The sequence below is a fragment of the Hetaerina americana genome, unplaced genomic scaffold (assembly GCF_022747635.1).
Source record: "Hetaerina americana unplaced genomic scaffold, ioHetAmer1.1.p SCAF_82, whole genome shotgun sequence".
Classification (NCBI taxonomy): Eukaryota; Metazoa; Arthropoda; class Insecta; order Odonata; family Calopterygidae; genus Hetaerina; species Hetaerina americana.
The window spans coordinates 650,886-885,000 of record NW_027287450.1 but is presented as its reverse complement, the minus strand read 5'-3'; the positions used below and the strand labels follow the sequence as shown (position 1 = coordinate 885,000).

General features: G+C 39.5%; 2 protein-coding genes, 2 long non-coding RNA genes and 1 other non-coding gene across 9 annotated transcripts in view; 4 read left to right on the top strand and 1 right to left on the bottom strand.

The window, feature by feature from the left end:
• The window catches only part of LOC139698330 (sialin-like), a 122,478-nt gene extending 109,460 nt beyond the window's left edge, over positions 1 to 13,018 (top strand). For all 3 annotated transcript variants that reach the window (XM_071597235.1, XM_071597233.1, XM_071597234.1), the window contains 2 exons: positions 696 to 781; positions 12,369 to 13,018. In XM_071597235.1, coding sequence (XP_071453336.1) covers positions 696 to 781; positions 12,369 to 12,623 — 341 coding nt within the window. In that variant the 3' untranslated portion in view covers positions 12,624 to 13,018. The remainder of the gene's footprint in view (positions 1 to 695; positions 782 to 12,368) is intronic.
• Positions 13,019 to 25,423: 12,405 nt separating this feature from the next.
• Positions 25,424 to 26,542, top strand: LOC139698329 (uncharacterized). The gene is made up of 2 exons (XR_011702890.1): positions 25,424 to 25,617; positions 25,893 to 26,542. It is a non-coding gene; the product is annotated as an uncharacterized lncRNA (long non-coding RNA).
• Positions 26,543 to 38,805: 12,263 nt separating this feature from the next.
• Raf (Raf oncogene) lies at positions 38,806 to 62,283 on the top strand. Of its 3 annotated transcripts, none has more exons than XM_071597228.1 (15): positions 38,806 to 38,954; positions 39,367 to 39,468; positions 44,272 to 44,404; positions 44,716 to 44,909; positions 45,133 to 45,237; positions 45,443 to 45,606; positions 48,030 to 48,322; positions 49,966 to 50,141; positions 50,452 to 50,660; positions 52,610 to 52,777; positions 52,944 to 53,092; positions 54,264 to 54,412; positions 57,796 to 57,930; positions 58,050 to 58,280; positions 61,420 to 62,283. In XM_071597228.1, exons 1-14 carry the CDS (start codon positions 38,847 to 38,849, stop codon positions 58,233 to 58,235), a joined length of 2,271 nt encoding a protein of 756 aa, XP_071453329.1. In that variant the 5' UTR covers positions 38,806 to 38,846; the 3' UTR covers positions 58,236 to 58,280; positions 61,420 to 62,283. The 3 variants fall into 3 exon arrangements, with proteins under 3 accessions (XP_071453329.1, XP_071453328.1, XP_071453330.1); XM_071597227.1 differs by having other exon boundaries at positions 61,400 to 62,283; XM_071597229.1 differs by lacking the exons at positions 38,806 to 38,954; positions 39,367 to 39,468 and adding an exon at positions 43,621 to 43,722 and having other exon boundaries at positions 61,400 to 62,283.
• A 48,396-nt stretch (positions 62,284 to 110,679) lies between these two features.
• Positions 110,680 to 233,051, top strand: LOC139698336 (uncharacterized). Its single transcript, XR_011702892.1, has 3 exons — positions 110,680 to 111,126; positions 164,849 to 164,913; positions 232,953 to 233,051. It is a non-coding gene; the product is annotated as an uncharacterized lncRNA (long non-coding RNA).
• Positions 209,645 to 209,720, bottom strand: TRNAA-CGC (transfer RNA alanine (anticodon CGC)). The gene has a single exon. It is a non-coding gene; the product is annotated as a tRNA-Ala (tRNA).
• Positions 233,052 to 234,115: the final 1,064 nt, after the last annotated feature.

Here is a 234,115-nt window from a genome sequence, read left to right as displayed (position 1 = left end):
CCCACGCCCGCAACCAATATCTCCATCTGCCTAGGTAAAGTCTCATCTTTCACTCCGTTCGCCGTGCACATCCATAGTGGTGCAATGCGATCTTTTAGCACGGGTTAAATAAGTTCCCTCCAACTTTTTAGTTCACCCAGGTATGGGCGAAAGAAAATGCTATAAAATGATCGTTTCTCTAAGGGTCATTTTTCTGGAGGGCATATGAGAGTTGGCATTGGTCAACATTTTCCGTTCCCACTCGTGATCCAGTGCGTCGAAATTCTATTGGATGCGACAAAAACACTGCATCACTCAACTAATCACGTCTGAAGCTCTGAGGTTATTTCCTCCTTTCCCATTTCATGCGAGGCACATTTCATATAATTCCAAGCGTTGAAGAACTGCGCTCACCGTACTCCACGGAGTCCTAATGAGGGATTTACTTCCTTGATTGATCGCGGGCAGTCGAAAGGTTTTACGCACCACGTGTAAATTCAGGAGTAGAACAAACAGTTTTTTGCCATGGAATGCATGCATCGCTGTTCACGTTTAAAGCAGAAGGTATATCCCAAACCAATTCTTACCAAGAGGGTCGAGCTTAAAATCGAATATTACAGTTTTATCCCCTTCTTCCATTTATTAATCGCTCTTTAGTCGTTTGCAGTCTTTTGTTTTCCTCGTGGCTCATCACCCTCCCTCCCTTTTCATTCCAGGCGCAGTTTTAGGTTTTGTGCAGTCCATAGGGGCATGGGGAGCCCTGGCATCCACATACGTGATAAGGGAAGGCCTATACGGATCGGTGAGTGGTCGTCGGGTATGACAAAAATTGAAAGCGCGAGTGTTATGGGAGAACTGGTGGGATGAATCTCCCGTGAATTTTGTTTTTTTTTAACTTGAACGCCCACTCATTATTATGGCATAAGAGTATTTATTCTTATCTCCATTCTCACGTGCTCGTATTATTTTATTTCCTCTTCATATTCCCCATACATTGTTTTCCTTAAAAACATTACCGCTACATTAAGAATAACTGATCGTAGTACTTTTTCACTTGAAATTTTTTTTAATTTTACGACCGGATTTCGATGTATGACATCGTCATCAGGAGATCAGGTGAGGGTGTAATACATCGAAACCCGGCCGTAAAATAAAAACTTTTATCAAGTGGAAAAGTTCTACGATCAGTTATTCATTATGTTCGACTTCCACCACATCACGCCTGAAGCTACTCAATTTGCTCTACATTAAGCTTGGTTTTCAAAGGCTTTTGTTATTTCCAATGAAAAAAAGAAGTGGTAAATTTCAATTCCGAGCGGGGTGCCACGGAAGAAACGTGACGGTCTTTTGCCGGTGTTTGATCGCCACGTAAACGCCAATCTCCCCGCCTTCAAAACCATTTCAATTCAATAGGCACATAGACCACGTTCACCAGGTTCGCCGGGCGATCGGCGAGCTCATTTTCCCTCCGCGGTATTGCGTCACGTGCTTGCCCTCTATGATAGAATGGAAATTTGAATCTCCCCTATTCCCTCCGCCGTCGACTCGGCACTACGACGGTGAATGGCGTCACGTGGGAGCGCAGGGCACACGCACGCACGTGTGCCGACGCCAGTGGTCATATCCTCGATATCTCAAGCGGAGGACGGGATGGACGGATGAATGTTGTTCCAGGAAACCCCTAAAAACGAACGCTTGGGGCGGTGGTGCGTGGGCCCTGGAAAGGAAATGTACTCACCTGTCCGTTGGGCTCTGTGTGATTTTGGAGGAGGTAGGATTGGGCGGGGGGGGTGAAGTGGTCAGCCGAATGATGGTATCGGGATGGGGCGTTGGACGGATGAGGGTGTGGGACGTTGGGGGAGGGATGAGGGTGGGGTGGGTGTTCGCAGAGGCAATGGGAGAGGTGAAGTGTGGGGGTTGTGTGTGGTCGGGAGGGGGGGGCGATGTGAGGAGGGAAAAAAGTTATTGATTGCTCCTATTGACGCCAACTCCTTTTTTCAGGGAATCGTGCTATTTTTAGGGGGGGGGGAATGCAGATGTGGTTGGGATAGAAGATACGAGGGGGGAGTCAATCAAAAGAGATTGTTGGCTATCTAGAACGGGCGAACCGTGTCAAAAAGGAAGGGGAAAGTTCACGGTCGCGGAGGGAGGGATGTGCGCGGACTCCGGAGAGGCGCTCGCTAATTGCGATACACCTGTCTAGCTTCTTCCTCTGCACCCCACTCATCACTTTCCCCGAAAAATTCACGAAGCTATGAAGAGTCATCGGTCAACTTCGATGAGACGTTGCAAAGACTAAGAATGACGAATGGAACGAAAGTCCACGCGAATATTTGGAGCAACAGCTCGGGATGGCTTTGGGGTGCCTTAGAGCTTAGAATTAGGTGTTTGCAAGGAAGGTGGAAAGCCGCAATCTGCAGGAGTCGCATAATATTTGGAGCAACAGCTCGGGATTGCTTTGAGGTGCCTTAGAACCTAGAATGAGGCTCTAAGGCACCTGGTGCCCATCTCCCATATTTTATCCCGTTAGTCGAGTCGACCGATGTAATTTGAAGTAAAATTAATTTCAATGCAACCATTTCAGAGTGTAAAAATCATTCGCCTTGACCGGGATCCCGGTCAAGGCGAATGATTTTTGCACTCTGCAATTGTTGCATTGAAATGCATATTAGCGGATGACTTCGTTAAAAGCTACTGTTGCGCCATCTCCCGCAGTTTCTTTGGAATTTACAATTAATTTCCTCGAGTTCGTAAAAAAAAGTTTAAGTGTTTCAAATCTTTCTAAAAGTCTAAGTTTGGCTTGTTCTCTTTTGGAATCAAATTCGTTCCCACCACATTCCTCCAAAATACCGGTGATACTTAATCTCTTCTCGTAAATATTTTCAAAAAAGCAGTCGTGATTTCTTTGACCAATTCCGAATTCCTCAAATAACATTTTCTCTTATAGATCGCGAGTACATGCTTCGTATTCCAAAGGTGCCCTAAATCGGAGCTTTTATCTTTCTTACCTTTTATTACATTTATCTGCGGAACGCTTAGTAGAAGTTCGCTTCTCTACGGTTATATCCGCGTATTCATTTGATTTAAGTGCCCCATTAAAGAGTGTTTGTACGTCCAACAGTCAAATGTTCGGCGGATTTTGAGTTGCTTGAATCAAGATGTGCCTATCGTGCTGACTTTGGGGTGCCTTAAGAGTATGCGACTCAAATAAAAATACTATGAGATACATCCTCTGTTTCAAGATCGGATATCTTTCTGGTATTTTTCGTATTGCATAAATATCTGCTTCGTGATATTTTGAAATTCTATTTAGATATTTGGAAGAATAATTCAGACGTCAAATGCTTCTCATGAATACCTCTCACATTCAAACATGCACGGGCAAAGGAGATCGGGGTAATGGTTTCGAGTCCTTTTACAAGCAGAAAAACTAAATAGCACGAGCAAAAAAAGACCATGTTCCTTGAAGTTCAAGTCTCGGGTGCTCCACGTTCAGTCTCATCCTACCGATTCAGATACACGCAGACGTCTCCCGCGTTTAGACGTCATCCGCAAGGTGATGCGAGCAAACTTCCCACCTCAATAGCAGCGCGCTACTCATTAGGTAAGTTAGAAGTAATTGCTCTTTTGCGCTTATTTTTAACAGCCTAAAATGCACAACGGTGCATTTTAGGCTGTTAGTTAGGGATCTTAGGGATATGGAGAGTTATTAATTTTATTTGATAATTGAAAAACTTTAAAACTGCTACGATAAAAATAGAATGGAATAAGGCTTTTTAGTTAACAGACTTGCAGACGTATCGTCTGACGTCTTAATTTATTATATCAATGAAGCCATTTATGTTATCTGAAATGCGGGCACCTTTGCTTCCTCTGATATTGTAAAAATGTAGATTTTCCTCTTCTCCCTGCGAAATTAACGTATAATTGAATGAAATTTCACTCCGCGGTTGCGTTGCGAGTGTAGTTGACTAATGAACGAATGAGAAATGGATGGAAACAATAAGGGAAAGGGAAACCCTACGGGAGCTCTGGGCGGCTTGCATTAATGAATCCTTTTCTGATTGACCATGAACCCACACGTGGCAAGGCTTGGGGTTAGTAATTATCCCTCCCCCTTTTCTGTGTTTGATGTCCGCTGCGTCTCAAGTGCTAGTCAATTTCGAGTGGACTGCAAATGATGCGCGAGGGGATAATGATTGAGTTCGGTGCAAGAGGTACATTTATTTGAATCTAGGGTTGCGTAGTTTATAACGCTACACGAGATGAACTTCATCATCCATTGGGATAGCCCTGGCAGGCAATGACTCAAACCCTGACGTGCCGTTTACTTGAGACCTCTTCCACGATCGCCGGATTCGCAAGCGTATTTTCGATGAGATTAAAAATGGGGGGGTCAACGTGTGTTACGTGTTGGGGAGGAATATTATGAAACACTGAGGTAGTAGATGAGATCTTAGTGTTTTAAACCTTGCAAATGCGTAAATTACTTCTAATTTATATCATTCATTTACCACTTCCACAGGTTCACCGCCATTTTATCACCGCTGGAAAAACTAAAAATGACGAATGGAACGAGTGTCTACGCGAATGTTTGTAGGCCTCGGCTCGGGATTTTTTTGGTTCTGCGACGACAAATTTAAATGATATCTGTGTTTTTTTTGCATGACGCCGGCCACAGTGGAGCAAGAGACTGTTTCCTTTCAAGGATTTTATGCGACAAAGGGAAGAAAAAATCGGCTTGGTAAAATGCGGGGGTAGTAGTGGTGAAGGGAATTCCTTTCGTGGATATTTCATCAAACAAGTTTGATAATTTCATTACATACGAGTATAATACAGAATCACTGAAAGAAATAATGATTTCATTAAAAGAAGGTTCTAAAATTCTCAAAAAGAAGGTGCGACGTCAACGTTCACATGGTCTCGGTGATGGTCCCCCCACAAAGATAAGGAAAGATTTTGGGGAAGAAGGAACCCCTCGGAAAAGGACTCGGCGAGCCTTTGAACCAATTCCCCGAAACTATTTTTTCCTCACAGAAATTACTCCGTCTCTTTTGAACAATCAAAGCAGGCACTTCTTCATTATTTTAGAATTAAACATTTCCATCTATCTTGCACACTTTCCTATAGTGTCAAATAAGTCGCCAAACCTTATAAGGCAAATAAAGAAGTGTAGCAGGATTAATTACAAAACTTTTGATGCATCATTCATAGATGCAAAATATAAAAAATAAAAAAAAACTTAAAAATTGCTCCTCTTCCAATATGTTTCTCTCCACATCAGGCCTTGCGATGATTAAAACTTTTTCATTAACATCAATTGCAATTTATTTTCAGCTGGCCTATCAATCTTTAGGAAGACCAATAAACTAGTTAAAAAATGTAGAAAAACATAAACTGTGATTTTCACCAATTTGATTTTTATGGATCGTAAGCTGTGTCGCATGACCCCCGGTAATGCATGCAAGTATCTTCTTGAACATTCCCATTTAATTTAAACCATAGAAAATATTCGCACAGCGAATAATGGCAGTCGATCTCTTGTTGCCAAATCGATTCAGCAAACTTGAGGCGAGAACTTGGGTGCGCATGAAAATAGACACTCCCCGTTGCTCTACATTCGCGGGCTCACGTCAATCATCCCTCCAACGCCATTAAAACTCATACCATTCCCTTTGGATGTGTTCTTCTAATGCTTCAAGGGCGCGATGAACGCGGCAAACCTTGAACTCTTGTCATGGAATCAATAACGGCCTGATTATCTTTAGATGACAGATTTCCTTTTCTTTTCTCGGGAGTCGAGAACTTCGTCCGACCACTGTACACCGCCTTAGGGATGGTCACGTCCGTCGTGGTCAAGCCCCGCGATCAATTGACAATTCCGAAACAACTGTCACTTCTCAGTTACTGTGATCGCCGGCCACATCTTGCTTCTCCCGACTACATGGCTTTCTATAAATCCGCTTTGAAAAATATGTGCTATGCTTTCATCGAACACTTCTTCAACTATCGACACTCCCAATCTTTTTCATTGCATTGCCCTCTCGGTTTGTCTACCCTCAATGGATTCTCGCTCTATTTTGCGAGGACATTGGCATTACTATCGTTAGTTACTTCCGTGGCCTTTAACGTAGAACCGATCGGAAGTGCTCTCGATATTTTCTTCATTAAGTTAATTTTTAGTTCGTTAGGCTAAGTACTTCAGGAGTCTAAGCTGTGAGAATCTACGAAATAGTTTGCAATTTGGATTTTTTAAATTTAATCCTCCCTTATAAATGCCCATGGAAAACCAAATACACTACCGCATCAATCCTTTATCCGCTTCCACAAAGAAAAACTATCCGTCCTGATCATTCAGGTGACGCAGTTACTTACTCTTCCAATCTCCAGCTCGCCAAGTTCTTTACATCTTAATTTATTTTTCCCTTTCATGTCTGCCGTAATGTTTTAATACATATCTCTCGGAAGTCTTCCTCAACGGTTCATTTTGCTCAAATTTTCTTCCGAAACTGTCTTCCGTGAGCATTCGTGCTTGCAATCATCTAATCTCTCCTTTTTTCTTTTTCAAATCTCTTGCCCTTCTCTTCTTTCATCTTTTTCTGCCCGTGAAACTAATTCATTGGTGAATACCTGTATATTCGTCCATTTGATCTTCATCATTCACCACGACCACCAACGAAGGCAATTCTGGAGATATTCCTCTGCACTTGCGGTGATTTATTAAAAATGCACCTCTTTTTAATATGCATGGGCACAATTACTCTCATATGAAATCAAATTAAGGAAATTCACCACCCGGAATAAAAGCTACATGAGCGTGTTGCACGGGACAGCAATTCCCAAGGTATGAAGCGACTCCTGCCCACGGCCTTGCTCCTCTTCTCTATCGCGTCTTTCTTTTTATCCAAAGCATTCATTTTGACGGATCGGAACGTTTTACTTTATTACATTTGATTTGAGCCGATCATTGAATTTCCTTGAGGTTTTCATTCCATTACTTACCCATAATTCGTTTGACGAAGCTAAGTGTTTCCAAATACAGCCTTACATTTCAAACTCGTTTTCATCATGTTAAGTCTGATGTAAGCTTAATTTCCAAGTATGTTACTGGTATGCTAAAATCTACCGCATTCTATGAATTTGCTTTCGTTTATTAAATGGAAACTTCATTTTATGGAAAGGGACGTAAAAGTTTCTTTCCGTAGAAACGCAGTGCCACTTGTTTATTCCGGATTTAGCAAGAGAACTCAAGAACTCATGAAACAAGCAATATAATTTCTGAGTTTATAGGAAAGAGCCTGGCTATTTATTTATTTTGCATTAGTCCGAAAACAGCCCTTTGCACTTTACATCGGACTTTGAATATTGACATAACAATTTTGACAGTTACATACACCCAAACCCTAGGTGGAGGAAAAACCACCTAGGCGGGACTCGAACCCGCGGCCCATGGGTTGGCAGACGAAGACGTTAAACCGCCGCCACCGGGGCCGGCAAATTCTCATCTTATTGATAATTCTGAATGAGCATTATGATGAGATGAAATAATATATATATATATTTGGGTTTCACGCTTAATTTCGTCGATATCAGCAAGGAAAAAGATTAGCCCGAGGAAGCCATCGGGGAATGCTGGAGATGCACTCTTGTTTGCGTTCAGAGAGAAAATCCTAAGTCCAATTTGTTACCCTCTCGTTAATTTTATATGAATGCCGTTTGGAGCAAGTTTATTGACTGGTGCTTAATCAAAGCAATTTTTGGAAATGTGATAATATCGTGGTGTCCAATTGTGTTGTGGTTCCTCATAGAATGCCCTGAATTGATAAATCTTCGTCAGATTCCACTTGACTGTTCCTTTGAAAATTGTGTTTGCTGTTTGTAAGAAAAATCGACTGCTAAGAAAGCCGGCGTCAATTAATATATTATGCTGAAGAATTTCGCCAGGTGGGGTGTCAATGATGCATGAGCCTCTAATTTCCAAAGTATTGCTGACGTTTATATCTTTGTCATGCCTTCATCTCGAAGAGTGCCTGAAAATGCGTGCATTGTGCATTTTGCGAATTTGCGTGCACAGCGCAGTGTGAGAATCTCGGCAAGTGAGCATGGGTTATCAGTACTTCTGAGGGGCGGGTGGCATTTTTATCTCGCACTCGTGACTTCCTAAAGCATGTAAAACGTGCAAAGGCAAACAGTTTCTTTTTGCGTTTGTATGATATCAGGTTATTTTGCTCATAAGTAAATGAAATGCCAAACTCGGCCGTTTTACTTATGCTGCGAAACGCTAAATATTCTCCCTGCTTCCGGCCTTTAGGAAATCTGGCTGCTAAGATGAATATGTGTGGAGCGAGGGAGCGTCATCTGCAAATTATTTATGAATAAAATATGAGGTAATTGGGATAATGAAGATGGTGCCTCCTTTCGCGTGTGTGCTTATTCCTTTGTGACTCCTCTATGGTAGGGGGACTCAAATAGAGTATTTGAGTATCATATTTTTGTTGTTGTTTGATGTTTTCTTTCGAATTTTTCCGATTTGATTTGCTTCGAATTATTTTTGCGAGTTTATCCTTAACTGCTGAAAAATTCGTAATTGTATGCGTCAGAAAATACGTCAGGAGAATAATGAGGTCAAATTGTGATCCTTATGATCTGTTATGAGTTGATGACGATCAGTATTCAGTTTTTTCGTGCTTGTCTACTTTCATCGTCGTTGATTTCGACTGGCATAGCACCATGCTAACATATTCCACGAGTAAGCAAAATCTCAGTAATGTTTTTAATAGAGTTTTAATGACATATATTCTCTGATGGTGAAATTACTTCTTAATCATCAAGGTACTTCCAAAGGAACGAGAGAATAAGAGTTAATTATTTTGGCAATGCAGCAATGAATTTTGAATCGCGTTTAGAAAGCGAAATGAGACGCAAAAATAATTTAAGAACACCCCCGCATTCCTCATTAAATAAGACAAACATTGCTCCTTTTTTCTACCATGGTAAATTATTGATATCCACAGCTCTGGGTAAAATACGAGGTCTGTTCAAAAAGTATCGCGACTTTTGTGTTTTTTCAAAAATTATTTATACATGAATATCCATTTTGTACTCCTCAAAGTAACCCCCATTAGATATTATACACTTGTTCCAATGTTTTTTCCAATCCTCGAAGCACTGCAAAAATAATTTTTGTGATCTTCCTCCGCTTCTTCTTCGATGCAGTCTTTATCTCGTCAATCGTAGCGTAGCGCCGTTCTTTCATGGGCGTCTTCAGTTTTGGGAAAAAGAAAAAGTCACTGGGTGCCAGATATGGGAAATACGGTGGCTGAAGCATCATTAGTTTATTGTTTTTAGCCAAAACTCGCGCACAAGTAACGATGTGTGAGCAGGATTATTTCCATGGTGCAAAAGTCAATTTCTGTTCTTCCACAAATCCGGGCGTTTGTGGCGGATTGCTTCGCGCAAATTGCGCATGACTTGCAGGTAATATTCCTTATTTACCGTTCCACCCTGTGGCAACAACTCATGATGCACCACGCCCCTGCAATCGAACAAAACTGTAAGCAAACTGTCACATTGACCGAACTTGGCGCGCTTTTTTCGGTCTTGCTACTCGTGCTGCAGCTTCCATTGGGATGAATGAGCTTTCGTTTCCACGTCATAACCATAAACCCATGATTCGTCACCAGTTATGACCCTCTGGAGCAAATCTGGGTCGGATTGCTATTGAGATGTTGGACTCTGTCCAACACTTCAATAGCAATGTTGATGCGTTGCTGTTTTTGGTCGAAAATGAGCAATTGTGGTACGATTTTCGCGACGACCCGTGCCATGCCCAAATAATTGGTAAAAATCGAAGACAAGCCAAAACACGTCCAAGCAAAACAGCTGTCCACAATTAACTGAACATTCAAAATGGCCGAACTTTTCGGCATAAGTACCAATATAACGCCACAAAAAAATCGAAAATCAAATATACGTAACCCGTGAAAATTAAAAATTCGCGATACTTTTTGAACAGACCTCGTAAACAATTTAAACAACCAAAGGACATGGCTTTCGAAAAGTATTATTGCGAGGAGTATTCACGTAAGAGTGGTCATAATATTTTTCAAATTATTATTGGTGAAACTTTAATCGTTTGTTATATTTTTAGCTTAATTTGTCATGTGTTTGTCACAAGTTTCACTTATTTGACCTCAGTGTTAGTTCAGCGGGAGCCGCTGAGAGTTGAAACGGGTTCAGTTCACCTACGCCTGCTTCCGATGATGAAGAACGCTTTCCTTCGGGGACCAGGAAAGGGTGACATGGTATAGGAAGGAATACACCTCAAATTGATTTTGTGAGATAATCGTGTTTTCGCCGGGGCTTACGGGCAATCCACCGCACGCAACCACGTCTCAATAGCAATTATTTACTTCCGTAAGTTCAGTAACTGGAGCTCTGGGTACATCTTTCTGTGAAATTGTATGAATCATGTGTTTAAACCTTTTATACAATCTTATGGCTGTGCTTTGGGCTAAGTGTGCCAAGTAGAGCATTATGCAACCTGCAGATGATTATTTGATCAAGCGAAACTCAAATATCAATTCTGGGTCGCGTGTTACCGCCATCGTTGCCATAGGCGAGCTGAACTTGTTTCAATTTGAAACGGCTGCGGCTGACGCAATAATGGAGTCAAATTAACATCAACGAACATGTACATGGAGTCAAGAAAACATGTACCTCATATAAGTAGCACATTAAACTCACAATATTTTTTTTTTAAGGTAATCTACCGGTTAAGGTAGGTTTTCGGATGGACACAACTACGAAACAAATATTTTATTACTCCTAACAAAACACAAAATCCATCATCCTACTCTAGATCAGGTCCCTCTTCATCTCTGAGTACTTTCTTCCTCCCTTCATCCCGTCCAACATCCCTATCCTGTTCCTTCCCTTTCCTCTTTTGCCCAACATTCTACCCTCTATCACAGTCTTCAACATCCCACTGCCGGTCAACACCCCCTTCATCCACTTTTCCTGCCTCCATAGGATTGCTCCCAACAAACCCCTCTCTTCACCCACCATACCAAGTACTTCCTCATTTGTTTTCTTGTCTGTCCATTTCACCTTCTCCATTCTTCTCCACACCCACATTTCAAAAGCCTCCAATCTACGTCTATCCTCCTGCTTCAATGACCACGTTTCCGCGCCGTACATAGCTACGCTCCATATCAAAGTTTTTACGAGTCTTTTCTTAACATCCTTACTCAAAGTCCCCGTCATCAACTCCCTCCTCCTTGTGAAAGCCTCTTTGCCTAGCGCAATTCTTCTCCTTACGTCCCTACTACTTTGACCGTGTTGGTCCAAAACACTACCGAGATACGTAAACTGTTCTACCTGCTCTAGTTTTTGCCCTCCTATTTTAATGTTAAGCTTGGCCTTTTTCTTTCTAGAGAATCGCATGACCTTTGTTTTATTAATATTGATTCTCATCCCATACCTGTCGCACTGAATTTCCAATTCACTCAGACACTAAAATTGAATTTGTGTGCGACAGATTTTGCGAATAAAAAATTTCATGATCGCTCTTTATTTAGCAGCCCATTTCAGTATTGTTGCATTGCGTAGACATGAGGAGAATATGATAAAAGAATATTTATGGGTAATATGAATCGCATGAAAGACCATTGCGTAGTTTTCCGTGGGTTTTGGTTCCAATTGCTCTAATAGATGAGGCTAGTGTAACATACAATGTAGCCACCGGAACATCCAATAGAAATCCACGCCCGTTTTGAGATTCGAACCCATACCCTTTATGATGTCATCCCCGTGCATTACCCTCCTGACTATATTAAATTACAACTTGGCATCTAGTGAATACACTCTGCTCTTTACTAGCATAACATTCTCTCCTTTAGAACTGCGGGTGTGTCCCGGGTCGGGTACGAATTCCATCAAAAAAGGTAAAGTTGGGATCGTGCATACCATGTCGACTGTCGATGACTTCATTGGCATATGAAGGTGCTCAAAGACATCCCCAGGAATCAAACCTGGGCGCTCTGGTCCCTAAGTCTGGTCACTCTCTCTCTCTGTCTGCCCACTGGAGTGCCACATCCGCAAAAACTTGTACCTGTAAGTACATAATTAATAAAAGTGCATCTGTCCGTCACCAGTTGTTCTATAATCGTAAGTGGAGTCGGAGAACATGATTTCAGATCAGAATTTCGGACTTCTTGATAGAGATTATGAACATTTTTCGCCTGATTTTCTTTTTACAATTCTATAATTTTTGCCTGCCCCTCAATCAAACTAAAAGTTTGCCACTAAGTTTCCCTTGATGCATTTCCTCTATTTGAAATTACATGACGGTTTAATTTCATCGCTGAGCAATTTCATTTGTCATTTAGCTTCCAGGTACGTGGACATTGGTGTTCGGGCTGTGTTTTATGGTGATGGTGGTGTCTGCCGGCATATTTCTTATATTTGGAAGTGGGACAGAACAGCAGTGGAATGAACCAGAAGCACCGATTGTCACTCTACTTACATTTGAACAAGCCAACAGCAACGACCTCAACAATCAACAACACGAGCTTCATCAATCAAATCAAAATTTGGAAGTGATTGAACAAATGAATAGAAAAAATCAAGTGTTTACCACGTAATGCAACCCTGAAAACACCTACATGGTTACAGCCATCTGTGAAGACCTTGGTCTTATTTGGTAGCGACATTTATTGAGTAGAAACTCCCATTGCTTTGCAAAATACCAAAGCATTTATTGTTTAAAAGTTAAGTGGTAATTATATCGGCAGTGGGAAGAAATTATTATCGAGGGGAAATAAACAATTACAGTCGTGTCACACAGGTTGGTTGCTAAATTCTGTATTTTGGTACGGCAGACTCAAACCTGTGTTTCAAAATGTTGTAATCCCCTCATTGCTTTTATGTGGAGGTGCAAGATAAACTGAAATGAACAAAGTGAGCAATACATGTCACAACTGGTACGTCTGTAATGCTGTCATAGAAAAAATAATAAATATTTCAAGTAAAATTTTAACTAATGGTATTTTATTGACACCTTTTCAACAATCTATTAGTTGCGGAATCTGTAAATAGCCAATCTGACAACTAGCAAAGCAGCCTTTTAACGCCTCCACAATCAGTCTTATTGACATTCACATCATTGAAGAGTTACGGATCATCGTTCCTTGGATAACAGTATAGGGTGTGGCTTTCCCTCATTAGCTCTCTCTGTAAGATGAAAAAATGTGGTTGATATTTTATAGGGAAATGGGAGTGTATTTTAAAATAAGAATGCTGTAATTAATTTTAATGGGCTCAGTAAAGAAAGATCAACCCGAAAACATGCCTATTTCTGTAAATCACGCTAATAGTTAGGATCTTAATCATAAAATTTCGATGACCAATAATAACATAGTGCACATATCAAAATGTGAGTTGATTCCCGAGAGTGAAATGACAAAAACTGTTGTTGAACGTTTAAAAAAATCTTTTGCGACAGAGGTTAAATAATCTTATTTTTTATCGCGATCCATCAGTTTTTTACATCTCGTTCCAAGGACTCCGGAAGGCCATGAAAATTAAAATTATTGAAATACTACTACTTCGCCTTTCAATCGATTTGTCGTCTCTAATTTGAGGGACAATCCATTCGCGCAAAATAGGTATATTCGAGTGACGAGCAATTGGAATTATTTTCATAGAAAGCTCGTGTTTTAAATGTAACTTACAAAGTCAATAAATCAATCAACCCAATGAAGTTATTCCTCCTATTATGAAGTTAGATTTCGGTTTGTTCCTATAGACTATTTCTCTCTAAGTAGCGTTGGAACTTCCTCTTTTTTCTACATTTTTCCTTTCTTCATTTCTTCGTAACTTCAGCCTGCTTTATGCTGTCTAAAAAGCTTGAAGCAATTCTTTCTTACTTTCGCCCCGCTTATCCAAAGTTCTCCTTACTATTATACCCTTCAGCCTAACACTATATCTCAATGTTTCCTTCGTCCATTTTTCCTTGATTTTTTCGGATTTTCCCCAAAAAGACTTCCCCTCGTCGCCCACTCTGCCGTGAACCTCGGCATATGTCTTCCTCCCTGTGCAACTTATATGTCCTCCATTCGTCGCCACACCCACATATCTAAAACCATGCTCATCCCCTGGCCTTAAAAATCAACTCGTACATCCATAAAACACTGCTCCCCATATTAAAGTCTTTGCTAATCTTTTTTTCACATCTTTACTCAGTGTAGGTGTTATCAATGCTCTTTTTCTTGCTAGTTCCTCTTTTGCTAAATCAATTCTGCTCCTATGCCCCAATGGCAATGCACATTTTCCTCTAAAATTATCCCCTGATACATTAAATACTCTTATGGCTACAACTTATTCCCTCCTATTTCAACACATAACTTGGATTTCCTACTTCTCGAAAACCTCATTACTTTTGTTTTCTTGTTGTTAATATTCATTCCAGTCATCTCGATTTTTTTCCTGCTTAGCACCCAATAATAACTGTAATCCGTAAGCTGTCCGACTCACTATTGCTTGATCATCCGCAAACTTAACTGACTTAATCGTCTCGCCGCCCACTGTTATTCCCTGCTCCAGCCCTCTTCCAGACCACCCTTCACATTTCCTCGGCATTCATGCGGAAAAGCACCGTCGATGACTCCGCAACTCCCCTGAAACCACTGCCCATCATGTTCTTCCTTCTCTACCCTTACCTGTGCCATCTCATTTGTGCACACGTCTCGAATAAGTCGCCCTTCATATGACACCATCAACCAAGTGACCACCTCACTGAGGAACAAATGCTGCGCCAACTGCTTTTTGTTTGGTTCCTGCCCTTCGACCTGTCTGGCATAGGTGGCCCTACCAGGAGCAAACATCATTGCTCCCGCCAGCACAGCAACTGAACGTTCATGTCCTTCCACCACGTCATGGTCGTAGTTCGTGGGAGGGAACTTGCCAAGTTATACACATACAGTCGTTCTGCTACGTCCTAGTTATGCACATACAGTCGTTCTGCTCGTATTTCCTATTATTTTGATAAGCCACTCACTTTTGGTTGACTTATTCCTAGCAAATAAACTAACTATATATGTTTTCTTCACTCCAGAGAGCTTGCCTTTTGATAAGGAGGAAGATGTTATTGCAATGAGCCCAACAGGGGTCTAAATTAAAAGCTCTGTGTACAGGTGTTGACATGGGTAGTTACCTCCGGCGAGTTGACAGTGACAAGATATCAAGGATAAAATTTCGGAAGTTGCCTCTCCTCCCTTCCAACCTGCCGAGTGAATGATTCAAATGCCCAAATGAGCCGTCGTGAAAAAGCATTACTTTTCAATTATTAATCTTGAACGGATTAATTCCTTAGGAGTCTAGGTGCAGTAATTTAAGTAAATATGACCCAAAGCTTTCCACTGTTTTCCTTCCAGACCCTCCGAGACTATCCCATTCCAATCTCTCTTTAGATTTTTCATTTCTCTTTTTAGAGGTTTCCTTACTTCTGAGACATGATGATATGCATCTTCCATTTTTTCCATATCATAATCTGTTTTATGCTCGTTATATCACTGTTGTGTTTTTGGGTTCCCCCATTTTATTTATCGTTTTATTCTTTTGAGAATTACAGAAAGCTTACTTGGCAAATGCTACCTCAAAACTTTTCCTTTTCTCTCATCATTCCAATGGAACCCGTGTAAATAATCTTTTACCTTCCTCTTCAAGTATCCTCCACCAAACCATTCTCTCTCACGTATTCCCGAGCTCTATACTCCTATGCCATGACTTTGTTTATGCATTTGATGCTACCCAAGCCTTTTACGTTGAATTTTTTAATAATGAATTGCAAAAGTGATAATAAAAAACAGCCAATTTCTAAGCGAACGAATATCCAACCAGGCAGGTTAAATGCTGAATTTACAATCCGTCACATGAGTGCAGTGATCTGTCGTATCTCCTTAAGTGATTGGCATAATTGACCGTTGCACCCTCTCCAATCGTCGCCACCTAGGGGTCTATTTTAGCTCCGGATTTTTTCATTCGAGTTGTTCCATAGCTTCAGTTGTTCAATCAAATGAAAAAAGTGTAGCAAACTGTTGATGCTAATATTATGGAGGTTTCTTATTACCTTTCTCATCACAGTACAATAGCCGTTGAGTAATTTTCACTAGATCGTCAATGAAATAGAGTGTTGGTGCACGGTGGGCTCCACCTTCGCCAATATGAAAGAATGACTCGTGCCCTCTTGCCGCACGCTATCAGCGGCGGGACTTTCACTGGACTCACTCTGGATATTATTTGGTTCGGATATCCAGACTCCGGATATTATTTGGTTGGACGAAAATACTACCCCGCATATTTTGTGCATCTTGATTTTGAGTGGTCACTGAAGGTTTTCGGAATTTCTGAACCAAGCATAAAGCAATTTGTGGGAAAATTAAGGCATCTCTTGGTTTCTTAATTTTTTGAAGTTGAGCTTACTGTTATTGGAAGAATCAAACAATATCTTCTTGATTGCGCACTGCTTTTGATGAGTCCATTTCCTTATTTTCGGTAACTTATCCGCTGTGATTATCAGCAGGCTACCGAAGAGAATAAATGAACTGTAACGGTAACGTAAATCCCATGCACGCTCCGCACAGCCCGCCCTTCACTTCCATCAATTAAGAGAGAGAGCCTTTCCTAGTATCCGCGTTACCCTTGAATGACTAATATGCATCCAGAGATTGATTATTGGTGCGAAATAAAAGGAATGCCGCTTCAGGTTGAAATGTACAGAATTTTCATAGTGAATAGTATATTATCTTCGTAATGTGATGGGCATTGAGTCACGAATCCGCTGTGGAGAAGTTTTCAAGATTTAACCTGATTGTAGGGCTTTTTGAGAGGTGAAACGTAAGGCCAAGTAATGGCTTCTGGTGCACACGTTTTTGCAACAGCGAGTAGTTTATTTTAATAAAAATCATCAAAGGACAAATGATTTACCCAAATTTGACTCGTTACTATTCACCATTATTGATGCCAACTAGGTGATTACTTTTTCAGAGTGGAAGTTCGTGATTTTTTAAAATGAATACGTCTTCAGGTAAGTTTAATTTTGAGTTTTGTCTTGTACCCTTCTTACAAGTACCCTTTGGTAATAAAATGAAATAATTAATTTAGTAAACTTCCGCGAAATATTCAGACCCTTACTTGGAATGGATTTAAGAATGTAAAATTTCCATTAGGGGCAACATCCGGGCAGATGCTATGGTTCGTATCTTGCATCGATATTCCGCAAAGGGATCGCTTCTGCCAGGCAATTCTTAGGACTGCCTGGTCATGGTCAAACTAGAAAATCATAGAGTCTACCGAAACTATGTATACTCTTCATCTTTTTCTAGGATTGTACTTGCATCACGACGGATAGCTAATTGTGCTGTAGTCATTGTGATAGTTTTCATTCTGCGCTGTGCCCCATTGCATCGCATCCCAATCATTGCCTCCTGTATTTGCATTTGGCAACAAAGAGTTTTGTGTCAATGCATACCGTGTTTCCCGGAGCGTGTTCCGGTCACCCTTCCTTTTCCTTATCGACACCAAAAGCCATGGGCTATTCAGAAATGGGTGTCTTCTTAAGTTTTAATTGAAAATTAATATTTTGTGTGATGTTATAGTTTGATATTCTTTTCTGTATCATTTGAGTTTATTTACTTTTAGGAAAGATTTTTAAAATTTTGATTACTTAATTGAAATCTAGTGGGAACAACTTGGAATCAAGAGCGACTGAGAATAATTTAGAAGCTTGCTTTTCGGGAAGTTTGTCGTCAAGGAAGTGACGGGGTGGGGGAGACAGCAATTCGTTGATTCTTTTTATGGTTCTTTATCGTTGGCTTTCGAGGTGGCTCAATAGTCCGACAGGAGACTCCACCTGCTTTGCTCCGAATGAAGTGCGTTTTGTCTCGTGGCGTAAACATGCGTAGTCTTACTCCTGAGCCACCACCAAGCAAAAATATTTCGTTTAATAAAATATCTGGTGACCTATTTTGAAAGTTCTACGTAGCTATATGCCCACAAAAACATAATTTAAAAACGGTATTCAAATTGACGAAGCTTGACATGTCTACAATTAGATGACAAATAGATCCAGTTCGAATCCTAAGGTATGGTTTCTGCGCTGAAAAATTCTCAAATTTCAGAAGCATTCCGATGAATGAGTTTGAATGAAAATAATTGATATCTACGATAAATAGACTTGCAAGACTGGTATTAATTGAGATGGGAAGAAAGTCGAGATTATTGGATATTTAGCTAATTTATATCGGAGTGAGAAGAGTTTTTGCATGGGGTAGCCGTGGTATTGTGCAGTTAAGTGGGCAGTTCTGTTATAAACAGAGCAGATGAGCAATGCAATCTTATTAGTGGAAAAAGAAAGAGAGACAAAACCTAGAGGGGTAATCCAGGTATATTCGCCGTCAAGTAGTCCCAGGTAAGAATTAGGCAATTTATGACATAATTTAAAATTCATAATTGGAGGCGTCCTGGAAGGGAACACCTAAAATGTGTGATTAATTGGAATGAAGTTTGAGGTGAAATCAGATAGGTGGGTGAGTAATACGACTGGGGAACGAAGAATGACCGTGGGGAGAACAACATCGGTTTTTGCAGGTGTATGTGTTAGGAAGGATTTGATAGTAAGGAACATTGTTTCAAACGCCATCACGGGCGTAGAAGGATATACAAAAAGTTAAATAATGTTTCTACATAGATTAAGAAACATCGCTATCAATGCGCGCAGCTTCCGGGGGAGGGGGGCAGATACAGACTCTAATAATCATTTAGAGATTATGAAACGCAGAAGAAAATTGAAAATCACTACGGGTTGGAGATTGCGGCATTGGATTTTAAGTGCTTCAATGGGAATCAAAAACAAATAATATTCATAAGAACTTAGCAAAAATCTAACTCAAGATAAGAAGATGGAACTAATAAAGGAATGACAAAACCTATAAAGTAAATAATAGGAACGTTAAGCATTAAAAAAATTTGGAGACCCCTATTTGAGGAGAAGCAATAAGGGCGATAAAAGAGAGAAAGAAACAAGCGAACTTGAAAACAAATCAGGGGAGTCAAATGTACAGAGAACTAAACGGTAGAGGCAGAGAAAGGGAGAAGGAAGAGATATAGTTTTCCGTTATTGCTATTTAACTAGTATAATTACGGCTGAAATTTAAGAGTGGCCTGGGAAGCGACAGTTGTGAGAATTAAAGCGGATAGTTCGCTAATTAGGTTGGTGTTGCAGATGATGAAGCAGTATTAATTTTGATTGGATTAGTTATGATTGGATTTATTGTTGCATGAATAATAGGATCAATAATGCTGGATCACCTGGCGGAATATGCAGTCAAGAAGCGCTATAATTATATAGGAACATATATATACATATACAGGGTTCGTCCGGAAAATAAGTGTACTGACTCCTGGGCTGGGCGCACCGCTCCAGGCGCGCCCAGCACCGCTCTGACGGGCTGCGATTGGAGGGGGTAAGTTGGCAAGCGACGCTGAAAAAGGCAGTCGGCTCTGAGCTGCGGTGTAGTGAGGAGCTCTGTTAACGCGAACCTCCACGCTTCGACCCACGTCACGGAACGCGATGCCGAAGTTTTTGGAGCAGCGTTATTCCATCAAATTTGCGGTAAAGCTTGGGAAATCGTCTACCGAAACTGTCGGTACGATTAACCAGGCTTACGGGGAGTCAGCCATGTCCAGAAACATGATCTTTCGGTGGCACAAGATGTTCGTGGAGGGCAGAGAAGAGGTCGACGACGAGTCTTCGAGAGGTTCCCGATGATGCCTTCGCGGGAGCGTTCCAGGAATGGGAACGCCGCTGGAACAAGTGTATCGACTCACAAGGGTCCTATTTTGAGGAATATTAGCTTAAGATATGTAAAAGTGTAATAAATTTTTTTTCCTGAGCTCAGTACACTTATTTTTCGGACGAACCCTGTATATCGATTATACGGAAACACTCACACGAGCAATATAATAATGGGACGGCACAATAGAAAACAAATAAAATAGTAACATTTAAATGGACCCTCACACAGTAAGTTGTTTGAGCTTTCGGACTTCTCCGAGGCCTTCTTCAAGTAAGACAGTCTTACATGAAGATGGCCTCGGAGAAGGCCGAAAGCTCAAACATTTTAGCGTGTGAGTGTCTTTTTAAATGATACTATTTTATTTGTTTTCTATTGTGCCGTCCCATTATATATATGTATATATATATATATATACACACGAGGGTCATCCGGAAAGTAGTACCCGTTCGTGCCGCATGAAGTGCTGACAACGCGAGTAGCCGCTGGACGAGGTCAGATAGCTTCAGTGGCTTGTCTGCCTTCTCTGAGCCAAGTTGCGTGCCGCTAGCATTGCCTGTGTTGTTTTTGTGATTGTTTACAATGTTTAAAAAAATTGAGAACGCCGCCAGTTGTGAAGTGAGGGCAGTGATTAAATTCCTCAATGCAAGAAACGTTCGCCCATGTGATATTCATCGCCAATTAAAGGAGGTGTATGGAGACAATGTAATGGACGAGTCGTCTGTTCGGCGGTGGTGTCGCAACTTCAACATGGGGAGGGGGAACACACACGACGATGAGCGTTCGGAGAGACCGTCTGTCATTACAGACCAACTGGTGAGCTCAGTTGACGAATTCGTGAGGAACGATCGGCGCGTCACAATTGATGACATCTGTGAGCATTTTCCCAATGTTTCTCGAACAATTGTTCATGAAATTGTTAAACACCATCTGCATTATGCAAAAATTTGTGCAAGATGGGTCCCTCGCGTATCTCAATGAGCTGGCGGCGAAGGACTATGCAGCAGGAATACAGAAACTTGTCACACGTTATGACAAATGCCTTAATTTGCTTGGAGATTATGTTGAGAAGTAGTTTAAAGTATCCTCTTTCAAATAAAATTTTTTATGTTTGTTAATATTTACTTTTGTGTCTTTATTTCACGAACGGGTACTACTTTCCGGATGACCCTCGTGTATATATATATATATATATATAATGTGCACATACACACATTTACACACTCATCTCCTCAATAATTCCTAACTAAGAAAGAAATGCCCTCCATCGTTATCCTTTACTCTACCCCGTTAGAATTGAATTTGAAATTGAATAATTATGCGGTCGCGGATATGGAGGTAACATGAACAGAAAACTCGACCGTGATTTAGAACTTAAATTATTACGAAAACCCCATTTTGAAATTCTTAGAGGAACGAAAATATCATTTTTAATTTCTTTTATGCATATAGGGGAGGGGTATGCATATGCATACCCCTCCCTGGACTAAAACCTTGACGTGGCGGAAGAACTTGTGCGTTCCGATGATCCCTAGAGCTGTGCTGGCGGGAGTAATAATAATTGCTCCTGTTAGGGTCACCCATGCCAGATAGGTCGAAGGTTAGGAGCCAGACGAAAGGTAGTACACGCAGCGTCTGTTCCTCAGTGAGACGGCTGCAAAGGCGTCTGACCCCAGTGGGGCGGCAATTGAGTTATTGTGTCACCTTAAAAACACTATTGACGAAGGCAACGGGAAACCACCTCAATCTTCATCCACAAGATAAAATATGATGGACAATATAGAGATTTTGAATCCTGGAAACTACGGGGCTCGGCCAAATCGGCCGCGTGTCGTGCCCGGCAGCGGGAGAGGCAATGCCTCCGTAGTGGTTTCTTCACGATACCCTTGCAAAGGAAATTCGACAGCAGCAGGACAGAAGACGCAGGAGAAGAATACCAAATTATTTAGAATAGGAATGTGGAATATTAGGACTATGATGAGACGAGGGAAATCAGAGAATATTAAGCGAAAGATGGCAAAGGGAAATATAGATATTTTAGGTCTATGCGAGGTGAGACGGAAGGATAGCGGGGATTACTGGAGTGATAATTATGGAATAATATATAGCGGCGGGGACGAGAGACAACAGGGGGTTACCATTGTATTAAATAAAGAGGTAGGAAGAAGGGTAGTCAAAATAGAACAGGTATCAGACAGAATATTACTAGTAGAAATAAAAGCAGAACCGACGAACTTGGTTATTATTCAGGTATACATGCCACTGAGAAACCATAAGGAAGAAGAGGAAGATAGGATGTAAGATCAGTTAGAGGACATAAACGCGTTTGTTCCTCCAGGGAAATATTTGATAGTGATGGGGGATTGGAATGCGACGGTAGGCGAAGGAAGAGATGATGATAAGGTGGGGAACTACGGTTTAGGCACGAGGAATGACCGTGGGGAAAAAGCAGTTGAGTTCTCCAGGAGACAGGAGTTCGTCATCACCAACACTTGGTTTAGACACCACAAAAGACGCAGGTATACATGGGAAATGCCAGGTGACTCAGAAAGGTATCAGCTAGATTATATTCTGGTTAGGCACAGGTTTTAGAATAGTGTGATAAATTCGCACAGCTTCCCGGGAGCGGATACGGACTCTGGCCACAATTTAGTTGTTATGGTAAATTATTGATATCCACAGCTCTGGGTAAAATACGAGGTCTGTTCAAAAAGTATCGCGACTTTTGTGTTTTTTCAAAAATTATTTATTCATGAATATCCATTTTGTACTCCTCAAAGTAACCCCCATTAGATATTATACACTTGTTCCAACGTTTTTTCCAATCCTCGAAGCACTGCAAAACATCATTTTTGTGATCTTCCTCCGCTTCTTCTTCGATGCAGTCTTTATCTCGTCAATCGTAGCGTAGCGTCGTTCTTTCATGGGCGTCTTCAGTTTTGGGAAAAAGAAAAAGTCACTGGGTGCCAGATATGGGAAATACGGTGGCTGAAGCATCATTAGTTTATTGTTTTTAGCCAAAACTCGCGCACAAGTAACGATGTGTGAGCAGGATTATTTCCATGGTGCAAAAGTCAATTTCTGTTCTTCCACAAATCCGGGCGTTTGTGGCGGATTGCTTCGCGCAAATTGCGCATGACTTGCAGGTAATATTCCTTATTTACCGTTCCACCCTGTGGCAACAACTCATGATGAACCACGCCCCTGCAATCGAAGAAAACTGTAAGCAAACTGTCGCATTCCACCGAACTTGGCGCGCTTTTTTCGTTCTTGCTGCTCGTGCTGCAGCTTCCATTGGGATGAATGAGCTTTCGTTTCCACGTCATAACCATAAACCCATGATTCGTCACCAGTTATGACCCTCTGGAGCAAATCTGGGTCGGATTGCTATTGAGATGTTGGACTCTGTCCAACACTTCAATAGCAATGTTGATGCGTTGCTGTTTTTGGTCGAAAATGAGCAATTGTGGTACGATTTTCGCGACGACCCGTGCCATGCCCAAATAATTGGTAAAAATCGAAGACAAGCCAAAACACGTCCAAGCAAAACAGCTGTCCACAATTAACTGAACATTCAAAATGGCCGAACTTTTCGGCATAAGTACCAATATAACGTCACAAAAAAATCGAAAATCAAATATACGTAACCCGTGAAAATTAAAAAATACGCGATACTTTTTGAACAGACCTCGTAAACAATTTAAACATCCAAAGGACATGGCTTTCGAAAAGTATTATTGCGAGGAGTGTTCACGTAAGAGTGGTCATAATATTTTTCAAATTATTATTGGTGAAACTTTAATCGTTTGTTATATTTTTAGCTTAATTTGTCATGTGTTTGTCACAAGTTTCACTTATTTGACCTCAGTGTTAGTTCAGCGGGAGCCGCTGAGAGTTGAAACGGGTTCAGTTCACCTACGCCTGCTTCCGATGATGAAGAACGCTTTCCTTCGGGGACCAGGAAAGGGTGACATGGTATAGGAAGGAATACACCTCAAATTGATTTTGTGAGATAATCGTGTTTTCGCCGGGGCTTACGGGCAATCCACCGCACGCAACCACGTCTCAATAGCAATTATTTACTTCCGTAAGTTCAGTAACTGGAGCTCTGGGTACATCTTTCTGTGAAATTGTATGAATCATGTGTTTAAACCTTTTATACAATCTTATGGCTTTGCTTTGGGCTAAGTGTGCCAAGTAGAGCATTATGCAACCTGCAGATGATTATTTGATCAAGCGAAACTCAAATATCAATTCTGGGTCGCGTGTTACCGCCATCGTTGCCATAGGCGAGCTGAACTTGTTTCAATTTGAAACGGCTGCGGCTGACGCAATAATGGAGTCAAATTAACATCAACGAACATGTACATGGAGTCAAGAAAACATGTACCTCATATAAGTAGCACATTAAACTCACAATATTTTTTTTTTAAGGTAATCTACCGGTTAAGGTAGGTTTTCGGATGGACACAACTACGAAACAAATATTTTATTACTCCTAACAAAACACAAAATCCATCATCCTACTCTAGATCAGGTCCCTCTTCATCTCTGAGTACTTTCTTCCTCCCTTCATCCCGTCCAACATCCCTATCCTGTTCCTTCCCTTTCCTCTTTTGCCCAACATTCTACCCTCTATCACAGTCTTCAACATCCCACTGCCGGTCAACACCCCCTTCATCCACTTTTCCTGCCTCCATAGGATTGCTCCCAACAAACCCCTCTCTTCACCCACCATACCAAGTACTTCCTCATTTGTTTTCTTGTCTGTCCATTTCACCTTCTCCATTCTTCTCCACACCCACATTTCAAAAGCCTCCAATCTACGTCTATCCTCCTGCTTCAATGACCACGTTTCCGCGCCGTACATAGCTACGCTCCATATCAAAGTTTTTACGAGTCTTTTCTTAACATCCTTACTCAAAGTCCCCGTCATCAACTCCCTCCTCCTTGTGAAAGCCTCTTTGCCTAGCGCAATTCTTCTCCTTACGTCCCTACTACTTTGACCGTGTTGGTCCAAAACACTACCGAGATACGTAAACTGTTCTACCTGCTCTAGTTTTTGCCCTCCTATTTTAATGTTAAGCTTGGCCTTTTTCTTTCTAGAGAATCGCATGACCTTTGTTTTATTAATATTGATTCTCATCCCATACCTGTCGCACTGAATTTCCAATTCACTCAGACACTAAAATTGAATTTGTGTGCGACAGATTTTGCGAATAAAAAATTTCATGATCGCTCTTTATTTAGCAGCCCATTTCAGTATTGTTGCATTGCGTAGACATGAGGAGAATATGATAAAAGAATATTTATGGGTAATATGAATCGCATGAAAGACCATTGCGTAGTTTTCCGTGGGTTTTGGTTCCAATTGCTCTAATAGATGAGGCTAGTGTAACATACAATGTAGCCACCGGAACATCCAATAGAAATCCACGCCCGTTTTGAGATTCGAACCCATACCCTTTATGATGTCATCCCCGTGCATTACCCTCCTGACTATATTAAATTACAACTTGGCATCTAGTGAATACACTCTGCTCTTTACTAGCATAACATTCTCTCCTTTAGAACTGCGGGTGTGTCCCGGGTCGGGTACGAATTCCATCAAAAAAGGTAAAGTTGGGATCGTGCATACCATGTCGACTGTCGATGACTTCATTGGCATATGAAGGTGCTCAAAGACATCCCCAGGAATCAAACCTGGGCGCTCTGGTCCCTAAGTCTGGTCACTCTCTCTCTCTGTCTGCCCACTGGAGTGCCACATCCGCAAAAACTTGTACCTGTAAGTACATAATTAATAAAAGTGCATCTGTCCGTCACCAGTTGTTCTATAATCGTAAGTGGAGTCGGAGAACATGATTTCAGATCAGAATTTCGGACTTCTTGATAGAGATTATGAACATTTTTCGCCTGATTTTCTTTTTACAATTCTATAATTTTTGCCTGCCCCTCAATCAAACTAAAAGTTTGCCACTAAGTTTCCCTTGATGCATTTCCTCTATTTGAAATTACATGACGGTTTAATTTCATCGCTGAGCAATTTCATTTGTCATTTAGCTTCCAGGTACGTGGACATTGGTGTTCGGGCTGTGTTTTATGGTGATGGTGGTGTCTGCCGGCATATTTCTTATATTTGGAAGTGGGACAGAACAGCAGTGGAATGAACCAGAAGCACCGATTGTCACTCTACTTACATTTGAACAAGCCAACAGCAACGACCTCAACAATCAACAACACGAGCTTCATCAATCAAATCAAAATTTGGAAGTGATTGAACAAATGAATAGAAAAAATCAAGTGTTTACCACGTAATGCAACCCTGAAAACACCTACATGGTTACAGCCATCTGTGAAGACCTTGGTCTTATTTGGTAGCGACATTTATTGAGTAGAAACTCCCATTGCTTTGCAAAATACCAAAGCATTTATTGTTTAAAAGTTAAGTGGTAATTATATCGGCAGTGGGAAGAAATTATTATCGAGGGGAAATAAACAATTACAGTCGTGTCACACAGGTTGGTTGCTAAATTCTGTATTTTGGTACGGCAGACTCAAACCTGTGTTTCAAAATGTTGTAATCCCCTCATTGCTTTTATGTGGAGGTGCAAGATAAACTGAAATGAACAAAGTGAGCAATACATGTCACAACTGGTACGTCTGTAATGCTGTCATAGAAAAAATAATAAATATTTCAAGTAAAATTTTAACTAATGGTATTTTATTGACACCTTTTCAACAATCTATTAGTTGCGGAATCTGTAAATAGCCAATCTGACAACTAGCAAAGCAGCCTTTTAACGCCTCCACAATCAGTCTTATTGACATTCACATCATTGAAGAGTTACGGATCATCGTTCCTTGGATAACAGTATAGGGTGTGGCTTTCCCTCATTAGCTCTCTCTGTAAGATGAAAAAATGTGGTTGATATTTTATAGGGAAATGGGAGTGTATTTTAAAATAAGAATGCTGTAATTAATTTTAATGGGCTCAGTAAAGAAAGATCAACCCGAAAACATGCCTATTTCTGTAAATCACGCTAATAGTTAGGATCTTAATCATAAAATTTCGATGACCAATAATAACATAGTGCACATATCAAAATGTGAGTTGATTCCCGAGAGTGAAATGACAAAAACTGTTGTTGAACGTTTAAAAAAATCTTTTGCGACAGAGGTTAAATAATCTTATTTTTTATCGCGATCCATCAGTTTTTTACATCTCGTTCCAAGGACTCCGGAAGGCCATGAAAATTAAAATTATTGAAATACTACTACTTCGCCTTTCAATCGATTTGTCGTCTCTAATTTGAGGGACAATCCATTCGCGCAAAATAGGTATATTCGAGTGACGAGCAATTGGAATTATTTTCATAGAAAGCTCGTGTTTTAAATGTAACTTACAAAGTCAATAAATCAATCAACCCAATGAAGTTATTCCTCCTATTATGAAGTTAGATTTCGGTTTGTTCCTATAGACTATTTCTCTCTAAGTAGCGTTGGAACTTCCTCTTTTTTCTACATTTTTCCTTTCTTCATTTCTTCGTAACTTCAGCCTGCTTTATGCTGTCTAAAAAGCTTGAAGCAATTCTTTCTTACTTTCGCCCCGCTTATCCAAAGTTCTCCTTACTATTATACCCTTCAGCCTAACACTATATCTCAATGTTTCCTTCGTCCATTTTTCCTTGATTTTTTCGGATTTTCCCCAAAAAGACTTCCCCTCGTCGCCCACTCTGCCGTGAACCTCGGCATATGTCTTCCTCCCTGTGCAACTTATATGTCCTCCATTCGTCGCCACACCCACATATCTAAAACCATGCTCATCCCCTGGCCTTAAAAATCAACTCGTACATCCATAAAACACTGCTCCCCATATTAAAGTCTTTGCTAATCTTTTTTTCACATCTTTACTCAGTGTAGGTGTTATCAATGCTCTTTTTCTTGCTAGTTCCTCTTTTGCTAAATCAATTCTGCTCCTATGCCCCAATGGCAATGCACATTTTCCTCTAAAATTATCCCCTGATACATTAAATACTCTTATGGCTACAACTTATTCCCTCCTATTTCAACACATAACTTGGATTTCCTACTTCTCGAAAACCTCATTACTTTTGTTTTCTTGTTGTTAATATTCATTCCAGTCATCTCGATTTTTTTCCTGCTTAGCACCCAATAATAACTGTAATCCGTAAGCTGTCCGACTCACTATTGCTTGATCATCCGCAAACTTAACTGACTTAATCGTCTCGCCGCCCACTGTTATTCCCTGCTCCAGCCCTCTTCCAGACCACCCTTCACATTTCCTCGGCATTCATGCGGAAAAGCACCGTCGATGACTCCGCAACTCCCCTGAAACCACTGCCCATCATGTTCTTCCTTCTCTACCCTTACCTGTGCCATCTCATTTGTGCACACGTCTCGAATAAGTCGCCCTTCATATGACACCATCAACCAAGTGACCACCTCACTGAGGAACAAATGCTGCGCCAACTGCTTTTTGTTTGGTTCCTGCCCTTCGACCTGTCTGGCATAGGTGGCCCTACCAGGAGCAAACATCATTGCTCCCGCCAGCACAGCAACTGAACGTTCATGTCCTTCCACCACGTCATGGTCGTAGTTCGTGGGAGGGAACTTGCCAAGTTATACACATACAGTCGTTCTGCTACGTCCTAGTTATGCACATACAGTCGTTCTGCTCGTATTTCCTATTATTTTGATAAGCCACTCACTTTTGGTTGACTTATTCCTAGCAAATAAACTAACTATATATGTTTTCTTCACTCCAGAGAGCTTGCCTTTTGATAAGGAGGAAGATGTTATTGCAATGAGCCCAACAGGGGTCTAAATTAAAAGCTCTGTGTACAGGTGTTGACATGGGTAGTTACCTCCGGCGAGTTGACAGTGACAAGATATCAAGGATAAAATTTCGGAAGTTGCCTCTCCTCCCTTCCAACCTGCCGAGTGAATGATTCAAATGCCCAAATGAGCCGTCGTGAAAAAGCATTACTTTTCAATTATTAATCTTGAACGGATTAATTCCTTAGGAGTCTAGGTGCAGTAATTTAAGTAAATATGACCCAAAGCTTTCCACTGTTTTCCTTCCAGACCCTCCGAGACTATCCCATTCCAATCTCTCTTTAGATTTTTCATTTCTCTTTTTAGAGGTTTCCTTACTTCTGAGACATGATGATATGCATCTTCCATTTTTTCCATATCATAATCTGTTTTATGCTCGTTATATCATTGTTGTGTTTTTGGGTTCCCCCATTTTATTTATCGTTTTATTCTTTTGAGAATTACAGAAAGCTTACTTGGCAAATGCTACCTCAAAACTTTTCCTTTTCTCTCATCATTCCAATGGAACCCGTGTAAATAATCTTTTACCTTCCTCTTCAAGTATCCTCCACCAAACCATTCTCTCTCACGTATTCCCGAGCTCTATACTCCTATGCCATGACTTTGTTTATGCATTTGATGCTACCCAAGCCTTTTACGTTGAATTTTTTAATAATGAATTGCAAAAGTGATAATAAAAAACAGCCAATTTCTAAGCGAACGAATATCCAACCAGGCAGGTTAAATGCTGAATTTACAATCCGTCACATGAGTGCAGTGATCTGTCGTATCTCCTTAAGTGATTGGCATAATTGACCGTTGCACCCTCTCCAATCGTCGCCACCTAGGGGTCTATTTTAGCTCCGGATTTTTTCATTCGAGTTGTTCCATAGCTTCAGTTGTTCAATCAAATGAAAAAAGTGTAGCAAACTGTTGATGCTAATATTATGGAGGTTTCTTATTACCTTTCTCATCACAGTACAATAGCCGTTGAGTAATTTTCACTAGATCGTCAATGAAATAGAGTGTTGGTGCACGGTGGGCTCCACCTTCGCCAATATGAAAGAATGACTCGTGCCCTCTTGCCGCACGCTATCAGCGGCGGGACTTTCACTGGACTCACTCTGGATATTATTTGGTTCGGATATCCAGACTCCGGATATTATTTGGTTGGACGAAAATACTACCCCGCATATTTTGTGCATCTTGATTTTGAGTGGTCACTGAAGGTTTTCGGAATTTCTGAACCAAGCATAAAGCAATTTGTGGGAAAATTAAGGCATCTCTTGGTTTCTTAATTTTTTGAAGTTGAGCTTACTGTTATTGGAAGAATCAAACAATATCTTCTTGATTGCGCACTGCTTTTGATGAGTCCATTTCCTTATTTTCGGTAACTTATCCGCTGTGATTATCAGCAGGCTACCGAAGAGAATAAATGAACTGTAACGGTAACGTAAATCCCATGCACGCTCCGCACAGCCCGCCCTTCACTTCCATCAATTAAGAGAGAGAGCCTTTCCTAGTATCCGCGTTACCCTTGAATGACTAATATGCATCCAGAGATTGATTATTGGTGCGAAATAAAAGGAATGCCGCTTCAGGTTGAAATGTACAGAATTTTCATAGTGAATAGTATATTATCTTCGTAATGTGATGGGCATTGAGTCACGAATCCGCTGTGGAGAAGTTTTCAAGATTTAACCTGATTGTAGGGCTTTTTGAGAGGTGAAACGTAAGGCCAAGTAATGGCTTCTGGTGCACACGTTTTTGCAACAGCGAGTAGTTTATTTTAATAAAAATCATCAAAGGACAAATGATTTACCCAAATTTGACTCGTTACTATTCACCATTATTGATGCCAACTAGGTGATTACTTTTTCAGAGTGGAAGTTCGTGATTTTTTAAAATGAATACGTCTTCAGGTAAGTTTAATTTTGAGTTTTGTCTTGTACCCTTCTTACAAGTACCCTTTGGTAATAAAATGAAATAATTAATTTAGTAAACTTCCGCGAAATATTCAGACCCTTACTTGGAATGGATTTAAGAATGTAAAATTTCCATTAGGGGCAACATCCGGGCAGATGCTATGGTTCGTATCTTGCATCGATATTCCGCAAAGGGATCGATTCTGCCAGGCAATTCTTAGGACTGCCTGGTCATGGTCAAACTAGAAAATCATAGAGTCTACCGAAACTATGTATACTCTTCATCTTTTTCTAGGATTGTACTTGCATCACGACGGATAGCTAATTGTGCTGTAGTCATTGTGATAGTTTTCATTCTGCGCTGTGCCCCATTGCATCGCATCCCAATCATTGCCTCCTGTATTTGCATTTGGCAACAAAGAGTTTTGTGTCAATGCATACCGTGTTTCCCGGAGCGTGTTCCGGTCACCCTTCCTTTTCCTTATCGACACCAAAAGCCATGGGCTATTCAGAAATGGGTGTCTTCTTAAGTTTTAATTGAAAATTAATATTTTGTGTGATGTTATAGTTTGATATTCTTTTCTGTATCATTTGAGTTTATTTACTTTTAGGAAAGATTTTTAAAATTTTGATTACTTAATTGAAATCTAGTGGGAACAACTTGGAATCAAGAGCGACTGAGAATAATTTAGAAGCTTGCTTTTCGGGAAGTTTGTCGTCAAGGAAGTGACGGGGTGGGGGAGACAGCAATTCGTTGATTCTTTTTATGGTTCTTTATCGTTGGCTTTCGAGGTGGCTCAATAGTCCGACAGGAGACTCCACCTGCTTTGCTCCGAATGAAGTGCGTTTTGTCTCGTGGCGTAAACATGCGTAGTCTTACTCCTGAGCCACCACCAAGCAAAAATATTTCGTTTAATAAAATATCTGGTGACCTATTTTGAAAGTTCTACGTAGCTATATGCCCACAAAAACATAATTTAAAAACGGTATTCAAATTGACGAAGCTTGACATGTCTACAATTAGATGACAAATAGATCCAGTTCGAATCCTAAGGTATGGTTTCTGCGCTGAAAAATTCTCAAATTTCAGAAGCATTCCGATGAATGAGTTTGAATGAAAATAATGGATATCTACGATAAATAGACTTGCAAGACTGGTATTAATTGAGATGGGAAGAAAGTCGAGATTATTGGATATTTAGCTAATTTATATCGGAGTGAGAAGAGTTTTTGCATGGGGTAGCCGTGGTATTGTGCAGTTAAGTGGGCAGTTCTGTTATAAACAGAGCAGATGAGCAATGCAATCTTATTAGTGGAAAAAGAAAGAGAGACAAAACCTAGAGGGGTAATCCAGGTATATTCGCCGTCAAGTAGTCCCAGGTAAGAATTAGGCAATTTATGACATAATTTAAAATTCATAATTGGAGGCGTCCTGGAAGGGAACACCTAAAATGTGTGATTAATTGGAATGAAGTTTGAGGTGAAATCAGATAGGTGGGTGAGTAATACGACTGGGGAACGAAGAATGACCGTGGGGAGAACAACATCGGTTTTTGCAGGTGTATGTGTTAGGAAGGATTTGATAGTAAGGAACATTGTTTCAAACGCCATCACGGGCGTAGAAGGATATACAAAAAGTTAAATAATGTTTCTACATAGATTAAGAAACATCGCTATCAATGCGCGCAGCTTCCGGGGGAGGGGGGCAGATACAGACTCTAATAATCATTTAGAGATTATGAAACGCAGAAGAAAATTGAAAATCACTACGGGTTGGAGATTGCGGCATTGGATTTTAAGTGCTTCAATGGGAATCAAAAACAAATAATATTCATAAGAACTTAGCAAAAATCTAACTCAAGATAAGAAGATGGAACTAATAAAGGAATGACAAAACCTATAAAGTAAATAATAGGAACGTTAAGCATTAAAAAAATTTGGAGACCCCTATTTGAGGAGAAGCAATAAGGGCGATAAAAGAGAGAAAGAAACAAGCGAACTTGAAAACAAATCAGGGGAGTCAAATGTACAGAGAACTAAACGGTAGAGGCAGAGAAAGGGAGAAGGAAGAGATATAGTTTTCCGTTATTGCTATTTAACTAGTATAATTACGGCTGAAATTTAAGAGTGGCCTGGGAAGCGACAGTTGTGAGAATTAAAGCGGATAGTTCGCTAATTAGGTTGGTGTTGCAGATGATGAAGCAGTATTAATTTTGATTGGATTAGTTATGATTGGATTTATTGTTGCATGAATAATAGGATCAATAATGCTGGATCACCTGGCGGAATATGCAGTCAAGAAGCGCTATAATTATATAGGAACATATATATACATATACAGGGTTCGTCCGGAAAATAAGTGTACTGACTCCTGGGCTGGGCGCACCGCTCCAGGCGCGCCCAGCACCGCTCTGACGGGCTGCGATTGGAGGGGGTAAGTTGGCAAGCGACGCTGAAAAAGGCAGTCGGCTCTGAGCTGCGGTGTAGTGAGGAGCTCTGTTAACGCGAACCTCCACGCTTCGACCCACGTCACGGAACGCGATGCCGAAGTTTTTGGAGCAGCGTTATTCCATCAAATTTGCGGTAAAGCTTGGGAAATCGTCTACCGAAACTGTCGGTACGATTAACCAGGCTTACGGGGAGTCAGCCATGTCCAGAAACATGATCTTTCGGTGGCACAAGATGTTCGTGGAGGGCAGAGAAGAGGTCGACGACGAGTCTTCGAGAGGTTCCCGATGATGCCTTCGCGGGAGCGTTCCAGGAATGGGAACGCCGCTGGAACAAGTGTATCGACTCACAAGGGTCCTATTTTGAGGAATATTAGCTTAAGATATGTAAAAGTGTAATAAATTTTTTTTCCTGAGCTCAGTACACTTATTTTTCGGACGAACCCTGTATATCGATTATACGGAAACACTCACACGAGCAATATAATAATGGGACGGCACAATAGAAAACAAATAAAATAGTAACATTTAAATGGACCCTCACACAGTAAGTTGTTTGAGCTTTCGGACTTCTCCGAGGCCTTCTTCAAGTAAGACAGTCTTACATGAAGATGGCCTCGGAGAAGGCCGAAAGCTCAAACATTTTAGCGTGTGAGTGTCTTTTTAAATGATACTATTTTATTTGTTTTCTATTGTGCCGTCCCATTATATATATGTATATATATATATATATACACACGAGGGTCATCCGGAAAGTAGTACCCGTTCGTGCCGCATGAAGTGCTGACAACGCGAGTAGCCGCTGGACGAGGTCAGATAGCTTCAGTGGCTTGTCTGCCTTCTCTGAGCCAAGTTGCGTGCCGCTAGCATTGCCTGTGTTGTTTTTGTGATTGTTTACAATGTTTAAAAAAATTGAGAACGCCGCCAGTTGTGAAGTGAGGGCAGTGATTAAATTCCTCAATGCAAGAAACGTTCGCCCATGTGATATTCATCGCCAATTAAAGGAGGTGTATGGAGACAATGTAATGGACGAGTCGTCTGTTCGGCGGTGGTGTCGCAACTTCAACATGGGGAGGGGGAACACACACGACGATGAGCGTTCGGAGAGACCGTCTGTCATTACAGACCAACTGGTGAGCTCAGTTGACGAATTCGTGAGGAACGATCGGCGCGTCACAATTGATGACATCTGTGAGCATTTTCCCAATGTTTCTCGAACAATTGTTCATGAAATTGTTAAACACCATCTGCATTATGCAAAAATTTGTGCAAGATGGGTCCCTCGCGTATCTCAATGAGCTGGCGGCGAAGGACTATGCAGCAGGAATACAGAAACTTGTCACACGTTATGACAAATGCCTTAATTTGCTTGGAGATTATGTTGAGAAGTAGTTTAAAGTATCCTCTTTCAAATAAAATTTTTTATGTTTGTTAATATTTACTTTTGTGTCTTTATTTCACGAACGGGTACTACTTTCCGGATGACCCTCGTGTATATATATATATATATATATATATAATGTGCACATACACACATTTACACACTCATCTCCTCAATAATTCCTAACTAAGAAAGAAATGCCCTCCATCGTTATCCTTTACTCTACCCCGTTAGAATTGAATTTGAAATTGAATAATTATGCGGTCGCGGATATGGAGGTAACATGAACAGAAAACTCGACCGTGATTTAGAACTTAAATTATTACGAAAACCCCATTTTGAAATTCTTAGAGGAACGAAAATATCATTTTTAATTTCTTTTATGCATATAGGGGAGGGGTATGCATATGCATACCCCTCCCTGGACTAAAACCTTGACGTGGCGGAAGAACTTGTGCGTTCCGATGATCCCTAGAGCTGTGCTGGCGGGAGTAATAATAATTGCTCCTGTTAGGGTCACCCATGCCAGATAGGTCGAAGGTTAGGAGCCAGACGAAAGGTAGTACACGCAGCGTCTGTTCCTCAGTGAGACGGCTGCAAAGGCGTCTGACCCCAGTGGGGCGGCAATTGAGTTATTGTGTCACCTTAAAAACACTATTGACGAAGGCAACGGGAAACCACCTCAATCTTCATCCACAAGATAAAATATGATGGACAATATAGAGATTTTGAATCCTGGAAACTACGGGGCTCGGCCAAATCGGCCGCGTGTCGTGCCCGGCAGCGGGAGAGGCAATGCCTCCGTAGTGGTTTCTTCACGATACCCTTGCAAAGGAAATTCGACAGCAGCAGGACAGAAGACGCAGGAGAAGAATACCAAATTATTTAGAATAGGAATGTGGAATATTAGGACTATGATGAGACGAGGGAAATCAGAGAATATTAAGCGAAAGATGGCAAAGGGAAATATAGATATTTTAGGTCTATGCGAGGTGAGACGGAAGGATAGCGGGGATTACTGGAGTGATAATTATGGAATAATATATAGCGGCGGGGACGAGAGACAACAGGGGGTTACCATTGTATTAAATAAAGAGGTAGGAAGAAGGGTAGTCAAAATAGAACAGGTATCAGACAGAATATTACTAGTAGAAATAAAAGCAGAACCGACGAACTTGGTTATTATTCAGGTATACATGCCACTGAGAAACCATAAGGAAGAAGAGGAAGATAGGATGTAAGATCAGTTAGAGGACATAAACGCGTTTGTTCCTCCAGGGAAATATTTGATAGTGATGGGGGATTGGAATGCGACGGTAGGCGAAGGAAGAGATGATGATAAGGTGGGGAACTACGGTTTAGGCACGAGGAATGACCGTGGGGAAAAAGCAGTTGAGTTCTCCAGGAGACAGGAGTTCGTCATCACCAACACTTGGTTTAGACACCACAAAAGACGCAGGTATACATGGGAAATGCCAGGTGACTCAGAAAGGTATCAGCTAGATTATATTCTGGTTAGGCACAGGTTTTAGAATAGTGTGATAAATTCGCACAGCTTCCCGGGAGCGGATACGGACTCTGGCCACAATTTAGTTGTTATGAAATGTAGTGTCCGTTTCAAAAAGACAAGGCAGGGGCGGCGGGTTAGAAAATGGAATGTAGAAGCATTAAATGGATTGAAAAGGAAGGAGTACTAACAGCCTGTAGAGGAAATCATGGAGGATGGTAAAGAGCTAAGTAATATCGAAGAAGAAAAACTAGGAAACCATGGATCGCGGATGAGATGATTACAAAGATGGATGAGAGGAGAAAATGGAAGAATGTAAATACAGAGTTAGGCAAAATGAAGTACAAAGAATTAAACAATAAATTGAGGCGGGCAACAAATAGAGTAAATGAAGTATGGTGGAAGACGCAGGGTGAGGATATGGAAAGTTTGCAGAGGAAGGTTGAAATTGGTGCGCTGTACAGCAAAGTTAAATATTTATCGGGAAAAAAGAAAAGAAGACCTACGCTAACAGTTAGAGACAAGGCGGGTAAGTAATAGTTAACACAGGAAAGATCCAAGAGAGATGGAAGGAATATATAGAAGAACTGTATAGTAAAGAACATAGGCCAACAAAGTTATACTTAGAAAAGGAACATGACGTAGAGGAAGATAGCTTAGGTCCAGGCATACTCGACGAAGAGATAGTAAGGGTATAAAGGAGATGAAACTAAATAAGGCTGTGGGGGTGGATAACATTCTTGGGGAACTACTGAAATGTTTCGGAAAATGTGGGAGGAAGAGGCAATATGGGCTGATTCGAAGTATCTATGAGGAAGGAATCTGGCCGGAAGACTTTGTGAAATCAATTTCAGTTCCTATTCCGAAAAAGGTAATGGCTACATCAAGTGAGGACTATACGACAATAAGTTTGATATCCCACGTAGCTAAAGTTGTTCTCAGGATCATAAATAAAAGGATAGAGAGTAGGGCAAATGATTACTTAGGGAATGATCATTTTGGGTTTAGGAAGGGGAGAGGTACGTGCGATGCCCTTGCTGTAATGAGATTATTAATGGAGAGGAATATAGAATATAACCAGGAGGTATTTGCCTATTTGGTAGATTTCGAAAAAGCATTTCATAGAGTGGATTGGGATAAACTAATGAGTATATTGAAGAAAATAGATATTGGAGGGAAAGGAGGCTAATCTGCAACCTGTACATGTCTCAGACTGCTCAGGTGCGGGTAGGGAACGGGGAGTCCGGATGGGCAGTGTCAGGAAGTGGTGTAAGGCAGGGTTGCCCATTATCACCGTTGCTGTTCAACCTGTATGCAGAGGAAATGATTAAAGAGGCATGGGAAGAACTGGAGGTAGGAATGTAAGTGAGCGGGGAATTCGTAAAATCAGTTAGGTTTGCTGATGACCAAGCTTTAGTTTGTCAGTCAGCCAAGGGGCTGCAAGCATTGCTGAGTGAATTGGAAATTCAGTGTGACAGGTATGGGATGAGAATCAATATTAATAAAACAAAGGTCATGCGATTCTCTAGAAAGAAAAAGGCTAAGCTAAACATTAAAATAGGAGGGCAAAAACTAGAGCAGATAGAACAGTTTACGTATCTCGGTAGTGTTTTGGACCAACAGGGTTAAAGTAGTAGGGTCGTAAGGAGAAAAATTGCCCTAGGCAAAGAGGCTTTCACAAGGAGGAGGGAGTTGATGACGGGGACGTTGAGTAAGGATGTTAAGAAAAGACTCTTTGATATGGAGCGTAGCTATGTGCGGTGCGGAAACGTGGTCATTGAAGCAGGAGGATAGACGTAGACTGGAGGCTTTTGAAATGTGGGTTTGGAGAAGAATGGATAAGGTGAAATTGACAGAGAAGAAAACAAATGAGGAAGTACTTGGTATGGTGGGCGAAGAGGGAATTGTTGGGAGAAATCCTATGGAGGCAGGAAAAGTGGATGAAGGGAGTATTGACCGGCAGTGGGATGTTGAAGACTGTAATTGATGGGAGAATGTTGGGCAAACGAGGAAAGGGAAGGAACAGGATAGGTATGTTGGACGGAATTAAGGGATGAAGAAGTACTCAGAGTTGAAGAGGGACCTGATGTAGAGTAGGATAGTGGATTTTTTGATTAGTTAGATAGAGTTGATTAGATTGATTTGATAGTGGATCTAATTATTAGAGGAATGCTCTCCATCGTTATCGTTTACTCTACTCTGTTTGAATTCAATTTGAAGATTGAATAATTTTGCAGTTGCGGGTATAGAGGAAAAATAAATAGGAAACTCGACCGGATTTAAAACTTCAGCTATTAGAAAAACGCCATCTTGAATTTCTTCGTGGAATGAATATATCATTTTTAAATTCTTTAATGGCTACGGACTTAGAGATCTATGCAAAATATACCAGTCGTTATCTCAGAAATGTGGGTCGCGGTAGTCCAGGGGTAGAGCGTTGGACAGCTGACCAGAGGGCCAGGGTTCGGTTCTCGGGTAAGCCTCTCTGAGCACCTGCAGCTCCACCCATCACCTACCAAACCGACCTCCTACTCTGTTATCTTAAAAATATACTTTTAATGGAACTAATGACATCGAACGATTTGATCGAAAATGAAATGCATTCGCTATATAAAAATACGCGGAAGGTGTGTAATTAAATACCATAAATTACGCGAATGCGAAAGTCTCATAACTTAAGCAAATAACGTACGCATATTTGATTCGGAATAAAAATTTGAATATAGCGCACAATATGAGTCCCTCCCCCCCATGCGCTGGAGAACCTCGAGGCGCAGAAGCAGATGCGCATCGGTGCTGCTACCTTGCGGAAATTAGGTGTTTCTCACACGTATCAATGGATTCACGGCCGAGGTTGATGCCAGTTGCGACCGGGAACGACCTCGGTAATACATCACGTGACTCCTGGAGAGGAGGAAGATGGCGGTCGTTAGGGAGTCAAGATACAACGGTACTGTTCCTACACTTTCTTTAAATAGCCCTACTCAGACAATTGAAACAGAAGTTACCGAGGCATTACAGTATGAAGTAAGTAGACTAGTTTATTTAATGCCATTGGTGCTCCATTTTTGTCTCTCTTCTCTAGTGAAAGTTAATTTCATTGCAGTTTATTGTGATTATTTCGTTTATTTTGTGGCATATTCTGTAATTTGGTTGCATGGAATAATGGTGGGTGCAATGCACAGGTCATAATGTTTTGATTTCAGTGGAAATAACCGTATTTAATCCCTCATTCAATCAGTCTTAATGCGGGTTTCACTCCAGCAGCTGTTGTTTGCTTACACTTCGTGTGTTGTTGATTTGTATGCGATGTTTTTCAAAAAATGTATACTACGGATATGTGTGTGCTCACATCTTTAGTCATTACTCCGTCCGTGTTTGTTTTCTGTGAAGAATTTTTTTATATCACTGTAGTTGTGCAACAACATTTATTTTCCAGTTAACGAATATCCAAAGTGTTATAAGGCTAACAAGAGAGAACATTGATGCACTGAATGCAAAATTTGCTGGTTATCAACATCCGCCAGACATGTATTTGACGGTGAGCTCAATTTTGATTATTTTATGTGCATGTTATTTGTGTGAAGTAGTCTCTCCAGTACAATGTCCGTGTCGATTGCTAGAGAGTATTGTAGCTAGGAATCCACGTGATATTATGGTAATAAGGATTTTGTAGTTCCCTTTTAAGCTATCAGGTATCGAACTGCTGCTTCCTTTCAAGGTGACGAATTTTGTATTTTTTTTGCCTACGTTGAAATATAATGAATGTTTACTTTGTTTCCGTAATGGTCGGTTGTGAGGCATTTGGAAAATACTGCAGAAATGGTGTTGTAGTCAATGCTATCAAAGTTTTGAGTTGATTTTGGTGCACCTTGTGACTTACATCTCTATGATTGTGACTAGGAGTTTTTTCTTAAATAATTCCATGCAGTATTAGTTTTTTATGACATTTTAAAGAGGCTGTGGATATTTGGCTATTGGTAGGGGATTGAGTGCCCGGCGATGCTTCACTTATCCTGTTAGCTAACGTAGCTGAAGGCAGAGAAATATTGTGTGGCTTCTTCAGGGAATTGTTTCTCAGACGTTCTCTCCACCAATCATATCGAAATGTATTCCCTATGCTCTTGATAATTAGCGAATTGAATTGTTTTGGATCCGCGCTTTACGCCTAAGCTGAAGATTTTTGTTTATGAACCACCAATCCCAATGCTTTTATTAGAATTTGTCAACTGTAAGTGACTTTAAACTTCATGGTTATGTAGTGCCCAGTTGGAGAGTTGCGTGCTTAGTAATTGTAAGACCTGGCTTCGGGTCAGCATGAATTTATGGCCATCAATGCTTAACCGATTAATAGAGTCAATGATGAATACTCAGAATACACAGCACATTTACTATTGCCAGTAGCCATAATGAGTACACCATTATATTTGTTTATTCATTTCTCATATCAAAAGTTAAATTAATGTACTGTTTCAGTAAAAATGGAATATAATCATATCTTGTATTATTTTTGTCAAGTATTACTTTTAAAGTGTGACCCATAGGCCACATGGTTGATATGCACCTGGTTCTGTTGATAATAATGCACTTTTAAGTACGTAAGGAGTTTAAATGGTTATGTTGTTTTTTAAACTTCACCATGTCTATTTTCTCTGCCTTTCTGAAATACATCATTATCGGTGGTTCTGTTAGGTGATGCCAGCGTTAGTGTTCACAGATATATATGTATGCGCTTTGGAAATCAAGGAAAGTTGTTTGTTATTCAGATTTGATAAATAATTTTAAGACAATGTGAAACTTATGAAAGGTAAATTAGTTGATAAAGATGAACAAAACCGATTTTATTACCTAATTTAACTGAGGTAAACTTTTTTCTGGTTCTGGTATATTCTGGTCTGGAATATTCTGGTCATTATGGTGTATTCATGATTAATAGAATATTTAATGTTACATTTTGAAGTTCCCTTGTTATGAACTTTACAACATACAGATAAGTGACATGATCCATGTTATCTATAACTGGTAGTCGAGATGCCATAACTCATTTTGTGTTTATAATTTTTGTGAATTTAATTAAGAGCTGATGCAATGCGGATAATGTCTCTAGGGTATAAAACATAATCTCGTTTGGGAAAGGATGCACGTTGAGGACTGATTTTGTTTTTTTAGTCACCATGTATGTTAAGTGATTTTAGGATGGATGGATGGTGGATGACTCCACTGCAAAATCAACCCTAGCTCTGTGGCCCTGCTAGCCTATTTGTGGATTTTCATGTTTTAAGCCCTTAAGAACTATGCCAATAGAATAATATATTCAATGTTTAGTTAAAATGTAAGATTCTTGTAACATTTCACTTTTTTTACTCATTTAGGATTCTTGTTTTAACAAACACACCATGAAGCAGATTAAACCAAAGATAACTCTTTATGCTTGATATTGTGTACTTGGTAATATGAATGGTGTACAACTAGGGTAACCTCATGGCTGCTAATACTGTCCAAAGTTGCATGTGTGCTTAATGGTAGGTTTTTCATCAAAATCGTTCAACTTTTTGTGTGACTCCATAAAATGCAGGTATCATAGGCTATTAATTTTCCCCTGAAGAAAGTTAGCTGTTCTTCCTTGTTGACTGACTAATGAGGCATAACAACACAGCTGTATTTTGAGTTTGATTTGCATGTTGGATAAATCCTTAGGTAGCTCGTGGACTGTTTAACATGTTAAGCTCATTCCACTCCTAGAATAATATAATTCACCCTCTCGACATCATTGGAATCCAGGTGTACAATTGAAACAAAATTTTATCTCACTCATCAACTAAGGAAAGCACTGGAGCATATTTGATTTTTAAAGAAAAATTTAAACTTAAGTGTTGCTTTTATGAGTATCATTAATAGTTTGCATCAGGTTCTTATTGGGAAGCATTTGATGTACCTCGGTGCCGAAATGATGCTTGTTTTTTTCTACTCCGAATATATGACATAGGTTTTCATTTTAAACATTTATGGTTTTGCCCCCTGGGCTATATTATAACTTTTTCTGTTAATCATGAATGCCCATTTTTTCAACAGAGGTAAAAACTCAGTTATAAATTATATGCAGTTATTTATAATTCAGCTTGTACATTATTTGTACCCACAAACTGATGACAAAATATCTAGGCTGAACATAAATCCTTTTGCTTGCCACTAATTGTTTTAATTGCAGGAAGGTTTATAAATATAGCCAAATAGTCCCTCACTTAAAGCCAAGAATTCTAATTAAAATCTAAGCAGCATGAGAGTTTCTCTCCTAGTTTGACATCTGTCACAGGTTTCTTCCCTTCAATCTATAGTTAAACACTTACAAAATTAGTCTATGATCTTTGAGGGTCTGTCAAGGAGGGGAATAGTGTGTGAGTGACTGGAAAGAAGCTTTTTGCTTCAGTTCTGAGTGCAAAGATGTACGTTTCATATCTGGTATGTTCAGAGGTGAGGAGACACTTTGATGATGGGAGACCTGAGGGCACTGGCAATCTGCTGTGCATTGCGATAATTAGGGTAGGCAGATGGTTATCTACTGGAACAAATATTTAATGTAGATGAAACCAGTTTGATATGGAAACATTTGCCTAATTGTGTGTACCTAAGCCAGGATGTTTAAAGGATGCTAGGATTCAAAGCCTGAAAGGATTGGCTATCTTTGTTGTGGGGACATAGTAGCTTAGTGGTTAGAGTGCTGGTCTGCTAAATGGAGGGCCTTTCCTGGGGATGCCCCTGGCCACCCTCAATATAACCCAGTTTCTGCCGTTAGACATGTTACTAGGTGAGCTCTGTCCTAACATATCAAACCAGTATTTGGGTTGATAATTGTGGTTTTTTTTGTGAACTTTGTTGCCTTCTGGGAATTCTACTGGTTTTAGCTCTTGCCTTTTCATATTTATCATTCAGAAAACCCTTTGTGCATATAAGCACATTAATAAAATACTCATTTACTGCTGTTGAAACCATAAATGTTGGATGACTCTTGTTCAAAGACTGGTTTGTAAACTATGTCATTCACTACCCTAATCAGGGTGACCTTCATCATGATGGCTTTTATACCACCAAACCCCGCTGCTCGTATTCAACCTCCGGGTGGTATGCTTGCTACTTGAGCATTCCCCACTCACTACCTCAGAATAACATCACCTCCCACAAGTAATTGAAGCAGTAGAATTTGATGCTGATGTATCTTAGCGAGAATTTAGGAAGCAGTGCAAAATCTTCTCTTTATCGAGAATATTTTGTCTGAATGGGAATGTGTAGTAAAGAATTGTCAGTAATTCGGAATGATAGCTTTGAAAGATATGAAGGAGAAAAGCTTGAAGTAGGAACAAATGAAATAGTTAAATTTGGAAAAACTTTAAAAGATGATGTTTGTGTGGAGGACTTATGGGGGGATCTAGATCAGAGTAAAAAGAGGTTTTGGGAGAAGAATTGATTGAATCGGAAGCACATTGTGTGGCCAAGGGAATAGCAAGAGAGAAAGAAGTGGAAGGGCCTGAAAAAATGGGGTCACTCCAATGGGTTTATCAGATTTATTGCCACTGAAGCTCTTGCCAACATCAAGGCAGTAGTCCCGAAAGTTGAATGATTCACAAAAGCTGAATGTATCATCAAGATTCTGTGAATTGTAATTGTGGGATATATATAAAAAACTCCCTGCACTAGGGTTCTACCATAGAAAACATATCCTACCCATAACCCAAGACCAAGGTGGTGCTGAACAAGGGACGAGCGTGTCACTAAGTGACATGCTGGATTAAGTTGCCAAGTAAAGTATATAAGTGCAATCTTCCTTGGTGATTTATCTATAATTTTCTTTGGTTTTAAGTTCCCAATGTGGCCTTACTCGTTGATTCATGTTGGGCTTAAGGAATTTAGTAGGTGGCACATGGGTTGCCTGAATTAGTACGTAATTTATTTGCTCAGATTCACTGTAACTTAGCTACTTAATTTTTCAATGAATGTAAATATTTGGTTTATTTTGAGGCTATTTATTGTAATTCTTGCTAATTTTGAATCTGGTAATTATTTGATTATCAGTTCAGTATTCAATTAGTATATCAAGATACTAAGTGAAAAGATGTCATATTTCAGTTCAGGCCTGATCCTTATATTATTGTGTCTGTTTGGCTTTGCTAAGAAATCCTTCAGTATTTTTTCCTATTGCGATGAGTCTTTTCAGACATAGTTTATTAGTGGGTTAATGGCACTGAGAGCTGTGACTCATTTATCATTTTAACCTGTAGGATCATAGTTTTCTAGTGAGGAATCAGCTGCATTTTTTTGTCTAATCAGTTGAAATACTCTTATATTTCAGGAGTATCAAGAATTAACGAGTAAGTTGCACACGTTTGAAATCAAAGAGCAGGATTTGATAGAGCAGATTAGTAATGGTAGAGAGAGCCCTCAGGAATTTAGTGAAGAAATTCCAATGCAGGTGTTGGGGCAAGGTGAGTGATTTTCATGATAGATTAAGCCTCCCAGAATCACATTTTTGGGGGATTATAATGCGGCTTTATAATAATTAATCTAAGTCAATGTGATGTATGCCGTGTCATTCATTGACATTTTTAAATAATTTATTGCTTTGTTTTTTAGAGATTTAATTTTTTATCTCATCAAAATTTCTAGTTATTTATTTGCATCATGGCCATAGTTAATTCTTTATTAGTTAAATGTAAGGTAAAATATTTGTGGTACCTTGAGTTAAGGCTTGCCTTGTTCAGTTGAGAAAGCTTTATATTCGGTTCCCCTCTGTTAGGTGGGAATGATGGCTCACCTAGCCTCCTACCGCGTTCACCACTAAAGTCAGTGGTGCGTGCCCATCTGCCAAATCAACAGCGTACGAGTGTACAAGTTCGTCACGGTCAGTCTGTGCGTGATGCTCTGTCCAAGGCTATGAAGCTTCGGAAACTTACACCAGAAATGTGTGTGGTGTATAGAGGGGAAAGCAAGGTATGGCCACGCAAATTAACGGTCTTAAAATGTGCCTCATTTGATATGCCATGCTAAATTAATGGATGTTCTGTAAAGTAGGCTGCCAATATATGACATTTTTAATTGTTTGTGAGTGCAGTGTGAACCTCCATGTTTGTTTGCATGTTTGTAATTTTCTTCTTTATTTGGAAAACCAGAGGAAAAGTCATTTGGATGTTTTTTAATGATCTTAATTTTTTAGATATTAATACCGTGGGATGCTGATATATCTACTCTTGAAGGAGAGGAAATCAGTGTTGAAATAATGGATAAATTCCCCATTACTACAAGCATATCCCATAATTTTGTAAGTTAAATATAGGAGTGGATTGTGGATTCCTTCTTTTAAGACTGTTTACTGCTTTAGGTGTTATTTCTTTATATTTCGTACTTGGCTTATTTTGTGCAAAATATGAGTGTTGATTTTGCTTTGACGTTGATTTTTATATGATACAATTCTTTGAATGACAATGCAAGTTATAGTATTTGTCACACCCATATTATTTTTTCAGGTTCGTAAAACATTTTTTTCATTAGCCTTCTGTGAATGCTGCCGTAGATTATTGTTGCAAGGATTTTACTGCAGGACATGCGGGTATCGCTTTCACCAGCGTTGTGCAGCTGGAGTTCCAGCCCTTTGCCAGCAAGTCAGAATGCAAAACACTTACTACCAAGTGTGAGTAATTTTCTCTTCAGTGACGACGTGATGTTGTTGGGAGGGGTGGTGTTTAATGGGTGGAAAGGGGGCCTGATACTACATTTCAATGTGTGGCACAGTGGAAGCAATGGAACTCAGTCCATTTAGTACTGTAAATTCTTGAGTCGCAGAAGCTGTTAAATGTTTTAAGCCTGGTCAGGTAAAATTTAGAAAAAAATAGTATTATGTACTCGTCTTATCACATCTTCTGCCAGCTTCAAGTCCAGTAACGTAATTGTTCTTTTCTGTAGTGCCTAACATGCTATGTACATGGGCACCAAGTTAATTAAATTTTTACAAATTTTATAGGTAAAGTCAATCATGATGATTTTAGACTTTATTGTTAGTGCACCCAAATTGAGCATTAAGCTGTAAGGTAACAAAATTACTATTAGCACAATATAAGCATCATGCACCTGTTTCAGGGCATGTAAATAAAGAATGGATCATGCATATACTGGAACGACTGCCAGTATGATAGGAATTTCATTTGAAAAATTAAAATATATCAAAAAAAGGGGTATCAAGAGCCACCAAAGAAACTATAGGAACTGTTAATAGGAAAAGTACAGGGGAAACTGTGGGTCATGGTTGAGATGGTTAGAAAAATAGATGAAAGAAGGTAATGGAAGAATGCAAACACAGGAGTTGGGCAGAAGGAAGTACAAAGAGTTAAATAACAAATTGAGATGGGTGAGAAACACAGCAGAAGATGTGGGGTGGAAGATGCAGTGTGAGGATATGGAAAGTTTGCAGAGGAAGGGTGAAATTGGTGTGCCATAAATGGTGAAATCTCTGTAGTTAAGTGAGGTGGAGGGCCTGTGTTAAAAGTTAGACATAGGTAATAGTGGAAACAGAAAAGATTTAAGGGAGATGGAAGGAATATATAGAAGAACTCTATGGTAAAGAACTTAGGCCAAATAGGTTAGACATAGAAAAGGAACATGATGTAGATGAAGATAGCTTAGGTCCAGGCATGCTCGATGATGAGTTAGAAAGTTCATTAAGGGAGATGAAATAAAATAAGGGAATGGAAGTAGATAAAATTCCTGTGAAACTACTAAAAGGTGTAGGAAAGTCTATATGGAATGATTGGGAGCATCTATGAGGAAGGAATCTTACGGGAAGACTTGCTGCGATCAGCTTTAGTTCCCATTCCGGAAAAGGTAAAGGGTACATCATGAGAGGACTACAGAACAATAAATTTGATTTCTATAAATATAGATCCGGGGTGATATTTCTAAGTTTCTCATTGGTTTTGGAAGGTTAATAGGACATTTCAAAATATCATGAATATGCACAGTTAAAGGAGATAACTTCAGGCGTCACTTTGTGGAAACGATACATATTGCAAAAGAAACACTTGGTTTTTCCACATAAAATATTTATTCACGATCTAGGTTTCGACGCTCAGCGTCATCTTCAGGTAGATCCTGAAGATGACGCTGAGCGTCGAAACCTAGGTCGTGAATAAATATTTTATGTGGAAAAACCAAGTGTTTCTTTTGCAATATGCACAGTTAAGTTATTAAGTACCTATATTTTATGAAGTGAAAGGTCACTTAAAATGCGTAGACGTGTAGATCATTTTTTTCTAGGAAGTGACCAAGATAGGAATTTTCTGTGTGGGCATTAGCACAGAGATGAGGGTAATAAAAAATATAGCTTTAAATATTTTCTGGAACTACTTAAAGGTTTAGGGAAACATGGAGGGAAGAGTCTATATGGATTGTTTGTAGAATCTATGAGGAAGCAATCTGGCCGGAAGATTTCCTCGGATCAGTTTTAGCTCCTATTCTGAAATAGGTAAAGGCTACATCATCTGAGGATTACAGAGCTGTAAGTTTGATTTTGCCCACGACTTAAGTGGTTCTCAGGATCATCAACAATAGGATGGAAAGTAGGGCAAATTATTATTCAGGGAATGATCAATTCGGGTTGAGGAAGGGAGAGGCACGCGCGATGCTATTGCAGTAATAGATCACTAATAGAGAGAAATGTAGATTACAGTCATGGTGTATTTGCCTGTTTTGTAGATTTTGAAAAGGCATTTGATGTAGCGAATTGGGAAAATGAGAGAGTATATTGCAAAAATAGAAATATATTGGAGTTATACGAGACTAGTCCGCCACCTGTGCATGTCTCAGACTGCTCTCATCCGGCAAAACATACTGCTATATATTTATTTGTAATTGCAACACAATTGATATTCTGAAGTATATTTTAGATTCTTCAGTTTATGAAAGTTAAGCATTTAGAAATTCCCAAATTTCTCTCTTGTGTGCCACAAACTTCTGATTTAATGAGTGATTGATAGTTCTTTAAAATGAAAACCCTGTTTTCCTTTATTTGACACATAACCTGTGGGTAGTGATATTGACACACACCTCCTTTCGCTGCAGTCTGTTGGCACAAAACCCAGAACAGGGTGTTCCTGTCGCGCCTTCGCCACCCCCCCTTGGCTCTGGTGCTCCAGTTGGTGGGTCTCCTTCTGCTCCAAGAGCTGTTCCCCCTGGTGGGAGGGGTCATACACCTACAAATTTGGGTCAGCGTGAGCGCTCTACCTCGGCCCCAAATGTCTGTTACAATTTGGTGAGCAGCAGTGGGCCTGGAATCAACCCGTCTGTAGACCCTGTTGCTTCATTGGAGGACTTTGCCAGCCGAGTTACGCGATCCCACAACTTCTCTGGCCCAGGTGTGCATTTAATTTGGATTTTTGTGATTGAGTTGCATTCTTTTTCTTATTGTACGTTTTCAGGATGAGAAAAGCAGTAAACAAGGCGATGACAATGTGTAAAGAAGTCATAATTTGCAGTGCCATTCATTGAGTAATTCCTTTCATGTGTCATGATCCAGTATTAATTAGCCAGTCTGCCAAAGGGTATACTTAGTCCATTGCAGATTCAGTGTTATGTGTATGGGATGAGAATGTATCACAAGAAAATAATGGTAATGGGATTTTTAAGAAGTCATAAGGCAAAGATAATCATTGAAGTTTTTGGACATAAACTAGATTGGGTGGTAATGTTTCAGCTGTTTAGCAAGTGTTTTGGAGAGTGGTTGGTGTGGTGAAAGGGGAAAAGAATAATTGTGTTAGTAAGCAATTACGAAGAGCCGGAAGTTGATGAGCAACTTGCATAAAAATGTAAAGAAAGGACTGGTTAAAACTATAAGTACGACCGCTGGCCTATGGCTTTGTTTGAAAATATGATTGAAATTCCTTGCATTATTGCATTTACAGTATGAAATCTTAACTTTCCTCTTTGGAAACAAAAGCTGCATGAAAACAGGAAGAAAATTACTTGTTAATCTTGGTAAGAAGTTAGTAAAGGAATATACTATATGAAGAGTTCAAAATATGCTAGGTAAGCTTAAAGTTGTTATTGTAAGTTACATAAAATGTCAGTAAATATGTTGTGCCAGAACTTAAGGTGCCTCTCAAAGAAGAATGAAAAGTGTTGGGGTCAAGGGGGTTGCTCTTTGTGAAAGGTAGGCCTGGAAATCAAGAGTGCAGGTCATGGGAAAGATTTGATTGTTCTGAGCAGTCGGAGGAGCCTTGGATCCGCAAAACCAGCGAGAATTTCAATGCATATTAAATTGAAATTTGAAGTGTTGAAACGCACAAAAGTGTTTCCTTATTTTTACAGTAGTCATGTACCAGAAAAACCGCATAGGCTTGTTTGCATTTACACACAACTAGTTGATAAAAGGAGGAATATTGTTTCTATTGGATTTTTTAAATGTTTCACACTTGATATTTTTATCTGTGACAAAATAATTGTTCGCAAAAAAGTTAATAAATAGTTGTAATATTCAAAAGGGTCTCCATTGTTTTTGCCATGAAGGTACATGCTTTCCACGTGAAAAAGTATTCAGTTGGTGTGTTGCATGATAAAACCAAAATAAAAGCTAATCGAAGTGGTTTTTTTACCCTACTTGACCGAACGTATTGGTAAAATCTCTTAGTACTAGGAAGGTTGTATGGATCTGAGCAAGTGGTTTGTGTGTACTGTTTTGACTAAAATTTGGGGAAGCTTATTTATGTTTCCTTGAGAACAATTGTCAGAAATGTATTCCTTGCCAATTTTGAATTATAAAAAAATAAACTTGCTAAGCTCTCCAAAATGTTGACGCTGGGTGATGGTGCATGGTCAGCAGTACTCACTACATTGGACTTAAGTCTGTGTGCATTTGTGTCTGGAAGGGAATCCTTCAGAGCCATGGTGACTTTTGATGCAGAGTCCTTTGGTGGAATATGGGATCACTCTGATTTATTAATTCTCAAGTCCTAAATTTGAACAGATACTATTGGAGACCCATGTTCCTTTCCATCCATAGCTCCGTCCAGTGGGCCTGGTGGGTCAGTTGTGGCTGCCAGCAGCACTGCCGCAAGTTGCAGTCCCGGAAGCAGTCCCACCAAGCCATCACACAGTCAAAGTGCCCAGGCCTCACCCACCAACACCTTGCGACCATGGAGGCCACGTGCTAGGAGTGCTGATGAGAGTAGTAAGAAGGTAATTACTTTTAATTCCAATGTTGTCTATTTCCTGCAAGTATGGAGCTTTGAAGTCTTTACAACAGAGACTTGTTGCTGCATGGTGGAGAGAACAAAAATACCATTCAAAGAAATGGATTCAATAGAGTGAGTTCAATGACAACAAAAGTGAAAAATAAAATTTTTGATGCCTTTCTGTGGGTTTTTTAATTGATTAATCCCCTTCCCCTGGCCCAATACAATTTCAGGGATACTATCTTCATGAATATTTGGTGCTGCTGTAAAATGGCTGTGGATACACTCATTGTAAGCACATTTTATTCTAATAGGTTCGTGCTCCGCGGGAATCTATTGAAGATTGGGAAATACCTGCTGATGAAATACTCATTGGTAATCGAATAGGGTCAGGATCATTTGGAACAGTTTACAAGGGCCATTGGCATGGTCCAGTTGCGGTGAAGACGCTGAATGTCAAAGACCCTACTCCAGCTCAGCTGCAAGCATTTAAAAATGAAGTTGCTGTTCTTCGGAAAACAAGGTTCGTCACACTTTTAGTTTTGTATTATGATTTAATTTTTTGATGCTAGTTTGAAAAGATAGTTGTTGTTAAACTATCCCTTTTCATTTTGAGAATAATTTTGATGGATCTGTCATATCAAATTGGAAGAATATTATTTTTAAATGTTTTTAATGGTTAGTAAAATGAAATGCAATGACTTCATCAAACTTAACTTGAGATCATTATCAATGCATATTTATGATTTTTTAATTATTTGGCCATGGTTTGTATCTAGTACTGCTCCAGTACACTGAAGTCTCATTATTTCGAAGCTGAATGGTTACGTAAAATATCTGGATTTGAATTTAAAGAAAGTCTTAAAAAGTCATATGTTTTGTTCCTCCCGTGTTAGGATAGTGGATTCATGGTGATGTCATATTGACTAATCCTGTGGAGACTGTGCACCTTGCAAATTGGTATACTAGGTTTAGTCCTCGTGTGTTTAGAAAGAAAATATTTTCATGCTCAGGTATAAAGATTGTATAAGAGAGTGCTTCATTTCTCTGGGGTGTGATAGGGATGGCTGATAGTGAAAATAAAGCTGTGATATATTGACTCTCTGCATGCAAAAGTATTTTTGAAAAATTCCCTTTCCTGAAAAATACTGATATTCCAGGAGATTTTCTTGCAAAAAATTAACTTTTTAATTCTTTTTGAAAAATAAATGTGATCGCTGAATTTTTTTGAAAGGAGGGTGTTAGTTACCAGAATGTTAAAAAATATATGTATCATTCATAACTTATATACTTAATATTCTCTGTGAGTTTATTTAGCCTTTCAAGCTCATGAGAATATTTCCATCAAAAGATTTTATCTGTAAAAATTCATATTATAAATTTTTATGTTGATAAGCTTGTGAATGATTTTTGAATTGTGTAGTTAAAATTGTAAGTGGTCATGCATGTAGATATGCATACAATTTTTAGTACTACAGTCAACGGAAATATATGAAAGAATTTTCAACTACTTTCACCTTCATTATAATTAAATGAAGAATACAATGTATCTTTCCACTGTCCTTTATTTGCGTACAACCGGTTTCAACGCTCAGGCATCATCGAACAATTGAATACTTTCACCTTCTTTTGTCATTGCCTGTAACATTAAGAAAACTGTCATTATAGTAAAACCTTTGGATAATGCACCTAAGAACTGTGAATACTGCTGGTTAACAAAAAACCATAAAGCTTTCATTACATATTAGTCTTGTATTTTGATCCCATTACTCTGAGCTCTCATGCCATAAAACCCTCTTTGAGCATGAAAGTAGAGGACCTGCTCTCCGTTTATGTTGACCACTTAAACATTATTTTTGAAATCATATTTTTGGTAGAAACATGTTGGAGTAGACTTTTCGACTCATTAAAGTTTTTTGTACCCGTGATTTTTACTGGGAAATAACTTCAGCACCCTGATTATGATGGATTCTACACAACTCTTTATTGAACACTTTTATAAGCCTTTTTAAGCACAAAAAGCTCTCAGGTTTTTGGTGGTGGAAGACCAAAAAATATTAGTATTTATTTATTCATCATATAAAAATACCAAGATATCAATAAATCTGTGAATTTGGTGTATGCCTGAATTTTGAAGTTTGGATTAGGCTCGCTGATATGACTCCCGAAATGGGACCTCTGTTTTAGAGTCAGGTTTTGATTTTAGTATTTTTTCCCCTTATTTTGTTGGAATGGTTAAAGTAAATGTCTTTTTCAAGTTTTTAGGTTGGCATAACAAAGAGTGCTATGTTTTAAGCTAAGTATTTCTTTTAAGTGTCATGTTTTGACCTTTTCTATTTTGGTACTAAATGTGAATTTCGTATAACTACTTGGTGTAAATTTTATTCAAGATATGAATAAGGTTTATGCGATGAGTTTTATGACTCACTTGCTGTAGCAAGGTGTTAAATTTTCTTTTTCTAAACTTTTCAGGCATGTGAATATCCTTTTGTTCATGGGTTGTGTCAGTAAGCCTCAGCTAGCAATTGTCACACAATGGTGTGAAGGGTCAAGTCTCTATAAACACCTTCATGTTATTGAGACCAAATTTGAGCTATTAACCCTCATAGAAATTGGACGACAAACTGCTCAAGGCATGGAGTAAGTATCAATGAAGTATTTTTTAGTGTGTTGGCATTACTATTTCCTTTAGAATATTCTTGAAAAGTAGCCTAATAATTATAATGAAATATTATCCATTCTATAGTGGAATACATTTAAAATAAATTCCAATAATGAGCTATTAATAAATAACTTTTATTTTCAGTTACCTTCATGCAAAGAACATTATCCATAGAGATTTGAAAAGTAACAATATATTCCTTCACGATGACCTCACTGTAAAAATTGGTGACTTTGGTCTGGCAACAGTGAAGACAAGGTGGTCTGGTTCTCAGCAGTTTCAGCAGCCTACAGGTAATGCATGAACTTCTTTCCTAGAAAGTATGTATGCGTTGGTTATTTTTTGCAAGAGCTATGATTGATGCTAGTCGGTGAAACTTTTTTTATTCTCATTTTTACACTTGTTCCAGTTTCAGCAAGTCTAGTCTAGTAGAACTAGTAAGGCTATAATCATGTTGCAGGCCCTAAAATTCGAACCTTCTTTTTGGCATTACTCTGAGAACCATAAATACCAGGGTCATGTAAAATTGAGAATATACACATTTCCATGGTTTACATATGTCAAGCTTAGAAGAGTGCTTAACAGATTAGTAAGGCAATAACTAGAATAATGATTTACACAGCATGTTGCATCTACATTAAATTATATCAGTAATATGTTAAGTCCTGATAGATGCAAAACAGTGAAAGTGGAGAGTAACACGTCTTGATTTTAATCCCTGGAGTACTTCTTGTTATGAAATCCGTCGTTAGTGTGTGCGTTGTCAGTGGTGAAGAACACCAACTGATAGCATTTACCATTTTACCTGCGCATAATATTTTTCTCTAATTCATGTATAAGAAGTTATGCTTCATAGTTTTTAGTGTCGTGCCTCTTTTATGTAAAATTATTTCACCTGATTGTGTGAACAAATTGTATTTTTTATTATTAATTTTATTATAATCTTGTAAAATATTTCATTGATGAAACAGTGAAATTCAATTTTAAAATATTTTTCCCAACCTCAATTTCATTTAAAACATTTAGCATGATTTCCCATGGGGCCCCAAGAAACACAAAGGTATGCTTTTCTTTTAATAATGACTAACATTGATAAGCTGTATGGTCCATTTTCATAAAAAATAACTGTGATTATATATTGGTGTTAAATGAATGGATTACAGCTTGGTGTAAGTTGTATAAATGTCAGTTGCGACTAAAATTCTCAAAAGTGCTGACATATATTTTCATTAAAATATTATTTTTTGCACAGGAATCAAAACTACTTGTAAAACATGATTTTAAGTTTGGATAATTTCAATTTATAAGTTGGTAGGTAAGAACAGAAATCAAACTGCATGCGAGTGCTAAATCTATTGGCAAAATCAGATTTTGGATGGTCAGGAAGCATATAATCCATGTTCCAGTTTATGCTAATACTGCTATACCAAATTTTTACTCATAAAAATATATTTTTAATTATAGGGTCTATCTTATGGATGGCTCCTGAAGTTATTCGTATGCAAGAAGAAAGCCCATATAGTTTCCAGTCAGATGTATATGCTTTTGGGATTGTCCTGTATGAGTTGCTTACTGGACAGTTACCATACTCCAATATAAACAACAAAGATCAGGTGGGTTCCAACTTCATTATCAATTGAATTTTCAAGGTGTTCTAACAATTGATGCATGTAAACCCATGCATTGAAATGTAATCTAATTGCAAAACATCACATCTTATCTGGGGCTAATACCCAGTACATTTAGATTGTTTGGGAAATTTAATAGCAATTGAGCTAAAATGGGTAGGCATCAGCTTAAAGGTTGCAAAGCATTTATGGAGAAATTTTTTAAACATCCATTCCTTCGGTGAAATCATCAAAACTTTCTTTAAAGTTTTTAATGGAACTTGGCATAAAAGGCTCATGAATAATTTTTGTATTTCTCCTTTGTTTGATACTCCATGAAACAATTTCCCTTGTGAAGTGGAACATCGCAAGAAGAGCACACATCCCCCGTGTCCTTCCTAATATTTCTTGAAGCAAACACCTTGCATCTTCTTGTGTGGTATTTTTTCTTCCCCTTACCCACAATAGGAACGAGATGATGTTTACTAAGGTCTCTCGAGAGACGATGTGGGTGATCCCTTGAAGTAACATGCTGCTTTGGCCTATCATCGCTCTCATCCTCCGAAGATGACTCATCTGGCTCTCAATTCGTTGCTCACTCTTTGGTAGTCTGGAGCAGAAAGCCTTTGAATTGAATGCTATTTGATTGATTTAGTGTTTTATAAACTCTTACTGTCTTTGTTGGCACTCTAATTTAAGTCACTTTCACTAATCAAGACAGGAGTGGATTTTCTATTTCTGACCTTCACTACCATATCGGAATCACTTCTGGTCTCTTCGTCATACTCTAATGGCACATCTGAGATGTCATCGGCGCAGATCTAATAAAATTTTCTCATGCGAAGTGCTCTCTTTCCAATGCAATGCCAGTACAGCCGATACTGTCAAGGTCACGTCGGGTGTACCACAGGGAAGTGTCATAGGCCCCCTCTTGTTTCTTATTTACATCGATGACCTCAGCGCCGTGGTTAATAGCAGGCTCCGTCTTTTTGCTGACGATGCGGTGATTTATGGGGACATTCGAAGTCGCAAAGACAGAGTCGCGTTAGCTAACGACCTAAATGCAATCCATACTTGGTGCGATACATGGCGATTGGAATTAAATTTGAAGAAATGCGTAGTAATACATTTTTGGGAAAGGAGTAATTCCCTCCCATTTAGTTACAAAGTGAAAAAAACAGGAATTGCGAGGGTATATTCCTTTAAATACTTGTGTGTAACAATTACGATCTGTCCTAAGGAAAGCACACACGAGAAATATGTGGTCGTGCTAATAAAAAATTGGGATTTGTGAAAAGAGTGCTGGGTAAATGCAACGAAAAAGTGAAGGAACGATGTTTTCTTGCCCTAGTCAGGCCTCACCTAGAGTATGCTGCCAGTATATGGGATCCTCAAGAGATAAATTTGATTTCGGCATTAGATCGAGTTCAGCGTAGGGGGGCTAGATTTGTCAAAAATTGCTATGACCAACGCAGTAGCGTAACTACTTTGCTAGAAAATTTAGGCTGGGATTCCCTTACACAGCGGCATTTGCAATATAGATTAAACTTATTAAAAACATTTAAATATGGGTCCTTTTCCGATGACATCAAGAACATAATGCGAACCCCAACGTATCACGGGCGGAGGGATCACGAATATAAGATTGACTGAGAGATTGACTGCAAGACTGACAGGTTGAATATGTCATTTTTCCAAGAACATATATAAGAGACCAGAATGCTTGTAATTGAAATCCCCCAGGAGCCGGCTCGACATAATAAGTATTAACCTACATGGTAGTGGCTGCGCATGGTTATACTAGTATATTTATATATTTTTTTTGCAGGTTCCCCCCCACCTTTCCCCATCCATTTGAAAAACCCTGATCCCCTCATCCCTTACCCTTTCCTCCTGGTGCTGCATCCCCTGCCACACAGCTTTTTGGTGGCTCGCAGGGTATTGATGTAGATGTACGTGGAATATTCCTTTAAATATTTCTAAGAATAAAGGTTGAGGAAACCCTCTTGCAAGACTAACCCAATGGCCGGGAGTGGAACTTGGGAGTGGAAAGTGGGAGTGGGGAGTGGAACAAGCTAGGCAATGGTCCTTAAGGGGATAGAAATAGGGTTCTTCATGGCCCTAGCTGATTGCTCTGCTAGGGCCATGAGGAACCTTATCTCTATCTATGAGGAATCCAATGTGGATTACACTCGAGAAATAATGAGGCAAGGGGTTGGAGTACCTGAGGAAGAGATGAAAGAATTATTACCTCCGAAATGAGAAACGGAGGGAGAGGGACAACGAATAAGTTTTAAGCTGTTGAAATGGAAGTTGTGTGCCATTATGGGAAACTGGTCTGGGATTTAAATACAGTTAAAAGGCTTTAACTATCAAAAATCCTTAACAAAGTCAAAAATTAAGCTATGACAAAGGCAAATGGTAAATGACCACCAAACATGTAAACAATGTTAATTATAATTTTAAAATGATACTCCTTAATGACAAGAATTCTCATCTTCTGTCCGCAATGGTTGGGGTTCAAGTGACAGGAATTCCTGCCATCTGTGCATAAAGTGTTGATTGTTTTGAAGACCATTAATGACATCAGTATATACTGTTATTGGGATAACTTTTTTAACCGGTGTAGTGACTGTTGAGACTGTGCTCTTGTTGTTCTGTATTCATATCTTTGTCTAATGGGTTAATTAATTTGCTGCTGACCTCCAGTTTCCGCCCCTCATCATGCACATTTGTGCTAACATTTTTGATGTTTCAACACCATTGTGTAACCTTTCCTTCACTCATTACGGTAGGTCCTTCCATAAACTAGACTTAACTCCTGATGAGTTTGGCCCACTGATGATACTTGAACACACAAAAACTGAATCACGGCACACTTTTTGCCACTGGCAATGGAGCTATGATTTGTGGACTTTGTTATCTGCATTCACAATTAGGAAAATGACTACTGAATCTAAGAAATTATTTCAGTGTCTTTGGGAACAATCAATGGATGGTGCTGCATGTGTACAACTTTGTTCTGATCCTCCAATATTAAGTATAGGGAAATGGCCTTTACTTTTTGAGTATACCTTAAACGTGACCTGATTTAGTGTTAGTGTAGGTCGTTTTTGCTCCATGCAAAATCTTGAAGAGGTGAAGCTGTCTCTCTTAATTAAATTTTCCATTTTATGAATGTTTTTGCGAATTTTTTATTTTTTGATTCAGGTTGTATGAATCACTTTATGTATTTGTAAAAAAGTGGTTTAAATCACCAAATGTTTTTAAATAAATGATTTTGTGTAATGAATTGATCAAAATCCATCTATGCCATTACGACCTGACATCTTTATGTTACACATGTAGCATTTTAATAAATTGTATTTCTGTGTTGAATTTTTTTACAGATTCTCTTTATGGTTGGACGGGGTCATTTGAGACCTGATCTTAATAAATTGCGGTCAGAAACCCCAAAAGCTTTAAGAAGGCTGTCTGAGGATTGCATCAAATTAAAACGAGAGGAGAGACCACTTTTCCGCCAGGTTTGGTCTTTTATTCTCAATTGTAATTGGGTATGTTGTGGATGATTTATTCCTGGTGTCAGCAGCCCAGTCATATCTTGTGATATGAATGGCATTAAATGGTTATCTTTTATTCGCAGATATTGGCTTCACTGGAAGGCTTGCTTCGCTCGTTGCCAAAGATCCACCGCTCTGCCTCTGAGCCGACATTAAACCGAACTCAATTGCAGTCAGATGATTTCCTGTATATGTGTGCCTCACCCAAGACACCAATTAATTCTCAGTTTGGGGCCTTCCCATTTTACTATGTAGGCGGTAAAATTTAAGAGATAAACTGAATAAGAAGATGAATTTAATGAGCTGGTCAAAAGGTGAGCTAAAGGGACTGATTTAATGACGCTTTGAATATTATGTCCTTACTTTACCTTTGTTGCCAGCGTCTTAAAGTTATTCTTTTCGTCAATTGTTGGTTATTAAGAATCCTGGGGATAGTGTCCAGTTATCCCTTGTCAACGGTGGTGTCTTTATGAGTGTGACAATTGGTTATACTTGGCCTGCTGGTTTTTTGTTTTGAGAGCACAGAATCTCTATTGGGTATATGGAGTTCTTACTTAACAAAATAGTATGTAATTTTCATTCTTACAGTCTGCAAAACTGTTTGTATTTTAAATCCTTGGGGAAGCCAGGCTTCTCAGTCATGGAAAATGAGAAAAATTCCAGATTACTCAAATTATTCCAAATATTGAGAAAGGATGAGAAAAATGCTCAGATCTTGGAGAAAATTCAGGATCTTGGAATGGCTTTGGGAACTTTTTTCGTTTCAGTAGCAGTACGTGTTTTTGCAAAGACCACCACCCTGACATTTCAACACAAGCAAAAGCCGAAATAACCGCAGCGGAAGCCTGATAAAATGAGTAATGTGTGTGACAAGAATCTTGGCATTATGAGTTATGTCCAAGTACAGTTGATTGCTCAATGATGTACCTGTAAAATAAATTACTAATAGTGAGGCCTGTGCAATACCCTGAAAAGTGGTCATTTGATGTTGTGAGTGACCTTCAAGCAATCAAAATCTGTATAAACATGAAAATTGTAAAATTGAATCTATATTTTACAGCCTAGCATACGCATGTTCAACCATCCCAGGCTGCAGTTTGTAATTTACAGGTGAATGTACATGTTTGGTTCTTCATTTGTTTTCCACAGGGCAGCGTTTCAATCCTTTCGCAGCACCATCATTTCTCGTAAACAGAGTTGAATTAAAATCGTGCAGGTTGCAGAACCCACCTTTTTCAATTTATATTGTTGTCATAGGTCAGCAGTTGTGCGGAGTAGTTGATACCAGGTATATCTCCTGTGTAAAAGGACCTCTTAATGACCAAAATGTCCTGACAGCCCTAACTTGGGTCCAAAAAAAGTCATGGTTTGGGTGCCAAAATGTTACCATGTCTGAAGAGGATATATGTATATAAACAAATATCAGTATTGTTAATATCAATGAAAAGAAATAGGAGTGTACTATAATTGAAATCCTCCTCGAGAAATACTAGCTTGATAATGTGTTGTGGAATTGTGTTAGATGTGTGGAGGATTATTACATTCCAATGTAAAAAAAGTCTGTTGACTATTGTTCTGTCATACACACATTTTCTCCTTGAAGAAAATGGCAGCAAGGGGGATTTAATGATTTATTTCAAAATTTGTGGCTGTAATCTTTGTTCAGTATTAGTCAGCAGATGACATTTAAGGAGTCATCAGGTTTTCTACCAGTTGCCAGCAATTACGAAAATGTGTAGCAATGGCCAAGACCTGGGGTTTTTAATTAATGTGAGCTTGTTAGTTCTGCAGTTTGTTTGCTTATTAATAAAAGGTCTCCATGTGTAGTTTTATTAATGGTGCATTGGCAAACATAGGATGTTGGTAATTTTGCCCCTGAAATATAGCCATAAATGTGTAACAATAACATAGTTCATTAGAAATAATAAAACTAGTATTTATCGGTTAAATATTGAATTTCAAAGATAACAATTAGTTTTCAAAGTGTTAGGATGACTAGATTACATTATCAAGCCTTTCCAAGATGAAGAGATATAAACTCTAGCCTATGATGCATCATATAATATCAAACTAGTGTAGTAGCTGAGACTGATTGCCAAAATTTGGTATACATATTATTACAATATGGCAATGCATTCTATGGATATCCTCCAAAGTCCCAAATAAATATGATACATTATTGTGTTTTGTTTTTCCAGTTGATGGCCTCTTACCTATTTGCAAAATGCCCAAACTGGAACGGCTTTGACATCCTGAAAATTTTTGAGAACTAGCTAATGTGTGCTTATTATATCACTACTGATAACAAAAAGAGCTTGATATAGTGATCAACTTTGTAGGGACCATGATCTCTAGTTATATTGAGCTTTCACTGTATTCATTTTTCACCCTGTCATCAGTGACAGTCCGCTGACATCTCCTGTCTGTGATTCTCCAGGCAGGAACTTCTTTTGGGGAACCCACTCATAGCTCAGTGCAAATAAATGAAAATGATAGCATCAGAATTCCTTACCATCACCCAGCAGTGTCTGAAGCAAATAGCATCCTGACCCTCGTGGATCATATTACCTTGGCTGTGCTCAACCTTTAACCTGGAGTATTAGGATATAAATGGCATATTTACTCAATAAGGCATACAATGGTTTCCACTCCATAAAATGTTTAAATATTTGTGGAGTCTTCACAATTTTTTATGCATAATCTAGGAACAAAAGGGATTTGCAACTTGCGGGGATACAGTGTGGCTCTAGCTGTCTCCTGTGTTTAGTCTTGTACCTCCTATTTTACTGGAATCGAGTTGAAAGTGAATGTAAGCAGGAAGAATCACATCCAGTTGAAATATATGATGCTGTTTCATGAACATGTTAGAGCTAGAGGCTGTTTAAAAGTATGTTAATAAAAATCAAAACTTAAAATTAATTACAGTGTTACTAAATATAGAGCAGTTTGTTGGTCATATATACTCACTTTGGCCCTATTAATTATGCCCCAGCATGTTGCTGGTATTAAACACTTGTTCCAGCCTCTGATCTTAGCTGACAAAAACAATTGAAAATGGCAGATTCTATGATTACCAACATTTTCATTTGAATAAATTTATGGGTGTTCACACACACACCCCCCCCTTCTTGATAATAATAAAAAAAAGCTCTGTTATTTTTCCTTGTCATTATTTTTATATGTATCGTGATTATTTTATTGGTTCCACCGAAAACATGAATGCGAAGTTTTATGGTATATCATTAATATTAGTATTATCCTGGGCAGTGACACCTAGGATTTTTGCCCTTAGTGTTGGTACTGGTACTCATTCCTTAGTTAATAACTCTTTGTGCTGTCCATTTTCAATTTGAATGTGTTTTGATGTGTCTATTCAATTGTTTCAAGTGTTTAGCATGTCCAATTGCCTAAACTGGTTGATGATTTGCTTCAGAGCCCTGCCTCTACTTGCAGCCGGTGGATTTTGGAAGGCAAGAGAAGATTGGGATGGTCACCTGAAGTCAAAGCCACTTAATGTTGCTGCCATCACCTCTCTTCAGTCTTGTTTCCTGTTTACCCTTTTCTGCGGCAGTCACCCTCAGGTCAAATCCTTTCGTTTGCAGTGCTCAGCTGCTACTTAACTGGGGAGATATGACCACATATTTTTAGGGTTGACTGGGATGGATGTGATAAGTTGTAAGGAACAGTTACATGTTCTGGTAAACTCTTCACTCACGTCATTCCTCCATTGATTTGCTACATTCCTTTGTGGCATAACCTGGTGAGTTTCCTTGGGGATTTATTCTCATGTGGATGATATTATTCTGTAAGTTAGTGGCTTTGCTGCAGTCTTGGCAATTCTGTTCATGAAGCTGATTCCTCAGAGTGGGTCCTTATGTTTGTGAAGTCTGCTCTGTTGTTTGCCTTAGATACCAGTGTGAAACTAACTCTAAAGGTGTTAACCTCATCAGATGTGAACTAATTAGTTCTCTACAAAAACCTTGGGTCTGGTGCTTAGAGCTGCATCTTCAAGTCAACAAAGGAGGATGCATGCATGAAGATTTTTAACGGCCTAAAGTATCTGTGGTTATATGGAGCATTCACCCCCTACCTTTTTAATACACCTAATCCATATTAACTATTAAAAGTTTTGGTATTAACATAAGATGGGTGTTTTGGTCCCTGGGAAAAGTTAAGTGATGCTTTTAATTTTGTATTTATAATACTAGGGCACTGGCATGGGGCATACAATCAGCATGATAATAGATGTTAAGAGGTCAATACTTAGCTTTAATCATTATTTGTGAAAGATGTCAATAATATATAAATACACAAACACAAATTCACACACACACACACACACACACATATGTGCATAAATAGACACACACGTGTTTGTGTATATATATATATATGTATATGTGTATATATATATATGTATATATGTAAATATATATATATGTGTATGTGTATATATATATGTGTATATATATATGTGTGTATGTGTATATATATATATGTGTATGTGTATATATATATATATATATGTATATATATATATGTATATATATATATATATATATATATATATACATATATATATATATATATATACATATATATATATATATATACATATATATATATATATATATATATATATATATACATATATATATATATACATATATATATATATACATATATATATATATATATACATATATATATATACATATATATATATATACATATATATATATATATATATATATATATATATATACATATATATATATATATATGTATATATATATACATATATATATATATATATGTATATATATATATATATAAATATATATATATATATGTATATATATATATATATATATATATATATATATATATATATATGTATATATATATATATATATATATATATATATATATATGTATATGTATATGTATATATATATATATATATGTATATATATATATATATATATATATATATATATATATATATATATTTATATGCATGTCTATGTATGTATGCACACATTCAAGCCTTGCTGTTATGGCAACTTTTGCTAGTATTAGTGAATATAAATATGGATAAAATTTGCCTTTTTTATTAATATTACAAACTTCTTATTCATAAGAATGAGTGGCAGAAGAGGAGCTGATTTTTTTCATTTTTTATTTAATTTAGAGGTAATTGATTAATAAAACTGAAAAGTTAATACCATTCCACTAAAGGGCCTTAACAAAATTTTAGCATCCTGTTAATTGTTGGGAGGCTAAGGTTTGTGCCGGGGGGTCATTTAATTGTGTCAAAGCTGATTGTGCTTAAAGGAAGTCAAAGCACAGCTTTCCTTGATCATGCATTTAATAGTGAGCCTTCTGTTGTACAAGTAAATCGAAAGCAATAGTGCCATTTCATAGACATATTTTGCTTATAATATTAGATATAACAATGGTCAACATATAATCCCTGTGGTGGGGATTAAATCTCAAAAGTGTGGTCTTGTTCATTGTTCATATTGTTGTTGTCATTTTATATATATTACTCTTGAAGGTGCGAACATTTTGTTAAAATCATTCCACGATCTCCCTTTTATTTATGACTATGTTTTGTCAGAGACTAACCATATCAAGGATAGGAGTGCCATGTCTAATATTTTAGTATGCTGTTGAAATATAAAATATTTGGTGCATTAATTAGTGTAAAGAATTCTTCGTTTGCTTTTGTTTTTCTACCATACCAGCTGCCTTTGTCATTGGCCCCTCATGCCAGAAAATTAGGGTATTTTGAGCAAATTTCAAGTTGTCATTAGCCTTTAGTTTTTTAATCAATACTTTGTCCATTTCTATATTTCTCGGGGGCTATCTCAATTGCTAATGCAGATAGCTTTGACAACTTGATGAAACAGTTGCCTTATTTAGCATCCACATGGAATTCCAGACCCATAACAAGTTACAGAACGCATCAATTTCTAGTGCATAATTTGGACTACCATCGTTTAGGTATCTGTGCAATGCTTTAATATTAGACATAGTGCAACTTCCTCCTACCCTTGCATTTCTTCATTGTTAATGACTTGATTTAAATTCAGACTGATTCATTTGGTTCTGGTGCTTAAGCAATGTGATAAAACTAGGGCCATGATAAAGCAATGAAAACAGCTTAAAATTTATTTTACAAAATGTGATATTTATATTCTATTATTTCTAAATTTAATTGAAGTTTTCCAGTTAACTGTTAAGTGAATTGGCTGACTTATCAGCCACTTGACCCTCATTTAGTATAAATCTTGCCAAGTGCCATATAGCCTTAATAGCCAACATATATTCATTCTTAGGGTGAACATTTTCACCTAGTTCTGGATGAAACGCGGTCATATTCATCCAGTGCCTTCAAAGCTACTTAATATTGAAATGTTGTTTGCATGTAATGAAATAATTGGATTATTATGGGTGCATGTACACAGTGGTTGATTGATATGCACGTTAGTCAAACTGTTCAAGTATCTAACTACTGGACACCTGATGTATGCATAAAATTAACTCTTTATAGAAATCTTTAAATAATAATGTGGATTATTGCTGTTTATGTCATAAATTTCTAGGGGATAAAATAGTGTTATATGTATATGAAGAACTGTTTTCCAAAACTCATTTAATTTCTCAATACAGATTTATTTTTTACCTTTGTCAGACAAATATTCAAAGGTTTTTGGATACAACACATAAGAATAATGTTAAAATCTATTGTAGGTAAAATACTTGTCTTTAAATGTGGTGCACATAATTTTTTAAGTGAATGTAATTGTCAGTAATGTAATCAAATTTGATGTCTCCCTCTTTTGTATGATGTATCTTTTTGTCAGTGTGCTATTCCGATAATTTAGCTGTTATGAATGTTGGTTTAACATGTATATTAAAAATGGACGGGAGAAACTGCTCATAATTAGTATTTACCTTGGAAAAAAGTGAGAATTAAATGCATTTAATACTTATAAGTCTGAACTAATAATCCACATGACGAATAATTCATTCCATTTCTATTATCATTTTTAGAAAATCAAATGATAAACGTGATTGTTGATGTTACAAGACATGTGGTACCACTTCATGTGTCTTTACAAGTTGATTTGTTTCCGAATGCAGATTTGGAAACTTTTGTTCACCCATGTAAACGAATATAATAGCTTTAAGTCATATTTTAGAAATGATAAGGATTTTGTTTCATAAAATAAGTGATTGAAATAATTTACCACCATGTTCAATATGTGGAGGAAATGCCACCATTTGACTTGTCAATGTAATTGGAGTAATGATTGGTCGAATAATTTGACTCATTATTTTATTAATACTGGAATAGGATTTTTATTACATTGTGGGGTTTATGGTACACTTAAAAGTGGTGGTTCGATATTAATTTAATAATAGACACAAAGGAAGTTGGAACTTTTAATGACTTAAATATTTAAAAGTGGGTTTTTATATTGTTTTGTGTAAATACATGTCAAAAAAATGACCTTATGTTCCTCAGTACTGGTCAAACTGTCATTAAAGTGAAATAATATCCAATGTAAGCATTCAAATGCCAATTTGGAACGGGTTTTAAAGGCGATATTTGATTGTAGCAATACAATTTTGAAGTTATTATATGCTTTTTAACTTATTGCACATCTCTAAAATTAGGTATAATATTTTGAATAATTTGAAATATCTCTGAACTGAAAAAGTTAGGAGAAGTTCAAAGGATATTTTGCTAGTCTTTATTTGTTATCAGTGTGTAGAATGCACATTTGCCTTGTGTAATGGAGGGTTATTTATAATAACTCTTGGTACAAAGTTGCCAAGCTTTAATGATATAATGTTGTAAATATCTCTTTGACTCGTAAATCAAACTAATTTAATATTCATTGTATTGCAGGCACTTAGAAGTTCAGTTGTCCAACCTTAGCTTGAATTTTGTCCATTTTTAATTTTTATCTTTTTTTACCTGTTTTCTAGTTTAATTTTTCTGTAAAAAGTTACCTCACTATTGTTTTATTCACAAAATGCTAATTTTTATTTTTGTCTCCAGATGCTTAGAATTTTCATTTTATTGTTTGAGGTCATTTGTGCAACAGCTAGCTAATGGTTGCTGTGCGGTCAATGTAGTAGGAATTTGTGCTACTTTCTGCATATTTGATTTATGTGCAAAATATTTCAGTAATTTGTTCCTCTGTGTGGGCCAGTAATGTCATAATCCATTAGGCCCTTCCATTATCTCCAATAATTGCTTCTTGTTCAACAAATGTTAGCTGATGAATTGTTGACCCTTTAATAGATACAACGATTGATGCGAGTCGTTGAAAGATTGTTAAGACTGTCACTTATATCCTTTTTGTGATTTATGTCAAAGTAGTTAGTAGCTGAAAAGCTTACACAGAGGTACATTTCCATATAATATACTCCCAAAACCTATTGAGTGACTTAAACTTTGCCTTCAGGCGTAATATAACGGGTCTTTTCCCTCCTCAATGGTTTGTGTTTCCTATTGCATAGGATAAAAGATTGAGTGGTGATGAATGATTAATGTTTGTCTGCTTTGCATTTATGACATTTGGTTTTACTCGTTAAATATTTTCTCTGGCACCAATTTCTGAATGCACAAGATCTGTGTGTGATCAGTCCATTTGATCATTTGGTGCCGTCAATAATTCACTCTTATGGTTCTATAAAAATGTTATGATGGTGAGAATTATTAGAGTGAAAGATATGAATGTCCATCTGCCAGTCTTTTCATTTTTCTAGTCTTTAAAAGGATTTCTTGATTTGAAAAAATTGTTGCTAATTGGCTTTTCAAAATGCATATTTTTTTGATGTGGCCACGAAAATTAACTTCCAATTAACCTGTGATGAACTAATAAAGACTGGATATTCTAGCCCTTGGATAGGCGATTGAAATATTAGGAAGTAGTGTTTGTATCAGAGTGGCTACATTGATTAAATAATATGAGGTGTTACTAATTCTATAATAGTTAAAAATGAAATCATATCAGTAGGAGTAATGTCTTGCTTTAAACTGGCAGTATTACAAAAAAATCATCTTGAGAATAGTTTGGACATGCAAACATATCAAGGTTATCAAGTGAAGTGCTTTTGTGCACCAGCAAACAAATTCAAGATTGTATGGCTCTAGGTGAATGTATCTAGAATGGCTAGAGTGAAGTATGCATTTTTGTTGTGAGTGTCATAAGAGTGCTTGTATGATGGGTTGGGTTTTGTTTTGAGTGTTAGTAATGAGGATATTGTTCATAAAGCATTCCTTATATAAGTTTCTTTATAATAAAGGAACTTGTATTTTGTTGGGTATAAACTGCAGGAAATTACTCAGTAGCCAGTTGGTAAAAGTAACTGTGGTTAAATTGACCACATTGTGAGTTTAAAATATGCAATTGAAAAAATGTAAATATTTTCTTGTGTCATGTCACTGATAATGTAAGTGCATTAAAAATATCAAAACCTGTTATTTAAGGGCATTTTTTTCCAAAATGGCATTGAAACTGTTTTGCTGTTATTTAAATTTTTTTATTTTTATTTATTTGAAGAGCATAAGCGATCCGACTGTTTTGAAATTAGAGTTGAATTTTAATGACTATCAAGTTGGGCCTCCAATAATAAATGGAGTAATGTAAATAAAAGCTGTTGACAAATGTTACTTGAGGGAATGTGGGGAGGAGACATTCATTCCTGCATCTCAATACAACATAGCTATTTTTTGCATTCATTGTATTTAAATATTTCAATAATTTCTGGTTTTAGTGAAACTAGTAAAGTGTCCTTCAAAAATGTGATGCATTTTTGAAATTATTTTATTATCAGAAAAAAAAAATAACAGTTCAAAACTCGTTGGGTTCAACATTAAATTCAATCCACTTAATGAATGCCTTTTATGTCTAGTTTTGGATTGATTTTTTTGTTTTTATCTTGCTAAAATATCTACATTGTTGTAATGTTAGACATGTGCTAGAGTTGTATGCTTGTAATGGTAGATATGTTCATGATTTCGGTGTTGAAATGTTTGTGAATTTTGATGCCAAAGAAAATGTTTTTTTTTTCAGAAAATAGACTGTAGGTCTGTATAGGACTTCTAATAGTTACTACTTAAGTGCAATTATTTTTTCCTGAAGCCTGTGCACTGGAGTAATGTGTAGCAGTTTCATTTTAATGAAAAATGGTTAACTCATGTACCACCAGGTTACAGTAATTCCTTGTGTTCTGGGTTTCACACCACCAGGTATAAATGTTATTAATTAAAATATGTTGTTGACAGAAGTGGAAGAGTGAAGTGCAAATAGTGAAAAGCTTTAATTAGTTGTGCCACAAAGTCATTTGTAGCATGTTTTGCTCAAATTGATATTACAAAGTGAAATAAAATCATTAATCTTCAATGTATCTCTGATTGTTATTATTTTTTCTGAATACCTCCTAATATTTGGGCATTTAATTAATTAATTTAACTTTATATTTTATTAATTAAACATCAAGTTAGAATTTCAAGACTCATTTAATATTTACTTTGAGCAACGTTCAGTGTTATAGCCAGAAATATGAGAGGTAGACCAGGACTAACTTGAATGAGATTTGGTGCTTTCCCGGCGTATTTGCTTGATGAAGTTTTCTCGGGTCTTCCGCCGGGTCAGGGGTTCCAAGTTGGCCGACGTTTGATGCCCGAATCGTGCATCGTCCTCAGGGTTGATGATTGCCCCTCAGTTTTTGGCTGTCTTATATACATGCCCGCTCAAGTTCAGGTGACTTCATCAGGACTAACTTGTTTTCAGTCGGGAGAGCTACTTATTAGATAACATAATAAGTTTAGACGAGTGACGACTAATACAAAAAGGGGATAATTGGGTTCTGATGGAGTAATATACTCTGGGTGCAATGAAACATGCATGTAGGATGCACTGGATCCATGGTGATGGATGTGCTAGACTCCATTCTAATATGAACCGGGCCTATGTTAGATTGCAAGGCTTGTGACACCCCTGACATTTTCACATTTCAAGGGCTGATTCCTTTGAGTGAAATAACCTTTTCCTGGACTAAACAAAAGTTCACCTCTATCAAAAATTCATGACCTGAACAAAGCAACGGAATTTTTCCTGGACATCACTACGAATGCCTTGAAACATTCAAGTTCAGTAGGTGCACTTCTTAGGTGCCATAAGGTAAGGGATAGAGGAGCAGGTAGAGGCTATTAAGGCAATGGATCCATTCCCATCTTCATTCAATGTGAATTAACCACTAATTCCTGTTTAAGTCTTTTTGTATTGGGATGTTAGGGCACTTTCCTCGTTCTCTGGAAATTTTCATCACACTGGTCTTTACTAAATGATTCAGTGTTACCAGTGAATGAGTCTATTTTTGTTAAAATGCTGCTCCTTTCCTGTTGATGGTGATGCCGAGGTGTGTTCTACTCCTAATATTGGTTTCAGAAGCCCCAATTCCTAAAATATGGGCCAGTAGTGTAAGTAAGTGTGCCTTTTAGGGATCCCTAGCATATACTGTATCTGTATCCATCTCCTCTGAATGGCATTTTAACAGATTGATTGGGATGATTTTATATTTCCAAAAAATTTATTAATGTTAATGAATATAATGGGGAACAATAGTGATAATGAACAATATTTTAATCAAAATGAGCTTCAAAGGTTGGACCTGGACTGAAGGAATTGAAATTTTTCCCGAAATATGATGAGGTTGTTTTTCATGATTGATTACACTAGATGAGTCATGCATGTTCTTGACATTGAAGACTTTAAACGCTGAATCAAATTTCTCAGTTTCTCATTATTTGTGGAAGCTTGATAGGACATTTCAAAATATCATGATTGGACATAGTAAAGTTATATAGTACTGTTATGTTATTTAGTGAAAGGTCACATGAAATAAGTAGACATGAAGATCATTTTTTACTAGGAAGTGACCAGGATAGGAACTATCTGCATAGGGATCATTACAGGGATGACTATAATAAAAAATATTAATTCAGAAGTTTTATGGAACTACTTAAAGATTTAGGAAAATATGGGAGGAAGTCTATATGGACTGTTTCATATGATTTATGAGGAAGGAATCTGCCCGGAAGACCTTGTGAGATGTGTTAGTTCCTATTCCAAAAAAGCTAAAGGCTACATCATGTGAGGACTACAGGACAATAAGTTTGATATCCCACACAGCTGAAGTTGTTCTCAGGGTCATAAATAAAAGGATAGGGAGTTGGGCAAATGATTACTTAGGGGATGACCAGTTTGGGTTTAGGAAGGGGAGAGGTACGCGTGATGCCATTGCAGTAATGAGATTATTAATTGAGAGGAATAGAATACAACCAGGAGGTAATTGCCTGTTTCGTAAATTTTGAAAAAGCGTATGATAGAGTGAATTGGGGAAAACTAATGAGTATATTGCAAAAAATAGAAATAGATTGGCATCACAGGAGGCTAATCCACAAGCTGTACATGTCTCGACTACTCGGGTACGAGTGGGTGACAGTGAGTATGGATGGGCATTGTTAGGAAGATGGGTATGGCAGGGTTCATTATCACCTGTGCTCTTCAACATATATATCTGGAGGAAATGATCAGAGAGACATGAAAAACTGGAGATAGGATGAAGTCAGTGGACCATTCATGAAATCAGGTTTGTTAATGATCAAGCTTTAGTTTGTCATTCAGCCAAGGGGTAGCTGCAATGTATTGCTGAGTTCAGGGGAAATTCAGTATGATAGGAATGGAATGAGAATAAATGTAAAGAAAACATGGATTATATGGTTTTACAGAAAGAGAAAGGCTAAGTTAAATTTGTCTCCGGCATAACTATGGAATTTACGCTACATACTAGAATAAAATTATTGACTTTGTAATTCTACATATACTTTATTTGGAACACAAATTAGGTCATGTTCTAAGTCAAGTGTGTGTGGAATTACAAAGTTACTTATTTCATTTCAATATGCTTAGCTAAACGTTAAGATAGGAAGGCAAAACCTAGAGCGGGTGGAACAGTTCACGCATCTTGGAAGTGTTTTGGATCAAAATGGTCCAAGAGGTAGGGATATGAGGAAAATAATTTGTGATGCCAGGGATATTAAGGGAAGACTCGTCAAAACTTTGATATGGAGTGTAGTTATGTACGCAGCAGAAACATGGTCATTGAAGCAGGATGATAGACTTAGATTGGAGGCTTTTGAAATGTTGGTGTGGAGAAGGTGAAATGGACCAAAAGGAAAACATGTGGAAGGGCTAGGTATGATGGGCGAGGAGGGGGGATGGTTGGGAGAAATTAAAAGGAGGCAGGAAAAATGAATGAAAAACATATTGATCGGCAGTGGGATGTTGAAGACTGTAATTGAGAAGAGAAAGTTAGGCAAACGAGGAAAGGGCAGGAATAGGATGGGGATGCTGGACGGGATGAAGGAATAAACTGAGATGAAGAGGGGCTCGTTTTAGAATAGGATGTTGGGCTGTATTTTGTTATGAGAGACGTGATATTCACTTGGTAAATGTGTCCATTCAAAAACCTGCCTTATCAAGTTTTCCTACATTATTACCTGCATATAATAAAAATAAATTGTGGTAATAATTCAATGGTAGAAAGCTTTAAAGTTTAAATTTGTTATTTATATAACTACACAAAGTCTATCTGATGCCATATCTATTCATGGAAAGGAATTACACGATTTTGATGTTTTAAGGCTATCAAGAGGGCGCCCAGACTTCTCAATATTATATCCATTTTGCCAAATGATATGATTGTTTCAGAAAAAGTAAAGTAGGTTTTAGTATCCACTAGTCAATATTAGCAGGTACACCAAGTGTCAGATTTATTAGAAATTAGATTAATATAATTTTCACATTTTTAGCATCTTAGTTGACTGAGAATGTGACTTGGTTCACTGAAGTTTAAGACTTGGATCACTGGTTGAGTTAAGTTGCTGAAAGTATATTGTATCATGCCTCCTCTCAGAAATTCAAATCTTTACTAGAAACAGGAGAATTATTTTGGATTTTCCTTTTGATCCAGCATCCTAGCCTGTGGTGATTTTGGTGTTGACTAAGTAGTGACACGGTGAGGCATCCAGATAGCTTGGAACTGACAAATTTTGCAGAACCCCACAATACTCGGATGGCATATCCAAAGGTAATTATGCGGCAATGGCAGTTTCTCTCTTTTTGTCATAGTAATTGCTATTACTCGGGAGAAAGATGTCTTCATTCAAATTTTAGAAGGCTCATAGGCTTTTAAATTATACACCTCTGCGGACCTCAATGCTGGTCATAATCACAGTCAGTTCAATAGTTTCAGCCTCAACTTTGTGGAAGTTCATTTTAATAAATGAAAAAGAAACACTTTGTTCCAATCCACCAATTTATAATAAATGAAAAAGAAACACTTTGTTCCAATCCACCAATTTATTACAGGTACGACTAGTTTCGACGCTACGGCGTCATCCTCAGGTACCTGAGGATGACGCCGTAGCGTCGAAACTAGTCGTACCTGTAATAAATTGGTGGATTGGAACAAAGTGTTTCTTTTTCATTTATTATAAATTGGTGGATTGGAACAAAGTGTTTCTTTTTCATTTATAATCACAGTCGTTCACCTAACATCATTTGAGTGGCACACTTGGGTTGAATTATGGTTTGGGTGGAATTCCTACCGTAAATAATTGGAAGAAAGGGGATTTATATGATTATGTTGCTAAATTGAGCTAAGTCATCAATTTTAGAATACAATTATCCTCACTGATTTCCAGTTTTGTGAGTCCTCATCAAAAGTCCATGTTTCACCCTTGTGCTTCCACAATAATGGAAAACATAAATGAAGGGATGCTATTGAGGACAATTTCCTTGGAAATTGTTCGAGCTTTATGTAAGGATAATGCTTGAATGTGGGTAGCATGTCTGCCCACAGAAGTGAGTCTGATGTTGAAGTGGAGGTGAAAGTCCTTTTCCGTATTATAAAAGGCTGGTCGCATCTGGCATGATTCTCATCCTGTGTGAGAATGACTACAAGTAAAGCTCTGAGGATTAAACCTTGAATCACGACTCAAGGCTAGTAATTAATAGTGTGGGGACCACGATTTTCATTCCAAGGTGATTATAATGGAAAAGATTGCGATGAGGGTAAAAAAAAGAAACTTTGCACTTCCACATAAAGATCTAATATTTCATGACCGTGGTGTCAATGCTGCTCATCATCATCAGGTGAAATACATAAAAAATTTTTCCCTGATGATATAGCCTGGCTTCACCAGAGGAGGAAGGTAGGGGGAGTGATGGAGAAGTGGTGAGTTGAGTGCAGGTGCAGCAACCTATTAGTGCTCTAGGGGAGGGGGAGGGTATGTATTGGGAGGGATCTGGCTCAAATTTGTGAAAGTTTATGTTCATTAAATGAAGAACATAATGTAGCACTCAACTGCTCTTAGAAATAGCAGTAGAAAAAAAATATATCGTGTTCTACATTTAATTAGGGAGGACTTGGTCTGCAATGGTTTGACCTTCATTAAGGATGGTCAACATGGTCTTGGTGGGGGGGGGGATTGGTACGGAAGGATATTGCAGTGTTTTAGGAGGGGAGAACGGGAGAGGTATAATGTTTCGTTGATCATCTCAAAACTGTCGGACTGAAGGAATTGCCAAATTTCCAAATCCTCCAAAGCATTTAACCCGTGTCCTTTCTTTTCTGTGTGAAGAATGTCTGCTGTGAAAGTATTGGCAGGATTCTTTTCAAAGAGGTGTTTGGCGAATTGGGATCTGTTGTCTTTCTTTGTGAAGCATGATCGGTGTTCTTTAATCCCTATATCAAATGCCCTCCCTGTCTGTCCAATGTAGATGACGTTGCAGTCCACACAATTGAGTTTATAAACCCTGCTTTGTTGCATGCAACAAAGCAGGGTTTATAAACTCAAACTAAATGTGGTGGAGTGTTACATTATGTTCTTCATATAATGAACATAAAATTCCACAAATTTGAGCCAGAAACCCTCCAATACATACCCTCCCCCTCCCCTAGCCCACTAATAGGTTGCTGCACTAGTACTCAACTTACTCCCTCTCCCTTACTCCCTCTCCCTTACTCCCCCAAACCTTCCTCCCCTCTTGGAGCCAGGCCATATAAGTTGGGAAAACATTTTTTGATGTGTGTCACCCGATGATAATGGGCAGCATTGAAACCATGATGGTGAAATATTAAATATTCATGCGGAAGTGCAGTTTTTTTTAACCCTCATCATGAAGGAATGCCACAAAGTTAAACCTGAAAAGATTGTGTTTTAATATACTGTAGTAGTCAGGTTAAAGTACTTCCTGGAGAAGAACATTGTGGAGATATATGTGGAAGGATGGAAAAACTGTCAAGGGAGGCGATAAAATTATCAGGAAGCAAGAAAAATAAATGTGTGGACACCATCAAAGATGTCTGGAAAATTAATAATTCGACCAGAAAAGATACAAGAGAGATAGAAAGAAAACAGATGGGATTTATTTGGTATAAATATTAGGCCAGCAAATTAGGAGAGTATGATGTAGATTGGGATAGCTGAGGTACAGGTGCACTTGACTGTGCAATAGAGAGGACACTAAGAGAATTGAAACCAAATAAGGCTGTGCAGATAGATAGCATCCCCACATAGCTTCTTATAGAGTTTAGGGAAATGAGGGAGAGTTTTTATGAGCTAATTCCAATAATTTATTAAGGAGAACTTAAAGAGTGGTACTCGGCATCATCAATGAGGGAATGGAGAGCTGGGTAATTGATTACTTGGGAGAGGAACAGTTAAAGCTCAGGAAGTAGAGCAGTAATGAGGTCTCTGGTAGAAAGGATCTTGTAGTAAAATCAGATGTTTTTTCTTTTTCCTAGACTTTGAGGTGAACAGAGTAAATTGAGTAGAGTTAATGTGAGTATTGCAGGAAAAAAGAGAAAATTGGATGAATAGATTACTTGTCCTTAGCCTGTGCATGCATCAGACTGCTCCAGTGCGAGTGACGGATGGAGAATCGGGATTGAGCTGTGTTAAAGAAAGGGTTATGGCAACATTGTCCATTAAATACCTTTTCTTTTCAATGTATATATGAAGTAAATGGTTGAAGAGGCACAGGAACATCTGGAGATAGGAATGAATGTTAGTGGATGATGAAGCTTAAGTAAGCCAAGGATTGGTAAGACCATTAGGAAATATGTGATGGTATGGAAAGAAAATTAATGTAAAAAAGCAAAGTTTTCAGCTTTTTGATAAAGATGAAGGCTAAGTTAAACATTGAAATACGAGATTAGACAATGCTGATATGGAGCATGGTTTTGTAAGGTACATAAACATGGTTGTTGGAACAAGGTGATAGGCTTAATAAGTTGGGGTATTTTGAAATGTGGGTGTGAATAATGATAGCAAAGGTGAAGTGGACAGAAGAAAAAAAACAAAGTGCAGTATAATCAAAGTAAGGGATATGCAGTCATTTTTTTCATGAATATTTTTCCTTAAGTATTTGTTTGGCTCTTAATTTCCTCATTGAAATAATCAAAACCACGCCACAGTACTTCACCCCAAGGTTTTTCCAGGGTCCCCCAGATTTTAACTAATGCCCTGTTCTACTAGCGGAATACTACCCAATATACTACCTAACTCTTTATTGAAGAGCAAAATTCTCAAATGAATTTGAATGACTGAAAATGGAAACCTAGGAGAAAAATTGAATTAAAGAAATAAAAGGTACCTTATCACAAAATTATTGGATCGTGTATTACTATCTAAAATATTCTTTCTACACTTCCTACTTTGAAGGTCAACCTTTCATATGCAGAATCCTTGTGGCTTTTTCTTGAACATCAGCAAATGCATTCCAGCATGAATTTTGCCTTACCTCCTCGACAGTAGGTACCTAACTGCCTTGTGTTTTGATTGAAACCATGCATTCATTATCATATCACATCAACAAGTTATATCGTAGAAAATTCAATTTTATCTAGAATACCATATCATAGAACCTACAGATTCGCTGAGGTGCATGTAAGGATTTCAAGCTAGTGCCTTAATCATGTACTGGAATGATGGCACCCACATTAGGAAGTTAATTAAGAATGCAAAACATAATTTCTCTCTTTGATATCATTTTATCCTGCTCTAGTTGTGTGCAAAACCTTCACTTAAACAAAGCCCAAGGTTATAATTGCTCACAAGGGTGTGAATGTCTGCCAAACTAGAAAAAATACATACATTTTGCTCTATTAGAAAACTAGGGCATTTGGCTGATTTTATGGACGAATCGGCATTCAACACATTTTACGTACAGTTTACCCATTGGTTAGTGTTACACTACTAATTTGAGCCTAGGTAACTGTTTTAATTTGCAGCCCTTACCATAGGCAACCACCCATTGAAAGACTGTATTGGGAGTTGAGGCAGTGGTTAATACTTAACAAGAAAATAAGGGCCTGAATTTTTTTTCCTAATATCTTCACTCCACTAGATTAATTGCACATTCGATGTGACTGTGGCATCTATATATGTGATTTTCTTGGGCCAATGAGTGATTTTTCAGGCATCTCATTGATTCATTAGAAATCCGTTTTAATGCTACTAAAATTATGCAGATGGACTTCAGTTCTGGTTGCATCTGTTGTTTGCATCCATATGAATCCTCTCATCTCTGCTCAAAAAGATATTTTCCACATATCTCAGTGAAGAAATTTTCAGACAAAACTGAAATCAGTTAAGATAATCAAGCTGAGCATTCACAATTCTCTACATAAGTGATGTCAATGCAATGTTGCTAAACATAAATTCCCATTATGTATTTAAAACATGAAATCCACATCTTAGATATTAAGTGGATGTGTATTCCAGACATTTAAATGCTCTTATGGCATCTATTATCATTAGTAGTCATTTTGAATTCACTGGTAGTTTTATTTGTGATCTGAATGTTATCAGATACTGCCGTAAAGTAAGAGCTGTAATATGAGTGGCACTACACCATTCTTCCGATTCATGTACTTCTACCACCACAATGCCTATCCTTTTCCTTCCTCCTGTGACATATTATTCTACAACTGGTTTACTATTCATAGTCAACCATTTGTAGAAGTCCAGTCACTTTACCTGCCTTCTTCAATTTTATTCCTGGCAAATTCATGTACACCGAACTTACATCTCCAAGGCGCAAGTTTCAGGTACAACCTATACTCCATGTATTTGCTTAATATGCTCTTATCTCCATAATGCCTATTAGGAGGCTGCACAAAGTTGGGTGCACCTCCACTTAGATATTTATTAAGGGAAATAATAGATGCACTTATACTGAATAACTGATTGAAGCACTTCAATCAGTTATTCATTATATTCGACTTCCACCACATCACGCCTGAAGCTACACAAGATGCACTTATAGTCTCACTATGTCTAGTTTCCTCCACAGATTGCTATTTTGTCTGGTTTCTCAAACGAAGAAATACATAAAGATATTTAAGATCGTAGACACTCAGTGAATGGACGCAGGCAATTCAATATCCACTTTCAATAACTTAGCTGGTGTCATTTAGGATAGATATCACTAGGAAACAAATTCAATTTACAAGTACAGGTGACATTATATAAGTTCATGATTAATGGATAACCTAATGATACCTAATTAGGTTTAAAGATAACTAAATTAGGAGAGTTATAGTAGTTGAAATGAACGTGAAATGGGTATAGTTAATTATCGTATTTAATTATGAAATATATATTTCAAGATATTAATTGTACATAAAATCACACAGCGGGTTAACAAAAGTTATTTAAATGCATCACTGAATTCAGAATGGAAAATTTTCCACACGACATTATCTTTTTTAAAATTTGTTGTTCCCAACACACTCAAAGCAAGCATAATGCTCCATCGATATAAATATTCAAATTTCCTTGCTGTGCTTGAAACAAATGTACACATGTTGACGCTAGTGACAGTTAGTAACAAACTTGGAAAATTATGCCATTACAATTAATTATTTTTCGATTTCCTCAGCTTAGAAATGTTATCACGCTTATGCTTTTTTTTCTTTTCCTGAGTCTCAATGGCCTTGGCTAGTTGCCAGGACAATAACATTGAAATAAAAAAGAATGGCGAAAGGAACATCGACACATTGAATAAGAATTCCCAAGGGTTTTGCGCGGCCCACAACACAAGTTGCTTGAACCATGCTTCCCATGAACTTGAAATTGTTGAGCTATCCTCCGACTGCGACGGAACGTCTGAATCCATTTTTGGCACTGTGAATTGCAAATTATCGGTTTTTGATAAACGGCACACACCAATGACAAAAATACATTTCCTGAGAAAGAAATATGACAACACCTTTATGTGACACAGCATACGATCCCTAATGTCGCTCCTCCGGCATGCATTACGTGACAACACAAGATTTGGCTTCGTAGTTTCTTCCACTAGTCTTATTTATGCCTCACTCATATCCATTACAAATGTCTTTCACCTGCGTCGCTCACGAGTCACTTTTATCGATACGCTGTTATGAATGTTATTCTTTCTATACCTTTAATCTTATCAGATGTCATTACTACTTAGTGACCAATCTCATAGTACTTTTTAAATAAATGTTCGTATGAAATTCCAACAATAAAAACTATCATTGGTTCATATTCAAACGTGGCAATGTAAAAGTTTATTTCTACCATTGTTTACATTTTCAATGACACCACCGATAACATTCCAAAGGTCCAAAGGAAAGAGAGACGCTGCGAATTAAACATGGCGTTGCAAATTATACCTTGCGATACTAACTGCCAGCACTTTCATGACGGTCATCTAGAAAACTAACAGGTCAATCAGTACGTGTGGGAGATTCGAAATGTATAAATGTGCCTATGACTGTTATTTGCGAAATTTGCATAATAAAACCCATTCCTCTTCTCCAAGAGGTACTCTTCTCAAAAGAAAACGGGAGAAAATATAACTATGATTGAGAGTTATAAAAGATGAACACTAGAGAGTTGAGGAAGGCGGAATCAAGCAGATCACTAGTGCAAAAATATTTCCTTGACCGGGACTTGAACCACGGATCTCTCAGCTTGCCAGGCCAATGCTCAAAACCCTTGAGCTATCGAGGATAGGAATAGTGCGTTTTTGTGGTTCGCATAGCCAGAAGAAGGAGACAAGACACATTGGCCAAATACACATTCAGACACGAAAACCTTTATGATATTGTATGATTGCTTTACCTAATAGTCTTGTATTGTCCATTTCTCCTTTGGTGGGTGAAACAGCTCCCTGATGCCATCTCCTGGCCAAAGAATCGGGAAACTCGTTTACATTAACCCCTCGCAGAATTCAGTGTAAATTACATTTCCTCGACATTTCAATTGGTTGGAGTATCAGCCTGGCAAGTCGCAAGATCAGCAGTTCAAGTCCCAGTCAAGGAAACATTTGAGTACTCGTGGTCTACACCATTGGACCTTTTCACCTTTCGTGTTCATCTTTTACATGTGTTCCTATCCCTTATACGAGTACCTATTTCAATGTGAAATACTTATTTCATAGACAATTACTTAATAATCTTCAAAATACATTCCTCCTGCATCGATACACTCAGTTCAGCGTGTCTGCCACTCATTTGAAAACTGATTATTAAATGAAAATTCAAAGAAAAAAATGTTTAAGCCCTCATTATCACACAAAATGTGAATCACTGCCTCAATTTGTGCGACGTAAATGTAATTTCTGCCAATGCAGAATCTAGTAAGGCAAGATGTTAAAAAGAACAGGGATACGAAGGCATATATTAGTGGTATTATCTCTCAAAGGTATCACAAAAAGACGGGCATGAGAGTTTTACAAATTAAAGCATGCCAGTTTCAGATTATTTCAGAAAAATCAAAAAATTTCATGATTTTATCTGAGGAGTGGGATTCCCATAGTTTTTCAGGTTGGTGGACACTTTAATATGTCCATGAATATTACAATATCTGTTGCTTTTATTGGGCAGATCAGCATTTTGGCTTTATATTTTGCTTCTTGTTTAGTTAAATGTTAAAGTTAGAGGGGATAAACCAGAGCAGGTGGAACAGTTCGGAAGTGTTGTGGACCAATATGGCCAAAATAAAGAGGAAATGAGGAAAAACTTTGCAGTAGGCAAAGAAGGATTTATTAGAAGGGACTTAATGGCCAGGCCATGGAATGAAAATTATTAAATTAGATTAGAGAACACTTTAATATCACTTTTCCTTGATAAAAATGGCTCAAAACTGTATAGTGTTATGCTCCACACAATATTTCAGTAACCTCTTCCTCAGATCCAAATCTGTCCTGCTAATTAATAATCTGCATTTCTCAATACATACCACTTTGGCCATTGCTATTCTTACTATTATTTCCCTCTTGCTTATTCCAAGTGTTTCAACATGGCTTTCAACTCCATTTTACTTTCTGTCTTCAGTTATGCCATCTGCAAACCTTTTGCATGTTATTTTCCTGCCATGTCTTACTTTCTGCTCACACTCCATCACCATTTCTTCTAAGTTAAGATTGAACTTACTGCCATACAACTGGGGACACACAGCCATATGTCCCCAAAAATTTTGGGGTCCCACAGCAACCCTGCCTTATACCACTGCTTACACCAAACCAGTCTGTTCTTTTACACTATCATCTCAATGATACCATCTGCTTCATATATGAACTTTTAATTGCTGCCATGTGGACATAAAGAGAAGGGGAAATTGTTGTCTCAGTCATAACTTTATGGAATTCACACAAAATATTAAAAATGAAAGAAGTAACTTTGTAATTCCACATAAACCTTATAATAGGTTTTGATGTTTGACGTCATAATTAGGATGTTTCTGCAGAGGACATCCTTGTATATATACACTTTCAGGGTGGGGGAGTTATGCCCCTCTCCTGCCTTGAAACTGCATAAATACAAGGATATCCTCAGTGGAAACTACCTAATATTGACGCACAACATCAAAACCTAAGTTGTATTTCAATAAAGTTCATTTAGAATCACAAAGTTACTTCTTTCATTTAAATAAATAATGAGAAAAGCACAGAATAGGGAACCATAGTGGAGTAGTTGGGACCTGCCTATTAGAATTGGAGCTGATGATGACTGTTAATTCAATTTTAGTATGCTTGTTACTTGATAAGCTATTGCTCTGTTGGTCTAGGTGATATATAACCACATACATGAATTTGACATGTATATCATCATAACTCTTTTAATAAGCAATTGCACAGCCTACATTAATCTAATCTAATCAGGCATCTAATAGAGTTACATTGGTAAATATCTTTTATAGGTGCCTTCCTTTATTCATTCCTTGTCTGTTATTTATATATCTTGTCTAATTTCATAAGCATGCAATCATATCATCTATGATCTAGAATTCATAGAACAAGTCAATGAATGTATATTTCATGCAACAGTTCTGTACATAAAGCTGAATGCAGCCATCAAGTGCATGTTCTACACTGCAATAAGCATCCAGTAAAATTTATGGCAGGATTCATCCTTTCTGTATTAGAAAGAAACAACAAGCCATAATTATAAATATGCAAGCAACAACTGTGCGTTTTTTATGGAATTGGTAGAAACAAGACAATGTACAGTTTGGTGCATCTCCAGTTGTAGCAGATCATCCAGGTCTATTGTGTCCATGTTAGCATCACTGTTGTATACCATAAGTCAATCAGAACATTTAAAAAAATATTTAGAAAAACAAAGAGTATTGCTTTGATAGGAATCCCATTCATAGAAATAACTAAGAGTATGAAAATTCAAAACATGCTTTGGAAGTTAGGAAAAAATTGGAAGAAATGAAAACAGGTTAGGAAATGTAAGAAATGAAAAAGCTAAGGAAAAGAAAAAAAACCTAATCTTTGAGAAGATAATCACCAGAAGAAATGGATTATAGAAACATATGTTGCTGAAACATAGGCAATAAGGAAGGGAAATGAAAGAGTATTAGATGAGCTTGAGAATTGCATTTAAAGATGATTTGAAATGAAATAGAAGAAAAGTGATTCAGGGGAAGACTAAGGAATTAGAAAGTGATGAGAATGAATGGGGAATAATAGGAAATTGCTTGAAAACATACGGGGAAGGAAAATGGGCTGGAACACTGGATGAGAGAATGACAATTGTGGCAATTAGGAGCGAGAGGAGGATGAGAGGAAAAAGGAGATACCAGATGATGGATACAATTAAGGTTTGAGGAATATTAAAGACCACCGAGGGCCGTCATGTGTGAATCTTCACGAAGGTAGAACTACAAATAATTGGCATTACTACGCACATTAGTTACAAAGAGGTCTTTGGCACTTTTATGTATTGCTGCATGCTTACCGAATATTCCATGCTTAAATATATTGAGAGCTTTGAAGGACCATGATTGCAGTTTCTAGAAAAAGATAATTATAAACAATATTTTTACATGCATACTAGGTTAACTCATATGTTTATACTGAATCTCTTTACTGCACACCAGTGTTCTATAATGGGTCTGTGAATGACTTGAGTTCTCAACAATATGTCTCAAGATGTTATCTTAAAGCTAAAGGGATGATGTCTTGAATCCTAGCAGAAGATGTTATATTTGAGGCTAGAGACTTCAGATAAACTCCATTCAAGGTAATCAGCATCCACCATAATTGCTACTGTCAAGATTCAAAGCTCACTTAATTCCTCAAACTTTAGCTTCAAGGCTTGAAAGAAGAGAGGGTAGAGGCAAATCATAGAATGGCTTTTGTGCCTACAACAAGAAGCTAAGCAATTAAATTGCTATTTTCACCAACAAGAAAATTCTTTGATTGATCAATAATTCAAATCCTCTTGCATAGGCATTGTTTCCTAACAGCTCGATTTCATAATTATCACAATAGCAAACAAATTAGGCACTTTTATATTCGCTGACTACATTTAGTCTAATAGCATGAAAGCACTTATATTTTAATTCAATTCAGTAAAAAAGATCCACCAGCGGTTAACTTACACAATAGTGGTGTTTATATTGGAGGTGATATTATCTATTTGTGCATCAAGATTGATTTAACTTTGAAATTCAAGTCAAATCACAGTTTCCAAAACTTAATAAAGTTCTTTTACAGCTCAAATTTCTTGCAGCAATTACCAGTTTAACAGAACTGAAATCTGTCTATTACTTAAATTTTAATCCCACAAAGTTGTACAGCATAATTCTCTGGGAGAACTGAAGCCCCAGTCAGGTGGTGTTTAAATTGCATAAAAATCAACGATAACCTTCCTAAATTTGCCCGCTAGAGGTTCATACAGATATTTCTTTCATCGATTGAAAATATTTCCTCTACCAGCAATATTTGTATTAGAGGTAATATATTTTATCAAAAAAGCATTTTAAAGCCTAGATAGGAATTTCAATGTGCATACATGGACATGATACAAGATTAAAAACAATCCCCATGTTCACTCTAGACGATATTAATGAAACAGCAAAGGTTCTAACTTTTATGGTGACAAATTATTGAACTGTCAACCCAATGAAATACAATCTAGAGTCTGTGAAAGCATTTAAAAAAAACTAAATATTTTTTGTTGGAAGGAGCTTTATATATAATTGATGAATTCTTAGGAATTGCATGATAATCTTTTGGTGATACATTGTGGATTTTTCCCAAAGTTGTTTTTCTGGCGAGAGCTATGCCATGCATATGTGACCTAACGGATCAATAAACAATAAAGTGCCAAAATATTTTGGTCGTTTTTAGCATACCCAATAGATAAGTCTTGAAACTACACTAATTGTATTTACAAACTTGTGTCAGCTTCCAATTTACTTCTTTCATCTAGAAAGCTTCTAAAGTACCATCTAATGAAGAAAACATCTCAGCGAATAAGAATATTGGTTAGGCGCTACAGCATATCTTACCAGCAAGGAGGCAATAATAAATTAGTAATGACTAATGAAAATCCTATTATGGATATTTTCTGATATTATCCTTCAAGACATAATTTAGGTAGAGGTAGAAAATTAAAATGAGGCTCATAATATAGAATAGAATGGAGTTAAAGATCTGCAAAAGTAGCGTAACTCACATCACTTTGCTTTGAGAGACGTTAGTCTAAAATGACGATACTCATATAAACTACGCACTTAATGTATGGAAGTCATTATGATGTGAGAAATAAATTATTCGGGAAATATTCAAGAGTAACATAAAACACACAAAGTCGATAAACATGTAAATAAAGTGCTTTTAGTAAGCCATAATTTCGCGCTTATTGATGTTGAAACATTATCGATAATTTGACGTCTTAGCAATTGCAGCGACTCCAACATTCATACGACGATTCTTAAAACTAAATACTACCTTGATCAAAAAGTTCCCGGAATAACCACCGTGTGGCGCTCCCATCGTTCCGATTTGAGTTCTGTTTTTTTTGTTAAATTGGTACATCTGTTGTTGATATTCCCTTTAAATCTTAGTGTCATAACTTGACATTTGCAAAAGTTACGGTCGGTTTTCGGTATGTCCATCAGTGCTTCCTGCGATTTTTCCATTACTTCCTCTCGGCTGCTAAAACGCGTTCCCCGTAATGGTTTTTTAACTCGATTGAACAGAAAGAAGTCACAGGGAGCCAAATCAGGTGAATTCGGTGGCTGTTGGATGGTATTTGTTGCATTTTTCGTCAAAAAATTACGAATAATGATAGCACTGTGCGACGGTGCGTTATCATGGTGCAAAATCCACGAGTTTTCTGCCCACATTTCTGGTCTCTTTCGGCGAATTGCTTCACGCAAACGTCTCATAACGCCGAAATAATACTCTTTGTTTACTGTCTGGCCTTCTGGCAAAAATTCATGATGCACTACACCGTTGTAATCCATGAAAACCGTCAGCATTGCCTCTTTTTTGACTGAAAACGACGTGGTTTTTTTGGTCTCGGCTCATTTGGTGAACGCCATTCACTTGCCTGATGTCTGGATTGCGTGTCGTACTCATAAACCCACGTCTCGTCTCCAGTAATGATCCTTTTGATGAATGTGGGATCGGATTCAGCCTCGCAAATCATGTCTTTTGCGACGTCAACACGGTCTCTTTTTTGCATGAAATTGAGGTCTTTTGGCATGCTACACGACGGAAACCCAAATCATTAACCACAATGTCTTGGGCGGATCCATAGGCAATGTTCAAGTCCTCCGCTATTTCTCTGATGGTTAATTTGCGGTTATTGACCAACATTTCTTTTACTTTATCAATTTTTTCACCGACTTTCGATGTCGATGGTCTGCCACTGCGTTCATCATCTTCGATTGACTCACGACCACTTCTGAACCGCTCGTGCCACTGGTAAACGACCGTTTTTTTTAGAGAATCGTTGCCGAAACACTTTTCCAACATTTCCAACGTCCGTGCGCCACTAAATCCGTTTTTTACGCAAAATTTAATACAAGTTCGTTGTTGCAAATTTAAATCCATTTCTGAAATTGTAAAAAATCGCCAACACACACAGAGATAGATGTACTCTTGGCTACGTAACTTTTGCAAATGTCAAGTTATGACACTAAGATTTAAAGGGAATATCAACAACAGATGTACCAATTTAACAAAAAAAAAACAGAACTCAAATCGGAACGATGGGAGCGCCACATGGTGGTTATTCCGGGAACTTTTTGATCAAGGTAGTATGTCGACGAAGACATAAACCCGTGTCCAGAGTTTAAGTACTGTTTATAATGCCACCTATCCGTTATTTACATATGGGTAAACAAGGACCTCAAAAACATTTGAAAATAGAATTAATACTCGTAAACGCGCGCATGCAAACGGTATTGTCCTAAATCGCATTTTATAATAAATATTCACTAATTTTTGAAATCCAGATGAACGTCAATGGCCATTTAAAAAGGGCTATGTTAATTGCCTAGGGTAGCAATTTCCCAATTCATGCAGGGTACAGGTTTAACGCGCTGGTTGGTGGTGAACCTTCATTTCAACTCTGGAAAATGTGCCTGAAAATAATGTGAGCGTTTTATCTGAGGTATGATCAGGTCACTGCGGATTTCACAGTCCTATATGCAGGTATATAGACAGTATTTTTCTTGTGTTACAATATGAAATGGACCTTCTTAAGCTTTAATTTCTTCCCTCGATAAAACATCCTCAGTTTCATTCATCTCCGCCATTTTCTGCACTCAAATCCTCTTATGGATGTCCAAATCCATTTATTCAGCGACAAGTTCCACTCACGCAGTCCACGTTAAACCCACAAACGGTCAACAATCTTCACTATAATAGCTTCACTTTAATCCTCTCCACACTAAACAATCAATCTCATGTTATCTTAATAATCGAGGCCACCGCAAGTACCCTAATTCCTTACATTAATTCTTTTCAAGGTTTCGATTCCTATTTTCCGGACTGCCTGTTGCACGCAAAATCATCAATTATATCCCCATTTATCGCTTGCAATCTAAACTCTGCCAGGTTTTTCATATCAATCAGTGCAACACGCCTTATATATATATATATATATATATATATATATATATATATATATATATATATATATATATATATATATATCTTATAACAATCGCAGGGCATTTAATACCCCATATTCCTCGTTCAAATCCTTCCCAGTACCCTACACACAGCTACCCAAAACAAAACCATTGGAATTGCTACAATGCAACTATTATTTTCTCCCTGCCGTGAACAGTCACATCAATTCAGTAGAGGACAGACAGTAGATGTAATCTTTCCAACCTCATGGGCAAAATATTTCCCATTAGCTAATACTATCCTCTCTTATTCCCTCAGCAACCAATAAATCACGCCACTATATTTATCTCCTTACCCTTCCTCCAATGACTTTTATTCTCCTTCCTTACTCTTGTCGCCAGTCTACTCCTTGTACTCCACTGGAAGTGACCCGGAACACCAAAATGTCAAGTTATCCAGTAGGTCGTTTTTCTTGTCTATATTTTTGTATGTGTGTATGACGTACTTTATTTAACTATATGTACGATACTCCCCTCCCCGGACTACAACCTTGACGTGGTGGAAGGGCTTGTGCGTTCTGATGACCCCTAGAGCTGTGCTGGCGGGAGTATTAGTAATTGCTCCTGGTAGGGTCACCCATGCCAGATAGGTCGAAGGTTAGGAGCCAGACGAAAGGTAGTCCACGCAGCGTCTGTTCCTCCGTGAGGCGGCTGCAATGGCGTCTGACCCCAGTGGGGCGGCCAGTAAGTGATGGTGTCACGTTAAAACCACTATTGAGGAAGGCAACGGGAAACCACCTCAATTATCATTCCCAAGAAAAATATGATGGACTATACAGAGATTTTGAGTCCTGGCAGCAACGGGGCTCGGCCCAATCGGCCGTGTGTCGTGCCCGGCAGCGGGGGAGGCAAGGCTTCCGCGGTCGTCATCCCACGAAACCCTTGCAGGGGAAAACCAGCAGCAGTAGGACAGAAGACGCAGGAGAAGAAGACCAGATTAGTTAGAATAGGAACGTGGAATGTTAGGACAATGATGAGGACAGGGAAATTGGAGATTGTTAAGCGAGAGATGGAAAGGGGAAATATAGATATTTTGGGTCTATGCGAGGTGAGATAGAAGGATAGCGGGGATTACTGGAGTGATAAGTATAGAATAATATACAGCGGCGGGGAGGAGAGCCAACGAGGGGTTGCCATAGTATTAAATGAAGAGGTAGGAAGAAGCGTAGTCAACATAGAGCAGGTAACGGATAGAATACTACTAGTAGAGATAAAAGCAGAGCCGACGAACTTGGTTATTATTCAGGTATACATGCAACCGAGCAACCATAAAGAAGAAGAGGTCGATAGGATATACGACCAGTTAGAGGACATAATCGCGTGTGTTCCTACAGGGAAACATTTGATAGTGATGGGGGATTGGAATGCGACGGTAGGCGAAGTAAGAGATGGTGACGAGGTCGGGGACTATGGTTTAGGCATGAGGAATGACCGCGGGGAGAAAGCAGTTGAGTTCTGCAGGAGACAGGGGCTAGTCATCACCAACACTTAGTTTAAACACCACAAAAGACGCAGGTATACATGGAAAATGCCAAGTGACTCAGAAAGGTATCAGCTAGATTATATCCTGGTTAAACACAGGTTTAGGAACAGTGTGATAAATTCACACAGCTTCCCGGGAGCGGATGCGGACTCAGACCACAATTTAGTTGTTATGAAATGTAGAGTCCGTTTCAAAAGGTAAGGCAGGGGCGGCGAGTTAGAAAATGGATTGTAGAAGCATTAAATGGTTTGAAAATGAAGGAATACAAACAGGCGGTGGAGGAAATCATGGAGGATGGTAAAGAGCTAAGTACTATCGAAGAAAAATGGGAATGTATCAAGAAAGGGTTGTCTAAAGCCGCAAAAGACACTATTGGAACCGTTAACGCTAAAAGGACTAGGAAACCATGGATCACGGATGAGATGATTACAAAGATGGATGAGCGGCGAAAATGGAAGAATGTAAATACAGAACTAGGCAAAATGAAGTACAAAGAATTGAACAATAAATTGAGGCGGGCAACTAATAAAGCAAAAGAAGCATGGGGGAAGACGCAGTGCGAGAACATGGAAAGTTTGCCGAGGAAGGGTGAAATTGGTACCGTGTACAGCAAAGTTAAAGCTTTATCGGGAAGTAAGAAAGGAAGATCTATGATAGCAGGTAGAGATAAGGAGGGTAAGATAATAGTTGACACAGGAAAGATCCAAGAGAGATGGAAGGAATATATAGAACTGTATAGTAAAGAACTTAGACCAAAAAAGTTAGACATAGAAAAGGAACATGACGTAGAGGAAGATAGCTTAGGTCCAGGCATACTCGACGATGAGATATAAGGGCAATGAGGGAGATGAAACTAAATAAGGCCGTGGGGGTGGATAATATTCCCGTGGAACTTTTAAAATGCTTAGGAAAATGTGGGAGGAAGAGGCTATATGGGCTGATTCGTAGTGTCTATCATGAAGGAATCTAGCCGGAAGACTTTGCGAGATCAGTTTTAGTTCCTATTCCGAAAAAGGTAAAGGCTACATAATGTGAGGACTATAGGGCAATAAGTTTGATATCCCACGCTGCTAAAGTTGTTCTAAGGATCATGAATAAAATGATAGAGAGTAGGGCAAATAATTACTTGGGGGATGACCAGTTTGGGTTTAGGAAGGGGAGAGGTACCCGTGTTGCCATTGCAGTAATGAGATTATTAATCGAGAGGAATATAGAACACAACCAGGAGGTATTTGCCTGTTTCGTAGATTTCGAAAAAGTGTTTGATAGAGTGAATTGGGAAAACCTAATGAGCATATTACAGAAAATAGGAATAGATTGGAGGGTAAGGAGGCTAATCCGCAACCTGTACATGTCTCAGACTGCTCAGGTGCGAGTGGGGAACGGGGATTCCGGATGGGCATTGTTAGGAAGAGGTGCAACAAAGGGTTGTCCATTATCACCGTTGCTGTTCAACCTGTATGTCCAGGAAATGAGTAAGAGTGTCATGGTAAGAGCACGAGGTAGGAATGAAAGTAGGCGGGGAATTCGTAAAATCAGTTAGGTTTGCTGATGATCAAGCTTTAGTTTGTCAGTCAGCCAAGAGGTTGCAAGCATTGCTGAGTGACTTGGAAATTCAGTGTGACAGGTATGGAATGAGAATCAATATTAATAGAACAAAGGTTATGCGATTCTCTAGAAAGGAAAAGGCTAAGCTAAACCTTAAAATAGGGGGGCAAAAACTAGAACAGGTAGAACAGTTTACGTATCTCGGTAGTGTTTTGGACCAACGCGGTCAAAGTAGTAGGGGCGTAAGGAGAAGAATTGAGCTAGGCAAAGACGCTTTCACAAGGAGGAGAGAGTTGATGACAGGGACGTTGAGTAAGGATATTAAGAAAGAACTTGAAAAAGCATTGATATGGAGCGTAGCTATCTACGGCGTGGAAACGTGGTCATTGAAGCAGGAGGATAGACGTAGACTGGAGGCTTTTGAAATGTGGGTGTGGAGAAGAATGGAGAACGTGAAATGGTCAGAGAAGAAAACAAATGAGGAAGTACTTGGTATGGTGGGCGAAGAGAGGGGTTTGTTGGGAGAAATCGTATGGAGGGAGGAAAAGTGGATGAAGGGGGTATTGACCGGCAGTGGGATGTTGAAGGCTGTAATTGAGGGGAGAGTGTTGGGCAAACGAGGAAAGGGAAGGAACAGGATAGGGATGTTGGACGGGATGAAGAAAGTTCTCAGAGATGAAGAGGAACCTGAGATAGAGTAGGATACTGGATTTTGTGTTGGGTTAGGAGTCACAAAATATTTATTTAGTAGTTGTGTCCATCCAAAAACCTACCTTAACAGGTAAATTACCTAATAATAATAATATATTATATCTAGATATTTTCAAGGTAATCTACCGGTTAAGGTAGGTTTTCGGATGGACACAACTACCAAACAAATACTTTATTACTCCTACAAAACACAAAATCCATCATCCTACTCTATATCAGGTCCATCTTCATCTCTGAGTACTTTCTTCCTCCCTTCATCCCGTCCAACATCCCCATCCTGTTCCTTCCCTTTCCTCGTTTGCCTAACATTCTCCCCTCAATTACAGTCTTCAACATCCCACTGCCAGCCAATACCCCCTTCATCCAATTTTGCTCCCTCCATAGGCTTTCTCCCAACACACCCCTCTCTTCGCCCACCATACCAAGTACTCCCTCATTTGTTTTCTTCTCTGTCCATTTCACCTTCTCCATTCTTCTCCACACCCACATTTCAAAAGCCTCCAATCTACGTCTATCCTCCTGCTTCAATGACCACGTTTCCGCAACGCATATACCTACGCTCGATATCAAAGTTTTTACGAGTCTTTTCTTAATATCCTTACTCAAGGTCCCTGTCATCAACTCCCTCCTCCTTGTGAAAGCCTCTTTGCCTAGCGCAATTCTTCTCCTTACGTCCCTAGTACTTTGACCGTGTTATATATATATATATATATATATATATATATATATATATATATATATATATATGTATAAATATAATTTATTTGTATAATTTTGAGTATATGCAATGTACCAAATAAAGACAATAAGAATAGTACGAATACAACAGAAGTGTAAAAGACAAGGTCAGCTATAGGATGTGAGAAATATTCCACCTACGGTTGCATTACTGGTTTGAATTTGGCAAAGCTGATACTCTTGCTGTTACTGATAGATAATTAAATAATATATGTAATTAAATATTTGTACAGGATTGCTGAGATTTGTTAATCTACGTTGATTCACTGATTGATTCTAGAGATTTTTGTTCTTCTGTTGTAATCATGTATTTCACATCTTGTAAGGAATGTATGGAGGTATATTTTTCACATACAAGATAATTTTGTAAATATACCCTACTCTGACATGTATTCGAAGAGTAAGGGCCGTTTGGTCTCGCAAAACATATTCGTTAGAAAAAGGTTTTCATTGACGGTTTTGGCTCCCTGCAAACCTATCTCACATTTCTTCATAATCACCGTGCACTTCTACGCATATTTTAGACCGATGAAACAGCTTCTTGAACCTCTCAGCAAAGAAGTCCGCCGCCTGGGAGTTGAACCAGTTGACAACGTCGTTCTTGGGTTCCTCATTTTCGTCTTCCAACCGCTGTCCACCCAGCCACAGTCCCAAAGGCAAGGAGAGGATATACTATAGTCGTTGGGTGCAAGGCCTCTCTTTTCGATAGCGGTCCAAAAACGCTCGTCCACTCAACATTCTTTGCTCTTTGTGTTGGTGGGTAAGCATTTCCGGTATCCACGTTGCTCACAATTTGTGATATCCGAGCCTTTCCGTAGGCAATCGCGTAAATAGTTGGGCATCCAACGACAGAAAACTTATCACCCAAAGCATTAATCGTCGATCACATCGCAGCTCTTGGTCCACTTGATGAACGATTTCATCGGTCTGGACACAGGACCTGCCACATCGCTCTTCATCATGCCATTCATTTTTGAAGTCTCGGCACCATCTTCTAGCCTTTCCTTCACTCATTACTGTGGGTCCATAAATTAGGCATAAATCCCGATGAATTTGGACGACTGAGGATCCCTTTGCACGCACAAAAATTAAATTACTCCACGCCCTTCGTAACTGGAGGGAGCAGCGATTTTCGCGGACATTGTTATCTACATACACAGGAAAGCGATTGACTACGGAAACAATTTATAGATGGCGCTGCAACTTTGCCATGAACGGACAGCATTCAAATATAAGGGAAAGAGCCTTGCTTTTCAAATATGCCTCGTATAAACAGCCAAAAATTCACACCTGATGAAAAGTACTCGTAGTCTGTGGTGAACTAAAGTGGATGGGTGGACTATTACCCTGATGACATACTACCTTGATCAAAAAGTTCCCGGAATAACCACCGTGTGGCGCTCCCATCGTTCCGATTTGAGTTCTGTTTTTTTTGTTAAATTGGTACATCTGTTGTTGATATTCCCTTTAAATCTTAGTGTCATAACTTGACATTTGCAAAAGTTACGTAGCCAAGAGTACATCTATCTCTGTGTGTGTTGGCGATTTTTTACAATTTCAGAAATGGATTTAAATTTGCAACAACGAACTTGTATTAAATTTTGCGTAAAAAACGGATTTAGTGGCGCACGGACGTTGGAAATGTTGGAAAAGTGTTTCGGCAACGATTCTCTAAAAAAAACGGTCGTTTACCAGTGGCACGAGCGGTTCAGAAGTGGTCGTGAGTCAATCGAAGATGATGAACGCAGTGGCAGACCATCGACATCGAAAGTCGGTGAAAAAATTGATAAAGTAAAAGAAATGTTGGTCAATAACCGCAAATTAACCATCAGAGAAATAGCGGAGGACTTGAACATTGCCTATGGATCCGCCCAAGACATTGTGGTTAATGATTTGGGTTTCCGTCGTGTAGCATGCCAAAAGACCTCAATTTCATGCAAAAAAGAGACCGTGTTGACGTCGCAAAAGACATGATTTGCGAGGCTGAATCCGATCCCACATTCATCAAAAGGATCATTACTGGAGACGAGACGTGGGTTTATGAGTACGACACGCAATCCAGACATCAGGCAAGTGAATGGCGTTCACCAAATGAGCCGAGACCAAAAAAACCACGTCGTTTTCAGTCAAAAAAGAGGCAATGCTGACGGTTTTCATGGATTACAACGGTGTAGTGCATCATGAATTTTTGCCAGAAGGCCAGACAGTAAACAAAGAGTATTATTTGGGCGTTATGAGACGTTTGCGTGAAGCAATTCGCCGAAAGAGACCAGAAATGTGGGCAGAAAACTCGTGGATTTTGCACCATGATAACGCACCGTCGCACAGTGCTATCATTATTCGTAATTTTTTGACGAAAAATGCAACAAATACCATCCAACAGCCACCGAATTCACCTGATTTGGCTCCCTGTGACTTCTTTCTGTTCAATCGAGTTAAAAAACCATTACGGGGAACGCGTTTTAGCAGCCGAGAGGAAGTAATGGAAAAATCGCAGGAAGCACTGATGGACATACCGAAAACCGAATATAAAAAATGTTTCGAGGATTGGATCAAGCGCTGGCATAAGTGTGTTGCAGTCGATGGGGATTACTTTGAAGGGGACAATATAGATTTAGATGAATAAACTTGTATTTTTAATTTTCTGAATAAATTCCGGGAAATTTTTGATCAAGGTAGTATTTCGACTAAAAACTGATTTTGTCACGGAGCATGGCCTCATCTTTCTAGGCCACAGCCAGGGTGGCTTTCAAGAAAACCAATTATACGATGAGATCGTACATACTTCAATCACATTCACCTGGTAAAAATTTTAGACCAACAAGTAATATGCTTAGTAAAGACTACATTAATGAAAAACCATAACCATATTAACTAGCGTAAGTTAGACAATTATCTGCAACCTCGGCCTCAATAGTACGGCTTTTGTCTAAATACAAGGGGACAGCGTCCCGCAGATGCGTGGGTTAGTGCACAGCAATTATTTTTGTCTTCCATTGAGACCAATCTCCCAATGCTTTACTCCGCATCCATCCTCCCCAGGTATTGACAGTAAAAACTAAGTTTGCGTAATTTTCAAGTTGTCCCTGATCCCTATATGACCGAATCTTCAAAAAACAAATATTCTCCTGCATTGGGAAAGAGATGGGGTGCTTTCAGAGGGATTTCGATCTGAAAGGCAAAACGGGGTGCGATTAAAGTGAGCTTCTTACCTTCAAATGGGACCTTGAGCTATGATTAAAAACAAAGCCTTTTAATTTTAATTTATTGATTGATGGGGAACTTTTAAAAACCACGCGCTCAGACTCAAGCGGCTGGGGTTTTGAATGCATCATCATTGTCAGATGACGATGCATTGACATGGTTGATATGCAGTGATTTTCCCCATCAATCAATGAATGGTAATGAATCACAACAAAGTTTCGGAAGAAGGGCTTTATTTAAGGCTCATCTTTATATGGCGGCGATCATTTGCCTTCTAAACCAAAACAGAATCCGACGGGATTGAGTACACTCGGGTGCATTGCTCAACACATATATTTTTCAATATAGTCCTTGCTTTGATAATTACAAATACAAAAATTGATGCATATTTTCGACGAAGTTTATAGCCGAGAAATTTTTGAATGTTTTTGGACATCCTGACTATTCGTTTGCACGAGCATGGGCTCATATCCAGGGCTAAAGTAAATTTCGAAAACAACCCTGAATTAAATTATTTCGTTCAAATTTCCGTATTCTGCGAAACGGTGATGTGAATTTTTCATAAACTTCGAGGGTAGGCTGAAGACTAATGCGCACATGCTTGTATACCACAAACGAAATGAATTCAGAAGCACTCCTGGTGGCATGTGGAATTAACATTCCCCCCAACACGCATGTACATGTTAGAGGTCGTTACATTCATCCAGTGTATTTTGAGAAGCGGAAGTATGTAGTCGTGTTCTAGTGCTTGATCAACGGGAGTTAATAGCGTGCTGTTATCGACAGCTCCCTTCATCTCATTGTCCGAGGTGTCATGATTACCCTCGAGGAGTCTCTTGAGTTGAGGAAAAAAATAAAAATCGCAAGGCACAAGATCGGGGGAAGAGGCAGGTGTGGACGAGCCTTGTCATGTTGCAAGATTATTGGCGCAAGGCTGCCTTCAACACGACAAACTCGACCAATATGGTCCGCGATACGCTTTTTCATGATTCGTTGGTCAATTTGAATCTAATGTTTGACTAGTTTGCGATGTTTATCATCTGTGGTAGTAATCGGACATCCGCTGAGTGTTTTATCAACAATAACGGCTTTTACAGGCTCGCAATCACGAAGTTTTACCACCTATAGATTTACAGTAGACCTTTTAACAGTATCGTCTTCATAAACAGCCTTTAAACTACGATGACTCTTAGTATGAGTCAATTTTATAGCTGTTAAAAATTGGATAACAGCACGCTGTTTAACTCGCATTGACATAGACCTAGAACACGTCTACATACTTCCGCTTCTCAAAATATGTGATGGATGTAACGACCTCAAACGTACGCATGCGTATTGAGGGGGAATGTTACTTCCACATGCCACCAGAAATGCTCCTAAAGGTCATTTTGTTTGCGGTCTACAAGCTTGTGTGCATTAATTGCCAGCCTACCCTCGTAAGTAAATTCAAAATAAGATGGCTCTGTACGGCCAAGTCGCTAGAGCTTATAAAATGTTGGGAAGAAATTGTGGTGCCCGTCCCCTCAGTGGCTATGGCTTACAATAATTACGTTTATATAATATTTATTTGAATAGCTTCTACGTTACCGTTATTTCCACTCAGACTTCTCTGGTAGCCACCGGTAAGCCTTTTTTGACTCGTCGTTGGTGTCCCCTTGGACCGTACTGCAACATCCCCAGCCGACAAAGGTACCCAAAGTGTGAATTAAAACCGCGCTCCCTATTTCTGTAGAGGGGAACGAAGGAGTGCCATCCCACAGCGGCAGGAATTAAGGGATCTCTGTACATGAGTTTACAGACATCTCCGTCTCAAACACTTGTTTTGGCGCTAAATTACACACGGGCACGCATTTTTCGCGATATGTAAAAACAATATTGAAAACAATTTTCATAATCTTAGAAACTTGATTAAAGACCATTTTATAGGTATGCCCCTAGACTTATATACGAGCCTTTTTGCAGCATTGTTTGTGAATAGGTACAGCCTTTCTTCTAAGTTCTGAAATTTTAAAGGTAAGACCTTATCTTTCGTCTAGTGAACCCTCGAGTTTCAAATATTGGAAAAGATAAACTCAAAAGTAAAAGAAGCACATTTACTAATTTTGGGAGAAATGCTGCCGTAAACGCTCACGCAATCGAACAGAGAGCTCGCCCGGTCTCCCTCTGTCTCTAGTCGTAGGCTGTGGGAAGGAAGAGTGCTGGAATGGGGGAGAAAGAACCGCCGAAGGTGATCGGAAATGGTACAAAAAATTCGAAACTTCGCCAATTTTCAGTACATATTTCGCCATGAACACCTATAAGTGCAAATGTATGCTCAGTGCTATTTGTGAGGAAACTTCGAGTGTCACTTCGAGGTCTTAAATGCTTTTATATTTTGTCTTTTGGCGAGTCACCTCAACCATCCCGTCGAAGTGAAGGACAATGCGTTGGTATTTTCGGCGCCAAGAAAGAAAAAGGGGGGGGAATTAGTATAGGAGATACGTTGAAGTCAAAGTATAAATATTCTTCTCGTTTCATTTAAAAATATTTAACTTGAACTTGTGACATAATGGGTAAAAAAGCGAATACCTTAGAGAGAGAGGGAGAGAAATTAATTAGACTCTCGTGTTCTCTATGCGCGGCACTCGATAAATAAAATGTTGACAGGGTTATCCGAGAAAGGGTGACGGGAAGCTGGTCAGTGAGCCCGCCCATGGACTCAATGCTGCCGCCGGGTTTTTCGCATCCGCTGCTGGGCGCCTGGAGGTAACTCTATGCACTGTTATCCGGCCAATTTGGCGACCACTTGCCGGTAAAATATATTGAGAAATATATGGCGACAATTGTAGATAGCTTATAGACAGATCCCCCCGCGGGTTACCACCTTATCGTGCTGGGGGGGGGGGCAGTAGCTTCAATGATCCTGAGAAAAATGCCGGCAGGAGCTAATGCTTCCGGAAGGGCCATCCTTGCTGGCATGGTCGAAGGTGAGGGGCGAAGCGAAGAATAACCCAGAACGCAGCGCCTAACTCCATATTAGCGGCTGCACACGGCGTCTGACCGGAATGGACGGCTGAATCAAACCGAACATCTCTCTACTCGGTTGGAAAGCAACAAAAAACTACCTCACCTTTATCAGCAATAAGTTCCGGGTGTGATATGGAGCTATATTTAGAAAATTCTGGTGGTAAAGCTTCCCCTCAATCGGAATTCCGGAAGATGAATACACTGAGGCCAAGTACCGTAAGAGAAAAAGAAGAGAAAGAGGGAGTTGAGGAGGGGAAGTATATTGCAAGAATAGGAAAGGAAAGGATAAGATTAGGAACATGGCATCTGCCTACACTACTTCAGGGTGGTTGGTTAGAAAATGCAAAGCAAGGAATGGTGAAAAATAGACGAGGTAATCTTGAAATAGGTGAGATGAGATGGGGGGGGGGGGGGTGTGGAGAGCTGCACAGACTCTACTGTTTATACGAAGAGAAAAATGGAATAGAAGGATTTTGAATGATGAAAGGAAAAAAATGGGAGACGATCAAGATTGAGTTAGAGTACTTTTAATGAGAGAATATTAATGTTAAGTTTGAAAGGAAAAAGCACAGACCTTGTGTTAACAAAAGTGCCGACTAGCTTACACTCTGAAGAAGAAGTGGAAGAGAGTCATGAAGGGATAGAGCCAATCACTGAAAAGGAAAGACCTGCAAAGTGCTCTCACTTCAATGAAGCTGTGGGTGAAGGTTTTGAGGGTTGGAGAGGTGACAACGTAGGGGGCTAGGAAAAGTGAAGGACAGAGGACGAGGACAAATCCCTTTTTGTGAATAAAATTGTCTTGTAGTGGGCACCACCTTGTTTTTGAAACCCACAAAAGAAGAAGATATGCGTGGAAATAACGGATAAATGAAGTGAGGTACCCATTTAATTTTATTATAATATAACACAGGCGCGGAAGTTGTATGAAAATAGCCAGAGTGACAGTTGGTAGAGGAAATCAAGAAAAGAAAGTTTGATTGGTTGGAATATTGTCTGCATGAAGAATGAGTGCTTGCGAAAGACTGAGGGAATGGCAGACGGCCGAAGGAAATGACGGCGGAGAAAGAGGTAGACGGCGTTGGGCGTGGTTACATTTGGAAGAGAGTGTGAAGAAATGAAGAGAACGACTCCAGACAGGAAGACATGGCGGTCAACCGTGAATGAACCTGCCACGCGGCAGCACAACTCAATCCGCCATTTGACTCATCGTCGTATACATATTATACCAGCAATAAAATTTATAATGACATGAATATATATACACATAAATACATATAGACAAACACAAATCCATTATGCACAGATTTTTACAACAAAAAGAAAAGGAAAAAATATATACATGCACACACACACACACATATATAAATTACGTTTCCTCGATAGCTCAAGTGGTTAAGAGCATCCGCCCGGCAAGTGGAAAGATCCGAGGTTCGAGTCCCGGTCAAGGAAATATTTTTACTCTTGTGATCCGTTCGATTCCGCCTTCCCCACCTTTATTGTGTTCGTCCTTTATATGTGTTCCTATCCCTTTTCCTTATATCTGTTTCTGTATATATGAGTATATATATATGAGACACACACACATACATACAGATATACATACATACGTACATAATATGATGAGATATAGACTGACTGAATGATTGAATCGCGGGGGCATTCTCTCCCGAGAACCATTCCCGCGTTCGTCGTGTCCTCCCAGCTCGGCGAAAGTGGAAATCTCCCCCACGGGAGCCGCGACCCCCCTACTCACATTGTGGGAGGGGACGCCTCCATCACCAGCAGAATGCTTGAGCAAGTACAATGGAATCGGTGCGGCCGGACCGGGCGGGAGAAGGCGAATGTGAAATCCGCGAAACTATATCCGTCTAACGATAGGAGCCATCTCTTACGCAGGACAACTGTTATTCGTGGATCTCTTGAGTGTTTTGACAGTGAATCTCTTCTCTATAGGATATTAACTTTCACACAGCTGACTCAAAGAATAAAAACTATTGGGCAGACGTGAATTATACCTGTAGAGCGGTGAAGAACACATGGGTCTATTTGAAGAATTCATCGTGGCCAGGCCAGATAGCAAGGGGCGAGCGTGTAATGCGTCATGTCAGTGATTATCGTCTCAACAAGATATATTTAAATTAACGAAGTTCCTGATTATCTCGCTCAAGTATTTTAAAAAGGTGAGTTCCACAAAAGTGGCGAATTTTCCTTTTTGAGACTTGCCGATTTTTTTATTATGGGATTGAGAACTGAGTACTCTGGTCGGTATTCCAAGAAGGGCTCCCATCAATTATAAGGAGAAATAGAAGTTCTACTTTTATTTTCAACCAGAATATTGGAGTGAAAGCAGTACGAGGTTAATGGGTACCATTGAAACGCTTCTAAAAATCGTGACACCTCACCTTACCAATTAGGTTTCGATTCCGAAAAATGTTTTAGGCGGAATCATAGCCGTTACATTATACGATTACGGTTGGCAGTAAATTCTTCCGGGTCCAGAAATTTCCGGAGAAAATTTCTTTAATCCAGTTAATGCAGCATTGAATATTGTGCCAATTCGTCAATTTAAATTAAAGTTTTACTATTAAAACGGGATTCATTTATCATAACATAAAATTTGATGGAAGGTTCTAATAATCCCAGAATCGAGGATGACTGTATTTCTATCGTAGGATATACGCGAGTAAACTTGCAGTGTCTATAGAAATGATTATTTATGTTTATAAGAGACTTCTGAACATTCAATGGTACTGGGCGAAATATGATGGAATTCCTAAATGGTTTTTTCAAAAGAAGTAAATGCAACTTAAATGTAACTGCAAGATTCCACGGAAATTTTATTTTCCTCGGCCGGCTTCAATACAAGGTATCATCACCAGGCCCCTAAATATGGTACCATATATAAAAAACTGTCGATGAAAATAAAATATCTGTAGAACTTTGTAATTTCATTTCCCTTTTTGAAAAAATTATTCCTGAAGATACTTTCGAACGATAGAAACCGGTAAAGCTTCATCTCCAGCTTATAGTGGAACTCCCGGCAGGTAGGGGGACTCCTATTTCCCAGTGAGGGATTTCCTGGAATCCCTCATGGTTCCGTCATCAGTTACCGCTTTACTGAAACCTCCGCTCTAATAAGTGGTCCCCGTCCCATGCACTCCTCCCCTCTCGCTCTCCCAAGAGACTAGGGCCGGGGAAGTCGTTTCCTTGGTGGTGTTCTCGGTTGGGAGTCACCACAATCATTTGAATTTTTAGAAGCGGGAAAAATTTTCTGTACCACGGCCTCTTAAGTGTAATAGATCTGGAAGTATAATACCTGTAAAGTGTACTTCCACCGGGTTTTTCATAACAATCTTCCTTTCCCAGCACCAAATAAATTTCTTCCGTGTTCCAGTAGAAGTAATTATATTTTCAAGGTGACCCACTAACTAAGGCTACGACTCAGTGTTAACTCGAACTAAGGAATTCCATTGCACTAGAACATCATATTCATCTCTTTGAATCGGTAATGTTGTGATTATCTGTCAAGCGCGTTGATTCATACTGCACATCGACCAATTGGCTCGGTAACATCACATGAAAAGAAGGAAATTCACTCATTACAAAGGAAATTAAAAGACATCACTAACCAAACTTCGGCAACTATTAGTTTAAAAAAGAATGAGGACAATCTCACCCATCATGCCCATATTTCTTTCATCGGAAATAAGAAATTTTGCTTACGAATGTAAAATATCCTTCTTCAACAAGAATTAATTCATAGTACCTAACTTTACATCTTGTTACAATTATTTTCCTTCTAACGACAAGTTTCAATAGAAAATTTTCATTTGGTATCAATAGAAACACCTACCTCATTGAAAATTCGAAAGCGTAACAAATTAAACAGTCAAGTCTTAAATTATTATAGTGAATATTTTTGGCTGGAAATTAAGTAATTAGCTATCAGCAAAGGGCCAGTGGAATAAAGGTTAAGTGAATAAATGAGCATAAAATGAGGGCGATACGTGAAGAAGATCTTTCGGAGCAGTTCAAGTTTTTGATCTTCGAAATAAGGGAGTCAACTCTTTTTACTTTTGCCACATAATGGTCACTCGAGATGCTGCTATGAATGGTTTCACCTTTCTGTTTTAATGGACACATTCTATGCAACGGTGCAGCGATACATTCACTTACATCTCCTAACAAGACACAAACTGACATCCAACTTACGATAAACCTCTCATAAATTCCGCATACTTTCTTCATTCCCTCCAAAATCCCTATTCTATTCCTGCCCCTCCTTCGCTTGCCTAACATTTTCCCCTCTATCACAGTCTTCAATATCTCACTGCCGATCAATATGCTTCTAATCCATTTTCCCTGCCTCCTTATGATTTCTCCCAGCAATCCCTTCTCCTCCCAGACTATGCCCAGCCCTTCCTCGCTTGTTTTCCTTTTCGTCCACTGTACTCACTCCATTCTTCTCCACACCCACATTTCAAAAGTCTCCAATCTACGCCTATCGTCTTGCTTCAATGTTCATATTTCTCTGCCGTTCAAGACCGCACTGAATACATTTCCGAGATAATTAAACTGTTTCACTATTATTGCCACCACTCGCTGGCTCTTTTACCCTCCATTTTGCATTTTTCTATAACTATCACTCCAGTAATTCTCGTTATCACTCCATATCACCTCGCAAAGACCTAAAATATCTATATGTTTTCTATTTATTTCCTGAAATTTTATTTTTTAATTCTCTGTACTCAACATTTTGCATTACATTGAAGTATGCATTCATCCCTTTTCTCTTTCTTTCCATTGATCTTTTACATATTACAAAAATTACTTCCATTTTCACCCAAAATCATGCCATATTTTTCTATTTCTGTCATTCGGATTTCTGCCACGCATCGTGGATATTTTTGAGTTCTCGCATTGTATTTGTAAACATGAAACGCTACCGTCTGTATAATGTATGTTTAAAAGCGACGACAGGAAGGAACTTAGTAATTAAGAGCTATTTCCTGGAACATATATTTATCATTATAACCTATGGGAGGGAGGGATTTGCTCATGGGGAATATGTTTGTCATTTTGGTAACGAGGCAGAACCAGACATTTTTGACGCAAAATGAGCATTTTCCGACTGGTTACAGAGCAGTGAGACATAGCATTCGTTTTTATCCATAAGGTTTTGGGTTCGGAAGAACATAATTTTCCTGTTGACGCGAAATTTATGCTATAAAAAATATTCCGACAAGGTGTCTCATAGCAAGCTACTCACTTAGCTAGAAGCCTTTGGTATGGATAAAAATATCCTAGGCTGGATTAAAGAATGTTTTGATGATCGTAAACAAAGGGCAGTCAGAGATGGTGTTAGCTCTAATGCAGATGTTCCCCAGAGAAGTGTCACCGGACTTCGTTTATTAAAAATTTACGTTAATGTCACTAACTCAGGGGTTAATAGTTAAATATGGATAGTTGCCGACGACGTCGTGGTTTAGAGAGATATCATATTCCTGAGGATAAGGCAACTGTCGCAGATGACCTAAATGCAATACAATGCTGGCGTAAAATGTGGGTAATTAGTATTAAAATATATGCAGTGATGAAGTTTTGGAACAGCAATAGTTCTCTATCAGGTGCCCAAGGCATCAAAAATCCGAAATAAAAATTGCAGACTCAAATAAATACGGAGGCGTTACCCTCAATCACGAATTCCCCTGAGTGAAACATGTCCAGGGAATATGTGGAAAAGCGATTTAAAAATCATAGTATATTATAAGAGATTGAGGAAATGTGACAAGAGGGTTTGAGGGCGATGCAAGATTTCGCCTGATAGGACTCATTATGAATAATCTGTTGGCATATGAGATAATCGCGAAGTCGCTTTGATTGCCAATTTAAAATATGTGCTACGAAGAGAAGTTATATTTGTTAAACGTTGCCCCGATGAGCTTAGTAAAGTACTTACCTAGATTATTAGAAGAACTAGGTTGGGAATCACTTACGGGGCAAAGGTTGACGGATAAACCCCTCGCAAAGCTTAGTAACTGGTGTCTCCAGCAATGATATTGAAAATATTATTAGCCCCACCATATTACGTTAGGTAATATAATAATACTACTAATAATAATATTGCTAATAACATTTTCAGTAAGTACAGTAAGCTTAGAGTAGCAATAGCTACACTAATATTAGAGAGGTTATGTATATAGCGGACATATTAAACATTTCATTTTTTCCACGAACGCTTAGGGGCTAGAAAAACTGTAAACGACCGAGCTAGTGAGGAAAATTATTTTTCTCTTGCTATTCTAAGTAGCTTAATATATTTTTATACTTCTATTTAGCATTTATTTTATTGCTCTTAGGGAATTTTATGGTACAGAGTTATCGTTGTTCATTTAGTTGCAATTAACATTACAAACATTATTTTAAAAAATTGACATTTTTTGGTAAATAATATGTAAACAAAACAAAATACTGAATTTACTTGTCTGATGTGGAATTACTCCTTGCCACACCATGTGGTGTCTTGCAGGATACAATTAAGACACATGCTCCGTAAATATCCACGGCGTAATTTTCGCCACAGTTATCATTTCCATAATCCTCAAGAGATTACGATTTTAGCTCTCTTACCGTCAAGAAAGTAAAATGGAAATATTTAACAATTTCGGCAGCTATTAGAGTAGTTTTTTACGTTATCAGGATAAAAGTAAAAATAATTTACATCTTAAATGCTTCTTGTGTAAAATAGGTCACGTTCTGAAATAGTAGTAATTTAGCAATATATCTTTACACTCACAAACAAATGTATGCATGCGGGATATTACATTCTGGAAACTTAAACCAAGCTATATCTTAGCTTTTAGAGTTCTCGAACGAAAACTCGAACTCAATTGTTTCAAAGATAAGAAAAGATGAAATCAAACTTGGTTAACATTTAAAATTACCTTGATTATCACTGAAAGTGTTTTGAAGCCGAGAATTATTGACGAGTGAGTCAAATAATATATTTGTTTCAAGAATGAAATAGGGTTGGCACTTAAGGCTGAATGGTAAATAATCTTAATACTGGGATCTTAAACAGATTCGTCATAAACTGTATGAGAAATGAAAAGCGCGTTACTTCTCGTAAAGAATATTGAAATTAAATTGAATATTGTATCGTATACACTGTTATTCTCATGGAATTGGTTTTGAAAGAGGTAAAAACATTCAACAATGCATCATTGCAAAACAAACCATGGATAACGCTACATAAAATATTTAAATCAATTCTTAATGTTCGTATGCGTAGAATTATACAATTGTATGAGTGTCATATGACTTGATCTTTTTTTTTGTTGAAATAAATAAATGAAAGGACTAACTTTGTAGTTCCACACGAACGAACACGAACTACAAAGTTAGTCCTTTCATTTATTTGTAATGAATCGGTTCCATAAAGTTACGCCAGAATCCATCAATTATATTTTGTTGAAATGAGAGACAAAAACGTCAGTTTTTTAATTTGTTTACCCTATTCCCAGAAAGAAATGATTACGGTTCATATAGGTAAAGGAATAAACTATATGCATGCGTGATATTGTCACAACACGCATACAAATTTCATTCCCTAGTGTTTAAAGTATAGAGTGTATTTCGAACATTTTAAACACTTCATCGAGTACTCACAATTACCTTTTTTCATCCAAGTGGCAAAGCTTAATGATTACACGTTACACAGGTTTAACTGTGTAGACGGAAACACAGATATCATAGTTAATTATATCATTTCAAACTCATGGATGTTAATAGCTTCCATTTTTGGCTTTGGTTTTTAGGCCGGGAAAAAATTCATCAATATGGCATTCTTATTAATTTCCACCGTCCCATGGGCTATAACCCTGACGTAGTGGAAGGGCTTGGGCGTTCCGATGACCCCTAGAGCTGTGCTGGCGGGAGTAATAATAATTTCTCCTGGTGGGGTCACCCATGCCAGATAGGTCGAAGGTTAGGAGCCAGACGAAAGGTAGTCCACGCAGCGTCTGTTCCTCAGTGAGGCGGCTGTAATGGCGTCTGACTCCAGTGGGGCGGCCAATAAGTGATGGTGTCACGTTAAAAACACTATTGAGGAAGGCAACGGGAAACCACCTCAATTATCATTCCCAAGATTTAAATGATGGTCGCGCGAGAGATTTTGAGTCCTGGCAGCAACGGGGCTAGGCCCAAACGGCCGTTTGTCGTGCCCGGCAGCGGGAAAGGCAAGGCTTCCGCGGCCGTTATCCTACGAAACCCTTGCAAGGGAAAACCGGCAGCACGACAGTAATGTTGAGGACAGGAAAATTAGAAAATATTAAGCGAGAGATGGAAAGAGCAGCGGGGACGAGAGCCAAGCAGGGGTTGCCATAATATTAAATAAAGGGGAAGGAAGAAGCGTAATAAGCATAGAACAAGCGATAGATAGAAAAATACTAGTAGAGATAAAAGCAAAACCAGCAAAATTGGTCATTGTTAAGGTATACATGCCACCGAGCAACCATAAGGAGGAAGAGATCGATAGGATATACGATCAGTTAGAGGACATAATCGCGTGTGTTACTTCAGGGAAACATTTAATAGTGATAGGGGATTGGAATGCGATGGTAAGCGAAGGAAGAGATGATGATGAGATGTGGGGCTACGGTTTAGACACGAGGAATGACCGCGGGGAGAAAGAAATTGAGTTCTGCAGGAGACAGGGGTTAGTCATCACCAACATTTGGTTTAGACACCACAAAAGGCGTAGGTACACACGAAAAAAAGCCAGGTGACTCATGAGGTATATCTTCGATTAGATTAATCAATTCGTATTATTTTTTCCGGCAGCGGATGCAGACCACAATTTAGTTATTATGAAGCGTTGCGTCCGTTTCAGAAGGATAAGGCAGGGACGGCGAGTCAGGAAATCGAATGTGGAAGCATTATATGGATTGACAAGGAAAGAGTATCAGCAGGCCGTAGAGAAAGTCATGGAGGACAATAAAGAGTACTGAGTGCTATCGAAGAAAAATGGGAATGCATCAAGGAAGGAGCATCGAAAACCGCAAAAGACACTATAGGAACCGTTAGCGGGAAAATGATAAGGAAACCATGGATCACAGATGAGAATATGACAAAGATGGATGAGACAAGGAAATGGAAGAATGTAAACACAGAGTTAGGAAAAAGGAAGAAAAAAGAGTTAAATGGTAAATTGAGGCGGTAAAAAATAAAGCAAAGGAAGCATGGTGGAAAACGCAGTGCGAGGATATGGAAAGTTTGCAGAGTAAGGGTGGAAGTGGTGTGCTATAAAAAAAGGCTCAAACAATATAGGGATGCAAGAAGGGAAGATCTGTGCTATTGGTAAGATAAAAGTCAGGTGAGATAATGGTTGATACAGAAAATATCCAAAAGAGATGGAAGGAATATATAGAAGAACTGTAGGAGAGGTGAGGGACCAATCTGCATCTGTGTTTATATATATATATATATATATATATATATATATATATATATAAATATATATATATAAATAAATAAATATATATATATATATATATATATATATATATGTGTGTGTGTGTATACGAGATGTGTTCAATAAAAACGGGAATTGAGTTAGCCGGAAATAATTTTATTTATTCGTCTATATCAATGCAATATAAGATGGGTCGTGGTAGTCCAGAGGGTAGAGCATTTGAACTGCTGACCGGAGGGGCCCGGGTTCGATTCCCAGGCAAATATCTGGGCACCTGCAGCTCCACCCAAGCTATGTGATTTTTCGGGTACCAGGTCATCCTTGGAAACCATAACCGGTACAGGGAAAGGAACTGGCCCCCGTACCTTGATGTGTGAATGTCGCACGCCGTATAGGGCTTAGTACTCGGTGAACTCTAACATCACCTACTAAAGCGACCGTCGGGTTGATTACTGTGTACATGGTTTTTTTATTAATGTTATCCCTTTCTTAGTAGTTCCCAATCAGATAGTCTACACTTATGCCCGAGCACTTTTTCTAATCCTCGAAAAGCTTCTGGAACTGGGCCTTTAGTGTAACTTTTAGCTCTCTCAGCGATGCCTTTTTACTGTCATCTATGCTTGTTAAACGACGGACCTTTAAGGTTGTCTTTATTTCGCGCTGGTGTCTAAGCCATAAATTGTTTCGCCACAAATACGGCAGTTTTTTCGTATTGATTGACTTTAACGGCGTTAAACTTGTAAGTAGTAGTTTTTATTCATTGTTTCACCTTGTGGGAAGAACTTTTGATGCACTTTGCCGTGAATTTTGCAATTTGTGAAATTACAAAATCCCATTACTTTTCGAACACACCTCGTATTCACTTGCATGTCCGAGCTAATATTTCCGCTGGCTGGATGGCTGGTCTTGGTGCAGCGTGTAGATGTTTATCTTGTGATTAGCGCCCTTTTGTTGCTGATTTCGTGCGTGGAACCACATCTTGTTCAATAAATTTGTTACGCGAGGCAGTACGGATGTAATTCTGGCAGATATTCGGGAACGGAGGATGGCGTTAAATACTCAATCTTGGGCGGGATTAGTGGTGAAACTGCCGAAGATCGGTGCCCGAAAAGTGGTGCATTCGGTGTCCATAAATGGAAGTGAACGGAATAAGACAAGGAGGCGATCGGGACGCGGGATCATTGAATTGCGTGTTAGACAACTCGCACACCACTTGTGCGTGCAGAAGCAGTTTCATTCAAGGATACCAGAGGAAATAAGAGGTGAATCAAGGGAATCAACATTTACTCGTTATGTTCGCTAAATATGTAGATCTAAGTTGTCTTTCATAGCGGTGAGGGATAGCTGGAGGTTTTATTGAAGGGTCCCTGTGCTTTTAATTGCTTTCTTTCTTTCCCACCTCGGCGAAAATTCGGCTTGTGATAAATAGTACCGTCGTTCGTTGAAAATGTGCCTCGTGCCGATAGCAAAAATTAACTCATAAACAATACCATTTAGAGGGATATTACCCCACAAGTAGTGTGTAGATCTAGCGAAAAGTCACATTTTTCGTCTCTATTTAATGTGCGTGAATGGCTTTTTTGACTGAAGCTGAAGAGAGGTAAGTTTTTTTTACAAAACTACTTTTAATATGGCTTTCAACCTGAGAGTAATGTTGCCTGATCATGCATGCTTACGCGTGCTTTTCATTTTATTGAAAGCCCTCCATTGTTTTACGATTTTTTCTTTCTGAAAACTATTTTTTTTCGTAAAAATAGTGCACAGAACTATTTTTTGGAAACTTTAGGGGCGTACTTTAATTGAAATACATCTTTTGTGGCATTCCCTCTCTTTCTTTCGTAATCTTTTCAACTGGTGGTTTGTGAATGCATATGACTTTGGAGGGATACGGGAATCTGCTGGGTAACTAAGGGAGTCACGCCGAACTAGGTTGGGAAGCTAAATCTGGATCACTGCGTGCAATTTTTGAGGTCAAATTAAAGAGACGGCAACCTCGAACCGTTCGTCGTTATTCTACCTAACTCCTTAGTAAGCAAAGATAGATTATCTCGGAAGGCTCCTCCACGTCCCGGTAAGGTGTCGCCCCGGGGATCATTTGAGAAGGGAGCCAATTTTGCGGGCAACCTACCTTTAAGTGGGTGGGGCCGCTATACTTGACCACAATGACGTGACTGAATGCCTGAGGATATCATTCAACTGCCAAAAGATTTGTATCTCTGATAACGAATTTTATGATTTGCAGACATCTTTCATTTGAAATAATTTGTAATGATTTTTAATTTGAGACGAATCACATCCAAATATAATTCGCCTTTTGCGGATACTATGAAATCATCATGGGTCGCGGTAGTCCAGTGGGTAGAGCTTTGGGCTGTTGACCGGAGGGTCCCTGGTTCGATTCCCGGGCAAGGCACTCTGGGCACCTGCAGCTCCACCCAAGCTAAAGTGATTTTTCGGGTACCAGATCTTCCTGGGAAACCATAACCGGTACAGGGAAAGGAACTGGCCCCCCTACCCTGATGTGTGAATTTCACGTTATGTTATTTCACGTTAGGTTATGAAATCATCAAAGTGATATTTTCCTCGAAAGCCTCATGGGCTGATCCCGGACAGTGACGGAACTCAAAGCAGATTAAATAGTCAGATTCGATGGGAGACTTGATGAAGTTCTCCCAGAATTTACGCACAGTAAATAAAATTGAACCAAGGACCGATTCTGTTTTCCAATCGTTTTACTTCTATTTATCTTAGTTTCTCAAATCTTTTTGGGAGATTGCAGTGGGAAATGGAGTCATCTACCTTTTAAATGTGTCCCGCACTACGGCTTGCCATGTACGTGATCCAATGTGGACCAGCGCACTTGAATTCCCGTTTCAATTTTACGTCACATTTATTTCATCTTCAATTATCTTCCTAATATTCCGTCACCATCTGCCAAAATCTACATTAACTCATAGCTCCTGGCACCTACATTTTCCATTGTCTGTTTTTCGTAGTTTTCCCGTTGCCTTTCCCTTATAATGTTTCGGGTTCTGCGACTGACTTACGGTGCCACTTGCTTCAGATAACGTGAGCAAGAGGCGGCGATTCTCTCCAGATTCCAGAAGAATGAGCGCCCCCCAGTTCATCGCAGCGAAAGGACCCGTCCACCGGGCCCTTCCGTCTTTCAATCGCTCCTCTTCAATGCGCCCCCACCAATTTGGGACGGTCCGCTTGGAACGCAGCGGCCCGTGCGGAGCGGACGTACCCACGGGGCGACCATTCTGGACAGTCAGGCGATCCACGGACTCGCTCGAGTCCCAAACAACCGCCGAGGCCTCCTCGAGCGAGGGACTCGGCGGGCGATTAACGGCGAGGTTCCTCCTTCCGAGAGCGTCCTCTCCCCTTTCGTACATTTTTTTGCCTTACTTCAATTTCCTCGCGGGGCGGAGTACAAGGGTGGGATCGAAGGGGTTACGGGCCCCATTTCGGGGGTCTCCGACCTACTTAATTTCCATCTCACCGCCGGACGAGGGTATTCCTTTGAAATATTTACAATTACTTTTTGCTCATAGGCTCCCTCCCTCACCACCCGTTCCCACGCCCCTGTAGTACTGCTCCACGTTCCAGTGGGAGGCATCGGTCTCCCCCGCGTTCCTCATTCACCTTACCCGCGCGTATTAGCTCTTCCCACCCCCACCCGGCCCGCCCGCCCCACCCGCTACACCACTACACACACGCGCTCCCGTTCCCCAATTCCGGTTTTTACGAAAAAAAACCCTCCTCCCCTAACCCACAGCCCACTCCCACCGTCCAAATTCCATACCTATAATATATTCCTATCCCTTTTCCCTCTCCCGCCCCCCTCCCTCCCTCCCTCCGCTCGCGCCTCTGCTGCGTCGCCGCCCTGCGCCGCCCCCCTTCCCCTTCCCGCCCCCCTGCTCCGTCGCCAGCGCCGCCGCCACAGAAGCGCACACACTCTCGCCCTCGAGTCGGCAGTTGCCATCGACCGTTCCGGCGGAGGAAGAGGCGAGCGAGGCGGGGACGCCAACTCATCTCGCAAGGAACCGAGCGGCCCGGCCTCCGCCAGCCACCCCTGAGAGCCGCTTCCCCCCCTTCCCCCCGCCCCGCCCCGCCTGACGCCGTCGGGGGGCCGCGTACTCGCGTGGGGGCCGGCCGCTGGAGTCCCGGGGCGGCCGCCCGCAGGCGGGCCGCAACGCCCTTGGTCGAACGGGGAGGTGGGCGTGCCATCCTTCCGCCGAGTGCCCGGGTGAGGGCGGCCTTGGTTCCGAGGTCGCCGCTGAAGGGGGGGCGGCGCTGCTTGCCTGGAGGGCGGGACCGATATCGACGTTTCCTCGAAGGGGTGGCCACGTGCGCCGCCCTCGCCCCCCGTCCCACGGCCCACGCCCGCCCCTGGACGGCCAAGATGTCGGGGCTGGCCAGAGGGTAAGCCTTTGCTTCTTCCGCATCCTCTCTCCATGGCGAGTGAGGCATCCCAAACGTCCCTTTGCCGATTTGAATGGAACCAAGTCACGTGACGGAGATTGTCGACCCCTCCCTGCCTCCCCCCTCCCCCGCCACGGTCGCCCCCCCTCCTCGCTCCACTGCCCCCACTATCTCTCGTGCATTACGACTGGGATTTTCGCGTGCCGTCCACTCTCCCTTAAGAGTACTGGGTTATATCGTGGGCCGTAGCATTCCTACGAGTACTGACCACTTTCCCAGTCAGGCGTATGTGCATTTGGGAGGGAAGTAACCAATCATTTCTCAGATGCGCGTGTCGATGTCAGAGAAATGTTTTCCAAGCAATGGGCATGCGGTGCGTTACAGAGAAAAATCTGTTTTTCCACCGATGGAAAACCTACAACTACTCCACGTAAATTCATTGCACTACCTTTTTGTTCAATCTGCTCGATAAAAAGGACTGTATCAGATCAGTTTTGCATGAACGTTGCGACTGTGTTTCCCTGAGCCTGTATATGTTCAGGAGAAAATGAGGAGTTTCTCAGTATGTGTAGGATTTTATCAGCAGTAGCACTCTTCAAGGAAATGTTTCATTGTTAAAAACTTTGGCCAAACATTCCTTGGTGAAAATGGTGGGGGATTCATCCTCCAAGCGAGGGTGTGGTAGCTACTGTATATATGCTTGTGTCTTGACAGTGCTGCAAATATATTTTTCCCGTACTTTATCTATATTAATGTTGTATCCGTCATTGTTCTGATTGTTCATCAAAAATGAACTATTTTATATTCAAATTATGATTCTCAACGGCGTGGTGCAGCTTAGATCATCATCATAAATTTGTGACGGAAGTCTGAGTTGGTGTAGCCACGTCAGGACGACGTGATTGTGAGACGGGTATTTTTTCAAATTGAGGGTTTTGAGCAACATAACATATTGATAGCATTTATGTAAGGCTACAAGTCTAAATACCCCATTTTGTACCTGAATTAGGATTACTTGTGATACCGTACGACCATATGGTAATGCAGTCTAAATGCCCATCCTTAGTGATGCTCATATTCACGGAATTGTGAATTGATTTACTCGCGGGGAAGAAGGGACACTATAATCAAAAAGCCGCAGTGCACTCGTCCCAACCCAAGAGATGATATGGCCTTAAGGCGCAGCATTTTTTTGCTTCTGCTTGAGTAAGGGCGTTGAACCGAGTTTATTGTTGTTGTACTCGCGCTAGTTTCGCCTCTCTGTGCCTCAAATGAGAGCTTCCATTCTCTCTTGTGTACACCCCAGACGCGAGGCACCCTCCCACCCGCACCCAATGTTTGGGCGTGGGACCTACTTTCGGCCGCTTGCACTAATGTGGGGCGTGTGTTGAAAATGCTCTAGTTTCTTTGAGTCAAATGCGACAGTAACTGCGCTATTAGAAGTCAGCCCTCCAGCAGACGTGCAATAAATATTTCAGATGGATATGTAAAATGAATTGTGGATAGTGTTAACCCAGATTGTCCCGCGTAAAGAAGTTTCGTGATAAACAATGTTTTCAATGAATGCCTGTCATTAAAAACATCTAATCGTGTCTCAAAAGTCGTCAGAGAAGGAGTTCACCTTATCTGTTGCGCATGGGTCAATTATATGAGTTTAGCTGAAACTAATGGGCAATTTGTGGGACGTGCACGAGCCACGTGTGGTTTGCCTTTAAACATGTTGGCTTCTCACATTTTATGTAGCTTTACGATGATTCTATATCTTATTTTAATATTATCTGAAGGTACATTTAATTTGTGTATTCAGTTTTCATCTGTGTGTGGTGTCATTTTTCGCCGGCCTCTCGATTTGCTCTTCTTCCATTATGCTAGAATAATTTCCGCCCCACCAATGGAAAAGTTTCCTGTTCTCAATGATATCTACCTCGCAGTGATCTTATCATTAGTGCCATTATATATATATATTTTATATATATATATATATATATAAATATATTCGTCGATTTCATTTCATGAATCAAAAAAATATGGAGTCAGCGCGTACAAACGAATGGATAACTCGAGAATTATGTCAGATGTGTTGGCACAATAATGAATGGCTGATGTACTATATTTATATCGATGAAATTTATCTTGCAGTATTTTCGCGTAGATAATTGATAACATCAGGCGTTAAATTTAAAAAAAATTCAATTCAATATTCACCTCCCTTCATCTCTTTATCTCGCCTGAACGTACTTAGGATTACAACTTGGTAATTGTTTAAAATCGAGTAAACAGAACGATTCACAGCTCTCCAGAGCATCAAAATCCATTCCGTATCCTATATTTCCAGTTTGAAAACCATGATTGACGTGAGTTAGCTGCCACAAACTTTATATTACTAGAAAACTTTCAATGAGGCCATGGCTCGTTGGTTAAATTTTGTTAAAATTATATTATGTAATAGCCTGTTAAACATATTTTTGCTCGGAAATATTATCAGAAAATATTCATCGCCGTGTTTAGGCGTTAGGTTTTCCTAGGATATACAGCACGTAAAAATATCAATGGGTTGATCACCTGCGATGCATTCTGAATATTTTTTAATTTTTTACTGTTGGGTGTTCTTTTGAAATTCTCCTTTTATTGATTAACAATCAACAAATGTTTCGATATTATTTGTAGATTGCTTAGTGAGAGGTTATGAATATGACTCATATGTTTAATTTATGTCCAGCAATACTCTACAAAAGATTCGTTTACCAATCGTTAGAAATAAAACTGTCCAAAGCTAGTGTTTAACATTACCATTTATTTCGCAGAGAAGAGTGCTATTTTGAAAGGAAGGATATGTTACTGGATATGACTCCCAAAGTCTTATAATGATATGTAACGCCATGGTTTCCTTTGAAGCGTCAGGATTTACAGCAGGAACACAGTCTTTTGCTATTGAAACAGGTAGGAAATAACTGTTTACATTTTATTCTCAAGTCATTAAACTTTACGAGGTGTTAGTTCATGAATCACGCGAAAAACATCTCATGGTTTTTGGTCAACTTATTTCGCCATTAACGAAAGCTAAGATTAGAGTTGATCAAGCTTAGAGCGCAAAGGATGGATGCAGTTTTTGCTGTTACTTCACGTTCACAGTGCGAAAAATAAACAGCGGAGCTGCTGCCAATTAGTAGCATTGCGAAGGTAAGGGAGCGATGCCCTCGGGTCGAAATTATCTCCGGAAACGAATGGTAATATGCGTCGGGGAGTCGGTGCCAAGTAATTCCTTCTCCCATCCTGTGGGAGAAAATAAGCACTTCTTTAGGCAGAAATCGACGGAAAACCTCAAGATTCATTCGTTTCAGCATTCGTCCTCCGTACACTCTTAGTTGAGCAATGCCACGCTCTCCCTAGCTTTTCCCACAAACCTCATTCTTTGCTTAGACTTTCCTCATTTTATTGTACTCTATCTTCACTGTCATTTAATTTGAGTATTTGAAGGAGTATTCTTAATTTATATATTTATATGTATGTATGTATGGGTGTGTATGTGCGTACTTATGTATGTATTTATGCATGTGTATGAATGCATGTATGTATGTTTTATGTGTGTATATGTATGTGTGTGTGGATATGTATGTATATGTGTATGTATGTGTATGCATATAGGTAAATATGTGTGTGTATGTGTATGTATGTGTATGTGTGTGTCTATATATATGTATATACTTTTTTCTTTTCGATGTGCAAATTTGGATTAATGAATTTATGTCTATCTCTATGTGTTTATGTTTAGATTTGAATGTAACTGTAAGTTTAAATGGCTAATATAATATGTATATGACGATGGGTTAAATGGAAGAAGGGACCATTTGGTCTCAATTTCGCCCAAATAAAGACCACTATCTATCTATCTATCTACACTCTGATAAAAAATGCGTCTACTTCCAGTCGCAAGGCATAGAAAATTAGATAGTGTCATATATGTAAGTTAAACAATCTCTGAGTCGTAGGTGTCAACAAAAATTTAGTTTTCTGGATTCTGTGGCACAGGATATGTAGCTGGCGTATTTCAAAACAAATATGAATTTTTTCTTTACAATGAAATACTACCAAATGCATCCAACACATACAATTTCATTATACAACTCAGCATCTTTTAGTTCATACAATTAATTAAACAATAGACACGTTAAGTATTTGTATGCAATAAAACCGCAGCCTATTCTAGCACTTACAAACTGTGTTACTGGTACTCCTTGTATAAACGGGACTGCACTACTTGTAGTGCACTCGTATTTCTTTCTTGACCATCCTGCTTTGAAAAATAATAATCCATCTGAAAGGCATTCGTTCACTTGTGGCGTTGATTGTATATAAATATTATTTATTTGATTTAAAACGGAATTCTAACATATCAAAAAGACGACAGTTGTTTCGTATATATTCTGTTGGGATAAAGGTAGGCTCTAACCAGCTCTGCGTATCGAATATAACATATTGAAGCTGTGAAGATGACTTTATTTAGTGAATATGTATACATACGAGTGTGTATATATATAAATATATATATATATATATATATATATATATATATATATATATATATATATATATACACACACGCTCATACATACAATACGTTAAGGTAGGTTTTTGGATGGACAAAGCTACTAAATAAAACATTTCGTGACCCCTAACAAAACACAAAATCCAGCATCCTACTCTACATCAGGCCCCTCTTCATCTCTGAGTACTTTCTTCCTCCCTCAATCCCGTCCAACATCCCTAACCTGTTCCTTCCCTTTCCTCGTTTGCCTAACATTCTCCCATCTATCACCGTCTTCAACATCCCACTGCCGGTCAATACCCCCTTCATCCACTTTTCCTCCATCCATAGGATTTCTCCCAGCAAACCCCTCTCTTCGCCCACCATACCAAGTGCTTTCTCATTTGTTTTCTTCTCTGGCCATTTCACGTTCTCCATTCTTCTCCACACCCGCATTTCAAAAGCCTCCAGTCTACGTCTATCCTCCTGCTTCAATGACCACGTTTCCGCGCCGTACATAACCACCCTCCATATCAAAGTTCTTACGAGTCTTTTATTAACATCCTTACTCAACGTCCCTGTCACAAACTCCCTCCTCCTTGTGAAAGCCTCTTTGCCTAGCGCAATTCTTCTCCTTACGTCCCTACTTCTTTGACCATGTTGGTCCAAAACACTACCGAGATACGTAAACTGTTCTACCTGTTCTAGTTTTTGCCCTCCTATTTTAATGTTTAGCTTAGCCATTTTCTTTCTAGAGAATCGCATAACCTTTGTCTTATTAATATTGATTCTCATCCCATACATGCCGCATAGAATTCCCAATTCACTCAGCAATGCTTGCAACCCCTTGGCTGACTGACAAACTAAAGCTTGGTCATCAGCAAACCTAACTGGTTTTACGAATTCCCCGCCCACTTTCATTCCTGCCTCCAGTTCTTCCTTTGCCTCTTTAATCATTTCCTCTGCATACAGGTTGAACAGCAACGGTGATAATGGGCAACCCTGCCTTACACCTCTTCCTAACACTGCCCATCCGGACTCCCCATTTCCCACTCGCACCTGAGCAGTCTGAGACATGTACAGGTTGCGGATTAGCGTCCTTTCCCTCCAATCTATTCCTATTTACTGCAATGTACTCATTGGTTTTTCCCAGTTCACTCTATCTAAAGCTTATTCGAAATCTACGAAACAGGCAAATACCTCCTGGTTGCGTCCTATATTCCTCGATTAATAATCTCATTACTGCAATGGCATCACGCGTACCTCTCCCCTTCCGAAACCCAAACTGATCATCCCCTAAGTAATCATTTGCCCTGCTTTCCATCCTTTTCTTGATGATCCTGAGAACGACTTTAGCTTCGTGGGATATCAAACCTATTGTCCTGTAGTCCTCACATGATGTAGCCTTTACCTTTTTCGGAATAGGAACTAAAACTGATCTCACAAAGTCTTCCGGCCAGATTCCTTCCTCATAAATACTACGATTGAGCCCATCTAGTAGGAGAATAGCCTCTTCCTCCCACGGTTTCCCAAACTTTTCCATAGGGTATCTCCCAACATCCCCTTTCTTCGCCCACCATACCAAGTACTTCCTCATTTGTTTTCTTCTCGGTCTATTTCACGTTCTCCATTCTTCTTCACACCCACATTTCAAAAGCCTCCAATCTACGTCTATCCTCCTGCTTCAATGACCACGATTCCGCACCGTACATAGCTACGCTCCATATAATATTATATATATATATATATATATATATATATATATATATATATATATATATATATATATGTGTGTGTATACACATATATATATATATATTTATTTTAATTCACATGGAAATAGATGTAAGGAAAAGAGATAGGAACACATATAAAAGACGTACCCAGTAGAGGTGGGGAAAGGATGGGATGCCAGGTTAGTTCGAAAGGTGGTTGGAAGTAGGTTTCAAACAAAAAAGAAGAGGAGAATTACATGAAGGAGACTTGGCAATATTGGAATATGAAGAAGAGCAGACTCAGAACAGAGAAGAGTAGTATGTATTTCCTTTGCGTTTATGACTTTCTTTACGTATGTACCTTTAAGTATTTAATCACTACTCAAATGTTAATATTTTCCATCTTCACAAATCACTCACTATTTGAGAACAGCAACAGCAAGGCGTCGGCACCACAGATATATTCTAAGAACACTCAGGCGTTACGTGTTTTACCGATAAAAGAATACCTGATACTACGCAGGAAAATCGTTGCCCTAGCGCAGGCATATGGTGGTTATTCCGAGAAATGTGCAGACTAATTTTTGTTGGTCAAGTAGCTTTTCTCTAGGAGGAGAAGGAAGGAATGTCATGTGTGGATATATAAATAAATAAATAAGTAAATAAATAAATAAATACATAAATAAATAAATAAATAAATATATATATATATATATATATATATATATATATATATATATATATATATATATATATATATATATTTGTGTGTATTCCATCACATGGATATAGATATAAAAACCGACCGCGACAGAACAGAAGATGCAGAAGACGAAGACCGAATAAGCTAGTAAAGGAACTTGGATTATTTGGAAAATAATGAGGACAGGAAAATTAGGGAATTTAAGAGTTAGAGGGGAAGAGGAAATATAGATAATTTAGATCCATGCTAGGCGAGATGGAAGGATAGCGGCGGCTATTGTAGTATGTGTAATGGATTAGTAGGTAGCGGAGGGGACGACAGCAAACGAGGGTTGCCATTATCAGGAATAAAAAGGTAGAAAGACGGGTATTAAACATAGAGCAAGTAAGGAATAGAATATTAATAGAAAAGGTAAAAGCAGAACCGATGAAATTGTTCATTATTCAGGTATATGTACATGCCATCATGCAATCATAATGGGGAAAAAGCCGATTAAGTGACAATCAATTAGATTACGTTCTATTAGAGGACATAACCGCGTGCGTTTCTGCAGGGGAACTTTTGAAAGTGAAGGGGGATTGAAATGTGATGTTAGGCGAAGGTAGAGATGGTGATTAGGTTGGGGACTACGGTTTAGGCACGAAAAATGACCGCGGGAAGAAAGCAGTTGAGTTTTGCAGGAGACAGGGGTTAGTCATCACCAACCCTTGGTTTAGACACCACAAAAAGTGTAGGTACACGCGGAAAAGGCCAGGTGACTCAGAAAGGTATCACTTAAATTAGGTCATGGTGAGGCATATGTTTAGGAACAGAGTAATCCATTTGCATAATTTTTTCCCGGGTGCGAATGCAGACTTCGACAACATTTTAGTTATTATGAAGTGTTGCGTCCAGAAGGATAAGGTAGGGGTGGTGGGTTAGCAAATGGAATGTGGAAGCATTATGTGGATTGAGAAGGGAGGAGTATCAGCAGGCTCTAGAGTAAATTATGAATGTGGGAAAAGAGCTGAGTACTATCGAGGAAAAATGGAAAGTTTTCAAAATAGGGATATCAAAAGCCACAAACGATACTATAGGAGCGATTATTGAAAAAAGGGCAAGGTTATCTTGGGTCCCGGTTGAGACGATTAGTAAGATGTATAAGAGGAGAAAATGGAGGAATGTAAACACAGATTTACGCAAAAGCAAGTACAAAGAGCTAAACAATAAATTGAGGCAGGTAACAAATAAAGCAAAAGTAGCATGGTGGAAGACAGTTCGAGGAGATGAAAAGTTTGCAGAGGAAGGGTGAAATTAGGGCGCTCTATAGTAAGGCACCAACAGGAAGGAAGAAAGGAAGATCTGTGATAACAGACATAAGTCGGATAAGATAATAGTTGAAATAGAAAATATCCAAGAAAGATGGAATGAATATATAGAAGAACTGTATAATGAAGAACTTAGGTCCACAAGCTTAGATATAAAAAGAGAACATGACGAGGATGAAGATAGCTTAGGTCCAGGCATACTCGACGGTGAGGTAGAAAGTGGATGCATGGGCTGCATGGGTGATGTAATTAAATAAGGGCGTGAGGGTGGACAATATACCTTTGGAACTACTAAAACGTTTAGGAAAATGTGGGAAGATGACTATATGGGCTGATTCGTAGAGTCTATGAGGAAGGAATCTGGCTGGAAGACTTTGTGAGACCAGTGTTAGTTCCTATTCCGAAAAAGGTAAAGGCTACATCTTGTGAGGACTACAGGACAATAGGTTTGATATCCCACGAAGCTAAAGTCGTTCTCAGGATCATCAAGAAAAGGATGGAAAGCAGGGCAAATGATTGCTTAGGGGATGATCAGTTTGGGTTTCGGAAGGGGAGAGGTACGCGTGATGCCATTGCAGTAATGAGATTATTAATCGAGAGGAATATAGAATACAATCAGGACGCATTTGCCTGTTTCGTAGATTTTGAAAAAGCGTTTGATAGAGTGAATTGGGAAAAACTAATGAGTATATTGCAGAAAAAAGAAATAGATTGGAGGGAAAGGACGCTAATCCGCAACCTGTACATGTCTCAGACTGCTCAGGTGCGGGTGGGGAACGGTGCTTCCGGATGGGCAGTGTTAGGAAGAGGTGTAAGACAGGGTTGCCCATTATCACCGTTACTGCTCAACCTGAATGTAGAGGAACTGGTTAAGGAGGCATGGGAAGAACTGGAGATAGAAATTAAAGTGGGCGGAGAATTCGTAAAATCAGTTAGGTTTGCTGATGACCAAGCTTTAGTTTGTCAGTCAGCCAAGGGGTTGCAAACATTGCTGAGTGAATTGGGAATTCTATGCGGCATGTATGGGATGAGAATCAATATTAATAAGACAAAGGTTATGCGATTCTCTAGAAAGAAAATGGCTAAGCTAAACATTAAAATAGGAGGGCAAAAACTAGAACGGGTAGAACAGTTTACGTATCTCGGTAGTGTTTTGGACCAACGCGGTCAAAGTAGTAGGGACGTAAGGACGAATTGCGCTAGGCAAAGAGGCTTTCACAAGGAGGAGGGAGTTTGTGACAGGGACGTTGAGTAAGGATGTGAGAAAATACTCGCGAAAACTTTGATATGGAGGGTGGTTATGTACGGCGCGGAAACGTGGTCATTGAAGCAGGAGGATAGGCGTAGACTGGAGGCTTTTGAAATGCGGGTGTGGAGAAGAATGGAGAAGGTGAAATGGACGGAGAAGAAAACAAATGAGGAAGTATATATAACTATGTTGTGCGTTTCTGAAAATAGTATCGGCACGTTTTATATAAAGAAAACTGTTAAAAAACCGTTTTAAGGAGGTAAGAGCTATGTTTGGCAGATCCCATGATGTCAGCAATAACTCAGGAGCGGCAGAGAACAGTCATCAGACTGGACTGCCTACTGGAGACACGTGGATGTTAAACATTTCAGGTTTTCGGTGGGTGCATCACCCCCTAAGAGGAAACTATTTACTATCGAGAGTCGTCTCATCTCAGCGTGCGCAACCTCATGGATGGACATTTTTCCCCTGGTTGTTCCCTCATAAAAGTATGCAAATTCGTCGACATAGTTAATATAGGGTAATATATCTATTCGATGGTTAATAAAATATCAATTTAATGGTAAGGGTAAGGGTGATACGGTAATATTCGTGACAATGAAATCATTTGGTCTCCATCTTGGTGTTCTTGATTTTTCAGAAATTCCGGGTATAATTATTTACAGTTTAATATTTAGTTCCAAATCTAATATTATAATTTATTACAACTAAGATTCTCAAGTACATAGCTAATTAGGTTTCCTTTAATTAATACATTTATTTTCGTATTCTGACTTCCTCAAAAAATTGCATTCAACAAATTGTTCTGAAAAATTGCTGTAAAACAAACCTCACTAAAAGAACGTTGCCTCTATCGAAAAAGAGACAATCCAATATATAAGTACACTTCATAATTCGAAAGGCATTGCGAAGAAACGTCGTGTGCCAGCCAAATCTATTTGTTTTGAAGACTACCGGCTTAAATTAACTTAATTATTCATCACTGTTAAAAATCATATTTATTTCTTCTATAGTCCAGTGTCCGGCTCGGCTATTTTAAAAAAACCGCCGGGTTTTGTAGCTTTTTTAACTCGTCCATTTAGATTTACAATCCGAAGATTGGTTGGCTACAACCATCCATTCTTCCCTATCACATCCACTATGCCCTGCCTCTCCCCTTCAGCTCTTTCTTCCAGCTCTCGTCTCCAGCCCCTCCTCTTTTATTGGCCGGTGTACGTATTAGTCCCTTGGCCTTCCTCGAGGGATCTTTGCTTCTATTTCCAGTTCCATCACATTCTTTACATATTCCTATGGTCTCGACGTTTGTCCAATCCATTTGGATCGTCTTTTCTTTCAGCTACTCAATATAATCTTTTGCTTTTCCATTCATCTCCGCACGTTCTCATTTCTTCCTTTATCTGTCCATTAAGTCTTCAAGCGTTCGCCTCCAGCACGTAGTTCCGAAGGCTTCTATTCTCTTCTTGTCTACTTTTCCGAGAATGATCCATGCCTCTGACCCATACAATTCCACACTGAAAACGAATATTTCCGCCTGTTCTCAATGCCTTCGATTCTATGAGCAGCTTCTCATTCGAGTCTTTAATGTAATTAGATTTTGCCTTTTTTATCCGAAGGGATTCCTTGTTAGTTAGACTGCAGTTTTGGTACTTTCATTCTGCGTATTGCTGTTGATTACTACGCAGAATGATTCAAATTTTCCATATTCAGCTAAGATTTAACTAACTAGCCAACCTTTTGAATTAAACAGAAAATGTTGAGGGCTACTAAATTGAAACTTAAGCTCAGATAATTATGAGATTAATACGGCACAATTCTATTAGTAATCCTTAGACTCTGTTCAGACCATATTTCCGGAAATTGTTGCGTATTCGTAAATGCACTCGTGAATGGAGACAAAGTTTCAACGCTTCACTGGTCATCCTGTGATGTCGAGTTAATTTATGCGACTGTTAGACGTGGCATGATAGATTTTTAGGTTTTTACCTGGGACCAAATTTCATTCCCTCATATTCAATAGCTCAAGATTTAATTACATCTATTTTCCACTCTTCCATGTTTCCGAAAAATCATTCAAACCTGCCAAAATACTTCTAAGTCAACTTTTGTCCAATTGTTGAAGGCTCGAGAAACCCACGGTGAATTTGACAAGAAAAATAAAGTGATTTTAACGATGAGTGGATCATTATTTTAAGCTGTACTTATGCAAGGTAAGGTATCATCACTACTTTCAGCCTCAATGCTTATAATAAGTTTGAGGATAGGTTTTTTAGGATATGCTTGTCGTCATTTAAATACATATGTGTATACATAGCAGAATAATTTAATACATGAGAAATTGCAAAAACGCAATAATAGACAACTTAACGATTTCATTGATATCAAATAGGTATAATAATTTAAACTTTCAAAGTTGAATGTGTCACTTAACTCAATGGTATGTTTGTATTCAACAATAATCAGCTTAAAAATTATTGCCTAAAACAACATGAAGTTGTTTATTCAGTTCTTTCTCTCTCACCTGGTATACGGCTCGTTGGGATAATACCGGCCCCATCGTGTCTGCAGTATGTCCGCCCTGATTGATTGAGAGTATTGGATATTCAAATAATCCAGGATTTAATGACACCCAAATCTTCATTTTGATACGAAAGACCTGCCAAATATGCTACAAATCTGGAATTAACATGTTCCCATACTCTCTGTTTATAAAAAAATAAATTATCCAACAGCAATTTTGTCAAGAAAAAAGTTATGCCAGGGATACGACAATCTTAGTTTCCACAAAATGATAATGAATTAACAACTGTAGCATGAGTTCTCCTTTATTTCAGCGATGGTTTTTACTTCATTTCAGCATGGCATTAACAGGAAATTATCGTTTTCTCTCAGGTTTTACACATTCATGTACATTATTGGTCCATCGCTTGGTAGCTAGGCAAGGACACTTAACATTTCAGGATACTAGAAGAAGAAGAAAAGACATCTAGCTACGGTTGATACGATTTAATTTGAATCGAAACCAATTGATTGCTTTCTTTTTTTGTAAATTAGGCTATTCCAGTGGGAACATTGACTCTTACGCGATTTTTTTTATTTCTACATTTCAGAGTCTATGTCATCATAGAAATTAAAGTTTCAGACAACTTTGGATATCCAATATTTTATTTCACTTGAAGCTGGATGTATAATAATTTTCGGTAAAATATACATATAGATTTTATCAAATACCCATTATTTTGGCCAAGCAATATTTCGTCTCACTATTAATGCGCAATTTATTCTAATTGCTTACACATTTCATCATTAAATCATAGTTCAAAGCAATTTTGACATCTTTTTTAAATAATGCAGGGTATTCGCTAACTATTCATATGGATTGAGTTTGACTACATATGGATTGAGTTTGACTTAGTTAGGTACTCAGACTATGACTGCAATACTCGTAGCTCTTAATGTCATGGCAGCGTAAATGCATTGGAATCCTGCTCTCATTATTTTAATTAAATGAATTACAAAAACAACAATCCCAATTTTGGGGTCTTATCCAGTTTATGGATGACCTTACGATGTGGTGAATTGGTAGGAAAAGATTCCGAGCTCTAATGTCTTTAGCCAATTAATGATACTTTGCCTTTCTATTAATTATGAATTCATGTTCAGTTTTCATAGACTCGGTCTCCAGCTCTCCTCACTCCCTCTAAAGGATCCATGATCAGGTTAGGTATCGGAGTGTTACTGGAGGGAATATTATGAATAAGGGCAAGGGTTGGCAGTGGTTTTAGGAATAGCAGTTTAATTTATGCTATACATCTCCTAACCGAGGAACTCAATCGAACGTTGATGGTTAGTTTTATCTGCAGTAATTGGGTTAAAAGATATCTAGCTGACGTACTAGGGCCTTCCGTTGATGACCGTCTTAATTTGTGCCATAGGCTAGCACAACTGAATGACACGTGAATGTGACATTACAGTAAATAGATCATCAGGTTAACTGATTTTGAACGAAAACCAGGGTTACAAAGGTGACTGTACGCCCCCAACATTTTTGATAGAGATAATATTGCATGAGTGAATTCGGGGATACACAAAATAAAGGGCGTAGCTACGAGGGTCATCCGGAAAGTAGTACCCGTTCGTGAAATAAAGACACAAAAGTAAATATTAACAAACATAAAAAATTTTATTTGAAAGAGGATACTTTAAACTACTTCTCAACATAATCTCCAAGCAAATTAAGGCATTTGTCATAACGTGTGACAAGTTTCTGTATTCCTGCTGCATAGTCCTTCGCCGCCAGCTCATTGAGATACGCGAGGGACCCATCTTGCACAAATTTTTGCATAATGCAGATGGTGTTTAACAATTTCATGAACAATTGTTCGAGAAACATTGGGAAAATGCTCACAGATGTCATCAATTGTGACGCGCCGATCGTTCCTCACGAATTCGTCAACTGAGCTCACCAGTTGGTCTGTAATGACAGACGGTCTCCTCGAACGCTTATCGTCGTGTGTGTTCCCCCTCCCCATGTTGAAGTTGCGACACCACCGCCGAACAGACGACTTGTCCATTACATTGTCTCCATACACCTCCTTTAATTGGCGATGAATATCACATGGGCGAACGTTTCTTGCATTGAGGAATTTAATCACTGCCCTCACTTCACAACTGGCGGCGTTCTCAATTTTTTTAAACATTGTAAACAATCACAGAAACAACACAGGCAATGCTAGCGTCACGCAACTTGGCTCAGAGAAGGCAGACTGAAGCTATCTGACCTCGTCCAGCGGCTACTCGCGTCGTCAGCACTTCATGCGGCACGAACGGGTACTACTTTCCGGATGACCCTCGTATTTCATTTGACGACAATTGTATGTTATTTGCATTAGATTTAACAAAACGGATACATTTCTTGAAGGGTTATGTATCTTTTCCTGCCTCGGGATTGTGGACGAACATGGACGTTTGTGTCTTCGTGTGCCCGTTGGAGGAGCATTCTACGTAATGCTCTAAATTGGAAGCTTTGGTCTGTGGAAGGAAATTTTGAATATATCTCACGAGAGTGCGTTTGCCGCCACGTTTTTCGATGCCTGGATTCCCCGGAGAAAGTATTGGCTTGTCCGATTGGAAAGCAATGGGAGTTTTCTCGATCAGGGAGAGCCGGGAAGAAGACGAGGTAGGAATGAATGGATGACGGATGACCCTGGGATGAAATTAACTGCGACTGGCCCCCGTGATGGGGTGAATGCTTGCTTGGATTGGACAGATGACGTCAAGGGGAGAGAGAGAGAGAGAGAGAAAGGGAGAGAGAGAAAGGGAGAGAGAGAAAACGAGGGTGAAAGCATGGCATGAATGTCGAATCGGTACCTACACGCGGGACGCGGGAGGACGTCGACTTGAATTGAATGAATGGACTGAGCAATTTAGACTTGATTTACTTGCAATGTCTCAATGTGAGCAAATAATAGCAGGGTATTAAGTATGCTTATGGAATCATCGCTTGTATATGGTTGAATGCTTACGAAGGACAGTAGACCACGAAGATTGGTTTCACTCGTGTTGATTCGCTTCATGAGTCGCATTTAAATTCACACTCGGACTCATTTGAATGAAACTCGAGTCCTTGACTCATTGCATCCCAACGTCACCTCAGTTGTATCAAACATTATGATGGGTTTTAATGGTGATGGTCTAGTTTTGAGACTTTTCGAACTCGTCCTGATTGATTCAAGGGAGAGTTCTATTCCGAGGATGACCAAGGGATTAGATTTTTAAGTAGCGGAATCGCAATATTTTCTTAGTTGGAAATGTGCGAAGGAATTTCTGTGAGAGGCTTAGATTCACTAAAAAATTATATGAGAATTTTCATTTAATCTTTCGTGTTTTTCGCATGCAAACTGAAATATTTTAAACAGAGGCACCTTTAGAAGGAAATTTTGGCTCGGAAATAACTAGTTCATTTGAATGGACCAGGACAATGGGACATGGAGTTACACAAAATATAATTTTGATTTTGATCAAGATTTTAGCTTTATCCCTTTATAGCATCTCAGGCTGTGTAAACAATGGTGGGGAAATATAATCGCTGGCTGACTATACTCATCCTCGGAACGTAGGATGTAGCGGATGTTTAAAACGAGCCTTTTATTCAGATAAAAAGACCTGTAGACCTATGCAAAGTTCAATAATAATTACTTTTTATGATACATTGATTTATTTTGGAGAGCAAACACTCTTGCATTTAATTGTCTTTGATTTTTGCGTGCCGATGACACTCCCTTAATTACCGACTTCGGCTCAAATTCCTTTCCGGCGCTCGTGAGTGCGAACTGGGTTACACAGGGCGGGATAAAATACCCACACAAGCGATATTTCCCTTGTTCTGACCGTGCGTGCGTGAAAACTGTCCGGCAGTGGAAGTAATAAAAAACCCGATTGCGTAATATGAAGATTCTCAAATGTACGACTAGGCGACTCTGGGCTTATTTCCTCCTTTTTCTAGCGGGATGCTCGGAATTTTTAAGGCTCAATGGCGTAGCTCCCTCTCACTCCCTGCAATCCTCACGCGGAGTGAAGGCAGTGTGCAGGGTCTTTATTAGAGGACGTGAACATATTTCATATTTTGATGGCTCTAAACCGCATAATTCCGGTCTTGAGTGGTAGCGCGGCAACTTGAATGCGGAAGTCAAAATCATGGCATAATCGCTAAATAAATTAACTTTGTATTTTTTCACACTAAAATTTATTACACCACTACCCGTTTCCATGATTAGGTGACATCAACAGGTATGTAATGATATCACCTATGCGTTGAAACTGGCAGTAGTGTAATAAAGCTATGTATTGCAGAATATAAAGTTTACTTGTTCAGTCGTCATGAATTTTCACTAAGTAAAGCGGAAAACCATTGAATTCATCATGGCATAATTTAAGTTCACGAATGCCCACACGTTTTTGTCTCTGTTTATCAGTGAGCACCCGCGGGACGTATTTTGATGCGACGCGCGTCATGCCCAAAATGTCTGTCCAAATTGTCTGATAGGATCCAAAACTAATTTCCACTTCCTCGGCTTTCTCCCCAACAGTCAAACGGCGATTTGCCTGCACCAAATCGGTCACCAATTTGACATGGTTGGGGTATGTCGAAGTGGAAAGCGAATCTTCGCCATTCGAGGTTCTGCCCGATCAAAAACGACTGTACCACTCAAAACACCGGCTTTGACTCATAGCTTATTAACAAAGGCATGCTGAATCATTCCCAATGTCTCCGGAGCACTTTTGCCAAGTTTACAATACAATTTCACGCACACACGCCCTTCTTCTAGCGCCTTCATTGCGGCCGTTGCACTCGGCGACGAACAGGTTAAGACACGTACCGCTGCTGCTGCGTAACGACTCGACGTAAACAAACGCAACACCTCTCGTTTTAGTCGCCAGATGTGTCGCTAGATGGCGCCCTGTGTCTTGTTTCGATCCGTGGAACGATTTGTGCAGAATAAAATCAGTTCGGTCTTTTTTTGATCACACCTTGTATTGCTCACAGGCGTAGGCATACGATTTTTTCTGGGTGGCGACACACTCATCAAGAAAAACTTTAAAAGAAGTATGGAGCCTATATTAATATCAGCCATGGAAGGTTGTTCTTTTTTTCAAGTTTAGAGGGCCATATATGCCATTCTCATCCGAACCAGGCTATTCAACAATAGTAAAACGCTTCCAGTTTGCCCATAACGTTTCCTTCACATGGAACATGCAGATTTTTGCTTTATATTTTGTGCATAATTCCAATTGCTAAGATGATGCCTATGAAAAAAAAATCTATGTAACTCTGCCATCTGTGCATTTTCCTCATTTGATGAAGCTAACTTTCCTTGAGGCAGATTCGTAAAATGTTCTAACCTATTTCTCCTATGTTTGGTTGTAACGATATATAGGATATACGCGTGTATATATATATGTATATATATGTATATATGTGTATATATATATGTATGTATATATATATGTATATATATATATATATATATATAGTATATATATATATATATAGTATATATATATATATATATATATATATATATAAAGATCTATGCTAACAGTTAGAGATAAGGTGCATAAGGTTGACGCAGAAAAGATCCAAGAGAGATGGAAGGAGTATATAGAAGAACTGTAGAGTAAAGAACTTCGACCAACAAAGTTAGACATTGAAAAAGAATATGACGTAGAGGAAGACAGCTAGACAGGCATACTAGACAATGAGATATTAAGGGAGATGAAACTAAATGAGGCCGTGGGGGTGGATAACATTCCCGCGGAACTATTGAAATGTTTAGGAAAATGTGGGAGGAAGAGGCTATATGGGCTCATTCATAGTATCTATGAGGAAGGAATCTGGCCGGAAGACTTTGTGAAATCAGTTTTAGTTCCTATTCCGATAAAGGTAAAGGCTACATCATGTGAGGATTACAGGACGATAAGTTTGATATCCCACGCAGCTAAAGTTGTTCTCAGGATCATAAACAAAAGGATATAGAGTAGGGCAAATGATTACTTAGGGGATGACCAGTTTGGGTTCAGGATGGGGAGAGGTACGCGTGATGCCATTGCAGTAATGAGATTATTAATCGAGAGGAATATAGAACGCAATCAGGAGGTATTTGCCTGTTTCGTAGATTTCGAATAAGCCTTTGATAGAGTGAACTGGGAAAAACCAATGAGTATATTGCAGAAAATAGGAATAGATTGGAGGGAAAGGAGGCTAATCCCCAACCTGTACATGTCTCAGACTGCTTAGGTGCGAGTGGAAAATGGGGAGTCCAGATGGGCAGTGTTAGGAAGAGGTGTAAGGCAGGGTTGCCCATTATCGCCGTTGCTGTTCAACCTGTATGCAGAGGAAATGATTAAAGAGGCATGGGAAGAACTGGGGGTAGGAATGAAAGTGGGCGGGGAATTCGTAAAACCAGTTAGGTTTACTGATGACCAAGCTTTAGTTTGTCAGACAGCCAAGGGGCTGCAAGCAATTCTTAGAGAATAGGAAATTCAGTTCGACAGGTATGGGCAATATTAATAAAACAAAGGTTATGCGATTCTCTAGAAAGTAAAGGCTAAGCTAAACATTAAAATAGGAGGGCAAAAACTAGAGCAGGTAGAACAGTTTACGTATCTCGGTAGTGTTTTGGACCAACGCGGTCAAAGTAGTAAGGATGTAAGGAGAAGAATTGCGCTAGGCAAAGAGGCTTTCACAAGGAGGGAGTTGATGACAGGGACGTTGAGTAAGGATATTAAAAAGGACTCGTAAAAACTTTGATATGGAGCGTAGCTATGTACGGTGCGGAAACGTGGTCATTGAAGCAGGAGGATAGACGTAGATAGGAGGCTTTTGAAATGTGGGTGTGGAGAAGAATGGGGAAGGTGAAATGGGCAGAGAAGAAAACAAACGAGGAAGTACTTGGTATGGTGGGCGAAGAGAGGGGTTTGTTGGGAGCAATCCTATGGATGGAGGAAAAGTGGATGAAGGGGGTATTGACCGGCAGTGGGATGTTGAAGACTGTGATAGATGGGAGAATGTTAGGCAAAAGAGGAAAGGGAAGGAACAGGATAGGGATGTTGGACGGGATAAAGGGAGGAAGAAAGTACTCAGAGATGAAGAGGGACCTGATATAGAGTAGAATGATGGATTTTGTGTTTTGTTAGATATATATAGTATTTCGATAATCCAGGGGGTAGAGCGTTGGTCTGCTGACCGGAGGGTCCCGGGTTTGATTCCGGGCAAGGCACTCTGGGGACCTTCAGCTCCACCCAAGCTATGTGATTTTTCGGGTACCAGATCTTCATGGGAAACCACAACTGGCACAGGGAAAGGAACTGGCCCCCTACCCTGATGTGTGAATTTCACACGCTGTCGGGCTTAGTACTGGGTGAACTCTACCATCATCTACCAAACTGACCTTCGGGTTGATTACTGTGTTTATGGTTATGGTTTTATATCTTCAATACCATTCGGGATTAAAGTGGGGAAAATGGAATGGAATGCTCATGAAAGTAAATAAAAGCTGTGAAAACATCCTATTTGGAAAGACTAAATAAAACTTTCGCCTAAGGTAAGGACGAGAAGAAAAAGAGGGGTCAGCCATTTTCCCTTATTGCAGAAGTCAACACGTACTATATCAAGGGACCTGGAGAGTAAAAATTTGGGGAATTTACACGAGAAACATATCAGCAAAGGTAGTATTCCGACTAGCAATTTTGAAGAAGAAGAGACGATTCGGGGAAAGCTCTTTCGCGGTTTAAGTAAGGTTTTAATTAATTAAATGTGTGATCGGTGAGAGCATTCATTCCTATTTTTTCCCTTCTCTTGTTGGATGATGACAGCTGAGTGTCTTCTTTTTGATTGAAAAAATCGTTTAATTTAACTTTCTTAGAGTCACAGTTTCCTCTCATCCGTTCCATTTTACAGTCAGCCATTGAAAAGTACCCCGCCTGTTAGTTATGTGCCAAAAAAGAATAAACAGATATTACTATAGATAACTTAAGGTATTCAATGGATAAAGTTATTCTTTGCTAATACATTTATAGACATATTGAAAGTATACTACACATACGGTGTCTAGAGATGCATGGCCATACAGATGAATTATGGAGCTAGTCTTTATTTAGTGAGTAGAAGAACCCATTTGCTCAACAACGAAAAATAATTTAAACAAATTAATTGAAAGTAAATAATGCCGTTAAGCCTGTTGTCTCTGTAAAATATCGGCTGTTCTTAGTAATTGGCTTGGGAAACCATTAGAGCAATGCCATTTCCTTGGACTACTCTATCTCATTGAGGCTGTACTTAATAGTGTGTGAAATAATTTTTAATGCAGTGCAGTTACAGTTGCCATTTGCAAAATTTTGATTCAATAAAAGCTTGTGGGTACTACCGATCCTGAACTACTAGCTATGAGCTTCATCGGAAGACCTTTGGCGCAGCATCGATACAAACGAGAGAAGGATACCCGGAGATCTTTTTCCCGAATACAATAACATACTTGCACTTGTAGATGTCTTTATGACAAGTAGATGCCGTCAACAAGTCAACAAGATCTAATTGTTGTTAAGGATTGGCATCTGGAGCTTATTGATTTTCACTAAGGTCTCATTTCAGCACTATTTATTAATCCTATTTAATAAAGTCCTTAAAGTGCTGAATGAGTCTCTCTTCTTGGCCTCGCCCTAAATCGACATTGTACCTCACCAGTGGCCATCAGGGCGTGCCTATATTAAATTTTCCATCCATTTATTTTGTGGAATGGAAAGGTGATAATATATTTCATGAATAAAATGCAAAGGAAATGCAGGTCGAAAACAAAGTTTGTATAATAATAGTGTCGATTGGTTACTATATTAGAATCAGTCTTCATACTAACTTAATATCGTTGTTCGACTAATTCTTGTTATTGCTTGGATAGCTATGGAAGAGCTCTAATTTGCATGATTATTTTCGATAACCTCTTCCTCTTATTTTAATCAGCCTGTCTAATATGCTGATGCGTACATTTTGCTATTATAGATCCTTTAAGTATTCGTCTATTATATTCACCCGGAGCCAAAAGAAAACTAACATTTCTATGCCTCTTCAAAAGGTGTGGTATGGTCTGCAGCCGTGGAGAGTGATGGCGATTCCATCCTCGATTACACAGCAAACATCAATTCCTTTCCAAAAGGATTCGATAAATTTATGGCAATATTTTGAATCATATTTCTGTAATTCCAAAATTGTTACCTTCAATGCTTGCCGAGTATTTGCAGCAAAATTTTCATGTTGACCAAAAATGAGAACAATACTAATAACTGTTACGTTTCTCATTTTATTGTTGCTTTTTCCACGGGGAGTGCAAGCCAAATAGAAAACATTCAAGCAAATTATGGGCCCGAGATCTTTTTGCCTGCTAAGAAATTTTCCAGGACCATACAAAACCATCACCTTACACCACCATAGTGGCGAGTACATATCCATTAGCAGTAATTATATTGTTAACACGCCCTGAGGAATGAGATCAAAGACATAAACTCAGCTTAGAAATTGTCTAAGTATCGATCTTTCATCCATAGAAATGTTCCTAATAATTTTCTAATGCCTCGAGCAACGATTGTAACTTCTTGGGTTACCGGCAAACTAAAGACTCATCGTCCGCAAATCTAACTGCTTGTGGGAATTTTCTACCTGATTTCACTTCTGTCTCCGGCCCTTTTCATACCTCCCTCACCATTTCCTCCGCAATTTATTTTGAAAAATAGATTAGAGTGGGCGTTCTTTTCGAACTCCTCCGTCCATCTCCACTGTCCATCCCCCACTCGCACCTCAGCAGTCTGAGAAATATACTGGTTGCGGACAAGTCTCCGATCCCTCTAGTTTACTCCTATCCCTTGTAATATATTATCATTCATTCTACTCAATTTACTCTATCAGACGCCTTCTGGAAACCCAAGACATAAGAAACTACGTATATTTTATTTTATGTTCCTTTCTTTTCGTTACCTCCTCAATACCATGGCATTATGCATTCATGTGCCATTTCTAGGTCCAAACCGTTCATCCCCTAAGCAATCATTAGCAGTCCTATCCATCCTTTTATTGATGATCACAGGCATCACCTTAACTGCGCACGAAATCAAGTTTCTGTATTTTAATCCTCACTTACTAACCTTGTCCATTTTTGGGAGGGGATCTAACAGTGGCCAAATATGCCGGCCAAATTCCTTCTTCAAAAATACTCCCACCATCAAATCTCTATCTCCGTTTTTCTAAACCGTCAAGTAGTTCTACGGAGATGACATCTACTCCCACAGCCTTATTTGATTTCGATTTGGGAGTGGAATGCCAATTAGGGGTTGCGGTGTCTAATATCCTGGCTGGAGATTCCGCTTTGCAAATATTTTGTCTGATGACCGCAGGCCTTGCCTATCTCGCTGACGAGCAGGAAACATGACTCAGTAGGCTCAGTACTTTAGTTGTTAAAACTCATTTATATAATTATGTCCATCCTAAAAGTCTTGGGATACATAATTGTGGTGTTTTTAAGGTGGCAACATCACTCAGTGGTCGCCTCACTGAAGTCATAAGCCTTTGCAGCCGCCTCACCGAAGATCAGACGCCGCGTGGTCTGCCTTTGTTCTGGCTTCTACCCTTCGACCGTTCTGGCACGGGTGTCTTTATCAAGAGCAATTGTCATTGCTTCCGCCAGAACATCAGAGAGCAATAAACCCTACCATCACGCCAAGGTTTCAGTCCGTGAGTCGGGACAAACAAAACAAACGATAGAAATAAGTCAATCACTTGGTGTACAAGCATCACGTGTACTTTCAATCATTTCAGTTTCAGCTACTATTTTGTGCATGGCCAATATCAACGGGCTTAAAATGAACAGGTTTAACTAGAGTAAAGGGTGTTTCGGGGGACTGAATATCACCGTAGAGAGGAAAATTTAACCATTGGATAAAAATCATTGCAGACCATTACTGTGGAGTTTTGCTTCTTAATTTATGCAATTTATTCTTTTTTCTACTTCGTATTCTCATCTCATCATCCTATTTGAATTAGATTATAGGAGAAGTAGATAAACAGATGTAAAAATAATGGATCTACGCATTTCCTCATTGTGTCAAAAACAATAATACAGTAATTTAAATGTTCTTCCAATAATAATCCTTAGTCTTTATATCGTGATACTTCCCATTCATCATCAATTTCCATTGGTCTTGCACTCCGTGACACAAGTCGTTGGTTGGCACGTAGTGCGAGGCTTTGGGTTAATGTCCAGTCCAAGGGAGGGATTCCAGCGCGCAGTGCTTGGGTTATCTAGGCAATTCATCGCCCACATGTAGTCGCCTGGTCTTTGCCATCGGTTAGCCTCGGCGGCATCACGGTCAATGGCTTTTCTCCCACGTCGAGTGTGCACCAGTCAGCCTCTTTACGCCGCACGCACTCATATCAGGGCTGAAAGGGAATGTGTCGACGGTTGATAGAGATCCGCCCCACGCGTCAAATACGAGACCACTTCCATTTCAGTACCATGCGTCGTACGAAATTAATCCAATGACTTGCGAGCTAGAATTTGAAAAGCAAGAAGGCGGCATTGCACTGCCACATGGACATGAAACATACAACGGTCTCCTCCCCAAGGGCACAGGTAGGGAATGTGACCCAAGGCTGCAGGTAGCGGGTGGGTCCCCCCACGGAGAGAGACGTGGGGTGGAAGGGGAAACTTAAATACAAAAAAGCAGAGCAAGCAATACCGTTAAGAGCACTACATTATTTAATGGCATTCTAATGTGGTCATCCGGAAAGAGAGAGGGTTTGAACACCTCTGTAAGAATGCTACATAAAATATTCAAGTTTTCCTTTTTGTTCAAATTTGCGAAGTACTAATTGAAAAAATGAGTTGGAAACGTTCCTTAAATCTATGAAAATAATTAAAAGGACGTAAATAGCTATGGATTTTTTGTTTCTCTTCAAAGGATATATTGAAATTATCAGGTTTGGTAGAATATTTATTTTAAATGCATTGCAATACGCAAATAATTACATGCAACTCACTTAGTTCAATAGTTTCAGCCTCAACTTTGTGGAAGTTCATTTTAATAAATGAAAAAGAAACACTTTGTTCCAATCCACCACTTTATTACAGGTACGACTAGTTTCGACGCTACGGCGTCATCCTCAGGTACCGGAGGATGACGCCGTAGCGTCGAAACTAGTCGTACCTGTAATAAAGTGGTGGATTGGAACAAATTGTTTCTTTTTCATTTATGCAACTCACTTTTTGTGTAAGACAATTCATTTAGTTTAATAGAGGTTCAGCTGTTTTTTTCCCACTGAAATTATAACTTATCGTTAAGACAAGTTCTTTCTAACATAGGCCCGATCAAATTAAATCGATTTTTGCAAAACTCATTTCATAACGTTGTCCATTGCATTCTGTTTAAAATCTTCCATTAAATTTACTTTCGGTAAGATCCCTGACAATTTTTGTTTAACAATTTCCAATTCATGTCAATAGCCTGATAACTGGTCCATATAATAGGGTCCTCAGCGGGAAAATCAACAGAAAATTTTCAAGTTTAAAGCGTTGCTTATAATCCTTATATTCAACATTAAAATGCTCAATTGTGTTGTTCAAAAAAGTTATAGGCCATCCTAGTACCAGGCAAATCATGTCACTTGGCTGTCTGGTGAGGCGCCTTTAAAAGATATTTGCCCTTCTTGCCTCTTCATTGTCCGGTCACCTTAAAATGATCGTGTCTCTGGTGCAATATACCAAAAGTGATGACGACATCCATTCATTGTTACACGAATTTCCTCTTGATCGGTATTTTTGTAATCTTAAAGGTTTTCCGAATGAAGTGAATCTCTCTGAAGAACCGTTGAGCGAACGAGCGTTGGATTACTGACCGGAGGGCCCGGGCTCGATTCCCGGGCAAGCCTCTCTGGGCACCGGCAGCTCCACCCAATCTATGTGATTTTCGGGTACTAGATCTTCCTGGGAAACAATAACCAATGGGCACAATGAGTGGAACTGGCCCCCCTACCCTGATGTTGGGCTTAGTACCAGGTGAACTCTACCATCACCGACCAAACCGACCTTTGGGTTAATTACTGTGGTTTAATAGTATATAATAAATCAATATATGCCAATTATGTAAATTTTTTTATGAGCAGCTTTTAATTCTGGTTAAATTCATAGAAAACTTGCCGCTCGTAACTTTAGGGCGTATCCTTTCGTAATTGCTCTTCCTCTATTTAAAGATTTTTTAACTTTCTTTCAGCCGATAGTGATGGTTCCATCTATCCAATCATTTTGTTTCATACTTTTCGTCCGTATTCTTTATGATAGAGAGTAGCTTGTTTAATGCAAGGGTTATAAATACCCTAAAGCGCTGCCATGCGACGAGATCATCAAGTGCAGCACGAAATTTATTACACTTTTCGTCTCGCAATTGTGTCATTTGACTAGAGGATCGTTTCAGCATGACTCACATGGGAATTTCATTTTAGCAACTTCTTACTGATGCATTGAAGTTTTCTCGCTGGAATCCGATCTTTCTCCAAAATATAGTAAGTCCACTTCATTCAATGCTACACTCTAACTAGAACGTAAATTTCAATTCACTGTGCGCATATTACACAAAAACTTTCTTATCACTCTTAGCCATTTTATGATAACTTGAGATAACAACTAGATTCTCAAAATATCCGATTTTTTGGTATTTCTGGTTTCCGTTTTGACTCTCACTTGAATATTTTGTGAAAAAGTCGACGAATTAAAGAAACATGTTTTTGCAGTTCACCCTAGGAAATTAAACCCACGTTCACTATACGCCCACTGGCGAACCAATTAAGTTTCCAAAGGCAACTGTGCGAGTGATTACACAAAGGAGTGCAAAATTCTACTTTTTCACTGCTAATTTTAAGTAAAATAATCCTGGGAAGCATGTTAAAGAACTCCCAGAAATGTTCGTTTTCTGAGAGGTTTCCCGTCTCGTAGTTTATAATTTGCGGTCCCATTACATACCAAGTGAGTGGCTGAATGTTAATTCTTCATCAAATTTTTATTATTCAACATTATGTTCCCTTGCAAGAGATGAAACCGTCGAACAAGTCGAGGATTTTGCAGATACATTTCTGCTTAGTTGAAGGCTGGAATTAGTTCATGAACTTGAGAACTGAATAATCGAGTATCTAAATACCAGGTTACCTCCGTAGGAGGTAAAGTTAACACTTGTTTTATACTAATTTTTCCACTAACATACATGCACTACTATGTTTTCCGTCTGTTAGTCGATTACCTTGGAGCAGGTGCGGCTGGGTGTCATCGTGAAGAGTGTAGCGCAGATCTTTAGCATCGCCAGATTTTTAGTGATAATGGTGTGCACTGCCATCTTATCAATACCAATACGATCTGCGATCATGCATACACTTAACCGACTGTCTGAATTCAGCACTTAACGCATACGTTGAACGTTGTCGTCGGTCCTTCGACGCCGACGGTCGTCCAGCGCGGGGCTCGTCCGCAACACTCTCTTGACCATCTTTGAAGAGCTTTTGCCCTTTGAAAACTAAACTGCAGTTTGTGAGATATTTTCATCCGCGAATACTTGGCAAATCACATTCGTACACAATTTCCCCAGCCCAACGCACAATTTGAGTGCGCACCGCTCTTCAATCGTTAGCTGCATTTTACGTTTTCACGGAGCCACTCGACAAGGTCCCACCATAAACATGATCCGGCCTGAACGAGCGATCGCAGGCGATTGGCGCTTGGAGCGAATCAAGGGTTACACCCCCCACCACCTGGCCTGAGCGGTGCAAACGCTCTGCGACGTTCAGTCACGCGAGGGAAAAATGTTCCCCATACTTTTTATACAAACCTTGTATATGTGTGAAACGAAAAGATAAACATTTCTCAAATTTGGCTCTTCTTCCATAAATGAACATTGTGACGAATATTTAATTAAAGAACCTTTAAAGGGCGAAATAAAGAAACAATAGATGCTCTTTCTGGGAAATAATTGTTTAATTCTTTAGGAGATACGGGTGGCGAACTTGAGAGACCCGAGCACATTGCACGGGCCCGATCACTCTCACCGCCGGGAAGATGATGATATCTGATGTTCGAGGCACATTGTTTGATATTGACATGTTGAGACGAATATTTAAAAAAAAGTCATGAGAAAAACTCCGTCATGCAGCAAGACCGGAAAACGTAAAAAAATGTCAAAATACGTGCATTAATTTCAAGTTTAAATAGAAAAGATGAAGTTTCTTCTCCAACGAACCAAATATATTTTATCATGATTTTTTAAAATTTGAACATTAAAAAAACCATAAACACAGTAATCAACCCGAAGGTCGGTTTGGTAGGTGATGGTAGAGTTCACCCAGTACTAAGCCCTATACGGCATGTGAATATTCACACACCACGGGGGGCCAGTTCCTTTCCCTGTGCCGGTTATGGTTTCCCAGGAAGATCTGGTACCCGAAAAATTACACAGCTTGGGTTTTGAACATTAAGGCACATGGCAAATCTTTCATAATAATACACTTGCAAAACCACTCGGAAAATTTTTGCCATTTTAAACTCTGCGTTGGGGTAAAATTAGTAGCCATCGAGTAGTTATTGACCGAATATTTTCTTTTAATTACGAGCCGTTTTTTTTCGTTTCCCGCTGTCAAATTAATGGCTTCAAAATGAATTGGACAGCGTCATGCTCCTCACAGTGAGCGTTTTTAACAGTTAAAAAAATGGACACACGTTTATCGTCTTCATGTCTCTTGTTACTTATCATATGACGTTTGCGTCAATCACGTTTCCGAAAGTCGAGATGCTTCCGAGCACCTGTAAGATGTGCAAACGAGTTCAAAGATTCATTTAGTCACCGGCCGTATGGGACATATTTCCCCATAAGCTTTAATCTGAAGTTTTCTTGTTTTTGAGTGCCAAACGTTATCACTAGGTTGACGGGTTTGCTAGTGAGACTGAAGATGGGGGTAAAGGGAGTGATACAAGACGCCACCTTTAAATTCCAAAAGTTTGACAAAATAGTTGGGATTGGCCCACGTCCAAGTCACCACTGTGCTCTTTGAAAAGTCCTCTTGGGAGAGCGCAAATCGGTCGAAATGCCTCTGACATGATCGAAAGGTATCATGGGAGTCTTTCTTGCACAACGAGCTCAGCCCCTCCTGCGATTCAAGTTCGATTTCCTTGATAGGGCTAAATCTCGGCCTTTGATACGTGAAAGAAAGTGAACTCAAAATAAAGGATCAGGGAAAGACCTCAGTGTTTTTAAGTCAAGTACTTGTTATCTAGAAGGGAAATGCGCGCGTTACCATGGCGAAGCCGCCAGCTGCTCGTCAGCCAAATGAGCCGGCCCAAGGTTCCACCTAACACCTTCCCCTAAGAGCTGCACAACGGAGCAGTGACGTCTTAACAAGTGTGAGAAACATTTTTAAGTACGATTCCATCAATATCAGGAAATCGGCGGTTTTGAGTTTAAAATCATACCATACCGTCCTCTTCACCTCTCGGCGATCAGATGCTGGTCGAAAGGCATCAGTAGTGAGCCTCCACTGGTCGTCGCTCTTCTCCGAATCGTATTGCCAAATCCAAATCTTTTTCTCTTGTTATGGCGTGGGTTGAAAGTTTGGTATAGCGATGACTTGCACATTGAAATGAACGCATATTTCCAATCGATTTAGCTGCTTCCCGCCAGACGCCTGTGCGCAAATCTGAGTATTTGCACGGGGCAATTGTACAAAGAACTCGGTGAAACCTAAAGAGCGGTAGACACGATTGGTTCTCTCCTTTCCTCGCTCGGGAATGGCCGCGAGCACCCGCGATGTGTTTTATGGGTCGCGTCGTGTTAATCCAGGGTGGCCGATGAGGCGGGGGAATCGGGAAGAGTCGTCGAATTACTCGTTGAAATATTTAAATCGGGTGGAATAGGGTAATGGGAACGGTTTAAAAAAAGTCGGGAAGTTGATATGGGAATCGTGGCCATCGAAGCGATGTTTCTTTTAGCTGTGAGGTCCACCCTTGTTTGCCGTCGATCGTCGCCGTGAATGAAGTCCTGGCAAAAACCAAAACTGCGGTTGACCGTCTTTAGCTATGCCAATGGCGTCCCGGGCGGCGAGGGACGATCCACGCGAAAATCGGGAGTAATTCAGGAACGGAAATCAATCAAATGCGTCTCTGAATCAAAGGGAGTCCGGTTTTTTGAAGTCTTCATCCGGGTCGTTTGGATAGAGTCACACGCAAAAAGTCATCATCATATGCATTCTGCAGCATTGATTACGCCATAGCACTGCCTACTTGACAACATATTTTGATGTAGATTCATATCCGCTAAAATTCCTCATTTCCCAATGAGCAAGATTTCGCAAAGCTCAAGTATGATTCGTTGATAAAAAGAAACGTGCAGAATCAAGTAGCGGATGCAAAGAGCGTTCGTCACTTGACCGGCTGGCCGAGAGAGGCACCGCAAAGTGTCGCGTGGCGCTATGCAAGTTCATGCAAATTACCACTATTGTGGGGAAATGAAGAATTCCGCAAAGCCCCCGGCAAAGTTTCGTGATTTGAAGCGAACAGCCGCAAGTGACCGGAAATTATAATATTAAGTGAAGTAAATTGAAAAGCAAGAGGAAGAATATTTTCCCTTCGAATGATTCTCATTGTTCGATAGGATGATCTGCAAAGGTATGAGTGGGCTACTACTGACATACAATTCTGTGAAAATTATGAACGGGATGCTTGTTTTCATGTCATTATTTGCAGGACCACGGGCAGTAGGTACGCATTGAGCTACACTTCCACTCTTTAGGACTTCGTGCACGAGAAACCTTATAATATTCATAACTGATATATTCAATTTCAACAATCGATGAAATACTTTTTTACCAAAGTTGACCGGTATATTTATTTCCCTGTACATAATTTTAGAAGAGAAATCTCATCGCATTCATATCCGAGGACTTGGTACCTTTACCTAATGAATATCGAATAAGTGTTTCTTAATCTCTTGGAGAGGCGACGCCTTCTTCGCCCATGCGTCACCGTGAAATATAAGTGTATTCCAGTGTCCGAAGTGTGGGTTTCAAGAGGCTTGCATCACGGGAAGGGACGGAGCGGGATGGAGGCACCGTCGTCGGCCTTTGGGAAGCCCCACGTTCGAGCTCCGACCCACTCATTGATTTTTCATCGGGATTCTCTTGCTTCTTGGGGCCTAGGCATGCTTATCATCTTCCGTCAGCCACGGGTCACGCCGCGGGATCCGGCCCCCTCTCCTCGACGACCCGGGTGCCCATCGGCAACCCGCCTCTCTATCCACCCGAACGTCCCTCGGCTCTCTGCGCCAGAGCATCGCCGTGCAGCGTGCGAGTTGGGTATCGCGAAAACCGATGCGCCGAAGTGGACGAGTGCAATCGAATTGCAGATCGCGACGCCTTTCTTCCCTGTAGATGTGCGATTCAGCGGCATCGGACGGTGTTTGGATCTCCGTATTAGGGTAAGTGTTGTTGATATCGATACGATATCAACAACACTGAGCACTTGCTATGCTTTCTATGATACTCAAGCTCCCCGATTTTTATCCTCAACGGCCTCGCTTTGTCAGAACAAGTGCCGTACGATAGCTCTCTCAGGCATTTTCAATAATGGAAGCATTAGCCCGAGTTCAAAGAATCTATCCTTAATTTGCAAATAGATCTTATGAGAAGAAAGTAATTGCTGAAGGGTTATCTGAGGAACTGGGATCTAAATCCCTCTGGTCACTATAAGAAGGAAATAGGTTATGATTCAAAGGAAAATGCACAGTCAACTCGATGTTACAATGAAACACCCAGGAAAAATTATCGCAAACCCAAACGATATCCGCAGATTTGACCACCAGAATTGAATGAGAGCAACTAATGCTCAAATTTTCCAGATTTCAATGCTTCTACATGTCACACAAGAGAAAACAATGGTCAATTTCAAAAATGTTCAAGATTAATTCCCAATAATGGTGTCACTACTTAAATTCAATTACCTTGATATGCATTGCATAAATGTGACGAAACCAAAATTGAATGTCAATGATAAAATGGTAAATTTTCTTCTCGGAATCATGAATTCCATGTACTTCCACAAGGTCATGCTTGAATTTCTTTCGAATATCAAATGTTCCTATTTCCATTGTACAATGATTACTCTCGACAAAAAAACACAATTTTGGCATCCAACAAATTTATATAAATAAATAAATATATATATATATATGTATATAAATATGTAACCATATGTATGTATGTATATATATATATAAATATGTAACCATATGTATGTATGTGTATATATATATATATATATATATATATATATATATATATATATACACATATAAAAAAACCAGAAACACAGTATTCAACCCGAAGGTCGGTTTGGTAGGTGATGGTAGAGATTACCCAGTACTAAGCCCTACACGGCGTGTGAAAATTCACACATCAGGGTAGGGAGCAGTTCCTTTCCCCGTGCCGGTTATGGTTTACCGGGAAGATCTGTTACTCGAAAAATCACTTTAGCTTGGGTGGAGCTGTAGGTGCCCAGAGTGCCTCGCCCGGAGCGTTGGACTACTGACCGGAGGGTCCCGAACCCGGGACTCTCCGGTCAGTAGTCCAACGATGTACGAATGAGGCATGATGTACGAATATATTGCACACCCTGTTATTTATTGCCAATGCCCCGTACATTGGCGACACAAGATCGCGCCGCGATGCTGCACTCACAGCACAGTCGATACATTGCATCACCGCACGGCCCTACGACTCCACCCCGCACCGTCTTCGCCCCCCCCCCCTCCTCATGCCCCCGACACTCCCCTCCCAGCGTTTTCGGAGAAGATGATTAGGGTGGGGGGGCGAAGGGGGGGGGAGTGACGCCGAGCGACCAACTGTGACGCAAGCGGGGGGTGGGTGGGGCAGCACTCCCTCCGCCGTGGCGGTGGCGCCCGCCTACCGGTCAGGTTCCGCACTAAATGCTCCTTTACCCCGAGGCTAAGGGGCGGCCGTAAAAACTTCCTCCCGCGAGGTAAGCCCGGTGCAAGGGTCCGGGAGAGGCGGGCGCGACACCTTGAGCCTCGCAATCATGAACACACCCTGAGGTTTTGCGTCTCCTAAGGGGGGACATTGCCCAGAGCGGGTGGGGTCCCCAGTTGCCTCCTTTCCCGAGTGCAACTGACAGTTAGCCTAACGCTCCGGTGAACTGTATTTAAAAAAAATAATGTCTGCTAAATTTATAAATCTCAAGACAAATTCTCACAAATAATGCTAATATTGTAGGGTCTTGCTGCCCTAACCCTTGTGGAGGATTGAGGGCGTATAGCGTCGGTGTAAAATAAGGCTGTCAGGCGCACCGGAAGCGGGAATCCATAAGAATCTCCTTTCTTCGTCGATTTTGGCTACCAATATAAAGGTTTACTCGTAGAAAAATTATAACTCTTAGTTAATGCCTTGTGGTCTTACAGCCTGCGTGGAAACCTTGGGAGTTAACGTTTGCATGTAATGCATTCACGGTTGCGTTGGAGTAAATACGTTTTTAGCCTCGCTTCCCTCCGCGGAGTTTTCTGCACTGATTGGTGACGTGGACTACATACGTGTGTAAAACAATGGAATTGAAAAATATTGCGAAGCTTAAGAAATCGTAATTTTACTTCACATTTCTTCGCATATTTCGTGGTGGCTCCTACGTGGCTTCAAATAAGGGTGCTCAAACCATTCAGGCAGCAAAACGTCTTTCTGAGCGCGTAACATGAATTCAATGTTGAATGCAGCTTCCTAATATTTGACTTCATCATTTCTATAATCTGATTCTCAAGTTTAATTCTGGGATACAGTATATGAGGGCTGTCCAGCAAGTAACCTACGTCATGCTACAAAAAAATTCACTGGAATAGATGCAAAAAAATTGTCATTTTCATCTTAATCCCTCTACTATTTTTATACAAACGGATGAAAACGTTTGTAATATCTCTGAATTAGTTTTCAAATCTCTTCAGCATAAAACTCTGCCGCCTGATATCGCATACAACCGATGATGGGATCTTGACGTTGATCGTCGAGACGAGCACAAAATCGTGTAGTAACCGAACTTTTCAATCGTGTTTCAATGCCACAGAGTCGTGGAAATCTGTGGAAAGCATTCTTAAGATTTCAGATATCGTGAAACGCAATTTTTCACGAACTTTTCCATCCTTTGCTTAGGTGCAGTTCATTGTTCACCACAGACGAGTGGCAATTTCTGTCATCATCATGGACATTTATGTTCTCTCTTAAACAAACGACAAAACTGACGCACACATCTCGTCACTCATCATATTTGGACCATACAGAGCGTAAATTTCCCAAGGATTAATGTCAGCAAAATTTTATTTTTTTATCTGTAAAAACCTTATCACTGAACGAACTTCATATTTGCCGGGAAATTTAATTGCACTGTTCATTTTTGACTCGCTCTTGTAAACAAACGACCAGCGGCGCGACCTCCCAATCACCGTAGCTCGAGGCGTTCTGACCTACTCTGTACATCAATACAGCAGCCATTTGGCTCCCTCAATTAATTCTCACACTACACGAAAACGGAGGTTACTATCTGGACAGCCCTAGTATGTATAGTAAACACCAATTCTGATAGCTCACGCACATGGTTAATGATTGCAAAAACGTACCCATTGGCATCCTCTGTCGTCACTGCTTCCTTTTAGTGGCTGCGAGTGGCGTCGATCCCGGGGCATCTTAGTGCCGAGTGACTTTTATCGGATGGAGAGCTTGCCAACTGATACTTTACGTAAAATATGTGTGTGTGTGTGTGTTTCCCGTTGGAATTCCGCCGATAATGTGGCTCATGCCGTAATCAACATAGACCTAGATCGATTTGGAAGGAATGCTTCAATAGTTATAATATTTATTTTCAATATTTTTGAGCGAAAACCAAAGGTTCTTCCCTTCATATCTCCCTGTGTAAAATATCAGCTAATTATTGTTACTTGGGATAAATGACAGGGTAATATTTTTCAGGGCAATGCACATCTTTTCCTAGCTGAACACATTAACGCCATCGCGGCTTGCACCACAGGAGAAAAGGTTGGCACGTTTCATTTTTGAAATCTTGCGACATGAAAGTCGGTAAATTAGATGAATATTTAATGGGACCAAGAAAGGAGTTCAACGCATTCCAGCTACGTGAAAAATTCATGAAAATGAGGAGCGAACGATCAATTTTGAGAAAAGAGGTGTGCTAGAGTATTTGTTCGGAAAATTTTATCCCAGTGGAGATGAAGGGACTAATAATGAGCTTCAAACATTAACAAAATTTTGTAAAAATTAAGGAAAAATGGGAGCATAACTATTGTCGAGATAATGTCTTTATGTTGGCGAAAGCATAAAAAGTGGTTGCAGGTGGGAGATAAGATTACCCTCGAAATGTATACATATACTTTTCTAGCACACTACGGGAGTGTATGTATCTAAAATTATATTCTTTGATAATTAGTAGAAGAGAAAGAGACGTGTAATGGAATCATAAATATTGACCTGAGGATATGTTAGAGCATTCCCTTCAACCTTCGCTTGGTCCATAGTGGTCTGATGTCTTCACGCGGACTGTTCGGGAGGGAAGGGAAGACCCAATTAATGCGCTCATTCAGGTTTCGTATTAATAAGTAGCCATATTTCAAGGATTGACAGCTATTCCACAATTGTTATAAGTGGTCGGCGGCGGCCCCGCGTCAAATACCGCCATCCTTCTGCCGCCTTACCCTCGCCACTCCCCCCCCCCAGCTCCTCCCCGCTCACCACTTGCCGCGCCGAATCGCTTACGTGGCTTTTTGTTAGTGTAGGGTGTTGATAGCGGAGGACGGTAGGTGAGCGTTTACCCAATGTGATAACTCCCTCGCCTCCAGCCGCTGCCTGCTCCCGGCTACTCCCGGAGTTCACCCTATTACGAGTAGAGTAGTAGAAGGCTTTCGAATTTGTTGCATTCAAATCCCACGACTTTGAGCTTGCTTAAGACTCCGATTTAGAACCCGCCGCTCTATCTTAACCGTCACACTTGTCGGCCCTCACATGGAAATATGCTACAAGGGTCCCGGAGTTTTTCCGGCGACGTGCTGCAAATGAGCGGAAGCGCCGAACTGAGATAAGGCCGGCTGTTTGTTGGACGTTTTCTTTTGTGATTGAAATTGGTGAGAAGACTTTGGAATGGCCTCGGTAGAAATATCAGATGTTTCTAGTTTACGTACTTTTTATTATTATATAATTTCGTCGAAGATTCATTTGATGTAACTATTTAGGCAACCCTCTATGATTCGGAAGATTAACTCGACGTTGTTATGAAATGACATTGATGTTTGGCAGTGGTTTTTCTGAATTGGCCGGGACTGACCTCAGCCGGCGTCACGCTCCGATTCAACTTATATCTGTTGCTCATGCAGATTCTTAACCTTGAAATCCAAGAGGACGGGTAATTTCCTCATAGGAAAACTTGATTTCGTGCGGAGAAGTACCATTGTTTTGATAAGAGATTGCATGTGGGAAAAAGATTTGTAAAAGGCAGTAATTTCGGAAGAAGCACTCCTAAATTGATTTGGAGGAAAATATTTTATAATTTTATTCTAAAATATTGGCATAATTCCTCACGAAATCAGTGTTGTTTCGCGGATTAATCACTAGGAGGTACTCGTGTATAAATGGGTTAGACATTTAGATGTCACCGCAGTTGTTTTTCGGGTATTCACGTGGAGTTAAAGTCTGATGGAATAAAATTTCCGGCTAAAAATGGTAGCTTTTTGCAACCGAGACTCAGTCATAAGTTAAGGGCTCCAGAAGCAGCAGCATCGCTATCATCAATCTGAAGGCTGACTTCATAGATGAAGCTTCGTACTAACCCTGAGGGCGTATCAAATGAATTCATTCAGGGTAGGAGGTAACAGAGTGGTGGGGTGGGGAAGAGAGGCAGTTTCTTTCCCTGTGCCCTTCTCAAGGAAGATCTAGTAATTGCTAACTCCCAAAATTTGAGGAGGGCTGGATATTCTTAATACTGGGAATTAAATCCGGGGCCTTCCAGTCAGAGGCCATCACGCTATTGGGGGGGGGGGGGGGTAAAGTTCAGGAATGATTGAGTGAATGAAACAATTTATTTATATTAAATGTTCGAAAATCATGTAAGATGATGGTATAGTAGATATCATTCGGCCCAAAAAACATTTAATGCCGTGCCAGGTTTGAGTGGAAAAGAAAAAAAACAACTTTAAAAAAAAATTGTTGATTCTATCATAAGCTACGTGATTTTTCGGGTACCAGATCTTCCTGGGAGACCATAACCGGCAGAGGGAAAGGAACTGGCCCCCCTACCCTTCACACGCCTTCGGGTTTAGTAGGTGAACTATACCACCACCTACTAAACTGACCTTCGGGTTGATTACTGTGTTTATGGTTTTTTTAATTTCAACATAAATGATGGAATATTGGAATTATTAGTGATTTTGAAAACATTTCCTCTCCTCTTATTTCTCCTTTAAATCCACGATGTTAAGGCCTAAACTTTGAATCATACCAATATTAAGCATTACAAACTATTAAGGCTTAAGCGAGAAAAAGATAAAATGGTGAAATTACCCTCACTAATGTTTCACTTCCGGTTGGTAAACCTTATCCAAAATCTAATATGTATGTATATCTAATTTCCCTAAAAAATGAAACTATACTTTATTGTCGATCAAATTATAGGATATTTGGTCCTATTCTAAAGAATCCAGACAATTGCAGGAGCTCAGGCGCGCACGCCCGTTTGGGTCGATACTATTCGGAATACGGGCAAACGTGTTCGTTGGGTCCCAAAACGTGCATTTTTGCGGAAATATCGGAGAAGCTTTTTTCACAAAACTAATTGCATTCTGCACCATAGGGATGGGTAAAAGTAAAAAGGAATATTAGAATTAGTTCCTTCCTGGACGTTTCCTCTTTTCTACACATACAGTAATTCTAACTCAGAAATAGCTTTCCTCGACGTCAAAATATGTATCACCAATTAAAAACTCCACATTGCTACCCACATAATTTCCAAAACCCACTAATATCCATCGTTATCTCCACTATACCAGCTGCCAATAATCGCACTTTAAACGCTCCTTCCATACTCAACCACCATCCGTGGTCACCAAATCTGTTAATATCCCAATGCCCTCGATAAATTTATCGCCAATTGGCAAAACTCTCCTTAACCGCGGACATTCAGAGTCCATTTTAAATAAAGATAATCCTCCGAAACTTTCCCAACATCATAACTTTCCCACCATCTCTATGTGCACAACTTATTTATCAGGGGTTCAGTCGCTTAAATACGTCCTCAAAGACCTTTTCCTCACTCTGGCACCACAAAACAACTACAAACTGTCACTATCAAAAGGTTGGTCAATTTATCCGAAATTCACTAAATCCTCCGGTACACACAAAACCCCACCAAAACCTTGCAATCGATCAAAAGCAAAACAGTTGCTACCTGCACCACCCATTCCCGCCATTTACAGCTTACCAATTCTCTCCCGCACCAATCTAATCTCCTCCTCATGCACCGCTCGTGTTGTAATTTAAAAACGGAATTGCGAGCTCTGCTCCTCCGCCGCCGGGCAATGCACCACACCCCTCAAAATTTGCATTAAGTGTCTGTCATGCCTCCTGCAACCCTTCTCCCACATCACTACTCCTCCTGGTCCGTTACCACTTCCCAAACATCCCTCCATCCTCAACATGTATTTCCCTCAATGACTGCAGTTCTCTCTCAATTATTGCCTTACTTCCCGCACAGGCACACCATCACAACTTATAACCTTCGACACAGCTTTCTTTTGGCTCCTAGGAGCATACGCGAACGCGGGATTGAATTTTTCTCACCAGGAGGTACACTCCTCGTTCCCATCGACCCCCACTCCAGCCGCTTGACTCTCGAAACCCTAACTTTCAACTCTCATTCTCCTACTTCTGCCCTCCCCTTCTCCCACTTCTTCCCTCCCACTTCTTCCCTCCCACTTCTACCTTCCCCTTCTCCTAATTCTACCCACCCATTCTCCTACTTCTGCCCTCCCCTTCTCCTACTTCTACCCTCCCCTTCTCCTACTTCTACCCTCCCACTTCTACCCTCCCCTTCTCCTAATTCTACCCACCCATTCTCCTACTTCTGCCCTCCCCTTCTCCTACTTCTTCTCTCCTACTTCTACCCTCCCCTTCTCCTACTTCTACCCTCCCCTTCTCCCACTTCTACCCTCCCCTACTCCTACTTCTACCAGCCCCTCCTGACCATCATCCGGACACTCCGACTTATTGAGCGTGAACAACGATCGTGCGCTGGAGCTAATCTCTGGATTGTTCTGAGTTATCCATAGTACCGAGCCACTCGCTGTTTAGTGTCTCATGAATAGGAAGTCCATGACTCCACTCTCGAGGCATCGATTAAATAAATTGAAGGCGAATGAACTGAACACTCACGCCCTTCATTCAAGGATATAGAATCACAGTGGCGATGGGCAACTGTGTCGATTGAATATGTGGCTCACAGGGTCGCTGTTCATAAGGCTATACATATGATGGCTGGACGTTAGAAATTTGGAAAGTCACCGCCGCCATTCCTCGCCCTATCTGCAAAGCGAGTACATTACATTCGATTCAAGTAATAGTTGTTGTAGTGTTAATAGGATTATGGTAAACCATAATCACAGTTATTGACCCGAAGGTCGGTTTGGCTGGTGATGATAGAGTTCTTCCAATAGTAAGCCTGGCGGCGTGTGAAATTCACTAGTGGATGTGGTAGGCGAGTTCCTTTCTCTGTGCCGCCTTTGGTTCCCAGGAAGGCCTGGTACCCTAAAAACCCGCACAGCTTGGATGGAGCTGAGGTTGCCCAAAGAGGCGTGCCCAGGAATCGAACCCGATTCCCGAGCAAGTCCGGTCAGTAGCCCAACACTCTCTCCCTAAACTACCGCGCCCTAGGAACATACTATGAATAATAAATACATTCCGTTGTTATTACGCAATACTAATCAATGTTGATAATTTTTTATTTCATAATAAATCCGCGTATAAGATTCCGCGTCTCACAACCATCCTCTTTAAGAGGATTGATCAATACTTCGATGTAGCCATGAATCCCATTACATCGCATTATCTGCTACCGAAATACCGCTTCTTGAACCCCGTCCTGCATTATTCTCACGTGTTAAAGTCCTTGGCGTTGAGATCACCGTTTTTTATCTATATGCCGACCAAATTAGTTGTTTTTAGTATTTCAGGCTTAGAGGTCGGATTATAAGATAAAAATATACGTGCATATAAAATTACGAGCATCGTCGGAAATTTTGCGTACCGAGTAAGGTAGCCATTTTGTAATTCAATCATTTTTTCGTGGAATGACAACTTAGGATTAATATTTCAGTTGAGCCTAGGATTAGTGGCATTAAATCGGCCTGCTTTCTGAATACCAACAAAGAAAAAGTAGCTCACTAGAGGGAACTTGTTAATAATTAAATTTCATGCCAGCCGTTACACGGTGTTGAAAACGGTTCAAGTTGGCGGGCGTGTGTTTCATGTTTTTTCTTTGGAAACAAATACTTCATCAAGATATCACCTTTCGGGAATAATCGTTCATTCACAAGAGTCTCCTCAATAATTAACCATTATATCACATGTACTCTTAATATTATAATAGCTCTTTTCATGTAAATATCTTTCAGTGGTCTTTATTTGTTTAACAACCCCTAGTCAATGCTCAATAAACCTTAATTTTTATGTTCTTTTCTTTTTATTGGCATACAGATATGATTCAGTGACGTAAGATCAGAACCGTAACCCAACGAGTGTAATTCTCTGACAGACTAAACTCACCGGTCGTTACCCTGATTGAAATTCACTCCAGGGGACTGTGGATAATAAATTAATACCATAGATATATTATGGTTTCTATTCATACATGGCCAGAGTTTAATTCCCAAAAATCAAAGGATTTTTATTAGTTTTAATTTAGGATTTTCTAGATATTTATTATTGTGTTGAGAGAACTTCAAGAGTAAATTGCTTCGACAAACGAGCCGTTCAAATGACGGACCTTTCATGCGCTCTGTAAGCCATTTTGTAATACCGACGCCTTCTTTCAGTTTTCCTCTACACCAAACCAAATAGGTTAGAAGTAAGATGAGTGGAGCATCATGGCCTCAAAGGTCTCGCACTTCTCGATAGCATTATTATCTTTGATATGTTTCAAGTCTTGACATTAAATACATTACGTAACTCTGCAAATATAGAATTAACCATAGCTCACTGGTAACTAGATTACTAAATAAGTGAACCTGATATTCTTTGGTTGCTTAAAAACGGAGAGGACATGCGGATCAATGGCATCTAAGCATTTTTCACTTCAAATTGCAATGCTAAGGTCTCATCATTTTATCTGTCAGCGTTTCATTTCGCCGAGGATATTTCTAATCTGATCCATCTCGTAGATTTCTTGAGATGGTCTTTAGGAAGAGACGGGATTTTTGGGTGCAAGATATTATGGTATCATTTCCGTACTGCATAGTGCCACTACTTTTTCTGCCTTCTCTCAAGCGCCCTTTAAGGTGATACGGTGCGAAAGTTAGAATTTTGTAGAATCTAACGTACTTTGGACTCCTAAAAGTCTTTTTAATACTAAAACAGCATAGAAGACAAAATTAAATATATTTTTAAGAGCACGTTCATTTGCCGACACTTAAAGTACTCTTCTGACTTAGCAGTTTAGTTGAAACTGAGCTTTGCGATAAATTAGAGCGATGCTGAGATGGAAGGCACAGGTGGGCATTTTCCCTAAGAACGGCAAATGGTCACAATGAAATGATGCAACATCATGTTAGCCTTGTCATTCTTCAAGACGATGGTCCCAATGAAAATTAATGTAATTCTAAGCAAGTGCTCTCCAAATGATACACCCCTGTCCCCTAAAATACCTTCTCATCGATGCAGTCGTATGCCCTGTGCAATTTTTTTATTTTAAACTATCGACCAGCGGCATGAAATTATCGAGACAACGATTTCAAAAATATCAACAAGGTATAGACTGGTGTATTTTTTAAGGTTAACTATATCCAGCCAACTATTCATGGAACTGCTTCACAATGAAATGAATACGTAACTTAAGTACTTCCATATAAACTTATTTGAAGCAAACAAACAATATATGAACGCAGGCTGTCCTTTGTTAGGATAACTCGATGATGGTGAGTTACAATGAAACTTTAGTCGCTTTAAAATATATTATGTGATAAGACGAAATGATTACATTATTTCATCGGGGTGTCGAGCAGCGTCGACAAAAAGTAAATAGCGCCTATACAGGGTTCGTCCGGAAAATAAGTGTACTGAGCTCAGGAAAAAAAATGTATTACACTTTTACATATCTTAAGCTAATATTCCTCAAAATAGGACCCTTGTGAGTCGATACACTTGTTCCAGCGGCGTTCCCATTCATGGAACGCTCCCGCGAAGGCATCATCGGGAACCTCTCGAAGACACGTCGTCACGGCCTCTTTGACGGCGTCCAAAGTCCCGTATCGCGTTCCTTTCAAACTCCTCTTTATCTTCGGGAACAGAAAGAAGTCCGGTGGTGCCAAGTCCGGGCTGTAGGGCAGGTGCGGCAGCGTTGCCACGCCGTGCTTGGCCAAGAAGTCCGACACGACAAGCGCGGTGTGAGACGGCGCATTGTCGTGATGCAGCCGCCAGATGTTTTTGATCGCTGGCCGGACGCGGGCGACTCGTGCACTATTGTTTTTGGCACATTACACTGCTCTGCTATCATCCGAACACTAAGACGACGATCAGAGTTCAGTACATCGCGAACTTTTCGCACATTTTCGTCGGCGAGTGTCGTTGATGGGCGTCCAGGCCGTGGTTCGTCGTCGACCTCTTCTCTGCCCTCCACGAACATCTTGTGCCACCGAAAGATCATGTTTCTGGACATGGCTGACTCCCCGTAAGCCTGGTTAATCATACCGACAGTTTCGGTAGACGATTTCCCAAGCTTTACCGCAAATTTGATGGAATAACGCTGCTCCAAAAACTTCGGCATCGCGTTCCGTGAAGTGGGTCGAGCGTGGAGGTTCGCGTTAACAGAGCTCCTCACTACACCACAGCTCAGAGCCGACTGCCTTTTTCAGCGTCGCTTGTATATAATATATATATTATCCACTCACTACGTCTTCAGCAATGTATGCCAATATCAGGGTTGACAATGTATAGGTACGTACGTTCGCCGGGGATGGCAAACAGTTGCTTCCTTCCTCCGATGGAGAGGGTGCAAAATGTCGTCCATCTAGAGGATATTTATCGGGCCACGATTTACCGGCACTCTCGAGTTCTCCATATCGATCGTGTATAAACCGCATGTTGACAAGATGTCCATATATTCTTCCATATCGCAGGGTGCCGCTCCCATCCCATCTCCCCTCACGCCACTGCCTCCCCGTCGCCGGCACCATCGGCCACAAATCCCCATGCCGGGGAATCTGAAGTTGTAGATTATACTTGCTATTGGCCAAAGCCCCTGCGGAGTTCCACTGGTCTGAGTTTGAGCATCATTTGTTTAGTGAGAATAGTCTCAAAAATGCAGAATAAATCCGGACACAAGTGTATTGCAGATCAAAGTATAAATTACTAAAAATTTTCAAAATAGCACCGTTGTGCATGGACACGCCGATGGCAGCGCCTCTACCAGTAGCGGTTCGTTTCCCGGAAGGAGTTGGATGGTAACCTCTTTCAAGCAACTCGTCAAGGCCTACTTGATGTTATCCAGCTCTCCAAAATGGTTTTATTTCATTTTTTATTTTATTCTATTTAATCCTTTTTATTCTTGGGAACCAAAGAAGTCCGGCGGTACTATATCGAGGCTGTAGGGCGCCATGGGCAGCGTTATTTCCTTTTTTTTTGGATCCTCTTCCACCAAAGCAATTCACGGGTTCACACACTTGCGCCGTGACTTTCCAAAATTTGAAAGAATATGGCTCAGCGGGAAATGGCTCACGGCGAATGAGGCCGTCATCGCCAACACAGATGCCTATTTTGAGGACCTCCCGAAAACCTACTTTATGGACGGCTCAAAGAAGTTGGAGAAACGCTCGGGGTAGTACATCGAGCTAAAAGCAGATTCTATTAAAAAATAAACAAATCTACCCAAAATTGTTTGTTCCTCTATTTTCCCAAGGACTTATTGTACGACTCACTTAATAAATATATGGTAAAAGGAGTAAAACTAAATCTTTGAGCAAACATTCAGCAACACTTAATTATATTATAAATCAGTTTAAACAGTATAAATGATCATTTTTTAGATCTACCTATTCGTCAGTTTCACGCGTTCATTTGCTCTTAATTGAATAATCGGATGTTTAATTCCGGAAAGAAAATCATCCTTTTCTTATTATAACTTATAAGAAATATTGAGTGAAAATAAAAATTACCAAACCAATATGGATTTTTCCTATATGAGGAGGAATTACCAAGTCATTTACCTGAAATTTGATGGGCCATTTATTTTTAATCATCTGTAAATATCTTAGATTACAGAATTCTACCTAAAACAGCAAATATGTTTCGTTAAAGCTGTTCACAATGAACGAATTCTCGCCACTAATGGAATCGAAGGATATACGTTTTCTTCTGGAATCCTCCCATTTCAGCAGTAATTGATTGGACGTCTGACAATCGTAATTCCAGAGCATACATTGACAGTAAGGGATATGAATTTAACCTGAACGTCCTTCTCTTTCTTGCAATACTGGGCAAAGACGCTTTGAGGCCTTCAAACCCCCCATTTCATTTTTTCAACTAGAAAGCTGTAACGTTGGAATCTTGTGATAAGGAGAACTTCTTCGTCGCTCCTATTCACTCCCCACATGAGAACGTCCTCATATTCCAGCCTCATTCAACCAGCTACCCTCCGTCCACTCCACCAGATTCGCGAAACAATTCTGGTCCTCCACTTTAGAAGACGAGCCAAAGACGACGCACTCACTTGTGGTAATTGCTGTTCAAGGCTCTAGAGTTTCCTTATCACAACAAGCAAACAATTGAGGCATTAGACTTCATCGGGATATAAGATAATGCCGGTGAAAAAGGAAAGACATCGAGTCGCGATCACCGGTGGGGTTACGTATACTTTTTCACGGATACAAATGGAGATGATAAGAAAACCAGGGTCAAGCGAGGTGATATTGAAGGTTCCCCGGTTCCAATTTATCTTCTCTTACAAAGGCACCGTAAAACATATTCAAGTGGGAATATCGGTTCATCTATCCGCACGCTACAAAATGATTCTGTAAATGAAACGGCGCGAATGTATTGCAGGTGTGACAGTTTTTCAATTGGAGATTGGGGTGTTAAGTTTTTCAACACAAAAAATGTCGACTTGATGGAAATTTTCACGCAGAAAATTGAAATTCGCCTCCGGGAAACTTTGAGGAGTCAGGGAAATAAACAGTCGTGAAAGCAGAATAGCAGTAAACTTCGGCTAGCCTTTGGGAGCAGTTAATCTCTTCACTGCTTCCCTTAGTTGTTCGTCCGAATTAACAATCCCCACGCCCATCAAACAAACGCCCTGGGCCGCTCTGGGGATCTCGGTTTTGGACTCCGGATCCGACGAGTTTATCGATCCGTGTTTATGGGAAATACGCATCACACATCGCCCTCTTTTCTTTCGCCGAGTGATGCGTTCGGGTCAGACGGCTCTAGAGGTGATGAAGTCGTGCGCGATGCCTTCTGCGGTCACGGCTCACCCGTGGGGAAAGGCTGGGCGATAATAGCCCCTCTGAGCCTCCTCTCGATTCGTTGGCCCGGTGTCACTCGCTCCCCCGAGTAGCGACGGTCCTCTTGGCTTCTCCACTCCACCTTCCCTTCTCGGCGGCGGGGCACGCCTTCGCTTGGATTTGCCCTTGAAACGTTGGCCGATTGCGGGGATGTACCGGCGGAGGAAAAGACGTGAATTCGATGGATAGCTACGGAGTATTAACACGAGAAGGGCGACATTCGAAGGAGCTACGTTTTTAAATTATTTATCACGATGTTTAATACTTTATTATGCCCTCAATATCTTCGATGTCTTCTGTCAGATTGGGAGGGGTAGGGGAGGCGCCATGAATGAAATTATCAACGCTCACCTATTTGTGAGATGCCTGTGGTATGCGGTGGTAGGAGTGAATGCGGTGTAGTGAATGTAAATCTACTGAAACGGGATGTGTCTTTTCCCAGACGTTGACGCGCGTGGTCCGATAGCATCTCCTCCAACCTAATAGAGAGTTTAAAAATACTAAAATTATTCTTATCGAAATAATAAAGGCAATTTTCCTCCTCAATAAGCATACTATTCATAGCTATGATACGTGTGACAGAGGGAAAAATGAAAAAGGTTTGATTGGAAGCGGAGATCAGGATGAAATTTGCTTTGATGGACTTTTCAATAACCTTGAGAAGTAGGTGGGCTGGGTTCTTTTTGCCTCGGTGGCAGTTGGGCTTTAAGAGTTGGAGTGGGAAGCCTTTGGCTGGAGGGGGAGGGATGAGATATAGAGTTAATTATCTCCCAGGCGATCCGAGGGACGACGCCTAGTTTCTTTACGATATCAGATGGTTTCCCATGGTCTCGTCAGGCCCTTAATCGTTTGGAAACCGACTCGTCGGTAATAGCATTCTACGTGGGATAACGAAACACAGGAGCTTAAGACGAGTGTGTCCAAAATACATGGTTTGCATAAAAAGTCTCGGGAAAAGTTTCGCAATAATAGAACTATTTCAGATATTGCTACAATGCCTAAAAATTCTTCAAAGTTGTTTCCTTGAGTGTCGACACACTTTTGCCAGCGGCTTTTACATGACCCGAAGGCTCCCTGGTAGGCGGATTCCGGAAGGTCCTTAATTAGCACGCGTGCAAGCTTCTCTGAAGGAACTTAGGGTCCCATGGTGGTGTCCTTTGAGGGAGGATTTCACTTTTGGGAATAGGAAATAGTCTGCTGGTGCCATGTCGGGACTGCAAGGGGGTTGAAGAATCGCCTTTGCAGAAGGTCTTTGCAAGCAGACACTCGACTCTTGGTCGTCCATCAGGAAGAGTTTAGTGCAGATCTTTCGCATCCTAAAATTTTCAACGATAAAGATGTGCGCTGTCATCTTATCAATGCCAATTCGTGCTTCACCGACAGTCTGAATTCGGCATTTCACGCACGCATCAGGAAGTAATTGTTACCGATACTTTTTGTACAATCCTTGTAGAACTAGGTTAGAATTTTTTTATTTACCTCATCGTTGGGTCACATTACACTGTTACCCAAAGGTCCCAAGTTTGAACCATTTCTGAAACACCAAGAGAATAAGTAAGCTCTTCTGTGCTACCCATGCAGAATATTTTCAGTACCTTATATTTTGGACTGCTATTTCGATTTTAAGCGTAATGTTGGTCTTGGGCTCACAATAAATGGTTTTCCTCCGTCATTTTCTAAAATTTCCCTCTTATAAGAGAATTATGCGTGATGATATATCCGATTCGTCAAAGTTCTCTGTTCTGCGGCATCATGAATGTTAAACACAAAAAAATATGCAAAATATTTTGACACGCGGAAAATTTGCATATCGATCCTCAGTTGCAAGGTCAGCTTAAATCAACGAATGATTATGGAAACAAATAATTATTAAACTATGAACGAGACTTTGGCGAAAGATGAGGATATTCACATTATTGCATCTGTGGAATTTCATATTTTCTTTCCATAGGAAATATCGGTCAGTGTAGCAGTACTCAGATCTTTCAGCTGAAGGAATCGATTTTGTAATGCATGGTAAAGAGCTTCTGTGAAAGAGATTCGATCCCTCATGTCCTTTGAATCCAATACATAAAATATCTATTCCTCTTTGCAGATATCAAAGCTTCGGTTTGAGCACCTTTTTCCTTGCCTTCCCCTCATGCGGAATATTGTGTAGTGTTAGAAGACATTAAGAAGACCGGAACGGTCTGACGTTCGGAACCGGAACGGTTGTATACGTGAGAGTATGTTATTCTCCTTGGATTACCTCTGTCAGTTACGAAAGGAAGTGATGGCGTCCTTTAGATTTGAAATTTCTGGTCTACTCAACGATGTTCGAAACGATAACCTTTTTGACCATCTACACTTGTATTCCATGCATTTGTTTCCAAGCTTTCATTTCTAATAGAGATGGTGTGAAATCCGCCTAGTTTACCCATCTAGCAAGGTTGAGGATAAATATGAGTAATTATACGAATTTTTCCTCCGTTAAATACCGATCATATGAAGGCAAACACCATTGCAAAGTAAATTATTACTGTATAATTAAAAACTAATATCAAATATATATCGCAGCCAGCGCAAGCCGCGTTACGCTTATTGGAAGGCGTTGAAGGGAATCTCGTTCAGGCATCTCGTCACGACCTCTTCGGCGTTATGCAGCGTTCCAAAATTGTTACCCACGTGTATCAAGCTCCTTATTATTCTTGGTGACAGAAGGAAGTCCGGCGCTGCGAAATCAGGGCTGTAGGGTTGCTGGGATTGACTTGCCTCCTTGTGGTTTTCCTGGTGCTCGGTCACGTGTTATGATCTTTCGACAGTACATTGAGGACCATCTTGGCACATACCTTACTCATGGCTCAATCGTCTGCAAGAATACGGGGATGAGAACCTATAAATTGAGTGCGGCCACCCTGCTTGTTTACATCTAGATGCTACGTTTGAATCTAGATGCTCGAACAAATTGGAATTCAAGAGAAAATTGCAACAATCTCGCGATTCCACAATATTTATTCTAAAAAAATTAAAAATTCGTGTAGTTTCTAATATCTTAAGATTCATTTAATAGGCTGATATAATGTGCAATTTTACATCTCGCAAAGAAATATAGTGAACTGAGCCATAAAAACTTTATTTTGCAAAATTTAGTCTGCATAGATTTGGTCCCCTTCAAAATACTCTCCATTCGTTGCTACCCACTTGCTCTTTCTTCTTTGCGAGTGTTTAAAGCACCCTAGGAAGTCCTCGGCAATTGCGATTTTTAGTTTTCTCGTCGTTTCTTGCTTTGTTGTGTCCCCATCTTCCCAGTGATGTCCGCTCATCACATTTTTGCATTTTGGGAATAGGAAAAAGTCGAAGGGGGCGAGATCCGGCGAGTAAAGAGGATGATCAAGGGTGGTGATTGAATATTCTGCCAGAAACTGGTGATCCATCAATGCGGAATGTGCAGGTGCATTGTCATGGTGAAGGATCCTTCCATCGCTTTGAGTCAAATTCGGTCGCGCACGGCGCACGCGATCTCTCAAACGCTTGAGAACTGTGAAGTAGAACTCAGCATTTACTTTTTGTCGTACAGGAAGATATTCATGATGAACATCACCTTCGACATCAAAGAAAACCAGGAGTTTGACTTTGAGTTTAGATCGGCTTTTTCTTGATTTTTTGGTTTGATTTAATCCACTTGAAAATGGATATTTTCTTAAGAGCATTGTCCCCGTAAACAGCATTTCAGTAATTTCTTGATAACTATTACCGGACTACACCAAAAACTTGATGCTGATTCGTCGCTCCGTGATTTCGTCAATTTCCATTTTCGACAAACAGTAAAAACAAGGACAACAGGAAATAACAGAACTGGCACCATATGCACAGCTCGACGGTCCGCCAAACACAGGCGGCTCATTGGGTCTCAGGCAACTAGCGCCGCTAGTGGGCGAGGCTATGGTCCGCGTCACGGCCGCCATGTTGCACCAGTTCGCGTATTTATTGGATAGACCTCGTGCAACGGGGAAGAACAGAGCAGAGAACAGGCAGTACTATCGAACCAAAAAGTAGGAAGGAGCGCGTGTGAGCATGTGAGAAGTGCGTATTAAAAGGAGAATTAAAAGCTGGTCTAAGGGACATTTATCAGTTCTGCATGCCTGCAAGTAATCAAAGGGAGGAACAAAAGAGAGGGAATAATTCCTGGTGCGGCTGAAAGGAAGCAATTGATAGCTATCGAATTTTTCAGTAGGCAGGGTTTATTCACAACAAATACTTGGTATTAAAACCACAATGGACTTATAGACTTAAGAAAATACCCGGGGGTTCTGAGGATATCATTGAGACTGTATTATGGTGAGGCAAATATTTGGAACAAGATAATCAATTTACTCAGTTTGCTGGGAGTGGATGACTTTTCAAATGAAAATTTACTATTGACAAAACGCAATGGCATATTCAAGAGAATAAAAGAAGGATGTCGGATGAGGGCATTGAAGGTAGACGTGATATCTGGAAGGGAAAAAAAGGGACTACCAGACGGCGGCAGTGCTAATAATAAGTGAGAGTAGGGAGTTGAGTGCAGTAGAAGGAAAAGGGAAGATATAAAAAAGGGATATCGAAAGCTGTAAACGGAACTATGGGAATACTGAATGGAAAAATATTAGAGAAACCATGGTGTACCAACAAAAGGAGAAGAGAGAAAAAATGGAAAATATAAATGAAGATTTAGAAATAAAAATGCACAAAGAGATGCATAACAGACTGAGGCAAGAAACTGTTGTGGCGGAAGAACTGAGGTGAGAGTGAAGATATGGAAAGTTAACAAATTAAAAGGGAAATGGGAGCGCTGTACAAAATGGTGAGCGGTCTGCCGGGAAGTAAAATAGGAAAAACTGTGAATATAATTACGGATACGATAGGAAAATCATTAAACAAACCACAATGGATTCATGGGGGGGAAATCATGCATGGGGAATCCTTATGGCAAATATAATAGATTAACAATCTTAATATAAAGAGAAAATAACATAGATCGGAATAAATTATGCTCGGGTATGCTTAATTGAGGGATGGAAAGAGCGGTGGGTGAAATAAAATCAAATAAGACTATGGGGTGGATTAACATCCCGACGGAAGTGCTTAAGGGCTGTAGGGAAAAGTGGAAGGAAGATTTCTGTGGTCTAAGTATGAGTAATGGAGGAATATGATTGAAAGATTTCGTTTCATCGTTTAGTTCCTACCTCCAAAAAAGGAAGGACAGTCGTTAATCAGAACTATACAAAAACATATTTGATTTGAAACACAGCTAAGGTGTGTTGAAAATGTATTGCTTAGGCCACTATAACTCTCTAACTTTAAATTCAGGACGGATTGAAGTGAGTGTGGTGCAGTTGAAATAAATAGGTCTACAATAGGAAGAAACATCATTCACAACAAACAGAATTTATTTTTTGGGTTCATTGATTTCGAGGAGGCGTTGGTGAATTTGGTAGAATTGAAGAACTTGTTGAAAAAAGTTAGGAATGGACTGAAAGTCTATCTTGTCTCAAACTACCCTAGGGCGAGTGGTTGACGGAGAGCCGGGTAAGCAGTGTTAGGAAGAGGGGGAAGTGAGGGATGCCCATTATCACCCACCCTTTTCGACGCATATTTGGTGGAAATGGCGAAAGAGGCATGGACCGAATCGGGGATTGGAATAAAAGTCAGTGGGGAATTTTAAAAATCAATTACTCTTGCGGATGACCAACTTTTAGTTTGCCAGTCAGCCAAGGGGTTGCAAGTATTGGTGAGTGTATTAGAAAGTCTGTGTAATAAGCATGGGATGAGAACCAATGTAAACAAAACGAAGGTCATAAGTATCTTGAGGAGGATGGCTAGTTAAAGGGTCAAATTTGGATGGCAACAACTAGAGCAGGTCAAAAGTTTATCTATCTTGGAGCATGTTAGGCTGATAGGGTAGGAGCATGAAAGTGACAGGTATGTTGGCCCAAATATAGTGAGGTAGGAATAATGCAGACGTGAAGAATAGTTTAATATAGTGTGAGGCTGAAGTCTGTGTTGAGTGAGGCTAAGAAGTGTAGTAATGATCAGTATGTTCATCCAAAACCTTCCTAAAACAGTGATCTGCCAATTATGTACTCGTCATAGTATACTAAAATTAAGTCCAAGCGTGGCATTAGGAAATATTTTTGCCATTTAAGGGCTCTGACCGCAATATCTAAATATTTCTCTGATAAGGCAGAAGTAGAAATATATTTTCCCATTATTATCCAGTTTTCAATTAATGTTAAGCGATAATTGCTACAAAATTATAAATATAGTTTTTTTTTCATGATGAAGAAAAATTATACAAGTGGTAGGCAATCTTTTTCAGTGTCAGAAACTCATACGACTCGGTAAATTAGGAAGTAATTGTCGCATACACTAAAGGAAGTATTTATGCCAACTCGAAAATTCATAATTGCATAACATTTCTTCATTAATCTCAAATTACAAAAGGAGAGTTACCAGATGAATATGTTGAAACAGAACATTGGCAGCATAGATTAGAAGAACGAATCAATTTCATACTCAATATATCTTTTTTGACTAAAAACCATTCTCTTTGGTCCTATTTATTTCATAAGGCTGAAATTAATTGACATTTCTAAAGTTATGGCCCAGTCGGATATGATGTTGCGAAAAAAATTGCAAGGATGGTCTTCATACTCTTTAACAGCTTTTATTTGGAGAGCAAATACTATATGGAAATGATATATTTTCACATTTTTATGCAGATGAGACTTTTTTCTTAAACATTTGCGAATTCATTCTTTTAAGTGGCTCGCCAATATTTGATTTATCTTTTTCTTCGCCCCTATTTCTCTCTAATTATAGCCCTGATCTCGTCATTTTCATTGTTGATCATATTTTAACACCTACTGAGCCTGGTAAATTATATTTCTGCCCAGAAATTTCCTTCCAGATATATTAAAGTACACGGATATCACACAATGATGCATTACCAAATCATGAAAATTAAAAATTTTAACTCTAAATTTCTTGAATTACTCGTATCCAATTCTTATGTCCGCTCTCAAATTATTTCAATCGAAATAGGAAGCAATGTCTAGAATTTTTCTCAGGGGCTGTTAAGAAATGAAAAAAAATTGAATGAGCGCTTGACCAAACCAAAAGCAAATGTGCATTACAACCTTCTTTATACTTTAATTATCACATCGTGGGGGTAACTATGAGGCCAGTTTTATACATGTTGATTGTTTTCATATTATGAAAGCCCTGAGCTAGAATATCGAGCACGTAATTTTTGAACCATCTGGCTGAAGAAGGAGGTGTGTAGAAGAATGAGTGATGCCCTTAGCGGTGCAGGTCTCTTCCAAATTAGCGACTTTAAAATGCCTAATCACCTTCATGTTATTTCCGGTCGCACTTGTTACTTACGTTATTTTGTACTACGTCCTACGCTCCACTCGAATGCATCATATTATAGATTTTAAATTAAGAATATAAGTATATATTACCCATCTACAGCTCGTTTGATAGCAATTGAGAGCAATCTACCGAACAAGGTAGGCTTTAGATGGACCAAGGACATCAGTTCTACTGAGCTTTTAAGATTCACATGGCACAAGATTTATTAGAATAAATAGAACCTACCTTCAGATGTGGTAGAAGTAAAGTTTTGGAGAAAGGCCTTTGCCATTTTAAGGCCTTTTTTTAATAAAATTAAATTGTTCCAATTTTATGTCAGAATTTCGTCACTCGCAGTAGAAATTAGCACAACATGCTTATTTCAATTCGCAGTGGCTTACATCGTCGTAGATTCCAATTACTAACTCTAATTAATGAAGCATTTTTATGTAACCATATCAGTGATGAAGGAAAAGAATTATTCTACATTTAACCGTCAAGGGAAAATCTTAGGACGCAATTTGTGAATGCCTTCTTGCTACTTTCATGTAATAATTTCGAGAAAAAGTGAAAATTGAAACACAGCAATTATTTTACATTTTAAATAAGACAAATTAATAAAAGAAAACTTAAATATTTATTTTCGTAAATATTTAATCATAATAATAAAAAGTAATATTATATATATTTAAATAAAATAACCTAATTGATATAAAAAATCAAAAACTAAATGTTTATATTTATTTTTACCATGGTCTCAACAAAACCACCAAGACAATATTGATCTGAGAAAATGATGGTGAAAAGAAATTTAACTCATGGCATGACCCCTTCCTGCTTAATACCTTGACGATTTCTATGTAACACCATATTTGCGACGGTGAAGAAGGAGTAAATTATATTTAAATCCATAAAATTATATGAAAAATAATTTAAATAAATTATGAAATTTAAATGTAATATTGATATGTCAAGCTGCATTTCATGGCATTTCTGTCGACTTCTATGAAATCACTGACTACTAAGCGATGCAAAAATGTTACGCGGATTGAGCTCCTGACATCTCTTATTTCCTATCAACAAAAATCTTAGTGTTATATTCATAATAACTGATATTCATATCCTATGAAATTTTAAGCTGTTTAAAAGTAACTTTTTATTTGTCATTAAACTTTATTCCCATTTCATATTAATCTAATTTAACAATTGGCATACACGGAGTTGAGTAATTTTAAACTGTCTAACTAGCATTTAAATAAAATTCAATTGATTCCAGAATTAAAATGAACGAAAGTAAATGTTTTAAATCAGCCATTTGGGGAAAATTTTAAAGGCGTATCGTAAATAACCGTAATGCTGATTTTTGAAAAATATTTTAAATATTTTTATTAAATATAAGTCTAAAATTTATTGAACACTTAGAGTATAGTATCATAATATTATTTTTTTACATTTATATTGCAGCTAATTCTTCCCAAGGGGTACTCTCTTAAGATTGTTTCGCCCGATAAGGACTCTCTGACGATATGGTGAGTGCAATAAATTTGGCCCATTTGAATAATATTCATTTGGAATGATTTATTCGACTTAGAAAAATGTGTACATGCAAATTTAAAAAGTTAAATTCTTTATTAGATGTTGAATTATTTCATATCAACAGAAATTGATATCACACCGTGATATTTCACGCAACCTTTTCCTTAGACCAATTCACTGTTAATAGAGTACTAAATAAATGATTTTGGTGTAAAAATTGTCTTGATTTCAATTAGGGGTTAACAATCTAAATGAAAGAAGCTTTGACTTTGACTGATATTTTTCGCTACAAACTTTTGTGTGCAACGGTAAAGATTGAATGAGTATGAGAAATAGTGGAGCTAATTTGCGTTCGGGCTTGTATTATTCATTGTCGACTCTTGAAGTGTCCTCGAGAAAAGCCAGACCTTTGGGGTGAAATTACGTATTTCAGGATTTATTATCTATTACTTCTGAGCGTTTTCATAATCGAAAATAATTACGCGCACTCTGCTCTGGGAAATTGAGGGACACGATGTTTTCCCAATAAATATCATTGACAGCAAATGAACGTAAATAAGAAATAAAAAAGCCCATTTATTTCGCGCTCGAGTAATGGTAATTTGAGTAAAAATATTTTGTGAAGCAACGGGCGCTACCGACAACGTTTTCTCAAATGCAATTCAAAGGACAGAATTTTATGTTTTGCAGTGCATTCCCAACATTGTGCGATCAACCTATTTACTTCCATGCCCTATTCTTTCCTCTTGTGAGCCATAGTAGTCATTAATACTGACTTAATACGAGTTATTCAACTATTTCAGCTTACCAGACCAAAATACAGATGTTTCAACTCGTACTCGTTATTTTAAAATCTGGTTCATTCAATGTTTGGGTTATCACTGAATAAACTTTTGCGTGGATAACGAGATGAGGTGGTGAATCAACTGGTGATCTCCGGAAAAAATGCATACATATTTGAATATTTTAAAAATTATTAACCATTAGTAGAGAGATAAAATATTTTTTGGTAGGATTTGCTCTAAAAACGTTTGTTCATTGTAACATAGTGTATCTGTATTTAATTATTTTATTGAATTCTGCTTCATATTACTTCACTGCGGAATATTTGACAGATAATTTTATCTTTTAGATGACCCTGGTTTTAATTTTTTTCGATTATTTAAACCCTCAAGGAGCGTTTGTATTGCTCGTTGCACTCATAATGCCCAAGGCATTTTTAAAATGATTTCTATGCAGTGTTAGGTATTCTCTTCTACCTGATTTAAAAAAAATCTTTGACCCCTGAAATATTTTGGTGCAGACTTTAGCAAAATGAATACACCAAAGATTTTTAATGCATCGTTAGGAATTTTAGAGCGGGAATGGGACAAGTATTTAATCATTTTGTTCCGAAATATTTTGCTGGATTAATTCAAATTGAAGTGCTAGAAATTTCTTTTGAATCCGTCAGTGTCTTGACTCTTTTTCTGAGGGACTCTGGATATACGAATTTGATTTTTAAATTTTGGTATTGAACTTCGAGTATTTTAATCATCCCACAAACGTGACAAAAGCGACTCGAGTTATACTAGTATTGCTGCTGCTAAGTACCATTTCCCCTGCAATAATTTGGACGTTAACTGCTGATTTAATCCAGGCATTTGTTTGAATGTGATTTTGCGTTGGTTCATTCATCTTGACCACCATGGCCTCAGGGAAATGAAAATCTTAAGCCTGAACTCTTCTACTCTTGACGATGTTTAGAGTATTTTCAATTATCTTTACACAAAATTTCGCCGTTTCAGATTTCATAATAATGAATTTTACATATTCAAGTTATCCTGCTCCTTTTTACATATAATTACAAATATCGACAAAAAGCAATGCAATTTTTTGAATACGAATAATGCTGAATATAAATTTTTATCGAATGGCAACGAACAATGCCGCCATTGGCTGTAGTGACCTTTGAACCTAGGGGAATTTGCTTAGAGAATTGCAAGCTAAATTTCAGGGCTCAGTAAACATAAGATTCTTAAGCACTCCGAGTAGAGCACACTGAATGGAGTGAATATCGCTCCATTCATTCTTTTTCTGGGCTTGCCAATAATATTTTCCCGTCAATATCTTTCCCGGCTAAAACACCGAGACCGATAAAATATTTTTCGCAAAAATATTCTATTGATTTTCATAAGTGCATCGCTAATATACTCTTTGAGCTGACGTGAGTCGATTTATTGAACGATGTGCTGACCTTCAGTGAAGTAGTTTCAGGTCTGGCACAGATATGCGGAAATTGTAGTTTGAAAACACTTGGTCGTCAAAGATACGTTTGCTTAGCATCCAAAAATCGATTAGGCGTACTCTTGAAATCACATTAAAATATTATGCCCCTTTGGCGTAAAAAAGATGCAGTTTTTAGCAGCCATATCGAAATAATATAATGAACGTATAATGTGCAAGTGGTGAATTTTTTCTGGGACCGACTCCTAATCAACACTAACCAAATTCAAAAAGTAAAATGCAGCATTAAAATATATTTCATCAATTTTTAATTAATTTTTCAAAGATAAGGTAGCATTAATAAAATTAAAATGATGACGCTTGAGCGTTGAAACCGGTTGTACGCTAATAAAGGACAGTGGAAAGTTACTTTGTATTCTTAATTTTATTAAAATGAATTTCCACAAGGTTGAGCCGGGAACTATTGAATATAAGGTAGCCTATTTATTTACTCTACTTTAACATTACATTAAGCACACTGTCATGGAAATAACTACATAATTGTTTATGAGGAAAGCTCTGCGTTATATTTTTTCGAAAATCCGGCAAAAAATGATTAAAAAATCAGTACAATCTTAAGCAGCAAGAAAAGTTCAAGTGTAATGAAGGATTGCGGTAGCAGGCATCAAACGGCGATTTATCGTGATCAAGGGTTGCAGACTATAGGGCCTTAGAACACTATTATAAATTATTTCAATAATTGGTTATAATTGATAAAACTACGTGTTTTATTAGTAATTATCGTATTAGATTTAAATTTAATTAATATTTGCACTTCATGTATTGGAATATGGCTAATATGCAAAAGTGCGGTTAAATTTAAATAAGAAGAAAGTAGAAATGTGTTGCATAGTAAAGATTATCTGCATACGTAGTCAATTTGAACGAAACGATTCAATGGAAAAGCATGATTGCATGCAGACCCGTAGTTGGAAGCATTGACTGTCCGTTGTAGCTATCAGTCACCGATTGCAGCAAGGATTAACGAATGTTCTTTTACGTCATTATAAGTCAGTTATGGAGAAAAAAGAACTTGACGACTCCCGCAGCTAAGTCCCATTCCGAAATTCAAGCGGTTTGCTCATTTTATATCTCTGAAGATTCATATGCCACAGTCAAATAGATCAATTCAACATTCCTCGGGATGCTTATCAGAAAATGTGCCAAACGTTGAGAGAAACCCTTATTACAAGCCCAATTGAATAGTGTGTAGTATTATTATGTTTTGCAGTAACTCTTTCGATAGTTACTGCAAAACATGACCGCTTTCTAATAATTTTCAATTTCTGAAGCCACTAGGTGCTCATTTTTCATAGTAAAAACAGTTTTCCATCAACTAACTCAAAATTAAATTTCCAAAAACATGAGTTACAACATCAATCCTCAACTCTAGTTATGTACAGCGGCAGTAGTTTTTCGTGGTTTAGCTTTGTTTTTGTTGTGATCGCGAATTGGAAGAGTCTCTGAATCTGCTGTCTGCTCCACTACTTAAGTTTTCTCTAGCTTTCATGCGATCAACAACTCATATATTCAGTCAAACTGTGGCGATCAGAAATCCATCAGGGCAAACTAACACCTAACTAAGGGATAGGAAAACGTCGAGTTTGACAAACGAGAGAGAGGAAATGGATAGAATAAACTACTTAGTCATTATTTCACATAAAAATACGACGCATATGACAGCTTAGGAAATGTCAAATTGATATTTGACATTTCCTAAGCTGACAGCGGCCAGAAATCACTTCAATGGACCAGTTCTCGGAATGCTCAATCTTATCCGTGAGTATTTTTGCATTTGTTCTCCTGGTGTAATTGCGGTGTTAAAATTATCTTACATTTAATGCTTTTATAAATTGTAGAATAGAGTGCTGGAGCGTGTGATTTTAACGTAAATTTTAATTAAAAAAATTATTTTCAGGGATTCATGTGTAAATATAGTTAGGTATTCAGCTGTTGCTTAGGTATAAGAACTGCGCTCTTGCACTTTTCCAATTGTTTCTTGGCACTTTCTCTAACTTCTAAATGAAATCCTTCTCCGATGGGTCCTAAATGCTTCCCGCGTATTCCAGGTGTGGACTCACCCATCTAATATTCTTAGAGAAATTCAGCATATCTCTTTGCTCCATTCCACACGGTTTTATGCGCTGTTGCATAAGTACTACATGCCGTTTCACCAGCCCATGATTACAGAAAAGTGACCTGACCATAACGTCCTCATAACATGGTGGGCTTTGATACCTGGAATTTTCATGGTGGCAGTGATGGCGGACAATTCCTCACAGAGCTTTGCTGATAGGCCTCCGTTTTAAAATAATGCAGCCAAGTTTCGTCTGCAGCAATACCCTTCGGAAAAAATTCTCTTTTTACTTTAACTGCAACCCCGAGCTAAACCTCCACACAAACGTCCTTTTTTTATTAGTTCGGACAGCCTCGGAACCCACCACGCCCTAGCACGTCTCATGCGCAATTTTCCCGTTGCCAACGGGTGAGTGGCACCCATTGTATATTTTAAACGACTCTAACAGTACTCTTTCAAAGCTATTCGAAGATCTTCTCTAACATTGGCCGCTGCGGTGTTTACCTCCTTTAGAACAGTGTTTGGGTTCCTTGCTTTGAAATTGTCTGTCCCTTCTCTTGTATTCATTATGGACCATCTTGTAGCTATGCTAGTGGGAGGGCTCAACTCTCCATAAGCCCCCTCTAGCATGAGGTACGCATTGACTTAGGCGTATGCTGTGCCAGAGGAGAGCGTGAATGGCTTGTCGCGTGATGACCTTTTATAGCTGCCTGAGGCGAGGCCAACATGTTTCAACTCGCAACGGCCGCCGATGGCAGAATACCGGGGTCCAACCAGTAAAATTGTTACCACATAGAAATTAAACATTTCGGTAACTATATAATACAAACTCAAATTTTACACATCAAGTTACGCAAGTAAACATTTTTTATCACTTTTTATTGAACTGTCAATGTCATAAGAAGGCACGCCACAGCATTGTCACTGGCATTTTTTCACGCATTAATTACGCATTTGGTTATTTCTTCTTTTTCTTCGCATCGCATCCTTTTCTTCTTCAGTTTTTGAAATCTGCAATTTTCTCAAGGCAAGTTTGGCATATCAATTTTTTTTCTGGGCCATTTTTGTGAAATTACTGATATTTTAATTTTAAAAGCACTTGATTATTATTTGATATTTGTCGGAGAAGGGTTACCATGTTTTCTGGTGCAAGTGGTTCTTCTTTCCCATCATGGGAATAGGGCGTGTAGCCTATCAAAAAAATTATTTGAGCGCACTTTATTTCCTTAGAAAATTTTCATTCTCGCAGTGAATATTGAGCCGTAATTATCAGTTTTTGCAGACGAACAGCCACCTCAGAATTCTCCGGAGCAATCTCTCCTCCCTCTCAGGGAGAAGGAGCTTATCGATGAGGGTGGCAGACCTGCTTCTCTGGGCGTGGCAAGTCGATTACAGTAGCCAAGTTAAAATTTCTGAAACCAAAAGATTAGGTAGCCCCGGCACTCGGGTCTTTTCGCACTAATACCATAATACACGGTAGCAATACTAGACATGTACTTGAAATAGAAGAATAAGAGTATTGAAGAATAAGAGATTTCATTCAGGAACTCAAATAAGTCAACATTTTAACTCTTAAGGTATTGATGAACTGCTAAAGAATATGATGGCCGTAATTACGACCTTAAAGTTTTATGCGCTTAAGGGGTAATTTTTTTAATGCATAGGTACATTCTTACGGTAAGAAACCCCTTGCGGGTTATTATTAATGAAACGATATTAGGAGCTGTTTAGCAGTTCTCCAGTGTAATTAACGTTTTGAGGGTGATTCTCGAAAGTCCAGGAATGAAGGAATTTACCAACCAAAAGAAAATCATCAGAATTTCCAGAGTTACCTTTCAATACAAAGTGTTTTTTACTCAAGGTATCGGAAGGTACCAGCCTTCAAGAAATGTGGGGATCGAGATGTTGCTGTGGCTAGCGTTATGGCTTCCCACCCAGAGCACCTGCGTTCGAATCCTGGAAAAGGAAGATATTTTTCAATGGTATCCCGATCCCTATTTGAGGTGCTTAGTGGAAAACATTTTGAGCAAATAAAGTGAGTACGCCGTCCGTCCGACCCCTTGGCACCTTTCGTTAAGAGTAGCCTAATGCCGACGCTGGGTTTCCCTCCACCCCACCTCCATTCTCACCCACCCAGAGTGGCGCAATTGACCTCACCTGTCGGTCGCCTTCCTTCAATCTGCTACCACTACTACTTCAATAAATGCAGAGCATATTGATGCTCAAGTACTTTAATGTACAGAGGAGGAAAATGAAACCCCAGAAATTCATATTAATAGTTTTGCCAGAAACAGAAAAAGTAAGGTCTCTTAAATATCTCATGAGCCACGTCAGCATTAAAATGCACGATTTCAGACTTGAGGAATGAGGAAGAAAGGGAGCATTTCGCCTTGGTTCGAGGAAGGGCGGGTGGAGGATGGGCATTCGGCCGTTGGAGAGGAGGGGCGGGGCGTGAGAAGAAGAGTCGTGCTGAAGGAGGGGGGCCGCCGCGCCCGGGGTTGACCGAGGCCGGGGACGCGGAAAGAGGAGCACTTGTTTTTGTGCATCGTTGCCCTTGAATTATTCGCAGTTCGTATTGGAACACTGCACCAAATTTGCCGCGCACTATGTTTTCGTGGAGAACATAGTGCGCGACACTATGTTTTCCACGAAAACGACGATTTATTTTTAGCACCTTGCGGATTCACGCAAGGTGCTAAAAATAAATCGAGAATAGTGGTCGGTAGATAGATGGGCGTCCGTTTGACAGCGACATTGTCTCATTCCATGTTGCGTTTCGAGAGCATCCGATCATCGTTCTAGGTTTTATGCGTGCTAGATTTTGGGAACGAAGTTGTTCTGATGGCCATCTTCCAGGAGGTACATAGTTTGTGCCATTTATCGATTCCGAAACATTTTTTATGCTCGTTGGTCCTTGCGGTGAAGCTGAGTCCCCCGCTTCCGCTATTTTGCGCCGCGTAGCCATCGTATTTTAATGAACACAATCCTCTTTCTCGCATTTCTGGCACTTGGTCTGTCACGTTTGTTACATGCTTTCTTAGTGGAAAAGGATACTGTACTTTTTGTACCCATGTTTTCAAATTTTCTCGCACGCTGAGTACGCTTTCCATAAAGATTACAGCCTGTTTAATTTTCTTGCAAAACTCACAGGTATTTCGGATTAGAAATTTGATTCCGATACTACTATGTATATAAATATTCAGAATTATAAACAGAATAGAACGGAAGAGTAATGATTTGTCATTAAATTGAAATATTCAAAGCTTTTCTCAAAAATGTTGTTGCAATGCTTACATATGAGGACGACGATCGAAATGCGCAACCCAAAAAATTCACGTCTTTTCAGAGTAATATTTTATTAACGTATTTCCGTGTACAAGTATTTGTAGTTTATACAAGTAGTGTATTTAGACCCTTTACGTTAGGTAATTAGCTTTATGCACTTAACTGTGAAAGAGTCAGTGTTAAAAAGGAGAAATTGTAATATTTTCAAGTTTTTTGAAAATATTATCATATTATTTTTGAGTGTCATGTAATATTACATTTTCTGATGACCTAGCCACGCTTAACTGGAAGTTTTAGCTGATTATAAAATTAAAAGATTATTTAGGTAAATGAAAATTATGCCATAATGGTAGATGCATTAGTATAATATGGAGAAGAGCATTGGTCATAATGCCATCGGACATTCCATGATGACTGACTGGGAAAAGATCCCAGACTGTGTCAAGATAAGAAAAATGTCGACTAACAAGAATAATTCCTGCCGAGCTCATACTATCTGCTCCCTCTGATCGATTGCGATGATTGTTTACGGAGAGTGGAGAGGGAGTTTACATCAAACGTTGGAAACATACCTTTCATCCCATATTCCCTCACTAAATTCTTTCTCCTCCTTTTCTTTTGTCCCCTCTGTCTATGAATTCACCATTACATTTATCGGTATCGACAAAAACTCTGAGAATAATGAGTTCAACACTTCCGTTTACATCGAGCCAACGAACCACCGTCACCATCTCCACTAAAACGGCTTTCCACCCCTCCCACATCACGCATCAAACGCCTAAACCTCCCCTTTTCACTCTTCGACCGTGGCCGCCGTCTCTGCAGCACTGTCTCCTTCCAGAAATACACCAGCAATCCAAATGTCTCCCTCAGAAAACTCGGAGACTCAGAATAACTTCTACATCAGAAAGTATTCCCTACGCTTCAGTACATACTATATAATACAAATTATTTGGATTATTTTAATTTTATAAACAACTTATTTTCTCGCCATTCATAGACTCTGACGAATAATAAAAGAACTCTATCCTCATCCGAAAAACAAGTCAACACCATTAGTACTTCAGCAATACCCCACTGTCAGATTGAAACGTCCCGCAAAGCTGAGGAACATCCTAAAATCAACAATGACCCTGACATCCAACTCACTCGAATGATTCTCCGCGGGAATAGCCCGAATCCCTCCACCGACCTCAAGTGCTATCGACGGCTGAGTTGTCATACATCTGGATTCTCTGTATGCTCAAAACGAAAGGTATGAGCTAAAGGCTAATCAAGTAACAGTGGTGTCATTAGTTCCTTCTCCTCACTTCACCATACCCTTCTTCACTACGATAACTGATCCACTGCAAACATAAAAAGAAGTCCTCCCTAAAATAGCAGGCAACATTGAGGTGAGAATTCGGGAGTTGACACAGTTTTGACTACTGAGAGATTTAAACAATCCCAGATAAACCACTCATATTAAAAATAAATGGTACTATTCCCTCCCAAGCCCTACACTTCCCCCCTGGTAAACCTCCCCAACCTAAACCGACTGCCTTTACTCCAAGATCGACGATCATTTTCATTCGAAGAAAGCAGGATGACCGACAGAACGTTAAAATATATGAGTATCCTTAAAATGTGTGCCCATCTTTTAATATCTCCATTAATATGTACCACCACTTACGTTATAGCGAAATCACTCTTTGGAGAACCATATTTCAAACCTTTTTCGCTAGCATGGACCATAATCTAACCTCTTGAAGGCACCGCCACACGGTCCGTGCACCGCCGTGCTGACCGTGAGATCGGCAGAGTTTCTCCCTCGGTTTGGCGTCTACAGGGTGCGTTCAAAAAGAAATTAAATTGAATTTTTCGCGCGGCTCCTATTGTTTGGAGTGGGATAAAACTACTTGGAGTAGGTGGGGGGGGGGACTAAGCTTTGCCGTGAAACCTTTCATAGCACTCTCCACACTGCAGAAGCGGTAGGACGGCAGTTATTGTAAACCTCTGCGCGCCGACCGTGCCACGAAAAAAATGGAATCGACGATCGAGCAACGTTACGCGATGACTAAGTTGTGCGCTAAACTGAAAAAATCTCTTGAGGAGACTGACAAAATGATTCGTGAGGCTTACGGGGGCTCTGCTCCGTCCTATTCACAAGTTTTGAGGCGGATAAAGGCGTTTAAGGGGGGCCGGGAAGAGGTTCACGGCGAAAAACGCTCTGGGCCGCCGTCAACCAGCAAAACCGACAACAATGTGGCTCGTGTTCGACAATCGTTGGACTCTGAACGTCGATTGAGTATCAAAATGGTTTCCAATAAACTAAAATTATCGTCTACTCTTGTGTTTCACATTGTTTCTGAAGATTCAGCGATGAGGAAAGTGTGCGCCAAGCTCGTGCCCAAGTTGTTTGCCACCCCGCGCGACGAGTCCGCGAGTTCCTGGCCAAACACCACGTGCCAACGCTGCCCCCCCCCTATATTCCTGACGTCGCCCAGCAGACTTCTTTTTGTTTCCCACGGATGAAGGCAGCCCTGAGAGGAACCCGTTTTTCGTCCATAGAAGAGCCGTGACGAAGACCTTGCGAGAGGTCCCCGAAGTCGCCTTCCAGGGCGCGTACCGTTCATGGCAGAGTCGCAGGAAAAAATGTGTGGAGGCCCAAGGACAGTACTTGGAAGGATTTTCAATGCTTTTATAAATCTGTGCAATAAATTTCGGTAAAAGAAATAATTGCATTACTTTTGGAACGCACTCTGTTTATCACATTGGTTAACCATGTGATCAACGACTGATGGAAAATGAACAATTTTCCTTGCTGTCCTACTTTACCGCTGTTCTTCGTGTAGTTAGCACTCTTAAATCGTTTATATTGTAGACCTCCACATGCCTTATTTATTTACATAAATTACCTCAGTACCGTAGTTAATAGCAGGCTCCGTCTTTTTGCTGACGATGCGGTGATTTATGGGGACATTCGAAGTCGCGAAGGCAGAGTCGCGTTAGCTAACGACCTAAATGTAATTCAGACTTGGTGCGAAATTGAAAAAATGCGTAGCAACACATTTTCTGGAAAAGAGTTATTCCCTCCCATTTAGTTGCTAAGTGAACCAAACCGGAATCGCGAGGGTAGATTCCTTTAAATACTTGTGTGTAACAATTACGATCTGTCCTAAGGAAATCACATACGAGAGATATGTGGTCGTGCTAATAAAAAATTGGGATTTGTGAATAGAGTGCTGGGTAAATGCAACGAAAAAGTGAAGGAACGATGTTTTCTTGTCCTAGTCAGGCCCCTCCTAGAGTATGCTGCCAGTATATGGGATCCTCAAGACATAAATTTGATTTCGGCATTGGATCGAGTTCGGCGGAGGGGGGCTGGATTTGTCAAAAATTGTTATGACCAACGCAGTAGCGTAACTACTTTGCTAAAAAATTTAGGCTGGGATTCCCTTACAAAGCGGCATTTGCAATATAGATTAAACTTATTGAAACATTTAAATATGGGTCCTTTTCCGATGACATCAAGAACATAATGCGAACCCCAACGTATAACGGGCGGAGGGATCACGAATATAAGATTAGAGAGATTGGCTGCAAGACTGACAGGTTTCAATTGTCAATTTTTCCAAGAACAATAAGAGACCAGAATTCTTGTAATCGAAATCCCCCAGGAGTCGGCTCGACATAATAAGTATTAACCTACATGGTAGGGACTGCGCATGGTTATACGAGCATATTTATTTATTTATTTTTAGTTCCCCCCACCTTTCCCCATCCATTTGAAAAACTCTAATCCCCTTATCCCTTACCCTTTCCTCTTGGTGCTGCACCCCCTGCCACTCACCTTTTTGGTGGCTCGCAGGGTATTGATGTAGATGCAGATGTAGATGCCACTTTATGAGCAACCATTTCCGAGTATTATACGAGGGTTGGCTGAAAAGTAATGCACACATGCTGGTAGACCGCAAACAAAATGACCTTCAGAAGCACTCCTGGTGGCATGTGGAAGTAACATTCCCTAAACACGCAAGCGCACGTTTGAGGTCGTTACATCCATCACACATTTTGAGAAGCGGAAGTACGTAGACGTGCTCTAGTGCTATGTCAACGCGAGTTAAAGAGTGTGCTGTCATCGGATTTTTAACTGCTAAAAAAGTGACTCATACTGAGATTCATCGTCATTTAAAGGTTTTTCATGTTGACAATGCTTTTTATGTCTACTCTAAATCAATCGCGTTAATATCGAATATCGAAAATAATCGAACTCTCATTGACATAGCACTAGAACACGTCTGCACACTTCCGCACCTCGGAATATATACCTGGTTACTTGCTCACCCACTATACTCATTGGATGAATTCTTTTGTGACAATTTTCATAACATTTAAGAAAGTATGTTTATATGTTAAATAATACTTATATTGAAGACATTTAATATGGTTGTACCATTTTTAAAATGAATAAAGTATTATTATTATACACTGGATGAATGAAACGACCTCAAACCTGCACATGCATGTTGAGGGGGAATGTTACTTTCACATGCCACCAGAAGTGCTTCTAAAGGTCATTTTGTTTGTGGTCTACCAGCATGTGTGCATTACTTTTCAGCCTACCCTCGTATTTTCCCTTTCCTCCCTCGCTTGAGCCTTGGCCTCCCTCATTATAGCATCCAACCCGTCCACCATTTCCTCGAGCACATGTTCACTGGATTACCATGCCAACAGCTAGCTCTTCTTCTAGCTCTGATCTAATTTTAATTATGCTATTCCATACTTCGCCCCTTCTCCCATGCTTACAAACACTTATTTACCAGTCAATTATTTCAGTCCAACAGATTGCTACAAATTTCAAGTAGTTTACGAGTGTACATTAATGGTGAGCATTGATCGTTACTGGCATTCACAAGCATTTACATATCCATGCAAGAAATTTAATTATTGCATCCCACGTAAATATTCATATTTGCTCCTTATTTGCTTATTTTGCCATCTGCTTTTGTCGAATGATGCATTCGAAGCATATCCCGTAAGAGGGCTTTAGGATCGAAAACGTTCATGATGAAAAAAGACACTTTGCTTTTCGGCATATTTTTTTATTTACGAATTAGGCTTCGTCACAGCGTAACATCTCCACCTGAAAGTTTTACGCGGTACCAAAACCAAGTTCTCAAATAAAACGTTTCATGCGGCAAATGAAAGTGTCCTCTTTCCTCCCGAAAAATTTTCACCGAGTCCCGCCAGAAAATGTGTCGTCGCTCGTAAACATCTCCGGAAAGGCATCACACAAATATGCGACATCTTTCTGTCAACAAACCTCCTCGAACTTAAGGTTCCCCCGAAGAGGAAGGACCCCTTTTCAAGAGAGTTTAAGAGTAGCAACTGTGCCCAAATAAATGTGAGCTTCTATTTAATATTCGGATCAGAGTACGGTAAAATGAGTCAACACTGCGTGACTCCGCCTGACCCAACAGTTCCCCCCGGGCCCGTCGTAGTCTGCAAGCGTGCCCGAGGCTCGGGGACAAGAGAAGCGCCGAGAACACGCCCTGGAAAGGAACGCACTCCCTTCGCGAGTGGAGCGGACTGCATATTTGCCGCTCTCCTCGGACGTTGCCCAGGGAGCGGGCGGCGATGAAGGGGTTTGCCGGGGAGGGGAGGTAGAGGCGCCCGGAAATCCCCCCTCCCCCGGCCCCAGCTTCGCTTCCTCCCACGCCCCGGCTATCTCCCGAACCGGCTCGTTTCTCGGCGGGGGGGGGGGGAGGTGAGGAGGGGGTAGGTGTGGAAGAAGCCACTCCGACTCCCACCTGGCTCTCTCGTATAGGAGGAGTTATAGGCCTAAGCGGCTTACGCCATTTAACACTTCGAGAGCATTTACTCCGGTTATCTTCACAATCTCGTGGCGGTGCGATATTCCATTACCAATATTGATCCCAAGCATGAAAAGAATACCGATGAGATGAATACATATTTACCTTCGCGGCGATATGCATCGGTTGAGCCGTGAATCGATATGGGCATTACATTAATGCCATCCACGTTGCACCATTATTCTAATGAGCTTCCGGGACAGGGCTCACAAATAGATCACGTGGTAACTGGAAATGTTTGAACCTTGAATCTTTGCCGCGGATGTCTTCACAATTTTGGCATTTAATTGGAAATGTGCTGGCCATGCCCTGGTTGAACAGTAGGAAGACTTTTTCGCATTCATAATTTGCCCGCAATGATGTCAGAATGAGCAGGCGATGTCCCTGTTAGTGCAAGCACTGTTAAAGCAAAGTTTCAATTAAGATGTACCCAAGCATGTGAGGTGAGCCGTTGGTAACTGTTATGATAGATAGGATATAAGCGTTAGATAAAATGTTGGCTCCAACATATGCTACATACTAGCATGACATTTTATATTATTGATCACTCTGATAGTAATTATTCTGCTTATCTGCCTGTTTATTCTGTCTATTCTGATAGCATTAATCTTCATCGTTGAAACGGAAGAATGAGACTGAACCTATCGTTTACACCTGTTGGAACGCTATTATTGCTTCTCTTGCTCCTCTTTCGGCCCTCAATCTCAGCTGTTCATTTTATAAATGCTGTCTAATTTTTTAAGCATGCTTTCCATTATATTCAATGGAATTTTTGGAAATGTGAGGCCGTGTGGAAATTGTTCTTCAGTTAGGACATCATTTTGTGTTTCCTTTCTTGAGGTTTGAAATTGTTTAGTTTACATCGAAATCCACAGGTACAATACCTGTTTTGCAACAATCGTTCATAATTTTCATCAACCGTGCGTTTTGTTGTTGTCCCTAAATGTTCGACTATGCCTTACGGTGCATCATATCTATCTATTACTTTCTTGTCATTCAAGTTTAACAAAGAAAAATGAAATTATTTAGGCAATACTGAGGGTCCTAGAACGTGCTTGCTCATTCATCTCTCATCCCCAATGTACTCCTGATTCTGTAAATCTATTCTGTCGCATAACTTTTCTATGTACATATTCCATCCGTCTTTCGTACACTTTCAAAAAGTATATTTTCACGCCCTCCCCGTGGGATAAATCTTTGATGTAGTGGAGAAGCTAGTGTGTTCTGATGACCCCTAGATCTGTGCAGGTAGGAAAAAGACATTTGCTCTCAGTAGAGTCACCCATACGGGAGGAGAGGTCAAAGAGTAGGAGCCAGGCGAAAGGTAGTCCACGCAGCTCCTGTATCTCTCACTTATGCACCTGCAAGAGGTGCATTGCCATTTGAATGATGGTGCCACGTTAAAACACTATATACGAGGGTCATCCGGAAAGTAGTACCCGTTCGTGCCGCATGAAGTGCTGACGACGCGAGTAGCCGCTGGACGAGGTCAGATAGCTTCAGTGGCTTGTCTGCCTTCTCTGAGCCAAGTTGCGTGACGCTAGCATTGCCTGTGTTGTTTCTGTGATTGTTTACAATGTTTAAAAAAATTGAGAACGCCGCCAGTTGTGAAGTGAGGGCAGTGATTAAATTCCTCAATGCAAGAAACGTTCGCCCATGTGATATTCATCGCCAATTAAAGGAGGTGTATGGAGACAATGTAATGGACGAGTCGTCTGTTCGGCGGTGGTGTCGCAACTTCAACATGGGGAGGGGGAACACACACGACGATGAGCGTTCGGGGAGACCGTCTGTCATTACAGACCAACTGGTGAGCTCAGTTGACGAATTCGTGAGGAACGATCGGCGCGTCACAATTGATGACATCTGTGAGCATTTTCCCAATGTTTCTCGAACAATTGTTCATGAAATTGTTAAACACCATCTGCATTATGCAAAAATTTGTGCAAGATGGGTCCCTCGCGTATCTCAATGAGCTGGCGGCGAAGGACTATGCAGCAGGAATAAAGAAACTTGTCACACGTTATGACAAATGCCTTAATTTGCTTGGAGATTATGTTGAGAAGTAGTTTAAAGTATCCTCTTTCAAATAAAATTTTTTATGTTTGTTAATATTTACTTTTGTGTCTTTATTTCACGAACGGGTACTACTTTCCGGATGACCCTCGTAGGAAGCCATCTCAATTGTTCATCCCGCGGAACTTTGACGGGCACAAGCCTGAATGAGTCCTAGCGGCAACTGGACCCCGCCCGCTCGCGTGTGTTATGCTCGGGAGCGGAGGCCTCCGCGGTCACCAGCTCATGGAATTCTTGTGAAGTGAAATCTATAGTAGCAGTGAAGAAGACAAAGAAGAAGATCGAATTAGCTGTGGTTCGGAGCATGGAAGGTTAGGACGACTTTAAGGATAAACATTGGAAAATATAAAGCGGGAGTGGAAAGATGAAATCTACATAGATGAATTATGGCTACGCGAGGTAAGATGGAAGGATAGCGAGGAGTACTGGAGCGATAGTTGTAGAGTAATATTCGGCTAAGGGCAAGAGAGCCAGCGAGGGTTGGCAATGGCAAAGAAGAAAAAGGTAGAAAGGAGCGTGGTGAACGTAGAGAAAACGACTGATATAATATTAGTATTAGAATTAAAGGATGAACGAACAGACTTAGTTATTGCTCTGGTTGACATGCTACCAAATAAAATAGGGTGAAAGAAGTCGACAGAATAGTATCAATTGAAGGAAATAATTGCATATGTCTCTACAACAAATACAATTGATAGCGATGGGATTGGGATAGAGGTCCAGGGATACTTGGTGACGAGATAGAACGGGCATTAAGGGAATTGAAATCAAGTGAGTCGGTAGGGATGGATAATATCCCCGTAGAATTATTTATATACGTATATGAGAATACATGGAAGACAACATTTTAATGACTTAATTCATACCCTTTGTTTTGGAGAAATATGATCAACAGCTTTCGTTAGATCAGTGTCAGTTTCCATTCCAAAATAGGTAAACGAAGCCATATATGAGTATTATAGAACAATGAGATAGGCATCACTCGCAACTGAAGTTGTACTCAGGATGATCAATAAAGGAATGAAGAGGAGGGAAAATGATTGCTCGGGAGATAACCAGTTTGGGTCCAGGGATGGGAGAGGCACGCGTGAGGTCATAGCATTGATAAGCACAGTAAGGAGAAATTATTGAGTACTCTTTGTTCACGGCATGCATCGAAACATTTAGAAACATAATCCGACCAGGAACACTAGCAGTGCGACCAGATAGATAGGGAGTCGTCTTTCTTTTTGAAGCGAGATTGAGACTATGGAGTCTCTACCACCACCTAACCCATAATCAGGAAATAAAATCGTTGGTCCTTTCCCATTACCACTTTTAGAAAACTCAGGGCCATCTGTTTCATACTCAATTGTAACTATACTAATCATGGTTCAAATGGCATTACTCGTATTTAGATCAGCATTAATAATTATTAAAGCATATACGTTTGCACTCTTAAGAACACTATATTCTAGAGAAGTTAGCTTTAATAGGGATATGCACAATGGGGATAGGTGGGGATAGGCAGTGTTAGAAAGTGGGGCTAGACAGGGTTATCTATTATCACCCGTTCCTTTCGACGTGCATGTCGAGGAAACGGTGAAATAAGCATAGGAGGAATTGTAAATAGGAATGAAATTCGGTGAGGCACTCATAAAATCAGTTTTGTTTGCGGATGATCAAGCTTTAATTGCACAGTCAAATTCAAACATTGCTGAGAAAATTAGGTAATCAGCGAGATATGAGCTAGATTAGGAACAATTTGACAAAATAAAGGTAAGGAAGGTTTCAGAATGAAGAAGGCCAAATTGAACGATTAAGTTGGAAGGCATTAGCTAGAGCAGTTCATCCCTCTGGGAAGTATTTTGAACAAAACTATTCTGAGTGGTCGGGACATTAGAAGAAGACTTGCGCTCGGCAAAGAAGTTTCCACACGTGAGAGGGAGTTGATGGCAGAGACGAAGGGTAAGGATGTTAAGGAAATATATTGGTGAGAGCTTTGATATGAGGTGAGGTTTGGAACGGCGCGGAAATTTGGCCATTGAAGCAAGATGATAAGCATAGACTGGGTGCTTTTGAGACGTGGGTGTGGCAACCGATGCGGATGGTAAAATGGACATTGAGGAAACCTAATGAAGAAATACTTTGCATGAAGGAAGGGGAGAGAGATTTGTAGGGGAAAATCCAAAGAAGACAGGAAAACCGGACGAAGAGCATTTTGATAGGCCATGAAATGTTAAAGACTCTGATCCTGTGGAGGAAGTTATATGTGTAAGTGGGAAAGAGGGAGGAAAAGGGAAGGCATGTTGGATAAAATGAGGGGATGTAGAATGTGTGGGGGATCGAAGAAGGGTTCATGACAATGTGGAGCCAGGATTTATTTTGGGCGGAGCTAAGAAGCGTATGGGTAATAAATTTGAGTCCATCCTAGAGAGCATTATTAGATAAGGGATATAAAAGCGAGACAGATATGGAAACCTACTTTAAAGGACTGACTTCCAAATAAAAATAAAATTCCCATGTGTATATCTAAAGGTAACGATGGACTAACATTTCAAGCAATAAAAATCGGGCTTGATTGGGATGATAGAGGAATTGTTTTAAATTTGTGAAAGAATCAGAAGACTGAAATTGATTGAACGGATGAAAGAAAGAATGAAGAATAAGAAGCGGCGTGATGCAAAACTGTTTTCTATCGCTTTACAAATTTTATTCATTTAAAGAGGGAGCAATCGCAGGAAGATCAAAAGCATAAAACAGAATGGACAATATATTTGCAACATCCGCCTTGGGTAGTATTAATAGCACAGTCTGCACATAACTTCATTAAGAAGCTTAAATCACAGTCCAAAACCTTGGAGGCATTTAAACTGAAGACCGACAAGAAGACGATGAAAAATGCTGCAACTGATATGCAAATAGGCCACGCAATGACCGTCGAGATTGAACTTTTTTGCAACCTAGAGATCATTATTAGATAAGGGATATAAAAGCGAGACAGATATTGAAAAAACAATAGCCTTAGCAAAGAAAAGTTTTCAAAATAAAAAGAAGCTTCCAAGAGCATTTAAGCACTGAGACCTGGAAACAGTTTACGCGAACGTTTGTTTGGAGAGCATTACTATATGGATGTACATAATTATGCGACATGGTTCATTAGGAAAGCGGGAGGAATCATCATCCTGGAAAGCTTATCTGGCGGGATTTGACGAAAGGAAGCTGTTTAGGTAGAAAAGTAATGAAAATATTCCTCAGAAAGCTCAAGAATATGAAGTAAGAGATGGACTTGACACCACATGCTCCCTTAAAGGAAGTAGCAATGAAAAGAGAGACGTGGCTTTGACGACAAGGTTTTATATTTTCAAGTTAATGATGATGATTTATGTTGATGCAACAGTTTCAGAGTGTAAAAATCATTCGCCTTGACCGGGACTAATTTCCCGGGCCGGGAAATTGTTCCATTGAAAAGTATATTAGCGGATGACTCCTTTAAAGTTTACTACTGCGGCATCTCCCGCAGTTTCTTGGAATATGGTTTGTGTTGCTTATCTGTGCAATATTATTTTAAATAAATTCATAATATAGCACGATTGGGTTAGCTATACATTATTATTATCATCTCAAGAAAAACCTGGTTATATATTGCAAAACAGATTTAATTTAGAATTTAAATTTCAATTGAGTGACTCCCGTTCTAGTTCTTCTAATAATCCAGCGATACGATCCAGCTTATACCAACATCATGAGGTGATTTTCCAAAATAAAGTAGTCTAAATTCAACTTTTATATCGCACCTTGGCAGTATCACCCCAATGCGGAAACAATGCCATATTTATCATCCCTAAATGCTTGGAGTCCTCTTCAATAACGTCCCGATCGACGGAATATCGATACACTGCAGTGATTTTCTTCGAGGCAGAATGAGCCCCCCTCTCCCCTCAACCCCGCCACCAGCAATAAAATTGTATGATCCTCCAAGCCCCTCCTAAATATTGGTGTCCGTTACATTCCTTCATCGCTCGCCGTCCAAGAGCCCGCAAGTTCAGCCCATTCACCCCCGCCGCGGCCTCTGATAAATGCGCACCATACTCGGGTCCAAATTGAATGCCCATTCCCCCTGCCGCCACCACTCACGGCACAACCCTCTGGCAAACGCGTGATCACTTGCGGTTTTGAAATGCTGGGTTCCTCGCGTATGAATAGGGATTTTGCAAGGCAATCGGGTCTCCGGTCATTCAAATAATACGTGATAAGGAGTTCGTCTAAATCTTTCTTCTAGACTGCTGATCAATCATGGAAAGTAGGAAAAGGGGTGTCGGGACTCCGGCCTCCCCTATCGTGTAAAATCGGATGGAAGAGAGGTGTTCGTGATGCGATTATTGGGTCAAAATTAGGGTTTTCCGTGGTCTGATCTTAGATAGTATCCGGCACCCAAATCCATAGCAAATAAGGTACCCTGAAAAAAAACCTATAGGGTGCGTGGCTCGGGGTGATTCCGCACAAAGTATTCAACTTGAAAGTCAAGTGAGTATTATCTTTTAGTTACCAATCTTAATTATTAATGGACATAAGCTGATCAATCAAGAATTTTTTTAGATCTACACACTAAAAACAATGAGATATCCGCCCGGCACTGTTCTTCGGTTCCGCACACTTTCTTCCACCCTTCACCCCTCCCAAGAGCCCGATCCTTTTCCTGCCCATTCCTCGTTTTCCTAACTTTCGCCTCTCTTTGGCAGTCTTCACGAAGTCATCACCGATCAAAATTTTTATCTTGTTTCAACGGCCAGATCGTATTTCCGTGCCACACAAAACCACCTAGAATAACAGTATTTTCTAAATATCCTAACTCAATGTCTCTCTCATGAATTCCATTTTTATTATGAAAGAGTCTTTGTCCACAGCAATTCTTCCTCTCATGTCCCTACTATTTGGACCATCAAAAACACTTCCAAAATAAGTAAACTGTTCCACCTGCTTAGGTTTTTGCCCTCCAAATTTAACAATTAACTTATTCCTTCCCATTATCAAAACATTATCACCTTTGTTTTGAGTATATTTTCACTGATCTTCATACCGTACATATCACACTCATTTTCGATTGCACTTGGCAATTATTGTAATCTCTTGGCTGAATCAATAAACTTTGTTCATTTGCAAACCTAAATGATTTTATGAATACCTCTCCGCATTTCATTCCTATTCTCAGTTCTTCCCAAGCCTCTTTCAACCTTTCCTCAACATTTGCTTCGGAACAAATGGATAATAAGGCGAACTCATGTCTTACCCTACATCCCAACACTGCCCATTCCAAATCTTCATCCACCCCTCGCACCTGAGTAGCCTGTGACCTAGGCTGGTTGGAGATAAGCTGCATGTCCCTCCAGTCAACTCCTATTTTCTGTAATAAATTCATCAATTGTACACATTCACTCTATCGAATGCCTTCTCGAAATCTGAGAAAATTACCATTGAACTCTTAATGTATTCTACGATTTGTTCTCTTAGGCACCGTGCTACTGCTATTACATCACGTGTGCCTCTTCCTTTCCGGAACTCAAACTGATCTTTCCCTTAAGTAATCATTTTCCCTCCTCTTAATCCTTTTACTGATGATTTTCGAAACATAATTTTAGCTGTGTGCCAGGTCAAACATATTTTCCCCTAGTCCCCTCATATGGCTGCCATTTCCTTTCTTCGGATTGGAACTGACGAAATATTATCTTTTCATGCTGCATCCTGGGTTGCTCTGTGGAAAGCGAAATCCATCCCTAATAAATTTTACGAACTAGCCCAAGAAAACCCTTCCTACCATGTTTTCATAACCCTTAAGTGGCTCTGCGGTAATCTCTCCCTACAGCCTTATTTTATATCGATTCATTTAATGTTATTTCTATCACGCCATCAAGGATACCTGGACCTAAGCTATCCTCAGCTGCGTCCTATTCTCTTTCTATTTCTAAGATCACCGGCCTAATTATTCGTAATGTAGAACGTCTAGCAATCGTTTCTTTCTTTCTTGAATCTTTATTGTTTCATTAATTACTAATTTTCCTAACGTATCTTTGATATTTTGCATGCATTTCTCCTTCATTCTTCCTGACCATGATTTAATCTTTCTGGACAGCGCGCCATTTCCACCCATCTAATCCTCTCACTGCCTCTTCCGCCTAATTTCTTTCGCCCTATTTATTTTACGCTTAAAATGTATTACTTACATATCTTTCATTATTCACATTATTCCATTCTCTCCCCTCGTCTATCTTCGTACGTACTTGATGGGACCCTGGTCCTTTTCCTATTTACTGTTGTCAAATGAGAAATTGCACCGAAGTTGATCCAAATGCGAATGAGTGACAGAAGAAACAAATTGACTTTCCACAACCTGTGAAGGATTATAAGAGAATTCCATTCATGCTTACCTCCTCGGTTCCACGAAATAAGGAGTAGTATGTTTTATTCTTCGTAAGATAGACCTGTATGCTGTTTAAATAAACCCTAGGGCTTCCACGGCGTCTTTCTGATGAATATCCCATGCTGCTTCCGAGGATTACCGTCGCGGAGGTTACCTTGTTGGACAACAGTTTCGCCGCCCAGTCCTGGAGGCGTATTTAGTTCGAAGTGGTCTTCGTTGCATTTTGGCCGCTATAAATAGGAGACGCTGGCTTTCATTAGGCAATGCATTAGTTCATTATGCAATACATTAGTTCATCGTGCCTACAGCATCTCAGACGCCGAATCGCATCCCACGGAAGAACGACACCTGATCCCAACGCTAAAGAAAAACGGATACCCGGAATAAACGGTCCAAGAAAGGTCCGCTGAGAAAGCATGGGAGCTGACGAAAGACGAGACTCCGGCAAGGGAACGCGAGGAGAAGTCTGAAAAGGAAAAACCGACTGCAAATGCTTCCATTCCGAACGTCACCGGAGCGACTGAAGAGATAAGTAAGCTCCTATGGAGGCATAATGTAGTAACTAGGTTCTCCACAGCCAGAAAAATCAGCGATATCATTCCTAAGGACTGGGTCCCCGGTGAATTGCACGAAAGAGTATATGAGATCGAGTGCACACGTGGAGAATTCTATATCGGCCAAACAGGAAGGTCGATTAGATGCAGAGTCAAGGAACACCAAAGGGCTACTGACAAGTAACAGTTCCGACTATCAGCAATCGACGAACATGCGTGGACGGAACCTGGACACACAGTTGAGTTCGACCAAACAAAACTGCTGGCTAGGGAAAAACTCTATTTCCAGAGATTCATAAGGGAAGCGGTAGAAATAACGAAAAATCCAAATAATTTCAACCGTGGGGACGGCTACACCCTGGCTTCGATGTGGAAAAGGGTAATCCCACCTTACAACCAAGGAACAACCAATCAGAGCGCTCTGGGCCAGCCTGCGTCTTCTATATTTTGCGACCAAAATACAATTTCCATCACCGCTATCTGTAAAAAATATACCTATGTTGTTTCTTCCACCCCGATCAGGAGCCTATCCTGTAACGGGGTTTCTATAATATTATTGTTATTCACTTCAAAGTTTATTCTTTCTTTCTATGCATACTTCATAATGGAAATAGAACCTTTTAAATCGAAAATCTGAATCAATGAACGAATCACTTTGATCTGAGGGCGCCTCCAGGACTGGGGGGCGAAACTGTTGACCAACGAGGCAACCTACGCGACGGTAATTCCCGGAAGCAGCATAGAACCTTCATGCATGCTGTTTTTTTACATGTCACAGAGCAAGGGTGGAAGAGAAATTAGAAACGGTGGACGGGGTAAAATACTTCCTAAGAAACTTGCGAAATATGCCGCAAACGTATCGAACGCTATCGCCAGTTAATCTACTGTGGTGTTCCCTTAAAATTGGGTTTCTTAGTGATTTGGCTAAATGAGGTGTGCTAACTTGATGGACGTTAATAATAAAGTAATCATATGAATAAATTTCCCAGAAGCTTAACTAGTTAAAGCATTTGACGCGAAATCGAGGGATCCAAGTCAGGATTCCGGTGTAGAATCATTTGTTCATTATGAAATTCCTCGCATTTGAATCTTTGTGCGTTGGACAAAATGCTCGACATCAAGGAGAGGTCATTGCACTTTTTCTTTCTTTGAACAGTGGATATTTGACCTCGGTGGATAAAATAATCAGCGCACCTCTCCCGCCATGCGCTTTCGTGACTGCGCATAGGGTAAAATATGGATAGTTTCTGCATCAACGGTACTTGGTAGAAACTTAGAAAATTTTTACATATTTAATGGAAGAATTCCTTGTTTTTAAAAATGGATGGAATTCGATGCTGAAAAGATTTTCATTAAATTCCCGCTGCTATTGTGCATTTTTGCACGCAATCCACACTCTCGTATTGCTTTATTAGTTGAAAATTAAAAATTGGCAATTTTCCACAAAATAAAATTTATTAATGGGACCGGTTTCAATGTAACTACATCATCGTCAGGTACCAGTCATCACTCAGAGTCCAGTGTAAATGATGCTGAAAAGCAAGTAAGGGGGAGGGTAGTGGGGAAGAGGGAGGAAGGGTGGAAGGGTACGTGAGTGGGGGAAGGGAAGTGGGTGGGGAAGACAAAGTATGCAGGTGCAAAGACGTTCAAAGTCCGGAGAGGACGTCGTAGGTGGATGGAGGGGGATTTCCCGTTGGGGGTGCGTCCCGCGGAGCGGCGCCAAACTCATAGGGCCGTGGAGAAAACGGGCGAAGTCGGGGGCTTTCCCCCGCGGCCGTTGACTGGCCATCGGCATGGTATCAATGCACAAAGGATAAACTGGTGATTAAGGGTTTGGAATCACTTATATATTGTGGTTCCATGGGGCAAGCCCAAGCGAGGGCTAGCGGAAGGGGGGAGGAGGGATATTTCACACTTTTAAATTGCCGGTGGAGGGGGGGCATGTATCCCGTGAGCGTCGTGGGATGGAGATGGAGAGAAGTGGGGAGGGTGAAGATAAAAATTGGACTTCGTTGATGAGGTCCAAGTCCTTGCGACATATGATTGCTAGTTGTTCCATGGCATCTAGCTTCCTTCCTTTATCCAGGTTGTGAAGCACTTTGAAGTCGTGAGTGATGACTGTTACCTGACGGTGATGTAGTTACATTGAAACCGGTTGCATTAATAAATTTTATTTTGTGGAAAATTGCCAATTTTTAATTTATTATGATATTCCACCATACCACGCCTGAAACATCATTTTATTTGCTTTATTAGCTTTCAACTAGGACATACTCGTAGTTGATACCAAAATGGATCTAGTGGCCATATGGCGCCATCCTTTACTTCATTCATCTCAGATGAAATCATTCGTAAAGGTGGTCTCAGCCTCTTTCTTTTTCTCTGTATCGCTTGTCATCTGCTTTAGTTCACTGAAATGTCTCAATCAGTTGCTGTCTTGCCATGACTTTGCATTTTGTGATCATACAGGTATGTTGTACAAGTCCTTTTTTCTCCCTACTCGAAGGCAATTGATGAAGGATGGTTCCTGTTAGTTCTTATGTTTCATCTTTTTGTCAAGAGCAGAATGAATACTAATCTTTTCTCTAACATCTGAAACTTTCACAAAACCAAATGCCACATTTTTCATTTAATTACGGCTCTGCCCTATTCTTGGCATGGCACACATTATTGATATTTTAAACAGCAGAGATATGACATGCTTAAAAGCAACTTCGCAAAAAAATTCAGGGAGGAAGACAACCAGTAGATTTCCTAGAAATAAACTAATTAAATACTTGGAGGAGTTCTTCAATTATTCAGACATTAACAAGCAAAGAACAACTGCTAATTTTCTTGCAACTGAAATAGTGAAATACAATGAAAATTGTTGAGTGTGCTAATGGGAAACATTTGCTTCTGAAAAATGCAACTGGGTTAGTGCTAGATGTTGAGTTCCATAATAATATTGCTATCCACCAAATACCTCGGGTTCATGCTTTTATATAATTTTTGGAAATTTCATATTGAAGCAAAATGACTGACAACGATGAAGGTAACATGCAGCAAGCAATGAGACAATCATTTGTAAAAGAAAATGCATCCAGGAATTCAATCAGTACTTTTACAGATGCAGATATTAACATCACTGCTACGAATATTTGAGAAAATTGCTGAATTATGTTATGATGACCATGAGAAATACTGAATAATATGCTGGTTAACATCTGCACCTTAGTAACAGAAAAATTACTCATTAGGCATATTTGCTCATGATGGGATACGCCACTAAACACACCCAAAGACAGTCACCTGCTGGTTTGTCCTTAGTTGCAGCTGATGTTATATGAAAATGAATTTTATTCTAGGGATTTCACTATAGATGAAAATGAAACCATCTTATAATGCTCCTGAGAGTAAACAGCAAGAATCCCTGTTGACACCTCCTGCATCACCAACACCATGGAAACAGTTTTCGGTGGTGTCTTCTGTTGTGAATTAATTGTTATATGATACATGGAATGGCGTATAAATATGCCATAGCAGCACATATAGCTTGAAATGGAGCATACTCTAGGTATGTGCTGGTAATTCTCGAAGGCCACATCAATCACAGGAGATCATGACAAAAACTGGATTTTACCCTGCAGTATGATAGAATGCTACTCCCAAACACTGAAGACCAAATATCAGAATGGTGTACAGGACAGGAGTTAGAATCAATTATCAGGAAATGAGTAGCACAGCATTTTTAGAATATAGGAAAAGATGAACAAGACGTAAATTATAAAATAGACGGATTGAGATAACCATTTCAGAATAGGTGAAATACTTGGGTGTGTCACTAAAATTAAACCTCTCATGGGGTATGCATATTTGAGGAATATGCTGGCCAGCCTTTAAGAAGCTAGGCTTCTTGAGCCAGTTTGTAGAGAGATGTAATGAAAGAGTTTGAGCTAGGTGTTATTATGCTTCGATTATATTGCATTTAGAATACCCAGCAAGATTGTTATATCCTGAGGAGAAAATCCACTAGGTTTGTTAGAAATTGCCACCATAAGTATGTCAGGTATGTTAGAGAAATCAGGTTGGGAGCCTCTAAATTCTTGAAAAGAGCAGGCAAGACAGACTTTCAGAAAGACATGAGTTTTATTTCCGCACAGAGGGAATTATAACGGCACCAAATTATATGGGTAGATCAACCACCAGGGTAAATGAATAGAGAGATAGGCACCATCAGAGACAGATCCAAGTGCTTGTTCTTCCCTTGTATGATACCCAATTCGACAAAAGCAAAAAATTTAGATTGAACACTGAAATTTTATGAAATAATCAAACAGAAAATACTGATTGATAGGCATGTAGGCTATATAGATGTATAGGTATATACGTGAATGAGTATACAGTTATGGATTTACAAACCTTTCATAGACCTGTAAACCATTGCAGGTAAACCCGCCTTTGATTAATATTTTATTTCATCCATTCATGATAACCCACATAACGCCTCTATATTACCTTGTATACCGTTCAATATAAATTTTAGTCATTCATAAATTAGTCCATATTTTCTGCAAGAATTGCTATTCCAACCGGCTGCCTAGTGCATGTCCATCGAAAAATTGTTTCAAAATATTGCACATGTACACAGTAGAAGTGGGCAATAGATTTCATGCCATCCTTGCCAAGTTAATCCACATTTATTGCATCAATTTGCATACCAAGGTAATTCCACCTTTAAAATAATAATTTTTTATTTCTCTTCATTTCATTTGACGTCTACTTCCATAATATATTAAGAATTAGTGGGCTAATCTGATCCTGAAACTTCAATGATACATTTCATTTGAGGGCTACAGAATTTTTAAATTTGACAGGTATACAAACACACATTATGTAACCTTCATGCTGTTCCCTTTTTGGTAAGAAAACATAGAAAGGCCTGGTTTTAAAATATTCTAGAATATTGATGCCATTTTACTTATTTCTGTTGCAATACCCCATTCATACAAAGGTAATAATTTTGTTCATCTTTGCATAACCAAGATTCTCTTCCATACTATAATGAAGGGGGAATAAACCTTTACACCCTGACATCTGTATTGCCTTAGGAGCAGTATTATGACCATTGCTAAATCTCTCAGTTAGTTAGTAGATAATCTAATGGATTCATAAATTTAAGGAATCATATTATAGTCATAAACTGACTGTTTTATATTAAACTAAGCAAATGAACACTTATAGACGAATGCAGGCAGTACTGCACAATTCGATTTTCTTTTATTTGTATCTCATGTCACTGAATCTGATGCTGTTTTGGCAATTTATTAAAAAAAATGACTGAGCGACAATACTATAATAATGGTCAGGAGGATTGGATCTATACTTTTGAATTGGAAAATGCCATGACCTTGCAGAAATAATAACAAAGTACAAAGCAGTATTAGAAAATAAAAGGACAGCCACGATTATTTGAAAAAATTAAGCCAATAATCCATGTACATTAATAATTATTGTTTGTAAAAAAATAATAAGTAACATCATTGAATATTTAAAAAAGAAAATAACCTGGAATGAGGTTTCTGAAGAGCTTTCCGTCCTAAATGAAGAGATTATATGTATGCCAATCAGGTGAAGTTGAAAGAAGAATCATCAAAGAGCGATATGAAGAAGGAAGCCACATCATGGAGGCAAGAGCTTTTGCACTCTGAGGGAGGAACTCTGTCTGTGAAAAGGAGGAATCCCTTCCATCACTCAGTTATGGAGCTGATTGAATTTTCTAATAAAGGACTCTAAAGTCGACATGACTCCAATGCCACACATAAGTACATTAAACTTCCCTGTGATGGCAAATATTGCTCAACAAAGCATAGAAATAATACTACCATCTATTTGATTTCAGCTGGTAATACCCAAGAACTCGTACAGGTACGTTTCAATGCTTAAGGATTGATTTGGTGGAACAAAACCAAATAGAATAAAATGGCCCAGATAGATTGTTATTAACCTAATTAGTTTTCATGCACCATACATAAATAAGTTTTTGCCTAGCTTATAATGTGGTGTGATGCAGCAATATTTTACTCATTTACTAAGATTAATTGTGGATGAATAAAATGCTCCCATTATTTTATAGGCTTCCACATCTACAGAAAGAACATGCAGGAAAGAGAGAAAAGTAATCAAGCAATCAAACCTACTAAAAGTCAGCCCACCTACAGATAGTATTGTCAAAGTATTTAGGCAATGGGCAACATCTTTTAGTAGCATGCATTTCTATTTCGGAACTTGGTCATTGACCTAAGTCTGATGAAAATTGTCAAATGTGAAGTATTAATACATATAAATCCTATTGGTACAAACTCTCCAATTTTAATAATATGTATTCAAGCTTTTATGCATTTAAAATTCATACCTACTGTATTATTATGGCATTTAATAGCCAGGAATATCCAGTTAAAGGCAGACTTTAATTTTAAAGGTATTTTAATTTTATATCAAGGCTTGCTGTAATTTTAAAATGCTCTTTATTAATTGCCATAATTGTAGATGACTGATCTGCGTATTCCCTGACAACAATAAAGAGGCCCATTAACTCTCAACTTGAACAAAGAGCTGCTGAAGGCTCACCTGGTAATGGCTTTTGTTGCCAAGTTTATTTTCATGAATTTGATAATTTAATTAAAGGTTAATAATGAGGTCAAAATTTTTATCAAAAGAACACCAGTCATCCAAGAGAAATTTGGGGAAGAAGAAGAATGAAGAACCCATGAACCTTAAAGACATGGACTGAGAAGAGGGGAAACTTAGCATATCTGCAGCAGGCAGATGAAGCAATGAAAAAATAATAAAATGAGGGAAATAATGACAAAGGAAATTGAAATCTACAGACAATCTGTGACAAAAGGAATATCTTCAAATGGATCCACAAATTAAAAATAAACATCATGCATAAATTATGAGATATTAAATACTAATATTTGGTGTGCATTTTGATGTTAGTCATCTTTTTTTTACACTTAATTAGTAATAAAAATTTGGCCTGACCCTCAAGGGAAACAGAGTTGTTTATCTTTTAGCAAAGTTATGGAAATATGTATTTCAAATAAACCAATTAAACAACTTGATTGAATGAGTCTCATTATTATGATAAGTGTCTTGAAGATACTCCCATCTAAACCATTACCGATAATCAGCTGAGCTGTAATCTAATTGTGACCCTTTACTTTTGATATCTTGAGGACTTAGGATTTAAGAATATAACTGCTGGAATAGTTTAGAGACACCTACTTTGCTACCCTAAGTTAATGGTGAGTTCTCCTTGATGTAATGAGGAACATCGATTAGTTCTTTAAAGAACATCATTTGCTCAATATTCTTAGTTATGCTTACTCAGGCAAAGTAATATATTTTCAGCTGAATATGCATCTCCGTCACAGTAGAATTTATTGAAACCTCATATTTTGAAATGATGGCTACAAATTAATTTGTCAAGATATGATAAATCTGGATTATTTCATGGTTTTCATGTACTCTGATTTTACCTAGCTCACACGGTAGGCCATTAAAGTATCAATGAATATATGTCAACACAAAAACAGTTCTTTAACAATACTACATGAGTTAAGTTCAATTCCATGCTTTGAATGCACTCTTATGATGGATGATGCTAACATTTGAACATAGAATTTTAGGTTAAAAAGTCAAAATCAGAGCAAATAAGCACTGATTATCTAGGTGGTATGTATTTACACTAAAATATTCTATTAATCAACAAATCCCTTAAATAATTAAGAAAAATCAGCATGTTAGTGGAGCCTCAGCTTCATTGACTGGTGGAACTAGAATCTGTCCATCGATTACTGCCATATTTACTGTCGTGTCCAGATTTTCTTATAATGGCGATAGTGCTTCTTCCATACTTTTGGCTATGTTATAGAGAACAGCACAAGCTAATATTACAGATTCCTAGGAAGAAATTTGCAGGCTCATCCCAAGAGCCAGGATAGGGAATTGTGACTTACTGATACCATATTGCATTTTACCTGTATTGTGCTATCTTAGCAGGAATCCATTAGACTCTTTTCAGGGGATAGAGGATTCCTCACAGGGGTTAACAAAAGGTTTAAAGGGGAGTGTAAATTAAGTCACACAACAGTACTTTGTTGTCAAAACTCCTGCTTTTAAATATCATTGTTAAAGATAGGAAAGACACGGGATGACCCTGACAATTGAGCAAAAATATTCATCATGTTTAAATTTGCAAACAAATTAGAACATAAAGGGTAAGGGAAACCTTCGTATTTCTATAATCTTCAGAAATGTTTCCACCTGTAATTGAAAATTGTGGTTACATTCAGAGTTACTTAGGGTTATTTATTACACTTAAGTGGATTAAAATATTTGCCTGTTGAGAAAATTCCTGTGAATGCATTTATACACACTTTAACCCTTGGAAATCATATAATTAAGTGAAAACATTTTTATGTGGTTCTTATTGGTTAGAATCTTTCAGGCATTTCAAAAAAATCGTTGCTTGATGAGGCAATTGTTCACGATACCCTTTTCATTATTCTACTTTTGACATTTTGTGGACACCACCAAAATCCCCTATACTTGTAAGCATTGCAACTGCAGAATAAAATCTCATGGCCAAAAATACTGCTTAATATTTGAAAGTGAATCTCTCCTATATGCATTGTTATGATCTAATTTCATTGAACATTTTCAATACTCAGTGCCAACGTCTAGTGGTAATATAGGCAACTGATCATTAATGTATAATTATACTCTACATAATGCTTGATTTTAAATTATGTAGTTTAAAATAAAAAAAGTACTTTGCTAAGCAACAACAGAATTTCCAATATTCAATAAATCAATCTATTTTTTTCCATCTTACATGTTATATCCCATTTTTTCAAGCTTGAAACACATTTTGCCATTTCCTGTGAAACCTAAATCCATTAGAATTCTTCTTCATTCCATTCATCAATGCTATTTGTTGGTCTTTAGATTTTTCCAAGTTTTCTATGTCTAAATATTAGTTTGTCCTGGTCTCATCATCTAATTCTGCATCCTCAAAACAAACTTGCCATTGTAACTAATGTCTAATACTCTTTTGAAAAAATTATACTTAATTACTATCGAAGTAATACCTTATTAAATCAAGTTTTTTGCATACATTCAGGTGTTAAATACTCATGGCCATATTTATTACTTCATCTTTATTAACTGTCAACAAGGCAGCTTTAGTGTCATAAAATATATGTTACGTTGTCATACCCTTTTTGGAATTGTACCTAATGAATATATTATGATTGGCAAAGATTTTTAGCACACGTTTTCATGTTTTGTATGGAATAATGAAAAACCTGATCAATGCCATGTTTGATTCTTCAAAATACACTTTAATTCTTTAGGTAATGTATTTTTCATTTTAAAAACAGATATTGTAATATGTAACAGGCAATAATTCTTTGTTATTTTGCACTATATACCATTTAATTTACCCGTTTCTTAAATTAATTCCATGTCATATTGAATCCATATCAATACTACTCAGAATCATCTATTGGTAAGGAATATAATCACAATGTCCAAAACAGTGTATTCATTTCAAATAGTAGAGGCATATTTTACCGGAGAACATCTTGGGTAAGGTATTGAACTTAATCTACTCACAATTTTAATGTTTACTTCGAAAAAAGGTACGGCCTAACATAACAGCATTGAGCGTTTTGTGACTGAAAATCTCAGCATTAAAATTTTGAGTCTCTAAGGGGTAAACTGAATATCATATTTTCCCTACACTATGGTGTCTCATCGGTTCACCAAAATCTATTTTAAAAACTTTTAATCTACTCAGGATTCATGTAATCTTTTTATATTTTCTCCGGTAAAACTTTCCGTCAACTGTCTGAATAATCTTCATCCAGGTCATTCTCCACAATAAGTGTCATCCAATATCTAGTATCAATGGGATCATTATGTAAGTTACATATTATAATGACTTTTGACTATGTCCGAAAGAAATATATTATTTTAACAATGATTTGAGTCATCATTGCTGCCCACTGGCGACTGAAAACACTCTTATCAAGTTGCATAATCTTTATTGCCATAAATGTTTAATCATGGAAATGCTGAGCATTCTCAATAAATGAAAATCCTACTGGAAGAGTTTCATATGAATACGTATGCAAAGACAGTAATTTTTGCAAGGAGTAATTAAACTAGGCGTCTAGAAAATGTAAAAAAAATGTTTCTATCATGTTATGTTGTGACTCTACCATGTTAATCCACTACCATGCGAAACTTATCTGAAGATTGTATCTATTCCAAATCATAAATCTGTCTGCTCTAAAAAATAGTAGTTTCTGTCTGAGAAATTTATTTTCAAGTAACCATTTGTTATGCTATGACATGACTACGGCATTTTTAAACCACCTTAAACACTTATGCCTGGGTTAACTTATAGAGTAAAATTCGTATAAATTTGCCCAAGAGTACCTAGTTTCCTGACTACCTTTTATCATTGTTAACTGACATCACAGGAATTTTATTCAAATAATATAAGCTTAAGAATATTATCTGCAAAATGCAAATGTGTGTTTGCTTTTGAGTAATTTTAAATTCAACTTTACACTTATACTTTGTTTTTGTAATCACAACGCTCAAACTTTCTGAGCGCATAACTTACTTCGTCTTCGGTACATATACCGGAGGATATTTATACATATGAATTATTATTATATTTCACGTAAATGTATCCTGAATTTGCGTAGTACCCACGGTGCGTTATTAGTGTCTAAACCTTGGCAGTGGGACCTTTTCGTGACACAACCGTTGTATCAAGGCGTCCAGTAATACCTTCTTTATTGTAATGATGAAGCAACATGGGATAATAGCAACTAACTTATATATTTATGTCTTCGCGGACGAAATTATTCGAACAAGCAATAAAAATGCTAAAAAGGTACAACCAACTAAATCGCTTCCGAACTTTAATCAACAACACACACTGATCATTATAAAGTTTAAACATGCAATGACGTTCTCTAAAAAATATGCAGGTACACTATAGAATAATAATAGTATTTAATGATGGCAAGAAGTAATGCACATAATTATCACACAATTAACGATTATCTTGTTGCCAAAATAAATCATACATAGTAACATAACGAAAGTATAGGCATAGTACTATTTAAGTCTCTCTGCTCTTGTCACATTACTTCGGATTGCACGTTCGGAAGATTCTAAAATACGCGGGAATTCGTTTGCAACTTGTTACGCGTCACCCAAGGGAATTAATTCTAAAAAAAACCAGTTATTAACTTGTGACGAACTACAAAGGGATTTCGACGTACTTTGAAATCTTCCGAACGTGCATCCCATTGTGACAACAGCAGAACTACTTAAATAGCATTCAGCCTACGTAAATGTTACCATATCGGTTGCCATTCAACTCAATCAACGAGCTAATTGAGGAGCATCATCACAAATATTTCATAAGATTTACGTGCAATATTTACGATTATGATGGCGAAAATGAAATACTGCCATTAATATGTGCAAATTTCGTCAAGGACGTCGATCGATTGAGTTTTATTCTCGGCATTAAAAGTCCCTAAGCGGAATGCAGTCAAATTTCTTGGCTTAAGCCACTAGGAGGGTCATCTAGAAACTAAACTGGGTGTTTAGCAGTATAAAAGGCCCTAGTATAGGGTCATAGTGTACTCTATATTCTCATATGGTTGCTAAAGCTTACCAGCGATTCAAACAGAAAGCAATAACACCGGCCCTCTTGCAAACTTCCACATTTGTATGTACCCCACCCACTATCTACCAGTACTCTGCGTACTAGCTTTGTGCCAGCATCCGCACACCTAGTAATCTATTCATCTCACTTACCGTTTTCCATGAAAACTATGAGAAGACACCCAATTATCCTTATTTTGGATAGCGAAGGTGGACTTGACATGCGATCGGGCATCATTAGGCTTATCGTGGCGTGCCGGCAAAAATGTCCCTCCAATTATGGTTAGAGTGCTGTTTCAGTGAGCAGGGAATGCTGTGCACGCCACGGGTCCCTCATGGCCGTGAGTAATCTTGCAAATGCCTGCATCTATTCAATTGCTTGCATAAGACGTATTCTGCACAGTTATCATTTGTCAAGGCATGAATGACTAGAAATGTTTATTAGAGCAAGCATTTTGTTTATAAAGCAGATTTCTTGCCCAATAGACCAAGCCATACTTTCTGTAACCTTTTTGCACGCTTTTCTCATTCTTAGTATCTTTAGCAACTCCTACAACCTACATGGATTTTGATGGCATTCCTACCATATCATGGAGAACATTTAAGGGATTTCCAACGCTGCAATTGACCTCAAGCCGGAACTTCTCTATTCTGAGGAGCCACATTTCTACTCGAGGCCCCAAAATTACGGTCCCACCGTTCACAACTAAAAAAATTACTCACTCTGGTAAATATTTTGTCTCTTTACAGAATTCTTCTCTTTTGGAGAGAAGTAGAAAATAAATGCAATTAGAAAGGGAGCGCCAAGAAACAGCCGAAAGTCCAACTACTTGAAAGAGCATGATCGAGTCAGAGAATCGCATATGCTACAGGTATATACGTGAAACATATCATCTATACGAAAAAAAACTTCGTTGGGTCACGTTTATAATATCCTTTATTTTCTACAAACGAGGTCTCGTAATGATAATTGAATTGAAAATAAATGGATATGACTAGAAATGGAATGAATGGAAAATAAAGAGTCTCAAAATGTTTCTTGTTTATATAATATTGTATCAGTTTAACAATGTAATTTCAGAAGCCATGTCTATGAATATAAAGAATTTACTCTTTAAGGGAATTGTCGCATATCACATTTGATTTCGCAAAACACTGCTAATTTTTTGGTGGCAAGGCTAGCACTATATGCTCATTGAAATCAAGCATTAATGTTCTTGAATAGCTCAGTAACTCGCTCCGTTTTCTATTTAATCGAGAAATAAGGGAGCTCCCACAAATTTGAAGTACGTTGAGGGGATTTCGCTCTAATTTGCTGGTGGGCTTTCTTTCTCTGCTTCGCCGACTATGCCGCTTGGTTCTGAAAAGAAAGTCATGTTTTGAGCGACATTTTTTGTCGTATATCCGTCTTATTACTTTGATTAGTCCCCTCTACACAGCAGTTTCTTATCTCAGGTTTCATCAGGGGCCCTGGTCCTCGCCGCATTTATATTTGCCCCATCATGAGACACCCGAAGGGTCTTTAGCGCTAACTTGCAAAAATTTAATGAAATGCCGATGCGGGAGGTCACTCTGGAATTCAATTATAATTATTGGCACATCGATTGAAAATATAGCATCATAAGAGTTTATAGGCCGTGAAATGTTATTAAATTTCTTCTTTAAAGGCATGCTTGTTAAATTTTGGAGGCAATCCGATCCTGAAATAAAATAGTGTTTATCTTCCTCTTGAGCTATGAAGGAGCATAAGAGCCATGGATTTTTACGTGAGGGAAGATAACCTGAGTAATTACGTGGAATTATCGATAATTCGTACAAAGAAAATAAAAATTAACCAGTTTTGCTGCACTGACAGAGTTATTGTGAAATAAAATATCCATCTAAGAGGTAATCTAATTCAATGAAAAATGCACTTCCTTTTCCGAGGGAGCTTCGCATTTAATTGTTTCGTGATGACCGTGAACGAGACTTTCGATTAAGGGGAGGTGGAGAATAGGCCTTAGTCCTTCTATAAATATATTATGTCAAACGAGATTTTTCCCCAAAATTTGGCAGTTTACAGAAGGGATAGGGATGGTCGTGGAGGGGGGATATTCATATGTGTAGATAAAAACCTAATAAGTACATTGGAATGGGTAAGAAATGATTGTGAGATGATGTGTGTTCATGTTAAAGGTAGGAATGGAGGGAAAATTTTAAAAATAGTTGCTATGTACAGAAGCCCCAACGAAGGGATGCACGCAGTCGAGGTATTAGCAGACATATGCTCGGCTAACCCTGAGGATCACACCCTCATAGCGGGGGACTTGAACCTTCCAGGTATTCAATGGTCGGCAGACGAGGTCACGGTGGGGGGTGGGAAGGCCCAAGAAATCGTTAGTCGTCTTATAAACGAGGAGGGTTTTGTACAGATGGTGGAAAAACCCACGCGCGGGGGAAACATCCTCGACGTCATACTTGTGAGACCGAAAAAGTGGGTACATCTACATCTACATAATACCCCGCAAGCCGCCGCAAGGGCGTGTGGCGGGGGGTGTTAGGTCACCAACCGTAAAAACGAAAAATACCACATGCAAAAAACAACACGGAAAATTACACCCCAGCAGCGCACACACTCATGCAAAACTCCCTCCATCCAATACTCATGCAAACACATACACCGCAAAACAACAAAAAACTGCACCCCAGGATACAGCACGAAAGCCATCCTAAAACACGCAAGCCAGGACACAACAAGCAAGAATGTGAAACATCACTACCACATGAAAATGCACCACAAAACACTCTACCCCCCAAAGAGACAGTAAAAGGAAGGGAATGCGACCCAACGTTGCAGGTAGCAGGAATTCCCCCCCGCCGGGAGGGAAGAGGGACTGAAAGGGAAACTTAAAAACAGATTAACAGAACACGAATGATGTCATGCGGAAAGAATGGGTTATTATAACAAAACACATAAGGTTAGTGGAGGAGCATGCATTTAAGTAGAACTAATTATTTTTTAGACACTGAGGGTGGCAAGTGGAATTTTTACTATCTATAACCCTACAGTTGCTATCCCGTATTGTCCGTGGGAAGAAGGAGTCCTTGAGTCGGCTAGTCCTGGCATCTATTTCCCGAATTTTATATACATGATCCAAGCGACCAATGTATGTAGGAGTACGAATAATCTGCGAGACCTCGGTGCTGAAACATGCGGATCTGAATTTATTTAATAATTTCAGTCTTGCATTGAATCGTCTCTCTTCTAATGATTCCCACCCCAAATCCATGAGCATTTCGGTAACGCTTTGCGTTTTATCGTAGGAATTTTTTACAAAACGGGCTGCCCGGCGTTGAACCTTCTCAATTTCCCGAATGAGACCTTTTTCACTCGGGTCCCACACGCTGCATGCGTATTCTAAATGAGGCCTTACAAGAGCGTGGTAACAACGTTCCTTGACCTTTGAGTCACTTTTGCCGACAATGCGTCTAATGAATCCCAATTTTTTATTTGCTTGACCGCAGACTTTACGTATGTGAGTCCCCCAAGTTAAGTCTTTAGTGAATGTGACACCTAGGTATTTAGGGTAGGGGAAGTCGATGTCCTTCCGGGAATAAGTGACCATTCAGCTGTGCGTATGTATCTAAACTGGGAGAGGGCTCAGTATAAGGGGCTAGTAAACAAAAAGATAGTTTGGCAATATAAACGGGGTGATAGGGAAGGGTTCCAGACCTTTTTAAGGGAAAAGTATTCGCAATGGGTAAGTGGCGGGCAGAATGTAGAAGAAATCTGGAAAACATTTAAGGGGATAATGGAGGAGGGATTAAATAAATTTGTCCCGAAAAAAATTCTTAAAGAAAATACTGATCCAGAGTTCTACAACCGCAAAATTAGATCCTTGAAGAAAAAACTGAGAGTGATTCACAAAAAACGGAACGAGAGCTCGGAATGGCTCATAATTTACAAAAAATTAGCTCGTGAATTAAATAGAGAAAAGAAAATAGCCAAAGATAGTTTTCTACAGAAAATAATCGGGATAGATAATGGAAATAAATTTTACAAGTACCTCTGGAGGAGGAAAGACAACAGGGAAAACATAACAGCTTTAAAAAAAGAGGATGGGACACTAATCGTTGATGATAAGGAAAAGGCTAATACGTTTAACAATTGGTATGCAAGTGTATTTAAAGTTATGGTAAATAAAAAGGATCCTGTAGATTCAACTCTGAGTCAACAAGGAGGCGAAAAAATATTAAATACCAAAAGTATTAAAACGACGAGCGCAGAAATTTATAAAAAAATTATGAAAATGAGGACAAATAAATCAAAAGGGCCAGATGGTATCTCAATTGACTTGCTTAAATTGGGCGGTAGTGTAGTTTCAAATTATATAAATCATTTATTCAATGTTACCTTAAACAATAATGCCCTGCCAAATGATTGGAAGGAGGCATATGTTACGCCAATTTTCAAAGGAGGAGATAAGGCACTAGTTGATAATTATAGACCGGTCAGCTTGACATCAGTTGTATGCAAGCTATTAGAAAAGATAATGGCTGATTATCTCTGGGACTTGTGGGAGAGTGAGAATTGGTTGTATAGTCGCCAATACGGTTTTAGAAAAGGGCATTCTTGCGAAACTCAGCTATTAGGGTTCTGCCAAGAAATGTTCGACTCTATGGATGCGGGAATAGAGGTGGATGCTATAATAGTCGACCTGTCAAAAGCCTTTGACAAAGTTGACCACGATCTCTTAATGCTTAAGATGGGCCAATTGCCACTACACACAGATGGAAGAGTAATCTCTTGGGTCAGAAATTTCATGGAAGGTCGAACACAAAGGGTCAAATTAGGAGAAGTGTATTCTGAAAAAGCAAGGGTAACATCGGGAGTCCCACAAGGAAGCGTACTTGGCCCGCTCTTGTTTTTAATATATATAAATGATCTCCCAATAAATATTAATTCTCAGATAAGACTTTTTGCAGACGACTGTATTATCTACAGGAAAGTCGAAAATGACAGAGACCGTGACAAACTTCAAAGGGACATTAATAAAATGGCAGATTGGGTGACAAAAAATGGGATGGATATTAATGTTAACAAATGCAAATCAATCACTTTTAGCAATAAGGTAAATGGAAACAATAGGGAATATAAATTTTCAGAAAATGTCATTCCTAGAAGTGATACTGTCAAATACTTAGGTGTATATTTAACTAAGGACTTAGGGTGGGGGCTAAATGTGGAGTGCATCTATAAGAAAGCTTTCAAAACTCTTCATTGGGTAATGATAAACCTCAAAGGGAGCGTTAGAGCAACCAAGGAGAAGGCTTATCAGACCCTAGTAAGGCCAATTTTAGAGTACGCTTCTCTTGTATGGGACCCTCATGAAGAAGGTCATATTAAAAAACTGGAAAAGGTGCAAAGAAAGGCTGCCCGATATGTACTGGGGAAGCATGGGAGGATGGAGAGTGTGTCTGACATGCTAGAAACGCTGGGCTGGGAACCTCTAGAATCTAGAAGAAAAGTAAGCAGACTTTGTGGAATGTTCCGAATTTTGAAGGGGGAGAAAGCTTGGGCAGATCTTAGGAAAGAGGCGGGGAACCCAAATTTTATAGGCAGAAATGATCACAAATTTAAGATAAAATGCCGGGCACAGAGAACAAATAAAAAAAAATTTTCTTTTCTAAATAGAACAATTGTTGAGTGGAACACTTTACCTGCAAAAATATTCGAGCCCTTTCCTAACAGAGTGTATACTTTTAAGAATAGATGTAAGGCATATATGTAATAATTTGATTGATGTGTGGTGTATGGTATTATATGTAATAGCTTAATTTTTTTTTTAATTTATCTTTTTTTTCTTGCTGATAAATGGTTGTAAATGGGATGGGGATTCACTTTTTTTGTTAAAGAGATTTGTGTTTTGAAGTCTAGTTTTATGTATTATCTTTTGCAATTTTTTGGGACTTGTGTGCCACCTGATAATGTCTATCAGCACATGTGTATTTCTAATAATAATAATAATAATAATAATAATAATAATAATAATAATAATATGATGACGTCCAACATTTCCGAGCGAGTAATTAAATGCCCATTCCGGAAGAGATTTTAAAATTGTTGGACACTGCTAAAGAACTGGAAAGAAATTGCTTTCAAAAGACTGAAGAAACCGGACAGGGGCAAAGAAACAGAAAATTTACGTTAGTCATATCAATTGTAACTGCAGAATTAAGGTAAATAGGATGAATAGAATAAGGTAAATCGAATCTTCTTTCTCTTCACTCGAAAAACATAATGTCGCGAATAAAATCGCATATGTACGTTATAATACGGATTTAAACTTAAATTTAAAAAGGGTCATAATTTATCATTAAATTGCCTAGTTACTATAATTGAAGTTATTCCCGTGCTCACGAGAGATGACGGGAAGCAAATAGTTTTTCAATATTTTTGCCAAAACGATATTTGTGGGTAGATGATATCGAAGCTTTCTTTCACTGCCTCGAAGCACGTAGACCGGGCACTATCACTATGTTTTCCGGTTCAAAACATAGGTAGACTGCATTTCACATTGATAAAACACGGTTCTACATCTAAATCTACTTAATACCCAGCAAGCCGCCGCAAGGGCGTGTGGCGGGGGGTGTTAGAACACCACCCGTAATCAAGAAAGGAAAAAAAACCGCATGCAAAATCTACAAATTTATACTATCCACAAAAAAACATGGTGTGAATTCATTAAAGAACACTTACACCCCACACACATGCAAACACTTAAACTACCAACTAACATACACTCGCACCTACAAATACACCTTATGTCCTTACAATATTTAATTTTGTTCCGACTGGTAAATTCAATGTTTTTAATACTTCTAAAGTGACTTCGGTTTCCTATTATTATGAGTAATGATTGTTCAGGGAAAAAATGAGTATTTGTATCTATCTGCACTGGAATTAATCTTTCTGGTTTTATCTTTGTAGTCTGATCTACCTAAGTGGTGTGGGGCCATTTTAATTCCTTTAGAGTCATCGTTAAACTCTTTTGTTCTGAACCTTTCTAAAAGTCTAAGTCTCCCTTGTTCTCTTCGTACTTCAAGTGGCTCCCAGCCTAAATCTCCTAAGAGACCTGTCACACTTGTGTTCTTATCATAACAATTTTTAACGAATCGGGCGGATTTTCTCTGGACTTTATCTAATTCTTTTGGCCAAATTTTCTCCCAAGGATCCCAAATACTTGCGGCATATTCCAAACGAGGTCTAATTAGAGCAATATAACACCTCTATTTAACTTTTCATTACATTTCCCCACTACCTGTTTAATGAAGCCGAGTTTCTATTCAGCGGATCCACATATTGCCCTGATATGTTCTCCCCATGAAAGGCGTGGTGTTAGAACTACCCCCAAATATTTAACTTGTTTTACCGTAGTCAGTACCGAACCCTGTATTTCGTAGTTCTGTCCTGTAGTGTATGTCCTGTTTGCCACTTTCTTTTTCCCAAAAATTCAAAACTGCGCATTTGCTTGTATTAAGCATGAATCCCCATTTCTTGCACCATTCAAAGATTGTGTCTAAGTCTCTAAAGAGTAGCTCGCGATCTAGTTGGCATCTTATTTCCCTGTATACCACGGTGTCATCAGCAAATAAACTCAGATTGCTACTAAAGTGTGCGCTTAAGCCATTAATGTATATTAAGAACAGAAGAGGCCCTAGTACACATCCCTGGGGGACGCCCTAAGTTACATCTCCATCCGTTGGGCACAACCAATCGATGACCACTATTTGTTTGCGATTTGACAAGAAGTCTCTAATCCAATCAATCATTTTCTCATTGATTCCAAGTTTTTAAGTTTGTGTAACAGTTTAATGTGTGGGACTTTAAACAGTTACATTGTCACAGTCACACAACGGAGCTGGATCAATACTAATTGTTGGCCCTTTAGTGATGACACAAAGGAGGCGGCAATAGAGTAGGAATCGGGTTTGCAAGACTGGCATGGCTTGTCACGCTGATGTTCTATGCTCATGTTGGCCGACGTTTCATTCATCTGCTCTGAGGACGATGCTTCGAAACGTCGGCCAACATGGAACCCCTGACCCGGTGGAAAACCCAATAAAACTTCATAAAAAGTCGCTGATTGCGATTGCAAACAGTTACGCCTAAAACCGAACCCTGAAAAATAACATTATTAAAATTATTTTTACTGTAGAATTCAGAGCGATACCTCCCGATTAGAACTTAAAAAACACGCATGGTTAAAAATATTGCAATTTTTTTAGACGGTAGCCATTTAGCAACCCATCATAAGTGCAAGCCATATTACCCATTTTTCTTCATGCCCCTTTTCTTCATTCACTTTTATTCGTGCATTGCCATAATGGTTTCAGATGAATTCAAAATCACTTCATACTGAATAATTAAAGAAGATAATAATAAAACAAATAAATGCCGAAGAATTCCTTGAAAAGTAATTGATTGGTATTTCTGGCCCAAGGCGCGGAATGGCGAACGTCGAGAATTGTTACGGCTTTCTGCCTAAGCCTAATTTTGGTTCTGTGAGAAACGGGATCAACTCCCAGTGGTGAAATCCCTTTGTCAATTGGCGCTCAGAAAGGCTCTTCTTTTTTAGATTTCTTAATTCAATAAACTATGAAATACATGCCCGGGAAAAATATAGCACATAACTCTAAAGTATTTACTGCATAACTGAGCTACACTCCATTCATGACGCCGCAAGCTTTCTCGAATGTGGCGAACGCTTATGGTTGGTCCCCCTCTTCATGGACTGATTGACAATCCTATTCCATCGCATTTCTCCCAAAGTACATATGCAAACTTTTCCTCTCCATATTAATGATTCAAACGACATTGTAACTATTCTTTTCCGTTGAGTGTAACACATCTTAATTTGTTTTTCCCCTGACCGAATAAATTATATACTTCCTCAACCTGGCTTTCCCAAGAAACATCTCTCTTCTCACATTTTTTTTGCAAGATCCTATGTAATGAAAAAATAGTAAGGTGGAATTTCAGGGTGTCCAACGGCTGTAGTCGTATTGTACTCCATGCTTCAACGAGAAAATATCTTCTAAAAGAATGCAATAGATATGTCCGATGTGGAATCCTACCCTTCGACGGTTAGTAAAAGAACGTACTACCACCGAGCTAACTAGTTCTCATTTTACAGACCAATATCTTATCTTCTATTTTAAATTTCATTCCAAACGTTTTTTCGAACGATTAGACATTTTGCAATAGTATCTGTATACATGCGTTATAAATTTCACTTTGTCTAATCACCAATGTCACATTATTAATGCATGAAAGTTCGTTCCACTGTGTTTACTGTACGGAAAATTATCAGGCATGATTAACCTTGAAAAAAGCTGACAAATTACAAGAAGTTACTCCTGATTCAGCTGCATTAATTTGTCTGCCAAGTTTCCCGCTTGTATTCACTTGCTTTTATGCTCTATCGGAGTATATTGGGCGTTGGTTGTATTCTTTTGGATTTCAAACAAATATATGTAAATGAAAAACATTTTGAAGATCGCGTATTATTTGTACTAACTTGGCAACAGTAATTTCGCTGCACTATTCTTAGGGTTTTGTCAGGCTGGAATGACGCCCAGCAACAGTCTTTTCACTGAGTTTACTCATTCAAGGAAAATACCATTTCTACATGGAAACTAATACGGCGCAGAAAACCGCTTTCAACAATCACAAAGCTCTCTTTTCCCGCCAAGTCGTCACCGAAAATCGAAATCAGTTGACAAAAATGAATGGTCGGACCGTAAAAGAATTGAAAAATAGGAAGTTAAGCTGGAGTTTATGCTTGCTTCGGAGTCTAGCAATGCAAAACACAATGCAGTCAATGTATTACTGCCAGCCATCGCTTTGCTGTTCGATCAACCACAGGAATATGTGAAAATGCAAGAACGACTTTCTTTTTTATCTGGCAAGCAAGATTTCGCATGTGTTTTGACGTTGCTCCATCTGCCTATCGTGAGAGCAAGCGAAGGGTTGCCATAGTATTAAATGAGGAGGTAGGGAGAAGCGTAGTCAACATAGAACAGGCAACGGATAGAATATTGCTAGTAGTGATAAAATCAGAACCGACGAACTTGGTTATTATTCAGGTATACATGCCACCGAGCAACCATACGGAGGAAGAGGTGGATAGGATATACGAACAGTTAGAGGACATAATCGACTGTGTTCCTGCAGGGAAACATTTGATAGTGATGGCTGATTGGAATGCGACGGTAGGCGAAGGAAGAGACCATCCATCCATGTGTCCATCCAAAAACCTACCTTAACCGGTAGACCTTATATATATATATATATATATATATATATATATATATATATATACTCATATATACAGAAACATATATAAGGAAAAGGGATAGGAACACGTATAAAGGACGTACACAATAGAGGTGGGGAAGGCGGAATCGAACGGATCACAAGAGTAAAAATATCTCCTCAACCGGGACTCGAACACCGGATCTTTCCACTTGCGGGGCGGATGCTCTTAACCACTTGAGCTATCGAGGATATGTAATTTACCCTGAGATCCGTGGGTCTTATATATCGCCAAGCGCCCCGATTCTTTAGCCAAGAGATGGCGTCAGGGGGCTGTTTCACCCACCAAAGGAGAAATAGACAATACACAAGAGGAAAGGATAGTGGTTTAGAATTCATACAACATCATACAGGAAAGGAACAGTGCGTTTCGTGGCACGCATAGCCAGAAGAAAGAGATGAGCCACATTGGCCAAATACACATTCAAACACGAAATCCCGCCAAACGGCGAATAAATACTCATATATACAGAAACATATATAAGGAAAAGGGATAGGAACTATCCTTATTATTCTTCTATATACTCCTTCCATCTCTCCTGGATCTTTCCTGCGTCAACTATTACCTTAACCGCCCTATCTCTAACTGTTAGCATAGCTCTTCCTTTCTTACTTCCCAATAACGATTTAACTTTGCTGTACAGCGCATATATATATATATATATAAATATATATATATATATATATATATATATATATATATATATACATGCGGATGGACACAACTACTAAATAAATACATTGTGACAACAAACAAATAACAGTCCAGCAAACTACTCTACATCAGGTAATCTACCGACTATGTTAGGTTTTTGGATGGACACAACTACCACATATATAAATATTTTATTACTCCTAACAAAACACAAAATCCCGCATCCTACTCTACATCAGGTCCCTCTTCATATCTGAGTACTTCCTTCCTCCCTTCATCCCGTCCAACATCCCTATCCTGTTCGGGCACTTTCCTCGTTTGCCTAACATTCTCCCCTCTATTACAGTCTTCAACATCTCACTACCGATCAATACCCCCTTCATACACTTTTCTTGCCTCCATGGGATTTCTCCCGATAAAACCCTCTCTTCGCCCACCGTACCAAGTACTCCCTCATTTGTTTTCTTCTCGGTCCAAATCACCTTCTTTATTCTTCTCCACACCCACATTTCAAAAGCCTCCAATATACTATAAGTCTATCCTCCTGGTTCAATGACCACGATTCCGCGCCGTACATGGCTACGCTCCATGTCAAAGCTTTTACGAGTTTTTCTTAATAACCTTACTCAAAGTCCCTGTCATCAACTCCCTCCTCCTTGTGAAAACCTCTTTGCCTAGCGCAATTCTTCTCCTTACGTCCCTACTATTTTGACCGTGTTGGTCCAAAACACTACCGAGAGACGTTAACTGTTTTACCTGCTCTAGTTTTTGCCCTCCTTTTTTTAATGTTAAGCTTAGAATTTTTCTGTGTAGAAAATTGCATAACCTTTGTTACATTAATATTGATTTTCATCCATATCTGTCGCTCTGAACTTCCTTTTCACGTCAGCAACCCCTTGGCTGACTAACAAACTAGAGCTTGGCTATATATATATATATATATATATGTATATATATAAGAGTATATGTATATAATTATATATATATATATAAAATTATATACATATATACTTATATATATACATATATATATATATGTATATATATAAGTATATATGTATATAATTATATATATATATATATATATATATATATATATATATATATATATATATATATATATATATATATATATATATCCCCTCCCCGGACTACAACCTTGACGTGGTGGAAGGGCTTGTGCGTTCCGATGACCCCTAGAGCTGTGCTGGCGGGAGTAATAATTATTGCTCCTGGTAGGGTCACCCATGCCAGATAGGTCGAAGGTTAGGAGCCAGACGAAAGGTAGTCCACGCGGCGTCTGTTCCTCAGTGAGGCGGCTGCAATGGCGTCTGACCCCAGTGGGGCGGCCAGTAAGTGATGGTGTCACGTTTAAAACACTATTGTGGAAGGCAACGGGAAACCACCTCAATTATCATTCCCTAGAAAAATATGATGGACAATAGAGATATTTTGAGTCCTGGCAACCACGGGGCTCGGCCCAATCGGCCGTGTGTCGTGCCCGGCAGCGGGGGAGGCAAGGCTTCCGCGGTCGTCATCCCACGAAACCCTTGCAAGGGAAATCCAGCAGCAGCAGGACAGAATACGCAGGAGAAGAAGACGAAATTAGTTATAATAGGAACGTGGAATGTTAGGACAATGATGAGGACAGGGAAATTGGAGAATGTTAAGCGAGAGATGGAAAGGGGAAAAATAGATATTTTAGGTCTATGCGAGGTGAGATGGAAAGATAGCGGGGATTACTGGAGTGATAAGTATAGAATAATATACAGCGGCGGGGACGAGAGCCAACGAGGGGTTGCCATTGTATTAAATGAAGAGTTAGGGAGAAGCGTAGTCAACATAGAGCAGGTAACGGATAGAATACTACTAGTGGAGATAAAAGCAGAACCGACGAACTTAGTTATTATTCAGGTATACATGCCATCGAGCAACCATAAGGAAGAAGAGGTCGATAGGATATACGATCAGTTAGAGGACATGATCGCGTGTGTTCCTGCAGGGAAACATTTGATAGTGATGGGGGATTGGAATGCGACGGTAGGCGAAGGAAGAGATGGTGATGAGGTGGGGGACTACGGTTTAGGCACGAGGAATGACCGCGGGGAGAAAGCAGTTGAGTTCTGCAGGAGACAGGGGTTAGTCATCACCAACACTTGGTTTAGACACCACAAAAGACGCAGGTATACATGGAAAATGCCAGGTGACTCAGGAAGATATCAGCTAGATTATATCCTGGTTAGACACAGGTTTAGGAATAGTGTGATAAATTCCCACAGCTTCCCGGGAGCGGATGCGGACTCAGACCACAATTTAGTTGTTATGAAATGTAGCGTACGTTTCAAAAAGATAAGGCCGGGGCGGCGAGTTAGAAAATGGAATGTAGAAGCGTTAAATGGGTTGAAAAGGAAGGAATACAAACAGGCGGTAGAGAAAATCATGAAGGATGGTAAAGGGCTTAGTACTATCGAAGAAAAATGGGAAATTATCAAGAAGGGGTTGTCTAAAGCCGCAAAATACACTATTGGAACCGTTAACGCTAAAAGGACTAGGAAACCATGGATCACGGATGAGATGATTACAAAGATGGATGAGCGGCGGAAATGGAAGAATATAAATACAGAATTAGGGAAAATGAAGTACAAAGAATTGAACAATAAATTGAGGCGGGCAACAAATAAAGCAAAAGAAGCATGGTGGAAGACGCAGTGCGAGGATATGGAAAGTCTGCAGAAGAAGGGTGAAATCGGTGCGCTGTACAGCAAAGTTAAATCGTTATCGGGAAGTAAGAAAGGAAGAGCTATGCTAACAGTTAGAGATAAGGCGGGTAAGGTAATAGTTGACGCAGGAAAGATCCAAGAGAGATGGAAGGAGTATATAGAAGAAATGTATGGTAAAGAACTCAGACCAACAGAGTTAGACATTGAAAAAGAAAACGACGTAGAGGAGGACAGCTTAGGTCCAGGCATACTAGACCATGAGATAGAAAGGGCATTAAGGGAGATGAAACTAAATAAGGCCGTGGGGGTAGATAACATTCCCGTGGAACTTTTAAAATGCTTAGGAAAATGTGGGAGGAAGAGGCTATATGGGCTGATCCGTAGTATTTATGAGGAGGGAATCTGGCCGGAGGACTTTGTGAGATCAGTTTTAGTTCCGATTCCGAAAAAGGTAAAGGCCACGTCATGTGAGGACTATAGGAGAATTAGTTTGATATCCCACGCAGCTAAAGTTGTTCTCAGGATCATAAACAAAAGGATAGAGAGTAGGGCAAATGATTACTTAGGGGATGATCAGTTTGGGTTTAGGAAGGGGAGAGGTACGCGTGATGCCATTGCAGTAATGAGATTATTAATCGAGAGGACTATAGAACACAACCAGGAGGTATTTGCCTGTTTCGTAGATTTCGAAAAAGCGTTTGATAGGGTGAATTGGGAAAAACTAATGAATATATTGCAGAAAATAGGAATAGATTGGAGGGAAAGGAGGCTAATCCGCAACCTGTACATGTCTCAGACTGCTCAGGTGCGGGTGGGAAACGGGGAGTCAGGATGGGCAGTGTTAGGAAGGGGTGTGAGGCAGGGTTGCCCATTATTACCGTTGCTGTTCAACCTGTATGCAGAGGAAATGATTAAAGAGGCATGGGAAGAACTGGAGGTAGGAATGAAGGTGGGCGGGGAATTCGTAAAATCAGTTAGGTTTGCTGATGACCAAGCCTTAGTTTGTCAGTCAGCCAAGGGGCTGCAAGCATTGCTGAGTGAATTGGAAATTCAGTGCGACAGGTATGGGATGAGAATCAATATTAATAAAACAAAGGTTATGCGATTTTCTAGAAAGAAAAAGGCTGAGCTTAACATTAAAATAGGAGGGCAAAAACTAGAGCAGGTAGAACAGTTTACGTATCTCAGTAGTGTTTTGGACCAACACGGTCAAAGTAGTAGGGACGTAAGGAGAAGAATTGCGCTAGGCAAAGAGGCTTTCACAAGGAGGAGGGAGTTGATGACGGGGACTTTGAGTAAGGATGTTAAGAAAAGACTCGTAAAAACTTTGATATGGAGCGTAGCTATGTACGGTTCGGAAACGTGGTCATTGAAGCAGGAGGATAGACGTAGATTGGAGGCTTATGAAATGTGGGTGTGGAGAAGAATGGAGAAGGTGAAATGGACAGAGAAGAAAACAAATGAGGAAGTACTTGTTATGGTGGGAGAAGAGAGGGGTTTTTTGGGAGAAATCCTGTGGAGGCAGGAAAAGTGGATGAAGGGGGTATTGACCGGCAGTGGGATGTTGAAGACTGTGATAGAGGGTAGAATGTTGGGCAAAAGAGGAAAGGGAAGGAACAGGATAGGGATGTTGGACGGGATGAAGGGAGGAAGAAGGTACTCAGAGATGAAGAGGGACCTGATATAGAGTAGGATGATGGATTTTGTGTTTTGTTAGGAGTAAGAAAATGTTTGTTTGGTAGTTGTGTCCATCCAAAAACCTACCTTAACCGGTAGATTACCTTAAAAAAAAAATATAAATATATATATACACACACACACACACATACACACGCGCGCACACACATATTTATACACTATAAACGCACGTACATTCAAACATGGAAACCCACCACATGGCGAGAACATTCTATGCATGGAAATAGATATTAATAGGAAAAAAATAACGTTACCAGTAAACAGCAAAATCACAGGTACAAACTTTGGCCATTTTTTATTTGGCATATTATTTATTCTCGTAAATTGATTATTCATTTTATTTTAATTTGATTCCATGTCAACTAGCGTTATCTATGTATGTTCATTGAACTTCCCCATCGAGGTTTATGGTCTTTCGTTAATAATGTGCGCAAATATTCGTCATGACATTCCACCGTTACTTAATTTTTCGAATAGACTTTTACGAAAAATCAGAGCCTTATCTTAAAGACTTCCTTCGACTTGAATGTTTTCTGAAACAAGTTTTGAAATTAGGTTTGGGCAAAAATCTTTCTGATGCTGTTAAACACGATAAATAGCATATGAATCCTCCAGTGAGTCGACACGAGTTTCAATTGCCATGCGTATCTTTCAAAATATTCGCTACCTCACTTTTCCCCTGTGACTGTTCTAAATTTTCAGTTGTCATTTCTAACAGATTGATTTTGTAACTCGGCAACAGCGAAGGGATTCCATTTGCACCTACACTTTTCTAAAGAGCAAAGTTATTTTTTCATCCTTAATTAATTAATAATCTTGATGGTAATTCGTCAAAAATGTTCAAAGGGCCTCTTAATTTGGCCCAATCGCCTCTTCTACTGATATACTTCCGGCTGCTATAGAGTGTGCTACGCTACGGAGGAGTTTGTACCATAGCCACTTTTGACGCGTCATGGCACGGGAATAACCGTCTCGAAGTTTTGTTGGAGCCCAACAGATTTTTAACTTTTAGCATGCCTATAGAGTGGGATTGGTAATGCAAAAATAGATATAAATATAAAAGTAGTCTATGTCATGCCGGCCGGGTTACTCGGGTGGGTTACGAGTTCGCCTGCTTTAATACTACCTGCTTCCCAGTAAGTTAAATTTAAGTGGAGTGCAATAATTTATATTGATTTCCTACAAAGTTCTCATCACATTAGCAAAAATGAACCTAATCCCTCCGTAACTGTACGCAAAGATCACTGAGAAATATAATCATACATACATCTGCTTTATTCTCAGATTTCCTAATAAAGTAATTAAAATGTTGCATTGGTAGCTGCGAATTTTCCATAACTCAATCGAACGAGTCAACACGTTCCATAGCCTGATCGCTTTGATGCATTAATATGAAATAAAATTTACTAACTTACATATTAATGCTAATACAGACAAAAATATTTGCATAAGCTGGAAAAACACCGTCTTGGTACAATAAACAAAATCACCTCTGAAATTTAAAAATCAACACCTACTGGTCATTATATACACAAATTTTAAACATCTGCTCATGTTCTTTGATAAATATGCAGGTTCAATATGGGATTATGTTGATATTTATTAAGCGCAGGAAACACTAAGCATAAGCATTCCATGAAGAAAGGCCATCTTGCTATATGGAAAATGATGCCATACTACAGCGCGGACGAGTTTGTGTTAAGCTCGCTGATACTGAAGCTCGCCCGGATATCTCGGCAATATATACACAGCACGATAAGCATGGGAGCGATGTAAAACGGTGCACAGAGATTTCAAAATCTTTCGAACGAGCAATTCAAATTAATAAGACAATGGCGAAGGGACTAATATTCAGAATGATATTCAGACTACGTAATTGGGAAAAGATAGTCTACTCGTTAATTTATCGAGTTAATTGAGGAGCACCATCACTATCCTCGTCAGCTGCGTACGTTCAAAATCTAAGATTTTTAAGGGAAAAATTGAATGTGAAAAACTGTAACTGCCGATGTCGTCAAGGACGTCGATTGGTTGAATTTTTTTGCATCGCTTTTAACTTCATAGAGTGGAATGCAGCTATATTGCTTGACTAACTTTCACTTTAGTCGTTATTAGAGACTTCATCCTGGAACGAATTAAACTGGGTGTTTAGCTGTTAATAAGGACTTAAAAAAGAGTTATAATGCACTTTTTCATGCAAGAGGTGTTCGAAGTTTAACAATGACTCCAGAAAAAAGTCACAACCCTTGCCCTTAATAATTAGTAGTCGCAACAGAGTAGTCATGCATCTTGAATCCATTAGAAAGTAAAGTTTAATTAAGTAAACCTAAAGAATTTCAGCAAATGCATTGCCCTTGATCCGATATTGTATTGTTTTGGTGTCGCCGCAGTTGGAAATCGGTTGCCTCGCGTTTCCAGAGCAGGGAGTCCATACTTAAGGCGGTCCATCTTAATGCTCTTTCCAAGATTCGGTCAGTCGGCGGCCACTGATCTCCAGCGGAAAGGCAAAGAGAGATTGCGAGGAGAAGTCCATAAACATAATAAGTTTTCGTGCGAAAAGGAAAGTAAACTTGTAGAACTGAACGGAGATATAAAGAAAAGAAACCTGTTGAAATATTGATGTGGGGCGCCATATTCTGCCGCATGGAAACGACGCAGGGAAGCGGGGGAGCCGAGGTAAGCCCAGACTGGAAACTTTTATCATTAAATCAGTATGGAACGGGAGTGCGATGTTGATTCAGATATCGAGGAGGCCAGTGTTCAATTCAATGGAGATAGTGCGGAGGCTTCAGCGTAAGTGATGAGTGAAGTTCAGCAAGAGGGCAGAAAAAAATAGACAATATGCTAAGTTTGTTCCGAAGAGTGTGAATAAATATGGATTTATGACGAGAATATTAGAGGTTTAAAATGGACTGGTTGGCTCGTATCTGCATATAATAATGCGCATTACCCGGGGAGCAGACTTTTGAGGCACGTGGAAGAGGACGTTAGAGGCGCTCTTAAAAAATAATAAAGTAACAAGTCCATAAAAGGAAGATTAGTAACAATTTTTTTCAGTGAATTCCATATTTTATTGTGGTAATATATTTTCCTAGGAATGAGCAAATACTTTAAGCTACCTGTTTGATAAAATATCTCCAATAATTTGTCAGTATGCCCGGGGGAGCTTAGAGTATTGAAAATGTATAATACGTATAAGTTTTATCGCACGATCAAGGGCTATATTATTAGTGAAAGAAGACTTTGGATCCGGAGAAAAATATCCTTTTAGTAAAGTTAGGCGAGATGAATCGCTAACTAACTGACTAAGGATTTTATGAGCCATACTGTATTGAAAAATTAAATTTAAAATTAGAAAGCATTGTTTAATAATCAAATAAAAATACTCTTATATCATTTATTTGGACTAAAAATATGGGATATTTAATCCAATAACTTAAGTCATTTACACTATCGAGTTTTTCTCGCTAAATCGCTGCAAACACACCTAGTATGTGTCAGATGTTTTGGGTTCTTGTTGTTGCCCGATGGTAAAAAAAATGACGACAGAAGGGCACACTGGAAGCCATAATAGCGTTCCCTTGGCGCACATCTAGAAACACCTCTTGAGTGGTACAAGTGGAAGGCAAGGACGCTGGCGCACTCTTTAACATCTCAAGAAGTGACGAAATCAAACAAAATCTGCATACGCCCGTGGAAAGCTGTGCGGATCGCTGACGATATTTCTAAATCTAAGACGAACCATGACATAATCCAACTGATACACACCTTTTCTCCCGGCATTTCCCTTGTGCATTCATGCTGATAATGATGCTTGAACGAGGTGTTAGTTATAATAACAACCCTTTCGCCTTCAGAATGCAATCGCAGTGTCTTCGACATTATTTCCAATTCATAAGCCGAACTCTCCTATAACTCTATCTCATATCCTCAGAATTCTCTGATCAAGGAGATAAAGAGGTAACGTGGTATCTGAAAGTCCGTAAGAAATCTTACTCCATCGTTTTCCTTATTTTTCGAGTATTTATTCAGGAATGTCATTTATTTCCACGCCCATATTCAATTCATTTCCTTTAATGCCTTCTCTAACTCCCGATAAATTACTCAAGGGCGTGTCTTTCATATACATTTCCTCTAAATATGTTTTAGTCTTGTCAGAACGTGCTTTTCTTTAATTACTCTTTTACCCTTTGCATCTATAACTGTGCAAACGGAATTTCCTTTTTTATACTGGCATTTTCCTCATCTTCTCGTATCCCTGTCTCTGTAAACTCTCGCTATCCTTGCGCAACTCGTCTCAACTTCTGTCATTTGCTCCTTTAGTTTCTTACTTTGTATCTTTTTGTATTTTCCACTTCCCTAAATGCATCCATGTTCATTCATTTCCCTCTTTCAACCTTCTATCTTATAACATCTCCTGCGATCCATATATTCCCAATCCTTTTCTCATTTACGGTTCTTATAGTTTCGTTCGCCAGTTTCCTCGACCTTTGGTCAAGGTATTCCCATCTTCCTTCTTCTCTACCTTCCCTCTTATCCGCGCAATTTTATCAGCTGTTTCCTAGTGCTCTTATTTTCCTGCTTAGTCTTCTTCTGCATTCAATTTCCTCGGCCTCGTTTCCTCTCTCATTCTGTTAAGTTAAAAAGCACACACTTTATGAGCTCTAATTCGTAATCCAAGTCCATATCTGCACCCGGAAAACTATGAAGAGTTCATCACTTTATCCCTGAATATAGATTTAACCGCGCATAATATAATCTAGTTGTTATCTTCCCTATCGACCGCATTTTCTAAATGTATATAGGACCACTGCGGTGTTTAAACCAAGTGTAAGTTATATCTAAGCCATTTCCTCCTGCAAAACTCTTATGCTTTTCCTCCCCTATGCCATTTCTTTCCCCTAAACCATACTCTCCTACCTCACTCCCGCCTCTCCCTTCAGCCACCACCATATTCCAATCCCACATCACTATCACAAGTTTTCTTTCGGGTATATTCGTAATCATTTCGTCTAATTGATCAAATCTACTTCAGGCTTGTCCAATCCGCGGCCATAAATATCGTAAACTTACATCACTTAATGAGATTGCAACTAAAATATTATATATAATACTACGAGCACAATAACATGCATAACATTCTCTTGACCCATGTGCGATTAAATTTTTAATTTAACACTTTTTTTGTCGTATTCGTGAAATAATTCTTAAATTATTGTGACATATGAAATTACCGCCCAAACGAACAGTCACTTATCGAAATAGTAAAACGGGTGTTTTCGGCGATTAAGCGAGTAAAACTCAATAATGTGAATGACTTAAGTTATTGGATACTTTAATGATGTGTGAGTATTTGTATTTTATTATTAAATTTTGGTTTCTAATTTGAAATCCATTTTTATAATTCCACCATGGCTCACACAACGTTTTAAAGAACAACCGAACCCAAAAAATAAAGATAAAAGGAGATTGATAGATATTGTTCAATTAACTAGACAGATTTGGGCAGTTGACCACTTCTTTTTTGTGGCAACTTCTGAGGCTGTGGCAATTTCCTTCTAAGGGAAAATGTTCTACATTTCCAAGAGTATGTTATAAAGCATTACTCGCAAAACATCCTATGAAATGCACGAGTGTTGCATATCAAGAAATGTGAACGGAAAATTTTTTGCTATATTATTTTTCATTCCCTCAACAACATCCTTGTATGAAGTACGTGGATATTGCATCAACGTGCACCAACATTGATATTTTTAAAGACACCATGAGAGAAACTATTTCCAACCCTACATTTACGACTAGTACGTATATGGTGAAGTAATTACATATTTACTAGCAGAAGGCTCAAGGAGACTGATGAGTGTTCTAGTGAGTTGTGCTCTGCTCTCAACGGCGATCGTCAATTCAAATCTCGATAGTTTCGTTGGACGCTCGGCAGTGCATCCAAGCTGAGGAGCCATCAACTCTCTTGGTACCAGAAGCGCATGTAGTACGGTAAATACATAAATGTTCCGTTTTAACTGAATGTGTGAATATCACTTTAATCGACTCAAGACACACGAGATGGGCTCTAGTCTCTCCTTGAAAATTATTACCCAAGTTACCTTTCATTACAGCCTTAAAGGCTTTTGATATATCTTTGTATCTCCACTGGTATTTCAATTGTAAGCCTAGTGTGCGACCACTTTATGTTTTTCTTGCTTGAATCCTGAGGAGGCTAACGCGGTGGTCTCCCCTTGCCTTCCACGATGCAGTATTGCGATCGATGACTTTCACTCTCGCCCACAGATCTGGCAGTTGATTGATCCTCACGATCTGCTCCATCAATGGATCACGAGAGATCATCTGCATTTCACGAATGGTACCGGGTGGATTTTCTGTGTCTTAAATCCAGTTCTCTCATTGTCACATCTCGGAAAAATCAGATACACGACTTTTAAATCTTTGGGAATCAATCGGGTTAAGCTTTTAGGTCGAACTCCCTAACCCTTGTCTACCTCTGCCCTATTGCCGTTCATATGGACATGAAACCAAAGGCATCGGCACGGGAGGGGGAATCCATGCGAGTATGCAGCGGAAGGCAAATACGAGGCCTCCATAGCCCAAAGCACTATTAAGCCACCAGCTCACCAAATAGGAAGCCTCCAACAAATAGGAATTCAGGAACACTGCTTAATGAATATTTCGTTCTGAAGCACGTGCATTCTCCAGTCTCCACTCCAGCAACCCTCAACCTCCGGGCACGTGGATTGAGTGGTGCGTCTTTGTGAGCCCTCACTGAGTCGTGTCGACCCCCGGCTATTTTTCTTCAAGCCCTTTGAAGCATGGCAACTATTTTCCAATGGTCACTCTAAAAACATATATGCCACATCGATTGAATTTTAAAGGTGCGATTTTGTTACGCAATGAAAATGCTGATCTGAAAAATCGGAAGAATTTCGAAGACCGAAGTCGAATATCACCCACCAACTACATACTTAAAATATTCTTGTTATTTTATTTCTATATTTTCGCACGGGATACCGGTTTAAATTCTCAGGGGTATTTCGAGCCATACAGTCGTGTCTAATTACCCAAGCACCTGACAATTATGGCAACTACGAAAGGGTCACCGGCGAACTCTCACAGCTTAATACGCAAGCAGGTCCTTTTATTTAGCTATAAACCTTTCCATAGTATTACTTCATTTTTTTCACCATTAACTGTTCACCAATGACATAATTATCCAGTCGAAAGCTTCTCTCCTTCCACTGACAGCCACTCGTTATTACTGCCACCAGGTAGATCTCTGGGAGGTACGCCGAATTTCATGAGGAGTCACGAAAATCAGATCTGGAATTCTAATGGTATATTTTAAAGTTTCAATGTATGTTCATGCAATACCGATGAAAGTGTGAGCCATTCTGGCAGTACGGTTTTTCATTTCTCGCGCAAAACATGAAGAATACGTAAAATTGTGTTTTGCTGACGGCGTTTATCCTGTGAAAAACTCTTCCGTTTCCGTGTGATTAACCAAATGCTGCTCTCAGCTTATTGTTCTTATGCTTTCAAGCGTAGGAAAGATATTTTGTTTATTCAGAGAACAGGGATTAAGTCGATTTCTGGAAGTTCGAAAGCCTTCGCTTTTCTCTAGCACCTGAACTGCGGGCCTTCCCCCACCTCCTACTCCGCGTCAAATGCACCAAATGTTATCCGGAAAATTGTATCAAATGCCAATTTACATATTTTGTGTATGAAAATGTATACATTAAGAAATTAAAGCAGCGCTATTTCCCGCAAACTGCCGCAGGAGTGTAAGCACCGGGGAGTTCCGAGTTGAAGGATGAGAAGGGTGGGAGGTAGCAACATTTAGGTGGGAGCATTACGAGCACCAGAAACTGCCATTACTTATTTTCACCCAGACCCTTTCATTACTAACATTTGTTCGCCTCGAGATGGAAAACCCGGAATCCAATTAACCAATATCTTTCTAGTCGTTATGACGCTATTATATTGATAAACCTGGCGGAAATTTATCAACAAATTTCTTAAATTACAATTTTTTATTCGTCCCCATAAAATTGTAGTATCATTGGGAAAACAGCATAAAAAGAGCCATGCATTATAAATCCATTATCCCGGATTAAAGAGCAATAACGAAATCTCTGAGAAATGCCCAAGGGGTGTCTCATCTGGAACGCAATAAGAAAGGTAGGAAGTTCCAATGTTTGAACTTATATTTGAAACATTTCAACACTCTGATGAAAATGATTTATTTTCATTTTTTTATCGTCTCTCTACTCCTTTTTATTCTCCAAATAGTTCATCGTAATAACCACACATCGATTGGGGCACGCTATGAAATTGACACGATTATTTGAACTCTTGTCACATACACTTTACATATCAAACAATCAGGAGCAATAATATAAGCGAAACCACCTAATAATATGCACGCTGAATGGTTTTCCTGGCTATTGGACTAAGGTTCCCGATCAATGCGATTGCTTCTGGGGACGTCCCACATAATCTACATCAGTGTATTACCCTTCAAGCCTCGACATGGGTGTGGCGTGGTCTACATGGTCACGGTACTCTGAGTTTCTTTACGTCATTGGCGCTTCTAAAGTAACTCAATGGGTTACAATTCCACCTACTCCTTTCTTTTTACTGCTTAAAAACGAAACTAAGATATTATTTTCAATGAATAATAGCTTAAGCTATTTTATCAAAAAGATGACCTGATATCTATGCAGCATTTAATATTTCCAATACACACCGTTCCAGAATGTTCTTATGAATTCAAAGAAACTCCCTCAGCAGCAACTTTTAACTGGGTCATCGGCTTGAAATTGTTGTATTTAAATATATCCTTACCAATTTACTTATTCTAACCTACTTACCCTAACTTGCCTGACTCACTCAACCAATTTCAATAAATTACTCTGATATACGTACTTGCCATACCTAAAACCACCATTTTGGCCACGTCAATATGAATTTGACGTCTCAGAAGGTAACCAGATGCGTATGCACTCTGTACTGTTACATTTGAAAGCCTAAACGTTTTCTATGGGAATTGCATGAGGAGAGGATTGATTGATTCATTGAGCACTATCATTTTTCTAAACGTGATCGAATTACACTCAATAAGCGGAACAAATATAAACCAGAATAATATTCGGTACATTCGGTGGTACAGTGAAATCCAAGCAGTGCGAAATCATTGAAATATTCAATAGGAAGTCATTGAAGAAAAATGCAGAAGAAATTGTGATAAAATACCATTGAAATTATTAATATCACAGTAAAACGAAAATCTCCCGATAAGCTCAGGCGCTTGGCAAGCCTCGTATTTCAGTGGCAGACATGGAAGTGTCCGTGGGGAGTCGAAACGGAAACGTATAATTGATTGCTTATGCGATTATGTTCATGATTAATGCGTGCCAATTCAGTTTGTTGGTACTATATGGGACCGCGCTGCTTTCACGACCTGCCTGAGTCGAAACTTTAACGTGGGGTTTAAAGGATATTTTTGTTTTACAATTTTGATTTACTTTTAACTTCTTAAATTAAAAATAACTTGAAATTATTTTAACTTCATAAACAGACAATTCAGGTCTGTTTATGAATGATTAAATTATAGCAAGCGTATTCACAGAACGAGACCTTAAAAATATTCATCTCTGTCACGGAAACAACCGCGCATTATAAATAAAGAAATTATCTCGACGTGGTCGATTTGGTGTGGGCTCGGGCGATTACCCGGTTAATTTTACTAGCACAAAACAGTGTTTGCTGATAAGAGACTGCATTATACTCAGAAACATATATTTGTACATGTGTTGGGTAGCCAGGAAGAAACCAGGCAAGAACCAAGCAATAAATTAGCCTTTATTGGGGTTCTTGGTAAGAAATTGGCGTTCAATGGACTCATTTCCTTTGCCGATATTCACAAGGCTGCCTTTGTCTCGTCGAAAATTCAAAAATGCCATCTTACCTTACGCGCGGAAGGTGCCGGGGGGGGGGGGGGGCATGGGGAGTCCGCAACCGAGCGCTGGGTGGGGAAGTATGAAAAAATAAACGAAAGACAATTCGAAATGCGCTCGCGGTTGCATGCGCGCCGTATCCCCCCGGCTACTCGTTGGAAGTATCTCCCAAGGGTTTCGAATTAATCCTCACGGGCGCCCAGCATCACTCGGCCTCCTCTCGGCCACCCACAGCCCTCTCCCTCCGCCCCGCACTCCCCCGCGCCCCCCTCACATACACGCCCCTGTCGACCGCAAGCCCTCGCCCCAACTCGCCCCATCGCCCCTCATCCCACCGAGTGCGGTCCCCCTTCACCCGCACGATCCCCCCCTTCCCCTCCAATCTCCGGTTCGACCGCCCTCGTCCCTCCCGGGACGTTCGGCCACGGAGAGGGATGACGATGCGAGGCCGGGCACGACCCCCCCCTCCAATCTGCTCGCGCGGTTCGAGTGGCGCGTGAAGAGGGGGGGCGGGGGAGGGGGGGTTGACGGAGGGAGGGATCGAGGACGTGGTGCGGGGCATGACGGAAGAAGAGCAAGCCGCTCTGCCGAAAGCCCTCTCGTGACTTGGAGGGCCTCCGTTTCAATCAATGCGGCCGCCCGACGCCAAGCCCGTCAAACCCCTCCCCCTATCCTCCCCGTCTCCATCCGCCCCACCCCATCCCGCCGCGGGATCCCGAAGAGGGCTCATGGAGATGAAATGCAGTAATCCCACTGTCCGACGGGTGTCCTCTAGTGCAATGAATGGATCATTTTTAAGGACGCGGTGGTGACACCGAGCCTTTTCCGCAGATTCATGATGAATTTAATATCCCCACTCCAAAGGATACTCTCGAAGGCTAACTCCAAGGTACATGTGCTTTCGGTAGTAAATTTGAGCAATTTTGAATTATATTATATATTCTATTGGGACTTTTATCTATAGTTATAAGTTTGTATGTGTATACAGACATATAGACATATAATAAAGTATCGATACACTTGTGTTTGTGTATGTGAAAAAATATATGTAAATATATATATATATATATATTGAAAAAAAAAATATATATATATATATAAATGGAAAAAAAAAATATATATATACACACACACATACACACCAAATTAATGCCAAAAATATGGAACTCTATAAGGATTTGATTTAAATTGATACAGGAATATTAGGCCCTAAGTTCGGTTAGCAATTTGGCTGGGATTCGGGGAATGAGACTATGGAAATCACCTCAAGCATATCTATATTCTTTACTTGCACCAAAAACCACTTTTAACTCTCTCTCTCCCTCCCTCCTCCCTCCCTCCTCCCTTCCTCCCTTCTCTCTCTCCCTCCGACTCATTCTCCTCCTCCTGCATCGGCAGAATACTTGCCCCGAGTTCTCCACGTGTCACGGGTGGAGAGGTACTAAGGCTGGGGGCGGGCAGTTGGGGGAAGGGGCGTCGTGGGGGCGCGAGAGGTGGAGGCGAGTCCGCGAGGCGGCCTGGAGAGAAGGGAAGGGGACGTGAGGCCTGGGCACGGGAAGTCGGGTCGACAAATGCTAAAATTCTTTCAGCCCTCACCCCCTTTGAAAATTATAACACGTATTTAAAGAAAATTTTAAGAATCCCGTGGCCCAGAAGAGCTAGTACTGTCGCTATAACAATTACCTTGCTCATCTATCAAAGGCGTCGCTCATATGGTAATGTTTGCCGACACCAACCAAAATCTATGATCCTAAATTCAACACTCATCTACGGAAGGAATTGCAACATATGCATGCTTCGCAATAATTACAGGGGAATTTGCAGTGTCGCTTTATAACGCAAGCACTTCGCATCACTTATGTCACTACGTACACGGTACAGAGCAATAACTACTACTTAAATCAAAAAGGCAGTGAACATTACTCCACCACATCATAATGGATATCATTCCCAGCGGAGTCGCCACCTATCTAACTCTGCTTAAAAATGTGCACTGCTCACGGTGCAAGAGGGTGCTCACTGGAATGTATGGAGAAGGGCACCTCCTGCCCCTAACGCAAGCGATCCCTTGGACCACCCTGTTGTGTACTTTGTTGAGCTGCCGCCATGACTTTTGCACCGTGAGCTCTGTCTTCCTCCGGTTGCCCTCCTGGCCATTGCCATTTGGTCCATCCATCCCCGACTCTCTCCATACAAAGGGAGTAATACCAAGGTCGTAGCTGCTTTTTCATTCCAGAGTCGGAGAGGACGGGGTCGAATCTGTAAGGAACTTACTCTCGGGATTACAAGAATATTGTTTATCAATGAGTTCGATAGCTACCGGACATATGTAACATACTGATAGACGGTTTACTCGGCGTAATGATTAAGGATTTTGAATATTTAGGGCAAAATTCTAGCTATAAAGCAATTTCAAAGGTGCCATTCTGTAGTGTTTTGACGTCAAGTAATGGCATCCATACGGCTCGTATCAGATCTAGCAGAACTACCTATTTTAAATGGACTGCAGTTGTTGCGAGGAAATTGAAACACTTTTGGGAAACTGTTAGTTACGGCGCTCGTGGAGATATGGGCGTTGCTCAACCATCGATTTAGGAAAGGTAGTATGAGAGCCACTCGAGGAATTTTGTCCACATTGATGAGGCAAATAATGAGGAAATTCCGTGCAAAGTTCTCGTGCGATATAATCAGTTCGCAATTAGGGAACAAATTCCTTCCTTCACATATTTTGGAATGATGGTAAATGATCAGACATTGACTTACCTGGTGCCCATCTATTGATTAAAACGGGGAAATTAGTGGATAGCTTGGGATTTTAACTCTCGAGAAAGGGTCGAGGATTTACGATCACATGTGCAATATTTTCCATGACGCCTATCTTATTCCAATGTAACATGTTTCATAAAAGTAGCATCTCAAAATAATATCATTTTTGGTTGGATTTGCTGCCCAGTCCCTATCGATGCTGTTCATAATGAGGAACACAATACAAGAACACAATTAAAATTGTAACCAGATATCGCGGATATTCGTGAGCGAGAGCTTATGTTTAAGATCACTGATTTTTTTTACCTGCCGATTTGCTGGCAAATGATCCCTTTAAATATTTTTCGAGCTGGACTCGGATGGAGCAGTGACTAACTTGCTGGCTTCACACCGAGAGGGCCCGGGTTCGAATCCTGGAAATTTCAGATATTTTTCTGTGGTATCCCGATCCCTACTTGAGGTTCTTTGTGGAGAGCACTTTGAGTAAGTACACCATCCCTCGGATGAGACGTTAAACTACACCGACCCCTTCCGTTAAGAATTGGCTAATGCCGACAGTTTCTCTTTCGCACACCAATTGCGCAAATGACCTCAGCCGTCGGTCACTTCCCCGACAACTACTACCACTACGAGAAGGCAAGAATTATCCCTCTAGCCGTCATTTCTTGATAGGAGTTTTGGAGCAGGACTTGGTAGAGTTTTCATTAGCTAGATTGCCAAAATTATTTCCTTTCATCGAAAGGAAATAATTTTGGCAATCTAGCTAATGAAAACTCTACAAAAGTCACGGTTTTGGGAGAGAAAGTAAAAAAAACTGTGTTTCGGATATTGTTTCAGCATTAGGGAACAAATTTAGTTTACTAAGAGGGGTTCGGAAAGAGACAGCGGCAAATTTAGAGAACACGATGGAACATGCACCGATGCATCAAGCTGAGTAAGATGCGATCCGTATAACTAAGCTAATGATCCATGGAAGACACATAGAAGAAAACAAACATTGAATTTGAAAATCAAAAAGAAAAAATAATAGGATTCAGTGTTAGGGACGTAGGATGATGAAAAATTAAAAAAAAACCCAGCTATAGTAAGTAGGGCGGCAGAATTTGAAAGTTTTGCTCTCTGAATACTTCATCAGAGATGTAAAATGCACTACGAGTTAAAAGTACCCAAAAATTGGGGCAGGATTCGCTATAACGCATGCTCCGCTTCATATGAACAAAAGATGTGGCCGGAGGTGGCAGTGGAGAAGGGTTGATTAAAATTGAATGTACGAGTAAATGTGATATCGTAATCGAGCAATGATGACATTCAACAATCAATCGGCGAAGTTTCATGGAACACGTGCGCATAAACAAAGACGGCCGTAGAAATGGAGGTGGGACCAACGGGCACATTGAAGGCACGATGCCATCGGGAAGGCAATTACAAAAGAGAATTTAAAGAGGAATAATTATAGCGATGCGTGAAATACGCGAAGGAAAGTGCTCGAATGTGGAATGACGAAGAGTAAGGGACAGAGGAGGCAAACGGAGTGACAACTAAACAATCCTATGATTCTTGACTTTTGACGATAATAGAAGATACTTGTAAAATACCAAAACTCCCATGTCATTGCATGGCGTTCTAAGGGATGAAATTTGAAACCTACGTAACTTAATCCCGGATAGGAATCAGAAGAAAAAAAAGAAAATAAGATATACGCGTATTATCACAAAACTAACAAACAAAATGGAATTCCAAAAATATTAAAACTATTCTAGAAAAGCAACCTTAGAATAAAATCAGGAACAATTATAAAATAAAAACAAGTCAAATCCAAAATTTTTCCATGAAAGAATAACTATAAGATTGCACATTATTAAACCACCAACGGAAAAAAAGTTCATCACTTCTTAGTACCTCTTTGCCAAAATGAAGTCCACAAAAGCATACAAGAGAGAATACAAGAGATGATTGGAATGATACACTGTAGATATTTCTAAAATTACAAACATTTGTTGCATAAATGATGTTGCATTTTCATGATAAAATTAAATTTATGCATCCACATATCCAACCTTGGTAACCTACAATGACTAGTCATACTGCTTCCAAATATGATATAAAAGTATGAACCCAAGGTACTCGGTAGGTTACCATAATATCGAGGAATTCAGCATCAAGCGCTAACTCAGTCGTAGCTCCTTTATAAATTGTTTCCCATTAGCGTATCCGATAATTCTTATTGTATTTCTCAATTTCAGTCGCAAGAAAGCTTGCAGTTATTCCTATCCTGTTAATCTCTACGTAAATTGAAGAACTTTTCCAGGTATTTCATTAGTTTATTCTTCAAAAATCTACTGGTTGTATTCTTCCCCAGTGTTTTTTAGTGAAGTTGCTTCCAAGCAACGGTGAGACATGTCATATCTCTGCGGTTTAAAATATCAATAATGTGTACCATACCAAGAATGGGACAGAGCCTTAATTAAACGAAAAATATGAAATTTGGTTTAGTGAAAGATTCAGATGTTTGCCAAAAGATTAGTATTCATTCGGCTCTTGAGAAAAATATGAAATATAAGTATTAATAGGGGCCATCCTTCATCAATTCCTTTGAGTGTGGAAGAAAAAGGACTCGTGTACAATAAAGCTAATAAAGCAATACGAGAGTCTGGATTTTGTCTGGAAATACATACGATGATTCATTAAAAAGTATCTCGGAGTTGAATTCCATCCATTTTCAGAAAAATATTAATTTTTCCCTAAAATATGCAAAAAATTTCTAAATACTCCAAGTGCTTTCAAAGTACTATCCATGCAGAAATTATCCATATTCATTCGCCAAAATTACAAGGAAACCCAAATTTACGGGAACGCCTCGGTGGATGAACTGACGAGGACGTTCGACACTTCTGCGGTATCTTCCGCAGTATCTTAGGAAGTTTTTTACCCCGTCCACCATTTATAGCTTCTCTTCCTCCCTTGCCTTACGATCTGTTCAAAGCAGCATACATGTCTATCTCACGTAGAATAAAACAGATTGCTTCTTGTTTTTTGTTCTCGCACTCGAGGACGTTTACATGCATGGCATTCCCTTCAGATCCGTCACAGCTTGCCGCAAGTCGATGTGTTCCTTCTGTCGCTCATTTGAGGTCATTGAGGTCACCTTCGGTGTTTTTCAAAAGCGGTGTGATCTCTCATTAGGTTGACGATAAAAATTTGATGCTACCTCATTAGATCGATGTTCGTTTAGGAAAAAATGGTACCATTCTGTATCATGCATAGGGGACATTTGGGGTCTGGAGACTCGACCAAAACTATTTTGGTCTCTGGTTGCCATGCTACACGCATCATAATCTTAGTCCAAAAATGAAATAATATGAAAGCAATTTTCATTAACCATTTCTTTTATGTATGCATAAATTATTAAATATTAATTAAGGATGGGTCGCGGTAGTCCAGTGGGTAGAGCGTTGGACTGCCTGACCGGAGGGTCCCGGGTTCGATTCCCGGGCATGGCACTCTGGGCACCTGCAGCTCCACCCAAGCTTAAGTGATTTTTCGGGTACCAGATCTTCCTGGGAAACCATAACCGGCACAGGGAAAGGACTGGCCCCCCTACCCTGATGTGTGAATTTTCACACGCCGTATAGGGCTTAGTACTGGGTGATCTTAACCATCACCCACTAAACCGACCTTCCGGTTGATTACTGTGGTAATGGTTTTTTTATTAACTAAGGATGAACATTCAACTGCCAAGACAGCGTCGTTCTTAAAATTGTTATCAGAAAATATCTCTCGCCTTCCTCCCGAGATTCCCTTGTTCAGATATTAACTTGAATCTCAAGCTAGTATCTTAATATATGCCAGAGAGTTTATTTGTGCTGAACTGAAACATATTTTTAAATTAGTTTGTAGTAATTTTAATCCCTCAGCAAACACTATTTTCATACACTATAGTAACCCTTGACCCTATCATTATTATAAATTATCGTTTAAGGCGTCGGATAGGAGATTTCAAGGGTCTGCTGAGGGATGAACTTTTTGCTTAAATTTCTCAACTTTAGAAAATTGAGCGACGATCGAGTATATCAGCGTTATATTTCTGAATGAATTACTCAACAATTTACTTTAAAACTATACTTAGTATGTAAACACGCGAATTTAACCAATCAAATTTGAATGAACAAGAGAACATATGCACTATATATTAATTTTTGGGACATGGAAGTCGTGTGGGTTGAGCGCTGAGCAACTGATCAGAGGGACCGGGTTCGATTACCGAGAATGCATCCAAATACTCTCAGCTTCACCCAAGCAGTGTGATTTTATGGGGTTTTAGACCTTCCTAGGAAACCATAGGCGGCACAGGGAAAGGAACTCTCCCCCATATTCTGATGTGTAAATTTCACAAATTTTCTGATTTAGTATATTTTTTATAACTGCAGTTTTTGGTGGTTTAGAGTTTTCATTGGTAAAATACGCCGTTACACGTGAATTATGTAGATATATATCGATAGTTAAATCAAATACTAGATGAATGAAATTGTGTGCTAATCCACACGGTTACCAATGCATTCAAATTGATTTTAGCTGATCAACACTTGGGACACCATGTCACGAATACGAGCTGATAAGGCTTAAATTTACCAAATTATTATTGCGGAAAAAATTGATACTGTGCCAAAGCTAATTTCAATATCACTTATGACCTGCAGGTGAAGTGCCTGAAGAGCAGAAGGGAGCCATATAAACGATTATATGGTCGATATGGTGACTAAAACAGTAGCTGTTCTATTTGCACTAAACTATGATTACTCAATTCAATGCAAATGACTCTATTATGCATTTACTTAAGCACGTGGAAAATCGATCCACAATGCCCGCGAAAATTATTGTAATGTACATAATATTCCAAAGTTTCACTTGAAATTATCGTCAATTTACAAAACCTTATCATAAAAATGTGAATGGAAGTATCTAAGTTTGAGAATTACAGATGAAACAGCTCACTTATGAAGGATTCTTCACTTATCTTAGACTTGAACGAATATTTGTTTCTCAAACTTAGTTTGAAATTATCCTCCCTTGTCTTTCTGTAACCTGTCATGGGCCCAGGAACAAAACAAGACCGGGGATCGGATTTTGACTGGGGGTGGGATATTGAAGACAAGGATAGAGAAAGAAAGGAAAGTAGCTGGAAATGGAAGGGGCGAGGCACTTGTAGGCTGGGCGGAATGGAGGGAGATAGAATGTATTTTTGGGTGGTGTGCGCGGTAAGGTTGCGTCTTGTATGGCGGGGCTGAGAAATGCAGCGGCCGCCTGTGTCTATCCCAAGCCTATATTAAATGGTAGGCTCCCAAATAATACACGCGATAAACTAGCAAATAGCCATAACACAAGTGCAGGAATGGATTGGGGATGCCACAAGACCACCAAGTTGTGGGTCCCTTACTAGGAAAAAGTCCAAAAACATTATTTATGGCCCAACGGAATATAATCGCATTACCCTGGCATAAAAGAGTGGTCAGGTAAAGAGTGTAATTAATGTTGGCGGGCGCTCGGGGCAGGACGCGGCCCGCCCGCCTCTTCCAACGCTCGCCTTTTCTAACGCTCCCCTCTCCCTTCCTTCCCGCAGGCAAGGCGTTTCCCGCCATGGACCCAAAATGGCTCATTTCAGAAGTGCGAAGTCGGCGACGGTGGCAGGAGGATGTGGGGGCAAGGCGGGAGAGGGGCGGGAGAGGGCGGGGGGTGGGGGGCGCAAAGGCCTCCCTGGCGCCGCTACCCTGCCGCTCGCCGCCTCTCCTCCTCCTCATTCTCGCCTTCGTTCTCTTCGCTCTCGTCAAGCACACTTTCGGTGAGTAAATCGCTGGCCCTCCCCCCTCGCCCCGGCCCCTCTCCCCTCTCACCACCCCCAACCGCTCTCCGCGGCTCCGCACGCCGCGGCTAGAGGCGGCCCCTCCCTCGGACTCCGACCCCTCGGACGATGCACTATGATTCTTGTTTGCCTTCAGCACTCCCGAGGTTTGCGTTAATAACCCTGAACCCGACTCGATGAGATTCAAGTGGACTCATTTTGCCTAGGATTTTGCTGAATGCGGTTTTAATTTACCAAGGAGGTTTCTCCCAACAGGCACAACGCATCCGCGTGGGCTATTCAATTTTTAGGTAAGTAATTTTACCTTATACATTACCCGATAATCAATTAGGAACGGTCGTTTGAAGAAGATCAATGAAATCCTGATATGGATATAACGCGGAGTGCCCATGGAAATGACAACCGAAATGTTGCAATCAGTTTTTATTGAATATCAATGTGGAGACTATCATGCGTTCAAATTCCATTGACATGAATATTTCGCGTTTTCACCATGCAATGTCGCCTACCTTTTTGGGGTTTTGGGTGACGTATGGCGTTAACGTAATGCTTGGCACTCCTGGTGTGGTATCCAAGGACGACTTTTGTTAGTGCCTGGCATGGTTACGCCAATCTCGGCTTTTAGCCATTGCATGTTACACCAACTGCATTCCAACGGCTCCACACATGTATTCAAAAAGCAACTCTCTCGGTTTTCCCGGCCATTTGTTTGGCCAAAGCACATATGTAATCCGTGGAAAACGCTCGATCCGTACATTTTCAATACTTTTATGAGGTTTGCCTGAGGTAGCATTGCCAGTCGCTTGTGTGTTCGGAGTTTCCATTTCCCGATTCGGAACTGTGGCCACGGATTAATAAAATTAATGTGGCTTTACTCTAAATGCATGTTTTCATCGGTTACACTGATATGAATTCACACTTAT

Bases quoted from the DNA above. Each gene is read 5' to 3' on its own strand.
- Raf (XM_071597228.1), top strand. From the start codon at position 38,847: ATGGCGGTCGTTAGGGAGTCAAGATACAACGGTACTGTTCCTACACTT. The intron at 44,910-45,132 runs GTATGGCCACGC...TTAATTTTTTAG, and splicing joins TGTATAGAGGGGAAAGCAAG to ATATTAATACCGTGGGATGC. The intron at 52,778-52,943 runs GTAAGTATCAAT...TTTTATTTTCAG, and splicing joins CAAACTGCTCAAGGCATGGA to TTACCTTCATGCAAAGAACA.